General features: G+C 40.1%; 8 protein-coding genes, 1 long non-coding RNA gene and 1 other non-coding gene across 15 annotated transcripts; 5 read left to right on the top strand and 5 right to left on the bottom strand.

Annotated features, from left to right (window-relative positions):
• The first annotated feature begins 1,674 nt into the window (after positions 1 to 1,674).
• alcama (activated leukocyte cell adhesion molecule a) lies at positions 1,675 to 55,278 on the top strand. The gene is made up of 16 exons (XM_046410169.1): positions 1,675 to 1,927; positions 32,949 to 33,055; positions 35,009 to 35,228; positions 36,024 to 36,088; positions 39,819 to 39,906; positions 40,186 to 40,356; positions 41,394 to 41,518; positions 41,857 to 41,989; positions 43,494 to 43,606; positions 43,891 to 44,014; positions 44,384 to 44,505; positions 47,176 to 47,305; positions 49,255 to 49,281; positions 51,252 to 51,366; positions 51,784 to 51,902; positions 53,076 to 55,278. The coding sequence occupies exons 1-15, from the start codon at positions 1,870 to 1,872 to the stop codon at positions 51,866 to 51,868; spliced, it is 1,683 nt and encodes a 560-aa protein (XP_046266125.1). The 5' UTR covers positions 1,675 to 1,869; the 3' UTR covers positions 51,869 to 51,902; positions 53,076 to 55,278.
• A 2,793-nt stretch (positions 55,279 to 58,071) lies between these two features.
• cblb (Cbl proto-oncogene B, E3 ubiquitin protein ligase) lies at positions 58,072 to 117,840 on the bottom strand. 2 transcript variants are annotated; one of them, XM_046409948.1, is made up of 19 exons: positions 117,620 to 117,840; positions 116,674 to 116,851; positions 115,943 to 116,193; positions 96,100 to 96,246; positions 84,260 to 84,416; positions 82,690 to 82,811; positions 77,551 to 77,688; positions 76,805 to 76,892; positions 76,089 to 76,220; positions 71,538 to 71,738; positions 71,036 to 71,230; positions 70,035 to 70,412; positions 66,979 to 67,076; positions 64,491 to 64,607; positions 64,327 to 64,391; positions 63,726 to 63,839; positions 62,371 to 62,568; positions 62,030 to 62,146; positions 58,072 to 61,500 (listed from the first exon to the last, which is right to left on the bottom strand). In XM_046409948.1, the coding sequence occupies exons 2-19, from the start codon at positions 116,839 to 116,841 to the stop codon at positions 61,247 to 61,249; spliced, it is 2,940 nt and encodes a 979-aa protein (XP_046265904.1). In that variant the 5' UTR covers positions 116,842 to 116,851; positions 117,620 to 117,840; the 3' UTR covers positions 58,072 to 61,246. The 2 variants fall into 2 exon arrangements, with proteins under 2 accessions (XP_046265904.1, XP_046265905.1); XM_046409949.1 differs by lacking the exon at positions 63,726 to 63,839 and having other exon boundaries at positions 117,620 to 117,839.
• Positions 117,841 to 120,145: 2,305 nt separating this feature from the next.
• LOC124071035 (golgin subfamily A member 4-like) lies at positions 120,146 to 139,830 on the top strand. Its single transcript, XM_046411460.1, has 6 exons — positions 120,146 to 120,282; positions 125,478 to 127,251; positions 128,152 to 132,730; positions 133,043 to 133,171; positions 133,769 to 135,586; positions 135,899 to 139,830. The coding sequence occupies exons 2-6, from the start codon at positions 125,497 to 125,499 to the stop codon at positions 139,828 to 139,830; spliced, it is 12,213 nt and encodes a 4,070-aa protein (XP_046267416.1). The 5' UTR covers positions 120,146 to 120,282; positions 125,478 to 125,496.
• A 10,268-nt stretch (positions 139,831 to 150,098) lies between these two features.
• On the bottom strand, positions 150,099 to 164,920 carry LOC124070153 (CLOCK-interacting pacemaker-like). Of its 3 annotated transcripts, none has more exons than XM_046409743.1 (5): positions 164,626 to 164,920; positions 164,362 to 164,482; positions 157,997 to 158,198; positions 155,717 to 155,892; positions 150,099 to 153,036 (listed from the first exon to the last, which is right to left on the bottom strand). In XM_046409743.1, exons 3-5 carry the CDS (start codon positions 158,187 to 158,189, stop codon positions 151,747 to 151,749), a joined length of 1,659 nt encoding a protein of 552 aa, XP_046265699.1. In that variant the 5' UTR covers positions 158,190 to 158,198; positions 164,362 to 164,482; positions 164,626 to 164,920; the 3' UTR covers positions 150,099 to 151,746. The 3 variants fall into 3 exon arrangements, with proteins under 3 accessions (XP_046265699.1, XP_046265700.1, XP_046265701.1); XM_046409744.1 differs by having other exon boundaries at positions 164,629 to 164,920; XM_046409745.1 differs by lacking the exons at positions 164,362 to 164,482; positions 164,626 to 164,920 and having other exon boundaries at positions 157,997 to 158,362.
• Positions 164,921 to 165,462: 542 nt separating this feature from the next.
• LOC124070156 lies at positions 165,463 to 166,367 on the top strand. Its single transcript, XR_006845153.1, has 3 exons — positions 165,463 to 165,845; positions 166,027 to 166,107; positions 166,238 to 166,367. It is a non-coding gene; the product is annotated as an uncharacterized LOC124070156 (long non-coding RNA).
• Positions 165,890 to 196,535, bottom strand: LOC124070155 (RAC-beta serine/threonine-protein kinase-like). Of its 3 annotated transcripts, XM_046409749.1 has the most exons (15): positions 196,424 to 196,535; positions 188,383 to 188,534; positions 187,606 to 187,734; positions 187,332 to 187,443; positions 186,344 to 186,494; positions 179,595 to 179,726; positions 175,125 to 175,190; positions 174,973 to 175,041; positions 174,727 to 174,849; positions 173,052 to 173,180; positions 171,620 to 171,834; positions 171,449 to 171,536; positions 169,864 to 169,966; positions 169,601 to 169,708; positions 165,890 to 166,895 (listed from the first exon to the last, which is right to left on the bottom strand). In XM_046409749.1, exons 2-14 carry the CDS (start codon positions 188,426 to 188,428, stop codon positions 169,629 to 169,631), a joined length of 1,443 nt encoding a protein of 480 aa, XP_046265705.1. In that variant the 5' UTR covers positions 188,429 to 188,534; positions 196,424 to 196,535; the 3' UTR covers positions 165,890 to 166,895; positions 169,601 to 169,628. The 3 variants fall into 3 exon arrangements, with proteins under 3 accessions (XP_046265705.1, XP_046265702.1, XP_046265703.1); XM_046409746.1 differs by lacking the exon at positions 165,890 to 166,895 and having other exon boundaries at positions 167,514 to 169,708; positions 196,424 to 196,534; XM_046409747.1 differs by lacking the exon at positions 165,890 to 166,895 and having other exon boundaries at positions 167,514 to 169,708; positions 188,383 to 188,531; positions 196,424 to 196,438.
• A 1,846-nt stretch (positions 196,536 to 198,381) lies between these two features.
• On the bottom strand, positions 198,382 to 198,571 carry LOC124071320. Its single transcript, XR_006845327.1, has one exon. It is a non-coding gene; the product is annotated as a U2 spliceosomal RNA (small nuclear RNA).
• A 2-nt stretch (positions 198,572 to 198,573) lies between these two features.
• Positions 198,574 to 207,515, bottom strand: LOC124071097 (vasodilator-stimulated phosphoprotein-like). Its single transcript, XM_046411533.1, has 13 exons — positions 207,274 to 207,515; positions 205,800 to 205,971; positions 204,890 to 205,070; positions 202,465 to 202,513; positions 201,855 to 202,173; positions 201,559 to 201,659; positions 201,427 to 201,475; positions 201,260 to 201,302; positions 200,891 to 200,933; positions 200,647 to 200,736; positions 199,474 to 199,540; positions 199,139 to 199,196; positions 198,574 to 199,022 (listed from the first exon to the last, which is right to left on the bottom strand). The coding sequence occupies exons 1-13, from the start codon at positions 207,276 to 207,278 to the stop codon at positions 198,973 to 198,975; spliced, it is 1,227 nt and encodes a 408-aa protein (XP_046267489.1). The 5' UTR covers positions 207,279 to 207,515; the 3' UTR covers positions 198,574 to 198,972.
• Positions 207,516 to 218,766: 11,251 nt separating this feature from the next.
• On the top strand, positions 218,767 to 229,676 carry zgc:171929 (uncharacterized protein LOC100124596 homolog). The gene is made up of 4 exons (XM_046411755.1): positions 218,767 to 219,547; positions 219,703 to 219,884; positions 226,525 to 226,714; positions 228,098 to 229,676. Exons 1-4 carry the CDS (start codon positions 219,448 to 219,450, stop codon positions 228,418 to 228,420), a joined length of 795 nt encoding a protein of 264 aa, XP_046267711.1. The 5' UTR covers positions 218,767 to 219,447; the 3' UTR covers positions 228,421 to 229,676.
• Positions 229,677 to 233,277: 3,601 nt separating this feature from the next.
• LOC124071033 (uncharacterized protein K02A2.6-like) lies at positions 233,278 to 235,951 on the top strand. Its single transcript, XM_046411458.1, is given in 6 exon segments — positions 233,278 to 233,563; positions 233,844 to 234,358; positions 234,712 to 234,913; positions 235,002 to 235,311; positions 235,313 to 235,500; positions 235,536 to 235,951. Coding segments are annotated over 6 exon segments (1,767 nt in total). The 3' UTR covers positions 235,802 to 235,951.
• Positions 235,952 to 243,793: the final 7,842 nt, after the last annotated feature.

Below are 243,793 nucleotides of genomic sequence, written 5' to 3'. Positions count from 1 at the left end.
CCTCCTGTTTGAGTAAGATTTGTTAAAAAAAATGCTATTTTAGATGTCTGTAAGCCCTTTTTCAAAGTTTATTCAGAATCAGAATCCCTTTATCTATCCCTGAAGGGACATTCTTTTATTATTTATTATTTCTTTGGAGTGAACAAATGGGCTTGGGGTTGAAAATCACAAATGAGTTAGTGTCAAACAGTATTGTGAGACAGACTAATATGTTTCTTTTAGACTTTTCATGGGACACGCTGATAGTAACAGAAACACTGAATAATGACAGTTTCGTCCTTTAAAAAAGATCAGGTGTCTGTGCCAGTGGCTGGTCCATCTTGGCCTGCTCCTGTGTGCATTCTAAATAGACAGCTTTGCAGCTACAACAGTGTTTTTCCACAATATTTTTGCCCATACATGCAGTAGAGCATTTATGAGGTCAGGCACTGGTGTTGGATGAAAAGGTCTGGCTCGAAATCTCCTTTCCAGTTCATTCCAAAGGTGTTTAATGGGGTTGAGGTCAGGACTCTGTGCAGGCCAGTCAAGTTCTTCCACACCAAGCTGATCCAACCATGTATTTATGGACCTTGCTTTGTGCACTGGGGCACAGCCATGCTGGAATAGCTAAAGGCCTTCCCCAAACAGCTGCCACAAAGTTGGAAGCATAGCATTGTCCACAATGTCTTCATATGTTGAAGCATTATGATTTCCTTCGTTTAGGGATCGTTGCTTCGTTAGGTTTCTGTATAACCATGAGGGAACATTCTTTTAACGTTAGTTCTTGGTTAGGTTCTAACTAACCTTCAGGTTAGCTAACCATAGGTTAACGTTATATTTACGTTCTGTTACTAGGACCATCCCAGCCCAGACGCCATTTTTCTAAAACAGTGTAAGTAAGCTTTATTTATAGAAACCAAATCATCCAGGCAATATACCTTTTGTACCTCTAAAATAAAGATGGGACAAGACGTTTATCCAGTCAGTTGGTCCAACGAAATACAAGATCGTGACGTGCTCCCATGAAATGAAAGAAATTTGTATGCACAAAAAAATAAACAGTGGATAGATTAGAAATGTCCATCGCCAGTTATTGAAAATGAATTAGTCCGCATATGGTCTCTTCTTTTTATTTGATAGCAGTCTAGCTGCGTAATTTAAAACGCTGGCTCGAAGGTGGGGAGAGCAAAGTGCAATAAATGCTGCCTTCGAATGCCTCTCGTAAACTTTGCTGTGAGTTTCTGATGAATAAGACCTGGTGAGGTGTGTCAGGTCGGAGACCAAAATTTGGGGCCTTTGGTCTACATGTGCTAGTACACAGAATTATTGAGCAATCCATTCATCCATTCATTTTCTGTACGGTGTTATCCGTGAAGGGTCACACATGTGGGGGGGCTGGAGCCTAACACACCTGACGGACCCTGGAACCTAATACAGGCGGTAAGTGTGCGGGCCTAGTGCTGCCTTGTTGCCAGGTAGTCTAAGCTACTTTACAGGTCGTTCTCATTGTTAAGCGAATAGTTCGAAGCTCTGCTTCCGCATCAGTAATATCAGGACATTCAACAACAACTACCGTGGCTATGCGCTTTGTTTGCTGGTCTCTGTGTGCACGTGGAAGTGTCCATATTTCCCACAGCACCTCAAAGCAACATCCGAAAGCAAAAGCTCCCAAGCAAACCCCCTAAGAGCTTCCGTCACCGCCTCCCTCTCATGACGTTGCGTTCAACTTTTTGTATTTCACCTGCGGTTAGGGTGAGAAACGGATTTTCATATGTGCCGGATTTTCCACGATTCTTACACACAAGCGTTACACATTTGTAGACTCCAGCTGCTCATTTGAAGCTCACCAGCGGTATCGACAAGCCCGGACAGCTGAGTTACTTTATAAGGATGGATTCGGCTCGTTTTCTGTTGCTGGCTTTCCTCAACGCCGGGGTACTTCTCCAAGGTGAGGTTCATTGGTAATGTAGGAATACTTTTCAGAATAAGTTGGGTACGGTGATATGGTTTTAGCAGTAAGTACACTGTAGCTGTGGTAATAGTGTGATTATAGTAGCTTAATTGCGGGTTACACTTAACGTAAATACCCGTGTGAAGCAACGTACACCTGAAATTAGCGCTTTTATTTTAAGACTGGAAGACTGATGGACGGTTGTTACGCTGCTGTGACACACGAGATTGTTCGCGAGACTGTGGGAAATCAAACACTGGTTTCAAGGTCTTTGCTTTCAAGTCAAAACGCTACCATTCACTGTTTCAATAAGGACAGAAGAAGAGGCGTTGCGTTTAAGTCCCGCATATTAACTTCATTATCATATATATCATATAGCTATGAATTCATCAGGAGCTCCGTCAAGCCGTAAATGGTGGGTGAACATGTTGGGTAAACTGAATACAGGTAGCTCCGAGTCACAGTTTTCATAAAGCCAACTCCCTGCCCCTCCCGCGGATCAGGGAGTAGAAGCCAGTGTCATGGTGCATTTGAACCCTGAGATATGTGGTCACTGCTATCAGATCATTTGTTTATTTAGGGTTGAGGTTATTTAAATTCAAGCGTGTGTGTGTGTGTTTTATTGGGTATGCTTCAAAAGGCTTAATATCAGTAGTAACTTAATAGTAGCTTAATATTCATAGTAGTCCCCTGTTTTGGAGATCAGTGGTTTAGCCCTGTGTGTGTCACCTCGGCTGGTAGGGAATGGATTGTCTTAATGGACAAACAGAGGCCTTTAAAATTGTTCAGACAGCTACTAACCTATCGGCAGCGCTGGCTCCGGTGACATTGTCTTGTGTCATTTCCACAGGAGAAGTCAGAATAAATGTTTGGTTTTTTTTGCCAGCTCTTATCTCAGAGTTGTGTCTGTGTCACTATCCATCTCTTGCTGTTCACACAGGGCTGCTCTTTGTCAGGGTGGCTTGAGGGCGGGCAGCCTGTCTGACTGATGTCTGAGTGTGTGTGTGTGTGTGTGTGTAGTAGAACACTGGGTGGGAGGGGGCCCTTGGTGGTCAACTCTAAACACAGCCAGGGGCACCATATCCATCACCTGACGCTATCTGGTATTTCTCTGGATCAGTGACTCCACATGAGGAGGGAATGAGGGAATGCATGTTTTTTTGATGAAGATGAAATCCATATCCTCCATTTATCATCCATATAATGACATATACCCACACAGCAGATAGCAGCTGAACTCAATTTACAGCGTGATCTGTAGCATTCCTTACATCAAAGGGGAATGCTCTCAAAGGGACTTTCAGACTTAGAAGTTGGAAGCCATGGGGGACTTTTCAGAGTGTTCATAGATTGGTAAACTGCCTGCAAAGATGTGAGGGATGCAGCAAAGTGTGGGCTGATGAAAAACAAATATAGGAGAATGGTAAACACTGTTTGAAAAATCTGTCATTGGTGACAAAGAACAGCATTTTAAGGTGAAAGGTTTTTCATGTTTCATGTTGTGTAATGCACAGGAGTAAAGAGCACTTTTATATAAAACAGAAAGGTTCCTTGCTGTGTTAGCATGCATTTTATGCCTGTGTTGAGGCATTTTAGCTCTGAAGTCCATTTTGTACTAATAGTGTCTCCCATAAATAATAAGAGCTCTAAGGCCACCACAGAATGTTTTTTAATGTTTTTTTGTCTGCAGAGCTTTTAAACGCATGGATCTGTTATTCACACTGGACTTCTCTGGTCATATTTCATGTCTATCTACTTAGGGGGTCTCTCATCAAAACTCTGAGAACCCCTAACTTAAATGATAATTGCTGTTATCATTAGTGCATGAGTGCTGCTACCTGCCATTTATCTATTAACAACCAGTTAATAATGAAATCGACAAATCTATCAATTTAATACGTTGCCACTTAAACAATTAATCATCTCAGTAGCAAAGGGTTCTTTCCTTTGCAGAGTATTGTTTAAATTTAGCACTGTTCATGTAAATCACGGTACTTTTCTTAGAAAATTCAGCCCATTTTATCATCATATGATAGCACCTGGTCCTGTACGCTGAGCGTTCATCCTTTTTTACTAGAGGTTATAATTCATTCCTGTCAGGTTGTAATTATATTACTTTACATATCACATTACACAGGTACTTTGAAATGGACCTAGGTACAGAATGCTGTAGGTTGGTTAATCAAACTGTCCTTTAATGGCAAAACAAATACAGTGCTAACAACAAGGTATGTGTGTGTGTGGGGGGGGGGGGGGGGGGGGGGTGTGCTTCAGCTTGGGGGATGGTACAGCTATCTCAATCTGCCCCGACATGTAAAATGGGCTTTTTCTGCAGGGAAAATACCTTTGTGAGAGTCAGTGGTGGTGAGGGAGGGTATAAACCACCTTCAGCTGTCTTCATCTCACATCCCCAGTCTGTTTGAAGCCCTACCTATTTTTTTCCTGTCAGATGGCCTCAGTTTGATCTATTATTCAGAAACTAAACCTCCAACCAGCCCCTGCCACTGTTGCTATTGTTGTGTGAAAGGGTAAAAGGTTTAAAAGGTCCTCTAAGTGGGTTATGAGCTGCTGATGAAATCTTAAAAATTCTAAACCGTTCTGTCACACTGTGTGGTGTAGCTAAATGAAACAGAACACATGACTCCTGACAGAGATCATGTTTTCGGTTGTATGTGAGTGTGTTTCAGTGTGTGTACCTTCTGTATGCAGGTAATCCCCCATACTACTGGATCCATCCAGCCTAATATTTTACAATGTTTTCTTATAGTGTTGAACCGAATCAGTGTTTATTTTGGTATTTTAAAAACTTATTATGTTATGCTGCTGTGCCTTGTGCCTAAATGCGTACAGTATCTCACTTAATGGTGAGACACACATATTGTTTCTGCTGCTGGGGATTGGTGCAGGTAATTGAATTAATGTTTTCCTGATTAAAGATGTGTTATTACACCCACCCACAATTCATCCTCTATCACTTAGAATGTTCATAGGTAATTAAAAGCTGACTTTCGGGAGAAATGCCCCCCCAGCAGAAATTATCTTAAAGATAACTTATCTTAAAGATCAACCCTTCATGTAAATGAAAACATACTGTCGAGTAAATAAAGATCCCAGGGCATGCATGGTTTCTGAAGTGCCGATGTCTTTAATATTCTGTCCTCTCACTCTGGAAAAAGTACATCCCAGCGCAAGAAGCCTTTGCTGTGAAACACAAAAAGGTATTTTCAAGAAGATTCCTGTGTGGAACAGTTTTAAGTACTTCTCAATCTCACAAATAATCCATACAGGAATATTATTAACTTTAACTTATTTCAGTTGATTTCCTTCAGAAAGCTTTCCTTGTCTCTGTTTGAACAGAATGGTCACAAGTAACATTTTACTGTGTAAGGCAGTGGAAGTGAGGCGTGGGAAGTGAGGCTGATAAACTTCAGTTATCAGCAGGAGGATCTACTGTCCACAACCTAGTGCACTGATAGCTCCTTACAACACTAAAGTATGAGGTATCAGTAAACTGTTCAGATCAGGCTCCTTATGAAAAAGGGCCCTGACATAACCTATTGCCACAGTTTAATGAATTTGCAACAGCATAGCAAACATTGGTTGGACACTGTATTCCTTTGGTGTTTACACACCAGGTAGGCAGACACTAGGTACCTGCACATAGCACCTTTAACAGAGTGTCTAACGTCACTGTATCGTACAGTGGGCTTTCCCATTATAGTTCCCCTCCACACACACCAAAAAGCACCTTACTCACTGGCAGATCCAGCAACGAAAAACGGAAGTGAAACTAAATGAGGTCATGGGTAACCATACACCAGTACACACTCACACACCCAACTTATCACATGATGCAGTGACTCATGTGCATTGCACTTTTCATGCTGTGATATCGGGTTGTTTCCATCAGGTCATGATGTCATGAAGAAAGTCTTTCGGCAAGTCCACGGCAATGTGATGGCGTCAAAACAAGAAGTTAAATACTGTTTGCCTAATTTCAGTATAATGAAGATTCTAAGAAGTGCACTTTGTCAGGACGAAACTTTGTGGGGAAATGCTGACAGAATGAGCCTGCCAAGCTCAGGAAAATAACCTGGTTACTGAGGGATTGTTAGGAAATCTACTAATGAATGTCATGAAATTCCAGCTGGAATAGTTTCACCTGTAACAGAATTGAGACCTTCTATCAAACATAGCTAAATGAGCTCAGGGAAATGTTCTTTCTTAATTCCTTTGAATTAAACATTCCCTATTCTATGTACATGTTGTGCACAGGGAAGAGTAGATTTGGTTATTAGCAGACTATTAATAGTGAAAAAAATTTTGACAAATAATTTTAATTACGGGGCACCACCCTGTAATGATGAAACTAAGCATGGCCACTAAAAGGAACAAGAGGAGATAGAGCTCTTTGTACCTCTGAGTTGAAAGAGTTCTGGAGGAAAGCAATTCAGCAATGTTGCCCTCTGTCGAGATTTCATATACCTTTGACTAACAGTTAGCTTTTGAGCCTGTATGACGCACCTCATAGCAAAAGTTACCTTGAACATATTGGGGGCAATGCACATAATAGTTCTAAATTCAGGCTCTGAATCTATGATTTCCTGAAGAAATGCAGGTTTCCAAAGGCATCGAATTACTCCACTGAATAGGCATCCTGGATACATTTAGCAAAATAAAATAGCCTATCCTACTGTCAGAGAGCATTTGAACAGCAATTCATCCAATGGACGGATGAAAGTTAGCCCACCGAAGTCAATGGCATTAAAGAACACTGCTGGAGAGCTCCAATTTAGACTTAACAGCAGAAAAGTGATCACACACAGTGGAGTATGGGAATGAAAACACTTGCTACTCAGCTGGAGACAGCTATTAAAAGTTAATTGTTTATTCTTTCAGAAGTCTGTCAATTCAAAGCTGAGTATACCAGGTTTCCTGATATTTGAGATGCAAGTATTTGACTTGCTGCATTCTTGAAAGGTTCAGGTCATCTAAGTTCTTTTAAGCTCAAAATGAAGGTATGTGAGCTACCACATTAAATATTTGAAAAATAATAATGTGAATATTTCCCACATAACATTCAGCTTTATCTACTGTACATATGCTGTTAAAGGGCTGCATGGGTTCCTTTTTTATCAGCTCAAATCTTTTCTTGTCAAATCTTTTTAAGGCAGTCGAAATACTTGTGGCATTTAAAAAAAAACACATAGGCCACTCCTTTCAAACACATTTAGATTTCTCAGTGTTACACATGCTCTGTGTCTTCCTCTAGCTTTTATTTCGCAATATTTCATTTCTATACAAGCAGATTCTCAATTTGCAGACGATCTTTAACTAGATTAAACAGAGAAGCATTTCACTGCATGTCAAAGGATTGTGTTACACAGTGTAAATGTGGGTAGGGTAAAAACATACCTGGGGGGTCAGAGGGCACGGTGCTGTGTTTTGGAATAATACTTTATGTATGTATGGTAGTGTGTGTGATGCAACTTCTGCCTTGCTGACAGAGTCATAGCTGACAACATGGGCTGTGAAGGAAACAAGAAAGTGGGTCATGTTGACATTGTTTGCTACTTTTAATTGGTGCGTCCCAGTGGCTTCACAAAGCAAGCATTCATCCCCTAATACTTGGTGAAAGCACTACAGTTGTAGATCAACATGTTTGTGTTAAACCACTTCCAGCTAAAGTGTCATACCATGTCTCTGGCAGTTTAGCTTTGGCATTCTTTGTTTTTGCAATGCCTCTGTGTGTGCAAATGAAAAGACAAATCTTTGAAATATAACATTTCTCAGAAGTAATCTATATGATAAGGTACAGTAAGGAAAAGACCTTTTGTTGTTTTACTAGAGAGGAGGTAAATTGCCTTTATTTCAAAAGGCTGGGACCTAAGTTTAAACAGCAGTTTGGGTCAGTCTGATGGCTGTGGTCGTTAACAATGAAGACAGCAGCTTCCATGATCCCATGTTACTTCATGACATCATAAAACTATGTCTTTACATCCTTTGTGTTTAAGGCCACTTGCTCATGAAATGTTGAAAACATTTCATTATTTGGTAAAATTCATGAAGCAGTTTGCGTGACTCATGGTTATTGATGTTTATCCCCTCATTTACTCTTACTTAAAATATTGTGGGTCTATCTTGCCGTTATCCCTTCAGCATGCTGTTTCTGTTGGTAATCCTAAACCTTATGCAGCCTCAGGCTGACAGCCACTTCTGTGCTTATGAAGCTGTTTGTGGTTCAACATGATGCTTCGTATGCGACATTAGTCGATCTCTACTATGTCAAGCTGCTTAGGTTTCGGTGCCTTGAAGCAGGAATGCTGCCAGGTCTCATCCTCATGTTGGTTAAATTGCTAGAAGCTAAGGCAGCTGGATCTCCTTTAGGTTGTTTGAAGATGTTTCACCTCTTGTTTGATAGGCTTCTTAAGTTCTGACTGAGAAACTACGTAGACGTTCTTCCTCTTGTTCCCACAATTTATTGTTTCAAATAAAGGGATTACTCCTTCATTTCTGCTTTGAAGTCTTCTATTACTGTGCTATAGAGCATTGGGATATGTTTGTAGAGAAAAGTAAGAGAACTTGTCTTTATCACAGGTGGGACAGACAATGGTCAGAGCCTCCAAAAGGATCCATTAAATATATCTGAGTGATTTGATGTAATACTTATTTTTCCTCGACAGCCGTTGTTGTGCAGGTCTGTGCTGGTAGGATGGTCTTAATTTCAGGACTCTGCTAAATACCGTAGCATTTTATTCATGTGTAGTTTGGCTGAATGTTAAACAGAAGCTGCAGCTTTGAAATCTGGAGAAATATTGACAGCTGTTTGGGCTTTGTCACTGTTTTAAATTGTGGCTCAGTGTCTTTAATATTAATCTTTCATGCATAATATTGAAATAATTATCTCTTTTAGGGAAAGAGTCAATCTCACATTGGAAAGTTTTATTTTGGAAGTTGTTTGTTTAGTAGAAAGAGAAAATTACAGGTCTTGAGGTTTTCTCAATCTCAAGCACGCCCACCAACATTAGGATGCTAAGAGTTCCATGGTACATTTCATTTTTAGTCTAAAATGTATGCCTAACTCATGTCTGGACCTTGTGAAAAATGAGGCTGCAATAATTATAAATGGTTGCCCTATGCCCTCCACCATCACAAATTTGTTTGGAGCTACACAGTTTGTTTCTAGTCTTAAGTCTAAACAGTAAATGAGAGATGATTCCTTTTAATAGTGATGAGAGTCACTGTTAAACCTTTGCAATGTGCTTGCCTTGAAGTTGTGTTTCCTTTCATAGTCTTGTCTCAGTGAGTATACTCGGCCAGCTATGGGTGTTGGTTCTCTTTTTTCTGACTTATGCCTCAGAATATGTCCTTATGCCTCTTGCTTGTTCTGAATCACTCTGCCACATCACAGACAGGCTACGCTGATAGGAAATACTGTACAGTTTCACAAACTTTGAACTTTAAATTCATCCAACCACTGAATTCTCAGCATTTCCACAAAGCCCTCTTTGTCTCTTCGTTGCCTCATGCGCCCAACTACTAATGAGGAAAAATTCAGTATGTGTATGTAAAAATATATATACTGCCAATAAAATGATTCTTCTTCCTCTTCTTCTTCTTCTTCTTCTTCTTCTCCTTCTCCTATTCTGCTTTACTCAGTGGAGTGTGTAGGTGGATTTTTCTGAGGATCTTTCAGTGCTTGAAAACTCCACCTGCCTAAGGATAAAATATGTGTATTTAGAGTAGGGGTACACTTTCTTAAGATGCTAGGGGTGTAAGAATCAGTTCACCTGAATATTGCTATTATGTTTTATGATACTGTATCAGTTCTCAAAAATAGTATAAGAGATTTGTTTTCAACAAAAAAACACATCTACTATAAGAAAATAGTTCGGCTGCTTATATATTGTATATTGCAGGTTCCGGCGTGTTTGTGCACAGCACAGATGAGTGAATGTCAGTATGATATGAGAAATAAACTACAGGCCTAAGCATAAGAAGAATAGTATTAAAGAACACCTATAACCCAATTTCATCAGCTCTTTTCCGACAATAAATTAGAATCTGAGTCAACAGCCGTTGTAGTTAGCCCATATTCGTTATCTCAGCCAGACTTTCTTTTCTATCTTTATCTATTGTCTGTTGGTAATTTAGCTATTATATCTGTGTATCTGCATGCATAAAGCACCTGCCCAAATACACCTCTTGTTGAAAAACTAAATACACCTTGGTACCCAGATAATGCATTTAACAAGTGCATTTGCAAAGATATGTGAAGTGCTTGTCTGTTTTTCTTCTTTTTCTTACTAATCGTATATAATGACTATATGTATTCTGTAACTGTTCAACTGACTCTTTAGATCATATGAGGAAGGAAATCTGAATATGTCTTGTCTAAAGTATGGATCAATAAAGTTTATGTCTGAAATTGTGATCCATTGTTTATGCATGAATCATTACTGCAGAGTTTTAAAATAATTTTGTAAGTTACCATAATACTACAAGTAAACTAAAGCCAAAGCAAGGTCAAACCTGTACCCTGATACTCTCTGCTGAACCCCAGGGGTATTAACGTCTAATTTTAACTTTTGGACTGGATGAGAGTCACTTGGAGCTCTGCCTCTTTTGGCCTTATTGAGGAAATACCAGGGTGATCTCCCATAGACCAGTCAGAGATAAAATCCACCACCACTGCTGTCTCTCAGGATAGTCTCAACACTTAGGTATTTCATCATGGACCACTGTCTCTTTGAGACAACAGACTTAACAGCACCTCCTCAGCCAGTCTTTCTGACATTTCTCACTTTGTACCATTTAATCCTATTGCTGAAAGCTGCTGCAAGGATTTTCCAAGTGTGGTTATCACTGATAAGAAAGCGAGGTGGTATTTCTATTTTAAGGGATTCTTTTGGGTGGATCTGGATCTCTCTCCACCTAGTAGAGTGAGACAGAGGAATGCAGAGACTTACAAAGTTGGGTGATATTGAGACTGAGGCTAGTTTTACTGCACGTTGCCATAACCAACCAAGTAAAAAGATAACCCTGTGAAAGAAAAGGCATAACTTCCATCATTTTTAAGGCAATCCACACAGCCACAGTGTAAAGGTGTAGCCCTTGCCAGCCATTCCCTCTTTCCTTGTTGACATACGCAGCGACTAATAAAGCTGAGGCCTGTGAGGACTTGGCTCATCTCATGCCTCAGCTCCTTCCAACATTGTCTGACTGCCTTTGGTTTGTACTTGACCTTTCCATGAGTATTGTCTCTGTGTACTCACACTTACACTATAACTTCTGTTTTCTTTCTAGTGCAGCTATTTAATTCAGGTACTATTTAGTACTGTGTTCACACCAATATGAACACAGTACCCCTGTGGTGTGGATTTGCCTACATCTAGTTTTTAACGGAATTGCTGAAACTAGGGGAGAGAGCATATATCAAGGTGCTGTTTCCACCAACACAATGTTCAACTTCAGTAGGAGCTGGACTGGTAGTCTAAAGGTGGAGACAAAGCACTGCTGCTTTATAATTACAATTTCGTTGAAAAAGAATTTAAAGATATAGTCCAGCCATTTTCACCCTAAAGAATAAAAAAAAGCTGAGACTGTTTGTTTGTACTTGAATATGGAAATGCAGATTAATTTTCCTGTAAAGTTATCCATCCCATTAGCAGCGCTCATGGGTTGTTGTTCACATGTTTTCATCTTTGGTTGCTTGGTTGGTTGGTTGCTTTTCATATTATCTACCTCGTGTGTATCCTCTTCAGAACTGAACATGGAAAGATGGTGTTTTTTGAAATATTTGAAGTTGGAAAGGATTAGGGCTTTAGGGAGTGACCTCCCTGTGTCTGCATGGGTTTTCTCTGGGTACTCTTCTCTGTTTTTCTCCCACAGTCCCAAAATCATGCACATTAGGTTAATTGGCTACTCGAGATTACCACTGTGATTATGTAAGATTGTGTGATAATCTGTCCTTTTGTGTCAGACCTACGACTGACTGTCCCACTGTTGCTCACTGATTTTAGTTAATCATGTGTAAAATAAATAGGACCTGAGTCATGTTATCCAGCTCAGTCTCACTGGAATGCATATTTTCTTCTCAACATAAATTCTGGCTGTAATGTATGTGGCTACCTGAAGGAATGATGAGTAATTTTGCACATTGGCTGGTCATGTTCAATAGAACAGTATGTTCTTTTTGCCTGGAAATTCCAAATTGATTTTTCGGTCAGGTTAAAACTTGCCGAGTTCTAGGGAGCTGACGATAAAAAAGAAAGCTGGTTGAGTGCTTGAGGGCTAAATTCCAAGTCATCTTTTGAAGACTCAACATAATCCTAAAGCGAGTAGACGCCATCTCCAGTTTCTCAGTTCATATACGCTAAACAACTGTGAGTCTTTGTTATAAATGGAAACTTTTAAAAACAAGTGAGGATTTTTAACAAGGCATGTAGCAGGATGTGCATTATGTGAATGCAGTTTTGCCCGGTAATGCATATCTTCATAATTCCTGTCAATAATGTAATTGTGTAGCTCAAGTAGAGGTATATTTGTCAGTGGATTCTTGAAGTGTATGTTTTATTTTTTCAGCTGCAAAATAGATATCAGTTCTTGAATCCATGTTTGAAGGGAATGTGGTTTGTCCAGTTTCCAGTTCCTATATATTACTCGTTGACCCAGTAGACCTGCAAAAACTATGGCTTATGGTAAAATTCCAAGTATAGCAGTTAAAGGATTATGAGACAGTAACATAAAAACAGAAAAAACGAATCAAATAGTGAAGATCAAAAGTTAACTAACAAGTAAAAAGACCAAGAAATTTGACCCTAACATAAATAAGGAAGTAATGATTACAGAGATGCAACGCTCCCAGATAACCAAAGGTATTTCAGTCCCTTTCCTAAACTCTTCTTAGATCAATATTTTGTATTGAGATATGTATCTTCAAAATGAGACATCTCTCAAATGGATTCATATTTAATAGTTCATGAACGTAATACTAGATGGAGCCTTGGGACAGGAGAAAACTGGTTAGACACAAACTATCAAAATATCTGAAGAAGTTAGATCTGGGAATGATTCTGCACAAAGAATAAAGTGAACCAAATTAGCCATGATCAAAAAGGTCTTCAAAAAGACTGACCCATGATGATGCCATTCTGTTAAAGTGGACTCAAGCTGAGAAGGAGTAAACAGATGATTAAATAAGGTTGGAAAAGGAAAGGTCATGTCATGCAAATTAAAGTGCTTATGAAACTGGGTCAGTGTTCTGAAGGAACTTTGAAATGCTAGATTTGTAGAAGAGAATGAAAGCATTTGACAGGAGTTCAGTCATGGACTGTTCTCAGCATATATCGATTCATATGAAAGAATAAATGTGTTTATTGAAAATAAAAGTATTTTGGAAGTCAGAATTTGACCGTGAACAGAGAAATAGATCTGTCCAGCACCCCAAATTTTTTTGGGATTTTTTTGATTACATTTCTTGTGAACATTTAATTAGAGTACAGCACACCAAAACACCAAATATGCTCAAAACACACTGATTGAAGATTTATCTGTTTAGGTTATTGCATGATTAAAGATCAGTGCTGGAAAAATTGAATAACATTTTAAGTATGATTTAGCGTGTGGACTGAAGTGATCACCCACAGCAGTCGTGGCTGTTTATAAAGCAAGATAGCACTGCAGGCCTTGTTAGTCTGTCAGTTGAGGCTGGTCTTATTTGTACTAGACTGTTCCCTGTAAAAGTCAATAAATCATACTCACAAAGTAATGTCTGCCTGTAACAAGGTCTGTAATTAACTTCCTAAACAGAGTCCTTAAAGCACCCTTTGCCTGTCAAATTGTTCCAAAGGAAATAACTAATTTCCCCTTAATCTGCTGTTGGTGTTGTATAAATTGGTGCCATCACCTTGAGGATACATCTTTCCCAGCAGAGGAGGTTGCTGTCAGCACAGCTGCTGATTTTCTGTCATAGTTTCATCCTTAACTCACAGACCTGACGATCTGGAAAAACATGCTCAGCTACATTTGTGCCTTGCAGGTGGTGTAATCCTAGTCACTATACGTCACAACTGACAAGTCACATTGCTAAAGACCTTTTATCCCTTTTCAGCTACAAGTCCCATTGTTTGGAATTTCTCTCATTTCAGACCTAGGACTGCTACACGTGCTTGTATAATCATGTTCAAGTGAGCAGGCGCATTAGCTGAAGAACTAAATACGTGAAAAACTACCAGCAACAATCAAATACTGCATATAGCTAACATTCAGCTGTGTTTGTGCGCTTACTTTGTTTGGCTATGTTGTGTTTACGCTCTGATGAGGAGTCTAAAATTTTACTTCATTCATGACATTTGTTTGATCCCTTAGCTACCATCTTAAATTAATGTTTTTATCTGTAATAAGGTACACAGTGCCACTTGTTACTGAGTTAGACAATTCTGAGTGACATTCACAAGCCACAAGTTGAGTCGAATCCAGATTTCCTTTAGAGAATGCCATAGACAGACATTTTCTTTTAGAAAATCTTTTTCATTTTGGATTTGATAGATAACATTATCCATTTGATATACACATAGTTCTCAGATAGGGCTAAGATAGGCCTGTTTCCATGGGTTAATGGGATTCCTATAGGGTGGATTTGCCATTTCTAGATAACTATCTACAGACCTTGTCATGATAAAGCTCTGTTTAGTGTCCTTTTCCTCCATATCAGCCAAGATTGGAATGCCTGAGCATTTTGCTGGTGATGTACTTTCTTTAATCACTTGCTGGAGAGCATCACTTGACAAGCCGTGTCCATTAATATCCACTCTGATAAACAGGGGGAGCTGCCACAAGTTGACTCTCTGTGTTTCTGCTCATTGACCTCCACTGAAAAGGTAATTGTACAATTCACTGCTCTCAATTGGCAAGTGCACTATGCACGCACACTAACAGACATAACGACAGGGCATCTGCTGAAGTTCAGAATTTCTTCCTCACTCTTAATTGCTCCACTCGTCTCTCAGACTGTCTCCTCAGTTTAGAAAACAAATACTTCTAGTGCTTATTGTTTTTTGGGGGTTTTTTGGAAAATTAAGTGCTTAGTGAGTAAGGCACTCAGGTTTATTTTTTTAACAAAAGGGTCTAATGTTTGTGTCCGTCTCTGCAGATGAGCATATTGTTGCTCTCCAGACATGCTGGTGCCTCTGCAGGCTGCTGAAGCAGCAAACAGCATTTTTCCATGCAGAATGAATTAGCCTCAATTCTCAAGGGTACTTGTCTTTCCATCTCCACCTCCCACTACAGGGCATCACACAAAGGGGCACACAGAGGTTAAGTGGCAGCTGATCAAGAAGTTTATATGAACTATGTGTGTTTCACTCTCGGAGTAGACCAGCAATAACACATGGTCCCCTGAGAGAGGCAGAGGTGAAAGTAATACCTGAGGTTCTCAACACAGCATCAAAAATGAGATTGAGATCTTCGTTCTTTCTAATGCGTGTGAGGGTTTTTTGTGATATGCTCTAAGTAAGACTGTTCCAAAAACTGTGGACACTGTCACACAGAAGAACATCATCAGAAGAACGTCATCAGTGCTGAACACTAAAAAAAAATCAGGAGGGGTTTAGTTTATCTATTTCATGCAAAAGAAAACTTTTTTCTTGTTCATAAATATGATAATGAAAAGACATCTTGAGTAAAAATAAGATGTTGAATGCGAAAAGAACAGATGTGTGAAATATTTGTTTTGCCTAACTTAACTTAACCACATTTGTTGTGAAGTTGGAACTGAAAAGTTTTCTTTTGAGTACGTTTAAAGATACTGAGAACCAGTTGTCTGGCATCTCATATGACAATCTGTGACATGCTTTTTAAATGCTTAACCCTAAAATATCCTCAGATCTTTTTAATGGCCAGATTTGGTTGGCCTTTTAGTTACTGTTGTTTTTTTGGCCCCTATAAAGGTAGTGATAGATAGTTTGAGTCTGTGCAGTTTTAAAAATGTCTTTCACTTCTCCAAAGGAGAACTTTACTCAAACCCACAGCAGTCCCTTAATCAATCTCTCTTTCTTTCCGTTGAAATATAAATAGCTGGCTCCCAGACTCAGAGTGATCTTCATTCCTCAGCAAATGCATGTGAGTGATAAGGTGCGATAAGCATGAAAAGACAGTATGGAAGCTTATTTTAGAATGGGGAGGGGAAAATAGAACTTTCCAATCTATTCTGCTGAGTTTGGATCTCGGGGTCCCAGGTAGTATCATAATGACAAAAGCAGCTGTCAGGAAGAGGTGTCTAAAGCACCATTCCACACCACCCCCCCACAGAGGCACTTCAGAGGGTCTGGGAAGAATTTGTTTGACCTCCATGGCCTATTCTGTCCATTTGGACTCATGGCTAGAGGGAGAGAGGCTCACAGAGAAAAGAGCTGTTCTGCTCCCAGCCACCTGTTTGACATTTTATCTTCCAGCAGTGTGTGTGTACACAGTGTATTTGCATAGCCAATGTCCTGCCGGTGAACTACAACACCTTTTCAGCTCAGGCAGAATGATTAAAGGGTGTTTTTCCCCTCACGTAGTATCTTTCCTCAAACTATGGGGATGGTTGGAACAACAGGAAAGAAAATGGTGCCACACTCAAGTCACATTAAAATTGAGGTAAAAGTAAGAAAAGAACTAAATCTATGTGTGCAGAGATGCATGTGTAACAGAGTTCAGTGTAATATCAAACAGATTATGTTGATTGTAATTTTTGTCATGACAAAGCATTTCAGTGTGCAATACAACATTCTATCCAAGGCAGTCTATTTAAGATATTTTACTAAGCACATTTCATGAACAGTTTTGTATTTTAGGAATTTTTTGAAATATTTTTGAGAAGATAATCGTGCTTAAAGCCTTAAAATAAAATTAATAAAAGACGGCAGAGTGTATTTTTGATGAAGCCAAGCCTCTCTCTCTCAAAATTTTCTTCAGCATAGTTTGCCTATGAACAACTCCTCAAACAAGGTAGCTCAAATCACAATGGTGATAAATTAATTAAAACTTAAATGAATACTTTCTGAAAACGATGTTCCCAGTTAGTTGTTTGAATGAAATATGATCTTGAACTGATTCAAAAATAACCCTGATGTTGTGTATTGGAGGTGATATTTCTATTGACCTTAAAATGATTTTCAAATTTCCTTTAAAACATTCTCTCTTTGATCCATCTGTTATTTACTTTTGGAATGCGAAAAGTGCTTTGTCAATATCAAATGTTGGGAATGAAGGAAATTTGATCTCAAACAACAGGAGCTGATGGAGGAATGAAAACACTCAAGACATTCATGGCCTCCAGTCTCCAGTCCCCCTTACTTACAGTCATGGAATATTGGACCATGATGATTTGTAGCAGAGGGGTGCTGATTTTTTTTGGTCCTCTAGTCCACCTGAATGTAGCAACAGTCAAGGCCATGTTCTCCCTGGTATTCCTGTTCATGTTCACATTACTTTGTAAATACCTTGCTAACTTCTGGTTTTACATGTGAGAAACAATAGAAGTCTGTGTGCCATTTTCGCTGGCTCTCGCCTTACTTTTTAACAATGAGTAAGGGGTCAAGGGATCTGCCTTTTTAAATGTCTAAAACTTTGTTGCATGAGGACAAGAGGTGTATTTGCAATTTCAAATTTCAATATTTAGATGTAAGACCTCTGCATTCCCTCTCATACAAACCTCTTGACACAAAAATTACCCAAGTGTACGCATGTACGTATATTCATAGCCCATTTTTACAAGCAGTTTGTCTTTACATAACATCATAGCAACTTCCTCTGCCCTTCGACCCTCACATTGACTAAGGAAAAACTCCCAGAAAAACCTTTAACAGGGAAAAATGGGAGAAACCTCAGGGTGAGCAACAGAGGAGGGATCCCTCACCCAGGACGGGCAGACGTGCAATGGATGTTGTACAGGCAGGAAAGCAGTTAACAACATGAGATATGGGATAGATGGGGAATGTTCAGTCAGGGGACAGCTGAAGCTGGGCCGTCAGTACCAAAGACAAAAGCAAACACAAAAGAGTGCGGTCTTATTGCTGCCTTCTCCCCGTCTTGTCTGGCTGTTCAGCTGCCTCCAACCCTCATACCAAAGAAAAGCTTCACTGTTTTGTGAAGAACTTTTGATTTTGATTAACTGGGTTGAGGACGAGGCAGGTATGCAAGTCTCTGTGTGTGTATGTGAAGGCAGGTATGGAAGTGTGTGTCTGTGTGTATGAAGGCAGGTATGGAAATGTGTGTGTGTGTGTGTGTTTGCATTAAGGCATGCCAAAGAAAGGGATTATGAGCTGTCAGTCAATTTGCGCACAACTGTTAAGTTCTCAAGCAGCAAGGCTAGGGATTAGTGCTGGATCAAAGCACTTATTCAGGCATTGAAACTTGGACAGGAGACATAAGAGGATGGTGGACTGAGGCAGGAGGGAGTGTAAAAGGCAGCCGGGTAATGGTAGGGCTGTACTGTAACACCTGCGGTGTTGGGAAAATTTCTGGCAGTAGTTGCAGGTGGTGAGCTGCTCTGAAACACCTCAATGTACAGTCAGAGTCAAGATGAAGTGCATGTGTCTGATCCAGTGGAAACCATATCAACCAAGTGAAACTGTTTTCTTTTTGTTTTTTGTTTTATTAGAAAGTAAAATGTATATCTTTACTGCATTCTTCTTATTTTCTGTGCCTTTGAAAATAAGGCCTAACAATTTTTAAAATTATTTTTAGTGCATTAACTGTGAACACAGGTTGTATGTTTGATTCTCATGGCCATTTGATAGGCATGCCATGTAACAATATATTGATAAACATGTGGCACCATAACTGTACACTGATGCTCATTCACCTTATTTCTCTTTCATTCCCTTTCTCTACAATGTTTTCCACTGTTGCTGTGAGTGTAGGGAGAGAGACGGAGGGCAAGCAGGCTCTGCTCCACTGTCAACCTTACTTTAGTTTCCATTGGCTTGCAGGATTTTATTTCTAATGGAAGCATTTGCAGTGTATTAAAAGACATCATTACCACACTGTAAGGACACTGAGGCCATTCATGACAATCACAGCCTCATGTAACAGCAAGAAATAAGGGTTCCTAATTAACTGGATAAGGTTATTTCATAGTACAACTGTAAAATTAATGATTGACACTGAATCAAATATAATTTGCTGATGTTGGAGGATTGTTACAAATAGACATCTGTGCTTCTAATAAGCTCATCACTGCCTTGCATTGCATTGTATTGGTAGTGTTATCTGATGTTGTTTGGTCCATCTCATTTTTGAACTGAAGAACAAGGCATTTGTGGACCAGGGCAGAAAAAAGGGAACTGTTAGAATGCTACATACAAGCAGTTGCAGGGAGAGAGGATACATACAGAGGCTCTGGGATATATGGATGCTTAGAAAACCTACATCTATGCTAATAAAAATTCAGCCTCTACCACAGCATTCCAACATCTGCAAACGGCAACTGCTATCACAATTAGAGATTGATGAGATACTACCACAATGCTATGGCATCCCAGGTCAGGGAGTAGATATCATCATCCCCACACTCTGAAACTGGTAACCAAGTCCCAATAAAACGCCTGACGCCCCTGTGATCTATTACCAAGGTTCCTTCTGAAAGTCTGTTAGAAAATATGATTGCATATCCTAGAGATGCTTGGCTACAAGGTTAACACCATAACAAGCAAAGATCATTATTCCTCATGGAAGAGGAGGCTGGAGGCCAAGATCTATGCAAAAACAAACTTAAACCTCAAAACTTCAAACTTCATTGTCAGTATATTTTTACAGACACTGAAATTCTTCTCTGCATTTAACTCATCACTGATTGAACACACACATGCAACCTGCAGTAACACATACAGGATCAGTGGGCTGCCATGTCAGGCAATGAACAAGTCTACACATGAGGAACTTGAGACTGCCAAACAAGGCCTCACAGCTCTGACTGCCTTCCTGAAGAGTTATACACAAGAAGCAGAAGCTAGGAGAATAAACGGGATGTTCTCCACCCAGTGGCAGGGCAATAATATGAGAACAGTTCCACAAAGGCTTGAGACTAAACAGTACTGGAGAAGGAGGCATCCCATAACACAAATTGCCAGTGGCTAGTGGACCTAAGAGCAAACCACAGCAGTCTCCCAAAACAAGACCTAGTAACCATCACAATGGCAGACATCCAACAAAGAGTGTCAGGTATGAAGAGCTGGACAGCACCAGACCCTGATATGATCCACACCTACTGACTAAAGAAGTTAACTCCATTCCATGCATGCCTAGCAGCACCAGCTGTTGATTGATGGGACTCATCCAGAGTGGCTAACCCAAGGAAGGACAGTCCATTCCATCCAACTGCCAGTCAATAGCCTATCCCTGCACGACATGGAAGCTCCTGTCAGGCATCATAGCGGCTGAGATCAGTAGGCGCATGTCTCAATACATGGGCCCAGAAAGGAACTGGTAACAATACCAGGGGAGCCAAGCACCAACTACTGGTCGACAAAGAGCCGGGCAAACAACCAGACAAACCAACCAAGCCCATGACTCAATGCCGCACACATTGGTACCGGAATTCCTAGAAATGTCCATCACCAACAGGACACTAAGAGCCTTCATAAAACAGTCAATGGGGCTGCCTTTCTGTGGCTTGGAGACTTGACTGACTTCCCTCTGTTTTGTTTCTCACCCCCTCTCGGGTGGAGTGTGTCTGTCTCATGCTTAGGTCCTCTACCAGAGGCCTGGGAGTTTGAGGGTGCTTAGATGTTCCTAGGACTGTGCTGTTCTGGACAGAGACCACCAATGTTGTACCTGGAATGTGCTGGAGCCACTTTTCAGCTTGAGGGTCATAACCCTCAAGCTGTATGTGAAAATTTGGAGAATGATGCCTGGGAATTCTTTTGCAACCAATAGCTTCTGTCTTTGGAAAAGTGTAAAAGTACTTGCATGGTTGAGTCTTTTTTTTACTGGTCCCTTCAGCAATAGAGGCAGGTCTCATCAAGTGGTCATATTCCTTCAATGAGCCTTACGCCTAATGTTTGAACTAGCACTGTTCGAGCAGAGCTGACTTACAGAAACACATGATTTTGGTATTGATAGCAGGCTTCACTCCAGTGTGAGTGCAAGTGCAGCCAAAAATCAAATTAAATGCATCCAGTGAAGCCGTGCCATCCTTGCTCACAATGTATTCATTTAATTTACTGAAAATGACTGATTCAGTCCAGAAAGATTTCTGTCAGTGTGCAAAACAGTTTAACTGCACAGTTTAATTAGACTGCTGAGAGCAGTCTTTCTATAATGGAGGACATCCTGCTGGCAGCAATTGCAATAAAAAACATGAGGACAGCTTACCAAAATAGTTCAAAAACAGCAATCCCTGATACTTGTTGTTTTGTCACACATTGTGGAGCAGTGGTGGAAAGTAACTACATTGACCCAAGTATTGTATTTAAGTGCAGTTTTGAGGTACTTGTGCTTCTTGAGGATTTTCATTTTCTGCTACTTTGCACCTCTATTCCATTATATTATTTACAAATATTGTAAATTTGGTAACTTTACTTGCTAGTTACTTTGCAGATTTAACAATACAAAATATCATCAACAAATAAATCATGATGTCATATTATAGATTAAGATAAAACTTAATTGATTCCAGAGCAAAAATTCACAAGCAACACCATACCTTTAGCTGTGTAAACCACCTTTACCAGAGTCATTATTAGAGTGATGAACACATTAATGCATAAATAATTATAAACTAATAATTTAATATACATTACTCTAAGATATGCCATTCTGCATAATAAGTACTTAAATATGTTTTGATTATAATACTTTTGTACTTTTACTTAAAGGCCAAAATAACGGCCAAAAGTTGTGCAATGCCTTAAGGCTGTGCACTGTACTCAGCCTGTGGTAGTCTGCCTTTTATCACATCTTTGAAATATCTAGCATTAGCTTAGTTTGTGAAATGGAGAATGTGCATGAGTGTGTATATGTTGGAGGTTGGGTCTGATGCACTGAACCACAGACTAACAACTGCTAATTATCCCGGTCTACAATGATCCATAATAATCAGGTAAAAAGAGCCGCTTTAGTCAGTGATGTGCCACTGCTTAGCTTAGCAAGAGATGGATGGAAGGGAGGAAGCTATTCATGTCTGGTGAAAGCCAGAGATCTCTCCCTCCCCAGAGACAGTACCCTTCATCCACTGGACCGTATCCTCCCATTACCATCCCTATCCCTCCAAGGTCCTGTTCTGCTAAGTCTGTTAGAAATCCATCACCCTGCATGCCTGATTGCCGGGTGCGCTTACCTTGCAGAACAGATGAATGGTGTACCCATAGGGCTCCACTTACGTGCTGTGCTCTCTCATGGTCTTTATTTCACACATTAATCATATGGCTGCTTTTTATTCTACTTTATAATCTTCAGCAGTGGAGGAGATTTGAGTGGATGTGTGAAAGAGAAAATGGGGAGGGGGCTATTTCCTGTTCTTAGGTGAAACTTGAATTTAAGATTTATTTACTGGTGTGAGAGGTGGTTTGGGACACCACTAAATCCACTTTCTAATGCTGCACTAATTGGTAACTTCTTGTTATCACTAATTATTTATGTTGTCTTTTCTCTATAGTTTTCATGGTGCCGTAGAGTTAAATTACATTACACACTGAAAGGCAGTGTTTGGAAATTGAACCAATTTTTTCTGTCTAATTTCATGGAGAGAAATTCAGATTGATTCATTTATGATTTGGTCACTGGGGTGTGTTTGATATATTCCTTTGTTAATATACATCAAGAATGATCCTAATGTGGTTTGTATACCATGAATATAGTTCACTTTTTGCAATGTTTTTACACATAATGGCAGTACAAGTACTTCATTTAGTGAAACTTAAAGCTAAACTTGCCTTAAGCCAAACAGATTTAATGGAAAGGGTTTATATGTTTTTATAATGCACACATATATTCATACAGGCCAAAAATTACCTTACCTTAGCCTACTTTAACAAAATTTATAGGTTCATTCCCCTGCATATCAGCTTTTCCACCTTCTTACAAGGTACATTTGCATTATTTTGCATTATTCTGCATTTGCATTTTGTAAGATAATAATATACAGTACATGTGCTTATTCAGCATCTTCCATGTCTATTGCATTTCCTGTGTTCTCAGCGAAACTTTCAACTTTATTATTAAACTACCTTCAGCCTGAGAGCTTTTATTCCTGCACTGAGAAATGGACTGAGTCCATGTACAGGCCAGTGAGGTTGAAACATTCAAATAAGTGGATAGAGGAGGGCAGTGCTGTAACAGCTTCTGCAAGTTCAAGACAGCATTTTAAGGAGATGTATGACATTGTTTGCAAAGTTTTTAAACCTGTATGCATGAGAAAGACAGGGCAGCCAGGAATGCACTAAACATCTGCAAATGAAACCATGCTGGTGGCCATAGGTAGTAATTTCACGTCTGCCAGAGTCAGAGGAATCCACTGTGACTTAGAAGGCCTGAACTCCACAAGTCCCTGACCCTTGTCCTTATTGTTCACATCCAGCTGGCAATAAGCAGTCATGCTGACGCTTGGCAGATTTTTTTTTTTTTTCTGCACTTAATGTCATAAAACCTGAGTTGTCTTGCTCAACTGGTATCTCTATAGTGACAGTGCTAGGACACATCTGAATAAAATAAAAGTAAATAAAATGCATTTTAACTGCCTCTGCTCCCTATTGTTCAGAAACCGTACGCAGACTTTTTTATACTTAATATGCCTCTGTCAACACCAAATCAGAAGGATATTTTAGCCTTAATTGGTCATTTAGCATGTCTCAGTTTGTGGTGATGATGTTTAAAAGCTTAAGCTCTCAGTTTTCATGTGTGAGACATGCCTAAACCAGCAAGCACTTTTCATCTTTATGACCTGTATGGGAATGCAGCAAACTCAGTGTGTCTGAGAAGAGAAAAAGACAAATGAAGACAGAGGGCAGATGGAAGGGTATGGGAAGGGGCTTGTTTGTCTCCTGAACACACTTAACTGACCGTAACCTACAGGCAGCTGCCACACCCTACTACTTTTAAAATGATTTTGTTAGAAGTGTCAGAACGAAGGTCGCACCTTCACCTCGGCTGTTGTATCTATATGTTCCACGGGCAGTGAAATAGATGTGTGGAAAATTTGCGTAAAATGACTCAAAATTGAAACAAACATAACTCTTTCAGGACTTGTGATTCGCCACATATAGAAAAATGTCTTCAGCTGAAGAGGATTTAATGAGTTTTGTAGCATTCTGAAACATCTTAGGTCTCCCTTTGTGTTCAACCCTCCTGCACATATTTTTGTACTTACACAAAAGCTGTGATTAGACAGGCTGCGTTTTAAAGTTTTGTGTGCAGTTACAGAGACTGGTTTCAAGACAGTGGTTTTATAGCTCCCACTCAGAAAAAAAGCTCAAAGTAACCCAAACCCCTGTTATTTTCATAAACATAACTTTTGTTTTGTTTTTTTTTTTGTTTTTTTTTTGTTTTTTTACAAATCACAAATATGACCAAGGGACTTTTTTCCCCTAAATATAAAGGATGTGATCTGTTATGTTTACTTTGACCTGAATATGCATTTTTTCTGAACACAAATTAATGATAACAATCATGAAGTATAAATTTTCCCATAGAAAATTAATTTCTGGTTTTTGTTAATATCTGCAGGCATATTATATTGTTAATTGGAAAACATATGTTTATACATATGTTCTGCAGTTTACCTGAGCTAGCTGAAGGACATTACAGAAGAAAGGCAACATAAAATCAATGATTCTCAGATGGAGTCTGAGTTTAGACTTTGTGCTCTTTTACTGAAGGTGTTGTGTTGCTTTGAACTTATACAAGGGATATTTGTCTTGAGCAATTTTGCTGGACAATAGTGACAATGATATGAAACAGTTATACGGCCTTAACATTATTGGCCCCACAGACGCGCTGATTTGAACAAAGGGTTTGATTGTATCGTTAATGTTCAACCAAAAATGATCAACAAAAGCTTCAACAGTGTTCAGGTGTTTGAGAACTGTGACTCTGAGCAAACTGGCCTTCTGAGGAAAAACTAGAAACGGATCACAGTGGGTCTTTTGGTATATCATGTGACAAATGATGATTGGTAATATAAGGTCATGTTGCAGGTATACACTGATACTTAAATCCCCTTAAATCCCTGTTCCCTTTAGCTTCACTTCAGATTGATACAAATGGTGCTGCTTGAAAACATTGACATGCACATTTTTGCTGGTGACAAATTATCCTTTAAGTGCCAGCAACTCAGTTCATGACTGACACTGACCCTAACAACTTGGCTTTAGAGGTGTAGTGTTATACTGGGGTGATGGACTCTGCAGATGTTACAGGATTGTTCTCTTTAAGTGCTGACTTTGTATCCATCATTTACCTCTGAGAGTTAGAAAGATTAGTCTTTTTAGTTGTTAAATTCAGATTTATTTTACAATCATAAAAGCTAAGATGGAGCTGTTTTCATTCCATATGCTGGTTATTTGACCTTGGTAAAAATAATTCAATTTACCCTCTTTGCAAAGCATCTTATCAGTATGTCACACTGTGTCTTTCAGGAATTGGGGATGCATTTAAATGATCAAAAGTAATTTAAAGCAGAATGCTGAAAGGAGGGTTTATTTTGGAGCAAGAGAAGTCTCCATTGAGAGCCTTACATTTGCCAGAAAAGTTCAAATTAAAATGTGATCTGCAGGATCAAAATGCCTCTCCTAACTTAAACAGTGTTAATGTGCTTGAGTCTGGCCTTAATTAATCTGATCCACGGATCAAGCTGTAGCTAATTATCACCTGCTCACTTACACTTCCTGGCCCTGGCACAATGGGTTGTTTTTGATTACATCTCACAAAATAAGATTACAGCTTTCCTTTTTTGTTTTTGGAGAGGGGGCTGCATGGCTACTGCTCTACTAGGTGAGGACCATTATGTCTGGCTGGAGGAAATGCCTTTCTGTTGATGGTGGGGTTGAGGGCTTTAACCAGTGAAGCTGAGTTGTTTTTTCTGCACTATGCTCTCCTGCAACAATTCTCCAGTAACTATTTATGTTTGTGGGGTACCTAAACAATCCTCTTATTGGTACTTTTTGGTATTTATGTGAAATTAAAGGAAACAAGAAATTAAGTAATGAATTTTAATTAATTAAAATACATTTGTATGTATTGTATATTAAAATAATATATATTTATAATATTAATATGGAAATTTGCATAATTTTTCATATATGCTGTTTTTAAATACACATCATTGACAAGCAACTACAAAAGCATTGTTTTAAACTATTACAGGCAGCTTGTTTACTTCATATGCTCATCTTAGTGTAGTAACTACATGCATCACATTCTACGCATCATATTTTTTAATTTCCCTCTGATGCTTGTTTAAAACCAGGTTTCATTACCCACTCCCAGCTATGTCTAATTGGGCTTTATGGATTTAAAGTATAGAACATGAACTGGGTATGGCTGAGAAACCAGTTTAAGGCACTCAGTCTCCCTGTTGATATGCTCACATACTGGGACCACATTAATGCTGTTGGTTCCAAAGGCAGAAAAGAAGAACAAGAAAGAGAACTCTTTAAACTGTAAAGCTGCCAGGAGAACTGTTTCGACTAGTGATGAAACCTGCTACACTGTTCTTATGAAACAGGGTCTGTGTAGGTTCTTATCAGTATTATAGAGTTATGTTATGGAGTTGTACTGGAAACACATTCATGCACTGGGCTCCAAAAGCAGTGAAGAAAAGCGAATTTCTTGAAAATGTGTATTGTAAAATAATTAATGATGGTAAAATCAATTTTGCTGTGGGAATTAGTTGGAGAAGTGTGCTATTTTACTGTACCTAAGAAACAGTCTCTCATTAGTCAAACTTTTCTAACAAGTGCAGTACTTGCTGGAATACCCCTTTAAAGATGCAACCAGGCATTGTATTTTGTCTCTTGTTGCTCTATACCTAACAACAGTGCTATCACTCAGGACACATGTTGACACAAGCTTTGAAGGAGGTCTGAGGCTTGTCAAGGAGAAGCCTGTGCTACATATTTGGCAACAGACATGTTGTGGGTGTAGAATAAGCATCTCCTCCTTCCTGCATATGCTGATGACACTCACAGTCAACAGAAAGCAGGATCACCGCTTTCCCTTCAATCAAGCTGCCATTTTTAGCCAGCCTACGGTCTGACCTTCAGCCTGCCTTTGATCACTGCCATGGCAGAAACTCTTTTGATGACTCACAGGCACCCATACACAGGGAAAAACAACTTTCTCCGTCTTGCTCACACACGTTGTTTGGTGGTTCATGCAAGGTGGAATAATATGTTCTAAGTAATTGGCCAGTTTAATTCATCCTTATAGTGATATTTTGTACAAACTTATAGTGTTTGTCTCTTTTACTCAGCTTTGACATTCAGGATATTCTTTTGCCTTTCTATAGCTGAAGTTTGAGTTTCTGTATGTTTTGGTCTCAGCCATGCTGGCAAAAGTCTTTTGGCTAAAGTCTCTTATTTATTCCATATATAGAAGAACATAACTCGGAAAACAGAAAAACAGTGAAAATATTTTTTTATAATGTACATTTAAACTGATATTGTTTTTAAATGACAGTAAAATATGTTGTCCTGTCCACATCGATACATCTCTTAGCTTCCTACACCAATTCTCCTGCTGCTTCTCCAAACTGGGAATAAGTTCTACATACAACTGATCTGAACCACTAATAGTCTTTAAGTCTGCCCATGTAAGGATGATGCTCTCAATCGGCTCTCATTATGTTCTGTGGGAGGGAAAATGTACATTTTGCACCATGCCAAGATATTTTTCCCTAGGGAATATAGGGCCAGTGGAATTTTACACCACCTAGCACAAACACAGCATTCATATAAATTGCGCATCTCTGTGAGAAGGGAACCGTCCACCCCTCATAGCAATCCCAGCAATGTCAAGCTTTTCCCATCATGGTCCAGAGTAGAGACAAGTGGATGCGTTGTTATGCTAATGCGTGTTAATCAACCTTCAGTTAGTGGTGCAACAACAGACATGTAAATATTCCTTCTGCTACATTTTCTACATAGAAAAATTATCATGATGGCAATTTGTACATAAATATTAAGACACAGCCTTCAGGCAGGTTGATAAATGAGACTGACTTTAAGCTGTAAATGTAACGTAAGATGCATGTTTTCTTTTTCCTGAGAAGAGCTTTTGAAGGCATGCAGTTAAACATGCATTTCTAAAACCACATAGCTTTAAAATGTATAGACACATACATGTTTCTCAGATTCTTGCCCCTTTTTTTCTCATCCTTGAGTTTATAATTAAGTTAAGTTAAGGAATTAGATTTTTACTACATGTCGACAGCAAAGCAACATAGAAACACCTGGACATCTGTGTGTACTATGTCTAGTGTGTGCTGATGTTTTCTTGGCCAGATATAGCCTAAAAGAGAGTTTTAATCTTATTAAGGAATTTAATTATTTAAAATAAAATGATTCTTATTTGATATAAAAGGCAAAAGAACATGATCAAGTATCTGGTAGCTCCTTGAGATCAAGTCAGTGCAGCTGCCATGAGTGAAGTGTAGTGGTAGCAAGACATTTGGAGATTTTTCAATCATGGCCTTTGTTGTTGAGTTATTGACTTCATTATACTTCCTTCAGGTTGTCCATCATAGCCTATGATGACTACTTTGTTGTGTGTCCTGTGCTGGCTGTTGGGTCCAACGTGTGCGGGACACACACTGGCTAAGACAGACACTGCACACAAAGGCAGAGGATAGTGTTGAATTAACCGCAGCCATGTGTCTTCCACGCTTCTTAGCCAGATGATTTTTCCTTCTTTTTTAACCCTTTCATGGCGTAGTTGACACCAGTTGGGTGCTGTTTCTTAGTGTATTAGGATTATGTACGTCTTTTTTGGTCCACTGGCAAAATGATGTGCCAGTCACAGTTCCAGTTTGATTTGTGTTTGACACAAGGAGTCACATCACCACATGAGAGGTGAGATAAAAATAGTTCAAAAAGAGATAAGCAAGTGTGCATGTTTTTCAGACTATAGCAAACAAGAGACAGCCAAGAGACAGCCGTCTATAAGCACACTCCCACCATCTGCTGTAACAGTGACATCTAATAAAATGATTCCTGCAGAATCATTAATCAGAGATGGACAATATATTTGCTGTAGTAGTCCTGTGAATACCCCTCATTCATAATTATCTGTAGAAAGCTAAGTAAACTATTGCTGGAGGAATTTGATGGCAAAACCTTTTTAATGAAGTTTTATGGAGTGAAGAAACAACTCACTTTAGTTGTGTAAGTTGGCATTACAGGATGCTTTTCTGGTTTGATGGATATGGATGCACATGTAAAACCTTGTCTCTTTTAGGCTACAGTACACATGCCAGTGTGTTAAAACCCATAATTTCATACCTAATGTGGTAGACTATACACAGTTGTTTTCTGCTTTCTCCTCTCTACTATTTTCAGCTCACAGCCATTAAGGTTAATGTATTACTTTTTTTCCACTTGTGAGAACAATGCTGCGCTGTAGTGCAGCTCCTGGCTTTGGTTGATGCAAAACACTACACATATCTGATGACTTTTATGGGTTGTACCCATAGCGATCAAGTTGACAAATGTATACTGTAGTACCCTTCAGGATTGGTAAGAATGATGTGTGAAGAATAAATGTAATGAAAATGACCCATGACCCTGAGAAGGATCAAGCCAGCCTGGTCTTACCAAATGGCATATGAATAACAGGCCATGTTCAGGCATTTAGAGTGTTATTTTCATGCATTTTTTGTCCTTCATGTGCTATTTGACACCAACTACACTGAACTTTTCTTATGTTATTTGTCGTAGAGAAAAGAAATGTCAAGAGGCACAGTATGGGGAGTGAGGAAGTACATTGAGGAAACTGGGGTTAGATGGGTCAGACAAATGCAGGACTCTCAGGAGACCAGTTTTTGCATCAAGTTTTTAACGGATAGTCAGTGTCAACCGATTCAAGGTCCTTGAGTGAACTTACAACAAATATGTAATGTTAATTTCTTTGACATATGTAGTGTAAGTAACTTAGTTCACGTGACCTATTTTAACCCAAACCATGATCTTTTCACAAACCCAACCAAGTAGTTTTGTTGCCTAAAACAAACTGCAACTGTATGTCACATGACTAGGTCATGTGATGCAAGTCACCTGACTTCGTCCTTTCCTGCACATCCAGACCTCATTAAATGCACTAAATGATACTCAAAATGTTTTTAAATGTGGTGTGTGTTTAATATGTATTAGTAAGTGTTTCCCATTAGAGCATGTGAAAGGCAGCATCATAGCATCGTATCAGGCTAATGTGAGCTGGCAGAAAGGCCTGGCTGCACTGTTTGCTTCGTATTCTCTGTTGCTGCACCCCTAACAAGAACCACTGTGGCAGAAACACTTGGATTTAATATTATATCAGGGTCTATCCAACAATCTACCCTTGGCTTTTCATTTTATGCATGATGTGTTTTACATTTTTTTACTTACCAGTCAGCTCAACAACAACTTAAAAAACCCTTTGGTCAGAAAAAACCCTTATCTGACCAAAGCCACTCACAAAAAAAAGTAGTTGTCCTGTGTGGGGTGGCACGGTGGTGCAGTGGTTAGCACTGCTATTTCATAGTAAGAGGGTTCTAGTTTGGAATCCAGATCTGGGTCTTTCAGACAATTTTGCAGTTCAGGCAATTTTAAAACCACTTCTTTCGGTTTTTGTAGGTCACTGAAACTGTCATTATAGATGAGAGATCCAGTCATAAGAAACTGGACAGGGAACAGCCCAAGGTGTCTCACACCTCTTAAAAGTTATCAGGTTTTTGATAACACTTTAATTCTTTGTACTCTGAAGATTTAGATTTTAGGCACAAAGATTCTCATAACTGACCATCCAGCTCGAATTTAGTGAGACTGTTTGTTTATTTCTCAATAACTGTTGTTTTGGGATCAAAGATGATAAATTTAGTTGACTCTTTGAGCTGAATTCCTGTGTGAAGTGCGTCTTGCATTACAGAGAAAACATGGAGCTGTTTTTCCAAGGTCTTCTTCATTAAAACAGAACTGGTATTGCTCTTTGCACAGTTGCTTTAATTTGAAAGCAGCATTGAGCATGATTTCCTTGAAAAATAAATCAACGCAGCTTTATGTTAATGAAGTTCACACAGGCTGTTCTCTGCTGGTAAATAAACCACCACTAATAAAAACTGACTACATCATATTGAAGAACATTAAGTGTAATTTGACACACATGCCAGCTAACAGGGGGTGGGGACGTTATCATTCCACCACACTCAAATTTTTCCTGCCTGTCCAGTGGGGGAATTGAACCAGCAACCTTCTGATCACAAGCCACTTCTCCAACCTCTAGGCCACAGCTGCCACAGCTCAGAAGAAATGATTTTGTGGTGGCATTGCACAAGGAAAAACTGGGAGGCAGCTTTAAATGTGGTTTTATGATATTTGGAGTGACATAGTGTAGTGTAACTTTATTTGCTTTGTTCACATCCATCCATTTCTACACATTCACTCATGAGAGGAACCAGTGAGCGTAACCACACTCTTTCTGAAAATCCTGGGCTCATATGAATTTTGGGTTTATATTTTGCTTTACTCTTGTGTTCTTCCTTACCACCAATCAAAGGCTCCCAATCACACGATCTAAGACATCAGGTTTTTCCTCATTTGATAGAAGTGCACTATATAGACAAATGTATTGATACAGCTGACATTACGCCAACAGGTACATTAAGGACATTGCATTCTAGAGACATCGATAGCATTGCAGCTTTAACAGCTTCCACTCTTCTGAGAAGGCTTTCCACAAGGTTTTTCTGTGGTAATTTTTGTCCATTCATGCAGTAGAGCATTTATGAGGTCAGACACTGGTGTTGGACTGGCTCGTAATCTCTGTTCCAGTTCACCCCCAAAGGTGTTTGATGGGTTTTCAAGTCAAGGCTCTGTGCAGGCGAGTCAAGTTCTTCCAGACCAAACCATGTCTTTATGGACCTTGCTTGTTTGCACTGGGGCACGGTCATGTTGGAATAGAAAAGTGCCTTCCCTAAACTGTTGCCACAAACTTAGAAACATGGCATTGTCTTGTTTTGCTGAAGCATCAAGATTTTCCTTCAGAGGATATAAGGGGCCGACTCCAAACCCTGAAAAACAGCCCCACCCCAATACTGCTGTCTGTATACTTTATACTTTTTTGATGCTAGCTTTTCTATGATGTCAGACATTTTAATACTCTGTTACTGTGAGCTCTCCTGGAATGTGTGGCATGCTCAAGGTGAGAGTAACTACATATTGCTTACTTCATCTCCCAAATTGGGCCAGTAAGGCTCCAGTGGAACAGCACTGTTGTTGCACACCTGTGATTGAAACAATCAGCCAATATTGTTGCTTTCTTTAGTGGGTCTTGTGCAAGGACAGTATATTTTTAATAACAGTAACAGTCTCTTGCCCTTAGGATAGTGGTTTTCAACAGAATATGAAAAATACATGAATGATACAACAGTTCATTATAATTTCATTATTCTAATTTCAGTCTTGTGAAATGTTAAAATCATATTGATTCAAAAGTGAAACTGAACAGATGAATGACATGAAAATTTAAAATTTTTATGAGTTGAGATTTTGTTTTACTTGTCTTTTTAGTAATGTCATTCTCATGTTGTTAACTGCTTTCCTGCCTGTACAACATCCATTGCACGTCTGCCCGTCCTGGGTGAGGGATCCCTCCTCTGTTGCTCACCCTGAGGTTTCTTCCATTTTTTCCTGTTAAAGGTTTTTCTGGGAGTTTTTCCTTAGTCGATGTGAGGGTCGAAGGGCAGAGGATGTTGCTGATGTTATGTTAAGCCCTTTGAGACAAACTGCTTGTAAAAATGGGCTGTACAAATAAAGTTGTCTTGTCTTGTCTTGTCTTTGTGTTACAGTGTGGGCTACAAGTGACGTGACTGCCTTATATGGAGAGCTCATTACTATACCATGCAACGGTAATACACCGCCACCAGAGGATCTGATGTTCATCAAGTGGAAATATGTAAGCAGATACTGACTTTCACTACTCCCTAAGAAGTATTTTACTTTTACTTATGTACACTTTCTCAAGACATTCACTCACATGGAAGAAGAGGAATAATGGACCATGTGAGCTGATCTGGCTTACCTTTGGCCTATGTGACTACACATATCACACCACTTTTGACACTCATTTTTTGATAAAAAAAAATTAGAAAGACTGGTTTTCTTTAAATTATTAGAAATACTCAAAAATATATCCACCCAATCGGATTCAAAGAATCCAATATTTTTATTAAACACACGTGGGTTATTTTTAAAGTAGTCAGAATTATTGAAATATTTAGATATCTGAAAAAAGTAAAAATGCACACAGAAGTACTTTTGGCAAGAAAATAAATTAAAAAAAAGGCAGAAACCAAGACATGGAAATCATTGTCAAAATCAGTAACTGGTAAAAAAAAAATAATCATCTGATCAATTAAAAGGTATTTCCTGTTACTCCAGTTGTGTTCAAATGTAGCATCCAGCAGTATAACTGAATAACTTCAGCTGTCTTTCGAACAAAAATGTAGAATGTAGAAGTTAAATGCAAAATCTGTGGTGGAATCAAAGTGTAGAGGTATGTCTTTGATTCTTCATTTGCCTCCAACATACTGTCAGTTTCCTGGTTTAGTCCCTGTCCACAGACCTGGTTACCCTCTTAGTGAGACAGATTTACCTCCTGGCCATTGTGAGGTGGAGCAGGTTTGATATGATGACTGACAGATGAGCATCACCTGACTGTCTGATTTGAAAAGTTATACATCACATGTGCAGTTGCATCCAATCTGCTTCTTTCTCCAGGCTCATGAATCTCGGGTCAAACTGTCAAAAGAGATAATGCTGATAAATATCAGTCCAGATTCTGTCACTGTATTGCCCCTGTCTTACTTAAAATGCTTTCAGAAGCATTTTTAGTGTACTGTTTAGCTCTAATGTCGTTGCTCTGATTCATTCCTGTGATTGGTTGTAGATTTATGCAGTGTGTGTCTCGAGGGATTTTGATCTGCGCTTGTTGGTAATGCCCCTCGGAAATTGAAAACGAACTGAAACATTCCAGCTATGCATTTGCAGATTGTTCAGATGTCAGACTAAGAATGAAACTAATGATATTTAATAATGTACTTAAGTGCAAATTTCAGGTATGCTGTAATGTATTTAAGAACAATTTTTTGTAAGATGACCTTATAGAATATGATGCATTTTTGTATATTAAACTACACAACAGTATTTAAAGTACTTAAATAAGCTCTTAAATCTCAAACACTGAAAACAGTAAAATACAACATACATGTTATTCCAGCAATAATATTACCCCCCCCCCCAAAAAAAAAACAAAAAAAAAACAAATAAAAAAACAAATAAATAAATAATCCAGATATAATGGTAAAACACTGCACAATGACGACAGTGTTTTTCATAGTTTAAGTATATTTTGCTCATACTGGTCACAGTCTTTTACATAGAGTTTGGAATGCAGGGCTAGTATTTTTACTATGTAATAATGTTTGTTTTACTTTAGCAAAAGATCTGAATACTGAATACTTCTACTGCAGAGATTTAAGTGAAGTGATAAATATGGATACTCATAATCGACAGTGTAATTAGCCAGTATCAGTGAAATGAATTATAATCTGTCATGCTGGATCTACTAATTTAAGAGACAGTTGGCCTTGGCAGGGTGTACCTCCTCTAATCAACATTTATTTTTCATGGTGTTGCAACTTTGAATGATTTCACAATCAGTTATTCTTTGGAGATTTTTTTGAAAGGCACATTTAATACTGTGTCATAATCTGACACATTTTGTTCATTTCTGTTCAAATAGATTATAATTACTATTGAGAAATGAGCAACTGTGATGCATAGATTTTCAAAATCAGCTAACTTTCCTGTGGTTTCTGTATTTTTTCTGTGTCTTGCCACACTTCAGGAAAAAGAAGATGGCACTCCTGGTGATCTCTTGATCAAACAGGCCCGCAGTGACCAGCCCACGATACAGGCCATAGATGGTTACGCCCAGCGGGTCAGCATTGATGAGACGTTCAACCTGCTCATCACTCAGGCATCTCTCAAAGATCAAAAGACATTCACCTGCATGGTGGTGTCAGAGAGCAACCTCATGGAGTACCCCGTCTCTGTCGTTGTTTACAGTAAGCTCAAAATTGACATAAAAAACAAAAATAACTTGAGTGGGGAGGTGGGGGTGGGGTTGGGCATGGGGGCAGTCATCATCCTTTGCAATCAATCAACATCAGCATGTTCCATGTAGCATAGGGTAACAACATTTCCTTTTTAATATGCGATTTCTTATTTGTCTCTTAAAACAAACATAAACAAAACTCCCTCTCAGCATGCACATTGTTGAGTAAATTCTGTGGCAGTTTCACGTTGGGTCCAACTCTTTCTCTTGAATCTGATGAGGTCAAACATGTAACATTTTAATTGCTCTTCAGAACTGCGTACGTCTGAATTAAACACTTGAATGATACATGTAAAGACTGCAGTAGCATAAGGTTAAATACTCACACACACACACACACACACACACACACACACACACAGAAGCACATATGTTGTTTGACCTAATTAAGATCATTGTGACAAGTGTATCACTTAATTTAATCTCCTGTGCTCAGAGAACGTGAATTCAGAAATTCTTTTGTGCTTTAGGAAATATTGTTCTGAATCTGAATTCCCCAAAACCGCCTGTCTATCACCTGATAATGGGCTTTGCCAGCCCAAACATGAAACAGTACAGGAAGGGGCTAGCTCAGAGAGAGAGAAGGCCTCAGAAAGAGTATTAGGTTGTAGTCAACAGGGACCAAGTCGAAATTTTGTCCTACAGCTTGAATAATAAATAAGTAACCCGAAGAACTAAATGCAAATTATGTGCTTTGTGTACTTTTATGAATCCAAAACCTGATTTTCTCCTTTTTTGTTTGCAGAGAAACCAACACAAGTTGAGATTATAGACAAGTCTGAAGTATTGCTGAAGGACACACCAGTAACGGTAAGATTTCTATTATAATATTCTGTGTAGAGGAAGTGTGAACCTGTCCTATAACAGCCCAGAAAGTCTTTTCATGTAAATGCATATGTAGGCTGATGTAAGTGAACTACAGTATCTCTAGTGTTATGTACTGACTATGAATATTAGTGGTGAATATCACTCCAAGCAACCGGAGACACTGGAGTAAGTCAGTAAGAGAGAGTGTGTAGTTCACACTTCTGCACTTGTTTCAGTCCTAATTGCAGTTTGCTTTTATATTATATTTCAGATTAGTTTGATACTGTTAGAACTAGCTTCTGGCACAGTTGCAAGTGGCAGTCTGTCTGGTAGTTCTCTCCAGTGTGTTGTTGTTTTTGCTCTTTTTTTTCTGCTTGTTCCTTATCCCTTATCCTGATAAGGGATAATTCTATCCCATGGATATGAAATTTTTTATTTTTTATTATCATTTTTTTATTTTTTTTACTAAATTTCCCCCAGGACCAGTGAAGTGTCTGTATATCTATTGGTTTTCATTTTCTCCAAACTTAAACTCTATTAAGAGAGGAGACACAGTTCAGTGAACGACCTGTCATCTGTGTATTTTGGTTATGTTATTGTCATATGCTGCAATCAGTTTTAGTAAGGACTGCTTTGCCGGCTTGTTTTTGGTACATTCAAGGACACTTTGACTGATTTGAGATTTTATAGATACTTTTATTTACACTGTCAGCTATGAGGCTAGAACAGTGAAATTTGGCATTGAAAACAAAATCTGAACTAATACCGAAAACACTGGCCTTGAATAGGGTTGGGTACTGAAGTCTGTGCTTTTAAGGGTACTCATCAAAATATGTTGGTACTATGCAGTACACATTCATGTACTGCAAGTTCCTTGTAGCAGCTGAACCTAATCTACACTTGCAGCAAGTGCTTCATGGAGAGTTGAACCCTCCTTGAATGATGAAACTTTGTGAAGCATTAACATTTTCATTTAATCAGTTAGGTAGTTGGTGAGTTGCTGGTGGAGATAACTGGGCTTTTGTCACTGTTTGGATGACATTAGCTAATCATTTTTAGCTCATGGGGGTTTTTTGTTGGACTTTTGTTGGGTCTCTCTAAAAATCAAATTAAAGAGTTTGGTCTAGACCTGCTCTAATTGGAAAGTACCAACTGTTGTTGTGATTTGGCACGATATAAATAAACTGAATTGAAAATTGATTTGAATTGATTAATTATGTTTTGAATTAACTATGCTACTCATTACTTCTGTGAAAAAGGTAACAATGATGTTCATTTGTACTGTTGACTCAAGAGTTCAACCCAGCTGTCTGAAGCTACCAGTCTCTTTACCATTCTGTAGGTTTTCTGAAGTAACATTCATACCCACAAATAAACAATTTAATACATACATCTACTACAGTATTGTGTGTAAACATAACTTGGAAGCATGGAGCATGGGAATGATTTCATTTATGTGACATGAGAACATGTTCTGCCATTTATCATTCAGTTCAATTCAATTTATTTATATAGCATCTTATACAATCAAAATTGTTTGTAGATGCTTTACAGAGACCCAGAGCCTGAACCCCCAAGTAAGCAGACAGTGGCAAGGAAAACCTCCCTTTTAACAGGAAGAAACCCTGAGCAGGACCCGGCTTGCAAGGGAGAACCATCCTGCTGATAGTCTGCTAGGTGAAGGGGGGAAGAAGAGGTAGACAGGACAGAGAGGTGAAAGAGAGAGAGAGACATACATGCAGTATAATAATTATTATACTTATAAGTATAATAATACGTGTAAATAATTAAATAATAATAATATATTAAATAATAGGAAATAAGAGCCGCACCACCCCAGGTGGGATGAATGCGGTCTTGGCTAAAAAGACCAGGTTTTCCCCACAAAGTCTCCCAGTTATCTATAAAGGCCACGTTGTTTTCTGGACACCACCGTGACAGCCAGCGACGGAGCGATGACATGCGGCTAAACATATCATCACTGGTCAGATTCGGGAGGGGACCAGAGAATGCTACGGAGTCCGACATGGTTTTTGCCAAATTACACACCAACTCCATGTTAACTTTGGTGACCTCCGATAGGCGTAGCCGGGTGTCGTTAGCGCCGACGTGAATTATAATCTTACCATATTTACTCTTATCTCTCGCCAGCAGCTTTAAATTGCCCTCTATGTCACCCGCTCTGGCCCCTGGGATGCATTTGACTATGGTCGCTGGTGTCAGCTTCACATATCGCAAAACAGAATCGCCAATAACCAGGATCGGTTTCTCAGCGGGTGTGTCGCTGAGTGGGGAAAAGCGGTTAGACACATGAAGTCAGCACGATTAGAATTGCACAGAATCACTGCTTGTTACAACCTTGCAACTAATTTGTGGATCTGATTCTCTATATGCGAGACCAGTGGTGACATGTGATGGTCTCTTAATGGTTTTTTCTGGCCTTTTTTGACCATCATCAGAGCTAATTGACAATTAACATCATTTCAGATTAGATAAAGAACTGAATCATCTGGTCTGGAGAAAAGATATGTCTTTAGCTTGGTTATTTTGTGTTTTTGAGCCTCTCACATGGAGGTGCTGTACTTACTTAACAACAGCAGAAGGCTGGTTGTACTGAGCAGCTCCCATGGTTAATATGTAATTATATGAATGCAAAACAGGTAATGACTGCAATTCTTCTGGGTACGTTAATTGAAATCTACCTTCTTTGGTCAGAATAATGGAGTGTCAGAAAACAAGGAGGTAACAGCCTGATGTCTTGATTAAGAGTGAATAAATAAGTCCCCCCTGTCAAAAATATGTTTTGCTTATTGTTTTCTCACTGTGATGTTTGAGCTCTGCAATGCAGAACGATGTATGTGCACAGTTTGACATGATAAGGCAGTTTACATTCATCTATTGAAGGTGGACATTTTTCTGTTTGTCTTTAATCTCACTTTAACACATGAAAGTACATCTCACACATAGTGTAGAAGCAGTTGTCCAGCAGTTAAACTTGTCAATATTGTTAACAAGGTAATGAAAGTTTGGTTTAAAATCACATCAGAAACACCCACTATGACTGTTGTATTTTCTGACAGAAGACTCAGTGACATATTCGGGATGAGTCACACTCAAACAAAGGTACAAACTGTACTACAGAATATGAAACCGGGCAGTTTAGAGAAAAGGAATGTTCTCATGACCTACTCCGCTACCACTTCTGACCTTCAGTTCTGAAGATGTAACAACAAGAGCGGGAGACAGCATGCTTATGAACACAAAAGCTACTTAATTCCTGAATGAGGTAGCTGTTTGTCTTTTCTGACCTCTGTCCAACAGCCTCCTGTTCATGTTGGAAAGTAGACATTATGTTGTACAGCTCTAGAACAGAGAAATTTGGGCCTTATTGAAATGGATTTTAGAGTGAAGGTTCTAATAATAATGGTATTTTGTGCTGATTTTTGTTAGTTGCCTATACGGTTATTTAATTCTGAGTGAAATAGCCTCTGAAATAGTAATTTAATGACTATCCACATTAAAAACACATAGTGATGTACTGTGAAATTTGTTCCTTTAGATGAAACCAGATCAGATTAAATCTATATCTGTCAAGCTTTCCTGCATCTGCTTCTATGTATCTTGACTGAAAGTGACTATAGTAAACTAAAACAGTCTTGTAAGTATGTAGATTTTTGTTTTATTGTTTCTGCTCTATATTTTATTGTTTCGTTCCCTTTTCTGTTTTGTGCAGCTGGGAACATGTATTGCAGCAGATGCCAACCCTGCAGCTACAATCACATGGAAGAAGAATGGAAAGCCTTTGGTGGCTGATGGAAAAGGTAGCTCATTGCTGTTTATTGACGCACCTATATATATATATATATATATATATATATGTACAGTACTTCAGCAAAGGTGCTTTCCACCAGTGACAATCGCACAACTTTCTGGACTGGTTAGATACAATAAATCCAACCCTTCCGCTTAAACTGTTGAACGTGAAGGCTGAAAGTTATATGTGCAGAACTATTTTGTTTACTTGTGGTTTGTGTGTGTGTGTGTGTGTGTGGGTGTGTGTGGGTGATTGCTAATTGTACTGTCCATCCTTTCTTCTGCAGCTGTGCTGATTACACCCAGCATGAAGCTTGATCCAGCTACAGGCCTGTCCACCACCTCCTCCACCCTACAGTATGCAGCCTCCAAGGAGGACGTTGATGCAATTTTTGCTTGTGTCGCCACACATGAGCTGACCAATGAAGAGACTGAACTAAAACCGTTTCCCATACATTGTAAGTGGAAAACTGCCACCATTTGGCTGCATAACCGTGTTACGTATTTTGTATGTTCTCTGTGTTGTCATGAGGATTAAATAGTCCAAGGTAAAGCTACATCTCCGAAAAGTACTTTTGATATTTTGATACTATGCCAAACAGTTTTGAACTTATTAACAGTTTTTAACTTATTTAACTTATGTAATTAATGACTGCACCAAGATTTGTGTTTTCATTAAGAAAACATAACTGTAGGCTTCATGATGAAGTTGTGTCCGTGAACATATTAATATCCTTGAGCAAGATGACAGAGACATAATACCTCAGTCACTTTCAACACTCAACCAGAGCAATAGCTGAATCTCTAAAATGTACAACTGTGAAATGCATCTAGACAGACTTCCTACATACTATTCACACCAAATATAACACAATTCAAGACAAGAATGATGCTCCTCAAGCTTTTTTAATGTTGTTATTAATGTTGTTAAAGCATGAGATGAAGTAGTTAAACTGAATGAAAACCTCTGAATACTGGCTTTAGATAGTTGTTAACTGAGTATAGGAACAGGACTGAACAACTTGTTATGGAAGGCTCTGGAAACTACACACAATAGTGCTGTAGTGAACCATGTGCTTTCTGAGCTTTCTGCTGCAGTCAGATAAAGGATTTTTCAGGATTTGAGGGTTTGAGGGAATTCCAGTGAAGAATTCCAGTCAGTGCGGTCTTTGTGTTCCTTATCAGTTTCCCTGAAGTTTGAGGAGCACATGGGGTGGGGGGGGGGGGACTTTGGAGGCATCGAAAGCCATATGTTCATGTTGGAATTTCCAGTTTTTAAACTATTACTTCTCTTTTCCATTATGTAAGGAAGGTGATGTACTTGCTTGGCTGATCAAAGACTGACAGAGTCACTTCTTGAAATGTGAAGATGGAAGATTTATGTGTTTGTATCTGTGTTGCTTGATGATGGAATTGTACCAGTGTCTTATTAATGGAAGTCATTGGATGCTGTCTTTGACTCTCATGCTTTTTATCTGCCCTCTGAACTTCTCAGATCCATCGGAGAAGATCAGCCTCCAAATTATGTCCAAGGGGCTCATAGTAGAAGGAGATAATGTCACGTTGAAGTGTCATGCTGATGGCAACCCTCCACCCAAATCCTTCTTCTTCCACATCAAGGTCAGTCACAGTCCATTCTGATATCTGCTGGAATACCTGTCAGTCAGAATTCAGCTGGTGCTTTGCATTCAAGACTCTGGCAGCCTCTCATTAATTCTTAGGATAAACTTTAATTGTTTAAGTGTTCCTTTGATTTATTGCTGCAGTCTTTTTAACGCAGTATACGTTTTATAAATCGAGTATTTAATTTCAAATAATTAATTGGACACACGCAGCACATTGCTCCACTAATAAATTACTCCTGTCTTCATCCTTCCTTCCTTTCTCATTTCATTATATTTTATTTTATCTGAATTACAGAAACTAATAATACCTCTCTCCTCTTCTCTCTCCACTAGGACCAAAAAACACTGGTGGAAAATTCAGACACCTACACTCTGAATGCCATCACAAGAAAGGCTACGGGTGAATACAAATGCTCCTTGGCTGACAACGAGAAAATGGAGGACTCCCAAGACATTGTCGTTAGCTGTGAGTAGTCCTGACATGTGCAGAGCCTTAACATATTTGGCCACAGTAAGCGGGGAAATCACCGCTGTAGCACAGACACAAACCTCTAACTGTTGACCTCACTCTCTTTCTATCGTGGCTGAAAATGCTTAACTTCCTACACATAACGAGGACTTTTTACTGACTGTAAATAAAGTCATGAGAGCAGAGTAATTGGATTCAAACTTTAAGAGCACAGCCTGGCACTAAGGCTGGGTGTAGACAGCCAGGCGGGGAGGAGGAGAAATAATTTGAAATTTCTGACATCAGTGAGCAAAAGTGACAAAGTGTTGGGCTGGGTGAGGAGCTCAGGCAGCTGATAAGCTGTTTTTCTCTCCCACCAGCCACAAGCCCATCCTCAACTAATTACTCCCTTCTTCCCAGGTTTATATATCTGAGCCTTCAATTCCAATGTTCCTATTATAATAAAAAAAGAAATCTGACACATCTTCCCTCCTCTTTGCCTCATATGGCAGCTCCAGTGATTTCAAACATGTTTTTTTTTCAAACTACAATGTTTGCCCTAGTGGAGAAGGAGTAGAAACGTTGCTGTTATGCTGGCTTTCTGGCCCACAGCAGTGTATATGTCCCGAGACAGCTATAAGTTAAACATTTAACACTTCTCTGTATGATGTGATTATTTAATTTTTCTGACTTGAATACGTTGATGGTCTTCCCCCAGACGGCAAGTCCTGCACAGAAATATAGATGCAAGTAAAATCTACTTCATCTACTTTCACAGTAGTGATTAAGAATAACTGAATGTATTAACCACCTACCTACATTTCCTGTCGGCTTGTATAAGTTGCTATTGGTTTGCTATTTTCACATCCTTTCTGCAGTATTTTAAGTGTTGTGATCACAAATTTGCTTTCATGATGAAATTTGTAAATGTAATTATTATTGTTATCATCATTATTATCATTATTTGTTGTTGCTGATGTTTGACATCTTTTGTATTTATTATAATTTCTATAATTCTCAATGTATAATTACTTGTATACATTATACAAGTATACATGTGTTATTGTGGCCGTGTTTCAAGGGACTTCCTGATTATGATTAAATACTACTATACAAGTATGCAATAATAAGAAGAAGACTGATGTGAATGATACACTTCAGTGATAAGCTCATATCTGCTAGCATCACCTGGATGCACCATGTTAAACATGTCAACCCCCCTTAAAACTAGGCTTACCGCTAGGCTATGGGACTGTGTCATTTGAGCCTGGCATCACCACAGAATTGTGTCAACTATAAACTAAAAATATGTTGTTATACATAATAAATTAAAAAGAGATCTCTTGTCGTCTGACTGATGTCATCTGACATGACACAGTAACATCAGTGCTAAATGATTTATCTTCAAGGTTTCAACGTTATGGCATCTTTCTGTCCCATGACAAAAGGCAGCAAAATGAATGTGCTTACCTGTAGCCAACCAATACTACTAAACAGAACTGTCCTTTTTCTGTCCTCTCAGACCTAGACCTGAATCTGAGTCTCACTGGGAAGGTTGTGAAGACAGTTGGGGATACCTTGCCTCTAAATTTGGAGACGATGGCATCAGGCGATGTTAAAGTGTCATGGACAAAGGTAATGGTGCTGGGGTGGGTGACATGGAAATGCAGAAGTGATTAGATAACAATATCCTCATCACATTGATAGAGACATTTCAGTCGCTCCACATAATAGTTGCTGTATTTCCACGTTGAGTTTTGAAACTATTACACGTGTGACCCTGAACAGTAGAAGAACAAAGAACAGAAAAGAGATGCAAAAACGAAACTGCCATTAATACATACTGTTGCATTTAAATTAGAGACACAAGCACAATGTATTTTAGAAAACACAGACTGACACTGTGACTCTGTTTTCAGAATGGACAGACAGCAGAAGAGCCAGAGTTCACCAACCTGACCTATGCAGATGCAGGAGTCTATGTATGTGAGGCTTCCACGACTGGCCTCACAAAAAGTCAGAGCTTTGAACTGGTTGTGGAAGGTTAGTAAGTGGGTGTGTGTGTGTGTGCTTCTCTGTTTATAATTGTTTGCTTAAATGAGTGGAATAATGAAAATGTCTCATGCTTGCATTTAATCGCACACATCTTCTCCTACCAGGGTGGAACTTTTCTTATTTTTTTAACTGTTTCAGATTTTTTGCCTCAAAATTAGAGTCTTTAACATTTTATGCTGAAGACCTGAGATGTTCATCTGCTGAACAAAACTGAACTACATTCGTATTCGTTTAAAGTCATGACTTGCTTTTACCTGGATTGATTCAGTTGTTGTGGTAAAAAGGTGGAGGTCAACATTTTGTGAACATCACATGAAATATTTACATGTCACTAAACTATGAATGTGTTTGCATTAGGAAAGCCTGTGATCACCAGCTTAACCAAGCTCCGTGTTGATGGTGCAAAACACAAAGTTCTGACCTGTGAGGCAGATGGAGTGCCAGAACCCAGCTTCCAGTGGAGTGTCAATAGCACAAACGTAAGAGTTGGAGCATGGCTGTGTACGTGTGTGTGTGTGTGTGTGTGGTTATTATCTTTTAGTAAGGTTGGACAGCAGCGTCAGCAGGGAAGCCCAGACTGTTCACCCCCCAACCATTTCCTCCAATTCGTCCGGGGGGATTCCAAGCTGTTCCCAGGCCAGATGAGAACTAACTAGCTGCCCGATCCACCTCAACTGGCTCCTCTCGATGCGAAGGAACAGCGGCTCTACTCTGATCCCCTCCCGGATGTCCGAGCTCCTCACCCTATCTCTAAGGCTGATCCCGGCCACCCTGCGGAGGAAACTCATTTCTGCCACTTGTATCCGCGATTTGTTCTCTCGGTCACTATCCACAGCTCATGACCATTTCTGACGATTGGAATGTGGATTGACCGAGCTTTACCTTCCAGCTCAACTCTCTCTTCTCCACAACATACTGGTACATCGTTGGGACATGGAATGTCACCTCACTGGTGGGGAAGGAGCCTGAGCTTGTTTGGCAACTGCACTGCTGCAGACCGCATTCGTCTTCTGCATTTGACCCATCCTTAGTTGAACACACATGCAACACCCGGCAAATTACATGCAGTGAAACACACACAGGAGCAGTGGGCTGCATCAAGCGCCCAGGAAGCCAATTGGGGGTTAAGTTGAGCATATTGGGGGGTTGAGCCTTGCTCAAGGGCACATCAGCCGGTTAATGGAGAGGGGGAGCATTTTTCGCATTAATCACTCCACCACACCCAAAATTTTCCTGCCCGTCCGGTGGGGGAATTGAACCAGTGACCCGCCGATCACAAGCCGTTTCTCCAACCTCTAGGCCAAGGCTGCCCCCACCTCTACGGCCACCTCTCATGATGGCAGCATGGTATGACGCAGAGGCCACATCGCGTCCAAAGTTTGGTGTTTGTTTTCGTTTGTTTTTGTCTTGCATGTACTTTTGAACATCAACTACTACCGTAAATATGTGTGTGCAGAAAGCTGCACATGTGTACCATGGGAACACACTGGTACAGATCCGAGAACAACACAATCACATGTGATGAGAGGTCATCACAGATGAAACACTCTGCGCGAGCTTCATCTGCTATGCAGACCAGCACTTCACTTGCGGGGAAGAGACATCTGAAGTGCTGTGCAAGAAACCAGAAGCACAGCAAGAGGGCAGGAATCCGAGGTAGATAGAAAACTAATGCTAGCCGACCGGCCGTTCCATACATCCTGCTAGCAAATGTCTGCTTACTAGACAATCAACTGGACTATATGCAACTGCAATGCAGTTTTCATTTTGTCCCAACTGCTCCACAGACGATGCCATCCCCACCGCCATTCACCTGGCTCTCACACACTCTGATAGAAAGGACAACTATGTCAAAGTGTTGTTCGTAGACAGTTCAGCATTCAACACCACCATCCCCCAGCAGCTCATAAGGAAACTGGCTGAGCTCGGCCTAAATGCCACCCTCTGCAACTGGATCCTAGACTTTACTGATAGGAAGACCCCAGGCAGTCAGGATAAGGGACTGGACCTCCAGCACGACACTGGAGCCCCTCAAGGCTGTCTGCTCACTCTGGTGCAGCAACAACCCTGAACGTGGACAAAACAAAAGAACTGGTCATTGACTTCAGATTATCTCCGCATGCATACACATCAACAACCTTCCTGTACAGATTGTCCAGAGTACAAAGTTTCTAGGGGTACACATCATGGACAAGTTCAAGGAAAGTCCATCTCCTAACCCCTATCCTGACAACGTTCTATACGGGGACTATTCAGAGCTTCCTCTGCAGCGCCGTCACAGCATGGTTTGGCACTGCTGCAGACCGGAAGGCCCAGCAGCGCATTGTGAGGATGGCAGAAAAACTCACTGGGGCCTCTCTTCCCTCCCTCACGGACCTTTTCAACATCCGGTGTCTGCACAAAACCACAGGCATTATCAAGGACACCACACATCCCTCCCATGCACTCTTCTCCTTACTGCCATCAGGCAGGAGGTACCGCAGCATATATATATACTCTCTGTTGCTATTTACATATTTATATATACTCTCTGCTGCTATTTATATATTCTGCTGCAAGTTATATATTTATATACACTACAACTACTGTGAACTTACTATATCTACAAAAAAAACAGTTCTGTTACTAGTCTTGTCCTGTGTTCGTGTCCTAAATTTAGATAATAGATTGAGCATAGATCCTGTCTTTTCCTGTCTCACTGTCTTTCTAAAATGTTAGATGTAGCACCAAATTGTTCCTGGGGAAACATAATTTCTTCTCACTGTGTACTTGTATAAGGAGCAATGCACTATTAGTGTTCTAATCAATAGCTTCTAAATAGCTTAATAGTGTTGGAAAAGAAAAGGATGTTCACTGTTTACTTGTGCATTCAGAATCGGTTTGCAGTTTTATCTTTACTGACTCCCTCAGAGGATTGAGATTAGCCTCCCTCTGATGTCAACATTTGCAGTATTTTCCACCCATTACCATTAACTGTACCCCCTTTATCTACCTGTCAAGCGATATACAGACTGTCCTATGGAATGGAAAAGTTGATCACGTGTTTGCAGACACATGCAGCATGTGTGAGATTATTTTTCCCCAAATAATTTTGAAGTCTCTCATTCCTGAGTGTTTTATTTTTTTTTATTTTTTTGCTGTGCCTCTAGGAGAAGAGCTCTTACGTGAATGGCAAGGCCACCCATAAAATCACTGTAATTCCCAAGGTGAATTTGACTGTCACCTGCATCGTCACCAACAAGTTGGGAGAAGATACCATGACAATCAATGTTTCCTCTGGTAAGTTACTTATCAGCAATGTGGGACATTAATTATCTATTTTCAATAAGGGGAAATGAGAGATGTGCAATAATGCCTCTATGTGGTTGAGAACTAGAGTTAAGCTTTGAACAGAAAAATTGTTTTGAGTTAATGCATTAACTTGACTCTAGATTCAGCCAGTCTCCGTGCATGGCTTTTAATGTTCCTTATAGTGTGGAATCATAGCAGTTAGCTGTATAATGACAGCTTTTCTCAGTTTTTCCTGCAGCTCAGCTCTGTAGGAAACAAGCAGGCTGCTGGTAACTTGATGATTGAGTTACTGCCAGTAAAGCTGAATGCTTTATTGTAACAGTGCTATTCTTGAACAACAACAAAATAAGCTGCATTGAAAGGCTTAAATAAAAACTCTTTTGTGTTTTATGGTCAACCTAGACAATAAGATGAAAGAAAGCAAAACTGCATCATTGTACCAACATGCAGTAATAGGGCATAACCAACTCTATGCTGTGCTCTATTACTTTAGGGCATAAACAAATATAGGGCTTTATAAACACACTCATAAGAAATATATGCATTTGATTGAAAGTATAGTACAGAAGTAGGTAAAGTAAAATATATTTAAATTATAGCTGTGAGAAAACAAGGAATTTCATGATGTGTGGGTGATACTGCCGTGTAAATATCTTGATTATCCCAAGGCTCACTGCTGAATCCATTACAGCAGTAAAAACAGTTAAATCTGATCAGCACTATTCTTCATTTAAACTCACTTCACTGCACCTTTGCAGTTGAACTCTGGGAACTGAAGCACTACAATGCTGACAAAACAGCCAAAGTATCGATTTCTTCGCTCATTACACTGATGCTCTTAGCAGCATTGCATCCATGAATGATGTAACTCACTTCTCATGGTTGAAGACTCATAGTATTGGTTTTACAACCATTATACCACACCATAATGGACTGGGCTATAAAGAGGTGTGGTACCACAGCCTAAATGAATCCAACATTGATTTTATGGGGTTTTTTTTGGGATTTTTGCCTTTATAAGTCAGAGCAAAGATCAAAAGAAAGTGATCAGAAATCTATTGAGAGGAAAAATGATAGAATTCAGCATGAATTAACTCATGCTGACAATAGAACCACACTTTTGCCATGTCAGCTCTTTGTTCCTAGGAATGAGGTCATTCTAAGCAGGCTGAGGTGCTAAATGAGGCAGAATTCTGTGTTTGATGAAAAGGCACTGATAAGTAAAGTGTTGTTACATGCATCACGTGAATATGCCTAGATCAGAAGTCATTTTCTCCATTCTTTGAGAGCGCTGTGATTGCACATGTTCCATTTTCTTCAAGTTGTTTAAACCTTTTATCAACAGCTGTAATTTACTGAAGCAGACTGCTGCAGAATGTGCTTATGTGGAACTTCTGTTTAATTATATGCAGTGTAAGCAGGATCCCTTACACAGGATCCCTGCTTTATGTTTACTATGGATACTGAAATGACAGACAAAACACAAGCAAAACAAAACAAAAAGCAGTATTTAAGGAAAGGCTGAGACCGTCAAAGGCTAACGCTGAACGCTTTCATTTCACATGTGATGCGCCATTGCTGTTCCTTCTCTTTCTTCCTCTCTGTCTGTGATGATCCTCCTTTCCTATGTCTCCCTCACCATCTCCTGGGCTTGGCTGGATGCAGTTCTTCCACTGCCACTGTCTGGCATATGCTCTGATAGCTTGTGGAATGTTTTGTTGCTTTGCTTGTTCTAAGGTACAGTTTGCTTGGTGCAAGATTGTTGCCACAATCAGTAATACTTTTGATTTTGTTTTGTGAGGCTGCATCTGGCCAGGCTTCTCTGAATTTTCATCTGGTAGAATTTTGTTTGTTTGGCTTTGGGGTTTTTAGTCAAACAGCACATTTTGTTTCGCTTTTCTTTCTATGAGTTCTAATTTATTTATGTTTGATTTCAGTTTTTACGGAGGAAAATGACAGAAAAGGTAAGAGTTTGTTTTTATTTGCTGTTATTTTTTAATATACAAACTTCTATCAAAGTTGTTTTGTTTAAAGAGTTTTAAAGAGTTTGGTCTAGACCTGCTCTAATTGGAAAGTGTCATGAGATAACTTTTGTTGTGAATTGGTGCTATATAAATAAACTGAATTGAACTGAATTGAATTGAATTTAGTGATGAAAACACAGTCACCAAACCTATCCATGTGTCACTGATAATACCGTCATTTGAGCTACATATAAACGTGGATCATGTGCTATTATTTATTCAGAGTGTATGGTACCTTATGTGGTCTTCACATAATAAAATGTGTATATTTATATAACGGGTTTTAAAGATGAAATTTCAGTAACTCCATGTAGGTGATATGGTTAATTTTAAAGTTGTGTTAGATAAAGGATCTTGTTTCGATCAGTTGAACAGGGATTTGTAGCTGCCCACAATCACCAATCATTTTCAGTTACATCAAAACAAGTCACTGTAACCTCTAATTTCTGGTCATGAAGATACATGATGCCTATGAGATACAGAAATTATTCATGGCGGTGGTGGATCCTACACCTGCTGTCCTTTGTAAAGTCACACACAGCATTGTTCAGCATCTAAAGCACGGCTGCGGTTAACCTGATAGCAAAACAGAGAGCGATGCTGAGTCAGACTGAATGATATAAACGTGACGGTGCAGAAGCTCAGAACGTTTAGCACACATTCTGACATGAATGCATTTTCTCATCTCCATGAAACCTTTCTTCTATTAAAGGGCAATTTCTAAGATTCTGAGATGATCCAGAATTTCAGTTTAAAACATTCTAAAAATTAACCAACATTATCAACAGAATGTGAAAAAATGTTAACGTTATGTCAAAGTATTACTATGTATTGTGTTACAGAGATATCTAGTCAGCATTCTAACCAGCTAGGCCTGTCTCGTGGTACCACTTTATATCCCTTGAGGCAATTGTCTGACAGCCACCCCATAGTTTTAGATGGGAGTTGTGTACAGGTGGTGACTTTGCAGTTTCAAAGTTTCAAAAGTTCTCTTTGTGTTTAATAAGTAAACAAAACAAACTGAAAATATTCAAGAAAGGAAATATTCTTATATCTGTTTTTCTTAATTAATTAATTGTTAGCTTATCATAATTCACACTTAATTCAAATAAGACATGAATGAAATAAAACTCACAGAAATCATCTTGGTTTGTCTTTCCACAATCACCTTTGATTTTGTCTTTACAACATAGTCCTTGTCTGAGTCACTGTAAATCACCTCCCTACTGTATCCCCTGTCAACAAACTGGCCTCCAGTCCAGGAGGCTGTGTCCAGTCTGGTCCCAGCCATGGTCACTGGGAGGGTGCCGCTTCATATTTTACAAGTTGCCCCTTTCTTTCTTGAATTTCCCTCGAGATCAATAAAGTATCTATCTATCTATCTATCTATCTATCTATCTATCTATCTATCTATCTATCTATCTATCTATCTATCTGTCTGTCTGTCTGTCTGTCTATCTATCTGTCTATCTATCTGTCTATCTATCTATCTATCTTTAAGGAACAGACCAGTTGCTATCTTCTCCAGAATATTCACTATTTCATCTTACATTCCTGATTTTTTCCTATAAAATAAATAAAACTTTTCTCAGTTTCATGTTGTTATAGTAACAACAAGAACAAGGCACTGAACTATAAACACAAATTGAGACATTATTGTCCTCTGATGCAGTGTAGGCTGATGAATTTTATTGAATATAAATATAAATTATTGCAACAGAGACAAGTTTGAAAGGGTGGTGGGGCTTGGGCTGCCTGTAGGTCACATGGAGCATGGAGTGAATTTGGTGTGTGTGTTCTCATCACAGTCTTTCAGTGAATACCTTTAGTACCTTTGTTTATGAGCTTCTGTGTGAGTAAGGGTGTGTCAAGTCCTACAGATGAAGCAGAGAGCTGCTGTCTGTTTTCAGACCCTCTGGAGGATTCAGAGGACCAGGCAAAGCTCATTGTGGGCGTGGTGATGGGGCTTCTCATAGCTGCAGCTGTGGTGGGAATCATCTACTGGCTGTACATGAAGAATTCAAGGTATAGAAACTCACTCACATTTACATTTTACATTTAAATTTCATGTCCCTGCTCAGTTCCTGGTGGCATTGCTCTTGCCGGTTGACAATGCGTTCCAAACAGAAAGAGAAACCAGAATTTGTACTCTTTATAGTGACCTTTAACAATCCGAGTGAAGGTGGTCAAGGGTTACAGCCACCATCTCTGACAAATACTTTTGTGATGGCATGTGCCAAATAAGTTAGAAGTAGCTGAGGATGTGGGATGAAAGGTTTTCAGCGCATGTGACAGAGGGAGATAGAGAGGAGTGTGGCATGTGCGTATTGAAATGATGAGTGTGCAGCCTGCTGTGGAATGACAGTGCAGGCTGGTGTAGGGTGAGAAGGTCATTCTGTTTCAGAGGTGCATCACACTTTTGCTACTCTGTATTCACCACAGGCAAGGAAGCTGGAAAACCGGGGAGAAGGAGATTGGAACGCTTGAGGAAAGCAAAAAACTTGAGGAGAACAATCACGCTGTTTAAAAGCACTCAGGTCGTACTACATGGAATGAAAAAGGTAAGAACTGTTACTTTTAAATATACTTATACACAAATCTAAGCAGAGTGACTCTGGTCAAGCAGCATCTCAATTGCAAATTTAAAATAGTTTAATGTCAATGTCATTTTACAGTTTGTAGTTTGCAAGTCTACCAACCACAGCTTCTGGGTTCTTCTTTCTGGAAAACAACTGAGCTAATTAAAGCTTTTTTGGTACAGATAAGACTGTGCTAGTGCTAAAAAAATTCCCCACAATGCACACAAAAATTGCCACAGAAGAGGCAATGACTGATCATGCAAAACCTTTATGTACATTCATGACTAATTCTGTGAACACGCATACAAAAATGAATGCACATTGCACATAGTAAACACGTATATGCAAAGCCACGCGTACACCTGATTCTGTTTCTGTATAAACCTCGATCATTGTTGAAGTGACACAGATGTCACCTCGTCCATCTTTTGCTGATCAATACCTCCATCTGCTTTGATTGACATACAGATTACTGTTTAGATTGCAAATAAACAAGCAAACAAAGAAAAAACAAAATCCCACATCAGTGAAACTGACTAGCAAGCCTGATTTTGTTTTTATTCATATATTCTCGTATGCCTTACACAGACCTTTCCACATTATGTTGCTTCTTAAAACCATGTTGTCTGACGTGTGTAGCGTGTAGTGTTCGGTACTATATTTAAACCACACCATGACCACATGGATGGCTGTGCCAGTTTTTCGGTCCACCGCTTTGTTTCAGACTAAAATATCTCAAAATGTACTGGGTGGATTGCTGTGAAACATTCACGTCCCCAGCCTGCTAACACTGTCAGTGAGAGTATATTAGCATGCTACCAGATACCAGCTTATGTGTAACGCATATGCATACACGTTCTGTGTATAATTTTGTGCAGATGCTTTGTTTATATCTGGCCCCTTAAGACTTGTGATGTCACCATATTCTGTGATCTCAGCTGTTACTTGCTGAACACAAAGTTGTCATACATGATAGCAATGATGGCCAAAAATTAAATTCAGGTTTTGATAAACTTGAATTACTCTGTATATTTATATAGCCTGTATAATTACCCTTGTATATAGGCGTGCATCATATCTTAAAATCTTGCAATATTAAAATGATTGTTAATGATTGTTTTGTTTTTTTTTCTCTATGTCTTTGTGGGGAGGAAGCTGTTAAAAGCAGCCTTGCAACATTAAAAACACGGACTTCCAGTTGACTGCTGATTTGCTCCATCAGGCTCCACATAAGCCTCAACAATCAGAGTAATTTTCCACCAGGTCCTGCCCACAGCCTGCTGTCCCACCTCACTGTATGATCTGCACTGAGGTTTCCTCCTGTTACTCTGTCATTTACCTTTTTGTGTTCCTGGTGAATGCTTCCTATTATGTTTTGTTTGAGTGATTATGTGAGACTGTATGGTGGGTTTTTGCCACTAATTTTTTTTTTTTTTTTTTTTCATTTTATTTGTTCTTGAATTTCTTCAAAGAATGTAAAATTCTTGTACACTTACTAAGGTCTGTATGAAAAAATTCCCAACTATGCATCAGTCTTGCCTGAGTATGCCGACATTCATTTTTATTTTACGCTGTATGTGGAAAAGCCTTCGGCTGTGCTCAAAAAAACAAAAGACACATTACTGCTATAACCCTGCTGAAGCTGTCCTAAACCCTGACCCTAACATATAACACAATATTTTTTTAATACATGGACAACACTGGATTGTCTGAATATCTAATTAATGGATGGCCACAACAGTAGAGCCATAGTTTGATGATATTGAATAAGGAACTGGGTGTACTGTGAATAATTTCTATACATACAGTTTATTGTAACTATGACCCCCAAAAAACAGACAGAGTATAAATTGCAATTGTGTGAATATGAATTGGACATCAGAAAATATAGCATTCTGACATACTCAGCCGCTGTTTAGGTGTTTTCATAATTAGTAACCTTTTTATTTGTTTCAATAGGGATTTTGAATTCCTTTATGCTGTAAATTTTAACCGAAAAGGCAAAAAGAACTGGAATGGCAAAAGGTCAACGATTAAGTTCGACAACTTGTACGAAATGAAAATGTGTGTTCTGACAAAGATTGATGCCAAAGTTAGTTTTTTCACTTTTGCTTTAGTTTAATACACTACATTATTGCCTTCGCCTGTCTGCTGTACATTTCCTTTATCATCTTCTCCATGTGGAAGATCTTTTTTGAGTAGATTTAATATTTTCTGTTTTGATTTTAAAATAGCTTTGGAGATGCCAGGTCCGAATTTTGTTTTTTGTGTTTTTGATGTATTTATATTCTATGTGCAACATACCTGGATGCCGATACTGCAACAAGCTAGATAGTTCTGTTTTTTAAATCTGTGTGGAAGTCATCAAGTGTTGAAAATGTACTGTCTGGTAGGAGAGTTATATTGGATAACCTAATCTGCACTCACCTTCTGCTGTGTCATCATTATTATTATTATTATTATTATTACATTAATTTTATTTCAGTGGTGTGAAGAATAATCCAAAATGAAGACAATGGTTGAGATTGTCAGATTAGATGAGGTGCATGAAAATGGTGGTTCTCTGGAATTGTATTTCCTTGCTCGGGCTCATCTCACAATGCAACACCCCAGTGACTCACCAAAGAGAAAGTAAAAATGAGACAGTTTGAGAGGAATCATAAACTTGTTAACATTTATTATTCAGTTAATAGTGTGCTTTGCACACGGTTGTTCAGTTCTCAACATGTAAAAAATACATGTTTTTGACTCATGTTCTGATAAATAACTTGATTGAAGAAGCATCAACCTTTGACCTCAGCTTAAAATCTGTTTGTGCATCCGAGAATAAATAGATTCAATTGGCAAAAGCCACTTTGTGGTATTATATGTGGAACTGAATTGGTGGACTGCAATGATTTTCATCAACTGGAATCATGAATTTGATTAATATGTCAACAAGAAAACAGCTGTTAAGAGCTCTGGTTGATTATAAAATACTAAATGTTAATTTGAAGGAACCACTTGACCTCCCTTGGATGCCAGTTTTCCAAACTGCAGCAAAGAGACATTCCATTCTCTTTGTTTTCTTAAAATAGAGTGTAATAGTTACCAATGTAGTGCACTTCTCCTCCCAGCATCTTCAACCATATGTGGGGATGGTTGAGAAACTACATTACATGAAAGTAGTGGGTCAACGTGTAATGCACCTAGACCTTGTTTTTTCATGCCTTTTTTTTCCTAATCAGTTCCTAATCAATAATCAGGTCAGCAGTGAAACCAAAGAAGGTAAAATGAGAAGGCCATAGTAGTGTTAGAAATGCAGCCCTATGTTTTTTGTACTGATGTTGACAATAAAGTGTACATTTTGGAAAAAAATTTATTTGGTGTGTATGTGGCTTTTGTCAAGAAAAAAAAATCAATCTTTATAAGCACAGACACACTGTGTTTGGAACAAAAAAAGGAGGCAATGAGCCAGTTCGCACTGTCCTGTAAAGAATGTTGCTTCATTCATCATGTTAAGAAACAAATTCAAATAATTTTTTAAATTTCCAGTTAACACTGAATTACTTGTCCAGCCTTCTACAAAACAGAAATAGCCATTTCCTTTGAACGCATACAATACTTGACATATAGAAGAATTTAAATATATACAAAAGTCTTAAACATTCATCAACAATCATTAGATACTAGAGGAATTGAAGCAGAAGTAATGTGATTGCTGTTGTGCTTTTATTTGAGTGTTAAAATTATATCCACCAACTGATCTCTCTCTCTCTCTCTCTCTCTCTCTCTCTCTCTCTCTCTCTCTCTCTCTCTCTCTCTCTCTCTCTCTCTCTCTCAACCCAACCGGTCAAGGCAGATGGCCGCCCATCTTGAGCCGGGGTCTGCTCCGAGGTTTCTGCCTTCTAAGAGGCAGTTTTTCCTCATCACTGTCGCCAAGTGCTTGCTCAAGGGGGAATGTTGGGCTCTCTCTATTTACAATTTAATTAAAGAGTTTGGTCTAGACCTGCTCAAATTGGAAAGTGTCATGAGATACCTTTTGTTGTGAATTGGCGCTATATAAATAAACTGAATTGAGTTGTTGTTACTAGTGAAAATGTGAGCAATGTATTAATGTACACATTTTTATATCAAAAGATGACTAGTGTATTTTGAGTGATTTCTGAGTTATGAAGAAAAATGCAAAAAAAAAGTTAGTATTACACTTTGAAACCTGGCCATACTCTGTTGCATAAACATATTTCTGTATAGTACTCTTATGCCACAGGCAAATCTAAATGAGGACATGAATTAATTTCTCAAAACAGCACACAGCATACCAAGCTGAAAATAGACTTCCTGTCCCCTCCAGCCATAGCAGACATGCGACCAGAACTACCACAGTGAGAGTCTTGTCTTTGTCTCTGGTTCTATCTACAGTTTAACCAGTTAGACTCTAAGTATACAGCTGGGTTGAACTGTGCTCAAGCCAGGACTACTGAGTCATTTCCTTCTTTTGTTGTCATACCCAAATCAAAGAACTTAAAACCCAAGTAAAAAACAAACAATGACACAGCTGTCACTAATTAGCAGTTTGACAGCTCTGTGTGATGACAATCTGACTTTTGCACCAACTCCACCCCAGGGAGATGTGAGGGGTGGGAGGACAACTGAGGTTTGTGTAGGATGAGCTGCATCACTGTCATCGCATCACTTCATCATCATCAGCTTCCTTCTGCTTAATGGATATCTTGATGCCCCTTTAATCCACTTTATTCAGGGAGTCTTGGCCTATGGATGGAATTCCAAGATGTTGTACAGAAATATAGATGTCGGCACCCCCAGGAAGCAGTTATTTTGATCAGACATAGATTACGGTTGACTTTTCCTTAGTCGATGTGAGGGTCTAAGGGCAGAGGATGTTGTTATCGTGTAAAGCCCTTTGAGACAAACTTCACAAGCTTGTAAAAATGGGCTATACAAATAAAGTTGCCTTGTCTTGTCTCTCTGAGAGAAGAAGCACTGCCTCCACTTCAGTGTTGGCATTTCAAACCCAGCATGCAGGCATTCGCATCAGCTAAGTGTGTAGAACAAATCTTACATCTCCTGCCTTAAACAGACAAAACAGGCCAGACTGTGTTAGTGTGGTGATATACAATCAATATTAGCAGTTGCAGGAAATGGCCTTGGGTGATTCTGTTACCATGAAACTCAGAGCATCATATAGAAAGTGTTAGGATTAGTGGTTTTTGGGGGTTTTTTCAGCATAATGACATACACAGTCTGAATTCACCTTGGCCAACAACCTAAAAACCTTAATGATTCAGATCATGTTTATAGTACATCAACAAATAAAGTGTGTTTAACTGCCGCCAGCGTTGTTTCAACAATTTACATCGCTCATATTGTTGCGGGTGTTATGAACTTGGTGGCAATAAGACACTGAGATAGTTAGTGTCTTGAATAATACTATCTACATTCTATCACTTTGTTATTATCAACAAATCTTTAAAAAAACCAAAACAAATCAATAACGACTCCATCACTTAATCTTCCCCGACTTCCCTAGCATGGAGCACCACAAGCATTTCTGGTGTCAAATGAAATTTTATTTTGTATATCCCAAAATCACAAATGACAATTTAACTCAGGAGGCTATACAGCATGCAACACACTTCAACAAAACCAACCAAACTGTTTTCATAGGCAAAAACAGAAGAAACGTCAGGAGGAGCCACAGAGGATGAATTCATATGCCAGGATGGACAGACATTCAACAGATGTGTGTAGATTGCAAATTTGGTTGATGTACTGGTAGATACATTGTAAAATATATGTGAAGAATGTGACTCAAGCACGAGTCATGCGTCTCCTGAACATAGAGACCTGGAGGAAGGTCAAGGCACAGCATAGAAGAGACAGATAGAGACAAACACAGTAACATGTAAGAGAGGGAAGAGGGGAGACTCCTGGCAGATAATGATCCAGATCCTAACATCTGGAATCTGAGGCGGAAGGTAGAGGAGAGGAGAAGAGAGGAGAGGAGGGATAGAGAGAGAAAATTAATTTAAATCCTTTCATCAACTGTGAAAGAGCTTTCTCCTGATCTGACATCAGCTCACAGAGCGAAGTTCCTCTGGATCAAAGTAATGTATTTAATCCATACAAACTGAACACAACACACAAAACGTAGAATAGAACAAATCAATTATTTTATTTACTTGTCCATGAAAATAACAGATCAAGAAAAATTTAAAATATTAATAATGTATAAATTAAGTGCACATTATTCTATGTTTCACATATTACCGACACTTATTTTGTCACCAGAGCACATTAATACGAAAATGCAACCTAAGGACACTTACCCCTTTCACACGGGAAGTCCAACTGAATGGACAATTATGGGCTGAGAGTCATTCAAGTCTGAGAAAACAAAAGTGGAATCAGACCAGTCTGATTTGTCTACTACGCTCTAGTCCTTGAGTTAGAAAAGGGCTGCATTCTCGCAGATTTCATTCTGAGGATCATAGAACATTTCTTGGGTCAATATAGCACTGACTAGGCCAATAATAATAAAGATAATTAGGATATTAAAATGTGAATGAGAATTTTACCCCATTGTCAGGGGAGCGTATAAATCTGCTTGGCAAATCGAAGTGTTAAATGTGGCAATATATGTGTTAATATGTGTGTTGGCATGGCTGACATACTTTCAGTGGTGTGCTGCATGGGATGGTAATGTTTTGGGAATATGTGTCTGATACCACAGATTAGAAACTCCATTCTCTGACTGCTCCTCGCATACAGCATCGCTCATCATCAGTATCTCTATGGACCGTTATAGGGCACAGTATTAACATATGTACATTTTAAACTACAGAGGGGTTTCCTTTGAAGTAAGAAGGAAAAAAGGAAGGGACGACACTGGGATAGAAAGATCCTGTAGCTGGGTTGGAGGATCAGGTCACTAAAATAATACCTTTATAGATTGTTGAGCTAAAGAGCACATTGACTGTCGTCTCTTTTGTCACACATCATTTTATTCCTGTTGACCACACAGCCATACTCACAGCAAGCTTTGTTAACCTGGTCCCTATGGTAGTGAGGCTTTGCTTATACATGTCAAATCATATAACCTGATAAGATCACATTCTAATTATGAGATGTTCATTAATCATGAAGCCTCTGCCAGACTTATTCCAACACACAAACACATCACTCCAATAAAACGTTGTCTTTCATCATTATTCTCACACTCATCAATGAAAGTCAGTGAGCTGTATTGAGATCATCATGTATTATCAGGATATTCCAACTGAACCTTTACATTTTCATTTTTGTAGCCAGACTGTCCAATCTTTGACCAGAAGCCTCAATCACAGGGGACCTAAAACGCTCAACAGTTAAAAGCTCCTCTGTGAAGAAAACTACTACAAATGACTCGACGGGTCAAAGTCACGTACTGCTCTCTGTGTTTATTTCACTCATCCCTGGAGAGACTTTGCAGACCAACAGACAGAGGAGTCTCTTTTACTTACTCTTACTCTGTACTTGTTGTTCAAAAACAGACAAAAAACCCCACACAGGTGTCAGTTTGCTGCATCAGTTGTTCTCATAGTAAAACTTACCACAGTCTTGACATACACTAGTTAGGATGACATAACTAGATCCACATCATAACGTACTTTTAGGAAGAAAAGAGATGCTATTTATCTACACTTCAGCATGTAAGCTGTCTGCCTCTGTTAACCCATTGTTTCCCAGACAAATACAAAAAAAAATTGCTTGACTTATAAAATTAGCTGTAACCACTTACAAAGAGCAGAAAGCAAGTTCATGTGGCTATGAAAGCAAATACTTTTAAGGAACCCAAGAAGTCATTTACCAGATTTGAAATTCTGCAGGTATCAGTTTTAACATTTTCATTTGTTCCAGCCTGGGTCTAACTTCCACAGTTTGTCCATCATTTGTATCAGTAAAAACAACACTCCAATCCAAACTGCTGAGATCCGAACACCCAGTGACACACCAATGTTGGCCGATAGTAAGAATGGCCAAAACAATAAAATTCCTGGGATTATAATGAACTTCACGGTAATGAAAAAATACTGTGTTACACTTGAAAAAAATCCATGACATCTTGCAGTCATGAGGGAGAAATACATTTGATTCTAGATTCTGAGGTAAGGGGGGGGTGGGGCTCATTTTCACCGGTGATGCACAGTGAACATGCATATGACTTGTCTCATAGCAGGAATACTGTGCAGTATTCTGTTCATCTCTACTGTGTTCACACAGCTCCACATCTGTAAAAATGCATAATTTGACTCTCACCTCAAATCACACGTCTGCAGAGCGCATCATCTCTGAGCTGTGACTACAGGTTCACTCCCGTCACATAAATGCTACAGCTGAAATACAAGCACTATCGTCTCTGGCTTTTGGGGAAAAAAAAAAACAAAACAAAACAAAAAGGTAAAAACATGAACCTTTTCAGCAAAAAACTGGGCCTGATAGGAGCTCAGAGTGTGCAAAGGTATAGCTCACTCATGCAGAACAAATACATTCATATGCTTACTGTCCACAGATGAAGTTATTAAAAAAGGTATCAGCTGATTAATGAGCTGGTTTAAAACAAAAACAAAGAGCGATAATAACCTTCCCACCCTCTTCCTGCTTGACTCTACAGTCCAAATAATATAGTCTAAAGTGCTCCTTTGAATCAATAAATGAATCAATAAGGCATCCCCTGGCTCCATCTAACCACTGACAACTCTAGACAACATCTAGATTTGAAACAAACAGTGGAGTATTCTCTAATGGGCTACACAGAAGGGAGAGACAGGGAGACAGACACACACACAGTAATGTTGGAGTCTGCCTCCCCCTACTGGTGGTAAATAAAAACTACCCCAAACAACCAGCTGAGCATATAAACTCAAATGTCCTCTGAAAGGCCCTTTTGAGTGAAGTCTGGCAGGTGGCAGGATATGAAAGGAACAGCAGCAGCAGCAGCAGCAGCAGCAGTGGAAGCATCAGGGCATTAAAACAGGCATACACATTAAACCCAGAGACAAACAGGAGCGTTTGAAAACCAGAGGCCAGCACCGGCAAAGCTCACTGTAAAGAACAACAAGCCTTGTTCTTGTTTTCACAGGTTTAAATCATTCACAGATGGTCTTTTCTCCCTTTTTTGATTCTCTGTGTTCTGACATTATTTGGTTTCAGCCACTTTGTTGTGCATCATCTATATTCTGCAACAAAAGGGGAGTCTCTCTTTATGTATTTCTTGTTTCTGCTGATCACTGTTCAAACAGCCTGATGCCCATCAGACTGAAGAAGCCCTTTCGCTGTATCCGGGATTAGAGGTTCAGTCTTGGGGCCACGGCAAACTCTCGCAGAATGTTTCTGGCCACATCCACTTTGTACTGGGCGATCATCAGTGCCCGAGTCACATCCTCAAAAGAGTACCCCTCCCCCATCAATTTGGCGATCGTGGCGTCCGCCTTCTCCGACTCTGACAAGGTGGGGGGTTTGCCCATCTGACTGTCTGGTGGGATCTTCCTGGGCAGTGGCTTGGGTGGCCTGGCAGGGGCCTGCAAACATTCCATGGACACTTGGACCGAAACAGGAAAAGAAATTATGTCAGTGTGAATTTTCCACTGGCACACAGGCAGAAACTTTAGAGTGTTATTAGTGGTCAAGGAAAGGTTTGTAGACACTGCTCATCACTAAACAAAAGCTTTGAACTTTCAGTAATTGCTGCCTTTCATAGCTAGGAAGCAGATATTAAGGTATTCACTGCACATACTGTATGTCTTTTATGTCCTGCGAGGCAGTAAAATACTCTCTACTGTCTGCTTTAAGGGAAATAGGACACATTTTTGGAATTAAAAACTTTCTACCAAAAAACATTTTCTAGACCTTAGCTACTAGAGAACAAGGTTTTGATCTTTGTTGGTCATGTGTCCTGTAAGAATATGTGAGAAGCGTAAGGACTGAAACACACAGAACATGCAGTCATATGTACATCACAACTATATTTTCCAATAGTTTTGTAAAAGCTACATATTCATCTTTTTGGAGAAGCCATATGTGGACATTTCCTCATGTTGTCACTAGCTGAGGAGGAGATGTAGCTCTACCTTGACTGGCTGGTAAATGGTCATACTCCAGGCAGCTCCTGGAGTCTTTAACACTTTCTGTGTGTCGTCTGACTGGAGGCAGAGGAGCAGCACTGTTCAGCACGTCAAACATTGTGTCTAGACCACACATGACAGAGGAATTCAGGTAAGTCCCGTTACTATCTGTCAGTCAGCAAAGTAATGCTGTAAATAACGTGTGGTGTGATTCTTTTCAGAATAATAAACACTTAATCCACTGAGATGAAAAAAATATTAGATTAGCATAACACTTTATAGGTCACACCACTTTGATCAGACATGATTTTATTTGAACACAACATTGATTGAATTTGAGTGCTAACCGGGAGTTAACAGCAAGTGCTCCTGTCCAGCGGAGGACCTGTGTTGCCGTACAACGACAGAGGGCGAGGATGTGGACGAGTTGCAGGATGAGGACGTTGAGGAGGACAAGAGGTCGACAAAACTGTGCCGCGCCGGAGGAGGAGGAGGAGGAGGTGGAGGCTGGGATGGAGGGCAGCTGTTGAAGGCGTCTTCTAATGCTGAAACACAACAGAAGCCAGAAAAGACTGAGCTCTCTGCTCTGAGCCACAGTACACCTGTTCAATGAGGTGATGCTGCTGTAACATCTGGATCAAAGGCAGTCCCAGCAAAGGGATTACAAGCTGAAGAGTGGCTGGTGTGGCGCCCTCTAGAGGAACACCAAGACAGGATGTTTGTGAGCAGTCCAATTTCAATAGAAATCATTTTCAACAGCAAATACATTTATAAGGTCAATTTAAAGGTAGTCAACTATGTTTTCTCTGGAAAATGTAATGTGTGCATTTATTGTTATTGATAAAGTTATTTTAGAAAAAAAGTTTTTGTTGACTAAAACCACAGGCCAGCTTCAATGCAATTCTCCATTTATTCAGCGGATGCCCTCAGCGTTTCCCTCCGTTCCTCATCACCCAAACACCCCACCTTATTACACACCAGTTCTTTTATTTTATTACATTCATTTATGTGACCTTTATTTAACCTGGACTTCCCCACCTGCATCTCATTCCCTCATCAGCCTTCTTCCTTTGTTTCTTGGCAATACATTTTATGCTTGTTGTGTTCACCTGTTACTCTGAGACCTGTATCCTAACCTGTTTCTGTTTACCTTTCGCTTTTTGGTTGGATTGTGGATTCTTGCCTGTTCCTTTTGGATTTGTTTGCCTCTGTTGGACTGCTGCCTCCTGGTTTACACCCTCGTCTGCCTCATGATCTTGGAAACCTAAGTTCCTCAGCGTTTTGATTGTTAAATCACTCAACTGCCCCGTCTGCCTCTGTTACCTGCATTTGGGTTCAACACCCTCCTAACTCATATCCACCACCTGTGATACAATGCAGGATTTTTACTGCATGGTAGGTATTGGTACTTTTATTTAGTTTATATATATATATGATATATATATATATATATTGTATATGATATAAATAATTTTACAAAATTAATATTATTTGATGGTCTTATAATCAAAATAAAATGAGTGAATAATTCATCTGTCTGAAGTCAAGGATTCAAGTTTGATAGCGGGAAAACAAAAGGACATTTTTTACAATTACACAATCAGACAGATAGGATATGACAGCAGAGAGGCTGAGACAGACAGGGAGCTGTGGCTGGGCGAGGGACACGAGGTGGGGATGTGTTCTGGTTGGGGTAGGCTACCTTGGGGGGGCAGCAGAATGTCATAGTCGGAGGGTATCTCGTTGGTGTTGGAGGGGCAGGGGACAGTATGTGCTGCCCCTAAGAACAACCCTCTGACAGACTCTGAGTGTCCACCTGAGGAACACAAACCGAGTTCAACATAATGCAGTCTGAACAGCCACTCTGATGGGGCACAGCACATCCAATTTTAAAATGAGCTTAATTCTGCCAGTCGCATTAGATTTAGCACGGTTGTTATACATTTTAGCCTGATTTAACTTTCTTACAAGGTTTAATGCATTTAAATGAGGTGATGAGATCACTCTCTTGGTATCAAGATGATCTTCATCATGAAACTGATAAAAACAATTTGACATGAAACATGACGGGAAACGAAAGAAATTAACTGAAGCCTCTTTCTCATTCTAAGAATCAGCACTCTCAACAGTGGATCATATGAGGTCCAGAAATGTTCAGAGATGTTCTAGAGATCATTTCTGGGCTTCATCTTTACCCTGTTCACTGGAACACTTGCTAAAACAGATGAATATGGTCAGTGGTCTCATGGTAAAAGAGATAAAGGTAATGTATTTCTAACTCATGGTGTGGTTTTAGGACTCACCGAGCTCAGGGGGGTGGGGCTTCTTCTCCTCAGCGGAAGGTTCTGGAGAGCTATTCACCAAGTTTCTGAATGAGAGAGGAAATCATTAACATAACTGAACTCTAACAGAACCATCAGTGCTGTGTCACCACACCAACGTTAATAAGGTGAGAGAGGGCTAGTACCTGCTGGGTACAGAGACGCTGATGGGAGCCTGACTCAGGCAGAGGCTGAATGAAGGAACCTGATAGTTGTCCTCCACCCTCTCCACTGCTCCCCGTTGTCGTTCTACCACAGGACTCCTGAAAGGGTTGGTTGGTTCGTAAAGATTACCATGCTTTGTCATCCCAGCCTTTGCATCAGTATCACTCACAGTTACTGCACCCATTTTCAGTGATATTCATCCATCCATCCATTTTCTATACCGCTTATCCATCAGGGTCGCGGGGGGGCTGGAGCCTATCCCAGCTGACTACGGGCGAGAGGCGGGGTTCACCCTGGACTGGTCGCCAGTCAATCGCAGGGCCAACACACAAAGACAGACAACCACACACTCTCACACTCACACCTAGGGGCAATTTAGAGTAGCCAATTAACCTAACATGCATGTTTTTGGTATTGTGGGAGGAAGCCCGAGAACCCGGAGAAAACCCACGCAGGCACAGGGAGAACATGCAAACTCCACATAGAAGGGCCCAGACCGGGATTCGAACCTGGAACCCTCTTGCTGTGAGGCGACAGTGCTAACCACTGCACCACCGTGCCGCCCTAGTGACTTTCAGTTCCTTTAAAAACAAAACAATTTACTCAATATGTAGTTTTACTGCCAAAGATGCTAGCTTCATCTTGCTAGAAAATGAAAGAAATAAACCAAGTGGCATTGTAAATTTTATTCATTGTTTATGCTAAATATGTATCTGCCAATCTGCACAATAGCATATCCTAAAACTTCTGATTTTCTTGATTCAATGAGCAAAAGAGTAAGCCATGAAGTGTAGCCTATCAGCATCTAGACGTATAAATTATCTTTGATTAATAACTCCCTTCATTTTAGATGGATAAAGGACTCCAGGTCTCTTCAGTTTGCTCACACAAATTCTTAATTTTGTGTAGTGTAATGTAAAAAAGTAATATACAATATACAAAATGTATCAACTGGTTCCACCCTGCTGGCTGTGTTTGCTTAGTGTGTACAGTGTATTAATGTACTTTGTACCTCTGCAGACTAACTGTTGAGCTGTGTCTGTTGTGATGATTAAACAAGGAAACAGTGAAAGAACTATCTACCACAAATGATGCAGGGATTTCTATGGCAAGTAACAAGGGTCATCTACACAGCATAATGGTCTGCCATTACTGTTACATATTGATATAGTTAGCTAGTGAGCTACGAACTTTAAAAATATTTATTATAATGAAAAAACTGCATTAAAGCGCGCTAAAATAATTGTTGGACTTAATTAATTAACGCGTTAGCACGATAATAATATATATATATGTGTGTGTGTGTGTGCGTGTAAAGTAAAATGTAGCCGTACATCACTCTAATAACATCAATATCTGAACACACTAAATTGTTTTCAGAACAACCAGAGCTTCCCCTTTTGGCTTAAGCTTCATCAGAAGTGACAGCCCTTTCCCCTTCCTCCACTACAGCCCAATACACAGAAACACCTAATCGAATTCTGGCTGCAGCTAAAAGGCTATTAGTTGTTCAGCTATCATTTTTCAAAGTTGTTTCTAACCAGGACTTCTCCCTAAGGATAGCAGACCTCACTGGTAGAAGGTTCGTGAATATGAAAGCACAGAAAAGAAGGGAGAATTCTGGACGTGAAACTTTGGAATATATCTATGAGGAGAACAGTGTTATGCCAAAACTTGATTTATATATACTATATATACTTGATTTTGGCTGAATACAAGCAGTAACTTAAACACACAAGTCTCATAAGGTTAGTTCTGCAGTTCAAATACCCTTGCACATGTGTGGAACAGTTAGATTTAGTTTCCTAAAGATTTGGCAATTTCAGCTCTCGGGGGCTGAACTGATTTTCACTACACTACATTGCACATCACCACTTTATACGTCATGCTGTTCACAATAACAGTTCAACCTGCACTTTATGCTTATCTGCACAGCACATATTCAACACAAAACCATGTTCTGCTCAGTGTTTCTCTAGTTTTATGATCACTGTTTTCTTTGCACTATGTATAATTTTGCTTACACTTTGTACAGCTGTCTTGTAATAACTTGTGTCGTCCTTGTGTGGCAGTGTGTGTAGTTGTATAATTGCATAGTATGTATAGACATAGTCCTGTGTTGACGTTTTGTGTAGATTGTAGTTAGAAATTAGTAGAAAAGTAGTAGAAATTGTAGTAGAAATTACAATAAAAAAAAAAAAACACTTGACTTGGCTTGATGACCCATTGATTAAACAGGCTTTTGTCCATAATTTAATATTTTCAAGGATTCCAAAGGGCTGTTTTTAAGGTTTAGACTAAGGTTAGAATTAAGTAAAAGCTGGTGTTATAGTAAGGCTTGGAAGTTAGGCATTCAGTTGTGATGCTTAAGATTACAGTTAGAGGGTAGGAGGTGTGTTATGTCACTGGGGATCTCAAGTACAGAAGAACGACTCTGTGTGTGTGTGTGTGTGTGTGTGTAATACTCACTTGTGGCTACTGGCAAGTGCAGACTGGGTCGGCGAGTGCGAGTGCCGTGAGGGAAGGATGTCATAGTCATCACTGATTTGCACATCGTTAGAGAAGGGCTGAACAGACACACATAAGACAAGTGGGAAAATACAAAGGAACTCAATTTGATAAGCAGAAATAAATCTATATTCATTATATGATGTATCAGATATCTGCTGTGGGGGCTGTCCTGATTACTTAGCAAACACAGGACAATATGGAAGGTAGTTGGTGATATTCTATTCACTTACTACAGCTGCAAAGCAACTCACTAAAAAGATAGTGTGGGTTTAAGGGTGCAAGGGATGTGCAATTTATGTTACGATGTTTGGATCACATCTGATACAGTTCAAAGGTCAAATAGGATCATCAGCCTGCAGGGTTCTGAGCAGGATTAATTACTTTCTGAGTTTCACCATTAACCATTAATAACAATAAACAAAAAAAGCCAGCATAGACACTATGTCATGTAAAAGCAGTGCTGACGAGAACAAATGCAACACAACATGATAGACATCTTATGTGACTAAATTTAGTGTCAATCCAAAGGCAAAAGTCAGGAAGGCATGACCTCTGAATCTTCTGCAGCGTGGAGCAAACACTGGTGAGGTTATAGTCAGCTCACTGTGGAGCAGGGTTGCTCTCTAGACCTTCAAAGACACATATTTGCTGCCCCAAGCAAGTACTGGAGGTGTGTGAGAGACGCATTACAGATCCAAGTAATGCTTTTGGCCCAGCTTCATGTTTAAAACGAGTATTCCTAGCTGTTACTACTACCAATACTACCACTGTTACTAATAATAATACTTTCCCTTAGCAAAGAACACTGTAGTTTGATGATACTGTTTGACCTGTATGGGAACTGTATCTGGTTTTCCAAACAAGAAAACTGTACACCATCTGCATTCTTAATGGACAATTCTGAAAATCCTGGGTCAGATTTGATCTTCAGTGACTATTATCTGATTGCCCCTATAAGTCTCTAATCTCTCCAGCTGATGCAGACTTCCTTCTCTGCGTGTACTAGTCTAGAAGAACAAGTTAAAGCACTAGTGTAAGAGATCACATTTCTCCCATACTGGTTTCTCTACTCTCTCCCTCTTTCTTGCTATCTCCCACTCACTCATGCTCTCTCAGCACAAGATTTCTACCTGCTAAAAAGAAGTTTATCCTCCCCACTGTCTCTATATTTAAGACTAGTCTTTTAAGACTAGTCTAAACTGACTTTGTTTGGAAAGGGTCATGAGATAAAGTTTGTTTTTGAAATTTTATAAATAAATTTACAGTACATTCAATGTGTGTGAGTTCCTCTATATGGAAGACCAAAAATGTACAAACAAGCAAATCAATTTCCTGAATTTTACCAAAAAAGTGACAAAGCTCTCCACCAATTAATACTAGCATTTTCTGATCAAACAGGATCTCCCAGTGAAGAGTGGGTGAGTGGTTAAGCATGCATGCACTGCATACTAGGCTTTTAATTGATACAGTGGATAGTGTAGAAATTATGCAGATACTCAACAGAATTGTAGCCTCTACGGGATGATTTGCAGGGTTGTTGTTGTTGAAAACACTGAGTTTTAGTTAAACCATGGATTTCATTATTTAAGATAGATTATCAGATTTATGCATGTATTCATTAGAGGAATGACAGGGCAGCTTATTAGCTGCACACCTGCTGCATGCCTTTTCTACAAAGGGACCATCAGAAAAGGCTTTAATTCTCACTTTTCTCATCCCTTTGACAAACACAGTAAACCTAAACTGTATACGTGAGTAATTTAATCAAGCTTGACTTGAATATTCACAAACAATAAAAACATGTGAATCACTAAATTGTCTACAACTGTCTCTTCACTCATAAATGAATCCCAATGCATATCTTTCTGTTTTATACCTATGAAGAAAAAGATCAAAACGGCAATAAATGCGAACACATTAGGATTATGATACATCATAAACAGATGCATATTCAGTTATTTTATCTCATGACAATAGTACATGGAGCTTTGCTGTGCAGTAAGTAGTGATGAGTGCGTAGTAATGCAAATCAGAAAACAAAACTATTTAAAAACTGTTCTTGTGAATGTCCTGCAGTTTAATTTGTCTTTGATATTTAGATCTTTAAAGCAGAAAGTTTTTGACTGTACAGTTCGGGTTCACAGTTCTGGAAGTGCTACACAAGTAATGCAGTTCAAAATGTTAATAACCACCAATGATACCTGCAAATGCATGGCACATAACAAAGTAATGCAAAGTGTAACTGATTTTCCCTCACCACTGTCTCCAATGCTTGCTCATAGGTGAGTGCAGGGTCTCTGTATATCATGTTCTAGACCTGCTCTGAATGGAATGTAACATGTGATAACTTTGATGTCATTTGGCACTTCATAAATACAACTGACCTCACTAAATACTACGTATAACACATTACAGATACTCACACAAGTATGAATAATACACTCCCAAAATGTGGGTGCCAGGAACCCTGCATTATGATATGAACAATAATAACTTAAATCTGTAGGAGGTGAGAGAAATGCTGTATTTCCCCCATGCACCACTGAAACATTAGCTAATGGATGTTATTAGAGGCTTTTGGAAGACTAAATTAGACTGAGTGACCAAAACAAACATTTTTATTTAGCTGCTAGTAAGCTGTGGAGCTAATCTTTTCCTTTTGTCTCATTTATTTTCCATGAGCCACATGGTCACATGGATTATTGCTGCACCAGACTGCATAGTAAACCATTCAACAGTTAGTGTAATGTTTACCGTGTTTACTATTTTAGTTTCGTTTTTTTAGCTCAACGTACAGCTGAAGCTGATGGAAATGTCATTACATAAGTAATGGACAAATTAATGTTGTGATCCAATGATGGTGCATGATGAACAGTCAGAAGATCATAAGATAGATCAAAGTCATAAGGGTTCGGCATCTCACAACAGTGAATGTCTGGACATCAAGAAACAGCCTATTCCGTACTTATTCAAATATATCACCTTAAATGTTCAAGCTGACATCTAAGCCCTACCTCTGAGTTTCCTGGACCCTCCATTCTGTGATGCAAGCTCACAAATCCCGCAGTTGGACAACTGAGTGGTCTTCCGTTTAGGTGAGAGGGGCCAGTGGGTCCCAGCTGCAGTGGGTGTTCGGATCCAGTCCTGTGGACATCCACAAAGTGGCTGTCTTTGGAACCCCATGTTTCAGGGTTTGTCTGGGAGTCTGACAGTGCGCCAGTAGAAGATGAGATGGAAGAAGACAAGGAAGAGGAATTGGGGAGCCAACAGTGGTGTTGCTCTGGGGGGATGGGCGGAGGGCGCTCAGGGGGAGGGGGTGGAGGTGGGTCTCTCTGGGGAGGAGGTGGGGCTGGGAGAGGCTTGTCCTGTTTTCTGGACATGCCTGGCGAGGACTAGAAAGGTGAAGAGATATGACATGTTCACTGAAATAACAGAAGACAATATGAACAATTTAAGTGTCACTTTGAAACTACACCACCCCATACAGACATACTAATGTTTTTTGGTTGTTTTTGAGGGGAATATAAGTGAGCACTTTGTGGCAGCAATATGCAATGAGGAACATGAAAAACACCCCAAAGAATAACAGGATTTATGACACTTTTATGCCAGCGACTAAGAAGATATGAAGAATTGATTTATAATCCTTCAGAAATTTAGACTTTAGGACTTGATGACACCACTACACTTTTTTTTGTCATATATTTAAATTTTCTTTCTCTTTTCTTTCTTTTCTTTCTCTACTCTAAAACTATCTTGAATGTATTTCCTGTCTTTCAATTTTTACTTATTTATTATTCTATTACTATTCTTAGACAAGACAAGACATTCTATTTCATCAGGTTATTCTATTGTTTTTAAGTCCTCCTGTAAAGCACTTCCTAAATGTTACTTTTATGAAAAATTTCTTTTAAATTACCATGTGCCAGCCTGCTGATGCTTGACTTTAATGACCATGTGTGAGGAAATACAGGCAACGCCTTCCTCTTTGTATCTGGGGAATGCTGTGACTGACCTTTGGGGAGCCGGTGGGACTGGCAGATGGGGAGCGAATGGCACTCTTCTGGATGAGGTCTAGTCGTGGCGGAACTGGGGGAAGGCTGAGGTGCTGGACGCAGTGGCTGTGGTCTCCTCCATGGACTTTGCGGTGTTGGCTGACAGGTGAAGAGCTGGGAGACACCATGGGTGAGTTCTCACGTTCAACACAGTGCTGTGGGTAAAGTAAATAAAATGTTAAATGGGTGAGCTCTGGATGTATTTGAGCATCTGGAGAAAGATGATGGGTGAGTCTAAGGCCTAGCAACGATCAACTATCCTTCTTGCTAACCACATCTTTGAGTGAACAACTTAAAATCCTACATAGTATAGATTTAAGTGTAATTATAATGTATGAAATTTGATAAATATGGCCCTAGACTTTACCCTGTACTACAAACAACCAAAAGACTACTCAGATTTCTTTAAGCCCTTTTACCAATACCAACGTTTCAGCTACCAGTGGTACTGCAGGTCTTTACCTTCCTGCTGATGGCCAGTCCATTCATGACCAGACAGTCCTCTCGATCTTCCTCATCATCCAGCTCCATCATGGGGCAGCTATGCTGGGCCAGGAAGAAACACTTGGTGCCTTCATTTCGTGGGTCAAAGGGATCCACAATTATGGGCTCTGTGCCTTTGATCTCACAACGACAGAATGGACAACCCTGGCCATCTGATTCCTGGAACATATAAAAGGAAAGAGTTCGCATGGAACAGGATATTTCATGCAAACACACACAAGTTGTTGCTGCATACAGCTGGGATACATATGGCTAAGGTCGTGTGCTCTCTCTACCACCCTATCTCTCTTCCCTCCTTTTATGAAAGAACCATCACAAAGTCAACACATTCTTGTGTAGATCCTCTCCAGGGAAACTGTTTCGCAACTTTACTGGCCACATGTGCATATTCCACAAGGCAGCCCCTGTAAAACAGGAGTCATAAGCAAGAGAATATATAAAGATGTTTTAGTTTTCTGCGCTTCTCTCTCCACTGGCTCAGGGGCTACACTCAAAGGCAGACAATATTTACAGAGAACAAAGCTGCATCTGTGGTGGCCATATGGTTGGAGACTTGGAAGAGCACCCACCAAGGGCATGTTTGAAACATAATCCTAATTAGAGTGGGCTGAGAAGAGAAGGAGTGGGAAGGGAGCTCGGATGGGGGGAGGAGATGGTATGATGGTCATAGAGCCTGAAGAAACCATACTGTTCACGACAGCAACAACGATGAGCTAATGCAAACTGCTCCTGAACTGCTGCTTTCTGAACTTTTATTTGCACCCTGAAATGTACAGAAAATGGCACTTCAACTCAAAAACAGGATGGTGACGCAGTCACCACAATGATTTAGCAATTCGCAGATGCTTAGACCTCAAGGTTAACTCCTCAATCAGGTAACCTACCAGCACTTGACTTAACTACTCAGCATCTAATAAAACTTTCCTTCCAGGAAACAAAGAAGCATCTTGTGATTACTGTTAGCTGTGTTTCTAAAATTTGCATGATTACCATAAATTTCACATTTTTCCTTAAATTTAGTGCAGTAAGTTTAGGCTAAATGATGAAATCAATAGAAACATAAAGTATGTTCACTTTTCAGCAATTCAGCAGTTAAGGCACTTTAGATTGTCCCACTGCTTCCTCTTTTTCCTCTTAGTTATTTAATCAGTCAATATACACCAATCAGCCACAACATTAATAATGCTGACAGGTGAAGTGAACAACATTAATCATCTACTTACAGTGTTCTGCCGGGAAACCTTGGGTTCATGCAGGCCGTTGTTTTTTTCCCCCTCAAACCACCAACCACCAACTTTTAATCTATGCATCTGGTTTGTTTGATGCAGTGTCTCTGAACCCCACAACACACACACACACACACACACACACACACAACCTAACCCTAAGCCCAACCTAATCTTAAAGTAAGTCTTCACCCTAATATTTAATAATCTACGCTGTCAGGACTTGCATTTGTCCCCACCAGTAAGGCAGGAGTAAGGTGGGCACTCACAATGTGACTGTGTAAACTGATTTTGGTCCCCACAACTACAGAATACATGCCCACACACACACACACAACTTGCCAACACTAATAACAACGATACAGTCATTAGTAGAGACACAGGCGCAAACCTTATCAATGAAATCTATAAGCTTGTAAAAAGCTGACAAAAAAGCCCCTGTGAGTCTTCACCGTACTCATTCAAGATAAAACTAATAGCTAGAACAGAGGAACCCTCTCATATTCCCCATGATGTGCAGAGATGAAAGCCAGTCACTACAGAGAACAGGATGCAGAATTACACAGCTAACCAGCCAGCTGTGAGTGAGAAGTCTACGTGTGTTCTACCGCAGCTGACTAATATGCAGAGTGAGAGGAAAATCAGGGAACATCACTGAGTCAATTATCTGAACTGACTGGTGCTGGGTTAGTCACGGTCTCAGGGTGGGAGGGTTCCCTCTCTCTCTCTCTTTCTGACTAAGAATTTAACTAACATGGAGAAAAATCACTCACACTGACATACGTCACTGAATCACTGGCCGAGGTTGTGGAGTAGGCACACAGAGAGTTGTCATAACAGGAAGTATGACAAATAAACAGTGTTAATGTGGGTGCTGCTGTTTACAGGGTATAGAACTGAGTTGTGGAATGACTTGCATCATTTGCTAAATGTACAGATATGTTTAGAGTAAAGCGACTCAAGAAAAAGCTTTCCAGCTTTGTAGCCAAAGTGAACCTCTTGAGAACAAAGCAGGAAAACACAAGTAGTGTGTGTGTGTGTGTGTGTGTGTGTGTGTGTGTGTGTGTGTGTGCACTCCAACAAGCCTCTCAAATGCCTAAATGAGGGTTTTTCAAGAGCTCTCTTGTAAAGAACCCTCAAAATGACATTCTATGGAAAATAAATACCCACTTAATAAACAATTTGGAACATCGGAAAGAATTCAGTATTTCTTTGTTGTTATAATTGTGATCTAAAATATTTGATCCAATGGCTGATTTTCCAAAAAGATTGGGTATAATTTTCTTTTCTTTTCTTTCTTGCAAGATTTACGGTCTACACAAACGCCCGCTGAGGATAACTTCCTGTGACAATAAGCACAGACTGACAGCATTATCACAGGATCTACTGAAGAGACACGAAACGTAATTAACTGGAATGCATCTAAATGTCTTCCATTGTTTGATCTTTCTTTTGACATCAATTCTTCTGACTAACACAAAGCAAACACGAGGCTCATGATAAATGGAAAGACTTACACTGCTGACTGAATGACAAACCAAGTGTACTCAAGTTCATGTCTAAAACCTGCACTCACTGTCCTCTGAATCATCTTCCATGCTCCCTCTCGCATTTTAAGTAGACAGACGAGTAACAGACAACCACACACTCACACCTAGGGGCGATGTAGAGTAGCCAATTAACCTAATGTGCATGTTTTTGGTATTGTGGGAGGAAGCCGGAGTACCCGGAGAAAACCCATGCAGCACAGGGAGAACATGCAAACTCCACATAGAAGGGCCCAGACCGGGATTCGAACCTGGAACCCTCTTGGTATGAGGCAACAGTGCTAACCACTGCACCACCATGCCGCCCTCATACAAAAACCATTAAGAGGATTATTATATGTGTCTAACATGTAATCTGGGTAGAAGTCTTTGACTTGATCCCCTCTCAGAGTTAGTTTAAGCCAAAAAAATAAAAATAAACAAATAACCTTGATAAAGCCTTGATAAAGAATCATGATTACAAGCCAGATTTTTGGGCTTGTGTCCCAGTCTGCAGAGTGAATGTGTGTGTATCCCTGCCTTGGTTCAATAACAGCAGGGACAGCGCAGAACATGTCATACAGGTCTGGAGAGTGACACAGATGTCACATACAAAGAAGGTAGGGTGTGGGGAGTCGACAAAAGACAGAGGTAAAGAGGGAGGAGACGAGGGACAATTTGACACAGCAAAGCCTAATGGTCTAATGACTCATAAGGGAAGGTAGTAACACTCTTCACAGGCACAGCTTCTGATGCACAAACAAGTGCACAAGTACAATGAACACCTGGAAAAAAAAGCAAATAAACTGGAATATACTGTGTGCACATACTGTCAGTGTTCATGTCCGCTATTGAGTTTTATTTATTTCTTTTACCATGTACTTGCACAGAAGGCTGTGTGTTTCTATTATTCAGTAGCATTTTTATACGCAGATTCTTCTTAATCTCTGAAACAGATTTGTTCCAACATATAAAAATATAAAAATACACTGTTTGCAGTGTACTTTTACAGCTGCATCTTGAGTGGGAGCATCACCGCATGGATGAGCAGCTGCACAAAGCAGGACCTCTCGGCCCTTAGGAGGGTAGTCCGCTCGGCTGAGCGGACAATCAGAACAACTTTACCCGACCTGCAGGACATTTACATCAAACGATGCAGGTCGAGAGCTGAGAAGATCCTCAGGCAGCCCCACCACCCTGGACACTCACTCCTGTCCCTGTTGCCATCAGGCCGTTGGTTCCGCTGCCTGAGAACAAACACTGAGAGGATGAGGAAAAGCTTCTTCCCCCAGGCCATCCGTCTGCTCAACAGTGAGCGTTAATCTGGACAATCCCACTCCCACCTGCACTAGATGTAAATACTGTACATTTTTATTTTTATTCTTTTTATAATGTTTCTATTTTATAATATTTAATTTTACTAATTTTATTTTTCTTACCTATTTTTTGGTAGCAGTGACAAAGAGAATTTCACTGCACATTGTACCGCGTATGATTGTGTGTGTGACAAATAAAAAATATCAAGATAAATACCTTGTATCTTGCAGTGTTGAAGAGTAAAAATTTTTAAATCTTACAGGTGAGATTTTGGTGTTTTCCTGTAAATCTGGATAGAATATTGCACAAAGAGCCCTAAACATGTACAGATTCCAACATTATCACTACTTCTGATGTACATGTACAATGGCAGAGGAGACAGACCCATCCAATCAAAGTTCTGATCTCAAAATGACTTGCACTACAGCTTATTACAATACCTGCCAGGCTGTAAGACAGGAAGTGCACATGAGGTGACCACAGGGTTCGATCTTAACGTCTTTGTCATTCTCAGCACAGATCTTACAAAGCTGGAAGGTGGAGCCCATCTCACAGTACAGCTCATACTGCTCCTGTTGAGGCAGCACAAACTCATGTTAGTGACCAAGTGGTTCATGTATCAAACTGTACATAAGAACAAACACAAAAATATACACACAGACACACACAAACAGTGAAAGCTTCATAGGATGGCCCTGATGTTAAAATTCATCATGTTTACAGGGACTTCCCATTAGTAATTCAAAGCTATTCCATCACTTAAATTGTCATAGTTAATGTTGTCCAAAAAAATTGGTGAAGTAACGTCTGCTTATCAAGATGAAGCAGTAAAGTATCTGTAAATCAAAAAACATGAAAAACAATTTAAATACTGATCTGTAAAGTCCTCTGTTTGGAGTTCACTTATCTTAAAACATCATCATAAATTCCATGCCACACAACACCAGCCTTTAATTTTCCCTTCACACATCATCAATGGTAGACTTTACAACTGTTCCTCCTTCACTCAGACATTACTAGAGAGTAAACACTACACCCCATTGAATAAACACACTAACACACATGCTATGCTCTCAGAAATCTTTTTCAAATTGGAAAACCATGAACATCATTCTGCCTATCCAGATGAAGCATGTTTTCAGAAATACAAACCCACTTGTGTCACTTTGATGTGATCATGGGGTGTTGGCTCACATAAACCAGTGAGGTCAGGATTGTAACTGCGGCCATCAGGGAACAAATAGCTGTCAATGAGAGAAAAAAGTTGACATGAGCTAACAGTGCACAGCAAAACTTTGACTCAAAGTATTTGATCAGTCTTGTTTGGAACGACAGGGTGGCTGTGGCTCAGGAGGTAGAGTGATTGCCCACCCATTGGGATGCTGGTGGGTAAAAAATGTGCCAAAGTGTCCTTGGGAAAGACATTGAACCCCATATTGTTCCTGATGGCTGTTCCATCAGTGTGTGAGTGTTTGTGTGAATAATTAATACCTGATGAGCAGGTGGCAACTTGCATCCTCTGCCACCAGTGTATCAGTGTTTGTGTAAATGTGTGAATGTTGCTCATGTTGTCTTTGAATAACCAGATGACAGCCTTCAGGAAAAGCCACTGATGGGAACTTCACCAGCTTCACCACAGTTGCTGGGGTCTCTCTGCTTCATCAAAAACTAAGGTGCTTCAAACAGGATCCCCCTCCTCCCCATCTCAGGCTACAGTGGACTTGTAAGAGGACACTGGGCTCCTCTGTTCCCTGGTATGTCAAGAAATTTTTAAAGACTACACATAAGCAGGTGTGACTGATTGAGACACAGGTCATCATTTGTCATACGTATTCAGTGTGCACACGGTGGAGAGTTTGCACAACCAATCAATTTAAAAACAGTGAGTGAGGGGTTACGTACAAGCCCTCTCTGTAGCCATCGATGAGAGCCTGGAACAGTGGTTTGTTGTTGGGGATGGTCTGCAGGATGTTGCCATCACTGGTCACATAGCCGATAGCCCACTGACCCAGTCGTGTACAACTAAGTCGAAAGATGTAACTGTTGGAGAGAGGAAGAGAAACAGAAGCGCACGGTTTATACACAAAACAAAATGTGTATAATAAAGTTGAAATAATGATGTTGAAGCAATAAAACATGTTTTGAATGTCAGATTCACAGTGGTATTTTATTGATATCACTCAAATAGCTGCGACTCTACTGTCAATCTCTTTAACTCATTGATGTCTAGCTTACACATGAATAAACTATCTAATACAACAATACAACAACTTGAATTTCCCTCGGGATCAATAAAGTATCTATCTATCTATCTATCTATCTATCCATCCATCCATCTATCTATCTATCTATCTATCCATCTAACAAACACAGATAAATCCGAAGCTTGGAGTACAGCCACTGCTCCTTCATATTAAAAGCAGCCAGCTGAGGTCGTCTGGGCCTCTGATTAGGATGCCACCGGGTAGTCTCCCTTTAGAGGTTTTTGGGGCACTTCCAACTGAGACGAGACCCCAAGCATGATTCAGGAGGGATCATGCTGGAGGGATTACAGTTCCCATCTAGCCTGGGACTGCTTTGAGATCCCTGGGAGTAGCTGGAAAATGTCTGGAACACCCTGCTTAGCTTGCTGCTACCGCAACTGAGCCCAGATAATTGTTACTATGGTCATCATTTTTTTTGGGCCTGTTTTATTCACAACAAGCAGGTTGAGCTGCACTTCAACAACTGTCCCAAGAGGCACAGCAAATATGGTGAGCTCTATTCTTTTTATTCTCTCACGGTGTGATTGAAAAGCCTCACGAAGAGCACTCTGACACACAAATGACCAACCTCCTCACACACACACACACACACATACACACTGCATTTAGACCTTTATGACTACTAATACTATTGTGCGTTTCTGTAGGTTATACAACGGCTTCTGAAACAAATGCTGACAAGCTGTGTTTGGTGTTGTGCCAGGTCTTCAGGGTTTCTTCACTCCTGAAAGCAGGTTCCTGCAGGGGAGCAGTCTGAGAAAATAACTTTAACAACAGTGCTAATTTATTGAGAGCAGCTGGCATAGCCTTGAGCCAAGCTGTGCATGCCCTGTGATTAGCCAGCCTTGAGTGGCAGCATGGTGCAGCAGAGCAGAAAATGACAGGACGCATGTGTGTTTGTGGATGAAAAGCTGGTGTGTGCCTGAGTACGCAAATATATAGGCTACTGATGACCAAGTGAGTCGTGCAAATATCGCCGTTATGAACACTAAAGCAACCACGAACGCATGAACGCAACACAGCTGTCTGGGGAAGGACTGTCATATCGGATGTTTTACATGTTACCTCTTCGATTCACACACACACACACACACACACACACACACACACACACAAAACTGGGTTAAGCTCTTACAGATGAAAGGTTAACCCACAATGCATTTGTCACATCTCAAACAATCACAGCAAACGTCGCAATCACACCGAACGTGGCGATAACATCAGTGCACGTGTGATTACTGAAGCATGTCATTATCGTGCTCACAGACAGGGATACTTTCTGTAATAAGCAAATATCTTCCGGTTAGAGCTGAAACACAGCATCATTGAGACAATTCTCAATTTGTCATCCCACATCTCTTTCCAGACAAAGTTCTATTGGATTTAGCTCGGTCTCTTTGTTGTTGGCGGGGGTGGGATCATACTGTGGTCAAGGCTAGCTTTTAGCCCAGTGCTTCTGCTGGACCGCATTTTTAATATCTACTCCTTCAGCTTTTGTTGCACTCAGATTTTTCCACATTGTGCTGGGCTGTTTCCTTTACATTCATCTGCACAAGGAAATCCCTGTGATAAGCTTGAAATAAACAGCAAAACCTTCATATGTCTTCACAAAAAAAGTTGTTGGCTGAGGTCTCCTTTCATTTCTTCTTTCTTGGTTGAAGAGTGTGAATTGTAATCATCTCATCTATTCAACCCTCCAATAGTCACTATAGTGTCATTGATCACGTAAGTTCTATGCAACTGAATTATAAGAACAATTACATACATGGACTATTAGAAGAATGAGGATGAACTTTATTGATCCCGCAGAGGGGAAATTCACTTGTCGTGGCAGCTCACAAGAACAGGATAGAGTTTATATGATGACTGCTATCATCTCAAGTCCATCCAGGAATATTCTCATGCTTCACTGGTCCCAAAGAAGGTTCAAGCCATCGTTTTTTCCCTCAAACCACCAACCACTAACTTTTAATCACAACTGTGTTCTCATCTGGTTTCTTTGATGCAGTGTCTCCAAATCCCACAACACACACACACACAGTCTTGTTTCCGTCACTTTTGGGGACATTACATTTACATACATTCATTTCCTGGAGGCTTAACTGTCATCTAACCATAACAGAGAACATTACTTGCCTAATCCTTACCTTAACCTAACACTAACCTTAAAGCCTTCACCCTAACATTTTTTGATTTACTCTGTTGGGGACTTGCATTTACATTTTTATAAGGCATAACCTTGTCCCTAACCCTTAACTTTCTAACTGTCCTTTTAAGTTCTGAAGATTGTCCTCTGTCCTCATGATGCTGGCACACACACACACAAACATATTATCATATATATATTATTTTCTGTGAGAAAGCAAATTAGTTTTGAAATCCCCAGCTTGAAGAAAAGTGCATCCTGTTTGCAGACTGCATCCACTGGCATGCTTTTGTTACAATACAATACTGGTTTGATACTACAAACTACATTTTATCTAAGCATTTTTATCTGAGCAATTTTTTTTTATCAAAAAAAATATATATATATACTGCATTTAAATATCATTTACCCTTACTACTTATTTAATGGATGTAACTTAAATGCATTCATAGTTTCACCTGTGAGATTCAATAATTGGTAGGTAGATTTTTTTAAATTAATTAATTTATTTTTTATTGTAGTTTAGAATGTACCCTCTGTTAATTAACATGCATTCCTTAACACTGACCGAAATATGTGCAACAGTTAAGCAAGGTGAGTATTGCTCGGTTTTCATGAACGTCAGAGTTTGCGGGCTGTCTGGTTAGAGAGGCAGCCAATGCTTCTATTGCAAAGCGTGCAGGCAAAGAGGAGGACGCAGCCCACCACATGAGCTGCCCTTCAGAGTGGCTTATGTTGACCTAAAACCTACTGCCAAAACATTTAATATGAAGATGAATTATGAGCTCGTACAACCACTGAACCATTTGTGGCAAACATTGCTAACCCCCCAACCCCCCGTGAAAAACCAGTCTTTTTAAATTAGTAAGGATGTGCTCATGTTTCTTTACCTGTAGAGCAAGTTCATTTTCTGTTAGCATGCAAAAATATGTCAGGGTTAATTACACTCTCATGACATACCAATCATACAGCTATGCCATTCAAGCAAAATAAACACAAGGTACAAATTACAAATCCTTTTGTGGAACCATAAACTACTACTACCACTTGCAATTGTTTGTTATGATATTATGTAAATATCTTGAAATCAGTACAAAGGGTAGCATATGTTCAACTATTTGTCTTATCTCTTTTACTGTCCCCATTTTTCATCATCAGCTTTACCTTAATTTTGTCTTGTTGTTTGGCTTCAGTGTTTGGTGTTCTGTTGTTATGTATAAATTAATATTCTAGATTAATTTCTTCGGTGGAAGCAGCAGGGGGCGGAGACGAAAAGCTCTGGTCAAGTTTGCAGCAGCCTTCACTCTGCACAGGAAGTGGCAAACGCATCCTGTCAGATCTGATTATGATATATCAGTTTGTATGCAGTTCCCAGCCTACCAATCTAGTGCTCAAGTGATGTGTGACATTAAAGTTCATGTTTAAACTACATTTTACACAAATGAATGTAAATCATACAGCATGATGAACCCCATGATGACGCTGCCAAGTTTGCTGGTGACATATGATGACACAGCAACGATGTCCCCTGTTTGGAGAGCAAAGTCTCCACCCTCATAAATTCTTCTTGTTGTTTGTGTCTCAGCACTGTGACTTGGGATGGCTGGACATAAATTTTTCACCAGTTACATAGCTGTTATGGGAGTTCTACTTCCAGAGCACTCGATGCACACTTTTCACACTCTTTTCTGTTCTTGTGAGCTGCCACGACAAGTGAATTTCCCCACCGTGGAATCAATAAAGTTCATCTTATTTTATCTTAATACCTGAGACTCCCGATCAGTTAATCAGAGCTGAAGAAGCCTTTTGGATGAGAGGTGAAACATCTTTGCTTTTAAACTGAAGTCGAGTTTCCCAACTTAAGCTCTTCTATGCATCAGTAGAGTGATCTCGTACAAAATTCATTTTCTCCTAATTTGTTTGTCTACAAATGCCATTTCAGTATTAGACCATTCAGGCTTGTGAATAACGAGTCCTGTATTGAGTCTATTGACTATGGTGTGAAAGAATTGCTCATGTGCTCACCTTCACTTCTGCCACTGTAATAGACTGTTGCTAGTTTCCTAAAGGGCCAAGACAGTGGCAAAACTCACATCACACTCACTCTCACAGATACTGAAAATGACTTTTCATTAAGACAGTAAGACTTTGCTTACTTATTTCTTCTACACGGGACTTCTTGTGTGTTGCTATTTGTTGACATGGCCCACTTCAGTGTCAGACAACATTGGCAGAATGAAGCTCGTAAAAGTATGTACAAATTTGTGTTACGGTGTGACTGCATGTGAGTCACTTCACAAATGTTAGTTCAAGCGCGGGAGTATGAGTTGTTTTCACTTGTAGAATGGTTGCGGTATATCACAGTATTACGTTTATTTTAGGGAGGAGTAGTCTGTTGTGTACCTAGTATGTCAGGCCAAGGCTGACCTGCAATAATGCCAAACAATTTAAGGTTCAAACACCTCCAAAGTGCTCCCAGTTCGGCCTTTTCAAAAGACACTATGGTTGACAGGGCCCCATACCGTCAAACTGCACGTATACATCTTTCTACACAGAAGCGCAAACATTCAACTGTAGCAACAACAAGAAAAACACATTCTGACTGGAGGGGGACTTTGAAGGTTTCCATACCTGCCCGGCTTATTGATGTACTTATGCAGTCGTGCCTTGACTTCATCATAGGTAAGGAAGGCCATGTAGCCAGGGTGTGTCACTGCCAGGAAGTTCCAGTTCCTAAGAATTGATCCCCATGGCTGGAAAAGATCACACAATGTTGTTTTAACTAAAACACATCATTATGAATAGTACATTCATTATCCATAAAGTCATGTTGACACAATAAATTGTATGTTTATTTGGCAGAACTTGAGCTGTGAAATTATCCAACCATAACATGAATGAGAGAGAAAGCCAAGTCAGAGGTTCTGATACCTGGCTAGCTCAACAGCTAGACCCATGAAATGCAGCTTGTATACTGCAGTCTGTTGTGTTTGGCTTTGTTTACAACTGGGTTGAGGTTTTATGCAGGACAGAGGCAAAACTGATGTCAAAACACCTGATGTGAAAGAGAAGTATCTAACATTACTGTTAGAGACTGGGATCTGTTAACTTGGCGCTTGCTACTTTTCTTCTGAATAGAGAAATTCTGCACAAATATCCCCTCAAAAAGTAACACTGGTAAAGTAACATTCACCTCCATCCTGTCTGTTAGCTGGAGCTCAGAGGGAATGATCTGCTGCCCTCACTGTGTAGCCAGCTGGCAGAAAAATACTGGAATTAGTGGCCTTTGGGCTAAAATGGCAATGGAGCAAGCCATAACCACTCTGTGAGTTTGTTGATTTGAGCTGCAAACTGCATAGTGGCTCAGCCGAAAGAGGAAAGAGGCACCCAAGTGGAAAAGAAAACACTACTGACACAACTGAGTGTGAAACAAGAAAAATACCACCCTCTCATTATGTTCTCTATGATCAGACCACACACTTGGGTTCAAGGTTAAATCATTTTGTAGATTGTAATGAGAACAGCAGTCAAAAAATGTAAAGCTAGCTGAAATCATGCACCTGTGATGAAAAAAATGACTATAGCTGGACTACTACAATAAACAAAGAACATGGACTGAAACCAAGCACTCAGTCAAAAGCAACTCCTATACATTTGCCTTGATATCTTGATTAAAAACTCTCACTGACCATCTTGAAGCCACATGGCCAGTGATCTATCAATAGGAGGGATCTAAAGCCACACACATCCAAAAGCCTCAGACAAAAAACAAGAATAGAACCACAAACATCAAACGGAACACATATTCTCTGTATTTCTTTTGCTGTTAATTTACTGTGTCAGACCTACAAATAACAATGCGGGGAGCGATGACCTCAAGACTTTGATGTTGAAATTAGGACAAAGAGTGGCAATCTGCAGTTTCAAGAACTGAATCAACATCAATATGCATTCAAAACTGTTAATTACAGTTTAAGAAATGAGCTATATTTCAACAAATGAAACTAACTAATGCCAGGGACCGGTATAATAATCTGTTCTCACTGTTAGATATCACATTTGGAGATGTTCAATTCTGGTATTATGTTGCTCTTCCATCTCCAAAAGCCTGAAAAATGCAATGCAAGAATTTCAGACAAAGAAGATGTGCACAGAAATAACACAACAATCTGTAGAATATTACACATATCATATCACTTACCTGAAAGAGGCGTGTAAAAATGTCGAACTCAAACACAGAGATATAGTCATTGCAGGTGAGGTCGATGGTGGATTTGAGGGCCATGGCCTCCAGACCTGAGCTGATGGGATGCACTTCGTGAAGGCACTGTCGGAAGACTTTCCATGGCACTATTGTCCTTAAAGAGAAACAAGTCTGGTCATAAAAGCACACATACAGCAACTTGGCAAAAGGTACTTTATCTGACAACGCATCTTTATATACATGTGCATTTGAAAAAGGCAATGCAAAGGTTTCGGCACAGCAAAAACAAATGTTGTGTGAAGATTTTTAGACAAGGTTGAACATTTCTTCTACTCATGCTGCCACTATGGCCTCAGATTAAATAAAACAATAAAAAGAAATGAAACACTCCAGGTTCTAGATTATATGAAGAAATGACAATGAGGTCTGGTGGTACAGAGTGAAGTATCTCACCAACGACTGATAGAAGTCTGACAATTGATTTGATAGGGCCATGAGAAGGATCTGTCCTTGTTATTTCTGTCAAAAGTAAAATTACCAAATGTATGTGGTGAGCGTGGTGACAGCAGCCTCAGTGGTCTTTAAGCTATGCTGATGCCATAGTTTCACACTAATCTGACATAGTAAAAGCTTCTATTACAGCAATAGATGTGTCTCTACAGTAAAACTGGAATGTTGCTGCACTGAAGGTAAAACCCACAGGGCCCACCCAAATGAGCAATGGCACCTCCATTATAAGGACATCTTCTAGTAGTTCAAAAGAAATGTCTCTTAGTGAATATTTCCTCCTTGCTAGTTGGTAATGTATTTTAGAAGCACTTTTTGTTATATATGTAGAAAATCTCTTCCTGACATCAATCAAAAAATGAAAAAAGAAAAAAAAATTAAATGTCTGTTGCTGTCTCAGGACTGTAATAAGCTCATCCTGTAACAACCCCATTCCTCAGATTTCATTTGTCCCGAATGACTGCATGGTCTACTTGCATGTTTCCCTATACACCTGCCTACCCACACGCACTAAGCCTATGCCTTCACTGCACACAGGGCTAGGTGAATATATTGCTACTTGAAAGAGCAGCTAAAACTTCCATTCTGATAATTGTTCTCATTCTTGAATGAGACATGAGGTAGTTTGATATTGGTTAGCAATTACCAGGGGTGATCAACAATCTAAATCTAAATCTTTTTCCTCAACTTTGAAATGCGCTACATGAAATAACTATAAATTTCACCATTTTCACCATTAAAACACAACATTCATTCATTCAGACAGTTCCTCTTTGGCACATGCTTCTCATCTACCATGTTGCCAGACATAATTCGGGTTGCGTGTTTGCAACACAACATCCAGAGCCACATGAAGAAATAAAACATTTGTTTATCTAGTGCAAATTTACTTGTCAGTGAGGTAATGTGAAATTTGGCCAAAGGATTGTAACGTGAAAAGTCACCATCTCTATGGGTAGTCTGAAAAGATCAATCGAAAGCTCAAAATGTCAGATTGCTCAGCCATGGCGATGACAATGAAACACGCACAGTACAAAGCCCCTGAGCCAAAGAGCGAGTTGCCGCAGCAGAGACAGACTCGGACGCTAACCTAGATGCACAAACCAAAAACCACAACTGTCAGCCGTAACTGCTGGGATGGCAGTCGTTTCGGATTGAGCTCCGTTCAGATAGCTAACATGCTTTTGTTTACATGATTGTGGAATTAAACAGAATTGTTTTTGGATTAAAGAAATTAAGAGACCTTGGTTACTTGGCATGTAGCGAACTTGCAACTCACACATACCAGTGAGAACTTTTTTGGTTGCATACTTTCAAAATCTATTGCTCTTGATGGTTTCTACAGTGTTAACAACTCCAGTTTTAAGACTGTGCCTGTGTTTTTCTATAGTGTTGTTTCTAAAAATACTTTTCTTCTGTTTTATAAAATGTGCAAGGACATAGTCCATATCATTTCCCACCAACTACAATTGAAACTAGGGCTTGTGTTAAGACAGCCTTAAATACTGCTGTGCTTGAGTTTGGTTTCTGGTTAAATGACAAAAAAAGATCATGAAAAAATTTGCGAACATTTCTCAAAAGAAGGTATTGCAATAAAATATTTTGAATGGTTTGTACTGATATTGTTAGGATTTATCTCTTGGGGTTGGTTTCTACTCTTCATTGTTGTCCTTGCCTGTTGCCTGTGCTTCCTTCCTCTTTCCCCGTCTCTCGTCACCTCCAGTTTAATCAACAAATCTGGTTCAACGCGGGGTGGAGTGGACCGGTCTCATGTCAGCTGCTTACCTGCACACCTGCCTCTCATCTGCCTCCAATCAACCACCTCTTCCCACAGATATGTATGGACGGCTTTTCCTCTCCACCTTCGCCAGATTATCCTGTCTACGTTAGTGGTATTTTGTCAGCTCTCTCTTCACCTTTCAGCCTTTCAGATCATTTCATGTTTTTGAGACTAACCTTACTCTCTTCTGCTCAGGTTCGCTGGTCTCAGAAAAGAAAAGAGACACCACAAGGACAGAAAGATGGTAATGATGGTGAATGTCCCATGACCACAGAGCTGGGTACAACCCTTTAAATAGTAATCAAGGCTGTTAAACAAGCAAGCCAGTGATGACGGGACCATTGCTCTTTGGCTCAATGCATGGTCAACCACAGCTTTAATAATGATTTGCCAGCATACATTATGCTCACATACCCACTGTTATGTCTGACACTACCTTATTGGAACACACGCACATAGAGAATCATATAGTTAATTATGCTCGTTGGGATTTCAAGTCATGTGCTGAGATTAAACAATCAGGAAACTTGCATGAAGTCCCAGAAGCCTGAGCCAGAGTTGTGCAACCCTTTGTGAAACAAGCACCAAAACCTTACTCATCGCACTTTGGTGTGAAAACCCTGGCCTCCCACTGCTTGAGATCCACCAAAACCCCCGGGGATCCCCGGTCCCTTCCACTAATATCATGTAGGTAATAAAAACATTCCCGCTGCTCTTCCACACTTTTTCCCGTGTGCTGCTGTTACTGTCAGAGCTACTCCAGACATTTCCCTGTGACTTGGTCGCTAAAGGAAGTATCCAGTCCACGCTTGGTCAGCATTTATTGTTACTTCCTTTAACTCAGAGGCCACATGTGCAACTCGCTGGTCAAGCGGATGCAACGCTGTGTTTTGTTTTGTTTTTTATCTTTTTGTGTTTAACTGGAAACAGATAGCTGCAGAAGGATGAAGGAACTTTGTCAAAGAGACAAGGGATTACACCCTTTTCTCCAACTGTGTCAACCCCACTGCTGTCCCAAGGTCCGTTGAGGAATTCAGTGTGCCTGGATCTTTGCTTCTACGCATGCAACAGCCTTACATGTATCAAAGTCGGCTACACAGGAAATAAAAGAAGAATTTCATGAAATTGGAGTTTTGGCAGGTGAACTTTCAAAAAACACAGTTGAAGCGGTTCTTAAAGGACATAACATGAATTCAGATGGAGCCACACTGAAGTTAGTTACTGAGGCCCTCCAGAAAATCAGTCCTTTTAGTTGTCTTTCAGAGAGTGGTCCTCTTGGAACTGAATACAAAAGATTCTCATTTTATAAGGGAAAATTTTCTTCCTGACCTCCCTGAAGGAAGAACCCAACATGTTCTGGAAGAAGAAAGGTTAGCCGGAATTGAGGAGATGAAGAAGAGAAAAGTTGATATGAAAAAAGTCAATGAAATGATGGCCAGCACCTTCTCTCTGCAACGACATGAAATTGTGGAACAAGAGCCACCCATGGCAGAGGTGAAGACCAAGTGGCCAGTTCTGTTCATGGAGCAACATAGCCTCAGACCAACCCTACACTGAATAGCTGCGATTATTGTAAAGAGTGCTGTTATCCCTGCTGATTGACCAATATGATGCGTATGGCGCAGGCTACCTACCAACCCAAACTAAAGTTTGTCTTGTGTTTTCATTTTATTTCCTATAGATTGAAGCTGAATTCACTCGATTCACTTCAGCTGACCTGAGAGAGACCTTTTTTTTTCTGGGCTGAACCAACATCTGCCTTGATTACTGGAGCTGTACAGGGCCAGGGTCGCCAACCTTCCAGAGCTGAAAAATCTAACAAGGCTTGACGATGATGTAAGTACCTGTATATTAGCTTCAGATGCACCAAAGTCTCAGGCAGTAATACATTTTCACTATTAGTATTGAGAGTGCTTTTTCTGAGGGGGTGAACACACTGTTTAAGCTTGAGTTCAATTAATTGTAAAGAAACTCAAGGACAAGCTAGGCAGGTTGTTTAATGAAGGAAGAAGTCCTTTGAGTTTGTGTTTGGTGCTCTTGCTCTTTGGTGCTCTTCTTGTTTTTATACATGCAGGCAAGGCTTAATCAGAATTCTGCGGACCAGAATTTTGTTTCTGTTCATTTTAATTAAATTTTTATTTTGAAATACCTTTGTTTTTGCTTAGAATACTTCAAAATTGGTTGTGTCCCTTACATATAACTGAATAACAAGTGCACTCAGTCACACACACACACCGACATACAAAATTAACGTTGCAGAACATTACTGTTCTACACTGTAATGGTTAAATGCTCAGATACCACATTCTCAGTTGGGCATGTTTGAGCTTTTCCACAAAGTTGTAAGTCGACATTAGTCATGACTCTACACTGTGAAATGGACATTTTAGTTGTGTATGAATGTACTTCAGTTTAATACCTACTTAATGTTATTTTTAGTGGGATTTATTTGATTGATTTGAGTGAAATGTTTTTTATTTTTTTTTACATGCATCTGCAAACATGTAGGATAATGACAGAATTGAAAATAGGATAAGTAGATATTATGTGCACATTCTAGAGTGGGGATGTGCGGCGTTTCCCTTACCAAATTTTTCAGGAGCGGTTTATGAACCACAGGGGTCCAGGCTGTAACTGTAACTGGTATTGAGCACACATTAATACTCTTGCGCAAATTCACATCTTCCTTGCAATACTGCAATGTCACAACATAGCAGTGGTGAGTGTATATTCCAATACTATAAATGCTTCAAGCAATGTTCAAAAATACTGATATTCTTGACAAGATTAATGAAACCAGTTCATCACCATCTGGAATGTATTTATCACATGAAGATCTAACATAATTCAACAAAAATCAGTTAGGGTCAGAAGCAGGAGGAGTCAAGGTTGTCAGTGATTTTGTATATTGATGACACTGAACTAGCTAATCCTTTAGGCACAGCTAGAAAGACCCACAAACTTTGTGCAGTCTACTGTGTGCTTGCCAATATACCCAGTAAATACAGGTCCAGTCTGCATGTCATTAAGCTAGCTCTGCTATGCAAAGTACCTGACATACAGAGGTATGGCTATCACAGTGTTCTTTCTCCACTGCTGAAAGACTTCATCTGGCATCTAGGTCAGTGCATTAACAGCACAGTGTTGTATGTTGTAGCTGATAATTTGGCTGCCCATGGTCTTGCCAGGTTTATCCAGTGTTTCAGGGGAAACTATGTCTGCACATTCTGCTGTTGTACTGCACACCACATACAGTCCAGTGACATTTCTGAAGCAGAATTTAGTCTGAGAACAAAGGCCTGCCATGATTTTTATGTGCAGAATATTTTACAAGAAGAAAATGCATCTCACTTTGGTGCACATATGAGTGTTGGAATTGTATTATTTTGATCCCATTACTGGTTTCCCACGACATACTTCCCTTCTTGTTTTAGGGTGTTGTGCCAGTTGAGTTGGTTTTGTGCATGAAAAACATTATCCATTAAAAATTAAAATGAATTAAGAATTGAGTTTTGAAGAGTATAACATTGTGCTAGTCATCAGACTTTGTATCTTTTGTTGCTCAAGAACTCATTGTTCATAACAGTCATAATATGTATACCCTAGAGTTTTTGAAAAGATCTGTGACTTGTTTTATATAAAGATACACATGGTATATTGTTGAAAAGAACAGATATGCAACTGTCTTTAAAAACCTGCAGGCCATTTCGTTAGGCCTTAGCAATGTTTGTATACATATATTATATAGTTTTTTTGTTTTTCTATAAATTATTTGTTCATACTTAGATTGTCTTTCTGTGTGTGCTCTTAATGTCAATTCAAAAAATGTTTTCATGTTTTCATTAAGTTTTCAAATCTATTTTGAGTTGAAATTAAGCAAAAAAATTAATTACACTGGAACTTATAAAGCTTAATTCAAACTAAATAAATTAAGTTAGCATTCAGTAAACTAATTTCTTACAGAGAAATAAAACATTTTAATTTTAAGATAACCAAAGTCTTCAAAGTTAGCTGTACATGAATATTCTTTGCACAGTAGAAACAAAAACAACTAGTTAAGTCTAAGAAGAAAACCTTCATTTGTCCCTCAAAGGGGAAATTCCAGCGTTACAACAGCAGAGTACAAGAACAGCACTGGAGTACAGGATCAGAAAATTTTAAGATAATAAAACTATAATAAATATAAATGAGACTCATGGTCTCATGATGTTAATTTAGACAGGACCCCTTTGTCCCCCACCTCCTGCACTCCAGAGGACAGCCCAGGACCGAGCTGGACTTCTTGATGATCTTGTCCAGCATCTTCCTCTCCCACTCTGTGATGCTGTTGCTCCAGCAGACCACACCATACATGACGGCGGATGCCACCACAGAGTCACAGAAGGTCTTCAGGAGTGGCCCCCTCACTCCAAAAGACCGCAGTCTCCTCAGGGGGTAGAGCCTACTTTGTTCCTTCCAGCACAGGGCGTCCGTGTTGTGAGTCCAGTTCAGTTTGTGATTTTAGAGTCCACTCGCTCAATGTCTGTTTCCTCAATGTCTCCCGGGGCAAGGGCAGTAGGCTGGCATCTGTGGAAGTCCACCACCATCTCCTTGGGCTTCCTAGGTGGTTCTGCTGACACCAGTCCATAAAGTCCTACGTCAGTCCCCTGTACTCTGCGCCATCGTCATCGGTGATGAGGCCGACAAGCGCAGAGTCATCCGAGAACTTCTGCAAGACACAGCCCTCCGTCTTGGGTATTTATTCTTTCTGAATGCACATCTTTCCCTTCTCCTTGCAGGCTTTGCACCCTCTATATCCTGTTTGCTGCTGTAACACTGTAATTTCCCAGTTATGGGACTAATAAAGGATTATCTTATCTTGTGTCTGAAGTCTGCAGTGTAGAGGGAGAAGACGAAAGGGGCCAGGATTGTGCCCTGCGGAGCCCCCACACTGCGGTTATGGAGGTCAGACACACAGTTCCAGGCTCCCACAAACTGGGGCCGGTTTGTGAGGTAGTCCAGGATTAAACTAACTTGTCGCATTTTACAGTGTTTGTTAAATGCTGCACAGCTTGTTAATTGCTCGATGTTTTGTTTACAATCTGCATTTGTGCTCTTTCTACATCGTGAGTGTTTTTCTCTATGAGTACAGTTGCTTGTGTTGTTGCTTTAGTGTAGTTCACGACTATGACTATTTCGGACACCATAGTTTTCTCTGGACCCCTACCCAATCTGACCTGATGTATAGCCGCATGTCATCATTCAATCGCTTGCTGTCGAGGTGGTGTCCAGCAAATAATGTGGGCTTTGTAGATAATTGGCAGACCTTCTGGGGAAGACCTGGTCTCATTAGGAGAGACGGCATTCATCCCACTTTGGATGGAGCAGCTCTCATATTTAAAAATCTGACTGAATTTCTCATTAAACCAAAACCATCACAACTCAGAGTTGAGACCAGGAGGCAGGAGTTGCAGTCCTACACGCCTCTCTGTGTTTCCATTAGCACAGCTACCCACCCAAAATTCCAGAGACTGTGTCTGTCCCCTGACCACCTAAATTAATTAATTCAGATACAGATTAGATACACCTAAAAATCTAATAAAGATCAACACCAACACCTCCAGAGCTACAACAAATAGGAGAATTAAATGTGGACTTTTAAACGTTAGATCTCTATCATCTAAAGCTGTACTAGTACTAGTACTGTACTACTTAGATTATAATATAGATTTATTTTGTCAAACCGAAACCTGGCTTTGGCCAGAAGAATATGTCAGCCTAAATGAATCCACTCCCCAGAGTCATATTAATACTCACATTCCTCGAGACACTGGCCGAGGAGGTGGAGTAGCAGCCATTTTTGACCCAAACCTATCATTCCGTCTAAAGCCTCAAGTCAACTACCATTCATTCGAAAGCCTTATTCTTAGTCTCTCAAACTCAACCTGGAAAACAGTACAGCACACAACAGTACCAATTTTGATTGTTGTAGTGTAACGTGCTCCTGGCCCACACAATTTCTACTTGAATTTTCAGAGTTTCTATCAAGTCTAGTCTAAAGTAATTATTATGGGCGATTTAAATATCCATGTGGACAATGATAATGACAGCCGTTGCTAGAGTTGGGTGGTATCCAAATTTTTTCTCTTTTATCTGACCATACCAACTTTTGAATTTGTATTACTTGACAACATACCACCAAGAAAAAACTCCTATACTAGATTCTTGTCTGATAGTGCTGTGACTAAATTTAAGGAAGCAATTGTATTGTTATTTACTTCAGTATCATGTTCCAGTACTGCAGAACATTACAATACTAAAGAAAAGCCTTATGCGAGTTGCACTCCCTCTCAAATCGACCATTATGTGGACAGTGCTGCAAGTTCATTAAGGACAACAATCGCCTCTATTGCCTTGCTAAAAAAGAAACACATAAAGCAAGGCATAATACTGAGGTTCGCATATTAAAGCAAAACATGCAAAAACTTGAAAGGAAATGGCATTCCTATAAACTCACAGAATCTTAGTCAATCTGGCAAGACAGTCTTAGATCATATAGGAAGGCTCTACGGACTGTGAGGGCAGCCTATTACTCAAACCTAATTGGGGATAGCAAGCATAGCTCCAGGTTTCTGTTCAGCACTGTAGCCAGGCTGACAGAGAGCCATAGTGCTATGGAGCCTTGTATCCCTGTAACCACCAGCAGCAATGACTTTTTGACCTTTTTTAACGACAATTTTAATCATGAGAGACAAAATTCAACACCTACTGACCTCATCTGGTACTGATCTAGAAGAAGAGAACAGTAGCCAATCAGCTAAATGAATTTCTTTATAGTAATAGCTTATTTGAGGATTTTCAATCTGGCTTTAGAGCTCATCATAGCACAGAGACGGCATTGGTCAAAGTCACAACTGACCTCCTCCTGGCATCAGACAAAGGACCTTCATTATTACACAGATTGGAACACCTAAGTGGCATTAAAGGAACTGGATTAAGCTGTTTTTTTTAATCAGATCGATCTCAATTTGTTCATGTTGATGAGGCATCAACATCACTAAAGTTAGTAAGTTGGTATATTCCTACTTCTAAATTCGGACAAAACGGAAGGTATTGTTCTGGGCCCTAAACACCTGAGAAACAAATTATCCAATGATACAGCAACACTAGATGGCTTAGCCTTGGCCTCAAGCTCCACTGTAAGGAATCTAGGAGTTATTTTGGATCAGGACATAACACTAACTCACACATAAGACACATTTTAAAGACTGTATTCTTTCAGTCAGACAGAAGCAGAAAAATTAGTCCATGAATTTATAACTTCCATACCATTATGTTCCCAAGATGCAGGGCTACTTTTGGTTCCAAGAATCCAAAAAGCAGATGGGGAACCAGAGCCTTAGTTATCAAGCTCCTCTGCTGTGGAACCATCTTCCGGTTTCGGTCCAGGAGGCGGACACCCTCTCTACATTTAAGAGTAGACTAAAAACTTTCCTCTTTGATAAAGCTTATAGTTAGGGCTGGCCTAGCTGGCCCCTAGTTATGCTGCTATAGGGTTAGACTGCCGGGGGTCCTCCCATGACACGCTAAGCTCTCTCTTCCTCTCTTTCTGCACACATTTATGTCCCATTAATGCATCTTACTAACTCAATTTCTTCCCTGGAGTCCTTGTGCTTTCTCGTCTCGCAGGTTCCCATGAATTGTGGTTGGACCTCTTGCTGTAGTCCTGCTTGAAATCTACTATGCTTACTACTGTTAAGTCATAATTTATTTTAATTCTCTTACTACTCTGTACAGCTACTACCATTATTATTCTTACTAATATTGTTATCATAATCACCATATTACCTTCTGTAGACTTCATCATTATTATTTATAGCTCCAATACTTCTGGTATTATTGCTGTTGCTATGCATCTCTGTTTGTGTTCCTTCTCTGGTGTCAGTGTCATACTACACATTTTTAATTTACACAGAGCTCATTGATCTGAGAAAGACCATGTGATATGTATAATAGAGTGGTCTCATTCACTGAAGCTAACTATGGTGAATCTGAGACAACCATAATTGAATGATTTAGTATGTCCTTGAGTGGGTGGTAATTCGTGGAACTGTTCACAACTGTGGCAACTTCTTGCAGGGTACAGGTACAGCACACATTCTTTCCACCTGACCAGAATGCAGTTTCTAACAATTTGCTAACAAATTACATTGTGATCGTTAGCAGAGTCACATTGTCTCAGGAAAGAAGCTTGTCTGAATTTGTGCTTCTGTTAGTGATTTGACTAAAATACAAATACAACTGTGAGTTTACCTTCTGAGACATGAGACTGTACAAAATATCACTGTCCATCATCATGAATCATACATCAAAAAACAAAGAAGTTTTTTGATGGAGGATAGGATCGCAATTTTTCAAGCCTGTCTTAATACAGTAGTCAAGTACTCATACGAACATTAGTAATTGAGCTCTTAATGTCCAGTATCAGGAGGTAAACAAAGTCTGTTTCAATGTTCATATGGGCAACATATTAATATTTAAGGACAGATTGAAAAAACTGAACCCATCCCTTTACAGGTTCCCACTTTCTGAAAACCTTTCTCAAGACTGATCAGAGCTGATGCAGGGTACACCTTTGCCTCTGGTTCATTAGTTAGTGGCTGCATTCTCAACACTACCCCTATGTGCACTTCTTAAAATATGACATGACTAAGAAAGCTGCCATTTTGTTTATTTGTGGTGTTACTTTTCTATTGTTCACTACATTTAATTTTTTTAATTGCTCTCATTTAGTCTCCTTAAGGTAACAGACATACTTAAATAAAAGAGATACTATGTTTTATTTGTTAAGTGTTCTGGGTATCCCAATATTGTGAATCCATTAAGTTAATGCAGAAAGTGTTCCCCTACTTACAGAATTCAACAAATAAATATAGGACTCTTCCTGTGCTTTTATTTCATCGGCAAAATACAACTGATAGGCTAGGCTACTACTACTCACAGAATTTAGTCTGCATTTGGTAACAAGAATAAAAACAGACAAATCTAAATTTAGAACATTGTGCCAAACTTAAATTGTATATAAAAATAAAGTCTTCCTTGATAGGCGAGGCAAAATACCAAAGGTATCTGTAAAACTAAAATACCGTTTTTGAACCCATAAAAACTAGAAAAATGTGACAGGGTACTGACAATGCAGACTGAGACGGAGCAGGTTCACACAATCAGAGAGCGCTCATGACCTTGTCTCAGCAGTGCATGCTAGTTAATCAAAAAGTGGTCCAACACAACAGCTGCTCTCAGATGTGTGTCTGTGTATGTGTGTGTAGGCAGTGCTCAGTGTGACAGTCTGACACTGTCTTGGAGTTTCTCCACCATCAGGGCATCTCTCCCTCATGTCATGATATTGAGAAACAGCATGTCTTTGAACCATCCATAGAGATTAAACACTGACATCACAAAGATCTTGAAAGCACATTTTCCTTCTCACAGACTGAAATCTTGATCCACCAGAAAGGGGAGCATCAATTCAAGGCCGCAAAAGAAGAAACCAAGATGAAGTGAAGCTTACTTTTCTCCAAAAAATTTCCTCCAGAAGTCAGCGGCATCAGCTTTGGTGATCCTGAAAGTGTCTCCCTGGAACTGTCCTCCAGGGAAGATGGCTTTGATTTCAGCCAGCATGTGGCTGAAGATCAGGGAGAGCTTGGTCAGGTTCCTCCTGCAGAGAGAAGGCCAGCAGAGAGAGGAAACAGTTAATGCACTTTTATAGCCTCAAATGCTCTATCATATGGAAATTATTTGACCTTGAATTACAGACATATTTGTAGATTTTGACTTCAGATTTACTGATGCTGGTATGTGGAAGTTGGTCATTCTGATACTGGCACAACTCGCAAAGTACATAGATAATTTACATAAAGAAATCTAAAAAAACAAAACAAATAAACCCTAAAAAATGTCTCAAAAGTTTAGAAAATGAATCACAAAACAAACAATGGATGATAACTGTAATACATCTTACATCACATCTGACACATGATACATAAAACTGAATGAAAACAAACTGCTACATCACTGAAAATGTGTTGTAAATTACACAATGTGAGAAAGCTCACACTTGTTACATTCACAGATAATGAATGAAAAATACAAAGCCAAAGCCAAATTTTATCATTTTCCAGACTGCAAAGTTGCTTTGGCAATTTTAAAATCTAAAGTCGTTGTCATACAGCTGATTGTATCTACTTGATGCTGATTGTTTCAGATCATTTTTAACAACAGTTACACCTTGTTAATTGTTCAGCACAATCCAAAATGTTAGATAACGTATATGTATATGTGAAGGTCAAACTTGCTTAATTTCTTACTGTACACAATAACAATTTAGTTTGTGTGGACAGGCACCATTCTTTGTTAAAGCCAAAAAACAGACAATAAGCATTTGAATGTGAGATGACAGGGTGTAAAATCACTGAAGCGCTGACTCTGTCAATGCACAGGACCTTTGCACTATTCTTCTTGCACTATTAAGTTGATTCATTTTTTCTGACATTTGTGGAAAGTATTTGGCTTTAATGTGAACATTTAACTTTGCAATACGCCTACACCCTGTGCTTGATTACACAGTATTATTATCACTACAGGAGAACTAGAAGCCGTAATACAAATCCAACACCATATTACATTATATGATACTGTAATATATAATAGTAATACCACATATAAAAATAATTATATATAACTAATGATTAGTTGGCCAGCACTATCACCACAAAGCAAGAGGGTCCCGGGTTCGAGTCCGGGTCTGGCCCCTTCTGTGCGGAGTTTGCCTGTTGTGCCTGTGCCTGTGTGGGTATTCCTCAGGGTATTCCAGCTTCCTCCCACAGTCCCCAAAAACATGCACATTAGGTTAATTGGCTACTCTACATAGTGAATGTGTGTGATTGTCTGTTTTTGTGTCTCAGTCCTGGTGACCAGTTCAGGGTGTACCCCATTGTCAGCAGGACAGGCTCCAGTCCCCACACGATCCTGCACCGATAAAGCTGGTAAAGCTTTCATTGTTATTTACTGTTTTTTTTTTTAAACAGTTTTATAGAAATACAACTGTAGCCTACACACAAGGACTTATTAGATGTGACAAGGGGCTAACAGTCAGACATTCACTGAATCTTAAACAGGTATGTGTTAATTTGCTCATTCCGCCTACATCTCACAAACAGTCACAACTTCTGTTTGTCAACAAATGGTCTGCGGAAACATAGTCTGAGTGTGATATATGTAATGTTCATAGATACATGTGCTCCAAGTGCAATGAGTGAATACATGCATACGCCTAGTTAAGTCTGATAGGCTGATGTCAGTTTAATTTAGCAATAAATGCTGAATTAACAGAAAAGACAAATTCAGTGTGTGTATGTAAAAATATATATGCTGTCAATAAAGCTGATTCCTCTTCTTCTTATGATTTGTATAAATGTTCTTGAATTTTGCATGCCAGGTACAAACACACTGCCAGTTACTTTTGCCCAAATGCAAATGTTGCCAGTAATGATGCTGTGGTATAATCTCATCTTCTGTGTTACTGTGTGGCAGGTCTTTGATGTTATATTCTCCATACTGAAGTGCCAATTGATGCAGTGCAACCATGTAAAATGATACCCACATGCAGTGTGGTTAGGGTCTTGCTCTTCTGCTTTGACAACATTCCTTATAATTTGCTAAATTGAAGTTAATTATCAGTGAGTTCTGGGAAAAATCTGACCTTCAGTGGGTCTGGTATGATTCTTGTGTCTCACATTTAAAGAAACAAAAATACTCACTCGACTTACTTAAATTAAGTGTAGTGTCTTCTAAAGCATGCATGTAAAGTAAGAACTAAAACAAAAAGCAATCTCAAGACATGTTAGAAAGCTAAACCCAACCAGGAAAGCTGATTAATCCTTTATGATGAATACTGTACTTTTTGCTCCTAGATTCAAATATTCAAGGAATTGCAACCTGTGTGCTGAACAACTGAGGCTGAGCAAAGGCAAAATACTGCATGGGCAGTTCCCTAAATCAAGTAATGTTATAGTTTAAAAAAGTCCCCTGTAAAGTTGTTTTTTAAACAGGTGCATGCGCTTCTGATTCAGTTACTTGAATAAAGCCAAACAACAGCACCAACACACTTTGTTTTTTATTTATTTACACTATATAGACAAAAGTCTTGGGAGAAGGCTGTTTTCGGGGGTTGGGCTCGGCCCCTTATTTCCAGTGGAGGGAAATCTTAATGCTTCAGCATACCAAGACATTCTGCACAATGCTATGCTTCTTACTTTGTGGAAAATTTGAGGAAGGTCCTTTTCTGTTCGAGCATGATTGTGCCTGCGCAAAGCAAGGTCCATAAAGACATGGTTGGATCAGTTTGGTATGGAAGAACCTGATTGACCCACACAGAGTCCTGACTTCAACCCCATCCAACACCTGCAGAAACTGAGACTGTTAGGCCTTTTCATACAACATCAGTGCCTGACCTCACAAATGCTCTACTCCATGAATGGGTAAAAATTACCCCAGAAATGCACTAAAATCTTGTGGAATGCCTTCCCAGGAGAGTGGAAGCTGTTATAGCTGCAAAACGGTCTAAGAACTTAGAATGCAATATCATTAAAGTCCCTATTCATGTAATGGCTAATTCCCAATACTTTTGTACATATAATTTATTTATTTATTTGTTTATCTGTCTGTCGTGGGTGCTGCTGTGAATCTCACTTTTTCTTAACAGAAAGTACCAGCTATCACTAATGCTTCCTTTATAAAAACTGAAATGACATTAGCCTGATCTTGGATATACATAGGACAATTGTTACAACTTTAAGAAATCGAGGAAAAGAAATTATAAAAGATATGATAGCAAAAACAGGAAGAACTACTTCTGACAACTTTGGGAAAATTGAAGCTGAACAGACGTTCCATCAGGAAGAATGTCTTCATGCTGACTCTATTTACAGTCTCACTCTTTTTTTCCTGCTTACAACTCAATCAGCTGACTGAGGAGTGTTCTTTCAATTAAATTAGATTTTGCTCCAACCTCTGAGCAACCAAGCCTCACATTTTAAAACTGTTCCTTTATTGCTGCTGCCATTTTTTATTTCAGTGTTGAAGTCCCAAACAATTCTTATTAATTGTTCCAATGAAGGGCGGCACAGTGGTGCAGTGGTTAGCACTGTTGCCTCATAGCAAGAGGGCTCCAGGTTCGAATCCCGGTCTGTGTCTATGTGGAGTTTGCATGTTCTCCCTGTGCCTGCGTGGGTTTTCTCCGGGTTCTCCGTCTTCCTCCCACAATACCAAAAACATGCACGTTAGGTTAACTGGCTACTCTACATTACCCCTAGGTGTGAGTGTGAGTGTGAGAGTGTGGGGTTGTCTGTCTTTGTGTGTTGGCCCTGCAATTGACTGGCGACCAGTTCAGGGTGAACCCCGCCTCTCCCCCGTAGTCAGCTGGGATAGGCTCCAGCTCCCCTGCGACCCTGACGGATAAGCAGTATAGAAGATGGATGGATGGATGTTCCAATGAACAACAAAAGCAGCTTAGGAAAAGTCTGAGGATGCTGGAAAAAAGCACAATAGGATATGGCTGTCTTATATTATTAGCTTATTTATCTTAACTAAAAGCTAATCTTCATTTGCTTTGAAATTGTGTGAGAGCTCTGTGCTTGGTGATTTCTTCAGTGCTAGTTTCTTCACTGTAGAGTGCTGAGAAGCTTGTTAAGGCCAAAGTGTGCCTGAGGCAATTAAGTCCAAAAAAATTGTCGTACTTGGACTGCATGTGAATCTCTACATAATAAGAAATGTTGATGAGAAGGCAAGACGAAGCTTTCTGGTCTTCTGCTATGGAGCTAGGTAATGCTGAGCATATATGACTGATGACATGATTTCCCAGCCTGAGGTGCAGAAAGCAAACAAAGATTCATGACGAGATGAAACTATTTTAAAATGCTGCAGAGTAAAGTTGCACAAATCCAGCTAATCAAGCCAGCGAAGCTGTCAATATTATTTAACTAGACAGTCAATCAAGAGCAAATTATTTATTGTTTAATTGTTTTTTGTCTTTTTTAAAGTAAAAATGTCAAATATTTGTTGGTTCCAGCAACTTAAATGTAAGGATTCGCTGCTTTGTCATTCATGACAGCAAATAAAAAATCTCTGGGTTACAGACTAATAGCTGAGAAAAACAGAGCTAGCTGAAGACATCACTTTGGCCACTGAGAATTTGTGATGCTGCGAATTTTTGTGACCATTTTTCTGCCACTTTATAGACTTAACAACTAATGGATTAATTGTTAAAATAACTGACAGATTAGTCAATAATGAAAATAATTTAGATTAGAAAAATTACATTAGAGTTAGCCTTAGTTGCTGTCACTCATCTTGTAAGCTGGAAGGTGCCTGGTTTTAGAGAAGGGACAGTATGTGTCTGGATGCTGGACGCCAAGTTAGTTTGGCAATCCAACGGAGGAATATTCACCTTGTAAATTTGTAAGCATGGGTGTACCCTCTATGGAAAGGTTAACTTTTCAAAAGAAGACATGCTTATTTTCTTCCACATGAAATACCAAGCAATAGAGCACCCATTTGACATAGAGCTGACATTAATCTCATGCTGGTAAAATTTTATAGATGATACTGACACTCTGTACTCCCTAGTTACAGTGCAACGTAACAATGGGGTTTAATCTTTAACTTACCTACAATTCACTATGTCAAATAAATTCATTTAATTACTCTTAAAGACTGCTGTGTACTTTCCGTCCTTGAACATGCACCGTTTCCGCATGTGGTGTACTCAACATAGCTAACAACAGTATGACTCTACTCATGACTGTGAGTGCAAGAAGCAGAAGCCATTTAGACTGAAAAGACAAACTGACTCCAGTTCCTTCACCAGCACACACCAGATGTCCTCATACAACTGACTAGTTGTCAAATAATGCAGTTTTTCATGTATTACAACTGAAGATTAGTGAAAGGAATGAAGTGAAGAGGGGATGAGCGGTTTAAAATGGATAAGTGATAATTATTGTTCTGTGCCTTGGTGGTAGTGTGTGTGTGTGTGCGTGCGTGTGTGTGTGTGTGTGTGTGTGTGTGTGTGTGTGTGTGTGTGTGTGTGTGTGCACTAACAAAGCCAAGCCTGTCTCAGTAATTTCATGCTCATGCTTTCACGCTCTCCAGTCACCATTAGGCCTCTAATCAGTTGAGAACCAGCCAAAAAATGCTCTACTGGGATGCAGAGGAAAAGGCTGTAGATGCTTACACAATGTTTGTGATTTGAATTCAGTTTCCTTGATGTGGAGGAGGGCTCAGCTCTGAAACACCCCCAAGCAAACAGAAAAATAGCATGAATTTTGACCTGTATGATGTATTTTCAGTCATTTTCTTACATAATATTTCTCTTTGCTGATTGCATCATGAGATTGCACTGCAGACTGAAAATGAGATATACACCATATAGACAAAGTATTGGGACACCTGACCATTACACCCATAGCTTTGCAGCTATAACAGCTTCCACTCTTCTGGGAAGGCTTTCCACAAGATTTTGCAGAGTTTCTGTGAGAATTTTTGCCCATTCATGGAGAAGAGCATTTGTGAGGCCAGGCACTGATACTGGACAAAAAGGCCTGGCTCGCATTCCAGTGTTTGATGGGTTCTGAGAGCTGAGCTCTATGCGGGCCAGTCACACCAAACTGATCCAACCATGTATTTATGGACCTTGCTTTGTGCACTGGGGCACAATCATGCTGGAACAGAAAAAGGCCTTCCCCAAACTGCTGCCACAAAGTTGGAAGCATAGCATTGTCCAAAATGTCTTGGTATGCTGAAGAGTGAAGGGAAATCTGAATGCTTCAGCATACCTAGCCCAAACCCTGAAAAACAGCCCCATGCCAATACTTTTATCCATATAGTGTATTTTCTAGCATCGTGAACACAAAGTGCAGGGCAGTCTGTGTGTTCATATTGTTAGCAGTAACATTCTATATGGTTTGGTTTGTTAGTCTTCCTCGTGTGGTCTTGCCCCGCCCTGTGACATTAGACTGATTATGTAATCTTAATATCTCAACAACAAAGACAGAAACTTGCTTATACTGACCTATAGGATGTCATATCATAGTTGTGGTGACACCTGCACAAGTATATTGTGGCTTAACCGCCCAATATTGCTATTCCTACTGCTTTCCTGTCACCAGAATGATAGCACTATCAATTTTCCCAATCTCTTGTTCCTCTAGTTCACATCACAAACATTTGAGTCACAATGAAAGATGTCTTAAAATAATGACTTGACAGTTAATCAATAGTGATATATTTGCACTATACAAATATACTAGAAACTGTTTTCTTTTCATGACACTTTCAATTTACTAGAATCTGTCCCATTTAATAATCAGCAAGTTCATTTTTTTTTCACCATGACTATCATTATCATCATCATCAGGTCCTCATGTACATCAAAACTGAATCACAAACTGCAACAATTCTGTCATATGGGTGACAAAGTGATGCCAAGATGAAGACAATGACAGTGTTTCTAGATCCCAGGACAAGAGAAAGAGGGGACAAGATTAGAGATAGCTATGGCTATGAGGTCTGGACATTTAAGGTCACAGCTGGGGTATATGGGGGAGGATTTGTGCATTAGTACAAGATATAGATCTGAATAAAGCTGCCCAGAAACATGCCCAGAAGAGGCCAGTCTTGTTTTTCCATGTGTCTATCTGTGTATGGGTGTGTTTGTGCACTAACAGCAAAGGGTTAGGAGTGGCCATGAGGAAACGTAATGGCTTCACAAAGGGACTATCAGACAGATGAGATGTCTGTCAGATTTACATGCTGCTACTGCTAGGCTAGGATGGACACTGGCAGTCAAACAAACAGCTGCAATGAGGGTGAAGATTACAGGGTGAGGAGGAGGAGAAGTGGTGAATTGGAAGGGTGGTAGAAGGGCACTCAGTCAGTTGAGCTGCTGATTTGTTTCTTCTTGCTATTAGCATCTATTATTCACGCAAATCATTTGCCGCAGAAAAGAGCAACAGGACACATCCATTAGGACAGAGAGACAGAAGAGGGAAAATAAGCTCTTAAGAGCAATTCATTTGAAACAAAGAGAAAAACAATTGAGTCCATCAATCAAGAGCAATAAAAGGAAAAGTGAAGAATGAGGCAAAATACAAAACCATAAGAGTCTGTCTTTGTGATGATTTTCTGTCTGAGCTCATCCCTTCTGATTCAGAAGCTCTCATTGTGTAATGGAAGGGTGAGGAGGTGGAAATAACAAATCACTCCTCTCTAGAAATAGAGATCTACAGTAGGGAACATTCAATTATAATTAAAATACTGGCTAAAGGTGAGAGTTTGATAGAAAACCCTATGGAAAAATAGCAGTTTCCTAACTTTGATTAGACTTAATGACCTAAAGATCCCTCCCAGACATGTTTTAAGATATAAAATACGCTGACTAATAAATTGTGTCTGATATAGTTTTTCCTAAAAATAAATAAATAAATAAAAAATTCAATGATCTTGTTAAAATCCTTAAATAACATGCACTCAGTGGTCAATTCAGTGTATGTACAAAGGAGGCTTCAAGTCTCCATATCACACTTTTGTAAGCTGAATAAAGGACAAAGCCGTGCATGGTCTGGCACCATCATATATCACTGATCATATATCAGCCCTCTAGGGTGCTGCGTCCCTTAGATTCAGACTTACTGGTAATACCACGAATCTCCAAATGTAAATATGGAGCCAGGGCCTTCAGTTATCAAGCTCCTCTTCTGTGGAACCAATTACCAGCCTCAGTTTGGGCGGCAGACACCCTCTCTATGTTTAAGAGTAGACTTAAAACCCTCCTTTTTGACAAAGCCTATAGTTAGACCAACCTCTAGTTATGCTGCTATAGGTTTAGATTGCTGGGGGAGATCCTTAGACACCAAGCTTTCAGAGAAGGGGGATTCACTCATCATGTCCCATCACCGCTACAGTACTAACTCGTCCTCTCCCCCAGAGCTCTTGTGCTCCATCTTTCCTTAGCACTTCCAGAGCATGTTGCTGGATCCAGAATCTCCTACCCCGCCCTCCTGAGGCCTGGTAACGCTGCTGGATCCTAAGCCCTCTATGGCCCTGCCTACTGCACTGAGAGTGCTGCTGGATCCAGAACCCTCTCCATGGCTCTGCCTTGATCCTGCTGCTCCTGCTCTGCACTGTTCTCTCTATCCTCCCTGTCTGTCCTCTCTCCATCTCCCTGTCTCTCCTCTCACCCCCTCCTGTCTCTCCTCTCCCCCCTCTCCCTCCAGCCGGTCCCAGCAGATGGCCTTCTATACTGAGTCTGGTTCTGCTCGAGGTTTCTGTCTGTTAAAAGGAAGTTTTTCCTCACCACTGTTGCCATATGCTTATTCAGTGTGGGGTTTTGCCCTGGGACCTGTTTGGTCTCTGTTTTTCTTCTTCTTTTTTGTTTGTTGAATGAGTTGCATGTAACCTATAAAGTGTCTTGAGATAACCCTGTTATTAATTGGCACTTTAAATAAAATTGAACTGAATTGAATTGACAAGTTGTGATGCTAATCATGCCTGGATTTTCAATTAGCACAGAAAAATGTTCCACTTTAAACAGATGAATGTTAAAACAACATTCTAGTGTCGAACTCTGCACATGCATCATTCTGCACAATGAAGTTCAAATATTTGTCTATAGGAACAAAAAGATTGGAGGGAAAGTTTAATATACTTTTACTTTAATATAATATTAATATTACAATATAATATGTTCTTACGTTCTATGTATGCACCAACCACCAAGACAAATTCCTAGTAATGTGAACCCTCTTCACTTACAATGGCAATAAAGATGATTCTGATTCTGATTCTGGTTTTGGTATAAATTAATAAAATGATTATGAAGGCCTATGGTTTAACAACATACAGTATGAGTAAAACATCATCAAACTATTTAGCAGAAATATAAAAAAAAACATGGGCTTGGGTGTGGATAAGGTCCATACTGTAGTTTAGTGTTAGCGTTAGTGTCCCTTTGTTATACAACTTGTGAGATGCATGATATCCTATGATCTAAGCCACATAAAAGATAAGTATGTGATGTTGGTGCATCATTTGATTAAACATGCCTAAACATGTCTAAACCTATTAAACATGCACTAAATTTTCAAACAAAACAGGAACCAGGACACATCTGGTAGCAAAAAAGTCCCTGTGCTTTCTTGTCCCGCAGATTCCTATCGATCATGACTGGACCTCCTGCTGCGGTCCTGCTGTCGTCCTGCTCAAAACCTACTGCAATTACTACTGTTTAGTCATAATCTGATTTAAATCTGTTACGACTCAGTACAGCTACTACCATTATTGTTACTACTATTGTTATCAAAATCACCATAATACCTTCTGTACACTTCATTGTCATTATCATTATCTACATTTCCGATACTTCTGGTATTATTACTACTGCTATGCATCTCAGCTTGTGTGCTCTTTCTCTCACACCCCACCCCCTCTGCCTCTCTCTTTTGCTCTCTCTCTCTCTCTCTCTCTCTCAACCCAACCGGTCAAGGCAGATGGCCGCCCATCTTGAGCTGGGGTCTACTCCGAGGTTTCTGCCTTCTAAAAGGCAGTTTTTCCTCGCCACTGTCGCCAAGTGCTTGCTCAAGGGGGAATGTTGCGCTCTCTGTATTTACAATTTAATTAAAGAGTTTGGTCTAGACCTGCTCAAATTGGAAAGTGTCATGAGATAACTTTTGTTGTGAACTGGCACTATATAAATAAACTGAATTGAAATTGAATTGAAAAAAGAATTTGCTTGTGGAGATAACTAAATGTGCAAATGTGTCATATAGAAAGTGTTACCATCACATCATTTGTCCACCAGAGAGCACTGATAAGTATAACTGAACTTTCAAAGGTCTCCCTCGGTATGTATCTCTTTCACAATTATATATATAAAAAAAATCTAAGATCTGATTATGACTGTTTAAGTTATATAGGCCTAGATAATACAATAGCAATATGTATCAGTGACAGATGCGCCAATGGCAATAAGAAAACTGTTTGATAGACAGTTCGATAGTTTCACTTCAATTCAGCAAATGTGAACCATGATGAATGTACATAAGAAATATGCGCTGACTTATAAACAACCTATCATATCGCTAGATCTACAAGTGATGCACAAACAGCCACCAGCTGCATTCAGCTATTGGTGAGTAACACTGGCATTTGGTACTCGTAGCAAAAATAACATGAATATATTCTAATCTTATATAAATATATATGAATATATTCTAATCTATATTCAAATGAAAGGCACAATTATGACAGACATACAACTTTTAAACATAAAACGTAAAATGTTGTTAGGTTAAATGACTAAAATCAACCTTTTTTCTCCTGGTCTTTATGAATAATATGTCACTGAAATGCATCAATAATTATTGATGTTGACAGAAATTAAACATTTTATGGTGATAAAATTTTCAGCTATATCGCCTTTCCACATGTTAGAAAAATTACCAAACAATGTCACTTTTGCTTTTGATATCAACTTCCAATATCCAGAATCAGCTGGGCTAAACATATGTTTGAACAGTGAGAGGAAAACAAATGGAACCACACAGAATGGTCACAGCTGGACAGATTCAACTATAATGTTAAATGATATGCAAACATTTATCTACCTCTGTTGCATTCTCTGGATGTGCATAGGTGTAAGTGAAAGGTGATTCATTTTGTATTTCTAATGTTTCATCAGTTACAGTTTAGGTAAATGTCATGAATGATTATGTGAAATATTTGGTTTTAGGTTCATCAAGTCATGGAGGGAATACTCCTCTGTGCCCATTCCATAAAACGTATGTCAACAGATTGAGATCAAGCCTTAGTCAGAGCACAGTGAGTAAGCAGGAAAGTAGCAATGACCTTTAGCGTGTGCGCGCGCACACGCGCTCACACACACACACACACACACACCCTCCCCTGTGCTCTGAGCCTCTTAGTTCCAGCTCAACTTCCTCCCCAGATGGTTCTACTTTCTTGAAGCTTACTCATGACGGCCCAGCTCAGGCTTTTAAAGCTTTCCAATGCCGTCTGTGACATCACCCCTCCAAAGCACAATTGCTTGCTGTGACGTACTGACGTGAGGATACGTACGCAAGATCATTCTACAGAACCAATACCAAAGTAGATTCCACATTCCACAAAGATTGTAAAAGTTGTTTCTGGAGATCAAATGAAGTATTGAAAAGTATGTAAGGTATTTTATAACACAAATAAAAGAAAGGGAAGCTGGAGAAACAAAACTTTTTATTCATACTGTCAGTATTAAATGAAAGAGAGTTTCATTTTACACCGTCAGTGATGCTGCAAAGTGATCCTGATATAACAGTGTCTGACAGTGTGAAATGTAGTGAGATTAGTCACCAGGAAACACTTCCCGTCCTTTCAGCTGAGTAATTCAACCACATCACTTTCATCCCTCTGCCTTCACCCTGCCTTGCTAACAACAATCAAGCATTCAAAAGTAAGAAAAACTTGTTTTCTTTTTTGAAAAAGCCAGTGACGTCAAAGGTGAATGTCCAACTAAAGTAAAAACTTAGAAGAGCAGAAAGCTCACAAAAATATGAATCAGATCTCAGCAGGTCTCCCCCAACAATGGTATTTAATTCAAATCTAAACTCTGCAAAGACTGATTATCAATTAGTTAGACTGAATGTCACCATGGTTACAGTGTAATATGACTGTATTTTATGATAACTTGATATGCTGATATGTAAATAAATCATGTTCCTTACAAATCAAAGCCCACAATACGAGTAATTCGATGCCCATAACAGAGGAGGAAACTCCTTTTTATGACATATTTATTTAGGGTTTAATGTAAGGTGTTTATTCTCAAAATGATAACATTTAAGCAAGCAAGCTGAGAACATTTTAAAGTCTGTGTCTGAAAGCAAGTTTCAACTAGTTGGTAGTCACGCATAGGCTAGAGTTAAAAGACCACAGACCTTTATGAACAGTCTACAGTCTATCAACAGTCTTTATAACACATCTTTTTTATTCAACATCAAAAACAACATCTACATGTCTTCTTTTCTGTGATCTGGAACAGTTTATCAGACTTCAAAAGATCATTGGTCATGATTCCTAAAACTTTTCAGATGAATAATTCTGAATTAAGACTTTATGTGATAGAGAAAATCACTTTCAAGCCCACAGTGGCTCAACTTCTACCTTTTTATTAAAAAATAAATAGATAAATAAATATATATTTTTTTAAAGCTGGCAATTAGAATAAGCACAGGGCTGCACTGTACTTTGTACTTACTTTTCTTTCCAGAGTCAGCAACTAACAAAAGAGCTGTTTGTAGATAATATTCAGTTAACTAGTTTTTTGATGTGTGACTCATTTCCTGTAAGGGAAAGAGTCATCTAGACCTTTTCTTCATTCTTTCTTCAAGTCAAAAATACAGCTGTTCAGGGAGTCCCCATCGTTACCTTTGACCACAGGAAAATGTTGCAAAATACAGAGCATGTTCCTCCAACATGTCTCTGCACCTTAAGTCAGGGGTTATTCACATTCAGATGGGGGTGAACACGTCAATGGAGGTGGGAGGTAGCTTAGACTGTCTTATCTGCAACACTCTTTCTTGGCAAAAGAAGTGCACTTTTAATCCATCTGATTTAGAGAAAATCACTTCCCAAGTGAAAAGGTGGAGCTTTCCTTCTACCTTGAACCCTCCTTCATAATGCAGGGAGTAGGACTTCAGTTACTGCCAAGGTGTTATAGTGCCAAAGGATTGTTGTAGAAAAGATTTCATTATGTCATCATTATGAAGAATTTGAAAAAACATCGACCAATATGCCTAATTTAATAACACAGTCTGCAGACTCAGATCAGGGACACTCATGCATTTTGATTAAAAAGAGGTTACAAAGGCTAAAGTAGCAAATTTACTCCCAGGGCCAAACAGAATTAACTTAAGGACATGAACATTTATTAATTAAAGTAAGAATGAAAGGTTCCTGTGCAATTTTTATGTGCAACTTTTAAAAAAACAAGAACAGCTGTTTGATTTTTTTCTGTCCTTAAACTTCCTCATTAATATTCATGTCACATATGTCTTGCTCAGCATGTACAAAAGAAAGCTTCAGTGAGCTGGTGGATCAGATGGTCAGATGAAAGGCTGTGTGTGCATGCGAGGGTGTGTGTGTGTGTGGCTTAGAACAGACCTGAAGAAAGGTTTGGAGGTGATCCCAATTGTTAATCAAGCATATGAAAAAGACTTGGGCTAGACAGGCTGCCACAAAGATGGCCTCATATGGTCACATGGGTACCGATGTCTCTGGAGACAGATATTACATTTGAGATCATTTCACTATTTCCTTAAAATGAATCGTTGCGATTGCAATATTTAATATCTTACTTTTGTTTCGAAACTTCACTCATTTACCAGTAAACCAGTGTTATATGTTAACAAAACAGTAGAGTAATATAGCCAACAAGATTGCTATGCTGATTGGATGTGTTACTTCCTGTATGAGCTTATGAGAACCATCTTTTCTCAAAACTGAGGAAAAAAAAGATCAAAGTTAAAACTGTGGATTGAGGATTGTGATTGCAACTAAATAGATCATGATATTATTTTTAGGCCAGACTGTCCACCCCTATCATGTCAGCTCAAAGCATTAAAATTTGTGCTGAGGCTCTCGCAACCCTTAAATCTACAAGCCCGAATCAGAAAAAGTTGGAACAGTGTGTTAAATTAAAATTAAAAATTAATTAAAAATTAAAAATTAATTAAATTATCTTTGACCTGTATTACATTGAACACAACACAACACCACAATATATGATGTTTTACCTCATGAATTATATTGTTTCTTCCACAATAAACACAATTTTTATTCTTGCAACACATTTCCAAAAAAAGTTGGGACAGTAAAGCATTTTTCACGTTGTCATGTTGCCATTCCGTTTCACAGCACTTAAAAGACGTTTAGGGACTGAAGACACTAGACGATGAAGAATTGTTACGGTGTCTTCATTATCTCATTTTGTGTTTCAAAATGTGCCACACAATCTCTACTGGGGACAGGTCAAGACTGCAGGCAAGTCAGTCCAACACCTACCTCCATGCCTTTGTAATGTGTACAGTATGCGTTTTTGCATTGCCTTGTTGATATGCATGGGGGTTCCTGGAAAAGATGCTGTCTTGATGGCACCATATGTTGGTCCAAAATCTCTGTGTATTTTCCTGCATTAATGGTGCCATCGCAGAAGCGTAAGTTACTTTTGCCAAGGGCACCGACATAACTCCATACCATGACAGAGGCTGGCTTTTGGACTTGTTGCTGATGGTTCTTTTCTTCTTTGGTCTGGAGAACACCGTGTCTATTTCTTCCAAAAAAAGACCTGAAACACTGATTCATCTGACCACAGTACATGTCTCCATTGTGTGGTGAGGTAGTCCATCCCAGATGTCTCTGAGCCCAGAGAAGTCTTCTGGACACGATTAACATAAAGCTTCCTTTTGGCACAGTAACATCCAAGGTCTTGTAATCCTGAACCCATGAACTGATGAGTTCTTGATCAAGTGGCACCTGTCCCAACTTTTTTTGGAATGCGTCAAAGGTCTGAATGGCAGGAATGGATGTATATTTACAAATGAAATGAAGCTGACATGACAAAATATGAAATATCTTTTGAATATTTTATGAATATAAAATATGCCTGTTCGACACCTGTTCAACACCACAGTCCCCACCTGCCTGAAAACCAGCACCATTGTTCCTGTCCCGAAGCAGGCAACCATCAAATCCTTGAACAACTATCGCCCAGTGGCACTCACGGCCATTGTGATGAAGTGCTTTGAGTGACTGGTGCGACACAACAAAGCCAACAACCCCCCACTCCCTAGACCAATGTCAATTTGCATACAGGGCAAACAGGTCAACGGAGGATGCCATCTCACTGGCGTCCTTTCACACTGTCCTTTCAAACCTGGAGGAACCAAACAGCTACATGAGGATGTTCATCGACTACAGCTCTGCTTCTAACCCCATTTCCCCCCATTAAGCTGAAAGTTAAGCTAAACAACCTTGGACTCAGCTCTCACCTTTGCAGATGGATCCTGGACTTCCTGAGCAACAGACTTCAGTCTGTGCACCTGGGCAAACACTACTCCAAACCCATCACCCTGAACACGGGCGCATCGCCAGGATGCATGCTCAGCCCCCTCCTCTACTCCCTTTTCACACATGACTGCATTCCTATGCATAATACCAACAAGATTGTGAAGGTCACAGACGACACCACTGTGATAGAGGCAGCCTATAGGGAGGAGGTGGAGCACCTGGAACGCTGGAGCCATAACAACAACCTAGCCTTGAACTCCAGGAAGAAAAAGGAGGTGATCTTGGACTTCAGACGGCGGTACCAGGGCGACCATCAACCCGTCAGCATCGGGAGGATGACAGTGGAGGTAGTCCAGAGCTTCAGACGCCTGAGAGCGCACATCAGCCAGGACCCGTCATGTGCCACCAACACATCTGCAGTGGCCAAAAAGGTAGAGGCTCCACTTCATGAGGACAATGAAGAAGGCTCAGCTGCTGCAAAAACTGCTGATCAGCTTCTACAGGTGCACCATCGAATCCATCATCACGTACTGCATAACATCTTGGTACTCCAGTTGCTCCTCGGACAATAAGAAGGCCCCCCAACGCATCATCAAAACTGCCCAGCGGATCACTGGCACCCAGCTCCCTACACTAGAGGAGAAACACTACACACGGTACACAGGCAGAGCAGAACACACACTGAAGGACCATACCCACCCAGGTCACAGACTCTTTACTCTGCTGCCATCAGGAAGCGCTATACGACTATGCACACCCGCACAACACGGCTTAAGAACAGTTTCTACCCCACCGCCATCAGACTTTTGAGTTCTCTGCGTACATTTTTTTCTATTGTTGTACAATTTAGAATCTTTATTCCATTTAACTACTCTGTACATCTGTTGGCTTGCCCTGCACAACATCTCACTGTAATTGTATAGTGATAATAAAGACTTCTATCCTATTCTATTCTATCTTGTGTTCATACTGTCTGCAATGAAAGTAAAAGTAAAATTAGAAATCACTACTTTCTTTTTTAATTTGCATTTTCTATACCCTCCAAACTTTTTCTGAGTTGGGCATATAAATAAACAAAAATAAGTAACCAAAACAATAAATAGATATCAGAAGTCCGAGAACTAAATAAATTACTGTGAGTTAAGTAGGCCTCTTACGGGTCATTATTCTCTCCACCTTTGTGGAGGCTGGTCTGAGCTCTGATGTTCTGAGGGTTTTCCTAAGGGAAGAAGGAAGAACAGTGTATGTGCAGGGCGGCTGGTATTATCCATGACACATGGGGCCTTCCTTCTTAACTTGTGGGGTATATGTGAGGCATAGGGAAACTGCAAGTATTCGTCTGCACAAGTGCAAGGCTGAACTTGTTCATTTGGTACTGTGCTGATGCCTAAAATGTTTTGGCCAAGGTCTATTTAAAAAAATCCCAAACTGTGTTTTATGCGGTCCTGCTCGAAATTTACTGTGATTACTACTGTTTAGTAATAATCTATTTTAATTCTAATACTACTCTGCTGCAGCTGCTAACATTATTATTGTTACTACTATTGCTATCAAAATCACCATAGTACCTTCTGTACACTTCATTGTCATTATCATTATCTACAGTTCCAATACTTCTGGTATTATTACTGCTGCTATGCATCTCTGCTGGTGTGCTCCTTCTCTCATGCACCACCCCCTCTCCCTCTCTCTCTTTGTCTGACTATCTTTCTCTCTCTCACACTCTTTTTCTCTCTTTCTCTCTCTTCTGCTCTCTCTCTCTCTCTCTCTCTCTCAACCCAACCAGTCAAGGCAGATGGCCCATCTTGAGCCAGGGTCTGCTACGAGGTTTCTGCCTTTAAAAAGGCAGTTTTTCCTCACTACTGTCGCCAAGTGCTTGCTCAAGGGGGAATGTTGGGTTCTCTATATTACAATTTAATTAAAGAGGCGCTAAGGAGGAATTGAATTGGGTGAGTTCACCAGGACACCCTGCTGCCTCCAAAATTAGCCACACCACAACCTTAAACAGAAGTAAAAATATGTGTGGAGTGAAGCAGATGAAAGAAGCTGCTAAAGCACTTGTAATGTAGGTAGCAGGTGTAACAGGTCACACTAATGTAATAAAATTAATGCAATAAAGTCAGTGACACCAGTCAGTAATGACATCAAATCCTGTAACGTTTACACAATATTGCTTTTCCAGTAATGCAACATTGTGTCTATGTAATGCAACATCGACTAGATACTCTACTGTAACTTTTAGATAAAATTAGGTGTCAAGCCAATCTTAACATCTTATGCAAATATGTAAGGGCCGTTTAAAATTCAGTTGTTTCCCTAGTGATAGATTAAGCCAATGCAATCAGAGTTTATCGGGAGCTTTAGGTTAGGCGAAATGCAATAATGACTGAATCAATAAGAAAGAACTTAATTTTGAGAAAGAGAAAGAATTAAAAGAATTAAAAGAGGAGTTCACACAGATAGATCAAAAACTCTTTTGGCTGACTATTTCAACTAAAGAGGAAATATATGAACAGGATGTAGATGGGGATTTTCCCTCTGCTCTGCACATGGCAATCAGAGAGAGCTCATGAGAATCATTGGAGCCTTTTACACCCCCAAGTCATCTTTACTTCTTCTGAAAAAATGTTGTTGAGAGTATCAAAGAAGATGTATTATGGCATTCAAAACACAACACCCATGATTTATTGTCTTTGCTGTTTTAGGGGCAGTGTTTTTGCAGAATACTTTTTCTATCACTCAATACAATTTTACTAGTTAGTAGTGCTTATTCATCCTGTCTCATTCTCCTTACATCGCCTGCTCCAGTCAATACTAAGTAATCATAATGAGCTTAGCTCATTGTTAAGGAGGTAATTGTGTAAGCTCAAATCAAGTTTCACTGTGATGATACAAAAAAGCACAGTTTTATAATACGGTTTGACTTACTAACGGCAAACATCCTGTCGGCAATGTCAGCAACTTGACTATCCCAGTACTACAGCAATGTGGCATTTGTCCATGAATGAATTTTCTAGTATTACGAACTGTTAGATAAAGCTCACAGAGAAAGCAAGTGCGGTAGCATTGCTACAGATAACCAAAAAACAACAGCAACATTTGCTTTTCTGTTGAAAATGCCCCTGCTCTTCACCCTCCAATTCTTCTATCCTTCACCTCCCACTCTCTCTGTAATCTGAGTCAGTCAGGCTCATGTCTAACACATCATGATCACAGTGTGCTGATTTAAGTAAGGATGACATGCCAGATATTTACAGGCTACAAACCAAAACTGGCATACTTTGCAGTTTGGCCTGTGGAGTGGACAGAACTACTGGGTGCCCTTCCTGTAAACTACATAAAAAGGGCCAATCTCATTTAGGATCATCATAATCATCATCGTCATCACACTGCCTCTGCTGTCAACCCATGTTGAGGCTTTAATATCTACTGTAACAGTGACATGACTGAGATCAAACAACACCATATATTGTGAGTCAAGATCATTTTGGGGTAGATGTATGCAATTATGCCTAAAATACCAATTATTAGTTTTTAAAATTAGTCACTTACAAATTAATTAGGATAAAGTAAGCCCTAGAACTAAGAGTATTTCTTAATGATATAATGCTTATGAAAACAAGTTTCTGATATCACCACACAGCTTTGGTTCTGAACTTTGATGTGACAGATCTAACTGATGCTGTGGGAGTTTAGTGCTGTAAGTTGAAATGTAGCTTCAATTAAACATTAACAAAAATACTTCCTGCAGCAGTAACAAAGCAAAACAAAAACGCTGATGAAACTTGGATTTAAGTCAAAATACATAGTTCTGACTGTCATCTCTTGCCTCTGTGACCATGACAGCCAGTGAGTAAAAAGAAGCACAGTGACACCATGCACATCTGTGCTTGACACAGAAATCCATACACAGCCTTGGAATTAGAGGACCTGAACAGTATAGCCTCAGAACTTGTGCCACCAAGAAGATTTTTAATGCTTAAATCATCATCAAAACTGTAATATATTAAACTACTGTCAGATTGTCCATTCAACTTCTTTTTGCCCACTATGTCTGTGAGGCATCACGGGATCATCATCACTTTAAAGTGGTTTTCCAGGTAGGTAAAGAAAATTACCCTCTGTACACCACACCATAAGCTCAAATACCCTCCAATGTCAAACCAAAAGCCTTCATGAAGTAAAAATTAAATAAGTACATCTAAATAAAAATGTTCTATTATCAAAAATTCTCCTACCTGTCCTGTGACTGCTCCTCATACATCCTTTCCTTTCCCTCTTTGAACAGCCGGATGGCCCGTTTGGATTTCTTCATGAGGCTATCAATGTAGATTTTAAAATACTCATTCTCACTGAGCTGTGTGAGTCTCTGGTTCTCTTCATATTTGACCAGTATAAGCCGCAGGTGCTGGTAGGCATCGGGTAGGATATCCAGGATGTATGGTGGACTGTTTTTCAGCTGGAGTCTGGGACTTTGGCAAAGGCGGACCTGTGGGAAAGAAATACACAACTGAATGCTAGCTCGATGCTCCCACAAGACAAATATTTCACAGAACAACCAAGCAGGATTAGAATTTGGAAATTGCATGGAATCTTACATGACCCTTGAAGCTCTGATCCAAGATGTCAGCGAGGTGTTATTCAAATGACATCATTACATTTCAAGCAAAGACACACATCTTCGTCTCCAGGATCTTTATTTAATGACTTGTTGAATAAAGTTTAGTGAATCAGTCTTCTGCCGTTTTTGGACACATTATTAATGAGTTGTTAATGAGCTGTTTGAGTTGTTTTAATGATTTTGACAAATATGTGCCAGCCAAGATTTGCAACATTAGAGGGTACCCAACAAATGATTGAATTAATTAAATACACCAACATGATCACACTACACACGCACTCAGTTAGCATTAACTCCAGTCCTACCATCTGGCACACTGAGTTGATGGATTTATCTCTCCAAACTTACAACTTTATCCATAAGCTTCCAGGTTTTCTCCACAGTCCGCCGGTCAGCAACTGCTTGTTTCGGTGGGCCCACTGCATCCTGGATGGCATCAATGATGCCTAAAATCCGACCCTTACTTCTGTTTGGTCCACGTCCGCCAGGGTTTCGGCCACTAAGAGCAGTTGCCATTTCCTATACACTGAGGCAAAAAAAAAAAGGGTCAGTAACTGATGTCAATTATTTTGTCTATGACGCCACATGGAAAATACTACACTGATGAAGATGAGAATGATGATGTCGATGCTTTATTTTTTATTTCGAACATGTAAAATAAACAAAACAAAAAACAGTAAATAAATAACAGATATTAGATGTTTTTTTTTCTTTTCTAAATCATGACGAGAGAATGTGTCCAAAGGACTGTTCTGATCAGAACAGACATACTTGGTAATGATGACAAGCCCGTACAAAAGCATATTTAAAAACCTATAATACTGAGTGGTCTTCATTATGATGCATGTCTGACTGGCCCCTGACATGATAGTTTAACTCATACTTTAATACATACTACTTTCTACCCTCAGGGCTGTTATCGTCCACTTTAATCATCTTATGTTCCCACATTATTTATCACTGAACTACAAAATGAAATTAACCAGATTACACAAGACAAGCTACTCATTAAACTTAGCCTTGTTAGTTCTTTGGTTTCACTACGGCTGTAGTCCATTCCTCGGTGTACTTAGTGTACTGGTACTGCTATTGTTTACAAGGTGATCTGGCGATTCTTAGTTTTATTAAAGTATCATCTTATGATGTTTCCGGTGGGTTTATTTTAAAACTGACTATGACTGAGGTGTCAGAGCAACTCACACAGCCCTGCGAAGTCCAGAACAAGAGATCTTTTACAGGCACTGTGGCTGTTTCGACTCACATGAATCGATCAAAAAACACACTCCTAACTTACCGAACCACCAGGGAATGTCTGCTGAACTCGGTACACATCCAGCTCACCAAAAGTATCCAGCGTGTTTAATCCTGTTGCTTCATCAAAAATACTCCATTCTTAATCGTCACCTCATAAAACCTTTTCTACAGTTGCTGTCGAAGGAGTTGGATAATTCGAAGCTGGGAGGTTTATACCTTATGCTTTGTAGAGGAACATCATTGTAAAGTTAACTGAATGATACATCCAGTTGTACATTTCAAAATAAAGCCTCTATTAAAGAACAAAATCATTTGCATCACATTAACTTCTGCAACTATACTCATCCTTTATTGACCTGTATCATTCAATTAAGTTTTTAATTGAATCAAGTTCTTCTAACTTCTCCAGTTCCTGTCCTTTCTAACCGATAGTGGTACGGTTCCTTCCTTTAATTTGAAGGATGCCTAACTACTTTCTGTAACGCCTGTCTATGTTCCGGCTAACTTGATGCAACTGTTCCAGCGGTAGGAGGGTCAATAGGAGTGTGAAGCAATATTTTCCAGGAACCGACCAACGCAGTGACAGATGCAAACAGACACCCATTGGTGCTCTGTGAGGATGTCATTGTGAAGTTAGACAGATTTTGAAAGAACAACGACCTCCGGTCTGAGCTCTTAAGATAAAAGGCTTTTTGATTACCACCCCTCAAGGGTCAAAGTTGATATTGTAGGGTCACTGTAACAACATAGTCCTGAAAGGTTCCCGAGTGAGTTTTTAATGCTTTTAAAATGTATTTCTTTAAATTTGTTTTTATTGTTTTCTATATTTGACGACAAGATCGCATATGGACACATAACATATTACAGACAGGAGTAGCTCATTGATAAAGAAATTAAAAAGGTAAGCAAAAAAAACAGCATATTTTCCTAAAATCTGTGATTATCAATACTGCCAACAAGTAATTATTTTTACAGCATCTACACATTAACATAAACACACATTTACAGTTTACATTCACAAAATGTGTCATTGAAACACTACACGTTTGTATTTTTGGTGTTTTACATGCAGATGTGTGTTGAATGCTGTTTTTTAATTGTACCCATTATACATACATATTTTATTTACTGGACTTCTGCTGACTTACACTTGATGTTAAAATGCTACTTGGGCCAGCAGTGTAAAGTTGTTTGATCACATTGTAAAATATGGACGGTTCATGCTTTTATTTTGAAGGTAAAAACACCCAACATCCAGTGTTGTTCTTGCTTCATGATTGAATGTTGATGCAGCCACGGAGAAGGACAGGAGAACGGCCTCTCCCAGACAAATTCTCCGTCTTTCTCCGAACAAAAAAGCAGCGTTGTACCGGAAATGACACAATAAGCAGTGTGGGTGTTACAAACGTGTACAGTTAATAAGAAGATCACCTTCACGTTCTTTCTTAGCTTGACTGAGCCTATGTCTTAAAAGAAATATGATTAAAAAAGGCACATTACCACAGATGATACATAAACCAAAACACATAATTTAGTAGTAGTATTTAATGCAATATGGTCTACTTGTTTCTATGTGTGTATTTAGTTTTTATTGTATATTTTGTTTTTAGTATTTATTCCAATACTTGAATTTCCCCTCTGAACATCAACTGACTATAATATATTATGTTATGTTGTCGTATCTTACAGCAATAACCAATACTTATGACATTTTTGGAGTTCAGTTTTACAAATTCAGATTCAAATCATTCAAATAGCCAAATTTTGACAGGTGAGCTTTCAGTTTCTTAACTTATTTAAACACATCTTAAACAAAATGTCCAGACAAAGACTTTCACAAGGACAAAATTGCAAAATTCTTGTTGCTATAAACAAGTCTGGATTTTGTATTATCTCACTACAACTGAAACAGTAAAGACAAAAATATTTAACTTGAGTCTCTTTAAATCATTTGACCAATTTGAACACAGGCCTAAAAAAAAGAAATCATCCTTTTACGTGCCAGTTTTGTAACATCTGACTTGAGGGGTGAGAATGAGTAAAACAAAAAGGGGGCAGGTGCTGGTCTAAAAATGCTATGCTAATGCTAATGCAATGCTAAAATTAAAAAAATCATTCCTTTCCTTTAATGGCCCAGTAGTTAACAACACAAAATGACTAAAAAATTGCAAACATTCTAATTTAACAACTTGAATCACAAATGTTTAGTTGAACTTGCAGCAGTGCTAAATGTAGTTAAACTACTGGTTTAATTACTTTTGTTCACTACTCCCCAACATTGCACATCACTCACAGTCTTTGTTATATGTCTTTGATCTTGGGAGCAAAAAAGTGAAAAGTCAAAAGGAAACCATATGAAAAGCATGAGGTGAGGGAAGCCTTGAGCACCAAGGCACACAGACCCCACCCTTATCAGCTGAGACCAGACTCACAAAGCAAGATGTTTCACCACGCAGCATCGTTTACCATCCAATCATACACAAACTTACTGGGTTCTGACAACCAGACTTGGTGGTCAACAAATATCTGGAGGTAGGAGATATACGGTGTTTTGAAGACTTTAGTGCCAGCCTGTCTTATCTTTACAGAGTTCAGCTATTAAAGACCAGCATCGCACTCTCTCAAGTGACTCGTCTTCTGTGCCTTAAGCCTAAAATCTACTGTGTGCTTTTGTACGCATCTGAAAGACAAAAGGGAATTAAGGTAAGAAAAGAATAATAAGATAAATAATATGAATTTGCAATAGTTCTTAAATAGATTGATTCTCTTAATATTTTGTACTCTTTAATATGGGTGAAATGAGAAATCATGGTTTGTATTTTGTATTTTGTACTTTGTATTTGGCTCACAGCAACAAACCTGAATTCTGTAATGGTTATTATATGGCTGACATGCTCTCAAATGTTACTGCAAACTGCCACTTTATTTAAATTTACTGGGAGGAATCCATTATTTTCCTTAAAACAAACAAACAAACTACCTGATGTCCGAAAGATTAGGATTTAGGTTTTGTGTGTTTGATTGAAGCAGAGACCAACTTAAAAGCTATAAGAACTTACAGAACATATTTTAATAATCAGTCACATTCCAACGCTCACCTATGGTCACAAGCAGTGGGCAATGACTTAAAGAACAGGATCACAAATACAAGCGGCTGAAATGAGTTTCCTCTGCGGAGTGGCTGGGATCAGTCTTAGAGACAAGGTGAGCAGCTCAGATATCCAGGAGGTACTAAGAATAGAGTTCCTCCACCAGCTGAGCTGGTCAACAGTCTGAGGTGGTGGTATCTGGTCAGGAGGTTTTCTGGACGTCTCCCTTGGGAGGTGTTTTGGGCATGTCCATCCAGGAAGAGACCGTGGGGAAGAGCCATTACAAGAAGGAGAGACTACATCTCTTGTCTGGCCTGGGAACGTCTTGGTATCCCCCCCATGCTAGGTGGTGGAAGTGTGGAGAGGAGGATGTGGGCTTCCTTTCTTAGAAGAAGAATCAGTTTTATTGGCAGTATATATATTTTTACATGCACACACTGAATTTTTCCTCTGCATTTAACCCATCCTTAGCTGAGCACACATGCAACACCGAGCAAATTACATGCAGTGAAACACACAGGAGCAGTGGGCTGCCACTGTCAGGTGTCCAGGGAGCAAATTAGGGTTTAAGTGCAATGCTCAAGGGTGCATCAGCCGACTAATGGAGGGGGGGAGCATCTCATTAATCTCTCCACCACACCCAAATTTTTCCTGCCCAACCAGTTCGGGAATCGAACCGGCAACCCGTGATCACAAGCCGCTTCTCCAACCTCTAGGCCATGGCTGTCCCCAAAAGCTCCCCCGCCAGTCGCGGAGCATGGGCCTGGGTTGGGGCCTGGCGGTGCACTCACTGTCACAGGGACTGCTGCCCCCAAGATTCAGTTCAATTTTTACAGAGACTTTACATCTTTACAGAATCTTTACAGAGACCCAGAGCCTGAACCCCCATGTGACGAAGGATACATCGTCAGCTGGTTTGCACATATAACACCACGCACTTTGACCGAGTGTGACTACCTATGCACTTTAATAACTGCACAGACACTTTAAGAGTAACAGCACTTTACTGAAGATTTGCACAATACATTTTAACACATTACTTGTTTACCCATTTATATGGATATATTTATCTTATTTATTGAATATTTATCATTATATTCATTGTCCTTTTTCTGGTCTGATATAGACTTTGTTGATAGGTGCTGTGTGGGCCACACAATTTTACCTAGAGGAGAGGGACAGAGTATTAAATGTGTGTATTTAATATGTGTTAATTGGTTAGAAATGGGGCGGCACGGTGGTGCAGTGGTTAGCACTGTCGCCTCATAGCAAAAGGGTTCCAGGTTCGAATCATTCCCAGGTTCATCTGGGCCCTTCTATGTGGAGTTTGCATGTTCTCCCTGTGCCTGCATGGGTTTTCTCCGGGTACTCCGGCTTCCTCCCACAATACCAAAAACATGCACATTAGGTTAATTGACTACTCTACATCGCCCCTAGGTGTGAGTGTGAGAGTGTGTGGTTGTCTGTCTTTGTGTGTTGGCCCTGCGATTGACTCGCGACCAGTCCAGGGTGTACCCCGCCTCTCGCCCGTAGTCAGCTGGGATAGGCTCCAGCTCCCCCGCGACCCTGACGGATAAGCGGTATAGAAAATGGATGGATGGATGGTTAGAAATGAGGTAAGCTAAGCTGTATTGGGTTATTCAGAGTATGTACTAAGAAGATCAAAAAGTGCTGTGTACTGTTGTGTAGTTGTTGTGTCTTCAGGGTGTCCGTTGCCTGAGGAAGTCTTTTGCCCGCACACCCTATCTAACCAATTAACAGATAGTGAGATGGTGGTGGTATTGGGGAGGTGGGGGAACTGCGCAGTGGATCATGTTTGTGTCCCCCGGCAGCATAGGTCTATAGCAGCATAGCTATGATAGAGATTAAAGATTAACAGTTAGTCAGACCTATTCTACCTGTGGCTGTCTGTCAAGAAGTGACTGTAACTATACCTTCCAGCCCTACACACTTTGTTTGAGGCTAACTATATGCTTTACTAAACAGAAAGGTTTTAAGTTTAGTCTTATAAGTGGAGGTGGTGTCTGCCTGTCGAACCCAGATTGGCAGCTGGTTCCACAGTAGTGGTGCCTGATAGCTAAAGGCTCGTCCTCCCGTTCTACTTTTATGAATTCTGGGAACTGCAAGTAAACCTGCACTCTGTGATATGAGTGTTCTATTGGGAGTATATGGGACTATTAGATCCTGCAGGTATGATGGGGCTGGTCCATTTAGGGCCTTATATGTAAGTAGGAGAATTTTAAAGTCTATTCTGAATTTTACCGGAAGCCAGTGAAGAGAAGCTAAGATGGGGGAGATGTGATCCCTTTTACTGATTCCTGTCAAAACTCATGGACAAGTTTTTCAGCATCACTCTGAGAGAGGACGCTCCTAATCTTAGCAATATTACGGAGGTGAAAGAAGGCGGTCTTAGAGATCTGTTTAATGTGATGGATAAATGACACGTCCTGATCGAAAAGAACACCAAGGTTCCTCGCACTCATACTGGGGGACAAAGTAATGCCATCCAGAGAGACAATATTATCAACTATTCTAGTTCTAAGATGTTTGGGGCCTAGAACAATGACCTCAGTTTTGTCTGAGTTTAATAATAAAAAACTGGAGGTCATCCAGTCCTTTATGTTCTTAAGACATGCCTGGAGTCTGGCTAACGGCTCTGCTTCTTCAGGCTTTAAGGATAAATACAGCTGAGTGTCATCAGCATAACAATGAAGGTTAAGCCATGTTTCTGAATAATATCTCCTAGAGAGAGCATGTATAAAGTGAACAGGATCGGCCCAAGCACTGAACCCTGTGGAACACCGAGGTTAACCCTTATATATGAAGAGGAAACATTAATATGAACAAAGTGAAATCTATCTGATAAATATGATTTGAACCAGCGTAGCGCAGTCCCTGTGATCCTAGTCTCATGTTCTAAACTGTGTAATAAAATGCTGTGATCTACAGTGTCAAAAGCAGCACTAAGATCCAGTAGAACAAGTATGGAGACAAGCCCGCGGTCTGATCCCATGAGGAGGTCATTTGTGACTTTAACCAGTGCTGTTTCTGTGCTGTGATGGGCTCTGAAACCAGACTGAAAGACTTCAAACAGACTGTTCCTGTGTAGGCGATCAGTTCACTGATTTGCAACCACTCAAGTATTTTAGACAAAAATGGGATTTGGATATCGGCCTATAGTTTGCACGAAACCATACCCAGATAAGCGGTGGAAAACAAAATGAGACAAGACTCTCTAAATAGAATAGATCTAGAACATACTTCTTTATTTAGCCTTTAATATAGACAATGAAAGAGGACACACAAAAACAAAAGAGGGAGAAAAAGGCAAATCCTAACACCTACACAAAGTGTCACTCTGCTTGCTGTACTTAAATTATGACAAATAATAATTAAGGATCCTCCATATTTAAAGATTATTACACCTGGTGACAAAGCTCTCTATCAGGCCTCAGTATTCCTCCTCACTGTCTTTGTTGTTGAGATGAATAGTTGGAAAACTTTGGGAGATGGCAGAAACTACTGTTGAAACAGAAGTCTGGAGTGAACAATAGTGCAGGTACAGTTCTTTGAGATGTTCTTGCATGTAGTGTGGTGTGCTATGATGCTTATCACAACCTCAGAAGTATTACCATCCACTTTGGCACGCTATGGCCAGCCAGTCTGTGAGCCAGGATTCAGTGTCAGGGTGCAGATACATCACTCTAGAAGGGAGGGCTATATGGTATTGAAATTTGTTATGTAATTGGTGTACAAACTGCAGTGGGTTCAGGAAAGCAGTGACCAAGATCCACAGTAGAACCAGCTTTTCAAAGGTCTTCATGACACATGAGATAGGTGACACAGTAGTCACTGAGAATGCTGGGACTTTTTGGCACTGGAATGATGCAGGAAGCCTTCCATCATTCAGCCAATGCAGATAAGGCAGGATGAAATGTGGAGAGGGTGAACCTGAAGAGGCTGCAGGAAGGGTGGATGGCAAGTGATGACAGTCAGTACTTGAAGCATCAGTTGCGGGATGGAAGACAGATATTCGATTATTGCTAACTTTCTTTTCAGAAAAAGAAGCAAAACCCTCTGTGAGAAAGCAGTTTAAGCACTAGACAGAGAGTAAAAGAAAAAGAAAGACTGGAGGTTGGGAAAGTCCTCCAAGTGTTTTTCTTTCACTTATTATTAGCCACTCTCATACGACTCCTAGTGAGTCAGCTACAGAAACTACACATGGAGATGGCCTTGTAGGCCCAAAGGTCAGTTGATAGAGGCAGTCTAGATTCGGACAGAGAAGAAGGTGGTTGAAGCTGATATGAATGAAGGGAATAGGATAACAAAGAAATGAAGGAGAGGAGTGGGAGAATGAAAAAACAGACAGGTCCACATCAAAGCTGGGCATATCCATGCAAACACAGGCATTCACACTTGTGCAATCGCACCCTCACACACACATGCATAACTTTTTGTTCTAATATGGAGAGTTTTGTGTTGTTGTTGTTGCCAAAAAGGTTTTGGAGCAGTTTTATTGATCACTGCGATAGCATTGGCTTCAAATGAAGTTGAGAAGTTTTTAGTGAAGTTTCATTTAATGAGGAATAACTAGCAGTTTAACTCACTCCAATTTACAAACAGATTGCCCAACTCTGATGGGTTGTAACTGGATGGAGGAAAAACTTATAAAAGAGGATAAACCAGCTGGAAATTTAATTTATTTAATTTAGCTTTTGTATTACATCTACTGATTGTTTTTTTCTGGCCTGGCTGGAAAATACAGTGTTGAGTGGGAAGTGATATTCTGTCCCTTTTCTTGACCAACAGAGCAAAAACAAGCAGCAGGATGACCCAACAGGAACAGAACTGGCCAATGAAAAACACAAGGCAATTAGAAGACAAAATAAGTAAAAATATAAAACTCAGAAAGGAAGCCATTACAAGACAAAAACAACTTATATGCCAATTAACGGAGGAGATCAACCAACTTTTGGAAGAGACGCAAAGAGGAAAAAATGAAATTGACTACATGAGGAAAAAGACAGAGTGGCAACAGGAGCACATTGGCATACTGACAGCTGAAAAACACAAGCAATACTTATTAATAAAAAGATTGAGATTACAGTTGGAAAATGTCATGGAGAAACTTGAAGAGAATAAAAATGAAGCCACTCGGGAAAAAATGGAACTTCAGAAAATGTGTGCTGAAATATCCCAAGAGATGGAAACTCTGGACAAAAAATGTATTGAGATCATGAATGAGCGATGCAAATTTGAAATGATCAAGAATAAAAAGACAAAATTACAAGCACCCGGAGAACCCATAGAGCAGATAAAGCAAGGACAGGAGAGTCTGATGGCTGACAGCCTGCTGAGTCTAATCAACAAAAATAACAAAACAATGCTTGAAACAAAGCAGGCAAAAAAACAAATAGACCAAGTCCTGGCAGACCTAAAGCAAGAGTTACAGAAAAATAAAACAGATATTACAAAACACAGAAATCAAATTGAGCACATCAAACACAACATGAATATAAACTTTAACAAAATGAAGCAAAGGTGGACGAAAATTCAAGGAGATGTTCAAATACAGAAGGTCACCGTCTCAGAGACTGAAAGAGAAGGACAAAAAGGAGGAAAAGCCACCTTCGATACTGTCAAGATAAAACTCAGCAGAATCCAGGAAGAGATGGAGAAACTTTGGGATGTGCTGGATAACAGTGATCAACAGCTGGATGTGACTCTGAGAGACAAGCAGGAACTAAAGACAGAGACTGGTCAGCTGGAAAATATGAAACCTGAGTTTCAAATGGAAAAACAAGACATGGAGAAAAAGCTTTCACAGGTCCAGTATGAAAAAGATGAGATAGAAAGAATCAAAGCAAAAATAAATACAGAGAGAGAAAACATTGAGAGAGACAGGCTGTTAGCTAAAGCAGAAAAGGAAGCAATAATGTGTATGAGGGAGAGTATTAAACAGCAAAAACAGGAGCTGGATGACCAATTACAAGTGACAAAAAAGGAGATGAGAGAGATGGAAGTGCTGAACACTGAGATTGAAATGAAGAAAAATGATCTGGTAAAAATGATAAGAATGAGTAGGAGACAAAAGAAAGAGATGACCATGGTGAAGGATGGTGAACAAGACATGGAAGAAAGACAGAAGAATGAAGGACAGAAGTCAGAGGAGGTGGAGGAGCTGAGCTTGGAGACCAGGTTTGATGAACAGGTTGACAGAACCAGAGAAATAATGCAACATAGAGACCATCAGTTCAAGGAAGATAACGATGAGACAAGCATCAAAGAAAAGAGCCACCTCAAATGGATGAAGTTTCAGGCAAAAAAAAGACCAGTGCTAGACCAACAACTACAGAGGACCATGAAAGAGAGGGATGAGTTAGAAATGGTGAAGATAAAGATACAACAACAAAGGGAGGAGGCTGAAAAAAAACTGGAAGATATAATGACTACAACTCTGACTATGGGTGTAATGAAAGCAAACATAGAAAAAGCTGCTGCAGAGATTGACAACACCCGGGAGGAGATGCTTAAAGCACAAAGGAAGGTGAAGGAGAACAAGGAAGAAGTCAAAAAACACATGGTAAGTAAAATTTCTCTTTTTTGCTTTCTTTTGAATCTTAAGACACTAATAAGCTTTTTCCAGCAGAAAAGAACAAGTATATTCCTTCAATTCCACTTTACTGTAATGTGCACTTGTCAAGGCATTTTGAATTTGTTTGTGGGTAGAGCTCAGTAAAAAAAGCAGTAGCTACTACTTCTAAGGCTTTAGGTAAACTTAGCCTCTAGTAAGCCTATGCTGACCAGAATAACTTAGGTGGTGCAGTTGTAAATTCTGGCATACTGCATACTTTTGAAGCAACTGACTTTAAAAATGAAATGTTGGAGATATTATGTTATATGGTCATTGTCACTAATTGTCAGTAATCCCATGAAAAGACCAAAACCTGTCACTGGCAGATTAGTAAACATTTTGCACAGTAGTGGTGAGTCAAAATAAATTACGGTATGTATGTTCTTGGCAACGAAAGAACAATGCAACCATATAGCACACTGATATATTTTAGACAAGAATAAAGCTCTAACCCTAACCCCTAAGGCAAAAACAAGCAAGATATATCCAGCTTGTTAACAGGATCCATTCGTTTGGGTCTGCACATGGGATTGGTTGCAAATACCAAAAAGGTTTATCTTACCACAAGGTTTATCTTTTGACATACAATGTGCTTGACTTGTCATGGCAGGAGTGTTTCATGATTCTGAGAAACGGCCCAGAATCACTGAACTCACTGTCATGTTCCTGTGGAAGGCAGTAGTGATGAGGCAGTTGATCACATTTTTGACTGATGTAGAAGTAGTTATTTCATGAAATAGTGACATTAAACAAGGGAAGTTCTTTAGATTGAAAAAAAATCATTGCTGACTTAGCTTCATGCCATGAGAAACTAAGAAAAACAATGACAATTCTTTCTGTTTTGTGAAGGATAAGCTGACATCCATGAAGGCTCAGATCAGCAAATGGATGGAAAAAAAGATTTTTTCAGTGAATGCATCTAACCTTCAACAACCACAGAAAGAAACACAAAGACAATCCCTCAAAGTTCAAGCATTTGAAATTCTGACAGAGAAAGAAGAAACAGAAGATGAAATTACAAAAGAGGTCCTGCCCTCGCAACAATCTGTGAGATATAAAAGAAGGCGAAATGGAGAAATAAAAAAAGAGGAGCAAGAACTGAATTTATTTGCAGTGGACATTAAGGAAAAAGACAATGTTTTCTTACAAATGCAGACAGACATTCAAGAAGAAGAAACATTAATGGATGATGATGAGACTGAACCAGCAATAAATGTGAAAGGAAAGGCTGAAATGGAAAGACAGCTATGCATACTTAAGGACAATGAGGAGAAAATACGAGAGCAAATAATGTATGCTATGAAGAACATGGAAGAAAAAAATCAAGAGATTAAAAAGTTCATTATGGAAATAAATTACCTGCCAAGACAGAGGTCAGAAACTGGGTTACAAAATACAGTGAGGGAATCTGGAAATGTGGAGGAACAGGTTACCAGACTTCTGAAAAAAACAAATGACACAGAAATTTTGAGGGTAAACACAAATGTTTCCAAACATGAAATAATTAAATATAAAGTGCATGTACAAAAAAAGGAGAATGTCAGTCAAATGAAACAAGATGTAACTGACGAGTCTGACTTGATGAGATTTGATGTTGATAAGCAAAAACAAAGCCAGGAGTCAAGAGAACATCTGAAGACACACACTGGGGAGATGGATGGATATTCTCCTAATAATGACACACAAAGAGCTGATATACAAAGACTTAGGACAGAGATTTACAGAACACAAGAAATCATATCATCAATGAAACTAGAACTTGAAACCCAAGCTGAAGAAAGAAACATCAACAAAGACCCTAAGGATGAAGGCAGTGAAACTAAAAGATTACTTAAAGACATCGAACAATTCCAAGACCTCTTGAAAATGGTCAAAACTGTGATGAGGCAACGTAAACTGAATCTGAAAGAAGAAATGAGCAACATGAAATTTATGAAAAATGCAGCAAAAAAACAGAAAAGAGAACTGGATCAGAGATTAGAAAAAACTTTGAGAGAGAGAGATGAATTAGATATTTTGAAAATGAAAATGCAGAGACACGCTAAAGTGAACTTTGAAAAAATGACAAAAGTTAAGAATGCCATGGAGAAAATGGCTGCTAAGACCAAAAAGAAAAATGAAGACATAGAAATGATTATAAAGGAAACAAAAGTAAAACTGAGACGTTTGGAACACCTGAACTGTAAGATTGAGGCTACAAACCAAGAACTGGAAAACAGATATGTTTTGATATGCAAGGAAAGAGCTGATCTTGAAAATTTCAAGACTGAAATCAGGCAGGAAAATTATAGAAAATCTGCCTTTGAAAGTGATGAGAGAGAGAACCAAAACATAAAGAAACATATCGTAGCTGAAACAGATACAGTGATGGACAGAATGGTGAAGAACAGAGTGAGCAAAGAAATGGAAGACATTGAAAACAAAACCGTCAGACCAGGATCCGAAAATAAGAAATTGCAGGGGCACGTGAAACTGAAGATAGACTGTTTGGATCAGAAAGACAGTGAAGTTGAACCACTTAACAAAGCTATGAGTGAGCTTGTGAAACAGAACACAGAGAGACAAGAGACTGACATGCTGAAACAACAGATTGAAGTAGAGTGGGAGAATGTGAGAATACCAAGACAACACACAGAGGCAGAAAAACATGAGATGAACCATTTAGGCGAGAGAATCAAAAGACAGAAATCAGAGATAGATGACCGAATGCATGCTGACAAAAGAAAAATGAGGAAAATGGAGCTGCTGAAGTCAGAGCTAAAAACAAAGAAAAAAGAAAGTGAACGGACATTTAGAAAAATCATGAGAAGAAAGGAGGAGAGTGCAATAACATGGAATGAAATACAAAGAGAAAAGCGATTAATAAGGAGGAGGAGAAGGGAATTAGACCAACAATTGGAGAAAACCATGAGAGAGAGAGATGAGTTAGAAGTTTTGAGGATAAAACATCAACATGAGACAGGACTGGCTGATGAGAAGCAGAGTATCAAAGACAAGACTACGCTTATTCCAGGATACACAGAGCATGAAAGACAAAGGCTGGAAAAACAAGAGATGATGTCAAAACTCAGCGGTTCAGTTACTGACATTCAAAACATGAGACAAAAGATTCATGTACATTTGGAGGTAATTAAGGGGGAAACAGGAATTCTGGAAAATGTAAATGCACATTTAAGGAAACAAACTGAAGACCTAAAAGCATTAAAAGCTGAGAACAGAAGTGTAAGAGACAACATGAGTAGGGCAAAGTTTCAGATAAAGACGGCCATTGAAGCAATTGCTTTACAAGCAAAAACACAGAGGGATGAAATAGTCCAAATGTGGGGCGATTTTCAACAACAAAAACAGGAGCTTGAAAACAAACTAGAAAACATTAAAAAAGAAAGAAGAGAGATTGAAATTTTGAAGACCGAGTTGGAAACCACAAAAAGAGAAAATGAACAGTTGGTCCAAAAAGACATCCGAAAAGAGCGGGAAGTTAAAAATATGTGGGCTGAGGTCAAAAAAGAAAAAGCTGCCCTCAAGAGGGAAACTCAAAAGAGGAGCAAAGAGCTTGAACAGCGACTAGAGAGGCTCAATAGAGAGAGGGATGAAGTAGAGATAATGAAGTTGAAGCTGCAAAGAGAAAAAGATGAGCGCAAAAGTGACACAAAAAAGTCAGGAATTTCAGCAATCACAAAAGTTACACAAAAAAATCAAAAGCACATGGAACTATATGAGACATTGATGGGGAAATATGACCTCATGATAAAACACAGTGAAAATCTGAAAGGAGAAATTAAAGATAAAAAAAGATACATGGCAACCCAGGCAAAACTTACAAACCAAATCGAAACAGAAATAGAAAATATCAAAGTGGATATTAAGAGACAAAAGGAAAATATGAAATATGCTTTAAAGAACATAAAAACATATTTGGAGCAAGTGGAGCAGGTGAAAAAATCTAGGGAAATAGAGAAAGAAATTGAAAGAAACAGAGAAAAATCAGAAGAGTTACTTCTGAGCGAGAAAGAGCTGAGGAATGGAAGGGAGTTTGTCAAGGCTGAGGCAGTGATGGTGAAAACAGAACAAGAGAAAGAAAAGGAAGAATGCAAAGAAATAAAGATGGATGTCAAGTACGAAAAAGAGCAAAAAGAAGAAAAAGACACCAAATCCATAAGTGGTGTGAATGACAAAATATCTGATGATGCAAAGAAAACACATGTATTGGGATTGAATGAATCACTTCACAAGGACATTGAAGAGAAGGAAGATACAGAAACAGAAATACAACTACATGAGAAACTTGAAAGGATACCAAAAACAGAGCAATTTCAAAGAAAGGGAAAACTAGAACTTAGACTGAAAGGATCAGACAATAAAAATCTAAACCAGCAGAAAGACAGAGATCAGAAAGACCTGAAAGGAATAAAATTTGACATCCAAAAGGAAATTCGACAATTAGAAGATAATAAAAGTGAAGGAAAGGGCAAAGACACACTACAAATTAAACAGACTGAGAATGTAAAAAAAGAACAGGAAACTTATGAAATAATAAAAAAGAAGACAGTGAACACCGAGCTATTAGACACAGAAATTCTAAAAATGTCAGATGTTGTCAGTGAGGATGTGAAGGATCAGTGGACAAACTTTGATCAACAAAGTGCACATCTTGAAAAACTGAAGGCAGAACAGGAACAAGAGCAGGCCAATCTGGAGAAAGTGAATGAGATGGTGAAAAGAGAGAAACTGGACTTGGAGATGAAGAAGTCTGACATCCAGAAACAAGTTGAAAGAGTTGAACAATTTATAAAACAGGAAATAAAGAATTTGGAAATCACAAAGGTTGAGGCACAAAAGATGAAATCACATTCAGATAATCTGTTTGATGAGATAAATAGAGAGAAAATCGATATTGACGATCTGAGCCTTCAGGTTCTGACAGAAAGAGACAAGGTTCAAAGTACCATCAGCATAATTACCTTAAAACGACAAGAACAAGAACTCAAGGAAGAAGAGCTCAAAAGACTGGAAGAAGAACTTGAAATCAGTAGGAACCATGTGCTGTCACAAAGAGAAAAAAATGAACTTCTGAGACAGGATCTCAATAACAGAAAAGAAGAGGTTGAAGCTGCCATGATAAGCAACACTGAAGAGAGAGAACAACTCATTAGAATGAGGACTGACAATGACAAGGCAAAAGAAATACTTTTGAAAGAAAAGCACAAAATGGAAGAGAAAGGATCGGAGCTGAAGTTGAAAGAAGATCAATTGGCTCTAAAAATGGAATCAGTCGAAGCTCTGAGAGTTAAACTTCAACGGGTGAATGAAAGGATGCACAAGGACATGAATGATAAAATGGACAGTTTGCAACAATACAGTGAAGATGTCCTTATGCTGCACAATGTGTCTCAGAAAGCCTTCATAGAACTAGATCAAAAGAAAGAAAATCTGACTCGTTACACTCTGCTGTTGGAGAAAGAAAAGGAGGATCTAAATGAGGTACTGTCAGACATGGTGACCCAGAGACAAAGAATGGAAAATCAATGGAAGGAAAAGCTGGAGCTGGAAAAAGAAGATCAACTGGCTCTAAAAATGGAATCAGTCGAAGCTCTGAGAGTAAAACTTCAACGGGTGAATGAAAGGATGCACGAAGACATGAAGAATAAAATGGACAGTTTGGATCAAACCAACAAAGATGTGCTCAGGCTGTGCACTCTATCTAAACAAGCACTGGTAGAACAAGGTGAACTGAGGGAAAATCTGACTCGTTACACTCTGCTGTTGGAGAAAGAAAAGGAGGCTCTAAAAGAGGTACTGTCAGACATGGTGATCCGGAGACAAAGCATGGAAAATCAATGGAAGCAAAAGCTGGAGCTGGAAAAAGAAGATGTTGAAAAACTGAAGGCAGAACTGAAACAAGAGAGAGAGGATCAGGATAGAGTGAATGAGATGATGAAAAGAGAGAAACTGAACTTGGAGTTGATGAGGTCTGACATCCAGAAACAAACTGAGAGAACTGAACAAGTTATAAAAGAGGAACGAGACAAATTGGAAATCACAAAAGCTGAGGTACAAAAGAACAAAGAACACGTGGATAATCTCATTGCTGAGATAACTAGAGCGAAAATCAACACCGCGAATGTGAACCTTCAGGTTCAGATAGACAAAAACAAAGTTGAAAATATCATAAATATGTTTACATTAAAACGAACAGAGCAAGAACTCAAGGAAGAAGAGCTCAACAGGCTGAAACAAGAACTTGAAACCTGTAGGAACGATGTGCAGTCTCAGAGAAAACAATTGGAAAGTTTTAGTCAGGATCTCAATAACAGAAAAGAAGAGGTTGAAGCTGCCATGAGAAGCAACACTGAAGAAAGAGAACAACTTGTTAGAATGAGGACTGACAATGACAAGGTAAAAGAAATACTTTTGAAAGAAAAGCACAAAATAGAAGAGATAGGATCGGAGCTGAAGGTGAAAGAAGATCAACTGGCTCTAAAAATGGAATCAGTCGAAGCTCTGAGAGTAAAACTTCAAGGGGTGAATGACAAGATGCACGAAGACATGAAGAATAAAATGGACAGTTTGGATCAAACCAACGAAGATGTGCTCAGGCTGTGCACTCTATCTAAACAAGCACTGGTAGAACAAGGTGAACAGAGGGAAACTCTGACTTGTTACACTCTGCTGTTGGAGAAAGAAAAGGAGGCTCTGAAAGAGGTACTGTCAGACATGGTGATCCGGAGACAAAGCATGGAAAATCAATGGAAGCAAAAGCTGGAGCTGGAAAAAGAAGATGTTGAAAAACTGAAGGCAGAACTGAAACAAGAGAGAGAGGATCAGGATAGAGTGAATGAAATGGTGAAAAGAGAGAAACTGGACTTGGAGATGAAGAAGTCTGACATCCAGAAACAAGTTGAAAGAGTTGAACAATTTATAAAACAGGAAATAAAGAATTTGGAAATCACAAAGGTTGAGGCACAAAAGATGAAATCACATTCAGATAATCTGTTTGATGAGATAAATAGAGAGAAAATCGATATTGACGATCTGAGCCTTCAGGTTCTGACAGAAAGAGACAAGGTTCAAAATACCATCAGCATAATTACCTTAAAACGACAAGAACAAGAACTCAAGGAAGAAGAGCTCAAAAGACTGGAAGAAGAACTTGAGATCAGTAGGAACCATGTGCTGTCACAAAGAGAAATAAATGAACTTCTGAGACAGGATCTCAATAACAGAAAAGAAGAAGTTGAAGCTGCCATGAGAAGCATCACTGAAGAAAGAGAACAACTCATTAGAATGAGGACTGACAATGACAAGGCAAAAGAAATACTTTTGAAAGAAAAGCACAAAATGGAAGAGAAAGGATCGGAACTGAAGTTAAAAGAAGATCAACTGGCTCTAAAAATGGAATCAGTCGAAGCTCTGAGAGTTAAACTTCAAGGGGTGAATGACAAGATGCACGAAGACATGAAGAATAAAATGGACAGTTTGGATCAAACCAACGAAGATGTGCTCAGGCTGTGCACTCTATCTAAGCAAGCACTGGTAGAACAAGGTGAACAGAGGGAAAATCTGACTCGTTGCACTCTGCTGTTGGAGAAAGAAAAGGAGGATCTAAAAGAGGTACTGTCAGACATGGTGATCCGGAGACAAAGCATGGAAAATCAATGGAAGCAAAAGCTGGAGCTGGAAAAAGAAGATGTTGAAAAACTGAAGGCAGAACTGAAACAAGAGAGAGAGGATCAGGATAGAGTGAATGAGATGATGAAAAGAGAGAAACTGGACTTGGAGATGAAGAAGTCTGACATCCAGAAACAAGTTGAAAGAGTTGAACAATTTATAAAACAGGAAATAAAGAATTTGGAAATCACAAAGGTTGAGGCACAAAAGATGAAATCACATTCAGATAATCTGTTTGATGAGATAAATAGAGAGAAAATCGATATTGACGATCTGAGCCTTCAGGTTCTGACAGAAAGAGACACGGTTCAAAATACCATCAGCATAATTACCTTAAAACGACAAGAACAAGAACTCAAGGAAGAAGAGCTCAAAAGACTGGAAGAAGAACTTGAAATCAGTAGGAACCATGTGCTGTCACAAAGAGAAAAAAATGAACTTCTGAAACAGGATCTCAATAACAGAAAAGAAGAGGTTGAAGCTGCCATGATAAGCAACACTGAAGAGAGAGAACAACTCATTAGAATGAGGACTGACAATGACAAGGCAAAAGAAATACTTTTGAAAGAAAAGCACAAAATGGAAGAGAAAGGATCGGAGCTGAAGGTGAAAGAAGATCAGTTGTCTCTAAAAATGGAATCAGTCGAAGCTCTGAGAGTTAAACTTCAACGGGTGAATGAAAGGATGCACAAGGACATGAATGATAAAATGGACAGTTTGCAACAATACAGTGAAGATGTCCTTATGCTGCACAATGTGTCTCAGAAAGCCTTCATAGAACTAGATCAAAAGAAAGAAAATCTGACTCGTTACACTCTGCTGTTGGAGAAAGAAAAGGAGGATCTAAATGAGGTACTGTCAGACATGGTGACCCAGAGACAAAGAATGGAAAATCAATGGAAGGAAAAGCTGGAGCTGGAAAAAGAAGATCAACTGGCTCTAAAAATGGAATCAGTCGAAGCTCTGAGAGTAAAACTTCAACGGGTGAATGACAAGATGCACGAAGACATGAAGAATAAAATGGACAGTTTGGATCAAAGCAACGAAGAAGTGCTCAGGCTGTGCACTCTATCTAAGCAAGCACTGGTAGAACAAGGTGAACAGAGGGAAACTCTGACTCGTTACACTCTGCTGTTGGAGAAAGAAAAGGAGGCTCTAAAAGAGGTACTGTCAGACATGGTGATCCGGAGACAAAGCATGGAAAATCAATGGAAGCAAAAGCTGGAGCTGGAAAAAGAAGATGTTGAAAAACTGAAGGCAGAACTGAAACAAGAGAGAGAGGATCGGAACAGAGTGAATGAAAAGGTGAAAAGAGAGAAACTGAACTTGGAGTTGATGAGGTCTGACATCCAGAAACAAACTGAGAGAACTGAACAAGTTATAAAAGAGGAACGAGACAAATTGGAAATCACAAAAGCTGAGGTACAAAAGAACAAAGAACACGTGGATAATCTCATTGCTGAGATAACTAGAGCGAAAATCAACACCGCGAATGTGAACCTTCAGGTTCAGATAGACAAAAACAAAGTTGAAAATATCATAAATATGTTTACATTAAAACGAACAGAGCAAGAACTCAAGGAAGAAGAGCTCAACAGGCTGAAACAAGAACTTGAAACCTGTAGGAACGATGTGCAGTCTCAGAGAGAACAATTGGAAAGTTTTAGTCAGGATCTCAATAACAGAAAAGAAGAAGTTGAAGCTGCCATGAGAAGCATCACTGAAGAAAGAGAACAACTTGTTAGAATGAGGACTGACAATGACAAGGCAAAAGAAATACTTTTGAAAGAAAAGCACAAAATGGAAGAGAAAGGATCGGAACTGAAGGTGAAAGAAGATCAACTGGCTCTAAAAATGGAATCAGTTGAAGCTCTGAGAGTAAAACTTCAAGGGGTGAATGACAAGATGCACGAAGACATGAAGAATAAAATGGACAGTTTGGATCAAACCAACGAAGATGTGCTCAGGCTGTGCACTCTATCTAAGCAAGCACTGGTAGAACAAGGTGAACAGAGGGAAACTCTGACTCGTTACACTCTGCTGTTGGAGAAAGAAAAGGAGGATCTGAAAGAGGTACTGTCAGACATGGTGATCCGGAGACAACGCATGGAAAATCAATGGAAGCAAAAGCTGGAGCTGGAAAAAGAAGATGTTGAAAAACTGAAGGCAGAACTGAAACAAGAGAGAGAGGATCAGGATAGAGTGAATGAAATGGTGAAAAGAGAGAAACTGGACTTGGAGATGAAGAAGTCTGACATCCAGAAACAAGTTGAAAGAGTTGAACAATTTATAAAACAGAAAATAAAGAATTTGGAAATCACAAAGGTTGAGGCACAAAAGATGAAATCACATTCAGATAATCTGTTTGATGAGATAAATAGAGAGAAAATCGATATTGACGATCTGAGCCTTCAGGTTCTGAGAAACAGAGACAAGGTGCAAAATACCATCAGCATAATTACCTTAAAACGACAAGAACAAGAACTCAAGGAGGAAGGGCTCAACAGACTGAAACAAGAACTTGAAATCTGTAGGAACCATGTGCTGTCACAAAGAGAAAAAATTGAACTTCTGAGACAGGATCTCAATAACAGAAAAGAAGAGGTTGAAGCTGCCATGATAAGCAACACTGAAGAGAGAGAACAACTCATTAGAATGAGGACTGACAATGACAAGGCAAAAGAAATACTTTTGAAAGAAAAGCACAAAATGGAAGAGAAAGGATCGGAGCTGAAGTTGAAAGAAGATCAATTGGCTCTAAAAATGGAATCAGTCGAAGCTCTGAGAGTTAAACTTCAACGGGTGAATGAAAGGATGCACAAGGACATGAATGATAAAATGGACAGTTTGCAACAATACAGTGAAGATGTCCTTATGCTGCACAATGTGTCTCAGAAAGCCTTCATAGAACTAGATCAAAAGAAAGAAAATCTGACTCGTTACACTCTGCTGTTGGAGAAAGAAAAGGAGGATCTAAATGAGGTACTGTCAGACATGGTGATCCAGAGACAAAGAATGGAAAATCAATGGAAGGAAAAGCTGGAGCTGGAAAAAGAAGATCAACTGGCTCTAAAAATGGAATCAGTCGAAGCTCTGAGAGTAAAACTTCAACGGGTGAATGAAAGGATGCACGAAGACATGAAGAATAAAATGGACAGTTTGGATCAAACCAACAAAGATGTGCTCAGGCTGTGCACTCTATCTAAGCAAGCACTGGTAGAACAAGGTGAACTGAGGGAAAATCTGACTCGTTACACTCTGCTGTTGGAGAAAGAAAAGGAGGATCTGAAAGAGCTACTGTCAGACATGGTGATCCGGAGACAAAGCATGGAAAATCAATGGAAGCAAAAGCTGGAGCTGGAAAAAGAAGATCAACTGGCTCTAAAAATGAAATCAGTCGAAACCCTGAGAGTTAAACTTCAACAGATCAATGAAAGGTTGCACGAAGACATGAAGAATAAAATGGACAGTTTGCAACAATACAGTGAAGATGTCCTTATGCTGCACAATGTGTCTCAGAAAGCATTCATAGAACCAGATCTATGGAAGCAACAACTGGATTTGGAAAATCAATATTTTGAAAAGCAAGTTACAGAGGGTCTGAAAAGAGTCAATGAGGTGATGAATAGAGAGAAACTCAACTTAGCCCTGATGATGTCTGACTTCCCCAAAGAAATGACAAAGGCTGAGCTACAAAGCAAGAAACAAAACACTGACTGTCCTGTTTGTGAGATGAAACAAGATAAAGAAGAATTGTACCAAATGGAGACAAGCATAGACAAGAGTATTGAAATAGAACTGTCTGAGCTCAAATTCAGAGTTGCCCATTTCACCAGTATAATAAATTCCATGAAACATTTTATAGGTAAACTCAAACAGCTGAATCAAAGGACACGTGATGAGTTTCAGAAAAATTTGCACAGATTAGAGCAGAACAAGGGAAACATACTTCAAATGAACTCAGTCTTGAAACTGAAGTGTGATGAACTTGTGAAACAGAAAAAAAAGATCACTGCTTATTCTGACCTAATCCAGAAAGAGAAAAAACATATGTTGTCAAAGAACCTTGACAAGGTGGTACAAACTGAAGTTGTAGCAAAGGGACCGCTGCAGGAACAAGATGTCAAGAAGGAGCATTTGAATAAACTTGAAGTGTCTGAATGTAAGAGGGATCATCTGAAGTCAGATGTTGCAAGCCAGACTGAAGAATCTGAACATCAGTGGAACTCAGGACAATGTAACATTGCAACCCTCTCTGACCCGGCATCAGATCAAGATTACTTTACAGATAAGAAGATGTCAAAAAGAGATTGTTTGCGAAACATTTGGAAAGACACCAAAATGGAACGACTTGAGATTGATCAGATGAAACGCAGGGGTCACGAGATGAGAAACATTCTGGAGACAAGACTGAAGGTGATCAATCAGTTTGTTAAGAGAACATGGTTACAGAAAGAAAAGGAACCACCTGAGAAGACAATCCTGGAAGAACAACTAAGTAAGAAAATGATATCTAAAAGTGACAGCAAGAGAGACAGCAACAAAGTTAATGAAAGATACACAGAGCTACAACAACCTAAGGCCAGGATGCTCAGTGAAATTGAGAAACCGCAGGTTAATGAAAAAGTGTCAAGGACACTAACGACTAGCGACAAAGCTGTTCAAACAATTCAGGTGGATAAAACCACAGGGGATGCAACAGTACAGGTAACTGAACAAGCTTCTACCAAAATGCACTATGAAACTGAAGTAGCTCCAGAGACAAACAGTGGAATTCTTTGTCACCTCCGGCATTACTGCTATCGTTGTTGCTGTCCATGCTGCGACTGCTGGAAACAAGTATGCACAGAGGAGAAATGAGAGACATGTCTGTTTCATCTCTGTTTCTTGCATAAATTCTATATATAAGAATTCGAAAGAGTTGAAAAGTCAGTCTGCTAGATTTCCTCATTTAAAGGAATTGTGTAAATAAATCAAACTATTCTTTAGTCACTTTTTAAAAGTGTCAAGGTATTTCTGTTGATGCAAAATGTGTGAGGCTTGTGTGTTTCATAAAATTCAAATACATAACAAGATTTAATAGTGTACTTGAGACATTTCATGAATGAGTACTTAGTTTTCAGTATCCAAATCTTGCTTTAATCCTCAGTCTTTCATCTTGGAATATTAAACATTATGCATTAAATTGAGAATCTTCTTTCACTGAATAAACTTAGAGAATCTTAATATATATGATTGATAGATTGATAGATATGATGATATGTCAAGTTCTCTTAATTTTTTTTTCTTTCTTTCTGTCTTTTGTTTTTTGTTGCTGTTTTTAAGTATTAAACACTCAATTGCATAAGAAGATTAAACAGTATTCCCAAATGTAGATGAAACATAAAAAAAAATCTAAACCAACTTGTGTTACACCTGAGAAAGTCATAGAAAGACTGCTACTTTTATGCTTAAATGTAAATAAACAACCAAGATGTAACATGATTTATTCTTCTAAAATAATTCTATTCTATTATTTATAACAAAACTTTCTTTATTAAATAAAATTGACACAATTGCAACATATTTCTGTCAGTCTATTTATTTACAATCTTTTTCATTTCATTCTTTAAAAGGGGTTGGGAATTTCCTAAGACAGCTGCTCACTATAGTTTTTCACAACCATTAAACAGTAGGACATTAGCATTTGTTGGGCTTTCACCTAGGCTGACATGGTGGTGCAGCAGTTAGCACTGTCATCTCACAGCAGCTGAACCCACCATCCTGCACAAGCAGTATAGAAAACGGATGGATGGACAACATTGCCACCTACAGGGTGAAGATTTCAATAAATCTCTTAATAGTGAGCTTTAATTTATCTGTCCTGTGATGGAAACACAGCATATAGTTCCAGAACACACTGCCCATTCCTTGTTTTCCTTGTTCACATGAGCTTTCCCGCAAATATATTCGCGTCTGTGGTGACTGGAACAAGCTAAACAATGCTGCCCAAAGGAGCTCCCATGGGAGCCAAGCATTTAGATATGATGGAGTGACCTGCACTGACTTGCCTCTCCGGTGGGAGGGGAACATCTGTTTGGCATGCACCCAGCACTGAAATTTCCTCATCATTATTAGACCCAGGGGCACCACTGGAATCATTGAGGCCATAAATCTGAGCAGTTGCTGGCACTGACAGAGTCAGACAGTGTTATTCTGATGAAACAGCAACAAGCAATGTTTGAAGGCAGCTATTTGTTGGACTGTTTGGGCTCAATCTTCTATGGAGTCCAACTCTGACTGCTACTCTGACTTTTGGACTGCAGGTCAACACATTGTCCAGGTTGTTGTTTTGAGTTTTGATTAAAATTAAAAAGACTTTTGTTTTGGACTCCTGCCTGCCTACCTCTCTCTGTCTGACTTTGCAACGGGGTTCAGCTATCTTCTCCCCCTATGATTGTCTAAATCTGTTCTTGTATTCTGCACTGTCAACCTCTAACTCTGTGGAGGACTTGGCAGCTTCAGATAGCAGAGGGTCCCACCAAGCAGGTGAATCTCCCATTAGGGGAAGGGACACAGGACCTTTGCGGGTATTGTGTGGTCACTGGCTTCCTCCTGCGTTGGGTAACGTATTGCGTATTGCGTCACTTCCTGTTCTCGCACTACTCATTCACTTGCTAACGTTTGGTGTTCGGTGGTATTGGTGTACTTGAGTCGACATATTTTGTGTTAGCTTTTACTGTGGTTGGTTCTTACAAATAAGTACACAAGCACTTTAGGAAAAGTTTATTAACCGCACGATCATCTAGATTCTTTCCTTTTCCGATCCCCGTCCTGTTTGTCGTTGAGCTTAGCTTAGTGCTAACATGGCTTCTTCCACTCACTCTCCCTCTGCCTCTCCCTCTCCCGTCTTCTGTAAGATGTGTGAAATGTTTAGCTATTCCTCTGCCTCCTTTAGTGAGAGTGAGATGTGTAGAAAGTGTAGTTTATTCACAGCTTTGGAGGCGAGGCTAACTGAGTTAGAGGCCCGGCTTCGTACTGTAGATCACAGTCCATTAGTCCCGACAGCTAGCCAGCAGCAGTTAGCCTGTGCGGACCGGCCTACTTTAGCTACTTTAGCTGATGTCAGCCGCACCCCGGCAGCCCCCGAGCAGCCGGGAAGTCAGGGAGGTTGGGTGGCGGTTCGAAAGAAGCGTAGTCCAAAACAAAGGCCCGTGGTTCACCACCAACCGCTTCATGTGTCTAACCACTTTTCCCCACTCAGCGACACACCCGCTGAGAAACCGACCCTGGTTATTGGCGATTCTGTTTTGCGATATGTGAAGCCGACACCAGCAACCATAGTCAAATGCATCCCGGGGGCCAGAGCGGGCGACATAGAGGGCAATTTAAAGCTGCTGGCGAGAGATAAGAGTAAATATGGTAAGATTATAATTCACGTCGGCGCTAATGACACTCGGCTACGCCAGTCGGAGGTCAATATTGAGTCGGTGTGTAATTTGGCAAAAACCATGTCGGACTCCGTAGCATTCTCTGGTCCCCTCCCGAATCTGACCAGTGATGATATGTTTAGCCGCATGTCATCGCTCCGTCGCTGGCTGTCACGGTGGTGCCCAGAAAACAACGTGGCCTTTATAGATAACTGGGAAACTTTCTGGGGAAAACCTGGCCTCATTAGCAGAGACGGCATTCATCCCACCTGGGGTGGTGCGGCTCTTATTTCTACCAATATGGCCAAGTTTATTAGACAACCAACCCCCTGACAACCCAGGGTCGAGGCCAGGAAGCAGAGCGCTGTGTTACACCCTTCTCTGCTGCTTCCGTAGGACTGCCGCCCTCCGTTAAAAGTAGAATAAATAAAAATATAAATGCACACAGTAATACTAAGTTTAACAATCCCATAGAAATAGTGTCAGTGCCTCGTCCTCCCATAGTCCAACCAGCACAAAATTTAAGAGGTGTTAATCATAATAACCTCATAAAAATACAAACTAGCAAATATTTAGAGCCAAAAAAATAGGACAATCAGATGTGGATTATTAAATATACGATCCCTCCACTCTAAATCCCTCCTAGTCAGTGATCTAATTATTGATCATCAGTCTGATATATTCTGCCTCACTGAGACTTGGTTACGGGATGAAGAATATGTTAGTTTAAATGAATCAACTCCATCTGGTTATATTAACTATCATGTTCCTCGAGCCACAGGCCGAGGAGGAGGAGTGGCAGCAATCTACCACTCCAGTCTTCAGATTAACCCCAAACCTAAATCTATCTATAGTTCATTTGAGAGTCTCACTCTCAGCCTGTCTCACCAAAACTGGAAGTCAGAAAAGCCAGTTTTATTAGTTGTTGTGTATCGCCCACCTGCTGCTGCTTACTCAGAGTTCCTGTCTGAGTTTTCTGACTTCTTATCTAGTTTAGTGCTCAGTACAGATAAAGTCATTATAGTAGGTGACTTCAACATTCATATGGATGTTGACTCTGACAGTCTTAAGACAGCCTTTAGTTCACTCTTAGATTCAATAGGTTTCCTTCAGATAGTGAATGAACCAACACACTGCCACAATCACACACTCGATCTGGTTCTCACCTACGGCCTAGAAACTAAGAACCTGTCAGTTGCCCCTCAAAACCCTCTCCTTTCAGACCATTCACTTGTAGTTTTTGAACTAACTCTAGAAGACTTTACAGCACACAACAAAAAGGTCTATTACACCAGATGCCTCTCTGAAGATAGTGTAGACAGATTTAGGGATGCAATCCCATCACAGCTCCCCTCAGCTCCATGTACCAGTACAACAGACCGTACTGATTTAAACGTTACTCCTGCAGTAATTGATTCCTTTGTCAACAACACTGCAGCCACGTTGCACACAGTTTTAGATATGGTTGCCCCACTGAGAAAGAAGGTTAGAAATCATAGGAGGCTAGCTCCTTGGTATAATTCAAATTTACGAACACTTAAACAAACATCAAGACGGATGGAGAGGAAGTGGTACTCCTCCAAATCAGCTGAATCCCAGAGAGCCTGGAAAGACAGTCTGTTGACATACAAAAAGGCCCTTCGTGAAGCCAGAACTGCCTATTATTCAACATTAATAGAGAAAAACAAGACCAACCCACGTTTTCTCTTTAACACTGTAGCCAGGCTGACCAAGAGTCACAGCTCTGTTGAACCTTGTATTCCTGCAGCTCTTAGCAGTGAAGACTTCATGAGTTTCTTCACCAATAAAATCAATAACATTAGAGAAAAAATCAATAAAGATCTTCCCAGAATAGCCAATATAGTGCCATCCCTAGTAATCTCTTTTAATCCTACTCCATCTCTGGACAGGTTCCTGCCCATAGACCTCCCCGAGCTGACCTCCAGCATTAACAAATCTAACCCAACTACATGTCTCTTAGACCCCATCCCAACTAAGCTCCTCAAGGACGTCTTTCCCTTGATTGGCGTTTCCCTCTTAGATCAGATAAACTTATCCTTAACAACAGGTTATGTACCACAGGCGTTTAAAACCGCTGTTATTAGACCTTTACTTAAAAAACCTTCACTTGACCCAGACATCTTAGCAAACTATAGGCCGATATCCAACCTCCCGTTCTTATCTAAAATACTCGAAAGAGTGGTTGCAAATCAGTTGATTGATCACCTACACAGGTACAGTCTCTTTGAGATGTTTCAGTCTGGTTTCAGAGCCCATCAGAGCACAGAAACAGCACTGGTTAAAGTCACAAATGACCTCCTCATGGCATCAGACCGCGGGCTTGTCTCCATACTTGTTTTGCTAGATCTCAGTGCTGCTTTCGACACTGTAGATCACAGCATTTTATTACACAGATTAGAACATGAGACTAGGATCACAGGGACTGCGCTATGCTGGTTCAAATCATATTTAACAGATAGATTTCACTTTGCTCAAGTTAATAATGTTTCCTCTTCATATATAAGGGTTAGCCTCGGTGTTCCACAAGGTTCAGTGCTTGGGCCGATCCTGTTCACCTTATACATGCTCCCTCTAGGAAATATTATTCAGAAACATGGCATAAACTTTCATTGTTATGCTGATGACACTCAGCTGTACTTATCCTTAAAGCCTGAAGAAACAGAGCCGTTAGCCAGACTCCAGGCATGTCTTAAGGACATAAAGGACTGGATGACCTCCAATTTTTTATTATTAAACTCAGACAAAACTGAGATCATTGTTCTAGGCCCCAAACACCTTAGAAATAGAATAGCTGATAATATTCTCTCTCTGGACGGCATTACTTTGGCCTCCAGTACGACTGCAAGGAACCTCGGCGTTATCTTTGATCAGGACGTGTCATTTATTCATCACATTAAACAGACCTCTAAGACCGCCTTCTTTCACCTCCGTAATATCGCTAAGATTAGGAGCATCCTCTCTCAGAGTGATGCTGAAAAACTTGTTCATGCTTTTGTTACTTCTAGGCTGGACTACTGCAACTCATTATTATTAGGATGTCCAAATTATTTTATTAATAACCTGCAGCTGATCCAGAATGCAGCAGCTAGAGTTTTAACAGGAATCAGTAAAAGGGATCATATCTCCCCCATCTTAGCTTCTCTTCACTGGCTTCCGGTAAAATTCAGAATAGACTTTAAAATTCTCCTACTTACATATAAGGCCCTAAATGGACTCGCCCCATCATACCTGCAGGATCTAATAGTCCCATATATTCCCAATAGATCACTCAGATCACAGAGTGCAGGTTTACTTACAGTTCCCAGAATTCATAAAAGTAGAACGGGAGGACGAGCCTTTAGCTATCAGGCACCCCTGCTGTGGAACCAGTTGCCAATCTGGGTTCGACAAGCAGACACCACCTCCACTTTTAAGACTAAACTTAAAACCTTTCTGTTTAGTAAAGCATATAGTTAGCACCAAATAAAGTGTGTAGGGCTGGTAGGCATAGTTTCACTCACCTCATGATATATAGCCACAGGTAGAATAGGTCTGACTAACTGTTAATCTTTAAATCTCTATCATAGCTAAGCTGCTATAGGCCTATGCTGCCGGGGGACACAAACATGATCCACCATGCAGTTTCCCCTCCTCCTTTTCCTCTTCTATCCTCTCCCCTCGTCAGATTAACATGCAGTTCATTATTTTATGTCACTAACTGTGTGTCCAGTGCTCCTCGTAGTCTTGTGTCTCTCCCTCCCTTTCTCTCTCTCTCTCTCTGTATCTTTCTGCAGGTATCTCTCCATCCAGATCTTCAAGTTGAAGTGTAGCCGGCTCTATGACCAACCCAATGTGTATTGTTGACATCTGCCTGTCATTCCTCTATGTACCGACTATGGGCGGGGTGGTTCTCCCTGCGGGCCGAAATCGAACTGATAGGATAGTGATTCTCAACATCACATAAAAAAAAAAAAAAAAAAAAAAAAGAATAACATATACATGAATGTTACAGCAGTTCATTATAATTTTCATTACTATAATTTTCTTATAACTTGTGAAATGTTAAAATCATATTGAGGTGGTAGCAAAAAGTGAAACTAAACAGTTGAGATTTTGTTTTGCTTATCTTTTTAGTAATGTCATTTCTCATGTTGCAAATTGCTTTCCTGCCTGTACAACATCCATTGCACGTCTGCCCGTCCTGGGTGAGGGATCCCTCCTCTGTTGCTCACCCTGAGGTTTCTTCCATTTTTTCCTGTTAAAGGTTTTTCTGGGAGTTTTTCCTTAGTCGATGTGAGGGTCGAAGGGCAGAGGATGTTGCTGATGTTATGTTAAGCCCTTTGAGACAAACTGCTTGTAAAAATGGGCTATACAAATAAAGTTGACTTGACTTGACTTGACACCTTGTACAAGGAAGCCACATTTCTCTCCTGGGTTGTCTTCCATAGTTGGCAACAGTACGTACAAAATTCTGGGATATCAAGTGTAGCTTTTGCATTCAACATGCCAGCACACCATACAACCTTCATGTGTATCCATCTCACAGAGGAAAAAAAAAAACCACAAGCTCTCAGATGAGGGTGATACTTGGGCTGTCTAGCCAGTCTAGACCCACTACGAGAGCCTTTCTTTTTTTTTCCAGAGCCATTCAAATGCTAAATGTGGGTTGTGATGGAAATTTTGTATGCTTTGCAGTAACAATGAGATAACGTTATACTTTTACTTTATACTTGATGTAATTAGTCTGTAACCTTAGTCACGTACTGCTATAATGTCCATACAATGACCTGGTGAACCTACTACTCTAACCCCATCATAAATAACTTCCTGGGTAAAGCAGAGGGCAGGATGACATCTTGATCCCACAGGAGATTGCACCCAGTCCTAAGTTCCCGAAATGGGTCACTGCCTTTTTATTGTACCCGAATGTTTTTCGTCAACCTGTAGAGGAATGTTTGCGAAGCTCCAAACAAAGGACCAGAGACACATCAGAAAGTATAAAAATGGAATGAAGTCTTCAGTCAGTGGGGTAAACACCTCTGAACTGCTTGCTGCCTTCCGGTTCTGTGTGTTGCCTCCTCTCTATATAGAGATTAAACATTTTGGTGTATGCTACCCTTCCAGTCTTGTTTTTTCTTTTTTTCTTAACTCACTACAGGCAGACATGAAAATGCCATAACAGGGTACTTGTTAGTGAAGCTAAACAAATGTCCATTAACAAGCTAAATGGCATGGAGTGAGGCCAGTCAGCAACGTAAATAAGCACAATGCGCAACGTCTTGCTAGCGATGCCTGAGAAGAAATTGCATGCAAGGACTCTGCTGTGTAAGGTGAAGCAAGGTGAAGTGTAATAAGATTGAGGAATGAGACTGTGCGGGACATTTTCTAGTCCTGGGGGAAGTGAGGCAGAATATACACAGGCAGCAGACTTTCAACCCTCCATTAGATATACTATCAACATTGTCTGATGAAGGCCATTGTCAAGGACCACAGCCATCTAGCATGCAGACTGTTCTCCTTGCTACCATCTGGCAGATGGTACAGCATTACTGCAAGTATAACCAGACTGAAGGACAGTTTTTACCACCAGGCCATCAGAATTCTGAACTCTGAAATGTGAACATTTACAGACATGTTTACATGCACTACCTCACAGTACACTTCCACTAAAACAAGACTCCAAATGTGCAATATAATTATTTATTTAATATATTTCATTTAATGTATTCATTTAAGCTAGCATATTTTATTTATCTGTGAATTTTAGAATGAGTACCTTGTGGCTGAGTTGACCACTTTATTTCTCTTCAAACACATTTCATTTCATTGTTGACCCATGCTGGCTTATGACATATGACAAATAAAGCTGAGTTGAGGTGAGTTGAGTCTTAGTTACATTTCCACAATAAAATGTGAACCTGAATTAAAGGTAACATCAGCAATGCTGCTTACATCGGACCTTTGAATGTGTGGATAAAAATGTCCACAGAATCAAAGTTTTTACAGCAGAATAATGTCTTGCAAATGTATCTCCTATTAACAACAAGAACTAAAATATAGAAATGGCACTTAGTGTTTTCTTTTGTAAATTGTGTAACAACTTTACTATCCATTATTTCTGTTAAGCAAATCAAATCAGAAGATTGGTGTAAGTTTTTTTTTTAAATCCAGACCCCATTAAAAAGGTGTTTCCCATCATTTATGATTGTATCTAGCACAATTTTTTTTAAAGCACCTAAAACACTAAAACAAATATTTAAGTCCCATTTAAGCCAGAGTAAAATTCAAAAATGGGATGCTTGCAGTAAATTCTTGCTCTACAAACAAACCAGTGATGCATGATTTTTATGCATTGCAAGAATATTTTTTAACTACTCTTGTTAGAACAAAATATCTGGACTAACAATACAGTTAATTAATCTGTGATGTAATGCTATATTACCGAATAAGAAATAACCTAGAAATAAAACAAATTTTGAAAGCATGTATTCTTGCATATTATTACACATCATGTATTCAGAAAACTGAGGAGAAAATGAAAAAGCAGTTTCCTGTACTTTTCAGCATTTCATTTGCCAGGTACAGTATCTAGTACTGTACTTGCTTCCAGCCACTGAACAGCCACAGTTGAACAATAACAAGACTCAATAGATGTGTTTGTGAGTCAGAGCATATTTATTGTTTAAGTCTGTATGTTAAAACATGTAATGAGATTCCATTTCTTTTGCCGTATACCTGATCATACACTATACACCATATACACCATTTAGACAGCAGTATTGGGGTACCTGACCATCACACCAGCAGGGACTTTCATGACATTGCATTTAAATCATCACCAAATACAAAGACATCTTTGCAACTATAACAGCTGCCACTCTTCTGGGAAGGCTTTCCACAAGATTTTGGAGTGTTCCTTTGGGAATTTTTGCCCATTCATGCAGTAGAGCAGTTGTGAGGTCAGGCATTAAGTTGGACGAAAAGGACTGGCTCATAATCCCATTTCTAGTTCATCCAAATGGTGTTGGATGGGGTTGAGGTCAGAGTTTTGTGCAGGCCACCCAAGTTCTTCCACAGCAGACTCATCTAACCATGTCTTTATGGACCTTGCTTTGTGCACTGGGGACACTCATGCTGGTATAGAAAAGGCCTTCCCCAAACTGTTGCCACAAAGTTGGAAGCATAGCATTGTCCAAAATGTTTTGTATGCTGAAGCATTAAGATTTATTTTGACTGGCCTAGCCCTTACCCTAAAAACAACCCCATAAAGAAGTGTGTCTGGATACGTTAGTCTATATAGTGTAGGTGTCCCACAAGTACAATCAATATGAAGGGAACTGGATCTATAATTTAATCTCTCTAAGCAAATGCATGTTTAGAAGCTAATAAACCACAGATCTATATACTCTCACTAACAGACCTTTATGCACACTCCAGACATTCAAACATAACTGAGGGAAAAAAAAAATCCATAAAATCCACAATGCAGAGCGAAGCAAGACCACATAACTATTGGATATATTATTATCAGTAGAAATTTCATTCACTAATCCACTGAGTAAAACTACAGAGTGCAATGTCCACGTCCACATTTCTGTCAGGCAGAATGTCCCAAGAGATCAAGATCAAGCATAAATGATCAGTTTGCTTGTACCAGATGATCACTGGACCCATCCACAGATCTATCAGTCATTTAGGTGTGATTTAAAAAAAAAAAACAAAAACAAACAAAAACAAAAAAAAACAAGTCTATGGTGGTACGTACTTTGCAGCTAAGGCAAAAGCCAAATCAAGAACAGACACATATGGTTGTCCAATGGACAGCTCTATGTGCACAATGTGACCAATATGTAACACAGCACACACAACACACCTGATCTGCATATATCATAACTTAGTGGCAGAACCAAGAATTGCCAGACAACAGCATTAAAACAATCACATATTATCAGTTTTGCAATGACAGCAAATTTGTGAATTTAGACAGGGATCAGCTGTTCTCATATAGGGTATACGCGTTGAGACTGACAATGGTCACTGCCCTTTCTAATTTGAGCTGCTATATATGCTTAAACTTACAATTTCTTTGGCTGAAATTTCACAACAATTTGCAAAACTTTAACTTTATATGTCCTTAATATCTCACATACCATACAAAAGATACCGATAAAACATCTATCAAAATTAAGTCCTACAAAGAGAGTTTATCTGAGCGTAATTACAAAAACGCCACAGACTGAATTTGAATCACTGTTGATTTAAATATAAGATGAGTTACAAGAGTAATAATTGTTGTCAAAAGACAAAAAGTAGTTATTTCATCAAGAATGTACAAATAGCAATGAAAAACAAAATGTGCAGTACATGTATAAGTCAGTATTTGGAATGATGCAGACTAAGAATGACTTTGAATGTGATGAATGAATGTACTGTTTGAATAAACTGTATTACAGTAAACATAGATTCAGATTTCCATTGCATTAGATTACTGTTTTGCATTCCTTGCAAAATTATTTTTATATTTTGTATATATCAAACCATTGATATTTACAATATCTGTAATGACTTTCATCTAAAATACAATAAGATACAGTAAACAGCAATGCTGGGTACCATTAATACATTAAACCAATTATCATAGCATTGTAACAGACACTCACTGTAGCATTTTGACAGCAGTCAGAAGGAGAAAACTTACATTTCTCTTATCTGTTTTAAACCACTGTGGCAATGGTAGTGAAGTCATGAGCAGCTGAGTTGTGTGTTGTGTTGTTTTTCAGTGGTATGAATGGATAGCATTTCATGTTGGGACAGATTTAGAAAATCATCTTGAGTGACTGAATTAACAGTATTACACACTAAGACTCTTGTGAAAATTGTGCCAAAGCAACTGTCTATGATAACCACTGAAACCTTGTTAGCGTCCGTGTAGCGAAGCAGCACAGCAAGCAAAAGCTGCTATTAGCTCATAAATGCTGGTAATCTCCACACCTGAGTGGTGATGGCAATAGAGCATGTCTCATGTTTTCTGTTTCTTTGTAACATGTTTTACTTGTGTAAATGATTCTTAGTGGACTTGTTGGATACTGGATATATTAGACACCCATCATTGACTGTGAAGGTGAACATCTGAATGACATGTCTGTCTAAAGAAGGCAATAATACAGATGACAAGTGGACACCTGAAATGAGCAAATTCCTGACCAAAAAGGGAAAATACGTCAGTCGTCTTCAACTTTAAATCATAAATGTTCAGTTTTACACAGACATTTTGCACAACTGAAACAAAACCCTTTCTCTCCTGTGCTGCTAGGTTCACATGTTGCACTGTCAGTCGTTAAAGATCCAAATCTTCTTCTCCAGGAAACTAGATGAGGTGATTATTGTGCATGAGATCACTTGAGTTCTTGTTCATGATTGCTTGTCTGTGTCCCTGTTCAGGGACTGATCTGAAAAAAGAAACAGAGAGGGAGGGGGACATGGGCTCTCTTTCTTCCGTGTCTGGTGAGGGAGCAAAGAGTGGAGAGGGTGGTGATGTTCCATTATCTATACTGTGTAAAGATACCACTTGTGGGGGGTTGTTGTGCGTGTCAGTGGTTCTTATGTTATCTTTCTCTTTGTCTTCCTCACTTCTAGTCTTGCTTTGTTGGTGGCCACTGCTGAGCACCCTCACTTGATTTAATTCTAACCTGGGGTAAGAACCTGACTCAGTCATGGTCTGGAGGAGTTTACTGAGGCTGTATGAGCCTTCATTGCATCTTTTCTGGCTGGCCTGGGCTACCTGGCACAGGAGATGGGTGTGCTGACGGAGTTGAGAAATTTCTCTCTCGATGGTGGCATTCTGCTTCAGCAGCTCTTTGGTGCGTAAAGCTATGGCCAGCAGCCCTGACTGGTTCAGGATCTCTGCTGTGTTGAGGAAACGGCTATGGCGTGTGGATGAGCTGTTCAGAGCCATACCATACGGGCTGTGAGCCATAGACGAAGAGGGTGATGAAGAAGGAGAAGATGATGAGGGGGAGTCGGAGGAGGAGGGCAGTGAGGGTGTTTGGGAACTGGAGACAGAGGGTGACCCCACACTGTCAGTGCCTGAGCTTTTTAGGCAGTGGCAAGACTTGCGTTGGGTGGTAAAGGAGTTGTGCCTAGGAAGCAGGCACTGAGTTGAGATGGGGAAGGAGCTGTGTCCTCCTCTGCTGTTAGGCTGTGAATGGGAATGGCCATTCACATCTTTTTGTTGCAGCTGCTGGGGCTCTAGGAGGTGTTTGGTGGTAGATACAACCTTGCTTTTTTCTCCCTCAATGCACACTCTTTTGCTCTGGCTCTGGCCTTCACTGCCACTCTCCTTAACCCCCTCCACCCAGGTGGTATCTTCTCTGTCATGGCTGTCCTTCCTGGGGTGGGGAGCAATGCGAGGGTACGAATTCAGGATTGGCAGATATGAGTTCTTGCTGTTGTAGTTCTGCTTGCAGCGACTGCCTCCTCTCTTAACTTGACCTTGTGGTGCAGCTAGACTGGATGAAGGAGTCAGTGTAGAGGAGCAGGGGGCAGAGATTGTCTGCTGTTGGATCAGTAAGAGCTGGGTGGAAGCTTTGGCATCAGTAAGGCTGTGCCAACCCCCACCCCACACCAGGGGGCCATGCAAAAGCTGCTCCGGTCTAGACTGTAGCACCAGGAGGTTGTGAGTGGGGTTTTATGTGAGCAGCAATTAGACCAGACCAAACCAGTGTAAAGGAATAAGATAAGGACAAAGTTAAAGTCACAAATGGATCAGCAGCAGAACACAAAAATAACTACTGTGAGAACATTTTTAAGTTCATTAATCATTTTAATAAATGACTTTATCTCATGGTTGGGATGAATACTTGATTCTGGTTGGCTGCAGAGTGCCAGGTATTTCCTAATAATGGACACCTATTAAGTTCCAGTCAAACTGTCTGGTTACTGTTCTAAAGAAATGCAGACTCTTCAACATTAGAAATAAATGACATGAAAAAAATCAGCACTGAGTGTAGTCATGCTGTGCCTCATCATATGGTTTGGAAAATCTTGAGACTGATTTGGGGAAAGTAACATGGCTAGATAGCTTGATAGTGTTCTTGTTAAACATACTTCTTGTTCTTGTTATATTTATATTTTAATTTAGATTTTATAATTTACTTATATTTACTGGCTCACAGCTGAGGCAGAGCTGAGCAGACTAGAAATATCTCTATTCAAGTGGTTTGTCCTATTTACTGGAAGTGTAAACAATGTTTCCATTGCATTTGAACAATATGAGATGGCAACCGTTACAAAGGAAACTGAGCTATAGTTCTCGAAAAACTTTAACTTTTGATTGCACTATGCATTTAAATATACATTAAAGGTTGTTTTTTTTTGGTAACTGACCGTGGTATATGTGTGATAATGCCCTTCAAGGTGTCTGTTATCATGGTTGCTTCTGCTCCTGTACTTGTCGGGCATTATCCTTTTCTTGTTTACTCTAACTGTTAATTATAATTACAACTATTAATTACAATTACTTAACTACTGATATGCATTCGAAATGTATTAGATGCACACTATCACAATAAGACCTGTATATACACCAGTTGGCCACAACATTAAAACCACTGATAGATGAAATGAATAAAATTTTTCATATCTTAATAATGCAATGCTCTGTGCGGAAACCTTGGGTTTTGGCAATTATGTAAGTGTTCTTTGACACACACCACCCATGAAACAGCTCAGAATCTAACCTGATCTACAGTCCACAAGATGTACTAGAATAAGCAGAATCCACCCTCCCATCAGATAGGACCTCTGAAGGCCCACCAGACCTGTCAGGGGAGGGGACACAGGGCCTCTGGGGGTATTCTGTGGCCACTGGCTTTGGAATGTTGGATCCTTTGGGTCCTGTACATTGAGGGTAGGGCCTCCAGTTGGGAGACTCTATCTGGTGGGAGAGTAGATTTGTTTTATTCCAGTGCATCTTGTATATTCTCGATCAGGTTGGGTTTCCCTGTAGAACATTGCATTGTAAAGATATGATTTTATTTTTATTCACTCATTATTCAAGACACATGCAAGACTTCTATAATAGAATGTACATTTATTTAAAACAACATTACTTAGGCAAAGATGATGTCATAACTGCAAGCAGACGTGTCAAAGAGATAGTTTTTCACCTAATGTAACTAACTAATTAAGTCAGTAGATAAAAGGGTGGTACGACCAATGGTGTAATGATATTCACTTACACCCATCAGCCACAACATTAAAACCACTGAATCTGTGAGATGCGGCCAAATAAGCAGAATCCACCCTCCTACCAGGTGGGGCCTCCAGGATGGAGGTCTGCAATGTTTAGGTGGATGGTGTGTGTCAAACATCCACATGATTGCTAAAGCACAAGGTTTCCCAGCAGAACATTGCTTTGTAAAGATATTATTAATTTTATTCACTTCATCTGTCAGTTGGTTTAATGTTGTGGCTGATGGGTGTATATGGTAAACATATCTCTTGTACAATCTTAAAAGGTATTTAAATCTGCCCATCTTTTTTTATAGAAAAAATGGATCAAATGACTATGTTTAATGTGAAAAATATAGCGTATACTGACAAACCCACTGCAAATTATCCCTTGCTTGAAGATTCATTTAGTGCCACAAAGCTTTCAGCTTACTGTTTCAGCTTTCAGACAGCAATTTTACTGCTTTGGTTCACTCTCTGTGTTCTCATTATCATTTCTTCATTTCCAGCAGCAGAAGGCATCTGTTTTCAGTAAAAAGCTCTGAAAGCAACTAGCTGATATAGCAAATAAAGAGACAGATTTTTTTTCTCAGGTTTTGGTAGAGTCAAAAGTAGAGCTTAAAGGAATGTGAAACACAAACACAAATCCAAATGAATGCTAATGCTGTTTGTCTGCTGAATGTGTAATTGTATGGTGCAACTATCTGTTAAAAAATATTTACCATATAAACTTTACAAGGTTATTATATATTAATCTTGTGTTTACATCTTGTTTACAATAACCAAAAAACAAGGAAAAAACATAAGTTAACACTGCTTTAGCAATTTTACAGCACACCGTTTTAGTGCTCAAACAAATAGTCCATGATGGATAAATCGATCAGCTATTTTGATAATATATTAATTGTTGAAGTAGTCTTTCAAGATCAAATAACAAACATGCCAATCCGTAAACAAATAATAAATCAAATTTGGACTGTTGACTGAATGTATTTCGAAATAGAGTTACCTGTTCCTTGAGAAATTTGACTTAATTTTTGTCCATGACGCAACAAAGTACAGTGCCTGAAAAAGCAAGTTGTTATGTGTAAGTGATTATATCTCACCGGCTTGACCACCAGGTTTTTGATGACGTAAATGTCGGTGATTCCCTCATGAGAAGGCATTTTGTGACCTGCAGCATTCCCATTCTTGTTCAAGCTTTTTCTGTTTTCCCTGTGAGATTCACTCACACTGCTGCACTGGTCGTCTAAATCAGCATGCACAGAGTCAGAGCCAGCCTCTGAGGGAGAGTAATAGGAGGCAGAGGAGAAAACATGAAAAATGTACACATATGAATTTCTTACCACTTCCCAGGTTAAAAGAGTGCAATAATAATTAGTGTGCCTTTTTTTCTACAGGAAGATGCTGATTAAATGAAGAGCAATTCTCACAACACCAGTGTTGTACTTGACAGAACCAGCCTTGGGAATTTGTGCACAGAAATGTACAAATGTGATTGTTACACACAAATATACAGGAAAAAGCATAAAATCTAACTTTCACTTAACAATATCTTATTTTCATTTGTATGTATCATAAAACATGTAGATAGTATAAGATCCAACAAAGACTGTTAGACAAGGACAGTTGGACAGCACCAGCATCAATGAATCATCTGCTGTAAGAACGGACAGTCCTGATCATGAAGGACTCTCAGAAAGAAGAATCACTCAGGACTGCAAGACCAGGCACACCAACCTGTGCACAACCTGGATTGGCTACAAGAAATCCTATAACTCAAAGCCACAGACATGTATACTTGAGTGTTTGGAAATGCACAACATCAACAGGACATTAAGAGCCTTCATCAAGAATTCACTGGGGTTGTACAAAACAAATCAAGAGGCCAACTCAAAGCCAATCGCACAAGTTACAATCAAGTGTGCATATGCCAAGGTGATGCACTATCCCCGTTATTGTTCTGCATAGGCCCGAGCCCCAGCAGCCAGATCATCACAAAATGTGGTTATGGATACTGTATCTGTAGTGGAACAACCATCAGTCACCTCCTCTACATGGATGAAATTAAGCTGTATACTAAGAATTAGTGAGACATTAACTCTTTGATACAAATTAGCAGGATCTATAGCAATGACACTGGAATGTGATTTGGACTAGATAAGTGGTTGGATGGTGTCAAAGAGAGGGAAGATGATCAGAACTACCAGAAGGCAACATTCCACCTGTTCTAGATATCTATAAATACCTTGGGATCCCACAAGCAAATGGAAACCATGAGGAGGCTGCAAGGAAGTCAGACAAGGTCATATTCCTACACAGAGTAAAGAGGTTCCTAAGAAGTCAGCTGAATGGTAAGAACAAGGTCCAAGCCATCAACAGATATGCCCTGCTGTCATCAAATACCCCAGTGGTATAATAAGCCAGCCAAAGGAGGAGATAGAGGCATCTGACATCAAGACAGGGAAGTACAGCACACTGAGACTGTACATTAAGCAGAACGAGTTACAGTAGGTCAAGGATTAGAGAGCGTCAGAATTACTGTCCAGGATAAAGCAAGACCCAGGAGTGTATCAGGAAGATGGCCACCAAAGATGAACTACTAAGTGAATACCTCAGGCAGCAGAAACCTGATGATGATACTGAGGAGAAGGACAAACAATCATGGAGGGACAAGCACTGCACGACATGTACAACCAGCAGATAGAAGAGATGGCTGATATCAAAAAATCCTGCCAATGACTGGAAAAGGCTGGATTGAAGAACAACACAAAAGCACTAGCCATGGCAGTACAAGAACAGTACTTAGTACAAGGTCAGTAGAGGTCTACAACACCAGACAGGACTCCAGGTGCAATACGGCAAAGAGACAGCACATAACTGCAGGGCGTGAGATGCAGGCAGGAACAACATACATGGAACACCATGACCAAGTGGCTGGCATACCAATCAGGAACATTTGCGCTGAGTATGGGCTGGAAGTCCTAAGGTCAGAATGGAAGACACCTCCTAAAGTCATTGAGACCCTGTAGGACTTACAGATCCAGACTGACAAAATGTTGATGGCAAACCAGTCGGACACTGTGATGATTGTCAAACAACGGAAGAAGGCAGTGATGATAGATGGAGCAATCCCACGTGACAGCAATATCAAGAAGAAAGAACACAAGAAGCTTGAAAAATACAGAGGGATGAACGAAGAGGTAGAAAAGATGTGACGAGTAAAAGCAACAATGGTGCCACTGGTGATTGGGGCACAAGCGGTTGTGACCCCCCAAACTGGAAAAGTGGTTCCAGCAGATTCCAGGTACAACATCTGTGGTCATTGTCCAGAAGAACACCATCCTATCTATATTTATGACAAATGACAAATGGACCCTGTTCACCTGAGTACCCTGAGTCTTTTTCAGAGTCTTTATCCGAGTCACAGTGCAGCATGCGGTTGCTCATGTCCCCCATTCCAGACTGCTCACTGTGGGTGTCACCATGGGACGCCCGCAGGGTGGCAGTGTTACTTTTATCTTTGGCAGTCTTTGATGTGCAGCGCCACTCCCCAAAATGCTCTTGTTCCTTTGGCATTACAAACTTCTGAAAAAGAAAGCAAACAATAAAATATTTACTTTGAGATGCACAGCATTGGATAATAATGAAATGCAGATTGTTATTATTATTATTATTAGGGGTTTAATTCAATTCAATTCAATTTTATTTATATAGCGCCTTTTACAATCAAAATTGTCTCTAGGTGCTTTACAGAAACCCAGAGCCTGAACCCCCGAGCAAGCAGACAGTGGCAAGGAAAAACTCCCTTTTAACAGGAAGAAACCTTGAGCAGGACCCGACTCACAAGGGAGAACCATCCTGCTGACAGCTGGCTGGGTGAAGGGGGGGGGAGAAAAGGTAGACAGGACAGAGAGGATGAAAGAGAGAGAGAGAGAGAAACATACATGCAATAAATATCATATATTACAAAGGATAAACATGACAGGTTGTTATAATTGGAATTCTAAAAGAGAAAGAGAAAGCAGAAAGACTATGTACTGTATGTATTTGTTTTTTAGCTGATATGTTGTTCAAGTTAGTTATAATAGCACTACATAGAAGAACGACATGGGCAGATGTTGACAGTAGACACTGGGTTTGTCAGAGGGCCGGATGCAGTTCAATATGTAGATCTGGATGGAGAGAGACCTGCAGAAAGATGCAGAGAGAGAAAGAAACTACTAGGAAAACTGGACACACAGTTAGTGACTTAAAATAATGAATCATATGTTGACCTGATGAAAGGAGAAGAGGAGAGAGGAAGAAGAGGAGAGGAGGTGGGGGAGTAGAGATGGTGGTGGTATTGGAGAGGTGGGGGAACTGCTTGGTGCATCGTGTTTGTGTCCCCTGGCAGCATAGGCCTATAAGAGCGTAGCTATGATAGAGATTAAAGACTAGGGGTTAGTCAGACCTATTCTACCTGGCTGTGGCTGTATATCAAAAAGTGAGTGTAACTATGCCTATCAGCTCTACACACTTTGTTTGAGGCTAACTGTACGCTTTACTAAACAGAAAGGTTTTAAGTCTGGTCTTAAAAGTAGAGGTGGTATCTGCCTGTCGAACCCAGATTGGCAACTGGTTCCACAGTAGGGGTGCCCGATAGCTAAAGGCTCGTCCTCCCATCCTACTTTTTGAATTCTTTCATTTATTATAAAAGATAAAGATATGAACAGCCTTTTCCAAGTCCGGGCCACAGATGCTCTATTGGACTGAGGTCTGGGCTTTGACCACTCCAGAACATTCACCTTGTTTTCTTAAAACCATTTCTGTGTAACTTTCACTGTATGTTTCAGGTCATTTAAAGAATTTCCCCTCAGGGATAAATAAAGGAACTCTGATTCTGATTGTTTGACTGGAAAATGCGCAAAAAAAAAGAAGAAGAAACGCATTTCTCCAAACTTAATGAATCTTGCTCAATCTGGCAAGACAGTCTTAGATTATATAGGAAGGCCCTACGGACTGCCAGAGCAGCCTATTACTCAAAATTAATTGAGGATAACAAGCATAATCCCAGGTTTCTCTTCAGCACTGTAGCCAGGCTGACAGAGAGCCATAGTGCTATCGACCCTTGTATCCCTGTGACCCTCAGCAGCACTGATTTTATAATCTTTTGTAATGACAACATTTTAAACATTATAGACAAAATTCAGCACCTACTGACCTCAGCTAGTACAATTCAACATCCAAACACTGGAACCTTAGAAACAACAGTAGAAACAGATAATCATCTTGACTGCTTTTCTCCCACATCAGCTATATTCACTTATATAGTATATTCATCAAAGCCAACAACATGACTCTTAGACCCCATCCCTACCAACCTTCTCAAAAAAGCTTTACCCTTACTTAGCACCTGTCTATTACACATGATCAATCTGTCCCTGATAACAGGCTATGTACCCCAGTCCTTTAAAGTAGCTGTAGTCAAACCTCTCCTTAAAAAACACACACTTGACCCAGAGGTTTTAAGCAACTATAGACCAATAGCTAACCTTCCATTTCTTTCCAAGATCCTTAAAAAGAACAGTCGCCAATCAGTTATATGACTTTCTCCAAAATAATAACTTATTTGAAAATTTTCAATCTGGCTTTAGAGCTCATCATAGCACAGAAACAGCATTGGTCAAAGTCACAAATGACCTCCTCCTGGCATCAGACAAGGGACTTATCTCTGTCCTTGTACTGTTAGATCTTAGTGCTGCATTTGACACCATTGACCACTCTATATTACTGCACAGATTGGAACACCTATTTGGCATCAAAGGAACTGCATTAAGCTGGTTTCAGTCTTATTTATCAGATCGATTTCAATTTGTTCATGTTAATGATACATCGTCCACACTCACAAAAGTTAGTCATGGAGTTCCCCAAGGTTCTGTCCTTGGGCCAATATTATTCAGCCTGTATATGCTCCCCATTGATGATATTATTAGGAAACACTCAAACACTCACACATTTTCATTATTGTGCAGATCACACACAGTTGTACTTGTCAATGAAACCAGAAGAAACAAATCAGCTTGCCAAACTTCAGGCATGTCTTAAAGACATAAAAACATGGATGACTTGCAATTTCCTACTTCTAAATTCAGACAAAACTGAAGTAATTGTTCTGGGCCCTGAACACCTTAGAAACAAATTATCCATTGATATAGTAATGCCAGATGGCTTAGCCGTGGCCTCAAGCTCCACTGTAAGGAATTTAGGAGTTATCTTTGACCAGGACATGTCCTTTAACACACACATATCGAATATTTCAAAGACTGTATTCTTTGCAAAAATTAGGCACATTCTGAGTCAGAAAGATGCAGAAAAATTTGTCCATGCATTCATTACCTCCAGGCTGGATTATTTTAACTCCCTTCTATCAGGCTGCCATAATAAGTCTATAAAGACTCTCCAGCTAATCCAGAATACTGCTGCAAGATTACTCACAAGAACCAGCATGAGAGATCATATTTCTCCTGTTCTGGTTTCTCTACATTGGCTACCTGTAAAATTCAGGATAGATTTTAAAATTCTCCTCCTCACATATAAAGCCCTGAACGGTCAGGCACCATCATATCTTAAAGAGTTAATAGTACCCTATTATCCCACCAGAGCTTTGCATTCCCAAAATGCAGGGCTACTTGTGGTTCCTAGAGTCCTCAAAAGTAGACTGGGAACCAGAGCCTTTAGTTATCAAGCTCCTCTGCTATGGAACCATCTTCCGGTTTCGGTCCGGGAGGCGGACACCCTCTCTATAACTTTCCTCTTTGATAAAGCCTATAGTTAGGACTGGCCTAGGCCGGCCCCTAGTTATGCTGCTATAGGCTTAGACTACCGGGGGCCCTCCCATGACACACTGAGCTCTTTCTTCCTCTCCCTCTCCTTCTGCACACATCTATGTCCCATTAATGCATATTACTAACTCAACTTTTTCCCTGGAGTCCTTGTGCTTTCTCATCTCGCAGGTTCCCATGGATTGTAGTCGGATCTGCTGCTGCGGTCCTGCTTGAAACTTACTGCGATTACTGCTGTTTAGTCATAATCTATTTTAATTTTATTACTACTCTGCCACAGCTGCTACCATTATTATTGTTACCAATATTGCTATAATAATCACCATAGTACCTTCTGTATACTTCATTGTCATTATCATTATCTACAGTTCCAATACTTCTGGTATTATTACTCCTGCTATACATCTCTGCTTGTGTGCTCCTTCTCTCACGCCCCATCACTCCCCCATCTCTCTTTGTCTTTCTATCTTTTTCTCGCTCTCCTTTTCTCTCTCCCTCCCTCTCTCGCTCTCCCTCAACCCAACCGGTCAAGACAGATGGCCGCCCATCTTGAGCCGGGGTCTGCTCCGAGGTTTCTGCCTTCTAAAAGGCAGTTTTTCCTCATCACTGTTGCCAAGTGCTTGCTCAAGGGGTCCTCCAGGATTTCCCTATATTTTGCTGAATTAATTTTATCCTCTACCGTCACAAGCCTTCCAGGGCCTGCTGATGAGAAGCATATCCACAGCATGATGCTGCCACCATAATGCTTCATGGTGTGAATGGTGTGTTAGTGGTGATGCGCAGTGTTTGGTGTCCGCCAAACATGGCATCTGGTCGGATGGCAAAAAAGCTCCCACATGCCTTTGGGTGAACTCTTGTCAAGATTTAGTGTGAGCGTTCTTCAACTCCCATAAAGCTTTGACTGATGAAGCTACTGAAGCTTTTAACTCCTTCAGAATAATCATACATGTCTTTGTGGCCTCCCTCACTAGTCTCCTTCATGCACAGTCACTCAGTTTTCTCTAGACAGATTTGCATATGTGCCATTTTCCTTCCATTTCTTAATGATGGTATTAACTGGATCCAGGGGATGCTCAGTGACTTGGAATTTTTTTTGTATACATCCTCTAACTTATACATTTCAATAACCTTTTCTCAGACCTGCTTGGAGTGTTCTTTAGTCTTCATGGTATTATTGTAGCCAGGAATACTGATTAACCACTGACTGGACCTTCCAGACACTATGTCTTTTTATTACTATCACTTGAGGCATATTCAATGCATTGTAAGACTACTAGCACCATTTGGCTGGAACTCTACCAAATTTAATTAATGGACATTGCTGTGGGGATTTGTTTTAACTTTGACATTAAAGAGTTTTTTTTTTTTTTTTGTCAGATAAACCAAATTATATCGAGCATGATTCCATTTATAAAAGCAATAAAGGGGGAAAACATTCAAAAGGGTGAATACTGTTTAGGCACTCTATATGTAATAATACCTGCAAATGATTTAATTTGGTGAGTGCATGCATATAATTATTGTTTTGTTGCTGAGTTGTATTATTTCACTGTATAAACGTAATTTGTTCTCAGAAATCGCCTATAGAGAGATTTTACATCAATCTGAAGGATGATATGGACCAATAGGATTCAGGCTTACAGACTTAGTGGACAATACAGTGGTTTAAAAAAATCTGTTACACAAACAAAATGGAAAGTGCTTTAGCTTCCTAAATCCCCAAAAGTTTAAAAGCCTACTGCTTTGTACTACTTGAATTTCCCTCAGGATCAATAAAGTATCTATCTATCTATCTATCTATCTATCTATCTATCTATCTATCTATCTATCTGTATTCTTAAATGACAAATGACAGTGATGACTGCAGTGAGAAAATGCAGTCAGGAGAAGGAATATATCGTGTTTCCTGAATATAATAGTTATTGTAGTTTATAATCAGAAAGGTGTTAGTGCCAATTCCAGCACAGCAGAGAAATATTTAAAGAGGAATCACTTCTGAAAGAATTGTGCTCTTTCAGGTAAATTTCATGCCATTTTTAGATGTTATCAAGAATCAGTTCATTTGTGACCAAACAAACTGCAAACAAAGGCAAAATGTATTTGTAAAATGTGTCTAGTGAGTTTGCATGGATTTACTACACACAATATGAAAGTATATTTCAAACAAAATCAAACAATTCTGACTTTTGGCAAGTCATATCCAGTTGAAAACTAACTATGGGAATCATTAAACAAAAAGAATATGATAAACAAATATGTTGCATTATTATACTGATATTAAAGTCATATTTTGCAGACAGTGAATATGTATATATATGTGTGTGTGTGTGTGTGTGTGTGTGTGTGTGTGTGTGTGTGTGTGTGTGTGTGTATACATATAAGAAAGTAGACAAGTAAACTACTACATGTGAAGCTGTTGTTTTCCCTGGTCTTTGTAATACAGTCAGTCTGTTCGTGTACAGGAATAAGAGAATTTTTTTTGTGAACATCAAGAAGAAGAAGAACAAAGAAACACAGTGAGATCACAATGCAGTCAATACAGAGATGAAATAAGCAACTCTATACCATTCATTAAAAGCTAGCTCATTCATCAGATTGGCACCATGCACATGCAGATGAGGCTGCAGCAGGAGAAACTTGATAAGATGGACCCTGGCAGACTGTAAAGTCCCACCCACTACACTGTTATGTAATACACTACTGCTGCTACTCAGTGAAAAAATAAACCTGCTGTAATTTCACATAGATGGCAACTCCCTATTCACTGCTTGTATGGCAGTCACAATATATATTCAACTTTTTTATCCTACAACATTAAAGCTGGTCATTACACATTATTAAAACTCCACGCACAACAGGCTCATGCTGTACATATAATCACTGAAAAAAAGTTTAGACACTCAAAGTACAAGCAGTTTACTCCTCACCTGTCGGTATTTTATCCACACCTTAGGAGAAAACAGCAAAACAGCTCACTTGTAGCAGCACAAGAACAGAGCATTTCCACAACCTGGGAGGCAATACCTCCTGTCCCGACAGAAATTCATCCTGGACGAAAAGAATGATATTAGTGTAATGTATGTCTGTGTGTGTATGTATATATATATATATATATATATATATATATATATGCGCGCACACACACAGGAAAGCAACAAAAAATAAGAAAAATAAGTGGACAACTAAACTACTACATGTGAAGCTGTTGTCCTCCCTGGTCTTGTCTTGGTCCTGATCATCATACTGATGCACTGTGAGCATCCATGATGTTCATTTGCGTGGCCAGGCCCCCCACTATCTCAATATTAATTAGCGTGTCAGTGCTCCGTGGTGACGCAATGTCAGCTGTTTGCCCAATCCCGTGCCGCGACACGTGTTTAAGTGGTGACGTCGGACAGTCCACGTGAGAGGCGCAGTTGGTACTAGTATGGTGCCTATCACAGCTGTTGCAAACATTGATGCTATACTGTTTCAATGATGCACTGGATAAGACGACGGATATGACTTAAAACATCCAATTCCATATTTAATGAGTGTATCTCTCTATTAAGTAAGAATGGTTATCTATACTGCAACGATGACAAACAGGATGTATAAAATATGCAAACTACACACAGCCGCTGGTATTCTAATTGTGTTTTTGTCGGCTGCGTCCAAGACCTCATGTGAACGCCGTTCACCCTAAAACAAAGCTACCGATCAGGTCAAAGGTAGCCATGATTTGCACAGATGCTGCCGCTGCACGGGGGTGGACAAAGTTGTCCGAGGGAGGAGATAGTAAACAGCGTCTCGGAAGCAGACGGAACAAACAGAAATGAAAACATTTCCTGATAGTTTAAGGCTACCGTACAATAAAGCTTAACCTCTGGCAGTGTTCACGAGTCCAAAAAAAATGACGACAGGCCAATTATCACTCACAGCACCAAAAGCCTACATGTGGTGATCTCAAAGTCTTATTTAGGCCAATCTACAAGGGTAGCTCATGCCCCAGCTGTTACACTGTCCGATCAAATAAGCACAACTGATCACTAATCTCAGGACACTTTTTGGGTTCTTTACTTAATGACTTGTTTCACGTGTCGTACAACGCGAAGAACACCTCACATCCTAATTAGTGAGTATTCTCTGTGGAACTGCCGATCACTGCCTCCGAAAGGACATCAGTCATGTCCTGCGACTCCCATTATTGTACTGTGTTCCCTTGAACGCAGCGTAAGAAACAGTGGACGTGTGCGGCAACATGTGAGTCAGGCGGGTGTGGGCGTGGTCTCTCTCCGTCAGCACATGTTCCCTGCTGGGGAGTAGTGACAAGCACCGCGAGGCTCCTGTTTGTCTGGACCGGAACACGCACACAGCAGCTCGTCGTCTCCTACGAACTCAAATGAAACGGAGAACCGCGTTACATGATTACGTAACTGAAATTCTGTATACATTTTTTTTTTTTTTTTTTAAAACTTTGGTCGTGTTTACCGGCCGCTAGCCTCCCATTGATAACTACTGAACACTGAGTGTTGGAGATGTAGGATTGTTCAAGGAAATGGGTTTAATAACGTTTTTTCAGCCGCGTACTTTAATTTTTCACTCTCGTATAGATGATGTGTACGATGTATTAGCGTGGTGGTACAACACTCTCTGAGTTCCCATCTATTCAGTTCCGCAGTGATCGATTCAAGGTTCGCTGCCCTAAGTCCAAACCCAGGACTTCATTCTCTAACTGTGCTGCCTTTAATGTTAATTTAGTGATATAAATAAGTTAATGAAGGCGCTTAAGTTAAAACATCCAGCCATCCATTTATCCGTCAGGGTCGCGAGGAGCTGGAACCTATCCCAGCTAACTACGGGCGAGAGACGGGGGTACACCTAGGACTGGACACAGCCAATCGCAGGACCGACACACAAAAGATATGTTAATTTTGTGTATGCATCCATGGCCTAGCTGTAATTTTTTGATGTTACAAAAGAAAAACAGAAGAAAAGACTTAAAATAAGTAAAATACAAGTCAAGCCTTGTGTGTTTATTGGAGAACTTCCAAAATTTAAAGAGTGCACTGCAAGGGAAGTACTCAAATGCTTAGTGTTTTTCTATCATAGCCTACCTGTTTCACCGAAAGGCAAAAAAACAGGTTAACATATTAAAACAAAACAGACAAAAAACAAACACATAGTCTATTACATATTTTAATTTATAATTTCAGAGTATTTCATAGATTTCTAATTTATTAGTATGTATTACAACATTTTCTATTTTGGTGCATCTATTTGCAAAACCAAGCTCAAAACGTTCTCAAAACTCATCACGATCCAAATCCAACCTTGACTGCGGTGATGTGTTGTCCCTCTTTGATTATCCACCCACCATCATAGCTGCTTTTCCTGTTCTCAAACATCAAGCAACAAAACTAGTGTGCGGCATATAAGTGTTAACAGTGTGTGTGTGTGTGTGTGTGTGTGTGTGTGTGTGGTGGTGGTGGGGGGGGGTCGAGATGACCCAAGTCGGTGAAAAACCATAAACCAACAGGTTACCTTCACAGACTAAGTTACCATGATAACTTACTCTGAGTAAAAGGGCTTGAGTTACCCATGTGTTACATTTGAGCTACCTTACTGAAATGGTTAACCCAGTTTCCCTTATTTCAGGCTTAACAAACAGTTGTTTACCTACCACTGCTTTGATTTGCTTTATACACACAAGTACTTGGTACTTGTATTATTGTTACTACTCTACTGTACTTAGCAGAGAAATAGAGCATCAACACTTTACAGTGTAGCGATTAAAAGAATCAAGACACCAGCAAGAGGATCTCTTAAGTCAGTTAAAAATGTGTATTGGATCATTGTCTTTAAGAATTACATTCATACACAAATGGAATTGAATAGAATGAATTGCCTGAATAGAATAACAACTGAAAACACATACATTTCTTTCAACCATTATGAATGTTATGTATTTTAGACCATTTGTGGAGGTGGTTCAGGACATAACCTTGAGGGCAAATGAACCAAGTAGCTCGAGAATTCAAACAAGAAAAAAAAAATCAGACATAAACAACAATAACGGAAATAATTTCACAACAGCATATCTGGTATAAGGCTCTGTGAGCAATGGGAAGTTGAGCAGGCTGTCAGCACCAGCTCTTTATTCATTACCAGTGACTCAACAGTGTAGCACCAATACAATGTTGGGTGCATTTTCATATACAGTATAACACCCAGTATTGCAAATCTTAATGGTACTCCCCTGAATTTACCATTTAATGTCATGCAGCAATTAATAATAGATGGTAAAATTTGAAAATAATAAAAACACATCCTTGCACTCAAACACAAAATCTCATGGACCATGCTCATGATATATGCAGCTCTCTGGATGAATTTTTCAGCTCTACAGCCAAGACATGCTCAATTAAATTCAGTGGCACATTCAAGTCTGAAAAGCACCAATAGTTCGGCTGCAGATGTAAAATTTACCAATAGATGACAGCTATATGATGACCAGGGGGACATTAAAATGTGTCAACTGTCAGTCACAACTTCAAAATTGTAAAGTAGGTGAAGTATAAGATGGTGAGTTAGAAACAGAAAGACTACAAAGATACATTATAACATAGCTGTAAGTAAACTGGAAATACTATAGAATTAAAAAACTATAAAAAAAAAGAAAAAAGAGAGAGAATCTGAAAGCTAAGAAAGAAAGAATCTCCAAATATGAACACATTCTCTGAAAGTGCAATGATTTCAGTTTGGTGCAAGGGCTGCTTGTCCATTTTTCAACAGTTTGCCAATACAATACCCAAGTTTCAGTACGAATACCATCACAATAGTTTTAAAACACTTACTTCGAGGAATTCTACATTCCTTTCTCATTTAAGAACAAAAAAGACAAAGTTCTCAAATGTTAAATGTTGCCTAAACACAAGCAGATGTACAAAAACTTTGTCATCATTAAATATTCTAAAACTGGCCAATTATGAATGTAAATCAGAAACTATCTGATCACAGAGGTCTTCAACAGGATTATGAATCTGACAGCAAGTTTTGGTATCTCACATATTTTATACTTGGTTCAACAGACACATTTCAATAAGGCGTTAAAATAATAAGGATCGACACCAATCCAGAAAGCTTTCAGCTACATTATGAACATGTCCTTCTGAGAAAAATTAGGTCTGCAAAAGTCACCGAGTGCTTATTAAGCCTCTTAAATCACATGGCCGGTGTGTAGTTTGCTGATCAAGAAAGATCAAAAATGTGTTAGAATAAAAAAAAAAAAAAAATTCTTTTCAAAAATAACATATACACCTTGTGCACCAAGGTAATCCCAGTTTCCATCAATTGCTGTGTTGCACTTAACAAATCTGTTAACAAAGATCATTCTGAGATGAGTGCAAACTAACACACAAATGATTTGCTTTCATTGCATACAGTTTAAAAATTACAGCCTGTGTGACTGACATGTCATGTTTTACTTTGTCAAAGCTTTTCGCAGAGACATTTTGATCATGTGTTATCAATTCTTAAGTTATGCCTGAAGCATATCAGGCAAGCACTGTATTAAGACACACACAAAATCCTCAAGCTATCACAGATGCACTTTGACTAAACTGATGACATATAGTTGTTGGACCTGATGTCCCCTTTCAATCTCAAACAAAAAGTGTATAGTACTAAAATACCCACACACACACACACACACACACACATCCCTTACTTACTGCGATGCTTATTCATCTCTAACATACAAACCTATTGTCTGTTACCAGTGGAAACAGCTAGTTCCGAAGAAGAGCACTTGGAAACATCATGAAGAAACTGTATGGTTGCTCAAAAGACTATAAAAAGGAGAGTGTTAAAATGTATCAGTGGTTTACAGTCAGAAAGAGCAGCAGTAAATGTTTATATGCCATCTGAAGGCACTACAGACAGACTCCTGATTTTGTTGTTGACTTGTGCTGATGAATATGTGCAGTACCAAAGTCTAGTTTGACACAGTGCAGCCAGTGTGCCCCAGCACTGCCCGTAACATGGATAAGGGGGTTATATGCAATAATAAAGCGACCAGCTGAGGCACTTAAATCCTAATTGGACCAAAACCTCATTAAGCTGGAGGTTCTGGTCATTTTATAGCTGAAAGAGATGTGGTCTAACTGTTCATACCTTGTGTGTGTTTGTGTGTGTGTGCGTGGGAGAGGTACTATCAATCTCTTATGCTAGCAGAGTAGGAGAATTGTGGAAAATGCGCTTGCTGGCTGGGGTCCTCACAGTCCAGACTGTTATCTGTAAGAACAAGGACAGCAGAAATCACTTGTCACATTAGAGCCAACAAACCAGACCTTGACCATGGACATTGTGGATCGGGCCATGCCACAGTGTTCTGACAGAGTGTAGCTGTCCCGACTGTAAAGTTCAACCACAGTCATGACGATACTTACACTTGTCCGGAGGAGTGAGTGTGATGGTCTGCGCAGTGAACTCCTCATCAAAGTACCGGGTGTCTGTCTCCGACGTCACTTGTGGTTTGAAGAGTGGAGTTAGCTGATTTAGAAAGGGAAGAACATTGGTAAAGTAGGCATTCGATTGGGAGCATGCTGAATTTATTAAAGAGTAACATGTAGACAAGGGTCTGTGGGTCCACTAGAGGAATTGTTCACATACTGCCTGTGTACTTTATACATACCTGAAATAATCAGAATCAGAATTCCTTTATTATTAAAAATATATCCACTAGGGGGCAGATCAGGTCAGTATCATCCCTTACTAGCACTGAGATCTTGCTTGAAAAACTTTTATTTTTCACAACATGAACATAACTGAACATGGCTACACTACTATCAGCTGATAGAAATGATAACCACTCGTTCGGTACTGACTTTAGAATTTAAAAACATCCGTCAAACAGACCTGAAAAGACTTCATGGTGGGTGGGTATTAATGGATCACTACACAACAAAAAGCTGGATGTTTCAAACCCTTCTGCAATTTAGCGTTAACAGGACAGAAGTTGAACACATCCGTAAATAGTACATTACTCCAAACAGACACTCAGCTAGCAATTACTATAATGCCCTGCTATGCCAATAGTGGTATGGAACAGCTTCAAATTGTTCAAAATTCAGCAGCTAGACTACTAAACAAAAAAAGATATTTTTTCACATAGTATGCTTGTACATATGTTTCATTATTTACCTCTAGCAAGTGTAAGCACTTTGTGTTCATTGCTTGAAAAGTGTTCTATAAATAAAATTATTATTATTGTTATCATCATCATCATTACTAAGACAAAGCCCTAGGGATGTGAAACCTCATCACTTACATGACAATAAAGACAATTCTGATTCTGATCATCATTATCGGGTGTTTCAGTTTCAGTCCACTTCTTGTGAAGCTCTCCCAAGTTCTTGAACTGACTGTAGTTGACAATCTTCTCAAGGCTGCAGCCATCCCTGTTGCTTGTGCACCTTCCCTAGCACTTTGCGAACAGCCAGCCCTTACTTTCCTTGTGGAAGGTGTTGATCATCATCTTCTACTGTCAAGTCAAAAGTCTTCCACCCATGACTGTGGTTGCATGTACTGAGATACCCGGTATTTATACTGTATGTCAAATTATTGTATAATGATTTGATCACATTCAAAATGAAATTTTCTAATATTCTGAGATAGTGGATCTTTGATTTTCATGAGCTATAAGCCGCAATAACTGAAATTAAAACAAAAAAGGCTTGAAATATTTAACTTACTGAATTTAACGTACTGAATCTAGAATATATGAAAGTGTCACTTTTGAATTAAATAAAAAAAAACTTTTCCACAATATTCTAATTTTGTGAGATGCACCTGTATAATTAGTATTAGAAAAGAAAGCTTTATTTTATTTTAATTTATAGAAATAAATTTAATCTGTTTTGTTTTTATGTACCCTTAGATTATTTTTATCTACGTGTGTAAGTGTGAAAACGCTGACATTAAGGCTGAAAAACACCAACCAGTTTCACTTCATCTAGCTTTATGATAGCTTACCTTCTTCTGTACCACATCCTGCCAGTTGATAGTGATGAAAAATTTGTGACTCATTACTTCTTTGGCATCATTGGGACCACCACCTAACCTGTCAGCCCAAACAAAATCATGTAAGAGTTAACAAGACATTTCCAAAACAAATACAGACACCTGATCATTCTGGTCAAATACCTCTGTTTGGGGTCCTTCTTGAGCAAGCCAGCCAGCAGAGACTTTGCCTCGGGTGACAGGTTCCTGGGGAAGCGGATCTCCTCCATGAGGATGAGCTCAAACAAACGCTCATGGTCCTGGTTGTAGAAAGGCAGACGGCCACACATCATCTCATACATGACTACACCCAGACCCCACCAGTCCACTGCCCGGCCATAGTCATTATCTTCTAGAACCTGAGGAACAAAAACAGGTATTAGAAGTGACTTTTGCTACCCAAAAAAGACAAGTATATATATATATATATATATATAGTTTCAGTCTTATTTATCAGATCAAAATCAGTGCGTTCATGTTAATGATGAATCTTCCGTACGTGTAGCTAATTATGGAGTTCCTTATGGTTCTGTGCTCAGAACAATATTATTCACCTTATAAACGCTCCCCATTGGTGATATTATTAGGAAACAGTCCATATAATTTCACTGTTTTCACAAATAGTGATCAATGAAATCAGATGAAGCCAATCAGCTACCCAACTTCAGAATACTCTGGATGGATGCATTACCTTGGCCACCATCCCCACTGTAAGGAATCTGGGAGTTATCTTCGATAAGGATATGGATATGGGATATAGGATCCTTTAACTCACACATAGCACACATGCCTTCTTTCATCTACGCAACATTGTAAGAATTAAGCACATATCATCTCAAAAGGATGCAGAAAAATTAGTCCATGCATTTGGTACTTCCAGGCAACTCCCTATTATCAGACTGTCCTAAAACAAAACAAAAATTCATATTACAGATCATATTTCTCCTGTATTGGCTTCTCTACACTGGCTGCCTGTAAAATTCGCATTAGAGGTTAAAATTATCCTTACATACAAAGCCTTTAATGATCATGTGCCATCATGTCTTAAAGAGCTCACAGTACCCTATCATTCAGCTAGAACCATATGCTCCCACGATGCAGGGTTACTTGTGGTTCCTAGAGTCACCAAAAGTAGAATGGGAACCAGAGCCTTTTTTTTGGGGGGGGGGGGGGCTTTTGCATTTTAATCAGATAGGATAGCTGGAGACATGACAGGAAAGGAGGGCAGGGAGAGAGGGGATTACACGCAGCAAATGAGGTAGAGACAGGAGTCAAACCTGTGGCCACTGCAGAGGACAGACAACCTCAGTACATGGGTTGCACACTCTACCAACTGAGCTACAGGGGCACCAAGGAACCAGAGCCTTTTGTTATCAAGCTCCTTTCCTGAGATTCTGAGATGCTTGATAAATGCAGGTACTGCAACTCTTCACATGTACCACTTTTTAATCACATACACACAAAACTGAGAATATGTAGCATTTCTTAGTAATGACAGCTGTTTATAATGTGTGTAAAAATGTGGTTAATGTGTAGAAAGTAAATTGTGTGTGTGTGGGTGTGTGTAGTGCCTTACTTCTGGTGCCAGATATTCAGGAGTTCCACAGAAGGTTTTCATGGTAGCATCAGGAGTAATGCCCTCCTTACAAAGACCAAAATCAGTAATTTTGATGTGGCCATCTTTGTCCAGCATCAGATTCTCCAGCTGAGAGAGAATAAAATAATATGTATGTCAAATATCAGTCATGTATAAAAAGATATATTATGGGTTTGGAATTCATATATTTTTTTAAATAAACGTGAAAATAAACAGCCTGTTTTTTGTCTCACTTAACACTTTTTTGAACTTTTGAATTCCGAATTTTGACATTAAAATGCTGCTGAATTCTTTCAGAAAGCAAACACAAAATTTATGGTAAATTAAATCTTTCTAACAGTCAAGAACTATGCAGCTTTGTGCCTGGTTAAATTTAGATTTCAACTCAATTTCAATTCAGTTTATTTATATAGCACCAATTCACAACAAAAGTTATCTCATGACACTTTCCAGTTAGAGCAGTTCTAGACCATATTCTTTCATTAAATTTTGTAATACAGAGAACCCAACATTCCCCTATGAGCGAGCATTTGGCAGCAGTGGTGAGGAAAAACTGCCTCTTAGAAAGCAGAAGCAGAAAGCAGGCTCTAGGTGGGCAGCCATCTGCCTTGATCGGTTGGGTGGTTAGATGGTCAGATGTCTTTCTGAGTTCTAATCTGCTTGTTTAGTTTGATGTGTTTCTACAAAACCTGCCCCTGTGGTCTGTATTCTTTGTGCTGGCTGGTAAAAAGTCAATAATAAAACAACACATATTTCAAAAGTATACAGTGCCTATAAAAAGTATTCACCTGCTTGGATGTTTTCCCTGTTTATTGCTTTCATAAATGGAATCATGCTCAATATAATTTGGCTGTTTTGACAAAAAAATACCAAAAAAATGTAAAAATAATTAAAAATATGTAATGTAAAGTGAGTGAGTTCATAAATTTTCACCCCCTTTAAAGTGACTGACCTAATTCAGCAGAGGTCCAGCCAATTGGTACTCGTAGTCTCACAATTAATGAAATGGAGATCATCTGAGTGCAGTGAATGTGCCTCAAGTGACTGTAGTATAAAGACACCTGTGTCTGAAAGGTCCAGTCAGTGGTTAATCAGCATTCCTGGCTACAATCACACCATGAAGACAAAAGAACACTCCAAGCAACACTGAGAAAAGGAGTTGAAAAGTCAGGGGATGGATACAAAAAAAATTTCTAAGTCACTGAACATCCCCTGAAGTTCAGTTAAATCCATCATTAAGAAATGGAAGGAATAGGCACAATCAAAAGAAGTTATAAGTAAAAATGTTTCTAGCATTACATTTCATTTCTTGAGTGACAGAAAAGGACAAGAATGACTTGTTCAACTATTTCATGGAATGAATATTTAAAAAAAAAAAAAAAAAAAAATACTTGTGCACCACTGAAGACAGCAGAAACCCATTGAAGAGAAGACTGAATTTCTCATGGGAATAATACAGTATCTATCCTTCTATCTCTATCTAAGAAAGAATGTGTGAAGAGAGAACGAAGACAAAAGAAAAAAAAGAGGAAAGTTTATGTTGTGTACCATAGATTTTTTGGCCAGGCAAGGGTTCCTGTTGACCTGGTGGCCTGAAAGGCCCGTACAACACAGAGGAAACACTGGAACTAATGGATATGGTACAAGTATTCACCTTCAGATCGCGATAAACAACGTCACATGAATGGAGGTACTCAAGTGCAGATACAATCTCGGCACCATAGAAGCGTGCTCGATCTTCTGTGAACACCCTCTCCCTTGACAGGTGGAAGAAGAGCTGGAAGAGGCACGAGCAGATGAAGTCAAACATTTGAGATGCATTTGAGAGCACAGCAAGCTTTTGACAAAGTGACATTAGCATATCTCCATGTGATTGTGATGAGTATATGTGAGGTCTCACCTCGCCGCCATTGGCGTATTCCATTACAAAACAGAGTCGGTCATGGGTTTGGAAGGCATATTTCAGTGTCTGTGGGAAAAAAATGATCACATTGCAGATAGAGGTGGACTTCTGGCAGAGCTATGAAGTGTATAATTTTTTAGAGTTCTCACCGTGAGGAAGGGGTGCCGTGTGTTTTGTAACACTCTGCTCTCTGTAACTGTGTGGGCCACTTCATCCTGCAAAAAAAAAAAAAAAAAAAATTAGAAATACTGAAAACAGCTTATATAAAATGTAAAGGAGGTCTCAAGACAGTAAATATCCAGTTTCATATGGCCTCTGTGTCTCTTTGAGTCTCAGACCTGGTATTAACAAGCATCCTGAGTGATCTGATCACAAGCAGGCAACTCTGGTCTGGATGCACCTAAGTTACAGTGGGAATGCATCTGAGATTCAACATTCAGTGGTGGTCATGGTCACATGTAGCATCATTCTTTTGGTATGGGCCACTGATTATACATATACTAAATAATGCTGAATTCACAGAAAGTCACTAATAATTAAGCATTATTGCAGACAACAGCACATTAAGGATAGAGAGATTAACGCAATACATACAAAAGCTGCATAATTTCTGAAAGGAGACTTACTCCACACGCAAATTACATGCTGTCAACAAAATTTTACAATCCTTGTCTTCTATTGTAAAGTGAATGATCATCGTTGTTTGTAATGAGGCCCACCACGGTCGGGTTGTCCTCGAACTTTATGATGTGGTTGGCGCTGTAGGCAGGTGTACAGTCGTGGGTTAGCAGTGGCTTTTTCCCCGAACGTGCTGTGACAGAGAGCTACTTCAGGCTCTCACAGCTGTCCAAGTCGCTGAAATGGAGCAACATTTATTTTGGGGGGCAGCCGTGGCCTAGAGGTTGGAGAAGCGGCTTGTGATCGGAGGGTCACTGGTTCAATTCCCCCACCGGACGTGCAGGAAAAATTTAGGTGTGGTGGAGTGATTAATGCGAAAAAAAATGCCCCCCTCCTCCATTAGCCAGCTGATGTGCCCTTGAGCAAGGCACTCCCAATATGCTCCTGTGTGTGTTTCACTACATGTAATTTGCCAGGTGTTGCATGTGTGTTCAACTAAGGATGGGTCAAATGCAGAAGACCAATTCAGTGTGTATGTAAAAATATATATACTGCCAATAAAGTGATTCTTCTTCTTCTGTGAAGAGCAGTGGACTCAGATCACATCCCTGCGGCGCACCTGTGTTAAGTGTAATGGTCTTCGAGGTGTGCAACCCGCACATTTTGTGGCCTCTCTGTAAGGAAATCCAGCACCCAGTTACAGAGAGAGGTTTTCAGTCCCAAGTGACAGAGATTCTGGAAGAGTTGTTGAGGAATGATTGTGTTAAATGCTGAACTGAAATCCAGGAACAGCACTGGCCCGTGTGTTTTGTCCATCCAAGTGGGTGAGGGCTGGATGGAGGACAGCAGAAATGGCGTCCTCTGTGGACCTGTTTGGTCTGTATGCGAACTGAAAGGGGTCATGGGAGGGAGGATGGCCTTGATGTTCTGCATGACCAGTTGCTCAAAGCACTTCATGATGACTGGAGTCAGTGCTACAGGCCGATTATCATTGTAACCCGATGGTTGGGGTTTCATTGGGACAGGAATTATTGTGGCGGGCCTGAAACAGCCAGGGCCGGTCGATCGGCTCAGGGAGACGTTGAATATGTTTGTGAGCACATCCTTGAGCTCCTCAGCACAGTCATTTAGGACAAGACCAGGTATATTATCTGGCCCAGCTGCCTTGCATTTGTTGATCCTCTTCACACTGGCTGTGGACAGATACACTGCTTTCTCGGCCAGGGGAGGTGCGATCTTCTGTGCTGTCGTGCTGTTGTGTGTATCAAAACACCCAAAAAAGTCATGTGGGCTGTTTAGCAGTGAGATGTCGTTATCACAAGTCCAGAGAGCGGGTTTGTAGTCTGTAAGTCTCAGCTCCGCCAGAGACTGTGTGTCCCCAGTGTCACAGAAGTGATCCGATATTTTTTTGCTGTGCTGTTTCTTTGCTTCTCTGATACCACGAGACAGGTTGGCCCTTGCTGCTAATAGGCCTGCAATGTCTCCGGCCCTGAAGGCTGCATCCCGAGCCCGCAGGAGCCTGCGAACCTCCCCATTCAGCCATGGTTTCTGGTTAGCACAAACAGTGATGGTTTTCCTGTGCGTAACATCATCTGTGCATGCATGTTAGCCCTGTTAGCTGAATAGCGGAGTCCGGGATGTTGTCATTTAACCACGGCTCTGTAAAAATTATAGCAAAGCAGTCCCTCGTTTCACACTGCACAGATCGCAGAAGCTGTACGTCTATTTTATTGTCCAGTAAGCATAAATTTCCTGTGATGAGGGATGGTAACGCTAGTCTGTGTGGGCTAGCTGCAAGCCTAGCCTGGATGCCTCTGCTACCAACACCTCCTCTCTGGGTATGGTGTAGCGAGCGAGTCCGATGGTGTGGTATCAGCCTCAGAAGTCCTACGTCCTGAAGTTTCTCTGTGACTTCCTGATCCAAAACGTGATGTTTTGGGTTGTTCCTCAAATCCAAAAGACAGTGGTAGCTGTATCTTGCAACCACTGCAGAAGATGCACTACGACAACATGAAGTACTCGAGGAAACACTAGAAAAAAACACTAAAAGTTGGAGCGAGAGGGGCCACTTCGTCCGTGCACGCCGTCATCTTGAACAAGGCAAATTATGGTCCACTGTTTGACTTCATACAAAAGCAGATTGAAAAAACGAAAATCGGCTCAACCCTACTATATGCAGAGCTATATATCATAAAAGCATAAAATGATCAATAATGATGCACTGTATCAGTAGGTAGTGTGGCACCCAAGTAGTTTGTACAGTGCATCCGGAAAGTATTCCTACCGCTTTGCCTTTTCCATATTTTGTTATGTTACAGTCTCATTCCGAAATGGATTAAATTTCTCCCTCAAAATACCTCATAATGACAAAGTGAAACAAGTTTGTTTGAATTGAAATGTACCATGTACATAAATATTCACGCCCTTTGCCATGACACTCAAAACTGAGCTCAGGTGCATCCTGTTTCCAATGATCATCCTTCAGAGGTTTCTACAACCTGAGTTGAGTCCATCTGTGGTAAATTCAGTTGACTGGGCAAGATTTGGAAAGGCACACACCTGTCAATATAATCCCTCACTGTGGACAGTGCATGTCAGAACACAAATCAAGTCATCCGAGACAGGATTGTGTCGAGGTAAAGATCTGGAGAAGGGTACGGAAAGATTTCTGCCACATTAAAGGTCCATTAAAGGAGCACAGTGGCCTCCATAATCCATAAGTGGAAGAAGTTTGGAACCACCAGGACTCTTCCTAGAGCTATATATATATATATATATATATATATGTATTTTTTAAATAAATTTGCAAAAAAATTCAAGTAAACTTGTTTCACTTTGTCATTATGGGGTATTTTGTATAGAATTGCGAGGGAAAAATGAATTTAATCCATTTTGGAATGAGACTGTAATATAATAAAATGTGCAAAATGCAAAGCGGTGTGAATACTTTCCGGATGCACTGTACGTCTAATCAGCTACCTATCACCTGCTAGTGTGATTCCTGTTAAGTGACAAGCACATGAGCTTTATGAAAAGCTGAACATGTTTCAGCAAAAACGTATCCTGGTGGAAATCAGAGCCATCTGGCCAAACCCAAACCTTGCTTCCTACTGTCTTATCTTATCAGTACTGTCAAGGTTTTACTTCAGCTGCAAAACCTTGAGTAATACTTGAATTTGTATTGTTGGGCTCACTGAACTGCCCTCTCTGTTACCAGTGACATCAGACTTACAATTGACTGGTAACAGCACTGTATAATTATGACAAATATCTTATTTTGCTGGATCAGCTTCAAAAGACTTCAGCATCTCTCTCCACTTTTCAGCACCAGCCTACCACTTTTTTTCTTTTTTATTTTCCACACTATTTATCCATAAGTCACCACCTAACAGGAATAGGAAAGGGACAGGGCTCAGAAACAGTTAGAGCAGTGTAGACCAAAAGTAATGCACTGAAGACAGAGGCTGACACAAGTAATACGGTAGTGAGCTGGCTGCTCAGCTGCCTGGGCTTTTAGTTATTTTATTTAAGCTCTGGCTGCATCCATTTAAATATATGTACTGGTCATGAGAATCAGAATTAGCTTTATTTGCCAAGTATGTGTGACCATACAAGGAATTTGATTTGGATTTTTCTCTCTCCCATGCACCATACAAAAAATAAAAAATAGAAAATAAAAATAATAATAAAAATAAAGTATTTACAAAAACAAAAAAAACAAGATATAACACTGTTTGCATTCATGGCCTCTCTTTCAGATGAAGCAAAACTATTACAGCAACAGAGAACTTTAATCCTAGCTAATTTTCAGTTAATGATGATGGGAATCAGCTAATGGTCTGCTCCCATAGCAACTTTGTGTCTTTCATGATATAAAGTGGCACAAAGTGCCTCATGGCAGCAAATCAGCAGTATGAGATGAGAGTCGGTAGTTCTAATGAATTTTGTACATGCACGCACAAAAGCACACAGATGTACTCACGCAGACAGCTCTTCCTTACCTTGGCTATGATGACCTCTTTACGCAGTATTTTCATGGCATAATGTACTCCGGTTGACTTCTCTTTGACCAGAATAACCTTCCCAAATGTGCCCTTTCCAAGTAGTTTCAGGTACTCAAAGTCACTCATTGTCTGCAATATAGACAGGGTCAAGGTGCGAGAAATCATGAGGGTTGCAAATTTTACAAAAAAAATAAATAATAAATAAATAAAAAATTGGCAATCTAAACTAAAAACATCAACCTAAAAATTTTTATGAAAAAATGGTTCTCTTGTCAAGTAATATGCAAGTGGTAAACCCACTGTGACATCACCCATTGATATGTGGACTGGACTGTTTTGAAGCCTTGAAATTGTCATCATCATCTTGGTTTTTGAAAGCCAAAAGTGATCATATCTCAGCAAGAGGTTGGAGCTGTAGAGAATGTCCTGATTGTCTCTGACTAAGAAGGACACATCATGGTAATACCTGTCAATCACAATGTAGCCACACCATAAAGCATACCCTGCTTTATCATCTACCTACTCAAAATGGATTTTTTTATATTATATAAAACTGTATATTATAGATTTTGATTTTTAAATTATTTCATATTTTCTATAGTATTTGGATTTTATCAATACCAATATTAATATTGATACTGATACACTTCACTGATATAGCTTTTTGATGCTGATACTTATCAACACTCTTACTGAGGCACTCTTCATAATTTCTTGAAAAGATGTGAAAAAGAATTCAGCAGTGATTTGATTTTGTTTTATTTATTTTTTTGTAGAAACAAGTCATGTTCTGTGTTCTTCTCCCTACAGCTGAAAATATGAACAGCCACATACAACAGACAATTAGTTATCTCTTATTGTCAAGACAGATCAAACTAAGTTAAAATCGTCTGCTATATTGCTGTTGTGCTGCTATAGTGTCTACCAAGCATATTGTAACCAACTCCACTGTAGTGAGTGGGTGACAGTCCTATGACACCCTGCTGTTTTTTTTGTATGATTTTCTCTCATCTACTGATGAAGAATGGGTTAGACTGCTTTGTCTTGAGCTGTTCACTGACAAAGCCATGGCTGCTTGACTGATATCGTCTATGGGATTAAAGAACATAAATTACAAATTCTTAAAACTGATGCCTGATATTATTAACTACAGGCTTATTTCTATCTACCCAAAGTTTTGATGTTGACCTTCCAAAGATTTTTAACATTTAGCCTCTTTGTCCCATGTCCACTTTAGCCTCCTTCGTATCCTCTCTGGATCTCTCTCCCTGGATCTCTCTGGTTCTTCTGTTTTTCCCTGGATTCCCTGAATCACCTGTTTTCCCTGCCTTCTTGACCACCCTTGCCTCACCTGCCACTCTAACAACAGGGGCCCGTTTTAAGAAGTTCAACAAACCGGGAAGTCTGAGTTGATATACTCTGAGATGGACTTTCCGGTTTCAGAACAGCTGATCTGAGTTAGTTCAATCAACTGAGTAGACTGACTCTGGAATAAGTGTGCACCACGACTATAGAAAGTCATCATCAATGGAGGTCCGATACTACGATTCACCATGGCAATGGTCAGTGACAAAAAGAGGACACTATTTTTCGTCCGTAGAACTAGAAGTCCTCATGCAGGCAAATGCTGAGTATGAGCACATTTTTTGCATAAAAAACAACACGGCGGCAGCAGCAGCAAACCTGAGTGGGACAGCTGAAATATTGCTGCTTGAGTCAATGCATAAGTTTAGTATTTAATCACTCTTAAAATATCACAGCTGAAAACTGGTGAAATGTCATTGCACCTAAAAATTAATTATCATATAGGTGCAATCTCAAGTGGGCAAAAAGAATGTGAAAGCAGCTAAAAATTAAATGTGAAATCAAAATTCAATCAGGTAAGGCTCGAGCGTAACAAGCTAATGGTTGTACCTTACTGTAATAACATCCCTAACATAATGCAGTTTTCACATATACATGTCCTCATCTGTCCTGTTTCACTTAATGTTTTAATAATTAAGTAGAGCCAAGGAAAGTAATATTTAACTTCTACTCAGCCGAACAACAGAAAAAGGCACAGGTTGGGAAAACAGGCAGAGGACTACCACTTCCTCAGACACACAGGAGATGGCCCTGAGCCAAAATCAAAGAAGGAAAAATGGTACCAGTCAGCTAAGAAGTAATCGGAACGAGACAAACAATCCCAAAATCCTTTCCCGACATAAACGTAAATCTCCCTGCAAACTTAAGCAGCCCCCTTCATCTATAGGATCCTCAATAAATAATAATTTAAAAATGATTAGTGTCCACTAAAATGTGCATGACTGAATGAATGAATGAGGAAATGAAGCAGTGGCTCAGCTCTGTAAAGTGGAGCAGACAGAAACTCTGAAGAAACTCTGGCTTACTGAAGAAAACCTGCTCCCGACCAGGTTATGTTCACAGACAGTTACAATGCTAACTTACTCCAAGTATTAGTTACCTCTCTTTCTGAAATGGGCTTGAGTTACCCCTCTGTCTTAAGTGTGAGTTACCTTACTGAAACGTTTAACCCGGAGTTTCCCTTATCTCAGGCTAAGCTTACTCTTTCTGAAACATAACTCTTTGGTCACTTCAAGTATTCTGTTTTGTGTAAATATCCATCCATCCATCCATTTTCTATACCGCTTATCCGTCAGGGTCGCGGGGGAGCTGGAGCCTATCCCAGCTGACTACGGGCGAGAGGCGGGGTACACCCTGGACTGGCCGCCAGTCAATCGCAGGGCCAACACACAAAGACAAACAACCACACACTCTCACACTCACACCTAGGGGCAATTTAGAGTAGCCAGTTAACCTAATGTGCATGTTTTGTGTAAATATTTAGATCTAATTTTGATTAAACTGTTCAACGTATCTCTTCAGTATCAGTGTTTTTGGTTTTGGTTTTTATTCGCACTGTGAGTCCAGAATCAGTTCAGGATAAACACACTAACAGATACAGTAATTTTGGGAACATTCTGGGACTGCAAGAGCTTCATGAGGTTCTTTATGCTGGTTTCTGTTCAGTAAAAATCCTTGCGCCAGACTGTGTTTAAACTCACAGAAGTGCATCAGCGGTGCCACGGTAAGCGTCATACGTCACTTCTTGTTGTTGCGTGTTACTGGTGTTACTACCATCTCCGTGTCACTCCTTGATTTAACCACGCTTAAGTTGTTTTAGTCTCCACTACGGCTAGTAATTTCACATTGTTACTTTGAAGGTCTGCTTGACTACACACTTATTCACTCACTCTAGCGGTTTTCCTGTTAATCTTATAATCGTTTAGCGTCCGCTAAACTCCACTAGCTAGCTTTGCCTGTTCTACTAGCGATGGCTTCTCTGTCTCTCTCTCCTGCTCAGTGTGTCAGATGTTTTGCTATTCCTCTGCCTCCTTCAGTGAGACTGGTAAATGTAATCAGTGTAATTTAATTGCAGTGCTGGAGGCAAGGTTTCGTGAATTAGAAACGCAGCTCTGCACCATGTAAACAAAGTCTTTAGCTGCTGCAGTTAGCCAACCCCCGGTAGCCGCTGCTGACTGATCTAGTGTAGTTCCTTCTAGCCGGCTCCTGGTAGCTCCCGAACAGCCGGGAAACAAGAGAGACTGGGTGACTGTACAGTGGAAGTATAGTCCCGAACACAAGCCCACGGTTCACCCCCTACCTGTTCACGTTTCCAACAGGCTCTCCCCACCAACTCTGGCAATTGGCAGCTCTATAGTCAGAAATGTCAAGTTAGCTACACCAGCGACCATAATCAAATGCATTCCTGGGGCCAGAGCGGGAGACACTGAATTATATTAAAAACTGCTGGCAAGGATAAGCGTAAATACTAGGGCTGGGACTGCATTAAAGCATTAGGGCTGGGCAAGTCAACTCGTTATTATCGCCGACAATTAGTATTTTTTATTTTATCATTCATTAATGCAGATTTTTTTAGTGAGCAACGGTTAGATGGCTAGTGAGTAAATTAATTACACTGAACACAAAAAGAGCAGTTATACATAAAAGCCTAATAAAGATGAACACCAACACCTCTGCATCTACAAGAAATAGGAGAATTAAATGTGGACTGTTGAATATTAGATCTCTATCATCTAAAGCTGTATGTAACTTTGCCTAGTTGCCCGGACACTGTTTTTATTGTGAAATCAGTTCGAACTCGCTATTACCATTGTGTCTCATATATGGAGGCACTTGAAAACATTGTAGAGGCTGGCTTGACTGCGTTTTCAAACTGCAGGCTGGCTTGACTGCAGTGAATTTTCAGACTTTATACTCTAGTTCTTGACAATGATGACGACAGCTGTTGCACAGAATGTTCTCTGTATTAGATTCAGCCAGCTTCGCTTACAGAGAGAAGCCGATTGAATCTTGAAACTTCTCCCACTGACTGTTCTAATCACACTCTTGACCTTGTTTTGACATATGGCATTGAAAGTGAACATTTAATAGTCTTTCCAAAAATTCCTCTCCATTACTTAATAACTTTTGAGTTTGTATTACTTAACAACATACCACCAAAAAAACCTCAAAGCAATTCTATTGTCATTTACTTCAGTATCATATATCCGGTACCGCAGAACATTCCAATCCTAAAGAAAAGCATTATGCCAATCATAGTCCCAATTTGACCATTTTGTTGGTTGTGCTGCAAGCTCACTAAGGATAACACTCAACTCTATTGTCCCGCTAAAAAAGAAACACATAAAAGGAAAAGTACCATGGTATAACACTGTCGTTTGCATATTAAAGCAAAATGCACAAAAACGAAAAGAGAACAACTCTCTCTCTCTGCTCTCTGTTTCTCTGTAGAGCATGTGCGACTGTCAGTATACAGGGAAGAGCGGGGAGACAATGACCACTAATTAATCAATCACAGATGGTGTTGTTCTCTCAAACAGATAAACCAATTACAATCACTAAAATGGCTTGCCAAATGTACGGAAGCCATTAATATACCTCTATTACCCCGCTAAAAAAGAAACATATCATGCAAAAGAGACATGGTACAAATACTGAGGTTCACATATTAAAGCAAAATGCACAAAAAAATGGAGTTCCTAGTAACTCACATAATCTTGCTCAATCTGGCAAGACAGCCTTAGATCATATAGGAAGCAGCCTATTACTCAAAATTAATTGAGCATAACAAGAATAACCCCAGGTCTCTATTCAGCACTGTAGCCAGGCTGACAGAGAGCCATAGTGCTATCAAGCCTTGTATTTCCCAGTAACCCTCAGCAACAATGACTTAATAACCATTTTAATGACAAGATTTTAATGATCAGAGACAAAATTCAACACCTACTGACCTCAGCCGGTACTGATCTACCTTCAAATGCTGGAGCCTTAAAAACAGCAGTAGAACCAGATAATTACCTTGACTGCTTTTATCCCATTGACCCACATCAGCTAAATGTATTCATATTTTCAACTAAACCAACAACATGCCTCTTAGACCCCATCCTAACTAAGCTGCTAAAAGAAGTTTTACCCTTACTTAGCACCTCTCTATTAGATATGATAAGTCTGTCCCTAATAACAGGCTATGTACCCCAGTCCTTTAAAGTAGCTGTAGTCAAACCTCTCCTTAAAAAACACACACTTGACCCAGAGGTTTTAAGAAACTATAAACCAATATCTAACCTTCCATTTCTCTCCAAGATCACTTGAGAGAACAGTCGTCAATCAGATACGTGACTTCCTAAATAGTAACAGTTTATTTGAGAATTTCATTTTCAATCTGGCTTTAGAGCTCATCATAGCACAGAGTTGGCATTGGTCAAAGTCACAAATGACCCTCTACTTGCATCAGACGAAGGACTTATCTCTGTACTTGTACTGTTAGAAATAATGTTGAAATAATTGTTCTGGGCCCTAAACACCTTAAAAACAAATTATCCTCTAACTCTAGATGGCTTAACTGTGGCCTCAAGCTCCACTGTAAGGAATTTAAGCTATTTTCGATCAGGACATGTCCTGTAACCCACACATAAATTTGGCACATTCTGAGTCAAATAGATGCAGAAAAATTTGTCCATGCTTTTATTACTTCCAGGCTGGATTATTGTAACTATTTTTTATCAGGTTGCCTCAGTAAGTCTCTAAAGACTCTCTAGCTAATCCAGAACACTGCTGCACAATTACTCAAAAGAACCAGCATTAGAGATTGTATTTCTGGCTTCTCTACATTGGCTGCCTGTAAAATCCAGTATAAAGTTTAAAATTCTTCTCCTCACATATAAAGCCCTAAACGGCCAGGCACCATAATATCTTCAAGAGTTGATAGTACCCGATTATTCCACCAGTGCTTTACGTTCCAAAGATGCAGGGTTACTTGTGGTTTCAAGAGTCTTCAAAAGTAGATCGGGAACCAGAGCCTTTACAGAACCTGTACTTAATAATGATCAAAAGTCACCCTTTTATTAATACGTACGTATTAATACGTATTAATTACGTATTACATAAACCTGTCTGCAGTACCAAAGCTTCTCTGAGTTGGGAGGCAGACTGCTAATTAGGGAACTACTCTGACAGAAATGATACCATAAAAATAAGCAGAATATAAAGTGGCAAAAAGTGCTATAGGTGCACTAAAATAGACCTTCCTTGTTTGTGTTTTCAAATGTCCTATAAAGGAAGAAAATAAACACCGCCAAAATGTTATTGCATACATTCAGTTTTTAAATTAGATCAAACATAAGCTTACTATCTTCCATGTCATTAACAAGTAATCCTCTTACCACTTTGGCACAGGTCTTGGACATAGCCACCTCCATAGCTTCCATGCTGCTTTCACTAGGTGAACCGAACACATCCATTGGTTCCTCCTCCTCCTGCTCCCGCATCTTCAGACTATTTGCCACAGACTGAATTGCCCATATCCATATCTCCCTGAGAAGTAAAAAGTCCAAAAATGATTGGGCAAGCTTTTCATAGTCTGATACAGTAAAATCACTTCAAACATTATCACCATAGTTTGACTCAAGCCTTGTGAAACTAGAATTACTGCCTTTCAGTTGTATGCCTCAGCACAGTCAAGTTGCAGTCCATATCCATGTCTCTCCAGATTCACATAATGTATGTAGTTCAAGACGGAGATCTTCATCACACTGTGCAAAGCCAATGACCTGAAGCTCAATATCAGCAAAACCAATAAGCTTGTGGTGGTGTACAACGGTTCAAATATGGGTGTTGTTGCGAAGAAGCTACAAATTCTAAAATGTGAGTGATCACACATCTTCCCAACCCAGCAGCACAGAATATCTGTACAGTCAGTACAATTTCAAAGTTGGGAACCCAAAATTTGTGTTCGGATTTAAATAATAATACAGTAAACAGTATATGAAATATGGTCACAACCTCCCCTTCTGTTCCTGAGTTACAGTGTTAAATAATGTACAAAAGAAGTGTTTTTGCAGCTTTATGATGTTACAGAGAAGTTGACCTTTGACCTCTTCGATGTAGACATTTTTGTGAATTCTTCTCATAATTATTGCAAGAATTCTTGAGTTAAGGCAAAAAAACATGTTGACCACCAAAATGTAATCAGTTCAAGATGAACTTTGTGCCAAATTTGAAATTTTTCCCTCAAGGCATTCTTGAGACATCACATTCACGAAAATGGAACAGACAGACAGGCAATTCAAAATCGTAATGCTTCCGGCCATGTCAAAATGCAGGGTATAATAGGGGCAGCTTACTTGATTTAATATTTAATCATGTTCTTACCTCTCCTCATTGCTGTCTACATGAAACGTGCGTTCAATGACAGTAGTCCACTGTAGGCAACGGATGACAAACGTGTTGGGCCGGGGTCTTTCAGTCTTCATTAATTGGCATTCTATGAAATACAAAATTAAGAACAGTGTTCACAGGAAGCTGCTTAGGACTTACACTGAGGCTAGAACCATAAGAAATTCAAAGAACCCAAAAAAGTAGAAAGCAAAGGTTATCATTAAAAGGCCATTGTTTAAAGTTATGTAATACCATCTGAAGGACTGACCTGCCACTGAGAAGTTGTTGAGTGGTGGTGAAGTCTGGTCATTTAAATCGGGCTTCTCCTTGTAACCGATGAAGGAACCGTCACTTTTCAGGATGAAATACCTGGGCCTCCATGTTTTTATATATTCACCTGGGACAGAAAAAGATCAGTCAATCAATAGGAACATCAATGCTATTTTTAGAGGAGTTTAACATTTTACATGTCGATCAAATTCAACCATTTATAACATTTGTAGTTGGAAGCCTTTCTTTCACACTGTGAATTACCTAGGGGTACCCTATAATAGTAAACCAAACCAATGAAGGAAAAAAGTGTCTTAGCTAACCAAGTTAGTTGCAGAAAAAAGATCCCTCAAATTCTATTCGAGAGCTGCGCTTTGCTTGTTAAGGCCTGAGTGCTCATGAGGAGTGGCACTGAATTGTACAACTGCCTTTTACTTCATCAAATGCGGCCTGTAAGACCGACAAAGGCCACAACAAGAGAATACATTAGTATGGAGGTGATTTACAGCAGCTCTAATTAGGACTCTGACTACAGAGATGATAAAGACACTCAAACCAATTTATGATACACGAATCATTTTATGATTCATGATATAATATGATTCCCCCTAAAAGATATATTTTTGGGGAATCATATTATATTCAATTTAAATAATGAAATAATTATTAGACATGTACAACGACCATTCGACCGACAGTTTAACTAATGATACTAATCACCTAGAAATCCTAAGTCAGGGGCAGTCATAGAATTATTAGTATTACAATAACTTACCTCTTTTGTGGAGCCAGCCCTCTCTGACAATATTAACTTCATTCATGTTGAGAGATGACTTGCAGAGAGGGTTGGGAACAGGAGGTTAGGGAGGGGAACAGTGAATTTCTCGCTAGGCCTGTTCAAGTCTCAGTCACAGCTAACAGCCCCTGCTGAATGAATCAAACAGTACAGAAGAAATAGGACCATCTTCAAACACTTCATTTTAGACCAATGATACAATGATATAGCATAACAATGCAACCAAACACTCCAATAAGATAATAATAAAAACACTCCAGACTACACTCTGTGTTTCTACCCAGGTGAAGCATTTGACATCATGAGAGCAACAGCATGCTGCACAACTTCTTCTTAGCGCCATCATTAAAGGAGGATACCATCACCTTTCCCAGTGCAGTGTGTCAATGCTGTGCTTGTCAAGTCAATGAAAGCAATTTGAGTTTGCATTAGCAGCTCTGTAATTAAATTCCTGGCTGACAGCCAATAATATAAATGTCTCATCATCATTCATGCCAAGGAAAAATATTTAAATATCCTAAATAAATAAATAAACCAATAAGGCAAAACCATACAACAAATCAACAACTGCAACACTGCACCCAATTTTTCCCTGCTAATCATTCTGCAACCACAGAGGCTAAAATGTTAGTGGCATTCTTATGTAATCAAACACATCTTAACTTAACGGACAATATCTATTTCAAAATGAATTATTGAGGTAATAAATCATTAAGATATTTACAATAAGGAACGTCCAATGAGACATGGGTAAGTTGTTTATTTTTTTGTCTTTTTTTTTTTTTTTAACAGTGAGTGTTTTGTGTGACATGCAGAGGCTTCATGACATAACGCTGCATTACGCTGGAAGCTTCATTACATTCAGTGCATTTTACTTCCAGGGTTAATTAAATGTGTCCAAGATGCATAAATATTTATGAAATAATTTACTCCTGAATGATAATGTTGGCTAGCAAATGGTTAAATGCTAACGTTAGCTTTATAAAAGAGAAGCTAATGGTTGATGATTGGTTGATAAATGGATGATTTATACTATCTTTTCTCTTTCCAGGTGCTGATCAATCAGGAAGCAGTGAAATTATAACAATCTGTGAATCTGTGATTCACTATGTTTCAAGGAAAACAGCAGTGTAACATCAGAGGAAAATTGCTGCCCTGTGAATATGGTCTAAGATATTTTTTGAAATTTCCCAAGCTAGCAAAAGGCACAGTCAAGTTAGGGTCCGTGTCCACACAGCGTTTTTGTCTGCAACTCCACACTCTTTTTCAGAGAACCAATCATATATTGGATGAGGCAGGACTTGTCATCAGTAGCCTTGGTAAGTACAGAAACAGTGTAGACCTTTGTACACAACATAAACTGAAAAGCCCATCTGTGAGAGCAGATCGTTCAGACACTGAATGTTCCTCGTGTGTACTGTGCTTTTATAACCCTAGTTGTAAGCTTGTTGTTCTGTACAGTTCTGTGCAGGGGTCGCATTAATCTAATATTTCCATCATAGACTGAATTTTTTAAATGATGACAAGAAAACCGTGAAGGCTGTCCGTCATTTTAACGGATTGGAAAATTAAAGGCTAACGTTTAGTCATTTACATGTAACACCATCCATGACATAAAAAGTAATTGCATGGTTCAAGTTGTTCTGTATATTAAATGTTGTTGCGATTGCCTGTCAAAATAATGGACACAGAGGAAATTTAATGCAACCTCTGGTTCTGTGTTAGATACCTAAGTTAGATACCTAGCTAATGACGATCAAAATCTATATGAAACATTTTTTTACTCTCACTACAGTGCTTCATCCCACCACTTTTCTGCCAGGGAAAAAATGCAACAAGAACACAGGTCCTAAACCTTCCGACCCATTAGATTTATAATATAGTGAATTATAAATGAAACAACCACAAAGTCACCTGTTTCTTGCAGTAGATGGCCTAACTAACTTGCAAAAAATATAATTTGTTAACACTGCCCCTTACTAAGTGAAGTCAGATAATTTGAAGGATGAACAAGCTGAATAAAGTTGAAATAGTTGGAAAAAAACATGATCACACATCACATCTCTTTAAAAGCAACTGCAATTCATAATCTATATTGTGATTTTTTTTTTCTCAATTTTGAAATACTGACAGCGTGACTGCAACAATAGTTATAGTCTGCTGAAAATATTTGAAAGAATAAACTACCCTACTTCTAGTATTTAAACTTGTATTTCATTTTAAGTCAACTTAATTCTTCACCTTATTTTAGTGTTAACTCACAAATTACTTTAATCTGCTCACCTCACTTTTCTCTTCTGTTCTCTTTCCACCTCTAGTTTCTTTGTCGCACCCCATCTCATTCTTTCTTTTTCCTTGTGTATTCTCTGTTTTTCTTTTTCAAACAGCAGTATGTTTTATAGTTGCCAACAAAACACAACAAACTTTTATATATTGTTCTTTTTTCACAACAGTTCCTTTTCACAATGGCAAATGATTCCCATGTGGGGAAGGTTTGTTGTTGACGGCTATGGCCTATGACTACTGAAACAATCTACACCAATGTGGCACTATTAAATGGCGTTCCATCACTTTCAAGCCTAAAATAATGGCACGAGTAGAATTACAATAAATGAGACAATGACCACTAATTAATCAATCACAGATGGTGTTGTTCTCTCAAATAGATAAAACAATTACAATCACTAAAATGGCTTGCCAAACGTATGGAAGCCATTAATATACCTCTATTACCCCGCTAAAAAAGAAACATATAATGCAAAAGAGACTAGCACCATGGTATAATACTGAGGTTCACATATTAAAGCAAAATGCACAAAAAAATGGCATTCCCCCTAACTCACATAATCTCGCTCAATCTGGCAAGACAGCCTTAGATCATATAGGAAGGCCCTACGGACTGCCAGAGCAGCCTATTACTCAAAGTCAATTGAGCATTATCAAGCTTCTCTACTGTGGAACCATCTTCCGCCCCCCAGTCATGCTGCTATAGACTTAGACTGCCGGGGGATCTCCCACGATGCACTGAGCCCTCTTTTCCTCTCCTTTTCTTTCTGCACACATTCATGTCCTATTAATGCATGTTACTAACTCAACTTCGTCTTCGTAGTCCTTGTGCTTTCTTGTCTCACGGTTTTCTATGAATCGTGGCTGGACCTCCTGCTGAGGTTCTCCTTGAAACCTACTACAATTACTACTGTTTGGTCATAATTTAATTCTCTTACTACTCTGTACAGCTACTCTCATTATTCTTGTTACTAATATTGTTATCATAATCACCATAGTACATTCTGTATACTTCATCATTATCTATAGCTCCAATACTTCTGGTATTATTGCTGTTACTATGCATTTCTGTTCATGTGACCATCTCCCCCATCAGCCCAACCTGTCAAGGCAGATGGCTGCCCACCTAGATCCAGGGTCTGCTCCGAGGTTTCTGCCTTCTAAAAGGCTAAAAGGCAGTTTTTCTTCGTCACAGTCACCAAGTGCTTGCTCATGGGTGAATGTTGGGTTCTTTGTATTACAACATTTTTAAAGAGTATTGTGTAGACCTACCCTATTTGGAAAGTTTCATGAGATAAATTTTGTAAATTGGCAATATATAAATAAACTGAATTGAAATGAAGACAAACAAGGATGGAAACACAAGCAATCTGTACAAATGATCACGTACAGGTGGAGAAATGGACTGGCTCTTATTTCACCTATTGTTGCCCAGGTATGTTACGCATGCTGGCAGTCTGGAGGCTGCGCCCAAAGTTAACTACATTGAACTAATTTGGGAATAGATCACTTGGTTTCAAAATTAAAAAGAACCATTAGCCAGCTGATTGTTATGGGTCCATTCATGAATTCAGTCTGAAATGATCAGAGCACCATCTTGAACTTTTGTTAATAAATTCAGACTAGAGTGTTTGGTAATTTGGGGGCTGCAGGCAAACTACACATTAAATATACTGGCAAAGAAAAGGTCCTGCATTTAATTTTATTTTATTTATAGGAGTGAGAGGTTTTATCAGAACAATACTTACATTAACTTAACATCCATTCAAAGTGGAGTTTTCATTTTATTTATGTGCAGGTACAATAAACTAATTCACTCTTCCCTCTACTACCACTTATTCAAGTCATGCCCACAATCCCTTCACAATGGCATCTAGTGGTGGAGTTCATTTCAACATAATGCATAAAAATAAACTCATGTTAATTCTGTTTTGTTGTCCCTTAAAAATATCAAAAAGAACTGTAAGAGTAGCATTAAAGTACAGTATCAATAATCCATATTGGTAAGAGTAGTAGCACTGTAAAATCCTAATGAACGATATCTATCCTTAGTCATGCCATGACAGTTAGTTTTCTGAGGGAAGATGTGTTTGAATAAGCTGATACATCATACGTTGTATACAGAGAGAATGCCCCTCCTGTAGTCATCACAGTCACTTACCAATGGATCTGGCATAATAGTACCGGATCTCTGAGGACTAGAGCATACCCAATAGTGAGACAGTAAGTGAATATCGCAAAGAGAACTTTGGGTTTTGCACTTTTGCTTGGACGAAACAAGCTATTTGAAGATGTCATCATCAGAACTAGCATTTTCCCCTATGTTTCTCACATTTCATATACCAGTTAAAAGTTGGGATGCTGTATAAAACATAACAGAATGTGATCATTCCTAATCCTTTTTGACACAAACTGGATTAAAAACCATACTAGGTTAATATTTGTAACATCTTACTTCACTGATTCTTTTAAGTGCGTTATAAACAAATGTTATATTCTAAATTCAGTGGTAGCAACACGTTTCAAAAAAGTTTGAACAGGGGCAACAAAAGACTGAGGAAGATGTGTACTGCTGAAAAAATACCAGTTCCACAAATAAACAGGTTAATCGGTAACGGGTGATAAAGTTGGTATGAGAGGGGCATCCTCAAAAGATTCAGTCATTTACAAGCAAGGATGGGGAGAGATTAAAACTACATGGGATCAAGAAGCCTTGGTAAAACCACCGTTGGTTAAAACAGTTTGTCGGCAAAAAATTGAAAAACAAATGAAAACAAAAGCCGTACAAATATTCTCTCATTTCGTCTATTAAGATGATGACAGACTGTTTCTACAGCTAGCTCTCAAACTACAGCCAGCTTGACTCACCCAATAAGCTTCCAGTCAGTAAAAACCTTTTCATACTTGCAGTGCAGGGCCAGAAAACGATGACGTAAGGGTGAAAGAGTGTCATCCAGCAGTCAAAATATTTGTACAGATTCATATCCTCAGAGATAATAAACCACTACTTACTTTTTTCCCCACATAGCAAACTGATCAGATAAAAGAATCAACAAAGATTCTGATCAATAAGCAGAATCAGTCAGCAAATGGCACAAAGTGGTCTCAAACTAGCTTACCACCATAGCACACAAAGCTTGTACTATCTTAGCAAGAAGTATCCAGCCTAGTCCTTACAAAATGGACCAAACGCAAGTCAATATTACGATTTGACGTAGCAGTAAATCACTATGATTACTAATTAAGATGAAGGCCAGTATGTTAATTATGGCCCTGGCTCTGTAATGTCTAGGTATTATGTAACTAGGTTAGCTAAGTTTTAACCACAGAAAATAGAATGCTCCAGTCAATTTGTGAAAGGTTGAGCTTCATATTATTATGATGATAGTCACGGTGATCAAACACAACTACTCTTCTCACAGTAATGCGTAAATTACCCCAGAAAACAAAACGCCAGGTAGTGCAAGTAGCCTAAAAGCACCAATCCAGTACAGCAAGTATATTCAGTTTAGTTTTACTGCAATGAGTATGGTTAGCAAGTGTGACTAACAGATAACTAACAGTGTTAGTTTGTAAGACTGGTTACTGTACATTTATTTACTACACTGAAGGGCTGCCCTGCACCTGCAGACCCTACTCACTGCAATCAATAAACAGCTGTTTGTTCATTTTTAGGGACCTGATTATTCACAAATGCTTTTTAACAAAGCATTCTTAACCAATTACTCGATTAATCATTGCAATAAGTCGCAGAATACTCAATCACTAAAATAATTTATAGCCCTAGTGGACTCCTCTGGGGGTCACAATTCATCCTAATGATTAGCAGCCAATCATTATATTTTTTTATTCTGGTTGTTTTTATATTTATATAGTGTTGTTTTATATTTATAGTATTTGCATATTTTGCAGGTTATTGGGCTTATACCAGGACCAGGAAAACTAAATTCGTTCCACCTCATGTTTCTACATGTGTGAAATGACAATAAAGCTCCTTGAAACCTTGAAGATAAACTTGTCTGGTAATACAGGAGTCTGTATGTCTGCATAGTGAGATTAATCTAGTATCAGTTCTCTGAGACATGAGAAAGATAGCTCACCGACCATCCTGCTTGCGTGAAGCAAAGAAGAGGTGTTCTTATCTTGCATCATCTCTTCATCAGGGAGAGGGTATCTCTCCTTTTGATGCAGTCGTCACAACTGCCTGTAACAGTAATGGCCTTCTGAAGACTATGCAGACAGACATTCCCACAGAGAGATACCTTACTCATGTTAACAGAGATCTGGGGTTTTCTCTGTAACCTTAAGATATTCCTTAATTTATTCAATTTCAGTTCACTTCAGTTTATTTATATAGCGCCAATTCATAAAGGTTTTCTCATGACACTTTCCAATTAGAGCAGGTATAGATGAAACTCTTTAATTAAATTTTGTAACAGAGACATTCCTTCATGAGCAAGCACGTGGTGACAGCGGCGAGGAAAAACGTTCTTATTCAATTCCATATTATTAAGCTGTCTAATGTATATACTAAAGCTGTCTAATGGTGACAACTACTGTTGTCAAAAAGTCTAAAATCAAGTTATTTCTAGCACCTCTGAAGTCCACTCTTAAAAGAATTTAGCATTTCAGCCAATTCTACTCATGGACATAAAAATGTAAAGCTGATCATGTTTATCTACATAATTTAACCACACATGAATATAACTAACGCATGGATTGGCGCAGGTCACATTTCGTTTCGCATACATAAAACACACTGTAAATCAGTTCCCACTGTCCAACACAGTCCAAACAGTATGCTATCCAAACAGTACGAATCTCAACTGGAATTCGAGCGATTAAATATTAAAGACCTATGGTGTATCGTACCGCATGAGTTAGAAAAACTACAATAAATGTAATTTCCGACAGGCGAACACTTTTATCCCAAGTTTCGTGTGTGATCTTGAACAGAGAAATGTATCTAACTGACGCCTAACGTTATTTTAATTTATGGGCTTAGCAAAGAGCTCAACTAAATTAATAACGTATAAAGAATCCTTAAGAAATCGCAAAAGTGGTTCAATGGTTACCAGTAAGAAGACAGTATTACAATAAAATACAGCTAATCTCGTTGTTGTTATTGGCTGTTATCTAGCCTGCAGTTTTACATTGGTTAGCAGTAGTTAGCGATATGCTAACATTGGTAAACTAAGTTTCAACGAACTTTTACAGAAGATTAGGTTAGTAAAGTAAGCCTATTTAACTTAACTGATCCAACCAACAGATGACAGTGAATCTATATTTACTAACCACAATTGAATACTCCTCAGTTTCAAAGAATTTAGCACGCTAACCTGCATACCATCTAAATAAGAAATAACACTGATTTGCTCATTTATTTAAGTTAGAGCTCAATATTAAATATCAAGTTTGTGTTACAGCCAAAAAGACGCACGCATGTTTCGATACTAGTTCAATACTAGTTTACCACTGCTGAGCTATCTAAATGTTTCTGACAAATGTCTGACCACTGTAAGATGGAAATGTTCGTTTATTATTCGTAAACGCTACCGATCGCCTTCTTGTAGTTAAAGTGAGTGGTGCATGTTAGCCTTGCTAATAGCGAGGTAACAGTTAACGTTAGTCAAATAACTATTCGCTATTACAACTGTTCATCACAGACTCCTCAACTTACTTCTTAATCCGATTCATTTTACATTTAGTCATAAAACAACAAGACTTAACCCACATTTTCCGACTTTAAACCACGTTGCTCTCGTTTCAATGCAGTTTTGACAGGCTAGATCCAGCGTAGGCCATCCACCCAGGAAAACACCGGAGACTCTCTTCTTCTTTGTATTGATACATGGTCGCTGATCTCTGGACACACACTGCCATCTGCAGGAACGTCGGCGCAAATTCAGCTCAAATTAGTCAATGCTGTGCATCTATGACCGCGATCATCTTTAATTTACACAGTATATTAACTGTGGGACAAGTCATATTTCTTAAATAATACGCTACAACTGAAGATTAAGGTCTTTTTGAGTTTTGCCTTGGAAAAAAATCACTCAGGAAACAAGTAGCTATGGATTGAGTCTATCTGATTACATATAAGTTGATTTATTTGTACAGACTCTTATATACTTATCTGTATCATGTCCCCCCTTAACTCTATGGACTACTTTTACTTGCCCCCTCAATGTGGGGATCAATAAAGCTTTACCTTATCTTCTTCTGTTGACATCTTCTTCCTTTCTCCGCTATCTAACTTAGCCTACTGCATTAGGAGGATGCCGAGAAGCAGCATTTTGTCACACCACGTGAGTATGAAATTTTAGTTCTGTCTGCTTCTGATAGCTGGCTGTACAAGCCTGAATGGTAACAATATGTATTATTTGTCTACACAAAGACAACCTAAAATTTGTTCTCTTAACATTATAGTTGCACCAACTCAACAAAATGTCTTTTGAGCAGTGGGCCTAACAAATGTTTGAACAAAATGCACTACACAGTTTTCAAAAATGGGAGATAATAAATAAATCAGGAACAGCCTCAACTCAGCTTTTAGATTAAAAGGTGAGGTGTTTCTCACACATTAATTGATCCATCCTTCATATACCGCTTATCAGGCAGAACCATAGGGGACTGGAGACTATCCCAGCTGACAACAGAAGTGGGCTCCATTATGGACTGGTCATGAGTCAATCACAGGGACAAAACACAAACATCCAATTTCCAATTTGAGCAGGTCTAGACTCTTTAATTAAATTGTAAATAGAGAGAGCCCAACATTCCCCCTTGAGCAAGCACTTGGCGACAGTGGCGAGGAAAAACTGCCTTTTAGAAGGCAGAAACCTCGGAGCAGACCCCGGCTCAAGATGGGCCATCCGCTTTGACTGGTTGGGTTGAGAGAGAGAGAGAGAGAGAGAGAGAGAGAGAGAGAGAGAGAGAGAGAGAGCAAGAGAAAGAGAGAGAGAGAGCAAGGGAGAGAGGCAGAGGGGGTGGGGTGTGAGAGAAGGAGCACACAAGCAGAGATGCATAGCAGCAGTAATAATACCAGAAGTAATCGGAAATGTAGATAATGATAATGACAATGAAGTATACAGAAGGTACTATGGTGATTTTGATAACAATAGTAGTAACAATAATGGTAGTAGCTGTACTGAGTTGTAACAGATTTAAATCAGATTATGACTAAACAGTAGTAATCGCAGTAGGTTTTGAGCAGGACGACAGCAGGACCGCAGCAGGAGGTCCAGTCATGATCGATAGGAATCTGCGGGACAAGAAAGCACAGGGACTCCAGGGAAGAGGTTGAGTTAGTAATATGCATTAATGGGACATGAATGTGTGCAGAAGGAGAGGGAGAGGAAGAAAGAGCTCAGTGCGTCATGGGAGGGCCCCCGGTAGTCTAAGTCTATAGCAGCATAACTAGGGGCCGGCCTAGGCCGGCCCTAACTATAAGCTTTATCAAACAGGAAAGTTTTTAGTCTACTCTTAAATATAGAGAGGGTGTCCGCCTCCCGGACCGAAACCAGAAGATGGTTCCATAGTAGAGGATCTTGATAACTAAAGGCTCTGGTTCCCAATCTACTTTTGAGGACTCTAGGAACCACAAGTAGCCCTGCATTTTGGGAATGCAAAGTTCTGGTGGGATAATAGGGTACTATTAAGTGAACCAGCAGGACATGAACCCTTCAGAGGGAAAGCTGCGTAAGAAGGTGGTTCAGTAAAGTGTATTCCAAAGTTGCACATAATCAGAATAAGAATCAATACTTTACTGATCCCTGGAGAAAACTGGGTAAACGTTGTCCCTTAGTAGAAGATGTGTCAGGTGTTAAAGTGATAAGAACAGATATGACACATAATCTTAGCCAAAAGGCCAAGAAGCAATCATTGTTTTTGTTATTTTTATTTATTTATTTAATAATATATATGTCAGCCTATGCCCATCATGCCAGTATGTACCACAAAGGAAATATGACAGTAAGGAGGAAGTAGGATGTTCCACTGAAGCAGAAGATGACTGAAGTTAAATGGTGAAGCAGTTAAAGACATAAACAAATTTTATTATTCAGTACAATGTGTCTCAATCTCAGAAGCAAGAAAAAGTGACAGAGGCTAACTGTTGCATGTACTGTACTGACTAACAAGAAATTGTAGTACAGAAATGCCAGTTTTATTTTGCAAAACAGCAGTTTTGCAGTAGGGGGGTGGGGGGTGGGGCTGGGGGGGTGGTAAATTGCCTGAGCGCTGCATGATGATACATTCACATCTGATCCATTTTTAAGTTTTTCAGGAGTCTTCACCTTTAGGCTGTTCACTTCGCAGCTCCTGGATAAGTGCTAGAAGAGAAGACAGAGTGATACAGGAATAACACAAATGTTTCAATTTATAAATGCATCATATAGTTTTATAAGTTGACTTAATGACATTGGATGTTGACCAAATTAGAACTCACCTTTAATAATCTCATCCTTCACCTTATGAAGTTCTTTTGTCACTTCTTCAAGAATTTCCTTCAAGCATACAGATAAATGTTTTTTACTTTTGCTGGACAAATTCCACAGTATAGTTGAAGTAACTATTTTAGTAAAAAGACTTATGTGATAACTTGGCACAGTAGTGGCATCCTGGAGAGAAAGTTATGACTGTGCCATACACAGGAAATTATGCGGGTTTTGATTTACTGAATGTTAAAATTCTGCTATGAAAAAGTCTTTACTGTTATCAATTGAGTTGCAGGATGTTTTGCAGACTGTTGTTATATGTTCAAACAGAGATGAAAGAACCAACCTGTTTTATTCGTTCCATATCAGTATCACTTCCTGCATCCTCTGAGTTCTTCTTTGCCACTTTCATCCTAAGATTAAAAAGATACATGTTTACCCTTAGCCAATAAAGACTCAAGGACATTTCTTTTGCATGACAGAGCTGTCCAGCACAAACTGCGCAGTCAGTTTCAAACAGAAATAACAAAAGCACTGCATGTGTTTTAAATGTCTTAGTGGAGGAAGAGAAAGAGGGAAACAAAGTGGCTTCTTCAGAAACTATGGTGGGAAAGCTAGCTAACACTAGACTGCATTACTGGCTTTACAAAATTAAATAACATCAATATTATATGAAAAATGTGCCTTATTTTTAGATTTGTTGAAAAACTGATGCTAACTTGAGTAGCTGTTTTTTATTTGTAACCATCTGCAGGAGTTTAAAGAGTAGGAAAAGGTCTATTTGGGATGGGAATGGGATTTAAAAGTTGAATAAAACTCACTGTAAGAAAGATGTGAAACATTACAAGGTTTGAACTGAGTATAGCTTAAAGTACAAATGAGTTGACAAAAGTTAGAAAGAGTGAATAGTTGGAAAATTAGGAGAGGAATGCAGGGTGCAAAATATAGTGTAAGTTAGTGAGATGAGTTGCATTGCTTCACTAATGGCCAGCAACTAAAGAGCACTCCTTGAATAACGGCACGTTGAACTACTTCCAAAATGTCCAGTTCTGCTTACACTGACTGAATTTTGTGTAACAAGAGGAGAAATTAGTGATGTTTGTGCACATTTCTTGTCCAAACACAACATTTCTTGGAAAGACCAATGCTAACACTCATTACTGCTGTGTTATTCAGACTTCATGAAACTCACATAGCTTATGCTCAATCCATGAGGAAATTAAACTAATGAATGCAGTTGCAGAGCGTCACAAAGGCAACATGTTGCATTAATCTGAAGACTGAAGGTCACCATGGCAGCTTGCTATAATTAAAGCTTCAGGCAGAAACCACCAAATATCGAGAGCTCTTTTTTGTTTTAGTCATTTGCAAGCAACACACCATGGACAAAAACAGCAGTGATATCAGCGTTGAGCTCAATTCACTTTCTCATACTGTAGGCCGCATATAAATCAAAGAGCATGAGGAGAGGAGAGGAGACGACCTTGGTGGCAGATGTGGACAGAGGGGGGGCTAATACCTGTAGGTTGTGGAAGAGTTGGAGGAAGGAGTAATGGCGGAGCTGGAACTTGGGCTGGAGTCCCTTTGATTGTTGGTTGATGATTTAGACCTGTTTCAAAAACATGCAGATCCATTATCTCTCTTTGAATTTGCATTAATTGTTCATGGGAGATTGTTATTTGGCAGCAAACGCGATAACTGTGGAAAATAATGTAATGCAATGAACCTGTGGACTAAGAACGGTTGATTGATCATGCTCTTACCTTGAGATGGTGACAGATTTCTCCTTGGGCTTTTCATTAATATCTGATGAAATATGATTTTTGCATTATTAAAGAACATGACGATATGACAAAATTAAATGTTTTTGTAGTGTCTCCCATGCTATGTGGAGGTGTAAAAAAATTAAGATATGTTAATATCTAAAATATGAATGTTTTTCTCAAATAAGCCAAAGAAGTTCACCATTTGGTTGTTGAAAAAGAATAGACACTTAAGTAACACATGGTAACACATTTTTTTTTCTCATTATTATAGACTGGAGTCTGACAAAAAGACACTTAAACAGTGAAAACCCATTTAATGGCTGCATTACAGTCCTGCATGAGGAATGTGAATGTGGCATTACTCACCTCCTGATCCTGAGAATTTTGATGGTGAGGAGTCAGAATTATCCTGTCATTATATACAGACATTCCAAAGTTATCCTCCATTCATATCTTAAATCATATTGCTCCCTACAAATATTACAGAATAATGGGAAGAAATACTGTAATCATAAAATCAATGTCCAACTTACATTGCGAGGATCTACCTTTTTGGCAACAGGATTATCAGCGGCTTTCCTCCTATTGAAAACAGTTATGTTGAAGAAACTCCCCACTATCAGATAATTGCAGACACACCTATTTTCTATGTTTCTAATGCTTACCTCCTAGCAAGGATTGCACTCATTTCTCCCATGAGATCACCTCCTCCACCTCCACCAGCTGAAGATGCTGGTTTAGGGGCTGGGGCTGCTTCTCCCTCATCCTGGGTACACAAAACACACGAGTTACAATGTTCAAAGGAATTTGTTCCAATGAGAACAAGGACACCAAAATCATCCATCATTTGTACAAAGCTTCATCTTTATGTACCATCATGCAGTAGAGTAAGTCTGAATTTGGGTAATTGCATTGGAGAAGTACACAAAAGCAGAAAATACATACTGTATATAGACCTTACCTTGACTGTTTTGCGCAGTTTGGCTCCTGCTAGACCTGCAGCCAGACTGTTTCCCCCTCCACCTGCACCACCTCCACTTCCTCCAGCAGGGGGTGGTGGTGGTGCAGGTGGAACCATGCCCCCAGGAGGAGGAGGTGGTGGTGGAGGTGCAGGTGGGCACGGTCCAGAGGAAGGAGGTGGGCCTGGAGGTGGTGGGGCAGCTGGTGGGGCAGCAGGTGGAGTTGGAGGAGCAGGAGGGGCAGGAGGGGCAGATGCAGAGGCTTGCCTGTCTCTCTCGAGACGCTCCTTCTCCTGCTGTTCCTGTCTCTGACGTGCTAGTCTGGACAGAGAACGGCAAATAATTCACAGCAATATGTTGCCGTTGATGTGAAAACAAGGCAGCTTTCCAATGAGATAATTTTGCTTGGAATTTTGAAGACCAAGCATAAAAGCCAAGTAGGTTATGAGCCTCTCAAATGAGCAAATTGTCAGATAAAGATTGCGTGTACTTTTTTATCGTATTTTTGACTGCTGTTTGGAAAAAACAAGCATCTAAGAATATTAACTTGTGATTTAGGAAAATTGCATAAACATTAGTATGAGCCTTATTATCATTTATAATGAACAGTACCTTTTCTGGTGTTCCATTTCCTGTGCAGTGGGTTCATTCTGAGCTGGGCCTGAGCAAAAACATCATTGTTGGGTATAACTGGGAAGTGTGATCAACAACAATGGCTATTTAATGAAAAGGATGAAGTAGGTGGGTTGTAGTCCAGGAAAAACCAACTTCAACTTTAGCTTCACACTGATTTTGATTTTGATTAACTGAAAACAGATGTGATTTTAGATTACAGTGATGGTTGGGTTACATCACATTACATTTGTTTGCTGACTGGAAAAAATAGATGACTTTTGTTTTAAATTGATCACAAAACTCCACATATTGCTAGATCATGTCATCACAGACAGGTTAATTATCAGAACAAGACTACACAAGACAACAGTCAAGGTGCAATTTACATCCATGCCTGTCCATATATCATGTCTCTCATATAATGCAATGAGGACTTTGAAAGAATTTAATGAAAGGTAATAAGTGTAGTTTTTAGTGAAATGGAAGTCATTATACTGACATGTATGATTCCAGTCATTTCCAGTGATAAACATGCTGTCCTCACTTTTAACTATTTCAGTTGAGACTATTTTTTATAGATGAGTACAGAGGACTGACAGAGAGCTTCATCATGTGGTGCAGTAACAATCAACTGAAGCTCAATAGCAGCCCAGCCAAAGAGCTTGTTGTGAACTATTGCTGTATGCCTATTAGTGGGTACATTAATTGAGAAAAAAGATTCCTTGTTTGTGTTTACATGCTGACCTAAAAATATTCTAAAATTCTAAAGTAATGATGATGATGCTTCACACGCATCTTCAACCCAGCAGCACAGAAAATCTTCATTTTCACAGTTTTAGTGTGGACACCCAAGACTGGTCATCTGTTCAGTATCTGACCAAATATCAAATATGGTCACAATCTGTCCATATGAGCACATGCAGTAATATTTATCTGGGTTTGCACATTATATTATCATTTGTTATCTCATTTGCAGTGTTATTTATCTGTTTGCACACAGTCTTTTGCTGTTGGCACCTTATTTGCACTGTTACTGGAACTTTAACAGTGTCACTGCACTGCACAAGAATTTTTATAATAAACTGAAAAGACTTTAAAGCAAGAAGTTTTCAGACATTATTGCTTGTGTAAATGGCATGGTCTCACAGAGGACTTCTTATGGCTCAAGTAGTTGGTATAAAGTTTCATATATTGCTACTGAACTACAATATTTATTATCACCATCAGGCAGAGTTTTCATTAACTTTCTTTGTAAAGTGCAGGCCTGGTGTTTGTCGTCATATGAGCAAGTAACAGGTGAGGAGATTTTCCTGTGACTGACATATCAATGACATGTTAAGGATAAATATAAATAAGCAGAGGAAGATTAGCAGCCATTCATTTTATTTTCAGAAAACCACCACCGACACCAGTCTGAAAATGCCCTGAACACACCAACATGTGTCGGGTGATTGCGTTGAAAGTGATGTTTGGTCGTCTCACAGCTGCTATCCAGGTCATTCGGTGTGTCCTTGTTAGCTCACAGATCCGAGTTCCTTGGTTTTGTTTCCACGTTGGAAATGAGAAAAATCTCACCCCATCGATTTTTTACCGAAGCGATCACGTAAACGATTGTGGCAGTTAACAACACAGCACGTTTTAACTGGTTAAAAAAACCAAAAATAACGTGGATTAAATATTGTGACTGATTTGTTTCATTGCACTGTAACATAGATATTTTGGTGTTCATTTTATATTTCTGTGTTTATAGTATTCAGTAGGTTAGATAGTGATTTTAGACAGTTGTCTAGGCCTCATCACTTCATCATTTTATCCTATTAAACATTTGCATGAAATTTTGTCACAGCATAGGAATTCTGCATTTACTGACCTTTGACCTTTGACCAAAATCTATTCAGTTCATCTTTAAGTCCAAGTAAAAGTTTGGTCCAAATTTTAAGAAATTCTCTCAAAGCATTTCTGAAATATATCATTCACAGAAATGTGATGAATAGACTGATGGACAGATAAATAGTCATACTACTCGAAGACAAAATGCCTCTAGCCATAGCTGTCACCAATGTGAAGGCAAAACAATTGCAAAATCCATTATTATTATTTCAGGCTAGTTTAGCTGTTTAAAAAACATAGGCTTTCATTTGGATTTATGACACTATGTAGATATTACAGCATGAGCAACATAGAAAAACACTGCCTGACCTGGATATGTTATGACTTTTTATTATATTTATTATATATACACACACACATATATATATACATATATATATATATGTATATATATATATATATATATGTATATATATATATATATATATGTCCGAGAGGGCTGAAATTTCATCTGTGCTGTATGTCGTGCATGTACAGCATATTTGACAATAAAGTTGACTTGACTTGACTTGACTTGAAATGCTTTGTTTACCTGTGTCCATCGGTGCACTGAGAGCCTCTAATGCATGCATCATGGAGTTAGCAAAACAAGCAGCATCCTCTTTACTGCCAAAGTTCAGTCCCCACACCTGTTTGAGATCACGCCACTGGTGGAAGTTTGGTGTTGCTTGATTATACTTCATCCCTTTGATAATGGGACAATTGATCACCACCTACCATGAACAGGATGCACAGGATAATGACTGTATTGCAGAGTACATAATGCAGTTCAGTAGAACAGAAGCCACACGGTTTGATTTAAATATATGACCTTTAAGAATTTATATTTGCTTGAATTTTGTTTTATTCTGAGTTGTAATATGTATTGTGAGGATTATTTGTGAAATAAGCGGGCAGCACGGTGATGCAGTGGTTAGCACTGCTGCCTCACAGCAAGAGGGCTTCCTAGGCCCAATCTGGGTGTTTCTGATTGTGCCTGAGTGGGTTTTGCTCAGGGTACTCTGGTTTCCTCCCACAGTCCCCAAAATATGCTCATTAGGTTAACGGGCTACTCTACATTCCTGTGAATGACTGGCGACCAGTTCAGGGTGTACTCTTGGATAGGCTCCAGCCTATAGATAGATAGAAAATGGATGGATGGATGGTGTAATAAGTCTGTATGATTGGAATAGAATACAATGCAACTGAAATCCACTAGAAGGTGACAATGACTCCACAAAATTATGCAGCAGTCTCTCTTGATCGTAATTCTGCAAAGCTGAAATCTGTTCTATGGACTTTCAGAAACTGTAACCATACTGCCAAATTGAATTGCTGGGTTTGTCATTCTATAGTGTTAAGTTCACAGTTCATGCAATTTTGAGTCTGTGACATTCAACCAGAGTTGTACAACCAGAACCTGATTATTTGCTGGTCTGTGTCTGTGCACACTTATCTTGTACCTGCTGGTCAGCCTGCATTTTGCGGCCCACCACTCTGAATGTGTTGGTCGTTGGGTTGTGATAAATCTGGACGCGGCTGAAGGAAGGACTGTCAGATCCTGCTGGCACCCATCGCTTGTTGGTGTCGTCATACAACATGACTGTTGCTCTCACCTGGCAGACACTGGACTCACTGTTGGAGGGAGAAATGATGAGATGCAGAGTACTTAAAAAGATAACAGAGTGGAAGGGTATGGACAACAACAAGAGTGTAGTTTGAGATGTGGTGTAGATATGGGCATCTAGATATGGACATCAAGCTATAAAGATGTAACCAGTGAATACTCAGATTTAGTCCCTAGTTTCGAAGCTGAGTGTTCAGTGCTTCTGTGTTTCGACTACTTCGCCTTCACTTACTTCAGTGTGTGTCAGTACAGGCACGGGATAGACAATTTTAAACATTTTTTTTTTTATTTGATGCACAGATCAACTTAATCAACAGACAAGGACATTGATTTTTTTATGTTCAACTCCAACATTGTTTATGGTGAAAGCATGGTTAAGGTTCAGCTGCAGCAGTAACAACACCTCCAATATAGATGTGAATCCTTGGATATTGGTTTAAAAAAACAGATGAAAATCCTTTATTTTAATATAATTTAATTTGAGCATTATCAGCCTCTTTTCATTTTCTATGCATTTGCCAGTCATCAAATAAATGTAATGAAGTGAAAGTATAAAGTAGAACGAAATTAAAATAATGGTGTAAAGTACAAGTCCCTCCTAATTGTAACTGAGTAAAAATAATTGGTAGCATTCACTGTAAAATAACTAGACAAAGATGTTTTATTAAATTTTTTTTGAGGATTATACAATTAAAACATATATTTAGTATAGGATATTGTATATATATTATATATGCAACTGGGTGTCATGCATTTTATTATTCTGAATGTTCTCAGACAAATTTCAGAAAACAGAAAAAAGAGGTACATTTGCAGCACTCTATGGGGCAATGTTATTTTCAGTCTGCTTGTTGCAAGGTCTGTCGCCTGTGAGAAATCTTTACTTCCTGCTGAAAAGGTTTTTATGTTTTGACCACTTCCTGTGCTCAGTACAATGCTACCTAATATGGACTACATTATGTTACATGTCGTGTTATATACCAACTTCTCAAAATTGCTAGCCTTCAAAATGTTTTTTAGGATTTAATAACAAGCTCTGTCCACAGCAAACAGATACACATACTTCAGCAGTGATATTTTAATTTTATGGGTGACAACTGTAAAAGAGAACACCTGTTATAAGCTTTGCACACTTCCTGTAGTCAGAACTAAAAAGAGTGCAAAGCAAAATCAAGTTGATAGTTGAAGCAGCACTGTTTTCTAACCCTAATCCTTTTCAGGTTATTCCTGCATGAGATGTTAAAACGAGTTGAAAAAAATAACCTTTTTGATTGGATTGACATTATCACTGCTAGTAGAAGATTACTCACCCCATATTACAGCTGTAGATAATATCCAAAGTTTCACTTGCTGTTTAACAATCTGCTTTTTCTCGTAAACTTGAATGGCTTCCTCTCCCTCTCACAAGTGTATTTGCTGTTTATTCAGTCAAACCTGCTGTCATTCTTGCCTGCACCGCTCTGTCACTCTTTCCCGTGACACTGTTTAACACTAACCACTTGCACTTCTGTCTTTCTATTCTCATTTCCTAGACTGTTTTTTTCTCTCTCTTCCTGTTCTCTGCTCCTTCACTCAATCTTTTAAGTTCTAGTTTTCACACCTTGTCTTTTTCTGTCTCCTTGTGGCAACTGCTCTGATTTCTGCCCTCTTTTTCTTTTTCCTTCTTTTCATTTGAAGAGGTTTTATTTGTTTGTTTGTTTTTTGGGGGGTAGACTTTCAGTTGACTTCTGCTAACAAACAGTTATCACTTGTTTGTATTGCTTTATAATTACTTTGTTAGTTGAATTATTAAATAGCAGCAGTATAGATTCATATTTCCGACTGAACGTTTTAAAATAGACAGTATTAGATGTATGTGAAGTATATGTACAGTTTGCAGTAGCTGCATCAGGGGTAGTAAAGGGAAGGTTAGGGGTAGTGAAAGCCACATCAAAATGTCATCCCAAAAAGATGGAACTTCCAAAGTATTAAAATAGCTCCTTCTTGATGTTTGACTGATGAATATATATATATATATATATAAAATATATAGTTACAAAAGTTTTTTGCATGTTCAAAGTGAAATGACATTTGTGGCTGTATTTAGAACATCAAATGGACTGAACAAGGTGGTCAAGTTTACCCCTAAGTCTCTTTCACAGTTGCATTCCATTTCCTCCTAGATGTGCAAAGAAAGAAGAACTCTGAACTTGCTTCTGAGGATCTGAATAAAAATTAGTTCAGAAGAATGAGGAACACAAATGTACAAAATTTACAAATTGTAATCTGGCCTCATATGATAATCAGGTATTTCAAAGTGCTGTGAATGAATGCCTTCATCTTGACTAAGATTGAGTGTGTATGTGTACAAAATTGACACCTTGTCACTTATCTAAGTGTTGTTCATTTCCTCTTACCTCTCACAGTCACTCTGTAGTTCCCCATTCTCCTAATGCCTTTATACGGGCGTGAAGACAATCTGCAGCAGTACACTGTAAAATCACCTTCATACATTATACAATATGGAGTTATGAAAAAGTGAAGAAATTCATCAAAAAAATAAAACAAATTCATACTGTCTTCCTCGAGCTTGGGTCCTCTACCAGAGGCCTGGGAGTTTGTAGGTTCTGCGCAGTATCTTAGCTGTTCCTAGGACTGTACTCTTCTGGACAGAGGCCACTTATTTTGTATCTGAAATCTGCTGAAGCCACTCCTTCAGTCTGGGAGTCACAGCCCCCAGTGCCATGATTACCAATGTCACCAATGTTGCCTTTACTCTCAACATCTTTTCTTGCTTTTGTTTGATGTTGCTGTCACTTGCAATTGCTCCATCTATCACCACTGCCTTCTGTTGTTAGTCGACCACCACAGTGTTTGGCTGGCTCCCCATCAACGTTTTCTCAGTCTGGATCTGGAAGTCCCACAGAATCTTACCTTGGTCATTCTCAGCCACTTTAGGAAGTGTCTTCCATTCTGACCTTAGGACTTCCAGCCCATACTCAGTACCTCCTCATCATTGCCAGGTATCTGCTGCCTCAGGTATTCACTTAGCAGTACATCTTTGGGGGGCATCTTCCTGATGTATTCCTGGATATTTGTTGTTTCATCCTGGACAGTGGCTCTGACATTCACTAGTCCTCGACCTCCCTTGTTCTGCTTAGTGTACAGTGCACTTGGGGTGAAACACTCCATGCATCGTGAGGAGCTTCTTTGTCTTGATATCAGTGTCCTGATTTGGCCGGCTTATTATACCAGTAGGGTGTCTGATGACTGGCAGGGCATATGTGTTGATGGCTTGGGCCATGTTCTTCTCATTCAACTGACTTCTCAAGACCTCCCTCCCTCTGTGTATGTATTTGACTGTGGCTGAATTTCTTGTGGCCTCCTCATGGTTTCCATTTGCCTGCAGGATCATAAGGTATTTGTAACTGTCCTGAACATCTGTAACATCCTGGTGATGTGAATCAGTGAGTCAATGTTTTGCTCACTCTTGGGATACAGCTTGCTGTTATCCATGTAGAGGAGGTGGCTGATGGTTGTTCCCCTTTGGAACTGGTATCTGTAGCCACTCTTTGTGATAATCTGGTTGAGGGGTTTCAGGCCTATGTAGAATAGCAGCAGGAGAGTGCATCGCCTTGGTATATGCTGCACTTGATGATAACTTGTGCAGTTGGTTTTCAGTTGACTTGTAGAGTTGTCTTTCATTCATGGGGTTTGTTTTGGGTCTCTCTAAAAATCAAACAAAAGAGTCTAGACCTGATCTAATTGGAAATTGTCTTGAGACAACTGTTGTTGCCATGTACCGCTATGATGTCTGACACAAGCTTCCATGTTGTGCGGAGGCAGATTTTGGGGAAGTTGCTGGATGGAATTTCTCCATTCCAATCTTTCATGATGAGGACTCTCCTTCCTTGGGTTACCCACTTTGGATTAGTCTCATCCATCAGCAGCTGGTTCATTTGTGCTGCTAGGTGCAGTTAGCTTCTTCAGAAGGCGTGGCTCATATCAAGGCCTGGTGCTGTACAGCTCTTCATGCCTGACACAATTTGTTGGATATCTGCCATTGTGATGGTTATTGGGTCTTGTTCTGGGAGATTGCTGTGGTCTGCTCTTAGATCCACTAGCCACTGAGCATTGATGTCATGTGAAGCCTCCTTCATCCATTTGTTTTTCCAGTACTATTCAGTCTCAGCCAGGGGTGGATCTGTTCTCATGTAATCGCCCTGCCACTGGGGGCATACATTTGGATGGTTTGGTGGAGAATGTCTTACTTGTTTTCCTAACTTCTGCTTCTAGTGTGTATCTCTTCAGGCAGTCAGCCAGACCTGTGAATCTTTGGTTGGCAGTCTCCACTGCCTCAGGTGTAGACTTCATCGGTAGGGCTTTCTTCAGCATGCCTTTCTGTAGTCTCGACTGACCAGCCTCCTCTCCCCTGGGAGATAGTGCTCTTAGTTTCTTACAGTGGTAACCTTGTAGTTAAGCATCTCAAGGATTACTCTTGCTTGTGCAACAGCTCATTAGTATCCCCAACACATGGCATTTTGTTGCGAAGGTAAAGTTGTGGGAGAAACGGCAGCGGACGACAGATTGTGGTAGCAACAGCGCGTTTTGAGTTTTGAGAGATTTGTGATATTTAGCATGTCTGGAGTGTATAGTTAGTATATAGTGGAGAGTGTTTAATGTGTAGTTTAGTCGTTTTCTGTTTTTTTGGAGTGACACAAATAACTTGTGGTGTATTTTATTGTGACACCTGATTGTGTTGTAAACAGTTGTAAATAGCTGTACAAAAAAACGCCTGAGGCATTTACTACATTTTGAGGTGAATAGTTGTAAATAACATGCTGATTTTATATTTTTTGTGATTTTTTTTGTTGTGCTGAAAAAAATGATACCAAACAAGGAAAAGGTAAACCATTTTTAAGCTGAAATCTAAAGATAAAATCAAAAGTAGTAAAAACACACAATTATACACATGACTCCAGAGGGTTAATTTCTGATAGTAGACACATCATTGGGCATTACACCTCAAGGTAAGATCTCTGGGGCCTGTTGTGGCGGCAATCCCTGAACCTGTGCATGTTGGCCTCCAGCAGGGCTGCCCTTTGTCACCGGTTCTGTTCATTATTTTTATGGACGGGATTTCTAGGCACAGCCTGGGGCTGGAGGGTGTCTGGTTTGGGAACCACAGGATTTCATCTCTGCTTTTTGCAGATGATGTTGTCCTGTTGGCTTCTTCGAGCCAGGACCTTCAGCATACGCTGGGGTAGTTTGCAGCTGAGTGTAATGCGACTGGGATGAGAATCAGCACCTCCAAATCCGAGGCCATGGTTCTTCACCAGAAAAAAGGTAGTCTGCCCCCTCCAGGTTGGAGGAGAGTTCCTGCTTCAAGTGGAGGAGTTTAAGTATCTCTGGGTCTTGTTCATGAGTGGGAGGCGGATCGGTACAGCGACTGCAGTAATGCAGTTGTTGTATCGGTCCGTTGTGGTAAAGAGGGAGCTGAGCCGTAAAGTGAAGGTTTCAATTTACCAGTCAATCTACGTGCCTACTTTGAACTTAGGGTCATGACCGAAAGAATGAGATCTCGGAACCAAGATGGCGGCGCGCGGTAGTGCAGCGGCTTCTCACGCTCCCAGGTTTAAGCCCTTTTTTTGTAGTTTTTGTGCTGGTCTGAAGGCCAACTCTACTTGTTTCGGTTGTCTAAACCAACGAATAAGGTACAGCCGAGCCGAACTCTTTAAAATAAGGGACGGCTCGAACACTATGACCACTACAACAACAACAACAACAACAACGGCCTCACACCAACTCAGAGCTTCGCTGGGTAGACTGCAGCTGCTAAGAACACCGGACTGGCGTAGCAGGCTACACCGGACGGAGGGCAAGAGGAAGTGGTGTGCGCGGAAGCAGAAGAGGGGCAAAAGGGGCGGCCTGTTAGCTAGGCTAAAGGCTAATGCCGGGAGATCACCGATCCCGTCCCTGTTCCTGTCCAATGTCCGTTCTCTGGACAACAAAATGGACCTACTTCGACTGAGGCTAGGGGTTTCACGTGAAATGAGGAACTGTGCAGAGCTTTGTCTCACGGAAACATGGCTAAACGAGAACATGCCGGATCCAGCCTTCCAGATCGACGGCCGGCTTCTCTTCCGAGCGGACCATAACCAGCTATCGGGGAAAGTTCGGGGGGGCGGACTATGCGTCTACGTTAACAAAGGTTGGTGTACAAACTGTATAAAAGTTAACAGCCACTGCTCTGAGGCGATAGAGTATATGACTGTGAAATGTCGGCCACACTATCTGCCTCGGGAGTTTACGGCGGTGTTTGTTATGGCTGTTTACATCGCGCCGGGTGCTAATGCTAACGAGGCGCTAAGGGAGCCTCGTAAACCTGACAGACACTCTGCCTAAGTTCTACCAGCATGCCACCATACCAACACGGGGAAATAACACGCTGGACCGTGTTTACACGAACAAACGAGACGCATACAGAGCTGTCCCCCACCCCCACCTCGGCTGCTCCGACCACATCTCCATCATACTGCTTCCTGCCTACCGTCCGCTGCTCAGACGCCACACACCAACGCAGAGGACCATCACCGTGTGGCCCAGCGATGCAGTCCCTGCACTACAGGACTGCTTCCAGCGCACGGACTGGCAGGTCTTCAAGGAAGCAGCTGTCCGTGAGGGAGAGGTAGACCTGGAGGACTACACATCTGCGGTCCTCAGCTACATCTACAAGTGTGCAGAGGATGTTACCAGTACCAGGACAGTAACCACCTATGCAAACCAGAAACCCTGGCTGAACACGGAGGTCCGTTCTCTGCTGAAAGCCAGGGATGCTGCGTTTAGGTCAGGTGATAGAATGGCACTCAGGGCGGCAAGGAGAGAGCTGACGGCAGGAGTGAAGAGGGCCAAGACCGCATACGCCCAGAGGATCCAGGGACACTTTGCGTCCAACGATCCACAGAGCATGTGGAGGGGCATTAAATGCATCACAGACTATAACACCAAAGATGCACAATGCCCCAGGGACATTGTGTGCTGAGCCCCCTCCTGTTCACCCTGCTAACACACGACTGCTCAGCGCAACATCCGAGCTGCCTCATCGTGAAGTTTGCGGATGATACAGCTGTGGTTCGCCAACAGCGACGAGGCCGACTACAGGCAGGAGGTGAAATGCCTGGAGGGTTGGTGCAGAGAGAACAACCTCTGCATCAACGTGAAAAAGACCAAGGAGATGATCGTGGACTTCAGAAGGGGCAGACATCTCCTCCTTCCTCCCCTGTACATCAGAGGGACAGCGGTGGAAGTGGTCTCCAGTTTCAGGTACCTGGGCGTCCACATAACGGACGACCTCACCTGGAGCAACAACACTTCCTGCCTCATCAGGAAGGCACACCAGCTTCCTCAGGAGGCTGAGGCGTGCCGGACTGGGGAGTTCGGTCCTGACATCCTTCTACAGATGTGTGGTGGAGAGCGTCCTGTGCTCCTGCATCACTGTGTGGCACGGCAGCTGCTCTGCAGCAGAGAAAAAAGCTCTGCAGAGGGTGGTGAAAGCTGCACAAAAGACTGTGGGACACAGCCTATCCACCACCACAGACATTTACACCTCCAGGTGCAGGAAAAGGGCCTCCTGCATCATGAAGGACCCCACCCACCCCTCACACAAACTGTTTGCCCCTCTCCCCTCAGGCAGGAGGCTGCGGAGCATCAAGAGCAGGACCACCAGACTGAGGAACAGCTTCTTCCCAGAAACTGTGAGACTGTTGAACTCTGGAGGTCCTCTGTAGCCCCTGCTGCCAAACTCACACCTCACACACCAACAAACACACAAACAACCACCCATGGAACATTTTGCACAATGCAGCATTTGCACAGAACTCAAACTACTCATGTTCATTACACTACGGTCATTTTGCACTACCCTGTCAGCCATTTGCACTACTGTTTATACTGTTTACACTGGTGTTTATATCATCTACTAAAACAGGATATACAGGGGAAGTGACACTTTTCAAAATAAAACAGGACATGACAAAAACTGGATGTGTTCAAGAACCAACCACTTAATGAATGTAGCACTGGTTTCCCCATCACACATGCTGTATGTTATCAGGTGACCTGATAAGTTCCTAAAGACTTTCTAATTAATCCAGAATGCCGCTGCATGTGCACCGACAAAAATTGGCTTGGCTGCACTGGCTGTCTGTAAATTTCAGAATAAAGTTTTATTCTTGATGGTTATTCCATCAGTGTGTGTGAGTATTTGTGGTTATTACTCCTGATGAGCAGGTGGCGCCTTGCATGCCATCCTCTGCTACAAGTGTACGAATATTTGTATGAATGGGTGAGAAATACATTGTAAGGAGTGCATCACTATGAGAGCTGTAGTTCTTACAAAGATCCTAGTATGTGAAGTGTTTAAAGTATGTTTTAGTTGTACTCTTTCACTCTGCAGTTAGTAGCTAAACAGGAGCAGCAATTAATCAGCACTCACAAGCAAACACACACACAGAAAGAGACAACAACGGTGTGACCGACCATGAACACAACATGGCCTTGTGATTCATGTTCAGATTGGTCATTTACCTTCATCGTCACGTCATTGTAGATGCCACAGGAAAGAAACATGCTGCAGCACACAGGCTGAGGCTTTGCATACAATTAGACTTCTGGAAGCAACACTAATGACGCATAGCACAATCAACATTCTCTTGGAATTGGACTGGATCAAAACTCACAGGGGATGCAGGGGAAATAAAAAGTTACGGAGGAAGAGGGAAGCTCTGCCTGCAACTTCAAGGACTGTGAGGAGATGGACAGACGAGACCAATGAGACACTCCAGGGCTGTTTTGAGGTGACAGACTGGCAGGCACTCTGTGAGCCCCACGGCCAGGACATTAATGGGCTCACTGAGTGCATCACTGCCTACATAAACTTCTGTGTGGACACTATTGTCCCAACCACTCCAAAAACCAGATCCTGGAAAAAATAAAAAGCTATATCCCCTCTACCTAACCACAACTGTAAAGTGTTACCCCAACAACAAGCCGTGGGTAACCAAGGACATCAAAGCCATCCTCAATGACAAGAAGAGGGCTTTCAGAGCAGGCAATAGGGAGGAGGTGAGAGCTATTCAGCGTACCCTGAGATTAAAGATCAGGGAGGCAAAGGAGAGGTACCGGAGGAAGCTGGAGTGGAAACTCCAGCAGAACAACATGAGAGAGGTGTGGAGTGGCATGAGGACCATCACAGGTTACGGGCCAAACAGCAGAGGAGTTGATGGCGGTGTGGAACGGGCGAATGAGCTGAATCAGTTTTTTAACAGATTCGACACTGGGACCCCAATTCACACTTCAAACGACTCCTCAGCAGTACGGTTGCAGCAACCGGCCACTCCAGCCTCTCTCCCTCCCCCCACATTCCAACTGGATGGCCTCGCTCACACCTCGTCCCCAGAAGCCTGGGTGGACCACTCTCACCTGGGTACCACATGCACTCCGCCCCCACCCATCACCTCAACGATGACCTTCACAGCTGATCAGGTGAGAAGACAGCTGCAGAGACTCCGTGCAGACAAAGCTGCAGGCCCAGATGGTGTGAGCCCCAGGGTCCTGAAAGCCTGTGCCCCCCAGCTAAGCGGAGTACTTCATCATGTCTTCAACCTGAGTCTGAGTCTTCAGAGGGTCCCCGTGGTGTGGAAGACGTCATGCCTCCTTCCTGTCCCGAAGACGCCACATCCCAGCGACCCCAGGGACTACAGGCTTATGGCCCTGACGTCACAGATCATGAAGACCCTGGAACAGCTCCGGCCCATGGTCCAACCACTTCAGGATCCCCTTCAGTTCGCCTACCAGCCCCGCCTTGGAGTGGACGATGCCATCATCTACCTGCTGAACAGTCTACATACACCTGGACAAGCCGACAGACACTGTGAGAATCACGTTCTTTGATTTCTCAAGTGTGTTTGACACCATCAGGCCGGCAGGCTCTGTTGGCGGAGAAGCTGACAGCGATGCAGGTGGATGCCCCACTGGTGTCCTGGATTGCAGACTATCTGACGGGCAGACCCGCAGTATGTATGCCTGAAATGCTACCTGTCAGATGAAGTGATCAGCAACACCGGGGCTCCACAGGGGACTGTCGTCTGTCCCTTCCTCTTCACGATCTACACCACAGACTTTACGCACTGCACAGAGTCCTGCCATCTTCAGAAATTTTCTGATGACTCTGCAGTGGTTGGATGTATTACTGGGGGGGGGATGAGAGAGAGTACAGGACTGTAGTGGACAATTTTGTCACATGGAGCGGGAAAAACCACCTACAGCTCAATGTGACAAAGACCAAGGAACTGGTGGTGGACCTGAGGAGGACTAAGGCTCCAGTGACCCCTATCAACATCAAAGGGGCCACTGTGGAGGTGGTGGAGGAGTACAAATACCTGAGGGTGTACTTAGACCACAAACTAGACTGGTGCAAGAACGTGGACATGGTCTACAGAAAGGGCCAGAGCCGCCTCTACTTTCTGAGGCGGCTGAGGTCCTTCAACATCTGCAGGACGATGCTGAGGATGTTCTGTGAGTCGGTGGTGTCCAGTGCCATCACATATGCTGTTGCCTGCTGGGGCAGCTGCCTGAGGGTGAGGGACACTAACAGACTCAATAGAATCATCAAGAAGGCCAGCCATGTTGTGGGAGAGGAACTGGACTCTCTGACAGTGGTGTCTGAGAGGAGGATGTTGTCCAAAATAAGAACTATACTGGACTTTCCCTTTCACCCTCTCCACAATGTGCTGATCAGCTACAGGAGCTCGTTCAGCAAGACTCTTACTGCCATGATGCACCACAGAGCGACACAGGAAATCATTCCTGCCTGTCGCCATCAAACTGTTAAACTCAGCACTGTGACGGACACACTCACTCACGTTATATATACAATGTATATATTGTTTTTTTTTTACACATGTACATACCTGTATTTTCAAATTTTCTTAAAAAATTTGAACACATTTGTAAATACTTGTACTTTGAGATTTTAGTTTTTGTTTATCCTATTTTTATTTTTATGTTTATCCTATTTTTATACTCTTCACTTTTCACCTTTCTTGGTCGAGAATACTGCATGTGCAATGTCTGTAAGAATAAGAATTTCCCTGCAGGGATAAATAAAGGAATTCTGATTATGATTCTGATTCTTATTGCAAGCATTTTAGGAAACACTAACATACATATCAATGCATGTCATCACACAATATAAATGCTATGAGATTTATTATCAAAACATATGCAAAAACATGTGTAATTACTCTGACGACATGTACCCAAATGAAAATTATGAATATTATGAATGGCATCTTCTGTCACAACTGAACTATGGACCAGAACCTAAATGCACGACTTTTCAAAATAAAGTTTTTATTCAAAGAAGTACTAACAGAAAATCACTCTTCAAAGAGGAAAAAACCTACACTAAACTAAGAAACAAAAACTCACTAGACTGAAGCTAGGCTAAGAAAACAGAAAATCACTAGAGCAAAGTAACAAAATAACAAGACCTGGCAATAGCATGGAGGTGACACTGGTTGCCTGACACAAGGGATAAGATGAATTGGCACAGGACAAAGGGAGACAAGGACTATATATACACACAAGGTAAGGGCAGAGGTGGAAACAATCAGGGCAGAGACAGGTAATCCCAAAAGATCAATAAAAACAAAACTGACAAATTGTACAATGAATAGAATGCAATAAACAAAATATAAATCCAAGGGGCTCTGACAGCAAAAGAGTAGACTGAGGTACCATAATTAAGTTGTTAGGATTAACAACAGAAGGGCATGAGCTCATGCAAGCTGGAAGAGATCTATGGGTAGTGAAGACAGTCAGTATAACGGCTTTTTCAGTTCCTGGGATTTGCTGGCTTTGCTTTGCTTGCTTTGAGGTGTGCGATTCAGTGCTTCTGATGAGAAGGCAGAGGGAGGGGTCTTGAAGTGGGTGAGTGATGGGTGACAGTGGATAGTCATGCATGAGGGGAGGACTGGACTGCACGCTGAATGTTTGCAGACAGCATCCAACTGCCCTGCTTATTAGGATGGATGCCATTGCTGCTGAAAATGGAAGCGCGGTCCGAAAACAAGTTAAAATTGTCAATAAAAGCCATATTATTGACCTACAGGTGGACTGCAGCCAGGTGTGCAGACTGAGGATCCTGCTAAAATGTTCAGTACCATGACTAAAAGAGGGAATAGGGCCAGAGACAAAGATTGATTTTCCACTGCCTTTTCTTTGTAAATACTCATCAAAAGTCAATTTCAATGTATCCAGCCCATAATAGATATACAGTATCTTTTTGTCCTCACTTTCTACCTGTGAAATGCTATCAAAAGCCAGGAGAACTGCTGCAATCTTAAGCAACAGTTTAAAGGAGCAACAGTGTTGCGTTTCTCCAACATTTACCAATTTACGAACGAGAGCAACACATTGTTATCACTGTTATCATCCCATTTACAATCACCCACAGAAAAATTGGAAGTTAAGCATGCAGTTGTTCAGTTTAACATGTATGAAGATTGCTAACTTCCCTGTACTTTCTTCTGCAGTGGGCCAAATGTAGCAATAAAGCTAAAGTGTATTTATTTTACTGTACAGTTTGTACTACATGATCATGATGTTCTTGAAGTGACCTCTAGTTTTCATGATAAGGTTTAGTCCCGTGCATTTATCCAGTGAAATAATGTACACATGCCGTATTTTCCTCTTAAGCATACACAAGGTTTACTTTCAAAATATGTTCTTTGTTATCAGAATTTCTCAGTGGAAATAAAAGAAACACAAGATAGATTGCCGATGTTCATCTATCCATCCAGGGTTGCAGGGGCTGCGTGTTGGAGCATGCACTGAGTGAGCAGTGAAGATGGAAAGTGCCTTCTTGAACATACAACACAGTCAACGGACAATCTTTTCTGAGTGTGTGAATAGCCTTTCTAAGCATTTTAGAAGCTATGTAATCCCTCCTTTCAATTGCAACAGAAAGAGGCCAAAACAGAGAGGCCTGATTTACCTAGCAGTTAAGGCTGTGGCTCCTCTGTGCCTTCTCCTGTTACTCAGACCGTGCCCTTTGTCTGGGGACAGGGCTTGGTAGGGGTAAAATTTGCATGCCAAGGGCCACTTGAATGTGAAGCTCCCCGGATTCTCACTACCTGACATGCAAAACCAGTGGAAGACCAGTTAAAATGATGCACACGCACAGGTGTACTCCAGTCAAAACACTTAGCCTCCACCCCCAACATCTCTTTCTATATAGCTCTAAATCTTCACCTGTCTTCCCAGAGAGTCTCATGGAAATAAGTGCTGTGATTATGCTGGGCCACTGTACCTGCAGGTTGTGAAGAGATAAAAAGGTAAGGTAATATCTGGTTTGAAGCATTTGAGTACAAGGATCGGAGGTTGAGGTTAAGGTTAATTTCAGAAGTAGAAGAAATAAAGGAACACAACAGAGAATTAAAAGGATGCCAAGGTCTTTCCTTGTGAAAAAGAAACGTGGGGCAAGTGGAGCATGGCAATGGAAAGAGCCGGAACAGCTGGAGTGGAAAGAAGATAATATAGTAGGTAAGAATTTTACTATCTTTAAATTTATTTTCAGAAGTAAAAGTAAACTGTAAAATAGAAATTGATTTATCCCTGTTAGCTATATCATCTATATGTACTAATTAATTTGATCTTTTCTTAATTTATTGTTAAAGTTTCCTTTAATCCCTTTTTAGTGGGTGAAAATATTAAAAAGCATGACATCTGGCACCCTGCCATCGTGCCTCAGCCAGTAGCCACCTTAGAATGTGGAAAAGCAGCCAGGCCAGATTGGAACACCAGGCCAGATTGGTCCACGTTGATGCTCCAGGGCTCCTTCTACCATCCCAGTACGTTGGCACTTGTCAGCAGAGCAAAGGTAAGGCATGACTATAGGTACACTCTAACTCCTACAATATGACTGGCATGCCTGGTATCACCCAGTGACTGCTTTGAATAAGGTAGCTGACAACTAGGGAAAAACCTAGTGAAAGCCTAGAAAGCCAGCAGACATACCGAAATGGACTGGACTGGCTACATGGAATGACAGTCAATGATGATAGCATTTAAGTAGGGCAATGTAATGCTTACAGCTACAAATGTGACAATGTGCAAGGACAGCACTTAAGTGGAAATTACAGTAACAAAAGTACAAGAAAGACACAGTTTGAGTTTGTATCTCTATGTTCATGTGACTGGAGATGGAGAGGGTAGTAACTGGGGAAAGAGAGGAGACATGCGCAGGACCCCAAAGTGAAATAGTCAAGCGTAACTGTTAAGGATGTATGGGAGTGTCTATATACAGACCAGACAGATGCACCTCAAGGGTTGAAAGAGACATTTAAGAAAAAGTTAGCGAAGAGGGGACATTTAATCTATGAGTGGCAGTAAAAAAATGTAACTGTAGAGGTAGTAAAGTCATGGGGACAACAGGACATGGAGAGGCTCCTCTGAGAGAAAAGGCAACTTAGAAAGCAGTAGAGAAGGTTAGATAACAAAAAAGAGGTCATTAATGTACTTCAAAATGATATCAACACGAGACTGGCAGCTTAAAAGAAAGTACAAAGTCCCAGGACAGAAAAAGAATAAGCTAAAAACAACATTTTATAAGGATACATATAATTTTATCAACTTATTTATCTAGTAAAGAGAAAGGGATAAAGATGGATGCTTATGGAAAAGCAAATAAAGATGGGGACAGGGAGTTAAAGTTAATATTCAGTATATCAACCATATGTTTAATATACCACGTACCACCAGGATGTTAAAGCTCCCACATTGAAAGTGGGAGGTGAAAATGGTAGTTAGCTGAGCAATTTCAATATACAGCACATCATATGTTTTTATTGTGCCAAAATAAGTTGCTTGGGTGTCTAAGTGAGCTGTTGGTAGAGAGAGAGACTGTGTTTTCTGTTTGCTTTTCCAACCCATGACAAACCTTAAATCAATACTGATACTACTCTAAAGCCTACCAATTTAACACAATTTACCCTGCTAATTTAATCAGAAATCTTAATACGCAGTTGAGGTAGTCATTAGGTCTGGCTGTATTACATGTTTGCCAATAAACAGTTTTCGTGCATATTTATTAGATGGATTTAGGTGTTTGCAGGTGTCTTTTTGAACTTTGGACAGATATAGTCCTGCTTCCAGTATTTATTGATAAATCCATCTCCACTTAACTCACACAGACATGAGTTTGATATCTATCTAAAGAACAGTACTAGTAATAGTAGTTTTTAGTTTAGTTTTGACAGATAGTTGGACATCTGTTAAATTTCAAATTTAACATCTAGGTCGCAAGTCATATTCAAGGTCAAAACAAGGACAACAGTTTAAAAATGAAATAGCTTAACAACAAATTACAATGTAATTTGGACAATTATTGCTACTGCGATTCTCAATTCTCATAAGGCCATCTTCAAAGTCTAACAATTACAACAAAGTAGAAACAAGTTGGATGAATTGATTTGCCTTACAACAACTATCAAATTTTCATCCCACCTGTTTGTTTTACACACAGTTATCAATGTTCTAGTGGTAGCTATTCTCAGCAGCACCACTAGATGTTGTAATGTTATGCAGGAATGAGTAGGCCCAACTTTGAAAGCAGATCATTTTAACTTAAATTACCTCAAATCAAGGGCTATTTAATGCACCACTTAGGGTGCCGTTTGAAACAGTATCTTAGGTTGGTGTGCTGTTTGTGGGGCAGCAAATGTTCCTGCAAATGAAAACCCTAACCCTTTTCCTCTGTTCTATTTTCTATGATCATTCCATGATCCCAATGGATGACATGCTTAGCCAGAAAACACATAACACATTTAAACACTTGTGTGTAGACAGAAAGAGTTGTGATTGTTTTTTACTTGTTTTTATCAGTTGTTGAGAATACTGAAATAATAACTGATATGGGCTGCTTAAAGATGAAGATGAAGATGAAAGTGACATATTTCGTCATTGGAGGGAACTCACTCCAATGAAATTCGTGCTCTGCATTTAACCCACCCAAGTGACGTGCACACACACACACAGCAAACCCGGGGCAGTGGGCGACCGCGTGCAGCGCCCGGGGAGCAGTGGGGGTTAGGTACCTTGCTCAAGGGTACCTCAGCCATGGACACCGGTATGGGGAATCGAACCAGCGATCCACCGGTTACGGGTCCAACACCCTAACCGCTGATCCACGACTGCCCACAGTTAAATATAATCACCTGATTACAGTAACTGTATGAGGGTGAATTTGTTATAAAAAAGACAAAAATTAGGTTGCAGTGCCATATGTTTTCTGGGACGGGTATCTTGAACAAACGTTTATTGATTGAGGTGTTCAAGGTACCATGTTGCTCCTAGCTATACCTGTGAGTCACATCATATGGCACTACCAGTGTCTTAAACAAAGTCATAATTACTTGAACTACAATATTTTATGGCAGGATAATGCAAATAAAAATATAATCTTGACACAGAACAAAAATATTGATTTCTATATGAATTCAAATATAAGACACTCAAACATACATACAGTGCATTCGGAAAGTATTCACACTGCTTCACTTTTTGCTTGTTATGTCACAGTCTCATTCCAAAATGGATTAAATTCATTTGTTCCCTCAAAATTCTACACAAAATACCCCATAATGACAAAGTGAAACAAGTTTGCTTGAATTTTTTGCAATACTTTCCGGATGCACTGTACTATGTTATCAATTGGCTACCTGTCAAAGTGCTCTTCAGCATGCTCTGTATTGCTTAGCATGCAGCTGAGTTCTGGGTGGGGGCAGTGCAACAATGTACAACAAAGAGCTAAGTGGTTTCGTGTTGTCCTGAGGTTTTGAGAAGAGGATTTCTAAATAAATAAATAAAAGAGCTGAGTGTCTTACTGTCTTTTGAAAAGAAGGTGACAGTATGCAATGCACCATTCCTCCTCTGTACTTCTCCTTTCTTGAACTTTCTACTTTATGTAATCTCTTTCTAAAGAAATAATCAAATTAAATGCACATTTGAGGCTTCCACGTTCAAAAGCATGTCACTCTCTGCTGTTGAATTCTATCAGTTAAATTAATTAGCTGAATTTTACACACTTAATACATAATAAATTAGTGTTAATCTAGGTGCTAGGGTCGGCAACCCCTGACCTAGAGGCTTCGGAGCCGCATGTGGCCCTTTCATCCCTCTTCTGTGGCTCCTGTGACTAAGAGAGGGTGAGCATATTTTGGGGAAAGAATTATGTAAATAATGGACACTTAATTTGAATTGATTTCATTCTATTTATTCAGAGTTTTTTTCCCCGTTGTAATAGTTATTTCTTTGGAGACTGAGGTGCTCTTGTGACATTGACATAAAACTTCTAATATTTTGTTGATCAAAATATCTGTCAAGTCCTGTTTGTAAACGTGTTGCGGCCAAATAAGTTACTTATTTTGGCCCCCGGTAAGCTAGCAATGGACCAATCAAAGAAGAGAAAAGTTTCAGATGAAAATAGATCGTTTAATGCCTCATGGACTCGTTTTGTAGATTCATTTCCTTTTACTGCTGACAAACCTGGTTTACCGGTATGCTTAATATATGGTGAGAAATTAGCAAACATTTTTTAAATTAATTAATGCTGTGCTGTTGTTTTAATTATAATAATTATTTTTAGTTGTCTTTAAACTTTAAATTGTCGGCGTTAATTAACTTGCCCTTGTCCTTGCCCAGCCCCAATGAGTTAAGGCGTTAACATTGCCACAACCCTAATAAATTTATATATTATTTTATTTGAAAATAAATGTATAAGTGCATTTCTCTCAAAGTAGCCTACAAAAGAATTAGGTGTTTTGCACTGTTAAAAATGGAAAATAAAAATTTGTCATTTTCCATTTTTTTAAATTATTATTTCATAAAAGTAACATATTATAGTTGTCATACATAAAGTAAGTTTAAGGAAACTACATGTGGTGTTTTGTGGCTCAGAGTGGGTTTTAATTTGCTGGGAAAGGGGCAAAATGGCTCTTTTCATGCAGATCCCTGATCTAGGTGCAAACACTATGAATGGCAAATCATCCCAGAAACAGGCACCTCTTCTTTATGGATTTCTGGATGGGTTTTGTGAGTTCAGTTCTTCTGTATTGAGAACCAAATCAACATGTTAAATCTTAATATTATGTTTTATGTCTTCATTTATGCTCAGTCTCAGTTTCAACAAAGCGGTTATGAGTCATGACATTCCACCTAGCTGTTCTGTCTCTGTTCTCTGCTGATTTCACACTCTCCTGTGACTTCTGGACAATACAGTGGTATGAAAAAGTTTGGGCACCCCTGATCATTTTCAGGATTTTCCTTTATAAATCATTGGTTGTTCGGATCAGCAATTTCAGTTAAATATATCTTATAGCAGACAAACACAGTGATATTTCAGAAGTGAAATGAAGTTTATAGGATTAACAGAAAGTGTGCAATAATTACTTAAACAACATTAGGCAGGTGCATAAATTTGGGCACCACAACAGAAAAATGACATCAATATTTCGTAGATCCTCCTTTTGCAGAAATAACAGCCTCTAAACGCTTCCTATAGCTTCCAATGAGGGTCTGGAGTCTGGTTGAAGGTATTTTTGACCATTCTTCTTTACAAAAAATCTCCAGTTCAGTCAGGTTTGATGGTTTCCGCATGGACAGCCCGCTTTAAATCACACCACAGATTTTCAATAATGTTCAGGTCTGGGGACTGAGATGGCCATTCCAGAACGTTGTAGTTGTTCCTCTGCATGAATGGCTTTGTAGAGTTTGAGCAGTGTTTGGGGTCGTTGTCTTGTTGAAGTATCCAGCCCCGGCGCAACTTCAACTTTGTCACTGATTCTTGAACATTGTTGGCAAGAATCTGCTGATACTGACTGGAATCCATGCGACCTTCAACTTTTACAAGATTGCCAGTACCTGCACTGGCCACACAGCCCCACAGCATGATGGAACCACCACCAAATTTTACTGTGGGTAGCAAGTGTTTGTCTTGGAATGCTGTGTTCTTCTTCCGCCATGCATACCGCCCCTTGTTATGTCCAAATAACTCAATTTTACATTCATCAGTCCACAGCACCTTATTCCAAAAGGAAGTTGGCTTGTCCAAATGTGCTTTAGCAGACCTCAAGCGACTCTGTTTGTGGCATGTGCGTAGAAAAGGCTTCCGCCGCATTACTCTCCCATACAGCATCTCCTTGTGCAAAGTGCGCTGAATAGTTGAACGATGCACAGTGACACCATCTGCAGCAAGATCATGTTGTAGGTCTTTGGAGCTGGTCTGTGGGTTGAGTTTGACCGTTCTCACCATTCCTCGCCTCTGCTTATCAGAGATTTTTCTTGGCCTGCCACTCCGGGCCTTAACTAGGACTGTGCCTGTGGTCTTCCATTTCCTCACTATGTTCCTCACAGTGGAAACTGACAGCTTAAATCTCTGAGCCAGCTTTTTGTATCCTTCCCCTAAACCATGATGTTGGACAATCTTTGTTTTCAGGTCATTTGAGAGTTGTTTTGAGGCTCCCATGTTGCCACTCCTCAGAGAAGATGCAAAAGGGAGAACAACTTGCTACTGGCCACCTGAAATACCCTTTCTCATGATCGGATTCACCTGTGTATGTAGGTCAAGGGTCAATGAGCTTACCAAACAAACTTTGTGTTCCAATAATTAGTGCTAAAGGTACTCAAATCAATAAAACACCAAGGGTGCCCAAATTTATGCACCTGCCTAATGTTGTTTAAGTAATTGTTGCACACTTTCTGTTAATCCTATAAACTTCATTTCACTTCTGAAATATCACTGTGTTTGTCTGCTATATGATATATTTAACTGAAATTGCTGATCCGAACAACCAATGATTTATAAAGGAAAATCCTGAAAATGATCAGGGGTGCCCAAACTTTTTCATACCACTGTATCTGGAAAGGTGACAGTACTGAAAGTTTATCAGATTCATGGAGGCTCATTGTACTACAGTCTGGCCAAATTTGTCTTTGATGCCTTCAACAGGTCTCTGCAGAGGCTGTTTTATGATCTTCAGGGTGGGTGTCCTTCAGGCAATCAGGCTAGGATGAAAGTTCATTAGTTCTCTCTCTTAAAAGATGATCAACCTACAACTCTTTTACTACTAGTACTTTTGAAGATAAAGACAAATACAAAGACAAATACAAATACTGAATTATTGGACAACTGAGCATGGCATGGCAGCCAGATGAAGTTGCCTATTAAACCATTTGGACTAGCCACTGTAGTTTAGCCTCAGCAGATACAATGTAAAGGCTAGGTCATGCTGAATATTTGCCCTTTTCTTAGATGAGGATTGGAGTAAAGTCTACTGTAAAGGTACCTTACAATACCTTAGAGAATGGTGTGTAAAAGTTTTCTGACATAAGTAATTTTTTGTAAGACTAATGGACTAGGTAAGCATGGACAACACAACACAATGTAGATATAAGGCTTGAGTGAGTCCTGATGCTGGTACTGTCATAATAAGCAGGTTTGTCAACTTATCTCTCCCTAACAGCCTCGACCGCGTACTTCCCCCAGCTCAGGTGACTTTGTTTGCTCTGTGTGCCACAAGATCTTCCCTCTGCAGCGTATGTTGACTCGACACCTGAAATGCCACAGCCTGGTGAAGAGACATCCTTGTCGATTCTGTGGCAAAGGATTCAACGATACCTTTGACCTCAAGAGGCATATGCGAACACACACAGGTCAGGAATATACTTTGCTCTCTTATTTCACACCACACACACACACACACACAGTCACTGAAATGCAGGAATGAAATATGTTCAGACTATACACAGCCTATATACACTCACTTTCAAAATACATTCTGCAGCTGCAGCACAATCCTGCTCACTTAAGAATATTAACATAAAAGAAGAAGAATCACTTTATTGACAGTATATATATTTTTACATACATACACTGAATTCGTCTTCTGCATTTGACCCATCTTTAGTTGAACAAACACATGCAACACCCGGCAAATTACATGCAGTGAAACACACACAGGAGCAGTGGGCAGCATCAAGTGCCCAGGGAGCATATTGGGGGGGTTAAGTGCCTTGCTCAAGGGCACATCAGTCGGCTAATGGAGGGGGGGGGGGGGGGGGGGGGGGCATTTTTCCATAATCTCCAATGTTATAGGATTTATGTTAATGTATCAGTGAAACTAGTGATAGGGATTAATTGTTCAATGAGACTTCAAGTCTAAAGCTCATACTATTTTTTTAACCATACATTTTTACAGTATAACCTGAGGTTCCACAGTATGTGCAATGAACATTTCAGTGGAACTGCCCTCACAAACCAACAGGTGTCTTGAGTCACAGTGTTTGCATGGAAAAAAAGAATGACATGCGGGGTTTTATGACTTTATGACTTGATATTATGTCATATTTTAATGTGAGGGCAAAAGACACTACTTGGAGAAATGATTGATAGTCTATAAAAGTGTTAACTTCAGATTCCAGAGTTACAAACCAATATCTAATTAGGATTTTAATATAAATTAAACCTCTGTGAATGAATGAATGCACTTCAGTGTCTGCTTTGATATGAACTGAATCTGTGAGAAAATAAAACTATCTGCATCCATAAGAGGGAAGAGAAAGAGAGAAGCTTATAACTTATTTAAGAAAACCTGCCAGTGTACAGTTTATTCAGAGTTAGTTACACTTGCAGTAATGCAGTGTTGTGAATCCCTGCCTGGAGAGAGTCCCAAAGGGTTGGGCTGCCACAATGAAGGTTCTGTCTCCAATAAAAACATAGCCTGATATAGCGAGTGGTGAGCAAGCTGTGTCCAAGGACTGCAGACTCTGGGATGGGGTAAAAACATCAGAAGCAGTTTGGAGTGATGTGATAGTGTTCAGGAATTCATTGCCTTTTAAGTCACTCTCTAACAGTGGCAACCACAGTCACAAGATTTGTCACACAACTGCAAGGTCACTAATGCCAACCTGAATGTTTAAGTACATCCACACAAAAAGGCACAGGCAATAAAGAATAAATGTTTTGTCCCCCCCCCCACCCCTGCCCCCATCCCGACACACACACACACACCCCACATTCCACACCACCTTCTACAGGTATCCGTCCCTACAAGTGTGAGCTGTGTGAGAAAGCCTTCACACAGCGTTGTTCACTGGAGTCCCACATGAGGAAGATTCACGGCATCCACCAACAGTATGCTTACCGTCAGAGACGCTCAAAGATCTTTGTGTGTGAGGATTGTGGTTACACCTCAAGTCGCCCTGATGAGTACTTCCTGCATGTAAGACAGTGCCACCCTGGCAGCCCAGCTCTCCGCAGGTACTACCGCCGCCAGGCCCATGAGAACAGCAGCTTTGCATCAGCAGACCGTAAACTCAACCCCTATGTGATGTACTCATCCCCTGCATACTACATGTAGAGTTCATTCTGTTTCTGTCTTATGTTATTGTTACTCCAAAAGATATTCATAGATGAAAATAATGTTAGTTTTAGTGGAGTACGCTTAGACCATGTACAGAACATAGCCTTTTTGTGTTCATCAGTTTCAGCAATTGTTTTACCTGAAGTGCTGTATGTAGCCTATTTACCTATGATAGAAACCCAAGAATCAAAAATTACCAATAGAACAAAATCTGAGCAAGTCAAAAAAGAACTGGGCAGGCAATGCTTCTATTCTGAAAACCTCCAGCTGGGAATGAAGCCACATGGAGGACAGAAGAAAATCATTTTGCAGATAGAGTTTGACACAGCTGTCTGCTGTGGAATAAAGGCCCATGAAGCTGGTTTGCAAGTTTCCTGGTATGGCTGGCAAATGTTAACTCCACTTTGTTATCAAAAGTTGGTAACTTGTTTTGTTCATGTATTTCTTCAGTGTCATTCTGTCAATCTTTTGGTCCTTTGCCACAGATAGAACAAACTTCTCCTTTGACTCTGAATCTATACAATATCATAAAACTATACTAAAATACACCTTTACTCTGTACATATATAGTCTGTTTAATTCCCCTGGATAGTTCAGGTGTGGTTTGCAGTTTTGAAAGTCATCAACACAATTTCTGACACCACAATCTACACAAACCACAACACAGGACAAGAAACCCAATGATAGATATTAAATGGCGAAAGTGCTTCCTTTGTTATATTCATATAACACTCGCATATGTGTGTGTATCACAGCTTGTGAGATGGCATCAGGGACAAAGGTGTTTTAATAGCACCTAGTTTTACACCTTGGGAATTAAAACCTCTGTCCAGAGGGGAGAAGCTGAAACTCACTGTACAAAAAGGTGCAATTTGTCATTTAAAATGGCACTGGTTATCCACTGTGACATTCTGGCATACAGGGATGCCAGATTCAGTTGTGACGCACCAATCAGCTTACTTGCCCATTGTACAACTTGATTAAGGGAGTTCTTGGTAAGATTGATTCAATAAAAGCATGATAAAATAAGATCATCATGGTTTTATCTACATGGAGGTAGAACAGTTTCCTCAGACAATGTAATTGCTGGTGCCTCTTTTTACACACACCTGCACAATTCTCTTCAAATTAAATTTTGAGTCGATAATTGTCCCAAAGTATTTATAAGATGGCACACATTGCACAGACTGGCCTTTCATATTTGTAACATCATGAGTGTAAGCATGTTTCCTAAACTCAAATATCCATCCATCCATTTTCTATACCGCTTATCCGTCAGGGTCGCGGGGGGGCTGGAGCCTATCCCAGCTGACTACGGGCGAAAGGCGGGGTACACCCTGGACTGGTCGCCAGTCAATCGCAGGGCCAACACACAAAGACAAACAACCACACACTCTCACACTCACACCTAGGGGCAAATTAGAGTAGCCAATTAACCTAATGTGCATGTTTTTGGTATTGTGGGAGGAAGCCGGAGAACCCGGAGAAAACCCACGCAGGCACAGGGAGAACATGCAAACTCCACATAGAAGGGCCCAGACCGGGATTCGAACCTGGGACCCTCTTGCTATGAGGCGACAGTGCTAACCACTGCACCACCGTGCCGCCCTTTTCTATACCGCTTATCCGTCAGGGTCGCGGGGGAGCTGGAGCCTATCCCAGCTGACTACGGGCAAGAGGCGGGGTACACCCTGGACTGGTAACTCAAATATCATATTTTATATTTTGGATATGTTTAAATGAAGCTGTGACTCCTCACACCACTTCACACTATCCATTCTTCTGGGTTAGATTTACAATAACAGTGTCATCTGCATACTTTAAATGGGTCCGATTTCATATTTACTCCAACACATGATGGTGAACAGGATGAAAAGTAAAAGTGAGAGCACACATCCCTTTGGGGAACCAGTGAAGGAGCAGAACTGGAGCAGAGCTTGCCAGACAAAAATAATGGTGACCTTGTGGATAATCTGTGTGTTTTGACGTAGTTAAGTGGATGTTGTGAGAAGTAAATCTTCCTTGTGTATGTGCGTGAAGACTACCTACATGTTATCACACCCAGTAAAGTACATGCTACATGTAGTTCTTTATGTTAAAAGTGTCCAGAAAAGTGTGGATTAATAAATATTTACTGTGCCTTATTCTGTTATATGCTTTGGTATAATTCATAATGTTATAATCATGTAGAACTGGTTGTTTGTCTCAGTACTGCACACTCTGAGGGAGACAGAGATATCATGCATAGTAGGAGAAGGACACCATATCTCAAGTCACTCTGACCGACGGGCAAAGACACTGATACACCACCCCTCCCCTCTGGCTTGAGTGGAAAGGTGCTGAGACTAGCAACCAGTGTTATGTTAAAGTATCTAATGATGTACTTCCTTGAGTGCTTTAGATTCCACTTGGTGTTTGGCTGAAACAGACTTGAACTCTGTGGTGGGATCTCCAAAGATCTTTATTTCTAAATAAATAACTCTGTTTTAAGGCTATTCAACGACTCTGTTTCACATCAACCTACTCGGGGAAGCAAGTGTGCTTCAACAATTTTGGGGTCTCATCCGGAATGTAAGGAGTTCTTTCATCTGACCTAAAACCAACACACACACGCTACGGTCGACCTAAAACAAAGGTAAAGCAGAAACCTGTTGTAACGAATTCTGCATATTGGGTACTCTTAAATAAGAAGGCAATCTGTGTCTGCAAGTGTGAAGTTTCCAAATTAAGCGTCTGTTGAATATTCAGAGGCTAAAAAGAATAAAGTGTGAATAACTGAAAAACAAAGTAAGGAACTGGAACAGAAAAAGGAAAAAAGAAGTAAAAAGATCAATTGTAGATCTTGTCCTTGGTCGTGGCGGACCCCACCGTCCTCTGACGAGGGAGCCAAGGAGGCAGCTGGGTTAGAGTCCCGGGGAGGTGAGGACCCCCAAATTCTGAGTTAGAGTCCTGAAGAGTGGTGTCTCTTCAAATACTGGGTTAATGCTGAAAGGATAAAGAGTTTCAGAGTTGGTGAGTATTAAATAAATGTGATATTGTGTGTATGTGTGACATGTCTGGGTATTTGGGGATAAAATAAATAAATAATAAAATTCAGTGGTGTCTTCGGTGCAGAGCATTACAACAGTGTCATGACAAAACTGTTCAAAACAGACGGCGGAAACCTCACAGAGTCAACGGAAGTGGCCGGTTTTTGTCACAAGAGTCAGTTGCTCGGGTGAACTCCATACAAACTGACTGGCTGTTTTGCTCTGCTCACTGAATAAGACTTGTGGCTCGAGTGAACCCCATACACACCGGCTGACTGCTGAATTAAGATTCTAATAAACTATTAGTTAATTAATTACTTAATTACTTAATAGATTGGTATAACAATTTTTAAGGATGGAGGGTGAGTTTAATAAGGAGTTAGATGACAGAGGTCGGGGACCTGAGGGTCGGTGGAAACCTCTGTCAGCACAACTAGAAAATATAATACTGGCAGGGACAGGGGTGACTGAAGAGAAAGAAAAGGAGAAGAAAATGGAGGGGGTGAAAAAGAAATTAGAAGGATGGAGAAAGGAGACAGGGAAAGAGTTAAAGGACAGAGTGTCCTTGGGAAAGATGTTATGGGGCAAGGTAATAGAGTACAAGGCTAAGAAAGTAGAGGCCAGGAGGCCGAAAGAAGCAGCAAGTTGATTAAAGAAAGGAAAATGGAGGAAGGAAGGGAAAGCATACGAGGAGGAGAGGAGAGAATGGTCCAAGTTGGCGGTCTCGTGGCGGGGTGCCGATCATCTACACAAAGAGAAGAAAGAAGAGCGGAAAAGCGAGAAGAAGGAGGCCAACACACCGGTCCGACCCCCACCCTACGCTCCTCCACTGCATCATGTGAGTCCCCTCAGGAAAGGTACCCAACAGTGCAAATAGAGAAAGGACAACTTTTCGTAAGTATACCATACCCAACACCCACCGCCTCTGCAGCCAAATGAGTGTTAGATAAAGCCTCAGTCTCAACACAGTCACTAGAACAGACAGATAACGAATCAGAAGTGTCAGAATATCTGACTGCCAAGACAAGGCCATCGATAGAATAGTACACACCGTGCACACACTCCTACCAGGTGAAGATGAAGCGCCCCATGAGCAGCATAAACACCCTATGACCTTGAGATAACACACACACTCAACTGCGAACATTTTTCCTTTAATCGCCACCAGCTAGGGAGTCAAATACAAATCATTTGGACTAGGTGATGTGCAAGCAATAGTTGATAAAATGCCCCCAGTGGCAGAAGGCGGAGGATTGTGGCTAAACAAACTAGATAGTCTCACTGCAGGACAGACTCTGGCGCTTGGAGACTTTAGAGCGGTGGCAGCTGGATGCATGACGGGAGCAGATCTGAGGGAGATTTAGGAGGAGGCTAATACGAGACGCTCTACTGATAACACACCATCTACTAGGGTAAGCACTGACATAGGCAAAGCAATGAGAGAGAAGTATCCATTGCCCAACGCTGCAATGGTTCCAAAATTACAGTGGGCGCCTGAACAGCACCCATGCGAGTTTCTAGATAAATGTAAGGACACGTGGATCAAACACACAGGTGTCCACCCAGGGCCAAAAGGGGTACAAAGGGAATGGTACAGACAGGCGGTGTTAGAGGGTTTGCAAGAGGAGGTTGCAGGCACTCAATCACCAAGCAGCACCTACAGTATCCATTATCACATGGTGAACTGGGATGACTGGGAGGAGTGGGGAACACACCACAGAGAGACCATGACAGCAGACCCGATGCTGTCTATAAAGTCAATCTATTGGGGACAGATCTCCTCATCAAGCTGGGGGCATCCATACTGTGTAGCCCGGACGGACTCATGGTGACATTGCCAGACGGCACCAGACTCCCCTGTACAGGTCTGAGAACCACAGGGCAATACCTCCTCCAGTCTGTGGAAGAACAGTATGCGGACTTCTGCTGGACTCTGTTGCAACCTGAAATGCCTGAGCAAAACGGCATCCTCTCGGCCTTCCTGCAGTGGAAACCCTGGATCTCACTGCTCGAACCCTACATCTCTCCTCCTGACCCAGCCCACGTGATCCTCTTCTATCACAGACTGCAAACTGAGTGGTATCAAGACGGGTTCCAAGAACAGCTACAAGGTAAAATACACTCCACCAACATATATGTGGCTCCAGAGGGAGTTGCAGCAGCGGTCATGCTCACAGAAGATCAACTAGATTGGTATATGGTGTCAGAAGAGGCAGTTCCTCATGTCTCACTAGCATTACATCCTAAACATCAGGCAAAAGAACTGGGAGGCATGGTTAAACACGCTCTGGCTCAGACTGATTGGACACTCACACAAATCCCTCATCTTCACTACTAAGCTGAGACATATCGCATTGATTGACATGCGACATGGCTAACCCTCACACTCCGTATGGAACACCCCTATCCTGCTAGTAGAAAAGAAAGGGACAGGTAAATACAGAATGGCACACGACCTCAGAGCCACTAATAACATCCTTTCTACTACTACGGTGCCTGTGCCTAATCCATATGTGACTCTGACTCATCTGGATTCATCTCATTCATGGTTTACATGCATTGATCTGGCTAATGCATTCTTTTGTCTCCCATTAGCACAAGAGCGCTGTGACATTTTTTCATTTACCTACAAGGGTCGACAGCTGGGGTACACCAGGCTACCACAAGGGTTCACACTGTCACCAGGGCTGTTGAATCAGGTCTTCAAATAGGCTTTAAGTGACTGCATTCTGCCAGACAACACCACACTCATTCAGTATGTAGATGGTCTCCTCCTGGCAGCACGCACAGCTACTGTCTGTCTTACAGCAACCAGCTCTGTCCTGCAACACTTAGCCAGAAAAGGGTTTAAGGTAAGTAAAGCCAAATTACAGGTAGCTCGGAAACAGGTTTCTTTCCTAGGCAGAGTGATCTTCCAGAAAGGAGCAGGGATGTCTCCAAAAATTGGCTACTGCCACTGAATTGGCCTTACCAGACTACACATTGCCATTCTACCTTGATGTTTCTGGAACAGAAGCAGTTGTTAATGGCATTCTGTTCCAGAAAAAAGGGGGAGAAAAAACAGTGCTAATGTACATAACTGCATTAAACAAATCCATCAAACACGAGGCAGAAATGAGGGAACAATTCAGCAGATCATGCAGCAAAGATGGCGGCTGGGAATCAGGTAAAACTAGAACTAATGTGTTCAGAAGAAGAGATGGAACTGAACCAGAACTAACTGACATTATAAGATTGCAAAAGGGGGTCTCACCACAAGAGAAAACGCTCTGGAAAGCCCGAGGAGCTACGGAGGTGGGAGGACTGTGGAGGGGTCCGGATGGACGTCTTATTCTACCCCAGGGATGAGAAAAACAGCGCTAGAGGAGGCGCATGGAGTAGGACATGTGGGAGCGGCACAGATGCTGAGAAACCTGGAGAACTAGTGGCATCCTCACTTGAAAGATATGGTAAAACACTGGGTAAGAACATGTGAACTTTGCACCAAGTACAATGCCAGACTGACCATCAAACTCGAGCAGGGTAAGTATCCTCTTAAAGTATGACCAGGGAAAGAAATTATCATAGATTATACAGATATGATAACCACAGTGAGAGGTATGGGTATGTTGATGTGTGTGGATGTGTATACAGAGTGGCCGGAGGCGTGGCCAGCAAAAAGGGAGCATAACAAGTCGGTGATTAAGTTTCTGATTAATCACTACATTCCCCGACATGGGTTCCCAGAGAAAATTCAATCAGACAATGGGACTCACTTCAAAAAGCAAGACCTCCAGCAGGTGGAGGTAATGCTCGGGCTGACACATTCATTTGGCATGGTAAACCACCCGCAATCACAGGGCAAGGTTGAAAGGATGAATCAAGCACAAATTGGCAAAAATATGTGCACAGACTAACCTGACCTGGCTAGATGCCCTACCCCTGGTGCTCATGTCCATTCGAAGCTCCATTAACCAGAGCACAGGGTTCTCTCCTCATGAGCTACAAACAGGGAGAGCTTTTCCAGGTCCCATGACAAAGTTAATTGGGATTGGTGATGACAAACAAAGCCTCACCACAAGAGCATATTTTAAAGAACTGCAGGCTTTCGGTCCAGCTTTTGCCAAACAGGTCACGGACCGACATGAGGGGCGCACAAGGCTTCATCACCAGAGGTGAATTGGGTCCTGTTGTTGGTAGTTAAACGCAAGTGGTCGGAGCCGAGGTGGACTGGACCATTTCAGGTGATGGAGACAACCTTGCATGCAGTCCGACTGAAGGGTAAAGGAGACACCTGGTACAACTGGAGCCAGTGTGCAGCAGCGGTCCCTCTTCGAGGTCCACAAGGACCTCCAGGCAGCAAACACTGACCCAACTGGGTCAGGCGTGAGTCACACACACAAAGGGGCAGAATAATCCCCGTGTGCTGACTAGGTGACAGGACAGTCTACCCCTGGCACTGAAGAACAGAAGAGAAGACATCACGGGAGGAGGTGAAATAGCGCTCCTCTCCTGCATGTGGCGTGCCAAGCCAGCAGCCTCCAAAACAGACACCTCTGAAACCTATGAATACAACAATCAGAGAACAAAACAAATTGACCGAGCAGGTGGTATCACTCAGACAAAATACAGATTTGATTAAAACTCATACAGCTGTACTGAGGTGGGCAGAGAGGTGGGACACCACCGACATTTTAGGAGAACTACACTGTCCACTCCAGCCTGTTGCACTCAGGTCTATTACCAACACTTGTAAATGGCAGATAAACTTTCCAATTGGGCTTTTCTACGTTGCATATACGTTGGAAGAAATCAGATGTTATATGTCAAAATAGACAGATGGTGAGATGGTATGATTTGAGAATTTAAGAAGTTTAAATAGCTCTTAATCGCTCTTGCTCTAATAAAACTTTTGCTGTATACGCTCATACCAGACTATAAAGGGAAAAGCTGTGCAGTCTCGTGGCTGCTAGAATTGAGTCATAATTCATTTAATTCATTTAAAGTGTGAACTCTTGCATAATCAATTTCAAAACATTGACAGGGTAAAGAAAAGAGAAGAAGGTGTATGGTAATGCTAAATGGCTAGCAGGACTCAGCCTGCTGGCCGTGCTGATTGTAACTTTAATATTATTCTTGTGTGAATCCACTGACCAACACCCTGCCTCCTCCACGATAGCTTCTAGAGTCAAATGAGCAACCGCACATTCAGGCAAAACAACAGACTATTGTTTGCAGCGATACGGCGGAACTGAATTAAATTACACCATAGGGAGCACCACCACGTTTTTATTCGACCTGTGTTCCGTCATCCCCTGTGGCTACCGACCTAGTGACTGGAAGGGATATGACATTCATTTATGTAATGATAACCCCACTAATGCAGACTGTTCCGCAGGCAAGACCATAATGGGAACGTGGTGTGGTGACTGGAGTACGGTGAGAGCATACACCGGCGGACACTGGAGCCCTTATAAATTAAAGGCACCATCCCAAAGCAGATGGGGCCAGGTAAAATTCCAATGTAAATTCGACACAACTTCGAACTCGCTCTCACTGTCAGTAGGAGGGCTGCAGCAAGGTCCTTATGCTCTTAGTCCGAACGCCAAATCATTTTACCTAGTATTGGGTGTAGAACACACCGGTATGGACACCAAGGGGTTAATTAAAATCAATCTGGTTGATCCACCTGAACCAAGTATCCTGCCCCGACACACACCACTGACAACACCACATTTGCTTTAGAGCCACAAACCCACACCTAAACCTGACATCTCATCCAATGACATTGTAGCTATTGATTATACCACACTAAAACCCCTAGACATAATACAAATCTCCACAGGATACAGAGATAGTAACCTCTGGAGGAGTGGATGACAAATATGTTTGGTCAGTGGTTTAATTTTGTCACTTATGGTCTCTATTGCTACTTTTGTGGGAATTTTAGTTACTTGCGGATGTTGTTGTGTACCCTTCGAGCTCTCACTGTTAGATTCATCACAGCCACAGTAGAGAAGGGTAGCGCCCCTGTTCCAAGGCACATGATGCCGTTGTTGCAAAAGATGAACTCTGATGGGGAAGACGAACAGGATAGGGTCATAAGAGAGTTTGAATTTGACATTCGTAAGTGATCTCTTAGTAGAGATCAAAAGGGGGAATTGTGGATTAATAAATATTTACTGTGCCTTATTCTGTTATATGCTTTGGTATAATTCATAATGTTATAATCATGTAGAACTGGTTGTTTGCCTCAGTACTGCACACTCTGAGGGAGATAGAGATATCATGCATAGTAGGAGAAGGACACCATATCTCAAGTCACTCTGACCAACGGGCGAAGACACTGATACACCACCCCTCCCCTCTGGCTTGAGTGGAAAGGTGCTGAGACTAGCAACCAGTGTTATCTTAAAGTATATAATGATGTACTTCCTTGAGTGCTTTAGATCTCACTTGGCGTTTGGCTGAAACAGACTTGTACTCTGTGGTGGGATCTCCAAAGATCTTTATTTCTAAATAAATAACTCTGTTTTAAAGCTATTCAACGACTCTGTTTTAACTCTCTCACATCAACCTACTCGGAGAAGCAAGTGTGCTTCAACAAAAGCTAGGGTTGCATTGGGATAGAACAATGACATAAATTATGGCACTAAATACAAAACCTGAACTGACAAAGGAAACAGTTGCACTGAAATGCTTGTATTGGAAAAAAAGCTGTACTGACGCTGAAAAAAATGCCACTGAAAAATAAACCAGACATAAAATTTAATTTAATGTTTATGGTATTTTTTGTACTTTGATGCATTTTTTCAGTATAGAATCTGTGTTATTGTGTCATCTGCTGTGAGGAAAATAAGGAAGTTCTTTATGAACATCACCATAACATCTCATTGCCATCCTTCATCAGCAGAGCTGTCTTGACTGCTCAGGCTAGTTATCAATATGACTAAAGCTAAATTAATCTAAAGAAATCAGCACATTCCCAACTACAGGGCCAAAAAGTTGGAAAAACTATCACAGCACACAAGAGAGATTGCTTCCTGATGATTAAAAAAAATGTAGTTTCAGGTCAGTTTTTATTTTGATAAAATCGCTCATTAGTCTCTCTTTTTTTCTCGTTTTAAAAATAAATGTATTAATTAATTGATTAATTAATTTCCCTCTTGTATATCTACCATTTTTTCCTCTTTCCATCCTTATAGTCTTTGTTTTCATTATTTATGGGGTGTGTCAAAAATGTGACAATTTTCATTCTTAAAGCACTTCGTAATTATTTGATTTACCGTAAGTATTTTTGAACACACAGCAAAAACCAAAGCAATAAAATGCAATTGAAACCACTCTGTTAGTCTGTGAATACATCTGGGATGGCTGTTCTCACAGTGTTAGGAGTTTTATGGGAAAATTCTCCTTTATGTGGTGAGATTTGTGATGGGATTTTCAACACTGCTGAAAATTGTGAGAGTCTCACAATACATAGTGCAAAATTTAGAATCTTGTTGGCTTGTTAAAAAGTTGGGATGTTAGATGGAACCAAATTAAAGCATAATGAAATGATTTACAAACATTTTCTGACGTACATTCAAGTGAATACAGTACAAAGAGAAGATAATTAATTTTCAGATTAATAAACTTTTGTAAATATACCTCATTCTGAATTTGATGTCAGCAAAATGTTTCAAAACAGTCTTTGGGCTTTACATACATATGATGAGTCACAACTGTAGCAACAGCAACAGGCTCAAAGCTGTGTTCATCTCCAGTGTCCTCTGAAAACAGTTTCGTGTCTTTTCATGTATTTGTAGTGTGATTCTGTAATATGTTGGGGCATTTGAAGTGGTTTTCTGTATTTGCTTGTGTTGTGCGTATTCAAAGCTCAAAAAAAGGAAATGCCACTGTTGTTGGCTATAAAACACAGTGTCACCGACCAGCCCTGTCCCTTTAAGTAAGTGGCCCAATGTGTACCGTATTTTCCACACTATAAGGCGCACCTTCAATGAATGGTCTATTTTAAAACTGTTTTCATATATAAGGCGCACCGCATTATAAGGCACATAGGATAGAAGCTACAGCAGTGGCTCGGGTTGCGTTTTGCGTCTACTAGATGGAGCTGCGCTAAAGGGAATGTCAACAAAACAGTCAGATAAGTCAAACTTTATTAATAGAATACAAACCAGCGTTCTGACAACTCCGTTCACTCCCAAAATGAATAAACAGCCGTGTTATTATTTTTCCCGAGGTAATGTCGGCGACGTAGTATTTTCGCAGCACAGTTTATCTTTTAACAACAGCAAGGTATAACAGGTAGTGCAACATTTTTAACACGTAGTGGACGGGAACTTTTCCTCGATTCAATAAACACGTAAAAGAAACAGTCCAATATCGTTACGGTAACTCAAACGTAAGTGCAATAACAATATAGTAACTCTCGATATAGTGCAAAGTAATAAGTATATAACAACCCCGTTCACTCCCAAAATGAATAAACAGCTGTGTTATTTTTCCCGAGGTAATGTCAGCGACGTAGTATTTTCGCAACACAGTTTATCTTTTAACAACAGCAAGGTATAACAGGTAGTGCAACATTTTTATCACGTAGTGGACGGGAACTTTTCCTCAATTCAGTAAACACGCAAAAGAGTCTGATACCGTTACGGTAACTCAAACGTAAGTGCAATAACAATATAGTAACTAACTAACGTTAATGTCCATATTCACAATATGACCAACCTTGTTCAGTTGTGAACACACAAACAAAACACGTAAAGCTCAATTTATCGGTTCATTCCTCATCCACGAATCCCTCGAATTCTTCTTCTTCAGTGTCCGAATTGAACAGTTGGGCGAATACGGCATCCAACATGCCCGGCTCCGTCTCGTTAACGTCGTCATTATCCGAGTCAGTGTCGCTGCTGTTGTCCGGTAGTTCAGCGACGATTCCAGCCTTCCTGAAAGCTCGGACCACAGTTGAGATTGATATATCAGACCAGGCATTTACGATCCACTGGCAGATAGTGCCGTATGTCGTTCGGCGCTGTCTCCCTGTCTTGGTGAACGTGTGTTCGCCTTCCGTCATCCACTGCTCCCACGCAGTTCGCAGTCTAGCTTTGAACGCCCTGTTGACACCAATATCTAGCGGTTGGAGTTCTTTTGTCAATCCACCCGGAATGACGGCAAGCACTGAATTAGTGTGCTTCACTTGTTTTTTGACTCCATCGGTGATATGTGAGCGCATGGAGTCGCAGATCTATAGGGACGGGGCTGTGTGAAAAAAGCCACCCGGTCTCTTGACGTAAATTTCCCTCAGCCACTAACTCATCTTTTCTTCGTCCATCCATCCCTTCGAGTTAGCCTTGATAACGACGCCGGCTGGAAAGTTTTCCTTCGGCAAGGTCTTCCTCTTGAAAATAACCATGGGTGGTAGTTTCTGGCCATTAGCCTGGCAAGCGAAAACTACAGTGAATGACGACTTCTCATTCCCTGTGGTGCGAACATTCACCGTACGTGCTCCCGGTTTATCCACAGTGCGGTTCACAGGAATATCAAAAGTGAGTGGAACCTCGTCCATGTTGATGATGTGCTCCGGCCGGATCTTTTTTTCAACGATCTTGTCTTTGCAGTATGCGCGGAATGTGGCCAGTTTTTCTTGATAGTCTTTCGGTAGTTGCTGCGAAACACTAGTGCATGTGCGGATGGAGAGATTACGTCTTTTCATAAACCGATAACACCAGGAAGGACCGCCTCTAAATTCACTGATGTTAAGTTTGCGTGCTAGCACTGTTGCCTTCACTCGAATAGTGACTGTAGAGACACTTCTACTTGCTGCTCTCTGTTCAACAACCCACTTTTCGAGTTTGTCCTCTAACTGTGGCCATCTCGCTTTGTTCCCTCGGAAACTCTGTTTAGTCTTCTTTACCTGGTGCAGGTCATCTTGCTGCTTCCTCCACTTCCGCACCATTGACTCGTTAATGTTGAAGTGTCTCGCTGCTGCTCTGTTCCCATGTTCTACTGCATGACTGATAGCCTTCAGCTTGAACTCGGCGTCGTAAGCGTGTCTCTTGCAAGGAGCCATCTCGGGGTCTTCACACACACACAAATGGTGTTGTACTGGAGTTCCTCTTCGCCGTACTGGCCCTTAAATCTGTTACTTCGGCCACGCCCCCTGACTACGGTAGCCACGATTGACCAATACTGATCCATAGATAAGGCGCATCGGATCATAAGGCGCACTGTCGGCTTTTGAGAAAATTGAAGGCTTTTAGGTACGCCTTATAGTGCGGAAAATACGGTATGTGGGACGGACAGTTGCAGAAAAAAAAACTGTCTACCAGTGAGGTAGACAGTTACAGTGTTAGACGAATGTGATGCCTAAGTGTTTAATACACGGCAGCGACCAGACAGAAGTTGACAGACCCAGTGTTGTATTTTTTCCTAAGAATAGAGAGTAATGAAAAAGGGCGGTGTTGCACAGAAGTCCATCTTTGTTTTCGTCCTCTTTCTTCACACACTTTGGCCCGGACTCCAAGACACCAGTTACCGGTGACAAGCTGAATCATAAACCAGCTCCCCACTGTGGTTCAGAGCGAGACAGGTGAAAAAGGTAACACTGGGGGTTTAACCAGGATTTCAAAGTTTGCCCAAGAAAGAAGGAAATAGGGAGAGAGCCGCTTAGCACACGCTACGGGGCAAACGCAGCTAATTAGCCCAAATGTTAGCACCAACCCGTTTTTAATGGACACAGGAGAGACTGTTCGAACTGATATGGATTCCTTTAATTCAACGGGTGGAAGATGTGTCAGCAGCGGGGAGAGCCATAACCCATTCCTTGTTAGCATGGAGCTAACCACTGGAGCAATTGAGCTAGCCGCGGTTGGAGTGGCGGCCCGCCAAAAGACAGCGCTGCTCAGTGGGATATAGCCACTGACTAATACCTTGCTTTGCAATGCGCCAGCTGTGTTCCAACGCCTTATGGGTCGTGTCCTGGCTGGGCTACAGTGGGAGACGTGCTTGGTGTATCTTGATGATATTATAGTTCTGGGGCGGGATGCTACTGAAATGCTGGAGCGCCTCAGCCAAGTGTTCACTGGGCTACATGAAGCCAACCTCAAGCTGAAGCCTTGCAAGTGCTGCCTGTCTGGCCTATCTGGGGCACATTGTCTCTGCCAGAGGTGTCGCCACCGACCCCCAAGAGATCCAGAAAGTGGTTGAGTGGCGAATGACCCGAAACATCTCAGAGATGTGCCAGTTCGTAGGCTTCCTATTACGGACGTTTCGTACAGGATTTCACCATACTTGCCAAGCCGCTCCATGAACTAACCAAAAAGTATGCACGCTTCGACTGGACAGCTGAATGCCAGGAGGCATTTGAGGCACTGAAAAACCAGCTGACACCTGCGTCTGTGTTAGGCTACTCCCTCAACAATGGCGAGTTGTTTCTTGACACTGACGCCAGTGATTGTGGAATCGGAGCAGTCCTCTCCCAAATACAAGGGGGTGAGGAGAGGGTTCTAGCCTATCGGAGCAGGCGGCTGTCAGCTACAGAGCAAAATTACTGCACCACCAGACGTGAGCTCCTAGCAGCGGTGGAGCTCACCTCCCACTTAAGGCAATATCTGCTGGTAAGGCTGTTCACCCTCCAATCAGACCTCAGCAACCAGCACAGGCTGCTGTGGTTGAATAGACTGAGAGAGCCAGTGCATGAGTCATGTCCATGTATGGTGCCAGAGCCTAATCTTAGTGTCCAGTATCGGCATAAGTTGGTGCAGTACAGCCTAGACGACGTTTCAGCTGAAGAAGCTACCATGGAAACATCTACAGAGCAACCTCCAGTGGGGGTAGTGGACACCTCCAGCAACGACAGTTGTGGTTATGCTCCCACCCATCCAAGCATCCACAGGGTGAGTGAGTCACTTCACACTAACCTGTTCTGCAGCTGGACCCAAGAACAGTTGAACAATGCCAACTAACCGACCCAGATATATCACCAGTAAGGAAGTGGATGGATGCAAGAGACAGACCATCATGGACTGACGTAGCACCCTGCAGTCCAGCTACTAAAGCATACTGGTTGCAGTGGATAAGGTAAGATAAGATAAGATAATCCTTTATTAGTCCCATAACTGGGAAATTACAGTATTACAGTAGCAAAAGGGATATAGAGGGTGCAAAGCATGCAAGGATAAGGGAAGGATGTGCATTCAGAAAGAATAAATACACAGGAAACAAGTACCTGCAGCTGTACACAGTACAGAAGAGAAAAATACTGTTTACACAAGAGTCCATCAAGTTATGATTAGTGGATGGATTAATTATTGCACAGATTTGTTTCAGGTATGTAGGTATTGATTCTTGTAGAATCA

Source organism: Scatophagus argus, chromosome 14 (genome assembly GCF_020382885.2).
Source record: "Scatophagus argus isolate fScaArg1 chromosome 14, fScaArg1.pri, whole genome shotgun sequence".
NCBI classification, from domain to species: domain Eukaryota; kingdom Metazoa; phylum Chordata; class Actinopteri; family Scatophagidae; genus Scatophagus; species Scatophagus argus.
This window is presented reverse-complemented; position numbering and strand designations above follow the sequence as displayed.

Excerpts from the sequence above, each read along its gene's own strand:
- LOC124070153 (XM_046409743.1), bottom strand. The coding sequence starts at position 158,189 with ATGCCAAAGGAACAAGAGCATTTTGGGGAGTGGCGCTGCACATCAAAG. Across the intron at positions 155,893-157,996 it reads AAAAGACTCAGGGTACTCAG|AGGCTGGCTCTGACTCTGTG; the intron begins GTGAACAGGGTC and ends ACTCTCCCTCAG. Across the intron at positions 153,037-155,716 it reads AAAACCTGGTGGTCAAGCCG|TCTAGACCGGAGCAGCTTTT; the intron begins GTGAGATATAAT and ends CTGGTGCTACAG.
- LOC124071097 (XM_046411533.1), bottom strand. Across the intron at positions 200,737-200,890 it reads AAATCTGTCACCATCTCAAG|GTCTAAATCATCAACCAACA; the intron begins GTAAGAGCATGA and ends TTTTTGAAACAG. Across the intron at positions 199,197-199,473 it reads ATATGGAACGAATAAAACAG|GAAATTCTTGAAGAAGTGAC; the intron begins GTTGGTTCTTTC and ends GTATGCTTGAAG.
- cblb (XM_046409948.1), bottom strand. The coding sequence starts at position 116,841 with ATGGCAACTGCTCTTAGTGGCCGAAACCCTGGCGGACGTGGACCAAAC. Across the intron at positions 77,689-82,689 it reads TACATCAATAAGCCGGGCAG|TTACATCTTTCGACTTAGTT; the intron begins GTATGGAAACCT and ends TCTCTCCAACAG. Across the intron at positions 62,147-62,370 it reads GCACTTGCTGTTAACTCCCG|ACACAATGTTTGACGTGCTG; the intron begins GTTAGCACTCAA and ends TGTGTGGTCTAG.
- LOC124070155 (XM_046409749.1), bottom strand. The coding sequence starts at position 188,428 with ATGAATGAAGTTAATATTGTCAGAGAGGGCTGGCTCCACAAAAGAG. Across the intron at positions 175,191-179,594 it reads AAGAGGTCATCATAGCCAAG|GATGAAGTGGCCCACACAGT; the intron begins GTAAGGAAGAGC and ends TTTTTTTTGCAG. Across the intron at positions 173,181-174,726 it reads TTGTTTATCGCGATCTGAAG|CTGGAGAATCTGATGCTGGA; the intron begins GTGAATACTTGT and ends ATTCTCTCTCAG.
- LOC124071035 (XM_046411460.1), top strand. The coding sequence starts at position 125,497 with ATGACCCAACAGGAACAGAACTGGCCAATGAAAAACACAAGGCAATTA. Across the intron at positions 127,252-128,151 it reads AAGAAGTCAAAAAACACATG|GATAAGCTGACATCCATGAA; the intron begins GTAAGTAAAATT and ends TGTTTTGTGAAG. Across the intron at positions 132,731-133,042 it reads ACTAGATCAAAAGAAAGAAA|ATCTGACTCGTTACACTCTG; the intron begins ATCTGACTCGTT and ends AACTGAGGGAAA.
- zgc:171929 (XM_046411755.1), top strand. The coding sequence starts at position 219,448 with ATGCCAAGGTCTTTCCTTGTGAAAAAGAAACGTGGGGCAAGTGGAGCA. Across the intron at positions 219,885-226,524 it reads CACTTGTCAGCAGAGCAAAG|CCTCGACCGCGTACTTCCCC; the intron begins GTAAGGCATGAC and ends TCTCCCTAACAG. Across the intron at positions 226,715-228,097 it reads GCATATGCGAACACACACAG|GTATCCGTCCCTACAAGTGT; the intron begins GTCAGGAATATA and ends CACCTTCTACAG.
- alcama (XM_046410169.1), top strand. The coding sequence starts at position 1,870 with ATGGATTCGGCTCGTTTTCTGTTGCTGGCTTTCCTCAACGCCGGGGTA. Across the intron at positions 41,519-41,856 it reads CCTTCTTCTTCCACATCAAG|GACCAAAAAACACTGGTGGA; the intron begins GTCAGTCACAGT and ends TCTCTCCACTAG. Across the intron at positions 49,282-51,251 it reads GGAGGAAAATGACAGAAAAG|ACCCTCTGGAGGATTCAGAG; the intron begins GTAAGAGTTTGT and ends GTCTGTTTTCAG.